This window comes from Bubalus kerabau, chromosome 12 (genome assembly GCF_029407905.1).
Source record: "Bubalus kerabau isolate K-KA32 ecotype Philippines breed swamp buffalo chromosome 12, PCC_UOA_SB_1v2, whole genome shotgun sequence".
NCBI lineage: Eukaryota > Metazoa > Chordata > Mammalia > Artiodactyla > Bovidae > Bubalus > Bubalus kerabau.
The window spans coordinates 69,883,143-70,171,500 of NC_073635.1; the positions used below are offsets into that span (position 1 = coordinate 69,883,143).

Genomic DNA, 288,358 nt, shown 5'->3' on the forward strand with positions numbered 1-288,358 from the left:
AAAACAGAATCAATGTTTGAAAAACAGAGGAAACTGTCAAAGACCTTGTACCTCCCACACACCACTCAGTCTAAGTATCTGCCACATTTATCTATACTGTCCCATGAATTCCGTATCATCTTGCCAGTTGTTTTACATGGTTAGGAGTCATGTATTATCAAACGTTCAGAAAAAGCTGAAGTAAAGCCAGTGAATTGCCAGAGTAGTAATTAGTAAAAGTTTATGTGTATACACCAAAAAGACAGTTTGCAAGCCAAAGCACTCAAATCAAAACATGAAATGAGTCTCAGTTTGATAAAACATGTCGTTATCAAGCAGCTTATATAGTCAGAAAACAGAGACTGTTTATTCTTCTATGTGATTGGTTCGAATATTAGTATTTTCAGTGGTTACCTCATATCAACTTGGGAAACAGTTCAAATTTTGCTTATAATTTCCAGAGGCATACATGAAAAAATGATCTTGTTCAAGTTAAATAAGTTAAATGAAGCTTTATTTACTTGACTGAACTGGTTTTGTCTGCCCAGGGAATTTTCAAGACTGGTCTCTGTTTTTTATTTCAGCAGCATAAAAATCAAATATTTAGTCATTACATGGCAAACCACTTCAGTATTCTTGCCTTGAGAACCCCATGAACAGTATGAAAAGGCAAAATGATAGGATACTGAAAGAGGAACTCCCCAGGTCAGTAGTTGCTCAATATGCTACTGGAGATCAGTGGAGAAATAACTCCAGAAAGAATAAAGGGATGGAGCCAAAGCAAAAACAATACCCAGTTGTGGATGTGACTGGTGATAGAAGCAAGGTCTGATGCTATAAAGAGCAATATTGCATAGGAACCTGGAATGTCAGGTCCATGAATCAAGGCAAATTGGAAGTGGTCAAAACAAGAGCTGGCAAGAGTGAACGTCGACATTCTAGGAATCAGTGAACTAAAATGGACTGGAACAGGTGAATTTAACTCAGATGACCATTATATCTACTACTGCGGGCAGGAATCCCTCAGAAGAAATGGAACAGCCATCATGGTCAACAAAAGAGTTCGAAATGCAGTCCTTGGATGCAATCTCAAAAATGACAGAATGATCTCTGTTTGTTTCCAAGGCAAACCATTCACTCACAGTAATCCAAGTCTATGCCCCAACCAGTAACTCTGAAGAAGCTGAAGTTGAACGGTTCTATGAAGACCTACAAGACCTTTTAGAACTAACGCTCAAAAAAGATGTCCTTTTCATTATAAGGGACTGGAATGCAAAAAGTAGGAAGTCAAGTTTACCCCTGTACACCTGGGGTAAACAGGCAAATTTGGCCTTGGAATATGGAATGAAGGAAGAGGGCAAAGGCTAATAGAGTTTTGCCAAGAGAACGCACTGGTCATAGCAAACACCCTCTTCCAAAAACACAAGAGAAGGCTGTACACATGGACATCACCAGAAGGTCAACACTGAAATCAGATTGATTACATTCTTTGCAGCCAAAGACGGAGAAGCTCTATACAGTCAGCAAAAACAAGACCAGGAGCTGACTGTGGCTCAGATCATGAACTCATTGCCAAATTCAGACTTAAATTGAAGAAAGTAGGGAAAACCACTAGACCATTCAGGTATGACCTAAATCAAATTCCTTATGATCATACAGTGGAAGTGAGAAATGGATTTAAGGGCCTAGATCTGATAGATAGAGTACCTGATGAACTATGGAATGAGGTTTGTGACATTGTACAGGAGACAGGGATCAAGACCATCCCCAAGGAAAAGAAATGCAAAAAAGCAAAATGGCTGTGTGGGGAGGCCTTACAAATAGCTGTTAAAAGAAGAGAAGCAAAAAGCAAAGGAGAAAAGGAAAGATATAAGCATCTGAATGCAGAGTTTCAAAGATTAGCAAGGAGAGATAAGAAAGCCTTCCTCAGTGATCAATGTAAAGAAATAGAGGAAAACAACAGAATGGGAAAGACTAGAGATCTCTTCAAGAAAATCAGAGATACCAAGGGAACATTTCATGCAAAGATGGGCTCAATAAAGGACAGAAATGGTATGGACCTAATAGAAGCAGAAGATATTAAGAAGAGATGACAAGAATACACAGAAGAACTGTACAAAAAAGAGCTTCATGACCCAGATAATCACGATGATGTGATCACTCACCTAGAGCCAGACATCCTGGAATGTGAAGTCAAGTGGGCCTTAGAAAGCATCACTAACAACAAAGCTATTGGAGGTGATGGAATTCCAGTTAAGCTATTTCAAATCCTGGAAGATGATGCTGTGAAAGTGCTGAACTCAATATGCCAGCAAATTTGGAAAACTCAGCAGTGGCCACAGGGCTGGAAAGGGTCAGTTTTCATTCCAATCCCAAAGAAAGGCAATGCCAAAGAAGGCTCAAACTACCGCACAATTGCACTCATCTCACATGCTAGTAAAGTAATGCTCAATGTTCTCCAAGTCAGGCTTCAGCAATACGTGAACCGTGAACTTCCAGATGTTCAAGCTGGTTTTAGAAAAGGCAGAGGAACCAGAGACCAAATTGCCAACATCTGCTGGATCATGGAAAAAGCAAGAGAGTTCCAGAAAAACATCTATTTCTGCTTTATTGACTATGCCAAAGCCTTTGACTGTGTGGATCACAATAAACTGTGGAAAATTCTGAAAGAGATGGGAATACCAGACCACCTGACCTGCCTCTTGAGAAACCTATATGCAGGTCAGGAAGCAACAGTTAGAACTGGACATGGAACAACAGACTGGTTCCAAATAGGAAAAGGAGTACGTGAAGGCTGTATATTGTCACCCTGCTTATTTAACTTCTATGCAGAGTACATCATGAGAAACCCTGGGCTGGAAGAAGCACAAGCTGGAATCAAGATTGCCAGGAGAAATATCGAGAACCTCAGATATGCAGATGACACCACCCTTATGGCAGAAAGTGAAGAGGAACTAAAGAGCCTCTTGATGAAAGTGAAAGAGGAGAGTGAAAAAGTTGGCTTAAAGCTCAACATTCAGAAAACGAAGATCATGGCATCTGGTCCCAGCACTTGACGGGAAATAGATGGGGAAACAGTGGAAACAGTGTCAGACTTTATTTTTTGGGTCTCCAAAATCACTGCAGATGGTGATTGCAGCCATGAAATTTAAAGACACTTACTCCTTGGAAGGAAAGTTATGATCAACCTGGATAGCATATTGAAAAGCAGAGACATTACTTTGCCAACAAAGGTCCATCTAGTCAAGACTATGGTTTTTCCAGTAGTCATGTATGGGTGTGAGAGTTGGACTGTGAAGAAAGCTGAGTGCTGAATAATTGATACTTTTGAACTGTGGTGTTGGAGAAGACTCTTGAGAGTCCCCTGGACTGCAAGGAGATCCAACCAGTCCATTCTAAAAGAGATCAGCTCTGGGTGTCCTTTGGAAGGACTGATGCTAAAGCTGAAACTCCAATACTTTGGCCACCTCATGCAAAGAGTTGACTCATTGGAAAAGACTCTGATGCTGGGAGGGATTGAGGGCAGGAGGAGAAGGGGACGACAGAGGATGAGATGGCTGGATGGCATCACCGACTCGATGGACATGAGTTTGAGTGAACTCTGGGAGTTGGTGATGGACAGGAAGGCCTGGCATGCTGCAATTAATGGGGTCGCAAAGAGTCGGACACAACTGAGTGACTGAACTGAACTGAACTGAACTGGTTCAACCTGGAAGAAAGCATTAGGATTATTTGAAGAAACCAACAATCTCATAAACGAATATCACAACCCCATTTCTCAGATGAGTTAACTGAGGCATAGAAAGGTTGATTGGATATTAGCCAGAATTCTCTGCTGATCAGCTCCAAATGCAAATCCCTTTAAATTGGATTTCCAACTCAAAGATATTTTAATCAAATAAATTATAACAGAAAATCTCTCTTCTATTTATGAATAAAATTCAATCTGAACATAATCCTTGTTAACACCTGCACTTCATAAGCAGCTGGATAGGATAAAGCATTTTACTTTGTGGGAGTGACAAACGAGGTAAGGGTTTTGACCTATGATTTGGAAACGGCTAGAGGAAATGGGGGCTTCCCAGATTGCACTAGTGGTAAAGAACCCGCCTGCCAATGCAGGAGATGTAGGAGTTGAGGGTTCAATCCCTGGGTTGGGAAGATCCCCTGGAGGAAGGCATGGCAACCCACTTCAGTGTTCTTGCCTGGAGAATCCCCATGAACAGAGGAGCCTTGTGGGCTATAGTTCACAGGGTCTCAAAGAGTTGGACCTGAATGAAGCAACTTAGCACAAATGCAGAGGAATTGGGAGCAAATGAAAATTACCCATACACAGACATGCCCACAGACATACACACATGTACACACACACATGCACAAGACGTGATATTCAAATATACGTAGACTTGAGTGGCAAGGAGGTCGTGCTCCCGAATACTCTGGGTCCTTCTCCACTTTGCCAGCCTCTCTTCCAGACACATGATTAATCCTAATTAACTGAGCATGAAGACCAAGGCAGTTAAGACTCAGGTGGTTCCTCCATTCCTCTCTTCCTCTTCTCTGGCCACCTTGGAGTGTATTCCAAACCTGCATGCTCAGTCATGTCTGACTCTTTGTGACCCCAAGGACTGTAGCCCATCAGGCTCCTCTGTCCATGGTATGCTCCAGGCAAGAATACTGGAGCTGGTTGCCATTTCTTCTCCAGGGCATCTTCCCAGCCCAGGGACCTAACGCGTGTCTCCTGCATTGGCAAGAGGATTATTTTACCACTGCGTCACCTGGGAAGCCCATATTCCAAACAATGAAGCTACAAAACCAGGAAGGAGGACTGCCAACTCACATAAGTGCTGACCCGAGAGAGAAATCAAACACTATCGTACTAAGCCTTTGTGATTTAGGGACTTTTCTATTGTAGCACCTAGCGTTACATACCCTTTTGAATTCAACCTGGAAACCTGAAGTTGATTTGCACCTGGACTTCCTCTCCAGCCACCTGCTTCATCAGTGATGGGACCAAATCCTAATCTTTAAGTCAAATATTGAGTCATGCATTCATTAGACAAATATTCTTGAGCACCTACCAAGGATTCAACTAAGACACACACACCTGCCCTTACATTGCAGAAGAAAAGAAAGAAAATCTAACAACTCTGAGCCAGCCACCAAACAGAAGTAATTTCTTCCCCTTCTGAGCTCCAGTGGGGTCTGTACACACTTAAGTCTTCCACTCCCAAAATGAAAGTGAAAGTCATTCAGTCGTGTCCAACTCTTTGTGACCCCAAGGACTATACAGCCCATGGAATTCTCCAGGCTAGAATACTAGAGTGGGTAGCCTTTCCCTTCTCCAGGGGATCTTTCCAGGTCTACCTGTATTGCAGGCAGATTCTTTACCAGCTGAGCCACAAGAGAAGCCCTTCCATTCCCAGGGCTGCTGTAATTAGTAGTGTGAAAGTGAAACTGTTAGTCACTCAGTCGTGTCTGACTCTCTGTGACTTTATGGACTATAGCCCTTCAGGCTCTTCTGTCCTTGGGATTCTTCAGGCAAGAATATTGGAGTGGGTTGCCATTTCCTTTTCCAGAAACAAGTAGTTCAGTTCAGTTCAGTCTCTCAGTCGTGTCCGACTCTTTGCGACCCCATGAATCGCAGCACACCAGGCCTCCCTGTCCATCACCAACTCCCGGAGTTTACTCAAACTTACGTCCATCGAGTCAGTGATGCCATCCAGCCATCTCATCCTCTGTTGTCCCCTTTTCCTCCTGCCCCCAATCCCTCCCAGCATCAGAGTCTTTTCCAATGAGTCAACTCTTCGCATGAGGTGGCCAAAGTACTGGAGTTTCAGCTTTAGCATCATTCCTTCCAAAGGACACCCAGAGCTGATCTCTTTTAGAATGGACTGGTTGGATCTCCTTGCAGTCCAAGGGACTCTCAAGAGTCTTCTCCAACACCACAGTTCAAAAGCATCAATTCTTTGGCGCTCAGCCTTCTTCACAGTCCAACTCTCACTAATGCTTTGGAACACTGCCTATTTTCCCAGTAGGTGTAACCTGTCTGATGGTGGTGAATTTACCATATTTATCTATGCATTGTCTGTACATAAAAGACTCTCATGGGCTTCCCTTGTAGCTCAGCTGGTAAAGAATCTGCCTGCAATGCAGGAGACCTGGGTTGCATCCCTGGGTTGGGAAGATCCCCTGGAGAAGGGAAAGTCTCCTCACTCCAGCATTCTGGCCTGGAGAATTCCATAGACTGTTATAGTCCATGGGGTTGCAAAGAGTCAGACATGACTGAGCGACTTTCACTCACTCAAGGGGCTCTCCATAAATAATGAAAAAACTTCCCGGGTGATTCAGGCGATAAAGAATCTGCCTGCAGTGTGGGAGACCTGGGCTCGATCCCTGAGTCAGGAAGATCTTCTGGAGAAGGGTAGCCCTTGGGGCTTCCCTAGTGGCTCAGTTGGTAAAGAAAGTGGAAGTGAAGCCGTTCAGTCGTGTCCGACTCTTTGAGACCCCTTGGACTGTAACCTACCAGGTTCCTTCATCCATGGGATTTTCCAGGCAAAGATACTGGAGTGAGTTGCCATTTCCTTCTTGGTAAAGAATCTGCTTGCAATGCAGAAGACCTAGGTTTGATCCCCAGGTCGGGAAGATCCCCTGGAGAAGGAAATGGCAACCCACTCCAGTACTCTTCCCTGGAGAATTCCATGGACAGAGGAGCAGGGAAGGCTTCAGTCCATGGGATGACAGAGAGTCTGACATGACTGTGTGACTAACTTTCATTTTCACTTTCATAAATAATTATTGATGACTTATATGGAGGGATATGTTACGTTTGTGAAAGCAATTGCCAGGATTGTTTCTGAGATGTAGGGACTAGGAGCAAGTGTGTCTAGGAAGGCTTTGTGGTGATTTTCAGGAGCATCTGATTGTGATCTAAGATTTCGTAATTAAGCATTTTCCTCCTGTGTGCTGGCACATAGGGAGCACTCAGTAGGATGATGTTGAATGGATAAACTAAATGAATGGGGTTCCCACTTTCTATTGATCGGTGGCTCTCTTGATTGAATGAATTCCTACCCTAAGGTACTGTCAGTAATTGAATGAGACATAGCCTGCATTTTTGCAGCAAATAAAGACATTAACAAATCCACAGAATGACAGGAATATTTCATTTTTTCTTAACATCTTGAAAAATCAATAGACTTATATAGTTTCTGGTCATTTAAATCATCTCAAATATAATTTTCTTTATATCTAATCTTAGAACTCGGTTGGCAAAGTTTAGAGGATTTTTATTTAAAGTTTACTGAACTTATATAAAATATAAATTGGTAATCTTAAGATTCTGCTAACTAACAAAATTTTTCCAAGTGAAAGAAGTGTATAGACTTTCATAGTAATTTAATGAGTTCAGTTTTCCAAAGCTTCTACCTTTCATAAAAAGCAAACTGAAGACTAAAGGGAAATGAGATGATCATATTTTTCTTCTAGTTTTAATTCCATTTTAGGAAAATAGTTTACATATTTAGCAAACCAGAATTAATTTAGCAAGAGATAATTGCAAATTACAAAACATTTTGAGAAAATGTATTTTTATTTTGTTTCCACTTTCTTCCTATTTTTTTTTTTTTTCTGTTGAGGAACACCACGAACATCATTGTTTTGTAAGTTATACTTTTATATTTTCTTATATTCTTTTTTGTTGTTATTGTTCTAGCCATGATGTGATATTTTAGATGAAATTTTTGACCACCATGTAGCAACATCATTTGGGCATATTAGCAAAGTAGTTATCTGCCTGTATTGATTTTATATTTCTAGATACTAATACTTTTCTTCTGAAGTATTATTTTACTCTGCATCTTAAATTTCTATAAGTAGTGATTAAATTATTAAGGTTGGATTTGCTCTCGTATAGAAATAAAGAGATTAATCCTGCTCAAAACACTATTCAGTAAACATAAAAGAGAAGCTGCTGGTTAAAAAAAGAAAGAAGGCTCAGAAGCAGCAGAAAGTTTAACCTGGCATAACGAAGCAAATGTAAATTACATTAAAGTACAGAGTAATAGCAGTAACATATGCTAATGACTTGCACCTTTTAATTAATGGAGTTGTTTATCGGCCTCCAGACAGCCAGGCAGGAGTCTCTCCTATTATTTTTGGAGGTGTACAATCTTGCAAATTTAAAGTTGTTACGTATGGAACAAATCCAGTGATCTCCATGTAATTCAGAGGAGCCCTTCCAAGCCTGAAGTTTTAATTGCAGATGTTAATAAGATGAGTAAGAAAAGTGACCAAGAAGTAATGATAAAGGAAGAAGCAGAAAGTAAGGCTGTGTATGTAGCAAAATGACAATTGCTTTCTTTAAAAGTCTTTAAATAGAAAAAAAGTTAGAAATAATGAAAGTTATTTTGGGCGTATTTTTGAGTGGTGGTAGTAGCAAGTACTACCATAAGGACCATAAGGAAGGCTGAGCGCCAAAGAACTGATGCTTTCCATCTGTGGTGCTGAAGAAGACTCTTGAGGGTCCCTTGGACTGCAAGGATATCAAACCAGTCAATCCTAGAGGAAATCAACCCTGAATATTCATTGGAAGGACTGATGCTGAAGCTGAAGCTCCAATACTTTGGCCACCTGGTGTGAGGAACCAATTCATTGGAAAAGACCCTGATGGTGGGAAAGATTGAGGGCAGGAGAAAGGGGTGACAGAGGATGAAGTGGTTGGATGGCATCACGGACTCAATGAACATGAGTTTGAGCAAACTCCGGGAGATGGTGAAGGACAGGGAACCCTGGCATGCTGCAGTTCATGGGGTCGCAAAGAGTAGGACACGACTGGGCAACTGAACAACAACAAGGGCAAGAAATGTCTTCCTTTATTCCCACTTTCCAATACTTCTCAACTTTCTTTTTCAGCATATCCCATTTTAAAGTGGAAATGTGACAACTCTGCCATTTTCAAAGATAGGTAAGGCTTTCTGCAGTGGGTCTGAAGACATTTTTGGAGCAGAAGATACCTCAGACACAGAGAAGAGCAAGCCATCTCCTGAAGAAATTGGAGTGAGGGTGCAGTTTGCTCTCTTCTCGGCTTGCTTTCATGGGGAACCCAGGTCAGGGAGTCGGGAGATCTCTCCCTACCTGCGTGCAGCTTGAGCCCTGGAAGAGAGGAGCAATTAACAGGAACATCAGAGAGCATCTCCCAGATCAGACAAACCAATAACAAGGATCCTCTGCAAGCATCAGAGAGCAGACTTGAACAATACCCAGGAAGGCTCCCGACCTGAGAAATGAGCACCTGATTGAAATGGGGTAATCCTGTGTATCACTGCACTGCTCAGTCACTCTTTCAGATCATTACTGTGAAACACTACAAAACATCAACTTTCATTAATGCTCTGATGATGCTGACCCAGAACTCCTGTCCTTCCATCACTCCTGTCAGTCAATTTTAAATTCTCTGAAGTTTTGGATTCCCAATGGCTTTCCCGTTGGTTTACTTGCTCTCCTAGAGATGGGTGTTGAAATTTCTTTTGTAGCATCGTTACTGAGCCTGAGTTAATAAGAAATGAAGTGCACATTTTAAAAATATGCATTTGGAACAGTTTTGACAGATTTATACTACCAAGAAATCACAACCACTTCTAAGACATCAACATTTCCATCCCTCCCAAAGTTTTTAATTATTTTTAAATTTAAGTACAGTTGATTTACAATGTTGAGCAAATCGGCTATATAGCAAGTGACTCAGATATATATATATATATATACACATTCTTTTTTTATATTCTTTTCCATTATGGTTTATCCCAGCAGACTGGATATATTTCCCTGTGCTATACAATAGGATTTTGTTGTTTATCCAGTCTAAATGTATTCATTTGCATCAACTAACCCCAAACCCAGTCAATCCCTCTCACTCCCCCTACCTTGGCAACCACAAGGCTGTTATCTATTTCTGTGAGTCTGCTTCTGTTTTGTATACAAGTTTATTTGTGCCATATTTTAGATTTTATGGGTAAATATCACTCCCAAAGTTTCTCTGTGCCCCTTTGCATGTGATCCCTCCCAGCTCCCTCTAAATCTTTCACCATATCCTCATGCAACCATCCATCTGCTTTCTGTCATTATAGATTTTTCATTCATAAAAAATGTTTTTATTTTCTAAATATTGATATAAATGGAATAATACAGTGTATACGCACTCTTTTGTATCTTGTCTTTTTAACTCAGCATAATGGCTTTGATGGGCTTCCCAGGTGGCACTAGTGGTAAAGAAGCCGCCTGCCAATGCAGGAGATGTAAGAGATGCGAATTCAATCCCTGGGTCGGGAAGATCCCCTGGAGGAGGGCTTGGCAACCTACTCCAGTATTCTTGCCTGAGCAATCCTATGGACAGAGGAGTCTGGTGGGCTACAGTACATAGGGTCACAAAAGTTGGACACGAATGAAGTGGTTTAGCTCGCAGGCAAAGGCTTTGATTTTCATTCAGGTTATTAAGGGTAGTAGCTGTCTCCTCTTTTATTGATGAAGTGAAGTGAAAGTTTCTCAGTTTTGTCCGACTCTTTGCAACCCCATGGACTATACAGTCCATGGAATTCTCCAGGCCAGAATACTAGAGTGGGTAGCCTTTCCCTTCTCCAGGGGATCTTCCCAACCCAGGGATCAAACCCGTCTCCCACATTACAGGAGGATTCTTTACCAGCTGAACCACAAGGGAAGCCCAGTCAGTATAAAAAATACTGATTTTTACTGATAATCAGTATTTTATTGTGTGAATGGGCATCATTTTGTTTATCTCTGCATCTGCTGATGGACATCGAGGTTGTTTTCATGCGGGGGTATTACAATTAAGTTGCTATGTAAATTCAGGAAAAGTCTTTGTGTGAACATGTATTTTCATTTCTTGTGGGTAAATATCTAGGAGTGGAATGGCTACCTTACGTGTTAGATGTATGTTTACCTTTATAAGAGAATACGGTTTCCAGTTTTAGTACCCACAACTGTTTCAGTAGCCCAGGATCCTCACCGTCACTTGGCACGTTCGGCGTTTAGCCCCTCTGGTGAGTATGTCACATACACATAGCTCGCTGTGGGTCACACCTCTGCATCGCTTCCCGGTCGCCTTGTGGCAGAAAGCCTGGAGAAGAACTTCCAGCTTCCTTCTCTCTGCATGGTTTGTTCTCTGTATTTGAGTCTTCGTTCTGCTCCAGAAACATCTTTAGACCCACCATCAAGAGGCTTTGCTTCTGCCTGGAAATGATCCTCACCACTTCCTTTCCAGAGCTTTCTATCCCATCCTGACTGTGAAACAAGGCCGCATTCACTGAATTCTTGCTGTGTTTGTTTGCTAGGGCTGCTGGAAACAATTACCGCCATCTTGGGGGCTTAAAAAGACAGAAATGTATTCTCTTGCAGTTCAGGAGGTCAGAGTCCAAAACAAAGGTGCTGGCAGGGTGGGTTCTGTGTGCCCTGGGGGAGTCCGCTCTCTGAGGGGGGGTTCCTGTGCTTGGAGCCACAGCACTCCAGTCAGGCCTCTGTCGCCACGTGTGCTGCCCTCTGCGTGCAACTTCTCCTCTGCGAGTCCTCTCTCAGTGCACCCCCCCGACCCCGTCATCTCTCTTATAAGGACACTTGTCATACAATTTAGGGCTTACCTGGATAACCATGATGATCTGTCCATCTCAAGATCCTGAATCAGAATGGCAAAGACCCTTTTTGCAGACAAGATAATGTTCACAGACTCCAGGAATGTGCCTTGAATACATTTGCCGGGGGTGGGGAATCATTCTTCAGTGTCCCACACTTGGTAAGAAGGAGGCACAATGCTAAACACTGTGTTGACCATATGATTTCCTCATAAACCCTTGTGAGCTATTTTTCTTGTTTGGGGGTATTATGGGTGAAAGGAAGTACCTTGGACAGATGAACCTTTTTGCAAAGCAAAAATGGAGGCAAAGACCTGAAGAACAAATGTACGTACATCAAGGTGGGAAGAGGGGGTGGGATAAGTGGAGAGATTGGTACTGACATACACACACCACCATGTATAAAATAGGTAACTAATGGGAACCTACTCTATAGTACGGGGGGTAAAAAAAAGAAGGCACAATCTGTTTGTAGGACATGTATCAAGTTAACCTTATTACAGATGCATTCTGATATGCATTAGGTGCAGACAAACACTGTTTGATTCCCCTTATACGAGGTACCTAGAGTGGTCAAATCCACAGAGTCAGAAAGTATGTGGGTCGCTATTGGGGGCAGGGGGACAGAGGGGTGGGGAGAGGGGATGGGGAGTTAGTGTTTGATGGGGGCAGAGTTTCAGTTTAGGAAGGTGAAAAATTCAGGAGCTGGATGGTGCTGAGAGTTGCAAAACAATCTGAAAAAACATTAAACAAAAAAACAAAAAAAGAAATATCTTGTCAAAGGCAGGTGCCAGTGAGAGGTAGAATCAGGTGGAATCCTACAGCATTTCCTGTCTCCTGTGTCACCTTTTGCTTGTCCCAGAAATTCTGAAACCGCCAGAATACTGACAGTCTCACCAGAAACATGTTTACTGAGTAATTTCTTAAACTTAAATCTACCAACTTTGCTTCATTATTGAACATTCTAATTGGTCTTTGGGTTCGTGATTCTTAACCCTGGTGACATATCAGATTCACCAAGAGCTTTTATTTATTTATTTTTAACTGAAGGATAATTGCTTTACAACATTGGTTTCATTTCTGCCATACATCAGCATGAATCACTGAGAGCTTTTAAAAAGTGATTCAGCCCAGTTCACCCCTGAAACTTTGAGCCAGATTTGGGGGGAGGGGTGTGAGGTGGAGGTCGGTGGGGAGGAATGTCCAGCTTTTGAAAAATCTTCTCAGGTAATCCTTTTGTAGAGCTAGAATTGAGGAATCCCGGGATTCTCAATTGAACCTGTGGCTTACCCGCTGTATTCCATTTTCCTGGGAAGTCCTCTATGGTAGGTCAATTTAATGATCAGCAATGACCCTCAAGATCTTCCCTTGTCAAAGTCTAAGCCCTATTTTACACTTACCCACCAAGTCTCTGGACACTGCAGGAGAGGTGACTTAGAGTGTCACCACTTAAAGTGCTCATCCATTTAAAGTGTTATATATAGGGATGAATGAATGAATGAGTGAGCTTATTCTACAGCTCTATCCGCCTTCTCTGGTCAATCACCCCCCAGGATCTTGCTGAAGAAAGAGATCTTCTGGACCTTTATCTGTAGAAAGTTACATATCAGAAATACATCAGCAAAAACTTCACACACAGAGGCAAAATGAAAGACATCATATTCATCAAAGGAAAAATCGTAATTTTTTTTCTTTGTATTAAGAAAAGTGTATTATTTCCTTCTTTCGCATAATTAGATGTGGCTGGATGGATTTCATCTGATTTTTTTTCTCTCTGAAAACTGCCTAAGGATTAAAAGCAAGCATAGAAAGATTTATCCCTAAAGTAAATATTTGGGAGACAGTTATGGCACCTTAATATTTGCTCCTTTGAACACAGTAATTAAGGAATTTAGATACACATGCTGATATACTTCAAGTGTTCACTCGGAATATCTTATTCACCACTCTGTATTTGCCTTTCCCACAGACCATGTGCTTTTGAATATGAGTCTTTGGGGCTTTGTGGTGCTTGATGTTTCACTACAATTTCTCCCTCCTGCCACAATTTGGCTGAGGAATTTCCAGTTTTCAGGTTTGTCTGTGAAAAACTTACTGTGTACAACGTTAATTGTTTTGCTCTTTCATATTATACTAGAGTCTGTTTGCATATTTTCCATAGGGAATTGGAGGCTACTCAAGCCTGTTCTTGGATTTACCTTTTTTTTTTTCCTGTGTAATCTACACTCTTTAGGAAGACACAGAAAGAGAAATTTGGTGTGGTTGCCAAGTAATCTCTGAGTTTCTTCCACATTGACGTCTCTTTTGCTGATAATAAGTCATAATCAAATGCCTGCATTTAGGTCTTACCAAATGGAAGAAACATTTGACAAACTTATGAAAAACCAAGACAGTGTGTTAAAAAACAGAGACATCACTTTGCTGACAAATGTCCATATCGTCAAAGCTGTGGTTTTTCCAGTAGTCATGTACAGATGTGAGAGTTGGATCATAAAGAAAGCAGAGCACTGAAGAATTGATGCTTTTGAACTGTGGTGTTGGAGAAGACTCTTGAGTCCCTTGGACTGCAAGGAGATCAAATCAGTCAATCCTAAAGGAAATAAGCCCTGAATATTCATTAGAAGGACTGATGCTGAAGCTGAAGCTCCAATACTTTGGCCAGTCGATGTGAAGAATCAACTCATTGGAAAAGACCCTGATGTTGGGAAAGATTGAAGGCAAAAAAAGAAGGGGGCAGCAGAGGATGAGATAGTTAGATAGCATCCCTGACTCAGTGGAGATGAATCTGAGCAAACTCCAGGAGATAGTGAAGGACAGGGAAACCTGGAATGCTGTAGTCCACGGGGTCGCAAAGAATCATACATAACTTAGCAACTGAGCAACAACAGCAACAACAAGTGGAAGAAATGGTCCCCAAGAGGGCCCTTCTGTGGAATATAAAAAGTCCCCAAGTTAAGAACATGTCATGGATCTGTTCTCTGGCAAGATGCACAGAAAAATGGGCTGAGGGGTCCTGCATGATTTCATACAAACTTATCCTCTAGTGCAGTCCCAGGGAATTTGAGCAGGTTCTCAAAAACAATGGCTCCCTAGGGAAATATTTTCTGAAAGAATTGTATAACTTGGTATTTTCCAGAAAGGACTCAGAAGGAAAATTTCTTAAAATTTCCCCTCTGAATGTGTTGCACCCTCACTTGCCTGAATGGTTAGGAAAATGAGCTCTAGAAAGTTTGAACAAAGGCTTGCCAAGAGAGTCTGCACTATAACCCTGTCCTCAAATGCCCAGTGGGTGGAAGGTGTGGCCTTGAAAAAAAATTGACACATACCAATTTTCCCCGCTGTCATCATAATAAGTACAGTTCCCACAGTCGGCTGATTTGGATTGTTTGGGCCATTGCTGAACTGATGCAAATGCCACATACTCGGTCTGATTTTGTTATGAAGGCAGAAAGCAAGAGAAACTACCATTTCAGAGATCAGTGATTTAGGGGCCAAATCGATGACTCAATCAATTTCTGGGGAGGGTTAAAGTGACTCTCCGGGCATCAGACTTCATAATGTTGAGCACCACTGATCAACTGGGCAAATTAGCATAGTTATACTCATGACGAGTATAACTCATGAGGAGTGTAACTGAGGAGACTGGCAGGCTACAGTCCATGGAATTCTCGAGGAAAGAATACTGGAGTGGGAGGCATTTCCTTCTCCAGGGGATCTTCCCAACTCAGGGATAGAACCAGAATCTCCTGCATTGTAGGCAGACTCTTTACTGTCTGAGCCACCAGGGAAGCCCAGTTACATTCCTAATTGATCACACACTATGTGTATTTTTCCACTTTGTCAAAAAGTGCTAGCCAATGTCTCAGTTCAGTTCAGTTCAGTCTCTCAGTCATGTCCGACTCTTTGCGACCCCATGAATCACAGCACTCCAGGCCTCCCTGTCCATCACCAGCTCCCGGAGTTCACTCAGACTCAGGTCCATCGAGTCAGTGATGCCATCCAGCCATCTCATCCTCTGTCGTCCCCTTCTCCTCCTGCCCCCAATCCCTCCCAGCATCAGAGTCTTTTCCAATGAGTCAACTCTTCTCATGAGGTGGCCAAAGTACTGGAGTTTCAGCTTCAGCATCATTCCTTCCAAAGAAATCCTGAGCACTTAATCTGGGGAAACACATTGCTTCCAGGGAGCAATGAATATTCATAAAATTTGGCCTTTGTTAAGGGGATTTTACTGTCTCTATAAACAGCAACTGTTAGTGCATTGATGGACCGTGAATAAAGAACAAAATGTGAAATAATGCCGTTTGCAGAAACATGGATGGACTTAGAGATGATCATACTAAACACAGTAAGTCAGATGACTGTCCTCTTGCTGTGTCCTCAGAAGGCAGGTGTTGGGAGAGCCAGGGAAAGAGAAAGAATAATGGGAGGGAAGAAGGGGAAGGGGAGGGAGGTGATAGGCAATCTCTGGTATCTCTTCTTATAAGGGCACTAATCTCAGCTTGAGGACCCCACCCTCATGCTCTAATCACTTCCCAAAGGACTCCCCCAAAATTGGGTTTGGGGCATCAAGATATGAATTTTGAGGGGGACACAAACGTTCAGTTCATAACTCTATCTAACCTCTAACCTCAATAAAAGAATGTAAGTAAAGTTCTTTACAATAAGGAAAATAAAGTCCAGGTAATGGAGTGAGACTGGTAACAATGATAGGCCCAGAAATTGGGTAATGAATATTGGTGAAAATTAGCAAATATTTCTTGATAAATTTAACTAATTTCTGTGAAAGAAAAATAAACAATCTCACTGTGTTTTTCAAATAACAGAGCTTTTAATAACAAGATAATAAAATAATCTTTATTTTAGATCTAATCCATGCTAAAATTTAATTGACCACCACTTCATTTTATTCATGGTAGCTATAGTTTTTTAGAACCTCAGGTTTATAGAACCTCAGGCTCTATAATAAACATATCCATTTTCATGACCAGTTGTTTTATATTTTTTGCTTTTTAAATAAAACATTTATTTTTGAATAGTTTTAGATGTATAGAAAAAATTTCACAGATTTAGTTTTCCCTGTTGTTAACCTCTTACCTTACCATGATATACACTAGTTACAACTAAGGAACCGACATGAGTACATTACAATTAAGTAAACTCCATACTTCATTTGAATTTCACTGTTTTTCCCCCCCAACTCCCCTTTTCTGTTCCAGGACCCATCCAGGACACCACGTTACATTTAGAAGTCATGTTTCCCTAGGTTTCTTTGGCCTCCAACAGTTTCTCAAGCTTCACTTGTTTTTGATGACTTTGACCACTTCGAGGTGTACTGGTCAGGTAGTTTATATAATGTTCTATGGTTTTTCCAGTGGTCATGTATGGATGTGAGAGTTGGACTGTGAAGAAAGCTGAGCGCAGAAGAATTGATGCTTTTGAATTCTGGTGTTGGAGAAGACTCTTGACAGTCCCTTGGACTGCAAGGAGATCCAACCAGTCCATTCTGAAGGAGATCAGCCCTGGGTGTTCTTTGGAAGGAATGATGCTAAAGCTGAAACTCCAGTCCTTTGGCCACCTCATGCGAAGAGTTGACTCATTGGAAAAGACCCTGATGCTGGGAGGGATTGGGGGCAGGAGGAGAAGGGGACGACAGAGGATGAGATGGCTGGATGGCATCACCGACTCTATGGACATGAGTTTGAGTGAAATCCGGGAGTTGGTGATGGACAGGGAGGCCTGGCGTGCTGCGATTCATGGGGTCGTCAAGAGTCGGACACGACTGAGTGACTGAACTGAACTGAACGTAGTTTGTCTGATGTTTTGGTTATGCAGGGATGGTATGTGCTGGGGACGAAGACCACAGAGGTGAAGGGCCATTGTCGTCACATCAGGTAGAGTATACGCCAGAAACATGACTTACCACTGATAACGCTCATCTTAATCACGTGGCAGAAGTAGTGTTTCCCACTTTTTCTCCACTCTCCTTTCCATAATCTCTTTGGAAGGAGGTCCCTAGGCACAGCCCATACGCAAGGAGTGGGACTTAAGCTCCATCTCCTTTAGGGGGGATATCTACATAAACAATTTTGAATTCTTCTGTAGTATATTTCTCTCTTCCTCCCTTACTTTTTATTCAACCATTCATTTCATTCACTATGGACCCATGGATTTTTATTTTGTACTTTATACTTAAGATATAACCCAACATTGATTTTGTCATTCAAATTGTTGCAGGTTTGGCCACTGAGAGATCTTTCAGGTTGGCTCATGTGTCCATCTCTGTGGCCCCCTTGTTTTGTTTCTGTGTACTGCCTTTCTTTCAGTTACTTCGAGACACTCCAGGCTCATCCTGTATATACTATGTCCCGACCAGAGAATTAGCCGTATCTCCAAGGAGCCCGGTTCTATTACCATGACCAGTTTTCAAACAACTGCAGTACAAAACAGGGGTGTCTAGGGAATTCCCTGGTGGTTCAGAGGTTAAGACTCCAGTACGTTCACTGCCCAGGGATCTAAGATCCCACATGCCCCACAGTGCTACCAAAGAAAACAAAAAACAGGTATGTCCTTGTTGACAATAGTTTTAATCAAGATCAAAGCTCATTCTCGACTCTCTGCCATGTTGTTTCTCATTTAAAACTTTTTCCTTTAAAGCGGCTTGTAAATTCCTCCCCATAGTTTGCTGACCACTGGAAACACTTCACCATATTTCATGGCCACTTATTCTTTTCCACAGTAGTTGAAGTAATACACAGTGTACAACTGAATAGCCAAATCAGATTATTCTAGATGTTGACAAATTTGCAGCTAAATGCTACTTACTAGAGAAAGGGGAAAGTTAAAGTGAAAGTGAAGACCAGGGAGACCAGGAGGAAAGGCACCTGAAGCATCATGTACAATGCCTGTGGACAGGTAAGCAGCATGATGTTTACTCAACAGTCACCTGCCTGTCATTAGTCCTATAACCTCAGCACACATTTCTGAGAGTATCAATGTTCCTTGTATATTACAACATTTATTCTACTTGAATAATTCTATTCTACATCTATTCTACAACATTCTATTCTACTTCTCTCATGGATGAACCTAAAAGATGGCAGTTTTATTTTTTTAATTAATTAATTTATTTTAACTGGAGGCTAATTACTTTACAATATTGTAGTGGTTTTTGCCACACATTGACATGAATCAGCCATGGGTGTACATGTGTTTCCCATTCTGAACCCCCCTCCCACCTCCCTCCCCATCCCATCCCTCTGGGTCATCCCAGTGCACCAGCCCTAAGCACCCTGTCTCATGCATCAAACCTGGACTGGCAAGAAAGATGGCAGTTTTAAACAAAAAGTCAATTTTGTAGCTCTGAACAAACAAAAAGTTGAACAATTCAGAATGAAGATGAATAATTTCAGCCTTCAGATCCTGAAAAACTGGAAGGAGAGCTATCTAAGATGAAATCATTAATGATTTTTGGAGCAGCTTATTGCAAAGATGCCCAAATATTGCAAAACATGCCGTTTGTGTTCTTCACCCCTTTGCCACAACACCCTCTGTGCTCCAACAAAAACAGAATAAATGAAGAGACTTGATGTTGCACCCGATATGAAGTCTGACTCAGCCCTATTGTTCCAAATGTTAATATCTGATAAAGGGAAAGATATAAAATAGAGTCTGTTAAAGATGTATTCAGTATGTTGAGTTATAATGCAAAGTATAAACTGAAAGATGTTTTGTTCTTTATACGGGCTTTCCAGGTGGCACTAGTGGTAAAGAACCTGTCTGCCAGTGCAGGAGATGTCAGAGACATGGGTTTGATCCCTGGGGATCTTGTTCTCAATAAAATAAAGTCATATTTGTATAAGTTATAGTACATGTGAAGTAAAGTGAAGTGAAAGTCTCTCAGTCGTGTCCAACTCTTTGTGACCCCATGAACTGTAGCCTACCAGGCTTCTCTGTCCATGGAATTCTCCAGGCCAGAGTATTGGAGTGGGCAGCCATTCCCTTCTCCAGGGGATCCTCCCAACCCAGGGATCAAACCCAGGTCTCCCACATTGCAGGCAGATTCTTTACCTTCTGAGCCACCAGGGAAGCCATAGTATATGTTAAAAGTATCTAAGTTATCTGTAATGAAAGACAATTCATTAAAAATTGAGCAAAATATTTGAAAAAGTATCTCACTGAAAGAAAATCTGTATGGCAAATGAATAGATAAAAAGATGTTGAACATTACTAGTCATTAAGGATATGAAATTAAAACCAAATGAGATACCATGACACACCCACTAGAATGGCTAAAACTAAAAAGACCAACAATACCAAGCGTTGGTGAGGATGTGAGGAATACGGAATTCTCATTCATTTCTTAGCACAAAAGAAATTTATTCTCTTACAGTTCTTGAGTCCTGAAGTCCAGATTCAGGGTGCAGGCAGAATCACACCCCCTCTAGAGGCTCTAGCAAAGAATCTTTCCTCTTCCATCTTCCAGTGGCTGTTGGCTTTCCTTGGCTCCTGGCTGCATCTCTCTCTGCTCCACCATCATGTCACCTCTCCTCCATTTGTCTATCTCTAAAGTCTCTGAGTCTCTCTTACAAGGATACATGTGACGGTACTTAGGATCCACCTGGATAATCCCGGATGAATACTCTTCTGGAGAGTCTTACTTAATCACATCTTTTGCCACATTAATTTTCACAGTATCAAAGGATTAGAATACAGATGTATTTTTAGCCCCTTACACAATCCAAATGTCTATCAATGGGTGAATGGAAAAACAAATTGTGATATATCCATACAGTGCAATATCACATGGGCATAACAAAGAACTAGCTACTGATAAATGGAACAGCATAGATGCACTTCAACAGCACTTTGCTAAGTGAAAGAAGCAGGATTCAAAAAACTACAAACTGTATGATTTCATGTGTATGATATACCAGAAAGGAAACACCATAGAGACGGAAACCTCATCAGTGGTGGCCAAGGGCTGGAGGTGCAAGGAGACTGACTTCAAAGGGACATACGGGAATTGTGGGGTGATGGAAATGTTACATATATTGGTTATGTGACTATATGGGCTTCCCTTGTAGCTTAGCTGGTAAAGAATCCACCTGCAATGCAGGAGACCCTGGTTCAATTCCTGGGTCAGGAAGATCCCCTGGAGAAGAGATAGACTACCCATTCGAGTATTCTTGGGCTTCCCTCGTGGCTCAGATGGTAAAGAATCTGCCTGCAATGTGGGAGACCTGGGTTCAATCCCTGGGTTAGGAAGATCCCCTGAAGAAGGACATGGCAACCCACAGCAGTATTCTTACCTGGAGAATCTCCATGGACAGAGGAGCCTGGCGGGCTACAGTCCATGGGGTCACAAAGAGTCGGACACAACTCACAGCACACAGCACATGTGACTTTATACACTTTAAAACTCATCAAACCGCACACTTAAAATTGATAAATTTTCTTTTTCATAAAAGAAAGTGAAAGTCACTCAGTCGTGTTCCACTCCTTGCAACACCATACAGTCCGTGGAATTCTCCAGGCCAGAATACTGGAGTGGGTAGCCTTTCCCTTCACCAGGGATCTTCCCAACCCAGGGATCAAACCCAGGTCTCCCTCATTGCAGGCAGATTCTCTATCAGCTGAGCCACCAGGGAAGCCCTTTTTCATAAAGTATACCTCAATAAGGGCTTCCCTGGTGGCTCAGCAGTAAAGAATATGCCTGCAGTGCAGGAGGCACAAGAACTCTGCAGTTCTTGTGCAGTTCAATCTCTGGTTTGGGAAGATTCCCCTGGAGGAGGGTGTGGCAACCCACTCCAGTATTCTGGCCTGAGGAGTCCCACAGAGAGAGGAGCCCTGGAAGGCTGCAGTCCATAGGGTTGCACAGAGTCGGACACAACTGAAGTGACTTACCACAGCACAGCATACCTCAATAAACCCACTTTTAAACTAGCATATCAATCAAATTTTGATAATTTCATGTGTTTAATCTGAGACACCTTTGAGTTCCTGAAAATATTCTTTCCATATGGTATGTGCTTAGTCGCTCAGTCGTGTCCAACTCTTTGCAACCCCATGGACTGTAGTCTGCCGGGCTCCTCTGTCCATGGGGATTCTCCAGGCAAGAATACTGGAGTGGGTTGCCATGCCCTTCTCCAGGGGATGTCCTCCACCCAGGGATTGAACCAGGGTCTCCTGCATTGCAGGCAGATTCTTTACCAACTGAGCCACCAGGCAAACCCCTCAATATGATATAATTTTTCATTATCCTGTGGTTTAAAAAAAGTTTAGAAACCTCCTTCCTTCCTGTCTCTTCCGCTCTGGAATACATTTTCAGCCACTGTGAAGAAGATAAGTAAAACGAATTCTATCCCAAGACCACATTTGTCCAAGAGACATGGAAGGCTTTCAGTTTCTAGAATGTCTTAGAACTCCCCAGACCTACAGAGTTTCTTCCCTAGCCGCTACATCCACCTCTTAATCAGCTTCTGATGTTCTTCTCTGTTTCAGTCCCTTCTCCGTAGTGACACCCCAAATTTTCCCCCTGTCAGAGAAATTCTTGTGCAGTGCCAGTTAGGACTCTTAATAATACACTCTTAAACCTGTCTTCCAGCCTCATCACTACCACCTTCAACAGAGTACCCTGTGTTTCTGGGTTCAGAATGTCTCATGTTTCTTACAGACAGTGCATCTCAAACTCGTGGTTTTGCTTTCATTCTTTCTGGTCTCCTATATGCCCTCCCTGCCACTCACCTCATCATATGCTGATTGGTTCAGGCCTCAGGCCACTGCTAGTCTCTGAAACAGTCACTATGGTCAGAGGATGAGGGTCCTCTTATGGGTGGTCCACTGGATGGGAACCCTTATATTCCCACGGGAGCTGCCAGTTGACCTCCGCCTCCCCTAGAGATGATAAGGTACTGGATTGTCGTGGTAGGTACAGGGCCGTCCATAGAGATGAAGAGCACTAGGCACTCCCGCTTCCTTGCCACTCAGAAGATTACCTGTAATTGTGTGTGTGTGAGAGAGAGTGAGTGTGTCTACACAGGCAAGGCACACTCACGTGCACACGTGTGAGCGCACATACGCACCACACACACACACACACACCGCTGCCCTGAGTGCCTGCGGGTAACAGAAGGGGAGGCAGCTCGGGAGCCCACCTACAGCGCGCAGATGAGGAGTGGCTCCAGGTGAGAACCACTGGGCACCATCACAGGCATCTTTGTGGCCAGGACCAGCTCCCTTTAAACTACATCCAAGCCGGCCTTGTCTATTCCATGTGCATTTTATTCTTTCTTTTCTTTTGACCAGGTAACTAATAGTGTAGACGCCCCCCCTCGCCCCCAACTCCCCCGCCAAAAACAATGTTCTAGAAAAGCCTATCACTCGGTGACTACCTATGCAGCGTCTACACAGCCCCTCCTGGGGCCAGTGAGCCCCGGCCTCCCTTTCTCCGGAGAGCCGAGGACTAACCTCCCTTCCCCACGCCGCCTTCCCACCAGGAGGACACCCTGTGGGAAGCCGGGAGAAGCCCTCGCTCAGCCCCGGACATCCCCGTGGGAACCCGCCCGCGATCGCCGTCCCCTGCGGGCCGTGCGCGCCCCGCCCCGCCCGCGGGGCTCGGAGGCCCGGCCTCTGATCGCGTTCCAGGCAGCAGGCGGGCTCCCTGCCGCCCGGCGGAGCGCGGGTGCCTGTGATGTGCGGCCAGGGAGCGCGCGCAGCGTCCCGGGCGCCAGCCTGTGATCGCCCGCCAAACGCACAAGCGCAGCTCCGGCCCGCGCCCCAGGCTACCGCCCGAAGCGCCCCGGACCAAGGAATCGGGAAACCCGGCTCAGGCCCGCGGCCGTGGTCTGCTGTGGCCCCCAGAGGCTTCGTGCGCCCACCTGCACCGGGCCACCGACCAGATCCAGCGAAGACCCCCAAACTTGCCCCGCAGGGGTCCTTAATGTCCACTCGCTTCCGGACAGAGCGGGGGTGGGGGTGCATCCGGACACAGGACACAGAGCCCGAGCTGCTTGTCACATGTGCTGGAGGAGAAAGAAGGTGGACTGCCTGCTCGCCGTCCTCTGGGCCTCTGCCTGGCTGAACGTGTGTCCACTTCGGGGAAGACCTCTCTGGAATGGTGTTTTAGCTCGCCACAGGTGGTTATCAGGACCGGTGTGAATAGTTTAGCAAGAAAGAACGTTTCTGCGTTTCTTAAACGCCTCCCTGTGCAATCTCAAAGCAGACAAAAGCCTGCCATTAGCGTAGGTGGTACAAAGCCACCTGTTCAAATAACTCAGATCAATAGTGAAAAACAGCCTTAGAAAGAATAAAAGAACCCAAAACCAGTGCAAATACTTGAATACAAGTCGAAGGATTAAGCTTCATCAGCAGGGTAACTAACAGGCAAGGAGCGGGAGAGGTGTTTCCCTGTTTGTAATAGAAACTTGCAGGGGTTATTTTTAGCAGCCTATTTGATTCCATCAGATGGCGAGATAGCAGCTTTCTTAGCCTTGTCAAAATAAAAATATCGGAGAAAAATCCAGTCTGCTCTGATCCAGCAAACATTTGTGTTTGGAAATCCCGATTTCAGGCAATGGGTGAGCAGTAGGATTCTGTTCAGGAAAACAGCCAGGCGCTGGAGAGGTTGTATCTCTGGTTGTTGTTACTGCCTGCTTACATCCCAAGAAAACAAAACCATGATTTCATCAGCATTAATTTTCAATATTTTTGAAATGTTATTTTTACATTTGTTTCTTGGCATAAGAGAAAATCAGGGGAGGGAGTGGGAACACCGCAGAAAAAGGAGCCAAAGGAAACTTGACTTGGTAAGAGTGGGTGGGAGATCAAAGGGCTGCTGTGGCAGAGCTGGTAGGGGAGGACCAGGGCCTGCAGCGTGGGAACAGAGCCCATGGATGCATCAGGACGTGGGCCAAGAAGGGACCAGACCTTCCTTAGAGCAGGGCAAGAGGCCTCTGCCCTGAGACTCACACTTTAGAGGACCCCAGTCTAACCTTCCTCTAACACCCCCTCCCCAGTATACATGGTGTGAAACCTCTGAGAACCAAGAGGACACACGTGTCCAGAGCCCTCTCCTCCAGATGCTCGCTTGACAAGAGCGTGGTCCACAGACCAGCAGCATCAGCATCACCTGGGCACTGGTGAGACATGCAGGCTCCCATGTTAACAAGAGTCTGCATTCTAACAAGATCCCTGGGGGGATTACTGGCACCTTAAAGATCCAGAAGGACTAATGTAGAAACTCAGGGTGCTCAAGATCCAGAATGGCCGTCTCAAATGGCTCCAGCCCACATTGGGAACATGCATGGGCCTGTTGCCCAAGTCCATCCTCCCAAGGCTGATAGCACCATGCAACACCACAGGTGTGAGTAGTCCTGGGCCTGGAAGGGCCCATTTTCAGGGTAGGGAGGGGTGGACAGAACTTGCCTGTACCAGCTGGGGTGTCTCTACTACTGTGAGGGAGGCTTTTTTAGGTGTGGGCTGTGGGCATGGGCCTGCTTGCCCCACACCTCCACGTTTCAGCAAGAACTCTGAGAATCCAAGAATTCTAAATTCTAATTGAGCCAATTCGAATCGAGCCTTCCAGGTAGGTGGGAAGGATTATCAAGGTGGGAGGATAACACATTATTGAACACTCTGTTAGGTTGATTTATAGTTCTACCTATTTAGACATATAATATGTGGGCCTCCATTTGTGCGCCTGTTCTGGGCTAGAAAATATCAGGAGCAAGCCCTGCCGGCAATAGAAATTTCCTATAGTAAAGTAGAGGGAAAAAAACAGAAAAAGTGTTGGTATAACATAGCACATTGGCCCATAAATACATTGTCTCTATTCAGTTTTCTAAAAGTTTAAACTACATCTGAATTTTTTGTTATTGAGATGTAGGTGACATTTGTTTCCCTGAAACAAGTATCAGCTTGTTCAACTAACGCTCAGTATGAAAGCCATTCATTTTCCTCACCAACACTGGTTATTCTTCTATGGCCCACATGCCATATTTAGCCAGGCTCTGATGAATGAGACCCAGCTGCCCTCAGTAACTCCTTTGGTACCTAAGCTGGCTGCTGCTGCTGCTGCTGCTAAGTCGCCTCAGTTGTGTCCGACTCTGTGCGACACCATAGACGGCAGCCCACCAGGCTCCCCCGTCCCTGGGATTCTCCAGGCAAGAACACTGGAGTGGGTTGCCATTTCCTTCTCCAATGCATGAAAGTGAAAAGTGAAAGTGAAGTTGCTTAGTCGTGTCCGACCCTCAGCGACCCCATGGACTGCAGCCTTCCAGGCTCCTCCATCCATGGGGTTTTCCAGGCAAGAGTACTAGAGTGGGGTGCCATTGCCTTCTCCGCCTAAGCTGGCTAGCCCTCTCCATACTAAGCAGGTCTGGTTCTTCAACTTCCTTCTTCCCAGAATGATGAACTCCAAGCCAAAGCCTACAAGACCCTTCAACCAATTCTGCCCCAGGGCAAATTTGAGTGATAATTTGGTTAAATAGGCAAGGCTGAAGGGCTTCTTATGTGGCAGTAGTGGTAAAGAACACACCTCCCAATGCAGGAGATGTAAGAGACTCAGGTTTGATCCCTATGTCAAGATTACCTGGAGGAGGGCATGGAAACCCACTCCAATATTCTTGTCTGGAGAATCCCATGGACAGTGGAGCTTGGAAGGCTACAGTCCATAGGGTGGCAGAGTGTGACATGACTGAAGCGTCTTAGCACACATGCATGTGTGCACAAAGAGCGGGTGGTGCTCACATTTTTCTAACTGGATCCCCAAAATGAAGCTGAATTCAATTGCCTATGTGTTATCCAGGGTATTGACAATTTCCTTATTGTGATTTGATATTACTGGGCTACCTGGTTGTTGAAACATATTTACTGGTCAAGTTTCCTGTCATACTTAATGAGGATGAGTTCTTCCCTTCCAGGTGGATCACTAACACCCACCCTTACAAACTATGGGTGGTATCCACTGCTTCTTCTATTAGAGAGAAAGTGATATGGCAAACTCACTTGAGTTAAAGTGTCAAAGACTTAATGTTTTATACTTTCATGAGACTATGGGATCTCAGTTCTAAAAGAACCTCAAGGAAGGTAGCCACCTGAATGAATCAACAATGACAGCCTTTTAAGCATCAGTGGAAAACATAGTTTGTATAGAAGATCTTCCCCAGGGCTCCTTAAATCACAATGCTTGGGCAGCTACCTGGTCTATCTCCTCAAAAACTAGCCTTGAAGAGAGGCTCCTGGCTCTGATGAAATCAACATAGTGATATCTTTATCAGGTAGGGTTAACTACTGCTGACTCCAATATAGAACTTGTTCTCAAAAAGACTCTACTGCCTCCATCCAAAAGACTAATAGTCAGGAGTCCTGTTCCAATTAGAAGTAGAGGAAACCAAGGTGAGAAAGTAAGAAAGGACAAACAGCCATCTACAAGTAGCTAGTCCTCCTTTGTGGATTGGCTATTGAGGTCCAGCCATAGACATCAGGGCTGGGCTAGCCAGTTCTCACCTTGGTGCCCAGCTGCTGTAGAAACACCTGAAAGTCCAATTCCACCCAAAGAAGTAATTGTCTCAGGTTCCCAATTGTCATCTGCATTTTTACCCCTACACATGTAAATCAGAAGCTGGAACATTCATACAATATGGAAAACCACCAACTTTTTCAGGGAAATTTGCCTAACTTTTCTTGTTGCCTGATGACTGATCTTAGGTGCCTCCCCAAGAGACATGTGTCAGCATATCTAGACCCATTGTGTTATTTGGAAGCCAAAATTATCAGTGAAAACTAGATTATATAGGACCATTATGTGGCTGTTCCGGAGCTGCAATGACAAAGTAGTTTGTGTGTATCACTGGGTTTTCTTAACTCTTCCACAGTGATATGTATGTATTTATTAAATAAGTTTTCAAAGTTTTAGAAATGAATGATTATCTGTCCTAAGCGTGTCCTGAGGGTGTGGGGATATTGAAGCCAGGAGCTTCTGTGAAGGTGGATAAGATATTGTTCATACATAAAACACAGAAGAATTGTATAAAAAAGACCTTCACGAGCCAGATAATCACGACAGTGTGATCAGTCACCTAGAGCCAGACATCCTGGAATGTGAAGTCAAGTCGGCCTTAGGAAGCATCACTATGAACAAAGCTACTGGAGGTGATGGAATCCCAGTTGAGCTATTTCAAATCCTGAAAGATGATGCTGTGAAAGTGTTGCACTCAATATGCCAGCAAATTTGGAAAACTCAGCAGTGGCCACAGGACTGGAAAAGGTCAGTTTTCATTCCAATCCCAAAGAAAGGCAATGCCAAAGAATGTTCAAACTAGTACACAATTGCACTCATCTCACGCGGTAGTAAAGTAATGCTCAAAAAGCAATATGTGAACTGTGAACTTCCAGATGTTCAAGCTTGATTTAGAAAAGGCAGAGGAACCAGAGATCAAATTGCCAACATCTGCTGGATCATCAAAAAAGCAAGAGAGTTCCAGAAAAACATCTATTTCTGCTTTATTGACAATGCCAAAGCCTTTGACTGTGTGGATCACAATTAACTGTGGAAAATTCTGTAAGAGATGGGAATACTAGACTGTCTGACCTGCCTCTTGAGAAATCTGTATGCAGGTCAGGAAGCAACAGTTAGAACTGGACGTGGAACAACAGACTGGTTCCAAATAGGAAAAGGAGTACGTCAAAGCTGTATATTGTCACCCTGCTTATTTAACTTATATGCAGAGTACATCATGAGAAACACTGGGCTGGATGAAGCACAAGCTGGAGTCAAGATTGCCGGGAAAAATATCAATAACCTCATATATGCAGATAACACCACCCTTATGGCAGAAAGTGAAGAAGAACTAAAGAGCCTCTTGATGAATGTGAAAGAGGAGTGTGAAAAAGTTGGCTTAAAGCTCAACATTCAGAAAACGAAGATCATGGCATCTGGTCCCATCACTTCATGGAAAATAGATGGGGAAACAGTGGAAACAGTGTCAGACTTTATTTTGAGGGGCTCCAAAATCACGGCAGATGGTGATTGCAGCCATGAAATTAAAAGACGCTTACTCCTTAGAAGGCAAGTTGTGACCAACATAGATAGCATATTCAAAAGCAGAGATTACCTTGTCAACAAAGATCCATCTAGTCAAGGCTATGGTTTTTCCAGTAGTCATGTATGGATGTGAGAGCTGGACTATAAAGAAAGCTGAGCGCCAAAGAATTGATGCGTTTGAACTGTGGTATTGGAGAAGACTCTTGAGAGTCCCTTGGACTGCAAGAAGATTCCACCAGTCCATCCTAAAGGAAATCAGTCCTGGGTGTTCTTTGGAAGGAATGATGTTGAAGCTGAAACTCCAATACTTTGGTCACCTGATGCGAAGAGCTGACTCATTTGAAAAGACCCTGATGCTGGGAAAGATTGAGGGCAGGAAAAGGGGATGACACAGGATGAGATGGTTGGATGGCATCATTGACTCAATGGACATGGGTTTGGGTGAACTCCAGGAGATGGTGATGGACAGGGAGGCCTGGGATGCTGCGGTTCATGGGGTCGCAAAGAGTCAGACATGACTGAGTGACTGAACTGAATTGAACTGAACCCTTATTTAATTTAGGCTTTGTTTTTTATATTTGAGGTGGGTGTAGGAATACCATAGCAATGATTCTATGTAAAGTAATGACTCATTACTTTACACATTAAGAGTCAAGGGTGTCTGTTGGTCCCTTACTGATGAAATTAACTCTGGTTACTTGGTGAGGGTGCTGTCTGCCCGATTTTTCCACTTTAACGATACAGTGACTCTTTTATTAACTAATTACTCTGGGAAATCAGTCTATGAAAATTCCCTATCTCTTCCATCCCTCAAACATCACTCTATATTCATTTATCAGCCAACTGCTGAATTTTATCAGAATTACTTATTACAGCAATGACTGCTATATGGTACTTTATCTGTCAAACACTTTTCTACATTTGTTAGTTGGCATTCTACTGGAAAAAAGACCTTTCCATTCACATTTTTCTCTCTCTCTATCTATCTTATATTTTAGTAAAAGTATTATAAACTCTTGGATTAAAAAAAAAATCATTGAGTTAGGGAATTCCCTTGTGGTCCAATTGTTAAGACTCTGAACTTCTACCATAGGGGGTATGGGTTCTATTCCTAGTTGGGGAACTAGGATTCTGCATGCTAAAAAAAAAAAAAAATTCGTTGTCATAAAATGTAAAGTTTTAAAATTCTCAATCATCTGTTGACTGTTTCTTTATTACTTACAACACTTCTAACATGATATAAACTTTGTCTCAGAGACATATTAATTTTTGTTTAGGTAGTCTGAAAAATTTAATTAAAAAAATGTTTTTCACATAATGTACTCCAAAATTAAATAGCTTTTGGATCAAACACTGTTTTGGAATACTCAAAGCTTCTACCTATTGGGATATATAATTGCAAGTTGGCTAGTTTTAGGAGCAAGAATTTAGTTGCTGAGTGAAAAAGTAAATTAAGTCAGAACCGTCCAAAGTAAGCTTTCCATAAAGCATTCTTGGTGTATCTAAGTCTTGATCTTGCTTCTTGAAAAATTATACAAATTCCAGTGTTGACCCCTGAGGCAAGTTAGATGGGCCTGGAGTATAGATGGAGGTCTTACAGGGCTGGGGCATGTTATTTCTTCTATTAATGTTCTATTTTCAGTTCTGAATTCAAATAAATATATATTTCTCTCAGATTTTTCAACACATAGACTGCTGTTTCAGTTTTTTGAAAGAAAAGTGAGGTGAATTTCCTTTAGAACATTAGATTTAAAAAGCAGGAGCTTTTTAATCCATATTCTTTCTGTTTTTAAAGAAAAATCAACAGCTTACACATAAAGTCCTGTGTTCTCCAAAAGGCTTTTAAAGGGGCCTGCTGTGTTTCCAAGTACTATCTTCATCAGAAGCATGCTACTCATTCACGAATAGAGTGGGTACAAACACACCCAACAAACACACTTAAGAAAAAAGCCCTCCTAATGTTGAGCAGGAATTTAACTTTTTAATACTATTAAAAACATTGCTAATGTGCAACATGGATGACCTAGAGATTGTCACATTGAGTGAAGTAAATCAGACAGAGGAGAAATATCATATGACCCTTGTATGTGGAATCCAAAAAGAAATGATACAAATGAACTTACAAAACAGAGACTCACAGACTTAGAAAATGAACTGATTGCCAGGGTGGGGGAAGGATAGGGGGAAGGGATAGTTAAGGAGTTTGGGCTAGATATGTACACTCTGCTATATTTAAAATGGATAACCAACAAGGACCTACTGTTATCAGTTCAGTTCAGTTGCTCAGTTGTGTCCGACTCTTTGCAACCCCATGAATCGCAGCACGCCAGGCCTCCCTGTCCATCACCAACTCCTGGAGTTCACTCAGACTCACGTCCATCTAGTCAGTGACGCCATCCAGCCATCTCATCCTCTGTCATCCCCTTCTCCTCTTGCCCCCAATCCCTCCCAGCATCAGAGTCTTTTCCAATGAGTCAACTCTTTGCATGAGGTGGCCAAAGTACTGGAGTTTCAGCTTTAGCATCATTCCTTCCAAAGAAATCCCAGGGCTGATCTCCTTCAGAATGGACTGGTTGGATCTCCTTGCAGTCCAAGGGACTCTCAAGAGTCTTCTCCAACACCACAGTTCATGGAATTGCTTGATGTTTTGTGGCAGGAGGGATGGGAGCGGGGTTTGGGGGAGAATGGATACATGTGTATGTACTGCTGAGTCCCTTCATTGTGAAACTATCACAACATTGTTAACAGGCTATGTGCCAACACAAAACAAAAACTTAAAAAAAGAAATGTTAATGTATAGTGGGGCCTTTTGAAAGTTTATATGGTCTAATTTTAAACATAAATATCATGAAAACAATGAATAAAGACACTAGTGTTGATAGAGAGTTTCTCAACTGTCTGGGGTTAAGAATCAGTTTTATTTATATTTTCATTACATTGAAAACTAATCAATGACCCCACTGTGCATGGCTGGTGTGTGGCTCAGCCACGTGCACCTCCCCTGCAAGTGTGACGCGCTGGTCTCTGGCCTGTTCAAGATCCCACCCATCCCAAGTGTAGCTGTCACAGCAATAGAAGAAGGTTGCGAGTGTCTAGCTTTCTTAAAATTCCTATACTTACTTCTAACCTGGTTACAAACAGGTTGTGGACTAACATTAGCCCACAGGCCACACTGTGAGTGTCAAGGTCATATTTAATCTTGGCAATAACCCTCTGATAAACATTCTACTCTCATCTCAACGTTACAAAGAAACTGAGGCACAGTGGGGTTCCGAACCTTAAGACCCGGTGAATATCAGTTAACAGAACTTGAATCCAAATCCAGTCAGGGTCCAGAGGAGCCAGTATTTGCCCCTGGAAGGCTGACTCCAGAGCTTGTGCTCCTCCCCGTGTGCTTGTATCATTTTAACTACACGTGAAGGAGGAACAGTCTGGTTTAGGCCATCAGATAAGGACCTCCTCAAATACACCTTCTACAGTCTACACACCTCCTTCATCCACACTCATCTTGCTCTCCTCTCCTGGTGGTTAGGAATCACCAAGGTCAGTGAGTCCACCGTGTCTTTGGATGCTCTTGGTCCCTCCATCACCCCAACCAAAGCAATGGTCCAAGGGCAGGAACTGTATTCATTTCCCAGATGAAGGAAGTGAGATTCAAAGAGGTTGAAACACTTAGCCAAGTGTGTAACTATGGCTATATGGATATAAGGTGACCAGAGCCCATTTTGTCAAGGATGATGCCAGTTTATTGTCCTGGCACCTTTGCTGGTTACTGCTTTCCTTTAACTCTCAAGTGTTCCACTCTGGACAGTACATTCTGTGGACACCCATGCTGCTAGTGAGCAGTAGAGAAAGAACTGACAGATCAGTGTGACTGATTTCAAAGCCAGGGCTTTTCTGTTATCCTAGGCTACCTTAGAATTTCAAAATTGTGAAGTTGAGAAGATTTATTCTCAGTAATCTATTCATCCAGCAAACATTTACTAGGCACCACACCCTGTATGTGACAGACACGGTGCTGAAATATGTAATTAAAAACATGAATAGGGCACAGTTCCAAGTCTTTTTCTCATGTGGTTTAGTGAGAAAACAGACCACGTATGAATACTCATAGTCAGCGAAGGCTACATAATTTATAGGAGAGCAAAATGGAAAGAACAGAGTCCCTTGTTCAAAAAATAAGTATCTCAGGACAACAGGACACTAGCCATGCATGGTTCAGTTTAATGAGAGGCGCTCAGGGTATTACAGAAATCTGAGTTACCTAGGATGATGACTGACCTTAAGGTGACTTCCTAGAAGAGGTGACAACTGGGCTGACCCTGGAGAATGAGGCTATCTCCCCTAGATGGAGCTTCTCTGTTTTTTAGACCATATGGTATTGAGGAGAATGACTAAGTCATCATTTTGACTTAAATGTTAAGTCACCAGCAGTTTTCTGTGACTGTACATCCTAATCACCGACCACTGGAGCTGTGACACAGGCTATGGGGGGACATGGAAACACGCTGCCCTGACCTCCCTTCAAGGACTTCTTGTCCAGCTGCTGGAAGTGCTGCCAGTGGGCAACCTTAAACCACCAGCCCCTCTGGGGGCAGCTTCTGTGCAATGACCCATCCAGGTGGAGGTATAAAGGCCTGGTCACTGGACGTGTCAGGATAACCCTGAAGAGCCATCTTCTCTTCAGAGCCCCCATGGGGACATCTAAGGTCACCTGGCCAGTGTTCCAGCTCAATTTTTTCCTCCGCTCTATTCCTTCTGATTCCACCAGTGGTGGTATTAGGGGTGCCCCTAATAAACATTCCAGCACTAAACTCTATCTAGTACACCCCAGAGAACCAATCTGCAACCAGTATCAAAAAAAATCCCAGTATTTGGGGAGGATTTTTATTTGACAATTATTGGATATTTACACACTTGTAATATTTAAAAATCCCAAAATAGAATACAGAGTGGTGGAAACAAGGACTTTGTGTGTCATGTGGTCCCTCTTTGGCTCAAAATTCTTAATTTGATAAGGACGAATGCACATATGCCACATAGTTTGTGAATATTAATCAATGAATTTACTGAAATTTGAGGCAACATGCTAACCTTTTTAAAAAAATTTGTTTTTGAGGGATGATGAAGTCTGTAACTTTTTAATGGAGGATATAAATGGGATAGACTAGAGATTTCTTCAAGAAAATAAGAGATACTGAGGGAACATTTCATGCAAAAATGGGCACAATAAAAGTCAGAAATGGTATGGACCTAACAGAAGCAGAAGATATTAAGAACAGGTGGCAAGAATACACAGAACTATAAAAAAGATCTTCACCACCCAGATAATCAGGATGGTGTGGTCACTCACCTAGAGCCAGACATCCTGGAATGAGAAGTCAAGTGGGCCTTAGGCAGCATCACTATGAACAAAGCTACTGGAGGTGATGAAATTCCAATTGAGCTTTTCTAATCCTAAAAGATGATGCTGTAAAAGTGCTGCATTCAATATGCCAGCAAATTTGGAAAACTCAGCAGTGGCCACAGGACTGGAAAATGTCAGTTTTCATTCCGATCCCCAAAAAAGGCAATGCCAAAGAATGTTCAAACTACCACACAATTGCACTCATCTCACACGCTAGCAAAGTAATGCTAGCCAGGCTTCTGCAAGCCAGGCTTCAACAGTACGTGACCCATGAACTTTCAGATGTTCAAGCTGGATTTAGAAAAGGCAGAGGAACCAGAGATCAAATTACAAACATCCACTGGATCATCAAAAAAGCAAGAGTTCCGGAAAAACATCTACTTCTGCTTTATTGACCACGTCAAAACCTTTGACTGTGTGGATCACAAAAAACTGGAAAATTCTGAAGGAGATGGGACTATCAGACCACCTTACCTGCCTCCTGAGAAACCTGTATGCAGGTCAAGAAGCAACAGTTAGAACTGGAAATGGAACAACAGACTGGTTCCAAATCGGGAAAGGAGTATGTCAAGGCTGTATATTGTGACCCTGCTTATTTAACTTATATGCAGAATAGATCATACTAAATGCTGGGCTGGAAGAAGCACAAGCTGGAATCAAGACTACCAGGAGAAATATCAATAACCTCAGATATGCAGATGACACCACCCTTATGGCAGAAAGTGAAGAACTAAAGAGCCTCTTTGACTAAAGTGAAAGAGGAGAGTGAAAAAGTTGGGTTAAAACTCAACATTCAGAAAACTAAGATCGCGGCATATGGTCCCATCATTTCATGGCAAATAGAAGGAGAAACAATAGAAACAGTGAGAGACTGTATTTGGGGGGGCTCCAGAATCACTGCAGATGGTGACTGCAGCCACAAAATTAAAAAGACACTTGCTCCTTGGAAGAAAAGCTATGACCAACCTAGACAGCATATTAAAAAGCAGAGACATTACTTTGCAACAACGGTCTGTCTAGTCAAAGCTCTGGTTTTTCCAGTAGTCATGTATGGATGTGAGAGTTGGACTATAAAGAAAGCTGAGCACCGAAGAATTGATGCTTTTGAACTGTGGTTTTGGTGAAGACTATTGAGAGTCCCTTGGACTGCTAGGAGATCAAACCAGTCAATCCTCAAGGAAATCAGTCCTAAATATTCATCGGAAGGACTGACGCTGAAGCTGAAACTCCAATACTTTGGCCACCTGATGCGAAGAACTGACTCATTGGAAAAGACCCTGATGCTGGGAAAGATTGAAGGCAGAAGGCAGAAGAAGGGGACAACAGAGGATGAGATGGTTTGATGGCATCACCGACTTGATGGACATAAGTTTGAGTAAACTCCGGGAGTTGGTGATGGACAGAGAAGCCTGGTGTGCTGCAGTCCATGGGGTTGCAGAGTCAGACACAACTAAGCAACTGAACTGAACAGATTTCCTTTAGTGACACATACTGTACTTATTCAGTTTCAATAAATGAACTTCGGAGAATTAGGTCATTTGGAGACTAAACTGGGTTGATTATACGAACATGGATTTTGGAGTTTTGTTTTGAATTTGAACTTTCTCGGTTTTCCTCAGTCCATGTGAAAGATTTCCTTGCTTTTAATAAAAGTTCATCCGTTCCCTGAAATACATTAGTGAAATTACAAAGAAATTTTCTCTTGAGATGTGGTATCCAGAATGTCATACACATTTCTAGTAAAGACCTACTGAGAAAACACTACAAAATAGAATCATAGTGAAAGCTTGACTTACAAACCCAGGTGCTCAATCTAACACACTCAAGTCCTAAGATTCTGAACATCTTTAAACTTCTCAGAATTCAATATGAAACAAATACTCAGATTTGATGAGAGGCTTCTAATATCTCTAGACAAACTATCCGAAAGAAAAACCCAGGTTTTCATCAATTTATATAAGGTCATATGTACCTTATGTAAAAGTACATATTAACATTTAACTCACCAAATCATCATACTTAGTCTAAATCACTGCCTTGTGGAATTTACTTGAATTGTTTCTTCAGAAAACACATTTATGCTGTTATTGAAAGCAGTTAGCATTAGACTGACGAGCTTGTATCTTTCCTACTAGTGGAGATTAAAAAGCAGGGTGGGAGGAAACTTTTGGAGGTAATTTATGTTTATGGCATAGATGGTGAGGTTGATTTCATTGAGTGTGTACTATCTTCAAACTTTTCAAGTTGTTTCCATTAACTATGTACAACTTTTGATATGTCAATCATACCTCAATAAAGTGGTTAAAAAAAAAAATCTAGAACCACTTGGACAGAATTGGAGAGACGAAGTAGGATTTACTTTGGTTGTTTAGACAAGATACAGACCTTGAACTCTATTATACCAAGAGCTTCACATGAAGCCATTTGCTATGGGCTAGAAGACAACCGTTGTGCAGAGTTCATATTTTAACAACTCAGCAAAAATAACTCCTCAGGTATAGATTATTCACCTTTAGATGACCAGACCGCTGCATTTGAATGTGATTCTACAAGAAAAATGAGGCCGAGAACTTTCTTTTTAGTTAACTCAATTGTGAATTATGACATGCAACAGAGAAGTGAGGAAAAGAAATAAAGAGCCCAACCAATATCCACCTAACCCCACTGCCCCCAACAAGAGATTTTAAGTAACTCAGAAGCTGACTTTGAACACTATGATTTGATTGTAACTATGTCTGAACTTTGTGTAAAGGGAATCATACATTTTCTTTGGGGTCAGGCTTAAGTTTGTGTTGTACCTGTGTGGTTGATGTTCAACTGCTATCGTTGCTGGAGGATATTCTATTACATCACAGCCCATTTTCCTTCTGCTGTTGATGAGCATGTGGATAATGTCTAGTTTGTGGCTACTAGGGTTTAGGTTTCTAAGAACATCCTTGAACAAGTGTATATGTTTGGAGCAGAATTAATGGATCTGAGGGCACACAGTATGAGTAAATGCTGTCACATTGTTTTCCAAAGTTTTTTGTCAACATATACTTTTTTACACATGCAGCAGTGCACAAGAGTTCCAACTGCTTCATCGGCACTCAATTCTTATTTTCAACCTTTTTAATTTTAGCTACTCTACTGGGTGTTTAGCGGTATCTCGTTGAGGTTTTAATTTGCATTTCCTTGGTAACTAATGAGACTGAGCCCTTTTGCAGTTATTGGCCATTTGGATATTCTCTTCTGTGAAGGGCCTATTTGAGTCTCTTGTCCATTTCTCTAATTGGGCTTTCTGTGTCTTTCTTGAAGAGTTTTAGGAGTTCTTTATTTCCTGTGTTACTGGTTCTCAGACGTTGGACTGCATCACAATCACCCTTAGGCCTTGTTAAGGCAACTGGGGACCACTGGTCCCCACCACCAGTGTTTCTGATTCAGTAGATACGGGAGACAAGAAATCAGCATTTCTAACAAGTTCCCAGGTGATGCTGCTGCTGCTGGCCTAATGACTATACTTTGAGAACATATATCCTGTAGGTGCTTTAAATGTAGCAGCAGTAGAGGTTTCTTGCTAGTTTGGGGCAAAAATCAAAACCCCCAAACTCCAACAATTTAATACTTGATTCAATCTTGGGACCGGAGAAGGCAATGGCACCCCACTCCAGTCCTCTTGCCTGGAAAATCCCATGGACGGAGGAGCCTGGTAGGCTGCAGTCCATGGGGTCGCTAAGACTCGGACACGACTGAGCATCTTCACTTTCACTTTTCACTTTCATGCATTGGAGAAGGAAATGGCAACCCACTCCAGTGTTCTTGCCTGGAGAATCCCAGGGACCGGGGAGCCTGATGGGCTGTGGTCTATGGGGTCACATAGAATCGGACATGACTGAAGTGACTTAGCAGCAGCAGCAGCAATCCTGGGACATAAGCTATGATTTTCCCTTAATGGAAGGGGTACAGCTGGGCTTACTTCAGTAGCAACTGTTTAAATCAGTGACACCCACCTCTCTGCATAGAGCATCTGGTGTACCTTTAACCAAGAAGAGCTGGGAATAGATCTCAAGGAAACACACTAGCTTTCAATAGGAAGGACATGAGTCAGACCTCTAAAAATGAAAACACAGATCGTTGGAGATGAAAAAATTTATTTCAACTAAATTTTGTTTCATTTAAAAAGTCTATAATGCCATTGAAAAAGAAATAAAATAGAAACATTTAACTGCCTTTAAAGATAAAAACACCCAAACAAACCTCTAAAGGCCAAATAAACACATACATATACATTTCAAATATTTCCACTGTTTTAACAAACCTCAATATTATCCTTGTTGTCATTTCAGTCTCCTGAAATAAGAGCAATGACTACTACATAATTATTGGACTAAACATTAACCATATTATTTCTAAATACAAACTACACTCAATGTATTTGGGTAGTTTGCTGAGTAAGTAGTTTTTAAGGCTTGATTCTATGAAATATCTGTTTCTCTCTGGTAGAGTCCAAATACCAGCTATCAGAAGGCACGTATATATAAACATATGCAATTTGAGGGTGGTTATGCCTTATTGAGAGGTCATGAGAGTACACTTAAAACCAGGACAGTAACTTTAGTAACTTGAACTCAATACACCATAGCCACCACCATGAAGAAAAGCTAAGGACCTACAGCTCAAATCAAGTACTGTGGGCCCTAGAAGTATTGTGGTTTGTTGATCTACTGATCTGAAAGATCTAGACAAAGTGCAATTAGTGGTCAGAAGTAAACTAACCTGGGCAGGCTCATGAAAGTGAACCTTCCTGATGCATCCTGAGAACACAGGGCATAAACACAGTCAATGTAGGCAACAGCTTTCTATTTTTCTCACTTGCTGTTTTTATCTTTCTATCCTATTTGGACAGGATTTCAATGATGGCTAAACCAAAAGGCTTATGTCAGCAGAGGGTCAATCGTCATGAGAAATCCAGATGAAATCACCACTACATACTCAGGAATTTCAGTTAGCAGCATGGCCTTTTTGAAATATCACCAAGCTGAATCTAAAACTGCAACAGGTGTATCAAGTCAGAGCCATGGACTCTAGAAGCTGATCAATGATCACTCATGTGTCTATCATTATCAAATTCCCATAGAGTGGCAATTTTCTGAAAGCATTCCTTTCTCTTCCATCTCTTTTAGAAGATATAATGAAATACTGACCTTCATGTGTTTTAACCATTTATCGTGGGGGGTGGGGAGGAAGGACTCTCCTAGGTAATGCCTCCTATTGTAATTTTAACTAAAGTGTATTTTTTGTTTTCCCTATTTTGTACTAGCTTAACTAGAGGTCTTTGGTGGGAATAGTGGATCCTACTTATGTTAAAGAAAGTGGTAAGGCAAAATGGCAACTTTCACAGAGTCTTCAAGTAAACAGAATCCCTGATATAACTGGAAAGGAATATGTAATTTGGGGACAGTAAAAAACATCTATGACAACTTTGTCTTACACCTTAGAAAATGTGCTTTGGCTCTGGAGTCTCTTTAAGGCACGAAACCTGGTAGACAGTTTTTATTAGTGGCCCGTACCTCTGATTTAGATAAGACAAAAATACTATTAACATATAAATAACAATAATAATTTTGTTAAGAGCCTGAAACCACTGGGTGAAGTTGCAGGAAAAAAACCCAAATAGACTAACATATTCTATGTGTAAATATCTGCTGCTGGTATAAAAATAAGTAAAATGTAGTTTACACAGTGCAAAACTATTGGAAAAATGCCTCTGGAACAGACTTGACGTCATGGTAGAATCACAGTGCTGTCTCAAAAATCGTTAAGGCTGAGGGCTGTCCACTGGAAGCGTTCATAACCACATGGCCATTGTGAGTAATATCTGGATAATTCCTCTTGAAGTACACCTAAAAAAAAAAAAAGGGCAGGTATAAAAACATGTTTAAAAGTGTTCAAGTCCTCCTCCCTAAGGCAGTGCATTTCTCTGTCCACTTTTCCTATGAAGCAATCATATCACTAGTGGAGACACAATATTAAAAACCAGGGATGTATTTATTCTGTGGAGGAAGTAGCCCCATTAAAACCCTCAGTGGGGCTGGGCTTAATGCCAAACAACCTGTAGATCCACTACAGTTCTGATCATTCTGATCCACAGATATGCTTTATCAGTACATTAAATTGATAAGCAAAATCATCTTACTGACTAAAAGCCTGGAGATAAATTAAAAACATGGTGACAAAGAGGCTGGGAAATCTAGCGTCTGCATGAGGCTTTCTCATTTTCACACATAAAATGAGCACAATCGATTTGGATGTTAATATCAGGTTGTAATCCCTATATTTTATAAACTCTGATTGACAAGCATTGAAATGCTGCCGTATATGTATGAAATATCCTGGCGTTTAATTTGTGCGGCAAAGCAGTTATAGGGCCTATAGAAATGTGATCTGTGGATAGTGGGTCCCAAGAATGAAAAGAGAATCAAAGGCTTTAACAATGACTCAACCAAGTAACTTCTCTAAAATGTAAGATGATACCAAATAATACGACAGTTCTTTGCCAGGCCTTTGAGTTCTTGAATTCTACCAATTTCTAGCTGAACTGGAAGAGATACAGGTTTTCTGATAAATGTATAATCAGAACACAAAGGAAATGAAATGCTGTCAAGTTTCTCTGTTCCACAATCATCACTTTTTAGTAGCTGTATCGTATCTTGGTTCCTTGACGGGTACACATAACAAAATGAAATAATGTCAAGACTTGTGAGCTCTTATCTCCAAATGTGTTTAGGTGAAAAAGGGCTTCAAAAGTAATTTTTTTCCTCCAAGGAAGAATGTGAAAAGTTTTGTTTAAGTCTTTAAAACAGAAAATGCACCATCTCTCTGAGGCTGACTCGTGTCACATGCTGGGTCGCTTAGACACATGATTCTTACAAAACCTCACTCTAAGTCCATTTGTGGATGCTGTCAACAAAGTTATCACGAGAGATAGTGGGCTTCATATTTGAAACAGAAAAGCTCTGAGACACCTACTTTCTTATTAGGTGTACTTTTTCTCTTATTGCCTGCATACTTGCTAATCTCAAAACCACACTGCATATGAAATGCTGTATATTAAAATATCACTTGAGGAGAAAAAGAAGAAATTCTCCAAGAATGCTTGGACCCCACTGGGTAAAATCTGAACCTATTTCCATTATAATGTAAGTATCTAAAAGTAAGGGTCTTGGGGGGGCCTAACTGCATTTCATCTTCCTCCTCAATTTTTAAAAAAATTGCCATACTTGAGTTGTTATATATTTATGTACAATACTGTTAGTGAAACTAAAAACAGTACTCCCTCAAAGGAAATTAGTTTCAATTTCTAATGCTTGATATACCACCCCATCAACTGGTTCTTGCTCCATACCACTTGTCAATGTCACTTTTTATTAAAAAATTTTATTATTAGCAATTTTTAACCAAAATGGTCTAAAATACTTGAAACTAAATGAAAACAAGCTTCCTGTGTGCATAAGCTCCTTGATTTGATCTTTCTCTCATCTGTTACCCTGACAGCAGGAGTGAGAGAAGGCATCCTTTTCAGGGTGGGTTATGAAGGGAGTTGAGATGACTGAATGCTTGTTAGCAGAGTCCTTGTGGATGGGCTGAGCCTGGGATGGAAAAGCCCAGTCTCACCTCTCTCTCCTGGGACCACTGCTGACCCTGGAAAAATCACTTAAGCTCTCTCCACTTCAGCTGCCTGATTTGTGAAATGAGACAACGACCTACCTCATATGAACTAATTGATGGCTACAAACTGCAGGATGAAAACAGGGTGAGCTAAATGTTGGGTGTGATTACGATGGCGCTCAGAGACATGGCCCCTTAGCCCACGGAAAGTAGCAGCATCATCTGGTTTGAACAATGAAAACAAAACATCTAGGAGTCCCTTGGTGAATCTTCTGATTTTATCGTCACAGTAGGGCAGGCTTGCAGTTAATACACAGTTGAATCAAAAAATATAGTAACTCAAGAGGCAGTAATCCAGGGCTTCTCTCATAGTTAAGTTTGTAAAGGATCCTCCTGCAATGCAGGAGATCCTGGTTCAATTCCTGGGTTTTGAAGATCCCCTAGAAAAGAGAAAGGCTACCCACTCCAGTATTCTGACCTGGAGAATTCCATGGACTGTATAGTCCATTGGGTTGCAAAGTGTTGGAGGCAGAAAGGTAATTAAAAGACTTAACACTTTCTAACCTGTGAATTTGAGAAGTTACTTAGGCCCTTCTGCCTCAATTTCTTGATCTGAGGAAAAATACTACCAGATCAAAATGGTTTTAATGAAGATTAAAAAGACACAATGCCAAAAAAGTTCAAATTCAGGGCAAGCAAAACGTTAAGACCAGTGAGTGTTGGGTTTCTTGAGACTTTTCATGTCCTACTTGGGTTTGGTTCATTAGACATCCTCTAATGTAGGTTGAAACAGTATTTCAACTCCAACATGGAAACAAAGCTATAAACTCTCCCATGCATGGCTAAAGGTCAGCAATGGATGGTTCAAAAATGTAGAGTTATGAGTCAAGACTCTGTCCATTCATTCTCACTGAACCTCATGGCCCTAGTTTAACCTCAGCCACCCTCTAACTCCTCATCTTTAAGTCAGGTCTAATGTTAGTACACGTCCTGGCAGGTGTATTATCAAAGTTATCTGGAGAATTAGAGAGGATTTCTTCTTTTCATTTAACAGAATGTTGGATTTCCTCTCTCATCCTCTCAGAAGCAAGGACACTGGAGATCAAAAAGTAAGCCCAATATATGATGAAATCAGGAATGATTTGAAATCACAAATGACAAAATATCTGAATGAACTGCCTTATGCAACTGGATCCAATGGGCTGCAGCCAGCCAGACAGAAGGTACCTAAAGAGAGCAGATATGAGAAACAGTGGGAAAGCAGGTCTCCAACCACCTGGTGAATTCCAAGGTGCCAATGAGGAATCATAGAGAATCGCTGTCTTTGCCTAAAGCATGTCCTAGGTGAGGTCCTAGGACAAGAGAGATTCTGAAATACAATCAGCATTGTAGCTGCCCAGCTCTATAGGTTAGGGAAAAGTTCAGGCTAAATGAGTATGTATTTTCAGTTTCTCTCTAGCACACACATGCTCACTGTCTTAATCTGGGTCATGGGGAGCACTTCTATGTTAAAAGCAGAGGGAATTCCCTTAAGTCTGCAATGATGCACTAGCCACAACTATCCAGCATATATATGGTCTTAAAATAACAGAATTAAAAAGTGAGTAGTAGGAATAATAATAAATAAAAGGTAATACAGTTTGTAAAACAGAAAAAAAAAAAAAAGGGAAAAGGAACAGGATAAGCACATGATGGATGAAAGAAAATACTCACTGAACAGACAAATATTATGAAAAAAATAATATATTGAAAGAAAATGTAGTAGGATAATCAACCTGTAAACAACAGAGATCTGAGTACAAGGAAACCTGCAATAGTAACAAAATATGAAACATGACAAAGTGAAAGGAAAGATAAAAGTAGTGAATGGAAAATCGGGGCTCTGAAACAACCTAGAGGGGTGGGATGGGGAGGGAGGCTCAAGAGGAAGGAGATCTGCGCATACCTATGGCTTATTCATGTTGATGTTTTGGAGAAACCAACACAATACTGTAAAGCAATTATCCTTCAATTAAAAATAAGTTTAGAAAAGAGAAAGCAAAAAAACAAAAAAAGAAAAAGAAAAACCATAAATACTTTTCAGCCATTAAAAGAATGAGATAACTATACACATAGATAGTAATAATGAAAAAAGGAACAGCTATCATTGTGCTTAAAAACAGGAAGGAAACATATGCACAAGTTCTTACTGGTACACAGAACAAGTCAACAGAATAGTCAAAAATGGTACTGGGGCTCCACCCTGGGGGAGGAGCCCTGTAATGACAGGAATGGTAAAGTGACTTTTTAATTTATGAAGTAATTTTATAAATAAAATTTTAAAACATTAAGATTTTAAAATGTAATATTTTTGAATTTTGTAGCATTAGATATATCATTTCTTTAAAAACTGATTATTAAAAATAAAATTTAATTATTTTCTGATGGTACCCAGAAGAACAGTGGGCACATTTTCTTATTGTTGGGTGGTAAGGGTTCAATATACATCCTTTTAAAAAGTGATCCCACTTTTATATTACAAAACACTCTCTATTTTCAAAGCGCTTAAGCATCTGCTCTCAGCTGATCCCTGTAATAAGGGAAGAAGCCGGTAGGGCTGTAATCCCTGCTCTACACACAGGTGAGGACCTGAGGCTCAGAGGCCTTGGGGGACACAAGGCTACGTGGATGCTAAGTGCCAACTCCATCTGTTCAGACTGGTCCAGGTTCCTAGATCTAGGATATGACATTTCATAACTTTTGGGTTGTATCTGGTGATAACATGAATAGATAAAGTGAAATTTCTGTTACATACTGGGAACACAGAAACTTCAAAAAACAAAACGAGAAAAAGAAAGAAAGAAAAAAAAAAAAACAAACCCTCAATCAGGTCTGCTTCATCACAGAAGAAAATGAATGACAGGCAATAATCCTTTGTTACATGATGAACTGGGTCCCCTCCAATTTTACATGTTGAAGTCCTAAATCCACCAGTCCCCCAGAATATCATTTTATTCAGAGACAGGGTCTTTAAAGGGGTGATTCAGTTATAATGAAGTCATAAAGGTGGGTCCTAATCTAACAGACTGCAGTCCTTATAAGAAGAGGAGAGCAGGACACAGGCACACAGAGGGAAGGCCATGTGAGACAGAGAGAAGACTGCACCTCCAAACCAAGGAGAGAGACCCCAGAGGAAGCCTCCCCTGCCGACACCTTGACCTCAGACTTTAAGCCCCAGCACTGTGAGAAATAAGTTTCTGTTAAGTTGCCTACTCTGTGGTTCTCTCTTTATGTAGCTAACAGGTACTTTCTTTACTCTTTCATGGATCATTTAAAAGGGTCAATCAGTGATTCAGCTCGCCTGTACCAACATTTTCAGATATCAACAACGAAGTCAAGAAAACGTGACTTGGAAGAACCCTTTTGCAGATGTTGAGTTTTGTTTTCAAATGAATGAATTCTGTTAGAGTGAAAAGCTTGTTGACTCAGGCTAATCCTCTTGGTGTCACAGCTCTGAAGTGTGCATTGATTTCTGATGCTTTTACATATTAAAAGTTGACAATCTGACAGCCTGTACTCTTACGAGGACCAGGTATATATGCAGAAATGATGTTAAGAAAATACTCAACTGGGATGGGAAACAGGATATGTATTTATGTCTTTCTGTAGAAAGTGAAAGAAAGTGAGATTCCTGGCTGTTTTGTGACGAGATTACACAGGGAATCCCAGAAGGATGATGGGATCTTAGCAGGAAGTTCTAACTGGGAGACACTCTAGTGGATGAAAGTGTTTCGTGATGTGAAATTTCACGGATAATAAAATATAGCCCTCGGAGTACAGCTTCTCTATATTTGCATACAATTTAAGTGATTTCAAGTTCAGAACACAGTCTCTGTTGTCCCCAAACTCTTTAGCCAGCTTGGTGACCCTGACCAGGTACTGGTCTTCATTTCCAAGAGGATGAATGAGATAAAACAATGACAGAGAATTCAGTCCACAGTGCGAAGGCATTGTGAATCCTGACTTATCCTGATGACAGTTTCATCTTCTAGAAGGAAAAGGAAGCATGGGGTGGGGAGGTACGGGGTGGGGGGGGGCGCAAATGGACTAATTCTAAACACTGAAGAATCAGGAAGAAAGTGACATACCATGGAGGAGTTTCCCTTATAGATTAGAAAACAGAAGTGATCCACACATTTCCCTGCTAAATCTTTCTAGACTGATAAACAACATTCCATTTTTTTTCTCTTCCAATGCTCAAATTTCCAGGATATTCCTCAACAGCACTTGCATCACAAATGTGCTGAGCACCAATCAGAATGAATGTAAAGGGTCTGCAAAATGAGACTATTCTGTGTTCCCTGAGAATCTGAACCCAGAGTCCCAATGTGTGGCCAGTTCAATCCGAAATCTCACTTGTGTGCGCACATCCTGACCCCTCCCCCACCTCTGCTGTAGATTCTCAGCAGCCCTGTCTTCCACCTCAAAAGTATTCTTAAGACCTAGTCATGAAGCTTTGTCTCTGGAGGCTTGTAATTGAAAAGGGCACAGAGTGCTTGTTACCAGACCCCTGGTGCCAGAGCATTTGAGGAGTGAACCATGGAGACGAACTTTAATTACAACTCCCCGCAGTGGGCTCACCTGTTTTGCTGTTTCAGTGAGGGCAGCGGCCTCAGCCTTGCCCAGTTGTTGCACCATCTTATAAAATAGGCTGTCTCTATTTTGCAGCAAAACATATGGCTCATCATATTCTTTCAGTCTCCCTGAATCCAAAACCTGTAGATCAGCAGAAAGAAAGCATTAGCACACAATGTTTTGCAGAAACGTATTATAATGCAGACAATATTTCGGAAAGGGGTAGGACAGGGAGAACAGAGAATCTATTTGGGTGGTAGCACTGGCTGGTGTTTAAACGGTTTGATTACCCTGTTTTACCAGGCAGACAAAGGCCTAACCCGACCTTTTATTATTATAATGTTAAAGGAAGAAAATGAAAGTTTCAGACTATGATTACTTGCACTTGCCAGATTATATTCTGCCCCATGGGGTTGTTATCATTAGTAAGTGCTTTTAGTTCTCAGACTCTTGAGCTTTGAAGCCTGTTTATACAGATACACAGAGTTGGGAAATTTCTTGATTCAAGAAAATCAAACTCAATCTAGCTACAAAATAGGTTGATGTCATATAAACTGATGGCAGTAACCTGATAGCAAATTAATTAACTCCACGTTGGTTTCACAGAATCTGAGCAACATTGGGGGGACAAAAAGTAAATGCTTCTGGAATTTCTTTGGGTTCCTGGAATATTTCAGGTGCTGACTTTGGCTGTAGCTTATTGCTCTGAGTGAAAGGCTGGCAAAAAGAGCTGCTACCTCAACAGCTTTAGCTGAATTGCTCAGCACAGAAACAAATCTCTAGAAATCCAATTTTCTCTTTGGATGAGACTAAAGAAGCAATTAAGAAACTGAGCTCCAAATTCCAGCGATCACTGCATGCACAGCACATGAGGACTACCCAATCTGAATTCCCAAGCATCTGAATTTGTTGTCGCAAATTATCTTTCCTTGCTTCTTGTTCTTTCTTCAGCTGCCGGCCTTTCGGGCATTTCATTGCTCATTAATATGTCCACTAATTAGAAACTGAAAGGTAGAGGAAGGGGCTCTTAACTCTGCCTTTCTGCTTATTAGTGGCTTTGCTTAATGGTTTCAGAGGGAAGGAAGAGTCTGAAGCCATTGGCCCAAATGACGTACCTAGGAAAACAGTTCTGATGTTAAGTGGTACTTAGTTCTTCATTTAGGTCATATTTAGAGTAAATGCATCTTTGGAGAATACGCTGAGACGCTAAGCAGGACACAGGTTGTTTTTCCACATGTAGGTATTGCAGTTAACTCTGTCCCAGGGTATTTAATCGCAAACATTTTATTAAGTCTCATAAAGGCCATTTTCCTGTTAAACTTTTGTTTACTACTGGGAATCCCTGCTAAGAGGAGGCCTCACAAAAGAGTTCAAAAATAAATGAATCTGTTACATCTACATAATTATTAAAATGTCCTATAATTTGACATGCCAATTTATATGCCCTGGATGTGTAATTTTACTTAAGTATAGCATTATACAGCATAACCATTCTTCCTGGTGTTGAAGGAAAAAAATGCAATTTTAAAAACACAGGTCTCTCTCATGCCAGAGACTAAGTATATATATCAAATTACTTTATACAATGAAGAGCTTCACATTCTTCAAAAGCCACAACTTTTAAAAATCACCACCTCTGAGTTGGTAGGAATGAGTTCTCTGACTATAAAAACTATATATTTTTCAATAGAAAGCAGTAATATTAATATTTTTCCAACTTTCTACTTTGCAAAAATTTGAATGAATACTCTTTCCATTTTCTTTCATATTGTCTAAAACACACGATGTCACAGACATAGTAGTTCTCAGCACTGCTCAATATCTAATAAAGGGAAAGGCAGAAAAAAAGTACTGCTCTCAAAAAGTAATAGGATTAACAATATAAAAGGCAGAAAGATCTGTTTGACCCTTAAAAGTATTAGCAATGTAATGATTGTGCATAAGGGCAGTTGTTTTTTTTTTTTTTTTTGTGGGTGGAGACAAATCCAAGTGGACATGCGACAATAGTTCCTGGTTTTCAGTTACCAGGAAAACCTTACTAAAACAAGATTTGAATTGATAAAGAAAAGCAAAGAATATAAAAACCATAAGATTGCCTACAAACACAAGAGATGGGATCTGAGTTTCTCGGCTCTTGTTTTTTACATCATAGATTTCCAAAAAATTCTCTAACTGCAGACTGAAATATGGGCAACAATACTGTTAGGCCAATAGTAGATTTTCATAGGCCAACTTTGCTCATGTTACCAGGGAGAATCTGGGGTGATCTGAAGACTGGAGTATGTAAGGATTGGAGGGAAAAGCTGTGCTATTGGCTGAAGACAAAACAGGACACAAGCAACCAGCTAATTCTAAACAGTATAGGAAGGAGTGTTTAATGTAGAGATAGTGCTGAGTCGTAGAAGAAAGAGGATTTCTCATTTGTCTGTCTTGCTCCACTGTTTTTCGACAACAGAGAAAGTAAGGAAGATTACATTAGCTGTCATTATGACTCCATCATGTTTAAGAAACTTAAAATTGAGAGAACATCTTTGTAAAATAGAATTCTTAGCCCAACACATTAATGGTGCTTAATGAACCAAAACTGGGTAAATCCCTTTGGAGAGTCAACACATAAACAAAGCTATTAATTAGGTCACAGTTGTTTCCCAACAAGCCTTCTGCTTGATGTACTTACAGTAAACAAAACCATATCCATCCGTCTTTGTGCAGAAGTATTCACCAGTGCAACAAAATGTGACTATTACGCCGTAAGCGCTTGTAATTACACGACTTTATGGTGACGACACTGGAGGCGCTGCCCTTCATCAGCACCTGTCACTTCCCCAGCCCCTCCCCGACCGAGGCTGGCCGCCCGCTCTCTGGAGCACCGGGCTTTGTAGCAAATTGACTTGTCTTTATGTCCACATTAAAGCTTTAGGAACACTTCCTGGAAAAATTTCCAGAAAGTAGGAATACTTTCAGGAAAGGAATACTTTCTGCAAAGGATACAAGTCAGGGCATCCCTCAGAGAATTATGGGGTTCATTTCTAGAACACCATGAAGATGTGAATATCACGATAAAGTGAGGCACTCAAATATTCTGGTTCCCCAGGGTGTATAGAAGTTATGTTCACACTACACTGTAGCCTAGCTAGCCTGCAACAGCATTATGTCTGCCTTAATTTAAAAATACTTCATTGCCCCAAACCTGCTAACCATCATCAGGGCCTTCAGCAAGACAGACTAATAACATCAAAGATCAGTGATCACAGATCACCATAACAAATATGATAGTGAAAGTAGTGAATGTGGAATAGAGCTGAGTTACCAAACGGTGACACAGAGACATGGAGCAATAAGCACATGTAACTGGAAAATGGACCTGATAGGCTTTCTTGACTTAGGGTTGCCACAGACCATTAATTTGTAAAACTACAACATCTGCAAAGCACAGTTAAACAAAGTATGCCTATATTTCTAAATCACACAAGAAAAAAACTGTCTCAAAAATGAAAGCTTTGAGAAAGAACATTATTTATGGTGTTTCTTTTTTGCCAAATTGAAAAGCTGACTGGTAATCAGAAGTTCTAGAACAAAACACAAAGTTTAAATCTGGGGCGGGTGAGCACAGAGGACAATACCCCACCTCTGAAGCTGCGGTATGCGCATCTCTTAGGTCCCATGAAGTCTAATCCTGTCGTGCCTACCAGAGGAGTCAGCAACTGCCACCAGCTCAGATCAAGATGTAAGCAAGTGGCCAAGTTTACATTTCCCCATAGGACCTCCCCGTCACATCACTGACAACCCAACCAGGGAGCCCTAAACTGAAGGTCACCCAACACAGGAGTGGGAAGGGGAGCTCCACAGTGAAGGGCAAGGTCAGCCATGGAAAACAAGCCCAGTCACTGCAAAGGGGAGAGGCTTCAAAGAGAATCCTTGCGTTTCCCTTCTCTCTCCATCTTCCCCATTCACCCACATGCTCAGTCTCCACACCCGGACACCAGCATCGATTCCTCTCTCTGCCCTCAGATCCCACGTTCAATCCATCACACAGTCCACTTGGCTCCATGTCCTTCTCAATCCCAAATCCAACCATCTCACCATTTCCACTGCTACCACCTTAGCCTAAGCCACCAGAGGGCAAAATTATGAGAGCCATGTCTGGAGATCTAACCTAGATAGTTGCTAACTAAGACAATTAGCACAGTGTATCTTTTATTTTTCCATGCCTCCAATTCCTATGTAATAAGATTTCCTAAATTAAATGCTATTTGTTGAAAAGCTTCGTTTTTCTCACTAGGCCTTTTCTCAAAGACTCCCCTCAGGAAATCTTGTGAATATTCCAAAAGCTGAGACATTCTACAACCTAACCTGACAACTTCTAGGCAGTCTAAATGAAAGGCTGATTTTATGATTAAGGGAATTCAAAAATCCAGGAAAAAAAATCTGTGACATAGGGGAAATGACTGTGTTCTTGAACAGTGAAATTTGAAGCCTTGCCTAGCATTTGAATTATTTTTCTGGTTTTTCATCTTAATGAAAAATAACAATTGAAACAAACTTTTAATATGAAAATATGAAATTACTAGATACGTTATTTAATAGCACATTCTGAAAGTGTGGGTCCATACTGGAGTTACTGTCAAGAATAAGAGGAAAAACTAACTGGACATTAGTATCATGTTTTACATGGAAAGATACACTGAAAAATGGAACATAAATGGAAATAACTGAAATAACACAGGAGGAGAGCGTCTTACCATTATCTTGTCGCTATCAATAATAGTATTCAATCTGTGTGCTATGGTTAGCACCGTGCAGTGGGCAAATTTCTCACGGATTTTTTTTTGTATTAACTCATCAGTTCTAGAAACAAAGACGTTGAATTTATTCGTTCAGTAAAGACAGAAAGAGCAGACTTCAGAAAAAATTACCACATAATATTTTCATAAGACTTTTAAAAATCAATACTTTAAGACATAATCTTGCTCGTCAAAAACTGAGTGGAAAAAAGTCTCTTTAAAAGACTTTTTATAAAACAATGTAAGACAGTCTTCTTTAGAAATTTCCTGAAACTATCAGGAGCTGGACTAGAAATCAAACTCTCTTAGGATGCCTCATAATAACATTAACACATTTTGATTTCTTTCTCTGTTTTTTAAAATTAATGTGATCAAGAGATAAATGTGGGCAAAAGAGAGCACTTAGAACATTTCTCAGCAACATTCCTTTGTTTTCCTTTTGCCACATTTAAATTTCACATTTCAATTTCATGGGCCAAAGCTCTGTACCTTGGATCCACATTGGCCGTGGCTTCGTCAATAATCAATATCCGATTTTTCCTGAGGATAGCCCTGGCAAGGCACACCAGTTGTCTCTGTCCAACACTAAAGTTTGATCCGGATTCTGCTAATTCAGTATCCATTTTACCAGGAAGATCTTCGATGGCTTCCTTCAGTTGCACCTGTGGATACAGAAAGAAGGACATTTTCCTAAAGGGAACTACTACAAGGGGACAAGCCTCTTAGACTTGGTGCTTTGAGGTCATCAGGACTTCTTACATGTCCTACATGTACAGCCAGGTGATGGGGAGAGCTCCTTCATTTCAGCAAGGAAGCAGTGGAGTCAGTGAAGGACAGAAAGGCCTCAGTGACCCATCCTGCCACAGGACACCTACTGGGGACCTCACCTAGGGACTAGTTCAGAAAGTCTCTCAAAAAATGAAGCTGTTTCTCTCAGTGTGATTTAAACGGGATCTTTATGGCTGACTCAAGTTTCCCAAACTACATCCTGCAGTGAAGTGAGTACTCTACAGAGAAAAAAAATGTTTTTAATTCCTGCAGGAAGTATGGTTCTCTAAAGACATAATCCTATGAAGAATTCATTTTGGAAGGTCTGAAAGTTAAAAAAAAAAAAAATTCAAACAATGACTAACGGTACAGCTGTAACCCTTAAGCCTATTCAGGGGGCTTCTTTCCCAAGTTTAACACTATACTACTAGGCCACTCCAGGCTGTTTAACTTTAATGTCATGAAAGTTTCATAGTGAATGAAAATCTTGTGAAACACAAGACACAACATAACGTTTTATTTCCCCAGCCTATGGGAGTGGATAGTGTTTAATCTATTGTTACAAGATTAACCAGTATTACAAAATTAAAAAGAAAAAAAAAAAAAAAAACTTTGACTGCCGAAGATAATCTGCTTTCAGAAACTAGAATTACTGGCAGGAAATTGTGACACCTCAGAATCAAAATGCTCAGAGTTGAAACCCATCTGTATAAATTGCAGATTTCAGAGCTTGGAATAGTGACACTAAATGACAAAAGGTATAAATTCAAAACACAATGTGAGCAATTGGTCACTGGGATTTGTACAATAATGACAAAAATACGATTTTTTTAAGGAAATAAGCCACACTTTTCTGAAATGAAGAGATAAAGCAATTATTCAGTAACTATTAAGTGCTTACTTTTTAAAAGCAAAAAACTGAGGCTAGGTCACATGAGGAATTAAGAACCTCTGTATGGTTTAGAAACCTAGAAAGAGTTTCTGCCATAAGTAGCTTAGAATCAATTTTAGAACTAGGGCAAATATACAAAATAATTAGTATTAAAATATACAAACCATTAGCACCCTAACAGTCAAAATCTTTTTCGTGCAAGGGTAAGGAAATTCAAGGAAGTGGTGGAAAGTCAAACACAAATAATAGAAAATGCCCTAGAAATGAACCTAAACATATAAAAACTGAACAGAAGCACCAGGTTTCTTCTGTTACCTGTATTCATGTTGCAGCATTAAAATCACATGACTCCCGAAAAATAATTATTATCACAATCCAATTGTGTCATTTACCATTCTGAAAAAACTTTTCTGAAACTTCACAGCATTTAATTACCATGATTTCATTTACCTTTCAGTTAATAATGAAAAACTACTATTGCCCACACTGAGTAGATATTACCTGAGAACAAAGGAATAAAATGAATGCTACAGGGTTCAGTTGAATTCAGTTCAGTTGCTCAGTTGTGTCCGACTCTTTGCGACCCCATGAATCGCAGCACGCCAAGCCTCCCTGTCCATCACCAACTCCCGGAGTTCACTCAGACTCAAGTCCATTGAGTCAGTGATGCCATCCAGCCATCTCATCCTCTTGTCATCCCCTTCTCCTCCTGCCCCCGATCCCTCCCAGCATCAGGGTCTTTTCCAATGAGTCAACTCTTCACATGAGGTGGCCAAAGTACTGGAGTTTCAGCTTTAGCATCATTCCTTCCAAAGAAATCCCAGGGCTGATCTTCTTCAGAATGGACTGGTTGGATCTCCTTGCAGTCCAAGGGACTCTCAAGAGTCTTCTCCAACACCACAGTTCAAAAGCATCAATTCTTCGGCTCTCAGCCTTCTTCACAGTCCAACTCTCACATGCATACATGTCCACAGGAAAAACCATAGCCTTGACTAGATGGACCTTTGTTGGCAAAGTAACGTCTCTGCTTTTCAATATGCTATCTAGGTTGGTCATAACTTTCCTTCCAAGGAGTAAGCATCTTTTAATTTCATGGCTGCAGTCACCATCTGCAGTGATTTTGGAGCCCCAAAAAATAAAGTCTGACACTGTTTCCACTGTTTCCCCATCTATTTCCCATGAAGTGATGGGACCGGATGCCATGATCTTCGTTTTCTGAATGTTGAGCTTTAAGCCAACTTTTCACTCTCCACTCTTGATATCTATAATTTTCTTGAAGAGATCTCTAGTCTTTCCCATTCTATTGCTTTCTTCTATTTCTTTGCACTGATTACTGAGGAAGGCTTTCTTATCTCTCCTTGCTATTTTTTGGAACTCTGCATTCAAATGGGTATATCTTTCTTTTTCTCCTTTGCTTTTTGCTTCTCTTCTTTTTACAGCTATTTGTAAGGCCTCCTCAGACAGCTATTTTGCTTTTTTACATTCCTTTTTCTTAGGGATGGTCTTGCTCCCTGTCTCCTGTACAATGTCACAAACCTCATTCCATAGTTCATCAGGCACTCTATCTATCAGATCTAGGCCCTTAAATCTATTTCTCACTTCCACTGTATAATTATAAGGGATTTGATTTAGGTCATACCTGAATGGTCTAGGGGTTTTCCCTACTTTCTTCAATTTCAGTCTCAATTTGACAATAAGGAGTTCATGATCTGAGCCACAGTCAGCTCCTGGTCTTGTTTTTGCTGACTGTATAGGCTTCTCCATCTCTGGCTGCAAAGAATATAATCAATCTGATTTCAGTGTTGGCCATCTGGTGATGTCCTCGCGGAGAATCTTCTCTTGTGTTGTTGGACGAGGGTGTTTGCTATGACCAGTGCATTCTCTTGGCAAAACTCTTTACCTTAGCCTTTACCCTACTTCATTCTGTCCTCCAAGGCCAAATTTGCCTATTACTCGAGGTGTTTCTTGATTTTCTACTTTTGCATTCCAGTCCCCTATAATGAAAAGGACATCTTTTTTGGGTATTAGTTCTAGAAGGACATATAGGTCTTCATAGAACCGTTCAACTTCAGCTTCTTCAGCTTACAGGTCAGGGCATAGATTTGGATTACTGTGATACTGAATGGTTTGCCTTGGAGACGAACAGAGATCATTCTGTCATTTTTAAGACTGCATCCAAGTACTGCATTTCGGACTCTTTGGTTGAATATGATGGCTACTCCATTTTTTCTAAGGGATTCTTGCCCACAGTAGTAGATATAATGGTCATCTGAGTTAAATTCACCCATTCCAGTCCATTTTAGTTCACTGATTCCTAAAACATTGACATTTACTCTTGCCATCTCCTATTTGACCACTTCCAGTTTGCCTTGATTCATGGACCTAACATTCCAGGTGACTATGCAATATTGCTCTTTATAGCACTGGAGCTTGCTTCTATCACCAGTCACATCCACAACTGGGTGTTGTTTTTGCTTTGGCTCTGTCTCTTCATTCTTTCTGGAGTTATTTCTCCACTGATCTCCAGTAGCATACTGCAGGCTAGTTAGGATATTAATTCACTAGGTCACTAGTAGAATTTGAACCCCTAATGTTAACTTCTAGTTCAGCGCTCTGCTAAGGACAAAACCATGTTATCTAGTTGCTTTGGGTTCCAGGGAAAAAGCCAACAAGTGTGAGGCATTATACTGCTGGTTTTCATTATCATCAATACACATCATTATCATCAATACACACATTTTAAGTGCACCAATGTCATTATCGTTCTTCTAGGAGGTAAACAAAGCCTGTTAAACTGAAGGGCTCCCATTAATTACCTGCAATGCTACAAATGTACACACACAGGAACTGATGTTAACATGTTAATTACACTACATAAATTACCTCTTCTAAGGCATTCCACAGTTCTTCATCTGAATGCTCATTGAAGGGATCCAGATTCATCCTCATTGTTCCAGTGAATAAAACAGGTTCCTATATACCCCAAAATAGGAAATGTTATTTCAGTAAACTATTTTTATCTAACACAAATGCTTACAGAAAATAATTTAAATTCAAAAATCCCCCAACATTCATTATAATCATTAATAACAAGGTTACGGGACCTTCGCTGTGTCACGTGGCATGAGGGCTTAGCTGCTCCATGCCATATGGGATCCTAGGTACTAAATTGCAGATCGAAACCACATCCCCTGTATTATAAGGCAGATTCTTAACCCTGGGCCCACCAGGGCAGTCCCAAGAGGTGTTTGTTTTGATGAAGTAATCTGCTTTTCATAATATACTCTAGAGTCATTACTTAAGCTAATCTATGGAATAAATTGGTTTTGAAAGGCAAGACTTTTTGGATGTGTCTGGTGGTCCAGTGGCCAAGACTCAGCACTCCCAATGCAGGGAGTCAGGGTTCAATCCCTGGTCAGGAACTAGAGTCTCACATGCTGCAACTAAGGATCCTATGTGCTGCACCAAAGCCACGGCACAGCCAAATAGAATAAATAAATACTATTTTTTACAAAAAGACAGATCTTCCTTCCTTCCTTGAGCAATAAAAGGTTCCACAGGATCAACACATTTGGGAATGGTGGTTTGGGTTGTTCCAGAGAAAAGGAACAGGAACCCCATTTGACGTTCAATAACAGATTTCTTAATAAGGGCCTCACTCCATTGTCACTTCCTTCAACTTCTTCTCTTTGGAAATCTTGTTGAAGTGAATGAGTCTCTCCAAATACTAGGGGACTAAAACGAAGATTCTTTGCAGAAAGAAGGATCCTTCACTTCTGAACCCTTGACCAAGGCCTGTAGTTGATTTATGCTAAGTGTTAAATGGAGCCCTCAGACACTTTATAGGCCTCAGGGGGATTCTGCTAATTATCACCAATCCACTGTTGATTGTCACAAAAAGAAAAGAAATTAACCATCTCACAATGCTGTAAGGGTGCTCACCTAAGTCTATTATTGTTGCTCTCAGAGGATATACTTGGCAGCATCTATTGTTTATTTAGCAGCAATGGATGAAAAACAATTGCTTTGTACCTAAGAATATTTCTGTTTGCTATGACACGTCAAAAACATATTTCAAAATCAGTAAAATTTCAATCAAAACTTGTGGAATGAAAAGAATAATGTACCAGAACACTAACTGATTGAAGCTATAAAGACAGCAGGCAATTTGTGAACAGTGTCTGTTTTAATATGTCAATGTATTTTATGTGTGGTGATCATTTTGGTTTGTACTCACTCTACTTTCATCCACTTGCCAAATACGAAACCATTATATTATCTTCAAAAGGTAACAACAGTGCTCACGGTAGACACATACTCCGAGGGCAGACAAGGATCAGATTAATGATCATTTCTGACAGATATTATTATTAAAGTACCCACTTATAACCAACAGAGTTAATAATCATATAAATAAGTGTTGTAAAACTATTCAGCAGGCAGAACACTTCAGTGCAGAGATTTATGGTAAGAACTACAAACTTCATGTAAATATACACTAAATTTATTAGGCTAAGAATCTTCTTTTCTGAAGGCACAAAATTAAACCTCACTTAATAAAATGTAGCTGGCACAGTACAGTTGAAGAACACTCTTGTACAACGTAGTATTTTAAATGAAGCATCGGTTTCCAATCTGTTTTTCATCAAGGTTTAAAGTCAGATGTAATCCTTTGTGCGATATTCAATAGTAACTTTTTCCTTTGTTATGAATATGACACGAATTCATATTAGGTGTGTGACCCAAAAATGGCCACGCTGAATCACACCATTTAGTTTAGTGATACCCTTGACACAACTGAAATACTAAAGAATGGCAGTCTTAAGGGACCTTTAGTATAGGCTGCTGGAAGAAAAGATTGTTATCTTTGTAGGATAACAATCCTACAAAGAAACCTTACCTACTAAACGTCTAATGCTTAAAATGACCCAGGACTAAGACAAAAAGTGTACAAATGGTTACAAACAAGACAAATAAAGCACAATCATTTCAGTACCAAACTAAGACTATCATGAGTAGCTACTACTAAGAAATTAACACAACATTGTAAATTAACAATTGTTGTGGTTTAATCACTAAATCGTGTCTGACTCTTTCACGACCTCACAGACTGTAAACTTGACCGGCTACCCTGTCCATGGAACTCTCTAGGCAAGAATACTGGAGTGGGTTGACATCTCCCCCTCCTGGGGATCTTGGCAACCTAGCGATTGAACCCGCATCTCCTACACTGGCAGGAGGATTCTTTATCACTGAGCCACCAAGGAAGCTTCATAAATCAACTATACTTTAAATTTTTTTAAAAAAGTATCTACTGCTGCTGTTTCCTGGTGTCCTAAAGCTCTGTTTTCCTTTCTAAACTGAGGACTTTTCATAAGTGGAAACTCATCTCCCTGTTTCAAGAATAAGAGAAGCACCTGAAATCACTTTAAATTTTGGTACCCTCATCTTTTTTTCTTTTAGATCCTGTAGCCTCTGAATGAACTAATCATCATCCATATTCAGAAGAAAAGGACATTGTTTGCCAACAGACAGAAGAATTTAAGCCATGTAAAGTCCTCTTTCAGGGGCTCCAGGGAGCAGTTCCAAGAAGAAGACTTCAGTGTCAGGAACAAAGGGTGACTACTTTAGGCTAGAATCCAGTTGTATTTCTTTACTAGTAACATCATATCCTACTCTTCTCTTTCAGTTTAATTCTCAACAAGATAAAAAGGGAAAGAAAACCAGAAAACCATGGAGAAGTCAAAGAGATAGCTCTGGTTCACCTTCTTCAACTTTACTGAAGAAAACGCAAGGAACAGAAATACCAAAAGAGCAGAGGGGGCTGTTTAGAAAATACCAAGCTTTTGCTTTGATAGAGAGAAAAACTATTAAATGTAGGAAATGAATCTAATCATAATTAAGATGATGGCTGCTGATCTGTGCTGACCTCTGGGCTACAATCATAAACACTGAATTCACATGGAATCCATCTTCAACAGAAAACATTTCCTTTTGCCATAAATTTCCTTGTGCCATTTTCTCTAGGTACAAAGAATCATCCAAAGAGGCTCGTATTAGCGATTAGACTTCAGGTAACTTATTATTCTTCCCAAGACTCAAGTTTCCTTACTGGCAAATGGGGCTACCGGTGCAAGGCTGATGTGTGAAGCTGGAACAACAGTGATGCTAACACTGACCAGGAGCCCAGCCCAACAGGGGACAGGGAGGGGCAGGACCTATCCAACTGCAAGCTCAGTCAACGGATCAGAAAGTCAATTTTGTGCCTTGTGACTGTCATTTTATCTTTTATATTAGCTGGAACAGAATGGATATCCTAGATGGTTTTAAAATCCATTTACAAGAAGAGCAAAGCTAATTAGAAGAATGGAGAGTGAAAAGCAGCATATAGAGTAATAATGTTTTTTTAAATTTTTGTGTGTGTGTGAGTGTGGACATGAAATCATGATACGAAGCAGTTCTACTGTGGATGACAGTCAACAGGGTATTGAAATCCTCACAGAGTGATCAGCTGCTCAGGCTCTGGAGTTGGGAATCACCATAAAATACATACGAAATTCAGGCTCTGCAGCTTACTTGCTACGTGGGTTAACCTCGGAGTGCCTCAGTTATCAAATCTGTCAGATAAGGATAACAAGAGAATTATGAGGATTAAGGAGGAGAGGGTAGGAAAGAGGCCAACGTGTGTTAAGAATTCCACAAGTGTTAGGAATTATTATTAATACTGTGTAACTTGTCAGGGGCTGCAATAAAAACTAGAGCAACAGAAATAAGAGACAGAAGTCATGTCTTCAAGGAGAGCAAGACAGCTGTCAAGAATGTTGAAAGCATTGAGAAAAATTCCAGAGATCTTTGTGGGGGACTGGAAAGTATGACTGGGGTACAGGGTGATGGTCAGGAAAGAACCTGGTGGGAGGGGAGCCAACAACCAAGAGAAAAAGTGATATTCTTTCCTCTTGCTCCTTGGAGAAAAGATGTTACATAGATTTTTCAGTTAGGCTTTTCCCTAAAACTCTACTGCGTTGCTTTTTAATTTTGCTTTGCTCTTTAAATTTCTATAAACAATGTGGTTTACGTTATAAGCAATAAAAGTAATGAAAATCACCAAGGACTACAAAAACATGAAAAGAAAGAGCAAAGCCTTTCCAAAATGTGTGAGTCTTTTAGAAATAACACCTGAAAGGTCAGTGCCTTCAATCTTAAGAATACTTATAATTACTATTGACTGACTGACTGGTCCCAAGAATCAGCCATGGGCCACAAGCATTTTGTAATCTAAGTTCCATTTTTAGTGTTAGTCACTCAGTCATGTCCTACTCTCTGTGACCTCATGGATTGTAGCCCATCAGGCTCCTCTGTCCACGTGATTGTCCAGGCAAAGATACTGGGGTAGGTAGCCATTTCCTTCTCCAGGGGGTCTTTCCAACCCAGGGATTGAACCCAGGTCTCCCACATTGCTGGAAGATTCTTTACCATCTGAGCCACCAGGGAACCCCACATATTTTTAAAAAGTATTTGTTTAATTTATTTGTTTGGCTGCACCTGGTCTTTGTTATGGCATGTGACACCTAGTTTCCTGAACGGGGACTGAACCTGAGCCCCCTGCCCTGAGAGCAGAGTCTTAGCCACTGAACCACCAGGAAAGTCCTTAGTCATATCTCACAACAAATCTGTGTCACATTAGTTTCTAGACCTGGTTCAAGGACCAGGACAGTGGACCTCCAGACAAGTGACTTCCTCAAGGCCCTACGGTCATATGAGACAGAGCAAGAATTAAAAGGTGGCTCCTGTTGACACTCGGTCTATGCTCTATCCCTGGCTGCCTCCTGAATAATCTCCTGGGACATGTAACACAAACATTCTCTTTTATCAAATAGCATTGCACCTCAGAAACAAAGACATAGAGAGTGAAAAAATAAAGTTCTGTGTTTACAATAGTTAGTGATCGTTATCTACATGGATACAAAGCTTAGCACTGTTTTGTAAGCATGCTCCCTGGAGTGTGTACACAGAGCATGCTCAAACGAAGGGTGGAAACTGATGGAACAGAACCAAAACGTGGTGATGTCAAGGGATGTTTAGTCTTTGCTCAGATGTGCTTCCAAAACATTACTGGCAGAGCCAAGAATCATCTAACGCTATTTCTTTATTTAGAGTTCTTTTATGTACACAAGCATACAACCTTTTCTTATTAAGAAGCATTAAAAGTAATACAGGGCACGTTTCTGAATCCTTTTATCCAAGGACATAAAAGTACTTAACAGACACACCCATTATGTCTTAGAACTAATCTCATTTGGCCCATTTCAGAGATGGGTAAAATCAAAACTTAAAAGTGGGAACCTAGAAACATTTATTTTCTACATTAATCACCAACTCAGCCACCAAGAACCGACTGCTCTAAGTACTTCAGGTAAGAATCCACCTGCCAATGCAGGAGACTTAAGAGATGCAGGTTTGATCCCTGGGTTGGGAAGATCCCTTGGAGGTGGGCATGGCAACCCACTCCAGTATTCCTGTCCAGAATCCCATGGACAGAGAAGCCTGGCAGGCTACAGTCCATAGCATTGCACAGAATTGGACATGACTGAAGTGACTCAGCACGCACACACACCAGCAATGCACAAGGATTCTAATTTCTGCACATCCTTGGGAACACTCGGTTCTTTTTTTTTTTCTTAAAAATAGTTGACATCTTTAGAGGTATGAGGTGGCATTTCACTGTGGTGTAAAAAGAATATCTTGATTCCAAAAGTACTTATACTAATTCCAGGTATTTTAGAGGACAGGGGTAGGGAGTAACAGCTGTACAGTCATAAGAAACAAGTCCATGTTCTCCTTCCTTTGGGTGCCATGTTCTATATGCTTCCTAATAACATTTCAGAGCTTATTATACCCGCATTCCAGGAAGCACATTTGCCTGGCTCTTAATCTCTCTTTTCTACGGTTCTCTTAAAGGTAGCTATTTTTCTCAGCATTCCTTGATGGTCAGATGATTGTAGAGAATTTTTTTAAAATACCAAAGATAAAAAAATAAAACCAGCAAGTTTATCATAGCAGAGGGCAGGATTAAAGATGAAGGCACAGGGTCTATGTTGTCCTTGGCTATATACATGGAGGACAGTAACTGATCAACAGACATCCTCTGCATTATTTTAAGTGGATGAAACAAGGAATGACAAGAGCATCTACTATGCAAATAATCAAGCACTCCTTAAAAATCAAACATATTTAAGACGTTAAAACAAAGGAAGAATCAGAAACCAGGAAGAGATGGTTAATTCAATGTTCCACGAACACAGAAGCCGTGTGCTGGGCCTATTTGAATCGATCCACACACACTGACCTACTTAGTCCTCACAGCAGCTCGAGCAGTTGGTACTGTTAGCTGCCTTGAAAGGGAGAGGAGATGGAATTCCATGTCCTGTGCTTTTCCTCACTATTCTGTATGGCGTACCTGGTTAAGACCATTTACTAACGGCTAATTTCTAAAACTTTGCCCTAGTTCTCAAAGTCCTACACTTTCACAGAAAGCCTTCAACTTTACTGAAGATGCAGCTTATTTCCTATAGCAAAATTCCATCATTAATACATTTAAGATGCCTGTTTTTCCCAACAGACCTTTCATATGTTAAACAAACCATTTATAATTGTGTTCTCAGAATTATGTGGTTATCAGTGGGCAAAACAGTAGCACTTGAAGAAGCTTAAATCCAGAAATCTTATCACGAAAGTTGTTAAACCATACACACACACACAAGAAACAAACTAACAACACAAAAAAACCTGATACCTGAGAAAGTATCTGTGAAAATACCTGTACTTAAAATATATGTTCTACTGGGGGAAAAAGAATCAACAGTTTTATCCAACTACAAAACAAGAAATCAAGAAATTAAACTTTAGATGGTGTATAAAAAGAACATGTGAAAATGCTCTGATGTGCATACCTGAGGTATAATTGACATTTTCTTCCTTAAATCATGAAGACCAATTTCAGTTGTCAAGATCTTATCAATCCAGATTTTACCTTCAGGCTCCGACAATCTAAAAAGGGCAGCGATGAGGGAACTTTTTCCAGCTCCTGTTCTTCCCACAATGCCAACCTGTAAAGAGATCCAGGAGGGATTAATAACTAACAATATGCAACAAACCTAGGAAAAATCCTAGTTGCTGAAGATGAATTTTAAAAGTTCTACTGAGTGTAGTCTCTCTAGTTCCTCAACTGTGGCGCTGTTGAGATTTGGGGTCAGGTAATTCTTTGCTGGGGAAGGGAGGCTGTCCTGAGAACTGCAGGATGATCAGTAGCCATGGAGTCTACCCACTCGATGACAGAAGCACACGCCAGATGGTAGAAACCAAAAACGACAGACACTGACCAATGTGCCATGGTTAAGACCCCTGGTTTGAAGAACAGAATCAGTCCACTATCAGCAAAAAGTCAGAAGCTTTCCAAGTGTTCCATTAGAATTCAACTTTTACATTAGTTGTATTCCTAGTGTCTAGATATTTTAAACACTGAGAATTATGTGAGCAATTTTGCAGATATGTCATCAAGTCGAGTCAGAAGTCTTACATGCAAACAAATATTCAGATTTCCAGATTTCTTTCAGTTAAGAGAAGTATTCTTTCGTAGACAAAGTAAATCACTTCCAGATAATAAATACCTTACTAATGACTTGTCTTGAAAGGAAACATCTTAAAATTTTAAAATGCAAGTCTCAGTGTCTTAAAAGGCAGTAGCCAGGTAGACAAAACACACATAACGAGGTCAACAAAAACAACAACACAAACACCACTTTCTATTTATATGGGACCTTTCATCTCAGGACTTCAAAAGACATTTTACAAACTAATTTATACTTATAATTAAACCCTGGAAAGATACGTGTCAAGTATCAGCCAAGTTATTAAAATCTAAGCAAAGAGAAATTAAGTGCATTAACAATAAGATCAAAGATTCAATATAATGCATGTAAAATGCAGATCAGGAGTAAAACTTCACTGTAAAAACTGGTTAGTTGTCCGAATTCAAACATGTATGCAGAAATTGGTCTTTTTTACCAATTAGGTGGCAGACTACAAATTCCCTGGTGGGGCATATGATATGCTTTCATGTGTGCTAAGTCACTTCAGTCGTGTCTGACACTCTGTAGCTCGCCAGGCTCCTCTGTCCGTGGGATTCTCCAGGCAAGAATACTGGAGTGGATTGCCATTTCCTCCTCCAGGGGATCTTCCCAACTCAGGGATCAAGCCAGCATCTCTTCATTTCTATCACAGACAGGTGGGTTCTTTACAACTAGCGCCACCTGGGAAGTCCACGATATTAGCCAAGCCCAGAGGGCATAGCCAGCACCGGCAACTTGTGACCAGCCGTGCCCCCTCTGCGGGCTTCTGAAGTTGGCTTTACTGACGTTTGTGTTTTGTCTTCATCATCATCTCCCTCACCACCAAGCTCACACTCACACAGAGGGGGACGTGCTTTTCACTCACTTGTAAATAAATTTTAAAAACAGGGAAGAACCAAACCACTCTGAGCACTGATATACTATGGTAACTTGACTTATTTTCTCATTAAATACTTCCAAAGTTTAAAACCTTAAGTCTGTAAAGACAATAATTCAATTTCAAAAATTTAACTTTGGACACATTAACAGAAAGAAAAGTGGCTTTTCTTTGTACCTATTTTGTACGACATGATAAATCCTGATTTATATAATATAGATGGGACACTTTCTGCATCTAGGCAGGTCCTAGAGAAAATATATATATATATATATATATATATGTATGTATGTCCTGTGTACATGTATATTTTGAACATGTGGATTTCATTCCAGACCACCACAGTAATGGGAATATCAAAAAATTATTCAAGTCATACAGTTATTTTTCTTCCTCTGAATTTTTGTTCCTCTAAAAAATGTTAACCATCACATGGCCCCTCTTTGGGTTGGAGTAACTTCAAGAACACTGAATACAGGCCACCATGACAAATATAATGAAAAGATTGGAAGTATTGCAGGAATTACCAAAATGTGACAGATATGAAGTGAGTAAATGCTATAGGAAAGATGGTGTTGCTGCTCATGCTTAATGCAGAGTTGCCACAAACATTCCATTTGTGAAAAAACAGAACCCCCCAAAGAAACAGCACTTTGAAACACAATAAAACCAGGTATGCCTCCATTTCTGGGTGTTTTAATATATAAAATAACACACAACACAATACAGGTGAGAACTGTTGTCTGTGAAAATGTTTGTACACTTCTATGGTGATCAGCATCAACAAAATGCCATCGGTAAACTCATAAGGATTTAAACCTGACTTAAGCTGATCACCTTTGGGGAAGGAAATGGCAACCCACTCCAGTATTCTTGCCTGGAGAATCCCATGGACAGAGGAACCTTGCAGGCTACAGTCCATGGGGTCGCAAGAGTTGGACACGACTGAGTGATTTTGACTGCTTGACTACTATGCTACTCATATTGGTGGTGGTTTAGTCGCTAAGCTGTGTTCGCTTGTTGTGACCTCATGGGCTGCAGCCTGCCAGAGTCCTCTGACCATGGGATTCTCCAGGCAAGAATACCGGAGTGAGTTGCCATTTCTTTCTCCAGGGGATTTTCCCAACCCAGGAATTGAACCTGGGTCTCCTGCGTTGCAGGCAGGTTCTTTACTGAGTCACCAGGGAAGCCCATGCTATTAATACCTATCAGCTATACTGAAACTGATGCATCTGCGTAAACTGGGATATTTGTAGACTTTGGGTAAATGGCCAAGATGTGGAAGGAACACTGAGGGCTGCGCAGGGCCACAGGAATGCAACTTCAACACTCTAGTGAGGAGAGGTAAGAAAAGAACAACTCAAATAAAACCCAGACCAGGCTATCTCTACCGTTCACTTATCAAAACTAGCATCTGCAAGTCTTTCCCAGGTCACCAACGGGTTTTACGAATTACCCATGGAGAGTGCCACCCGTGTCACTGAAATTTACATTCCTGAAACCAAAGACATTCAGAGAAACTCTATACAGAGGTCTTGCTCAAATGCAATGCTGAGAAAAGAGGTCTCTTTGGGCCTGAGACTCTGCGTTTCTGAGAGGCTCCCAGGTGTTGTAGGTGCTGCTGGCCCTGGCAACACAGTCTGAGTTGCAAGGAATTAGGAAGCTGGGACAATCGGGGAGTGAGGGGAGGGTTTGCTGAGGATATATTATGTAAAAAGGAGAAAGGTAGGAAACCAATATTTTTGCACATTATAGCAAGGTCTAGTAAGCATCTGTAAAAATGTATTATCCAAGTAATAGCTCCGAGCGAGAAAAAAATAACAAACCAAAATCAATCTACCTCTAGAGCTAGAAAACACTTTAAAATGGCCCAGTACTTTCTAAAATGATCAAATCAACCACAAAATCATCTAAATGAAAAATGCAGCCCGTGTTCAGAATGTACTCAGGAAGTCTGCAGTGCTATTTACCTCATTTTGATTCTTTATTTTTACTTGCTATTTCTTCTATGAATTAGAAACCAGCATAATTAATTTTTATTAATTTTTCCCATTTACTCTGGGAATCGGGGCAGCAGAGAAAATGAGAGAAAGAGAATTAAAGCCCCAGTTGTGCTAGGCTGGCTCACTCCCACGTCCCCCCCACTCCCAGCTCTCAATCAAATCCAACACGGAAGGGGTGTCCTGGAGTGACGGGGGCTGGGCCAGGTGAGTAGGCGGGGAAACCTGGGATGTACACAGGTAGAGTGAAAGGACTTCATGAACACACTGCCCGAGTGTCATCTCCAAACATAGAAATGAAGCTAAAGTGATACTGACAGTGGACTGAGACACAGATCAAAAGTCACATTATTGCAGTTTTTAATTCACTCTCCAGACTCAATTTTCCTACATACATTTTAGAAGCTTGGATAGACCTATGACTCAGGGATTTTAAGATGGAAGAATGCATGTAGTTGTATTGCAGTTTCTTAGATAATTCATATTTTATGGCTTTTGGGGGAACTTAAGATGGGTAAATTAACAGAAAATATGTATACAACAGGAAATATGGTGGACACAATGTCTGCGAGCAAGCAAACCTCACTTCCTTCCCAACCTACGAGCCAGCTTTTGCTGTGTGACTAACTGAAGCTTTTCCGTGCATATCATTTGGGCGTTAAATTGAATACTCATTCGCGTCACAAGGGTATCATTCATTAAATTACAGCTCCCGTCCACTAGATGGGTCTGTGGTGGGAAGAGTTTTAAAGAGCAGTTAAATACCAAGTATTTAACATGGTAGGTAATAGGTTATTTACGCAGTTGTGCTGTGTGTGTGTTTTGGTTACTGGTTGTTCACAACTATGTGTTACTCATTCACTTTCCCAGCGAGGAGTCTCTCAGCACACTCTGTGTGCCCTGAAAAATACAATTTTGTGGGGGAACAGAGATGAAAATAAGATGCTCTCTGATCTTTAAGAAGCATTAGGGATCTGTGAGATACAGACCCCAAATTACAAAATGTGTCAAAGATGCCATCAATTAACTGTGCTAAAGTACAGATAACGTAACACTTACCAACCTAGCTATTTTTACGTTTAGTGTTAAGCGAGTTCACTTTGTTGTCCCTCCAGAATATTTTCCTTGTAAAACTGAAACTCTATATGCATTATACAACAACAACCAATCCCCCTCGCTCAGGTCATGGCAACTACCATCCTATTTTCTTTCTTTATGGATCTGAGTACTCTAGGAAATCCCAAGTAAGTGGAATCCCTCAGTACTGGTGCCTTTTGTGCCTGTCGTATTGTCATTTAACCTGATGTCCTGAGATCGGGATTTTCTTCCTTTTTCAGGCTGAATGTTTCACTGTGAGGATACACCACATTTGTTTATCCATTAGCCTGTCACTTTCTTTAGACATAGGACACTGAGGAAGAATTGAGTGTCTTGCAGAAGCAGACGTGCTAGAGGAAGCTCAGAAAATGAGGAGCCGTTCACCAGGCAGGTGCTGACGGGAAGGGTCTCTGAGGAGGACAGCACGTGCAGTGGGAGCCAGGAGGACAGCAAGCTTCAGGAGAGCCTATAGACGACCCGAGTGCCGGGAGTATGTGAACATCAGAACCTGAAGCTAGAGGGGAGGTGAGGCACAAGGTAGGCAGGGAAGAGGTTCCTACCGCCTTGTCGACTCTCACTAAGCCTGCCCTGGTTCCCACCGACAGACCGATCGAGCCTTCACACACATAGGATGAAAAGACCTCCCCCCGACACACCGCTCAGGGAGCCAATAGCAGATGCGGGGCTAAATGTTCACAGGGAAACTATTACAGAACGAAGTGGCTGAAGCAAACCTTTTCTTTTGATTTAATGAGTGCTGTCAGGTGCTTCAATACCAGAGGCCCATCTAGGCTGTATGAGAAGTTCACGTTGTCAAAGATGATCACGCCTTCATGGGGCCAGGACGGCAGCGGGCGTTTCTCGTATTCCCAGGGCGCTTCCTTTTCCAGATCTGTATACTCGATCACCCTTTCTACTGAAATCATCTGAAACATAGGACATCACACGAGTTAGGAACAGAGGGTCTTTGTAATGGATATCAGGTTATAAATGAAACTTCTGCTTTTGTATCTTTATATCTGCATTTCTATAGTTAAGAATACCTCAGGTCTTGGCATCTACAAAAGACAGAAGTACTATGATGATGTGTACCTTTTTCATTGTCTTGTAACACATTTATTATGGCTACCATGTTCAACATTATATCAAGACTAAATGACCTGGAGAAATTAAATACTCTAGAGAAATTAAATACTCTAAGTGACCCAATTTTCATATGTAAGTTTTTAAAACTTATTTTCATTGACATACTTGTCAATGAAAACAGTATGTATGGACAGAAATCATTACTAATATTTTGCTATAGAAGGATTATCTGTTGTAGATGAACAGAACTGGATGGTCACTACATCTCATTTTAATAATTAGCTGCTTTCTAATCTATTAGAGAGTGAAATAGACAAATTTCAGTTTCATCATTTTTCTCTCTTTAGGAGAAAATGAAAATATTCAAAAAAGGAAGCAATTTACATATTGACTACTGCTGCTGCTAAGTCGCTTCAGTCGTGGCCAACTCTGTGTGACCCCAGAGACGGTAGCCCACCAGGCTCTGCCGTCCCTGGGATTCTCCAAGCAAGAACACTGGAGTGGGTTGCCATTTCCTTCTCCAAGGCCTCCTACACAAACCTAACTTGACACCTTTGATAGTACCTTCCAAAAGAAGGGGCATCAGTAAGTTCAGGCATTCAACACATACAAGGAGACATTCTAAAATGGAGATGGTGGGGAATAATTAAATTAATTGAACAAATAAACCTCAAAATACTAAATTGTTAAACTATTAAATAACAAATGTAAACAAGCCTCTAAGAAATAAGCTGTATCTTCTGCAGGATGTCAGAAACTCCCTCCTACAGAGACATGTATTAAATTTGAAGACAGCTTGTGATGAATATAAAACCAGCTGACGTGGCATGCATAAGACTGAGAAAAGATGTATATATTTTATTTTAAATAAATGTTAAACAGATGCTGGAAGGATCTAACACACCCTGTTAGCTATGATGTAAAAAAGTTTTAAGAGTTTTTTTTTACATAATAATTGCCTTTATGTCATTTAACATTAAGGAAAAGGCTAAAAGGTAACCTCACCATATTTTCAACTTCAGCACTTTGCCTGACGCACCACTGGAACATCCCCATGAGCGTGAGGGCGTAGGACAGCGCCAGGCCAACCTGACCAGCGTCCAAAGCTAAATGAGGAAGAAGAAAGGAAACATTTCAGTCCCACTGTTAACCCTGAGCTGGGTTCCTTCTGTCACTGTGCCTAGACTTCTCTATAATATTTAAATCACTGGCACCCAGATAGTGTTACTTTTACTAACTGTTGATGGAGACCATGAAAGTAAAAAAAAAAAAAAGAAGAAGAAGAAGAAATAAAACCGCTATGAACACAGAAAACTATTAAAAGAGCTTATTAATCCTCACAGGGTTGACAGTTACGATGTAGGGAAAGAAACACGTCATCATGCAGACTTTCGTCACTATGGTTTAAGGATCATCATGTAATTTCACTTTTTACGTGCAACGCAGCCACAGTTGAAAACCACGAAAAACAAGTCAATTGGTTCTAAGAGCCAGTGCTTTTAAATCTAGAATGCTGCTCTTGTTGTTCCATTATTAAACCCAAGGATTCAGTGTTGTTACTATGGAATAGTAATTCACAATAGGGATGGTGAATGCATGCCACGCACACCAACACCACCCGCTCATCTGGTACCCACACAGCAGTGAGGATGGTGTTCTTTCCTACAGAAAATGTTTCTCACCGCAGTACACCAGGCATCTATAACCAAGAGATCCGAGCAGTCCTAAAGCCACAAGCTGGACAAAAAGCTTAACAGCAAACTTGTTTCTCTTCTCCCAACCTAAAATGCTATCAGTAATGTTCAGAAGGTCAGTTGCTAGGCTGACTTCATCCCACTGAAGACAGATCAAAGGGATCAAAGAACACATCAAAAAGTCTCACCAAAAGCCTCATCAAGACACAAATGACTCCTCTACAGGGGCCACACTGCAGAATCACATGGTGCAAACACTTTAACACAATTCATTAGAATGAAACCATGTATTAGACAAAGGGGCAATAAGTTAAATTAATAACTGCAAATGAAGCTGTTACTGTAATCAAACTACAAACAGTGATGCACTTACTTTTTGCCAGAATCAGGGACCCAAAGGCAACAACAATGACAAACACAGCACAGATGGCATCCAGACGCACAGCGAACCATCGGGACGTCGTCAGAAACAAGAACCAAGCCTCTGGATTTGAGGACACAAATAAGCAGAATGAATAAGCAGAGAGATCATGTAGGCTGCTTTGAATTGGGATGGGGTCTTCTGTGCAGGTGAAATACAGAAGATTTTTACACAAGTTAGGACAGTAAAGTTATGGGCTCAAGCACCTTGAGGACTGCAACAAGCTAGGTTCTGACATGACAGTATATGGGAACGTAGGAATCACTCCAGGAGCCTTGTGGGAAGCAGGCACTGGAAACTTCAAGCCATAGGTTATAAAGAGAAATATGATCCTAATGATTAACATACAAAAATGGTCTCATCATTGTGTGTCTCATGGTACTGGGCTCCACGTGAGGCTTATCCTCTCATAAAGTTGACTGTTCCCAAGTCTATGCTGGCACAGAGCATACCTGGCACTGTTTTCAGCACCGTCTGCACTTACTACAGGGCCCACATAGTGTTAATTCTTAGGAACCAGTATTTGAAGGACCATCATATAACAGTGTCTGCATGTGGCTTTCCAAATGTCATTTCATCAGTTGGACCAGGATTTTATTAATGTAGAGGAAATTCTGGATGCCATATCTGATAATGGGGAAATTATTTTCCTTAATGCTCTAAAAGGATGAGATGCTTAGATAGCATCACTGACTCAATGGACATGAGTCTGAGCAAACTCCTGGAGACAGAGGAGGACAGGGAAGCCTGGCGTGCTGCAGTCCATGGGGTCGCAAAGAGTCGGACACGAATGACCAACTACAGCATGCTCAGAAAAGAGTCGGCAAACTAACAGCCTGTGGGCCAATAATGGACACAGCTTGCTTTTTTAAATAAAGTTTTATTGGGCGATAGTCACAGCCATTTGTTGATGTATTCTTTTTGCCTGCCTTAGTGCTATAATAGCAAAGCTGAGTAGCTGCAACAGAGACTGTGCGTGTTTTATTATAAGTTTATTGACATCCTTCTTACAGGGACAAAGCCATAGGATGTGGTGACAGTTGGAAAATGCAAGGTAGTAGGAGGAAGAGCAGGGGGTGACAGGGGAAGAGGGGAGCACACACAGGGTGCTGAGAGGAAGGGCTGGGGAGGCAGGTTTACAGAGGGGAACACAGGGTGGCATAGAGGTGCAGCCAGCAAGGCCACCTGAGAGGGAGGTCAGGCCTCAAAAGGTAGCACATCCCATCTTTTGAGATCATTTCCAGAATTCTACACACCTGAGTGCAAGTCCTGGTGTGAGTCGAACAGTTCCTGAAACCTCTGTTCGGCTTTGTACGCCCGGATGGTCCAGAGTCCCTGGAGAGAAGATGATAAGTGGGAAAACACTGGGCTCCGAGCTGGGGAAGCAGAAACAGACACACGACCGAGAAAGTCAGGGAGGCTGGACGCGAGGAAGTCAATTGTTTCCTGTGCTTGGCTGGTCATTCATCTTCCCCAGGGGCACACCCAGGGCTTCTTGGCAACTGCCTGGCAAAGTACCTACTGTGACCCTCAAATGACTCCTCATCCCAAGCTTCACTTTCACGACCCGCATACAACAGATTCCCTTCAAAGTCATCTTTGATCAAATTCAATTTGGACCTGTATTTAGATAACACATTTCTGTACTAACTCATTGATCAAGGTCCCCCTCAATCTTGCCTCCCTCCCTATTCTTCCCTGACATCCCTCCAGGTAAGAAGTTATAATTCTCTAATTTTTTATTATCATTTTTAAACTTAATCCTCCATAAAGAGTCCTTACCACACTGAATTTTGATGAGCTTTGTGTTGTCACCACCCTAAGATTAGAGACTTAAGGGCTGGCAGAGGACAGATAAGTGAGGTGAGCGGACAGTCCGCCGTCACTCAGCATCATCCCTGCACCTGCACCAGGAGTCTGGGCGGGTCACAGAGAACCTGGCACGATACCGCCCTTGTGACCGCAGGACCCGTGCAATTAAGGCACCTTCCTCTCTAGCAAACTGATGGATGTTCTTCTAACTGCCCTGCTGGATATGCGAGGAATCTGGAGGTCACTGTGGCATGTGACACTCACATCGCCCTTGTAGAATCTGACATGGCCTCAGTGGCCATTCTCTTTTGAGTGATTTCATGTGGGTTTTGGGCCTGGTGGCACATGACCGGTCATTCGTTTCCTGCCATCTTCTCTAAGAGCACACTGACCATGAGCACCAGGGTCAGGATCCTGATCATCAGGGAACAGGCTGCAGGCTGCTGGATAGTGAGGACCACGTCTGGTTCTCATTTCCATTGTGAACAAGGCTGTAAGCTGTTTTTTTTTCATAGGTAGACTGGAACCTGTGACCTCTTGTCAGGGATGAAGGATAACCTGTGTTGTATTAATACCAGCAGGACATCACTTTGCTACCTGTGCATCTCCTGAAAAAGATCATTACTTCTAACATGATGCACTATTTTCCTTTTCAGAAAAATGATGCAATATTTTCCTTTTACTGAGTGGCTTGTCTATGTTAGGAAGTATGTGATGAGCAAGACAAAATCGGTCCCTATCCTCACGGTGCTCACATTTGTTCTCCTTGTGCTATAATGCAAAGCCACAAATCACACACTACCAGCTCCAAGTGCCTTACGGGCCACACTGATTCTTAAGGCCCCTAATATGCAATTACCAAATGTACACTTGGTGAGAAATTCCAAGACGGAATCTGCAGGATTTCAGGGTTCTGGTTAATTATCATAAATGGAAGTCAGTCTGCACTGACATCCCAACCTGAGAGCCCAGGTACTCACTTGTAGATTCTAGGCGTTTGACATCTCGTGATGTTTCTAAGAAATATCGCCGGAGAACAAAGAAAACAATGCCAAGGGGAACCAGGGGTATGGCAATCCAAGGAATCACTGCCACTGCCACGCCCACCACACCAACCACTTGTAGAAATGTCTGAAAGAGAAAATATAGATACAAGGGCCTGTTTATCCAGCATTCTTCTAAAAAATAAAATTTATTGGGTTGTTTTGCTGGATTAAACTCCTTTTCCTCAAAGGATATGTTGGAAAAAGGTGGTCCTCGTAGTGTTTACTGTACACTTACCGTGTGTGAAACACTGGGCTAAGTACGTGAAACACTGGGCTAAGTACGAAGTTTCTAGGTATAAGCTCTTTTGATCGACTAAGTAGCCTTAAAGCGCAGGCAGTACCATTTGGAAAAGATGAGAATATCTGAGGCTCAGAAAACAGAAACTATGAGATAGTCAGCTGTCATCCTATCACAGATGAGGAAACCATAAGCCTCAGCTATACATGGAGGGATAAAGAAGTGGTTGGTTACAAATTCTGAGTTCAGAAAAGGAAGAAACACTCAAATACTGACCTTTGAAAGTTGGAATTCTTTCGTGCTTTTCTGTCTGTAGTGACTGTTTATGAGTGCTGACTGTACATAGGTCTGCACATTCAAAGCGTCACATGTATTAACTCATTATTCATCACAGTAACCCTACTGAGCAACAGCATAATTATCTCATTTTATAGATGGAGAGCAAAATCAACTTGATGTCAAATGCAAAGCATAAAGTCACAGAGCCAGGGGGAGTCTGGGCATGAGTCACTGTGATAAATTTAATCTTCCCCCAAACCTACAGCCAACTTTCTATCATTATGCTAAAGATTCAAAGTGTGCATTTCAAACAATTATTCGATCCAGTTTTTCACCTGAGAGAATATGGTCATTATGGACAATGAGGAGTGATTCTTTTCTTGGAAGCCAATGACAACCTACACCCGGAAAGCAAAATCCATTACCCAGGTATGGTGCCATCTCAGACAGTTTGGGGCTAAACTTCTCAAATACTACCAGGAAGGGTAAGACACTCCAACACTCTTAATCTGAGCAAAAACTCAGCTTTTATGTGAAGATTTAACTGTTATAAAACTGTTAAGCATTTGGGAGACCAAGGAAAAAGTGGTGCGCTTATGAATCAAAATGAATGATATTTTCTATTCCATGCAGTATGAATTGGTAGTTGATATTAAGGAAAAAAGCTAGAATTTGCAAACTTGTGAATCCCCGGAAATTCAACTGTGTCCACCCTCAGGTCAGCCTTCTTGGAGCAAGCAGCCTGGTTAGGACATCAAGATGACTAAGACTGAGGACCCTGTCACCACCACCTGTGGAAGGGAAATCTGATGAGCTCCTCTGAACAGATGCCGTCTCTGGACAGCAGCTGTTTCTGACAAAAACACAGTGGCATCTAAACAAACTAAGTATACAAACACGGCAGAGAAAGGAAAAAAAAAGTTCTGCTTTCTGAAAAAATGTTAATGGCTTTGTGTAAAAAACCATTCAAAAAATGTGAGAACTAAAATAACTGCTTTATTCCTAGTGCACATGGCAAATTCTCTCAAATCACTGAAGAAATTCCACCATTTCCTAGATTAAGTTGACAACCAAGTGAGTGGTGGTGACTACCTCACCCTCAAATTACCAATAATAGATAATTCATAAGGCTCGCCATGGGTGCCACCTCTCCAGTATTTTACAGACATTATATAATTTCATTCTCATATCAAATCTGAATAGGGGATTCCTGTTTTAAAAGCTCAGTGAGGTTTAGTAATTTGCTCAAAGTCAGAGAATTCATTCATTTTGACTCCAAGCCTGTCCTTTTAATTTCTGCCTGCTATGGTATCCCATATACACATAAAATTCATAATAAAAAAGTTAAGATCTAAATATCTATCCCTTTTATATTTTCCTCCGTTTATCTGCATTTTCTATTTCTGTTGAATTTCTTAGGGTTACACGGGTCTCTTCCATGCAGGGACCAGTCCATGTTTACTAGTTAATTAGGGCATCAGAGCCTGCTCACCTCAAACAGCAGACAGATCAGGAAAAGGTTTTAAAAAATTGAATGCTACACATTTTAATAAACACTGTTTAATAGACACTTACATATTTTAATAAATACTGTTTAAATAAGAAAAGTTTCATAAGCATAAAAAAAAACATAAAAAAACAACCCAATTTAATTGTCATAAATACATAAACCCCAAGAACACAAAATGAGACTAAGTTTTATAAGTTCAATATATACATTTGGGTTAAAGTTTCCCAGGAATTCTCTATGTCTACAATTAACACTATATTCTAATATTGCAGATTTAACGTATTCCTTTCACAAGCACAGTTTTAAATATGAGGGCCTGTTTGCCTGTTTAGCATTTAAATTCCAAATTGCTTACAGTCCTGTAGGAATTCCTAGGTATCTACCCACATTTTACTTTCAACTTAATTCCACAGGATTCTATTCCTGCTAGTCTTTGTGAAGCTTGTGCCAAAGAACATGTTTTCTATAAACAGCAGTAAAAATGTATTCTTATTTTATGCAAATAAATATGCCATCCATACTTTTGGCTCACTCCAGGCTTATTTGAACTCTCTCTCGCTCATGCTCATATTAGGCACAATGTGAAATATGTATCTAATCATAAAGTAACGTAATAAGTAGACATCACTTTTATTATCTGTGTACAGTATTAAAAAATAAAATCAGGATCATTAAGACTGCTAACACCTCAGAAGACTCTCAAACCTTTGAATTTTCCTATCAGATTCTTAAGAATTTTGTTCCAAGTTGTAATAAGTACAAATCATCCTGACTGCCTTAAACTTCTACTGATTTACATGGAAGATATGACTTAAATACCATAAACAAGATTCATCTCTTGGCACAAGTTTCTTCTGATTTAGGGAAAGAAACAAATGCTGCCGAGTTTTGATCAGTAAGGTGTCTACTGATGTGGGTGTAGCAGTGATTCTATTTATTCTGGAAACATATGAGATAAAAAAAATTACCTTTCAATGAAATGACTATCTCATCAATTTTGCTGCTAGGATAATACAAGGTACTTGTTTTAAAATCTTGAACAGGTTACAAAAAACTCTCCAAGTATTAAAAAATAAAAGGTAATTTCTATGAATCAATATTTAGTAACCTTCAAACACAGGATAAATATTAGTAAAGGGAAAAACAAGGAAAGCTCTTCAGTGTAAGGTCCTAAATCTAATACTGACCTAGAGTTAATATTATTGAGTCTGCAGGTGTTAAGCAAAGATGGTATCTTGAATGTTCACGGGAGTTTAGAGACCAGCTCCGGTTTGGTTCCAGACCCTTCGTTTATCACCTGTTTCTCTTCACCTCACCCAACCCAATTAATTGTGTTAAATCAGAAAATGATGGGAAGTTGGTGTGTCTTATCTGTATGATGAGATCCATACACATTCTAGTATTAATTAAGTTTTCTAAATGTGTGCTGTCCTTAGGATTCATTACCCATCCCTTTCATCCCTAATTTGACTGCCTCAGATCTTTTCTGAGGCATCCACCCTGGCTGCGAAACCTGTGTAATTCTTCAGTTAGCCCTTAATCCTGAGTCAACCTCGCTCCACTGAAGAGTAAATGGTGAGATTTGGTTTACAGTTCCTGAACCAACACAAAAGAAACCATTAGGAAAACATAATGCACTTTTCCCTTCCTTTGTGTTCAGCAAATCTCAATGATCAATACTTCCTGTCGAACCTTTCTCAGGGTCTGAGCTTATTATGAAATTCAAGACACAGAGTCCATCTATTTGCTATTTTAAAAAGGGCCACCTTAATACAACTACATGCCCACAGGCCCTGAAGCCTGAGCTCCACAAAAAGAAAAACCACGACAACAGGAAGCCTGCGCACTGCAATTAACAGAGTAGCCCCTGCTCATCACAACCAGAGAAAAGCCAGCACAGCAACAAAGACTCAGCACAGCTAAAAATGAAATAATTCAAAAATCTGAGTCAGTTCTAATGAGGTGGATAAACTAGAGCCTATTATACAGGGTGAAGTAAGTCAGAAAGAGAAATATAAATATCATATACAAACGCATATATATGGAATCTAGAAAAATGGTACTGAAGAATTTTTTGCAGGGCAGCAGTAGAGAAAAAGACATGGAGAATAGACTTATGGACATGAGGAGAGGGAAGGAGAGGGTGAGATGTATGGAGAAAGTAACATGGACATTTACATTACCATATGTAAAACAGATAGACAATGGGAATTTGCTGTGTGTCTCAGGTAACTCAAACAGGGACTCTGTATCAACCTAGAGGGGTGGGATGGGGCAGGAGAGGAGAGGAAGGTTCAAAAGGGAAGGGATATATGTATCCCTATGGCTGATTGATGTGAGGTTTGACAGAAAACAAAATTCTGTAAAGCAATTATCCTTCAATTAAAAAATAAATAAATTTATTTAAAATAAATAAAATAATTAAAAAATTAAAAGGCACACCTTAAAAATAATCCACATAAGAGTGGAATAAAATGTTGAACAAGGTACCTCATAAAAAAACTAAATAAAAGAAAGCTGGAGTATCTATCTAACTTGAAGTTAGGATGTACTGCTAGAAATAAAGGAAAACATTTCATAAGAATAAATGGTCAAAACAACAAAATTTTGTAAAGCAATTCTCCTTCAATTAAAAGATAAATAAACTTTAAAAGATTATAAAGGGCCAATTTTATCCAATAGATTTTTTCTAAACCCAAATTTATATGCACCTAATAACATAGCTCAATAGTGTGTAAGGCAGAATCTGACAAAGCTTAGTAGAAATGCACAATGCCATACCCATAGTAGAGATTTAAACTTACCTACTAATAGGATAAACAAGTTAAAAAAAAAAAAAAATCAATGGAGATATAAAATATTCTTAAAAACATTAATAAACATGACCTAATCAAGAAATATACAATAAGGTAGTCATTAGATGTTCTTTCCAATTATATATCCTATACTATAAAGCAAGTATCAACAAACTTTAATGGACAGAAAGAGTACAGAATATATTCTGACCTAAGTGGATTTAATAAGAAATCAGTATCAAAAAGGTAACTACTGTATCATCAAATACTTGGAAGTTCAGTAACACATTGGAAGTATCATCTAATTCAAAATTGAAATAAAATTAAAGTATTCTGACATAAAAGAAAATAAAAATCTACAGATATTAAAATTTGAAGGCTACAACTAAGGCTGTGTTTAGATGCTGTGTATTTCCCCGCTCCACACACAAAAAGACGTTAGGCCCAGAGAGCTTCACGAGTAGATTGTGAAGAAAGTTTTACCAAATTCATCCAGGGAATTTGAGTCCAGCATTATCATAATATAAAAACCAAAGACATTAAAAGAAACAAAAATCATAATCCAAACTGTCTTAACACTAAAGGACACACCAATAAACTGAATCTAACAACACAAAAAAGTAATATTTCACAATCAAACTTGGCTAGGTAAGTCAGAAACCCACAGGGCTGGCTGTTACAAGCGATAGGCTGGAACTTTTGGGCAGGAGCCAATACTGTTCACATAGGCAGAATTTCTTTCTATTCACAGAAGCCTTAGCTCTTAAGCCCTTTCAACAGACTGAATTAGGCCCACCAAGACTATCTTAGATAGGATTCCTTACTTAAGTGAACTGATTATGCACTTTAATCATTTTTACAAAATATCTACACAGTAACAGCTTGACTACTTTTTGACTGAGTAACTGTGGAATGCTGCCCGGCCAAACAGACACATAAACTGACCCTGGTAGCTTGGTGGTTAGGATTCCAAGCTTTCACTGCCACAGCCTGGGGTTCAATCCCGGGTCAGGGAACTGAGATTCCCACAAGCTTGAGGTAAGGCAAAAAATGAAAAAAAGAAAATACGTTGACAAAAAGATACATTTCTCATGTATTTTTATGAGGTCTGCATACCTTTGATGCCAAAAACTGGCAAAACATTCCAAGAAAAGTATAAACCAATATAATTCATGAGGAAATGAAAATATTCTTGACAAAATATTAACAAATTTCATACAGTAATATGTAAAGAAAAAAATACGTTACACATTATGACCAGCTGTAGTTTATTTAAGCAATATAAGGTTAATTTAACCTGCAAATATCACTTGGTATAATTTATCACATTTAAAGATTAATGGTGAATAATCATATGATTATCTCAACAAATGTAGAAAAAATATTGGCCAAATTTCAAGACCTAGTCTTGATTTTTAAAAACAGTAAAATTCTCAGGAATTTAGGAATTAAGGGAAATACTCAGTCTACCTAAAAAACTGTAGTTAACATCATTCTTGATGGAAAAATATTGAAATAGTTTTGCCTTAATAGTACAAGAATTTATCACTCTTTTCAACATTTTAATCAAACCTCTGCCACAGCAAGGAAATAAAACTAATAAATATTGTAAGTGAAGAAGTAAAACTTACATGATTGTGGACATAGAAAATTCTATATAATTAAAAAAGAAAAATCAAGTCCAAGAAATGCAAAGTAGATTCACAAACAAATCATTATATTTCTATATATTAGCAACAAGAAAGTGGAAAGTGATCTTAAAAACAATTCCATAAATACAAGTGAAAGACATCAAATATTCAGGAATGAAGTCAATCAAAGCATTATAAGACTTTTATAAAAACTAAAAAACACTTCTAAAATTAAAGATGACCTCAGTAAGTCAAATATATAACTGACCTCAGACACTCCTCAAACTGACCTATAGATAAAAGGAAATACTAATCAAAATTCCAGAAGGCTTTCTTTGAAAACAAATTAAAAGGTTTCTAAAATTTATACAGAAAAGGAAGTGATCTAGAATGATCAAAATAATCTTGAAGACGTAATGAGTTAGAGGAATTAAACCAGAAGATGTCAAGTCTTACTAACACATACAATAACTAAGACCGCGGTATGGATAGAAGGATAAACAAATCAGTGGAACAAAATAAAATATGCCAAATAAAAAGTATACAAACTCAGACTTGACTACATAGAGTCAAATGATTTTGAATCAGGTGTCAATTCAATCCATAAAGGTGTTGTAAATAAATGTGGCTAGCATAACTGGGGAAAAAAATGACCAGTAAGCATGCATGAAAAAGAACTCTATCATTAATCATCAGGAAAATGCAAATTGATACCACAATGAGAGTAGTCATGCACAAAAAGACTAGACACAAAGCCTGATATTATGTGTTGCAAAAATTGCAAAGGTGTGGAACAACCAGAACTCCCATATATTGCTGGTGGGTGTGTAAAATGGTGCAACAATCTTGAAAAGTTTTATGGTAATTTTAAGTTAACAAATGCTTACCTTATGACTGAGCAATTCCACCCGTACATACGCATTCGATGGAGAGGAATGATAACCTATGGCCATATAAACACTTCTTAGAGAAGGTTCCCTGCTAAAAGCTACAAACAACACAAATGTCCATCAACTAGAGAATGGATACATAAATTGTGGCATCTTCATACAATAGAATGACTCAGAAAGGAGTAAGAAAGAAAAGAACCACTGAAACATGCCACAACACGGGTAGGTCTTGAAAATCTTGAAAACATGTTAAGCAAAAGAAGGCAGCGCAGAAAAACCTGTACTGCATTGACTCCATTTACTTTAGGAGCACAAAGGCAGGAAAACTGACACACACTGACAGCAATCTATCACAACCGACGGTGTGCGGACATTTACTCCAGAGGGCCAGGAGAGATTTTCTGAAGTGAGGAGAATACTCTGAATCTGGTTTTGTGTGCTAATCAAAGGAAGACTAAATCAACAGACCCAAAGCAAGAGTTGCAAGACACAAATGCATCCTGAAACTCACAAGGGGAAAACCACCTCAAGATAAATAGATTACAATAAATCATGTTCCACAACAGACTGAAGCAATATATCCACACGTAAAATGCTAAGTACAGGGTTTTAACAAAAATCAAGGAAGTTCTTCAGCACACACGCTCTTCATTTTGTTCAGAAAACTCACTGGTAGACAGCATTGAAGAAATGTACCCAAGAATAGAATATGGAGGACTACCCTGGTGCAGTGGATAAGAATCAGCCTGCCAATGCAGGGGTTCAATCCCTGGTCGGGGAAGATACCACATGCTAAGGAGCAAATAAGTCCAAGTGCCACAACTACTGAAGTCCTTGTGCTCTACAGCATGATAAACCTGCGCACCCCAACTAAAGAGCAGACACTGCGCGACGTGCCTAAAGAAAGCCCGTGCATAGCAATGAAGAACCAGTTCAAACAAAAATAATTAGGAAAAAAAAAAAAAAAAAACAGCATATGGCCCTCAACATGAGTAAGTTATTTCATGTTTGATCATTTCTAAATATAAAGATGGCAAGGAGCGAAAGTATTGTGAATGACAGCTGCAGTTTTCGAATGGACGTCATCCAATGATGCTATAATGTAAAATTTTATGCTCTAAAAACCACCAGGAGGTTTGATAAAAATGTGGTCCTTATTTTTTCCTTAGGTCTTAATTAGCTTCTTGTTAAACTATAAACATTATCACTGGAGCACACGTGCTGAAACATACAAAAAGCAACACCTGGTTGCCAGCCTAAGAAGGTCCCCGCTGATTAACTGTCACCAGGCTGACGCTGACGGTGCTGATTTCTAAGTGTTCTATTATGCTTGGAAAAAACCCAACCATCTCATCTTTCGTTAAAAAGAAAGGTAAACAGAGCATGTGAGTGGGCTTATGTGAAGTATATTACCTTGATATCAGAAACCCAAAGGTCAAGTGTTTGTAAATATTTCCAGTAACCAATATCATTGATTCTCCTTTCTGTTAACAAGGAAACCCACTTTAACTCTCCAGTGTGCATAAATCTCTGGGACTAGCATTTCCAGGGAATATTCTATCCCTGCAAATTCCTAACTAAAACGCTTTTGTTGATTTTAAAAGCGTGAAAATGCTGTGACTCAGTTCAAATGAATGAGTTTACTTTTAAAGAGTCCGTAAAACAGAGATCTTTCAAACAAGGCAAGGCTGCCTAACTAACAATCTCCTTTGTCCAACCGGGATTTGAGGGAGGGGTTGGGGGAAGGGGTCAACACACCACAGAAAAGCTCAAAATGACAAAGTCATTGTTCAGTGAAAGAGGCTGGAATGCTTTCTACACACTTTCCCTGACATCTCTACACAATGAAATGCAAGGGTCAGTGGTACCGAGACAAGTAAAGGCAGTTCCACTCTTTGCTTTTATAAAAGCAAGTGACCCAGCCTATTATGCTGAGTCTCAGGCTTTGTTCTCAATATCCAGACGCAGTAGCCTGTTCCTCTGCGCTTCCCTCTCTGGAAAGAAATGACTGAGAACACCCCCCTTCACTTTTTCTTTTTGGGGGGCATTTTCACTTCATAAAACTGCAGTCAGCGCGTTGTGTGTGTGCTGAGAGAATGACAAGGTCCCTGGTGGTCTCACCAGGGCCGGCATTGGTGGCTCAAGAGGCCTCAGGATAAGCCCTTTGTGTCCATGAAAGGACCTGAAGAGTCAGTTATTTGAGACCAGCCGAGCTGTTGTTGTGGGGTTTTCTAGGCAGTGCAGGGTGCGGCAGGGAGAGAGTCAGGAGTGCGAGGAGGACAGATTTGGCAATCCAGCTTTCCTCAATAAATTACAGCATTTTGCTGAATGCAAGTTTGCATGCTCAGAGCAGTCTCCCAATTTTTTAGTCTGGATAAATTCAAACTTTATTAATATGCATAAATTCTTACTGCTCATTTCTACATATTTTGCTATTGGAGGACTTCTTGAAAGTGTGTGTGTGTTCCATCCTTTTAATGCAAGTGAGTGTGTGTGAAAGTCACTCAGTCGTGTCCGACTGTCTGCGACCCCATAGACTATACAGTCCATGGAATTCTCCAGGCCAGAATACTGGAGTGGGTAGCCTTTCCCTTCTCCAGGGGATCTTCCCAACCCAGGGATCGAACCCAGGTTTTTAATGGAAAGAGTACAGGAATAATTGAAATTCCTTGCTATATGTTACCTGAGATCTTGAAGCTTCAGAAATTCTATGGAAATATTTAGCTCTATTCCCCACTGCCCCCCAACCCAATGAGCCTACATTAGAAAGTGTCCATTAGGGACTTTCCTGGTAGTCCAGTGAGGCTTTCCTAGTGGCTCAGACAGTAAAGAATCTGCCTTCCACACAAGAGACCTGGGTTCATTCCCTGGGTCAGGAAGACAACCTGCAGAAGGGCATGTCTATCCACTCCCGTATTCTTGCCTGGAGAATTCCATGGACAGAGGAACCTGAGAGGTGATACAATCTTTGGGATCGCAAAGAGTTGGACACGATTGAGCAATTAAAACTACCTTTCACTTTGGTGGTCTAGTGGTTAAGATTCCTCAATTCCAATGCAGGGGGTATGGGTCGATTCCTGATCAGGGCATTAAGATCCCATAAGCTTCAGAGTGCAGCCAAAAAGTGTAAAAATCCATTAAAATCTTCAGGGATTACAAACCTAGAAACACTGTGATACACATTCATGTGGTAATACACACGGGTCTGGAAACTGTGACAATTACTTTAGTACAACATAATGCATTATTGGATTATTTTTCCTAATTAAAAAATATATGTGGCATTTAAAAAAACTAACCAGCCATTATTTCGGAGAAGGCAATGGCAACCCACTCCAGTACTCTTGTCTGGAAAATCCCATGGATGGAGGAGCCTGGTGGGCTACAGTCCATGGGGTTGCTAAGAGTCGGACACGACTAAGCAACTTCACTTTCACTCTTCACTTTCTTGCATTGGGGAAGGAAACGGCAACCCACTCCAGTGTTCTTGCCTTGAGAATCCCAGGGACGAGGAAGCCTGGTTGGGCGGCTGTCTCTGGGGTCGCACAGAGTCGGACAAGACTGAAGTGACTTAGTAACTTAGCAGCAGCCATTATTTATCATTTAACATGTAGTTAGATGTTACACCAAGAATTTTATCGACTCCATTATGTCTACCGAACAAATTTTCTGAAATTGGTCATATTATCTCTATTTTATGGAGAAGGAAAGTACACCTTTTTGGGACAAAGGGAGAGATCTAGGATTCAAGACTGGAAAGGCAGACCTTGGGGTTCCCCACTCCAGCACTTAAAGCTCTTGGCATCATGAATGATTACCAGTTAACATAAAATCTGTATATGATTCAATATACCCTCAGACCATGAAAACACCAAGTTTTTCCTAGAGATTGAAGAACTCTGCAAAAAAAAAAAAAAAACATTTTCAGGGTTCTCACATCATCAGAATCACACTAAATAGACTTCGGCAACTGGGTTTTTTCAAGCTTTGTAGTGAACAGTCAGTAACTATAATTTCACTGGACAGGCAACTGAAGAATCAAACTAGCAGTGTACAAACACGTGACTGCCCCTCTGTTAGGATATGAGGATAACACTGCCATCACCTGAGGGAACAGACTGTATCACAGGGTAGAATCCCGATTAAGAACGGAGGGTTTTCATTAGCCACACCGGACATCATGATCTGGCTGTTCCAAAGATGAACTTGGACAAACCAGTGCCTCTTCCTGTCTTCCCTACCTTGTCAAAACCCCAACATTCTACCACCATTCCAAACCAAATTCCTGTGCTGAGGACACAAGTCATCCTATGTTCTGACCCCCACTGGGCCTCTCCATCTCTATCTCCTCCAATGACTGATCCCCAACTTCACAATCCAACTATTTACGCTATGCCGGCCCCACCAACATCCTACACTCTCCTGGGCTCCCTGCCCTTTGTGCCTCCTCCATCCCTAAATAAGGCCCTGGAAGCCATCCCCAACTCCCCAGGCAGGGTTTCAGAAGATGCTCCTTTAACTGCTGCAATCTAAATAGATGGCCAACGCTAGAGTAATTCAGAATCTTAATGTTTTGGTATAATTTTGGAGAAGGCAATGGCACCCCACTCCAGTACTCTTGCCTAGAAAATCCCATGGATGGAGGAGCCTGGTGGGCTGCAGTCCATGGGGTTGCTAAGAGTCGGACACGACTGAGCGACTTCACTTTCACTTTTCACTTTCACACATTGGAGAAGGAAATGGCAACCCACTCCAGTGTTCTTGCCTGGAGAATCCCAGGGATGGGGGAGCCTGTTGGGCTTCCATCTATGGGGTCGCACAGAGTCGGACACGACTGAAGCGACTTAGCAGCAGCAGCAGCAGCATGGGTATCAGGTCAGAGTTTCTCTGTATAAATCCCATCTGTAATGCATCGTTGAGAACATCTACGACAATTGTGAAACTCTCATCACAGAATTCTCCTTTATTTCTCCAATTCATCCCCCACTCCCACACATCTGCTGTCTCATTAACATATTTTCTATTCAAGCAAAGCCTTTATTTATTAAGACCACCCAGAATATCCAACTTGCCAGACAAACAACTCTTGCACTTGGAATTCACAATTTAACACTTCCGATAAGTACTGTCATCTATGAAATTCTAAAATCTAATTTCTATGATATATTAGTCTGTATTTCACTGAAGAAAGTACACTTGATTCCTAAATATTTGAAGGAAAAAAACAAAGGTTGTCTGCTGGTCTTAGAGAATTGTGGGCAGGTTAATCTATTCAACACAGTGTTCAAGAAGCAAAGACACAAGAAACAAAGAAATAAAACAAAGCAGGTCTTTCAAATAATTACAAAACAGTAAATAAATTCTCTTTAGGGAGTGAGAAGGAATAAGACAAGAAAAAGTATATAGAAAAAACACTTTAGAAATAATAAAAATGAAAATTATCAAGTATCTTTCAAGGTTTACCAAAAATACCCAAGGATGAGCAGAATCATCAAAAATGAGCTTGAACACACTTGGCACTAACTACATCCTTTAAAAAGAAAGCTGAATAACCCGCTTCACACCTCGACATACCTACTCTCAGCTGGTGACTGAAAGAAAAGACTGCTTCCCATTGGGCACTTGGCTTCCAGCCACACCTCCAACCCCACCATCCACAGGGGTCTCATCTGGGATCAAAGGTCACCTCCTTGACGCTCCACCCACGTCCTGACTCAGGACAAGGAACTGCCTCCAGCACCCCAACACCCCACCCATCTAGTTTGCCTTCCAGGACTTCCTTCTGCAAGTGATGAATTTCTGGAGGGCTCCCTCTCCTTGGGGGGCTGGAGAAGACTCATGAGGGGAGAGCTTTGTACCTCAAGGACTCAACTCTAACCCTTGTTTGTTGAAGGGAAAGAGGAAAATATCACCCAGCACAACCTCAATCCCCACCCCATCAATACTTCCATAAGCTTCTGAGGTTCAGCTCTGAAAATCATTCACTCTCTCTGGGAAAACCTGTCCTTCTTCACAGATTCAGTGACTCTCTGCTAAGTGACAGATATGCAGGTGCCACACTCATTCCAGGTTTCTCTCTGTTACTTCCAATTAAGCACAGGATACCTCCACCTGGAGGTCCAGAAACATCAAGGAAGATCTGAGTGTGGAAATCACATTTGTCTCACATGGAAATAAAGCCTTATCCATTCTCCTAAACAGTACACTCTCACAGTAATGCATCAAACAGTACTGTACTTGATGACTGTCTCACCACGGAAGATGGGAATTAGTTTCATTCACCTCCATGGCTCAGCTGGTAAAGAATCCGCCTGCAATGCGGGAGACCTGGGTTTGATTCCAAGGTTGGGAAGATCCCCTGGAGAAGGGAAAGGCTACCCATTCCAGTATTCTTGCCTGGAGAATTCCATAGACTGTATAGTCTATGGGGCTGCAAACAGTCAGAAACGACTGAGCGACTTTCACTTCACTTCTTCCACATTCCAAGCCCTGCCTGTGCCTGCTACATGGAACACACTCAGTGAGTGAAGACAAAGGCTTTACTTTTTCCATCCCACATCCCAAGCACATAGAAGTCCAATAAAAGACTGCTGAAAACGAACCAAAATGGAAGATATGTAGATATGATGTAAGATATGTAATAGGAAGAACTCATTTTATGAAAAAAAAATTCAATGTTTTCCATTATTATATATCTAGTTGCAAACAGAACAATACAAGTACTGTTCAGTGCAAACTGAAGAATATAACTGCCCATCAAATGTTATAAATATACTGTATATTGGAATGATTAAGCATTATTGGAATGATTAATCACTGAGAATTATTTAATCCTAAATAAAATTAAAATTTAAAATTAAATACTACAGAAACATTGTAAATATTATGTATGTATGTACCATTAATTAATCACTGTTAAGAAAATGAGTGGCTATATTTATGTTGCTTGTACTTATGTTGTGCTATTAAAAATATCAGTCATACACTAAGAATGTGAATTTTAATGGACCAGTAGTTTGCTTGTTTGTATTTATTCAAATTCAGTATATTCTGAAAGTCAAACCCTTCTTCAAAGAATTCCTTCCATGTTGAAATCTCTCACATGTGAGATATTTTGTTTTAATGAGGGAAGAATACCAAGTTGTGGCTTCATAAATGACTTGGTTTTTAAAAATACTGTTAGTACTCAAAGCTGTTATGATTTTTGAAAAAGCAAACAAACAAACGAGTTTCAACAACACCTTGATAAACCAGATTCGTGCTGCCAGCCACTGGCTAACTTATCTGATAAGCCCATGGCAACCCTGAGGTAACCTACAGACTGTTGTCATTTTGTATAAATTATTTATTTCCTATGATACATCCAAAAACTTCCCTCATTTCTGGCCTTTCCTTCCAGAAGGCCTTGGCAGCCAAAAATTTCTTTCTGTTCATTCACTCTTGTTCCGTACCTGTGTCAACTCAGGTTCCCAAATCCCACACGTTACCCCACAGGTCCTCTGGAATTCTCATGGGAATGCCAGACAGTTGTGAAGCACACTCGATTTAAAATGAGCTGTGTCATTCATCAGCATGGATATGGATCACTCACTAAAACTAAAAATGAAACAAAAAATAAACCAAAACCCATAAATGTTCACACAAATTCAAACTGAAGTCCAAGGGAAAAAGTTAAGGAAATAGTTTCTATCTGCCCAGCAAACTGGTTCACACTTTAAATAGCATTTTGGCATCTTAGTCCCTTTGTTAGTGAAATGAATGATAAAATCTGACTTCTGACTTCCTCACTGGAGAATTACCTTTCCTAACCCTTGATGAGGATTCTGTTCTGTTTCCTTTCCCCAATTCACCAGCAGCAGACTCAATTATACTACAACCCAATGGTCCATTTTCTGAACTCTTACTTTCAAGACCAACAAAACTGTCATTGTCTTACAGAAAAAGTGATGAAGCACACATGCTCTGGATTAAAAAATTCCCATGGATAAGTGTAATTACATTATTTCTATATCTATTTGATTTTAATTCTCCTGTAAGGTATTATCACATGCTAATCAGTAAGAAACAAATGTTAAACATGTCAGTGTTGGTTTGAATATTTCAAAGTGGAAAGATATCTTAGCTTTGAATTTTGATTTGTATTCTATTTCTTTCTATACATCCTACCAAGTTCTTTCTGGCTCAATCATCAGAGATGACATGTAGATCAGGAAGGACCACAAGATAAAACCAAGGTTAACTTCTTGATATGGTAATTCCCAACCCTTTCTAAACTCAGCTGATAGGCTTAAGAGGACTGGCGTTGTGTGAGCTTCCCTGAGCACAGGGGCAGCTGCTAGTTACTAAGATCCTTACCCTAAGAATCCGATGAGAGGTATTAAAACCCAGCTTCTCCTGAGGTCGGCAGCAGGTTTTGCTAAGGACATTAAAATCAAAGGCAGACAGGAAATTTTCAATCTCAGTTAAGAAGGGGGATGACAAAACTCTTTAGACAAGCTGATGGGCCAGACAAGAGACCTTCCATTTCAGATTCCCATGCACTTGAGAGGATGTTACTGGTCACTGAGATAATACTGAGGATAAGTCAAAGTGGATAAAATGTCCATTCAAAAAATCAAACAATTCCTTAAAAAAAAAAAATACTAGATCAACTTCTTAAGAAAACGCATAAGGTGAGTCAAGCTGATTGTCATTTTGACCTTCCTTTGCTTTAATTCAGGAGCCTATTTAGAAATGTAACGAGCAACCCTCTTCATTCGGCTCAGCTAGCAGAGCTAATAGGCTTCTAATTAATTTCCAGAAGATTGCTGTTATAACTAACAAGTTTTAAACATTTGGTTGATTGGGGAAAATGAATTGAATATAATGTATTTGATTTGGAAAATTAGTTTTCATTCTATGTGCTTACCATAATAGTGTTTATTTTAAGTTTACATGATTCCATTAAGAGTCCCAGATCACACCACGGAGTTCTTTTCATCATTACAGAGTCCTACCCAACTTTAAAAAAAAAAAATATATCAATTTACATTTTTTTTTGTTGTTGGCCTTTCATTGAGGTCAGGTTAACTTCATTTTTCTGGCTTTAATAAAAATCTTCTCTTGCTAATACAGCAACAGGCCCAAATACTTCAAAATGATCCCAGTGATACCTCGTCAAAAGCCCACTCATCGAATGCAAATCCTCTGGAGAAAGGCTTCGGCACATAAAGTACGATGAACCAGTTACCGCATTGTTTATTAAGTTTCACTTGATTCCTCCTGACAACCATTTAAACAATGAATGTTGGGAAATGTCCCTCAAAGAATCAACAACAATGGCAGGGATCAGGGCTTTTATATATAGCTAATACTATTTTTAAAAGGAGAAAATATTTCTTCCTGAAGGGATTATGGCTGCCTTATTAAAGACACCTGCAAACAAAGCAAGTGACAACAGATCTTTATCATAATTGATAACTGAGTCATCTTTTATACAAAAACTGCTTTCTTGGAGACAATAATACAGAGATTTACCATTGCTGTTAGATTCAAGAAATCAGCTAATTGGGACTACTGGTATTTAACAATGGTGTGTTCCATCAAGATTAAGTGAGACCCTTGTCTCTCAGGTTAAAAAGAAGAACAGTGAGACTAGAATTTTCTCCTCACACTACTGAGAATGTTGGACACTGACGGCAGGTGGCATCTATCCCTGTTCCTCTCGAGTTCACACAAATATATGTGGTGCATTATCATTATGAGGACTAATTATAATATATGTGGTGCATTATCATTATGAGGACTAATTAACCATGTGCGAAGCACACAGTGGGCCAATCAGCTCTGGAAACCCAATCTTGGCCCGGCTAGCAGTAGCAAAGACACAGAAACTTCCACAAAATCTTCTCAAAGTAATTACCAATCATGCTCACAAAACGGGACTCTTTTGGTAAAAAGTTGCTTCTGAGGATAAATTATGTAGCCTGGTAGGACTCAAACATATAAGTTTGCAAAAGCAGTGTCGGGGTGGTGGGGGTGGGGGGGATGGGGGGGGTGGCGGTGCGTGGGGAGCAGAATCAGACATCTTTGCAGTAAAAACTAGTTTGCTTCTAAATCACAGCCTACTTCACATTGGTTGATAGTGGAAGCTTTCTCCCATAGGCTACACCTTTACAGCCAGATATTCACTACACATTGTTTGTGACTTACAGGAATGCCTAGAATAATTTCAGACCAAATACTGATTTTTCTGACATAGCTACCTTTCTAAATTATGTACTTTGGACTCCTTTTATAGCAATGGCTCCTGAAGAGAGCCTAAGTTTTGATTTAGAGAGCACGTGAACACTGAAGTAAGACTGGGGAGCTGGGAGCATCAGCACGAGGCCGTACTGCACATCCTCACCACAACATTTCTCTCCTTCCTGGCCTTAAAATGGGATCGTGTTAACTGGCACTTAAGAGAAAGTGAAAAGGGTTTAAATCCAGGAATTATTAGCAGCAGCAGCAGCAACTGGGATTTTAGAAAATATACAGCTTTTGATAAATGCTATATATTTGATAAATCCAAAATAAACACTTGACAAGGTCCCTGTAGCCTGAATAAGTGAAAAGCAGACAGAGAAAAAACAACAGGGAAAAAATCCCAATGAGCAACCGTACTGAATAAGCAGATGAGAACTGAGATGACCTAACACCATTCTTTAGAACCTCCAAGTTGACAGACAAAACAAAGGCTGGAGAGAAGGTATTTCTGTGGGATTATAGGATTTAAAAAAAAAAGAAAAAAAGACACCTTAAGATACAGCAATCAACATGTTAAAAGAAAAGCTGCCTACACAAACAAAAAAATTCATTTTCAGAGATGACTTTGATCCCATACTCAAATTATTGGCTTAAAGGTACTTGCTTTTAAAGGCTTTGTATCTTCCATAACTGCTCTCTATTGTCCTTGTTAAAGTATTATTTTCACCTTATTATTACTAATCTTTTCTTTGTAAGTAACCACACCTAGCTTTATATAAAAAAAAAAAAGGTGCAGTAAATATTTGTCCTTTGTGGTAATACAATGCATAATTTAGTTAATCTAAGCTATCTTTCCATGAGAGATAATTATTTCTATATTATGAAATGCACACAGTAAAGGGAATCCACGCCAGACACCTGGAAGGCAGAGGGAGAACCACTTACCCTGCATGTCGCTGCTTCAGACCAACCTTGACGTGACTGTGTAGCCACTCCTGCCCCAGGTGTTACTCATGTTAACTTACTTAGTCTCCCAGTCACAGCCGCACCTTTCTCTCACAAACATGGCATTATTTAAGATAACAGGACACATCACCAGGCTAAAATACCCACCCTCAGCCCCTGAGAAAACGCCTTGAGAAAAAGGTACTCTGCTCTTCACTGGGAGAACTCTAACTGGGAGACTCTTAAACATTACCTGGATGAAATCAAGAAATGTCAGCGGCAGCAAGTCATCCATATGCCCAATGTCCTTGGAGAAACGATTTAAAATTCTTCCTGCAAGAATAGGACACAAGAAATTACTTATTTCCCCAGCCAAGCCCTTTAACAGAAACAATTCAAGGACAAATCAAAATAGCATTTTAAATACATATGTATTTAATATATTAGCGATTCAAATTAAATAAGGCAGTATCAGTGATGAAGAAAAAATATACGATATTACCAAAAGAGAGTATCAGGAAGAGTTGAAGGATTGTAGAATATTCCCTCCTTTTCTGTTTATACTATTTAAGGATTCAAGTGCTAGCTTGGTAAATTACAAAGTACATAAACTAATAATCCTAATTGTTACACTAACTATGCTACCAGAATTAATTTTGCTAAGTGATACTGTTTTTTTTTTTAAAGTAATTACAACCTGTCCTCAACTTTTTAGACTCCAGGATGGTGCAAAAGCACTTTACATTTTGGGAAATTTGGGGTTCTTTCAATTTCAAGCTGAGCATTTACTATTGGGATGATAAGCTGTTGCTTTCAGAGGTATACCAGATGTGACAAACACACAGCTCATGCTTCACCATCCAAGATGACCAGAGGGATGGAGGCAGAAAACAGAAATATTACTTGATGCCTAATGATCACTTCCTATCATTGCTTCTATTTCCCCTCTCAGAATCCACCCAAACAGGATATCCTAAAGGCTGCAGGATTGGAAGAGGAGAATTAATTTTTGGTCTTTTTAATGATTACAGTCAAAGAAATTGAAGTAATACACAGAGGAATGCATGCATACACATACATGCACTTGCGCACTCACACACAATGCACAGAGGTCTGCATGCGTGCACACACACACACGCAGACTATATTCTGGGACAGTAGCTCGAGAGATGTGCGTTTCTCTACGCCCCTAAATTTCTTTTGTAATAAAGACTCCAGGAAGCCAGCCTGTAGGTAAGATGAGGGACCTCTACCTATACTTCCTGATCTCAGTCACAGGTGACTTTCTCCTGAGGCTCTTGACACCAGCCACAGCTGGACGATGAATGAGCCAGGGCCAGGTTTCCACTGCCGGGATGAGCCTGCTCCACTGTCCTCCTCAAGAAGCCTGGCTCATCGGAAGCAAAGGTATGCCCACACCAGGAGCTGGAGGCTACTGCACTTGGCCAGCCAGACCTTCACAGGCTGGGCCTCAACTTTCCTATCTCACCCTTAGGAAACACAGACCCAGAAACTGTCTTTTCGTGATACCTTTGTTGGCCCCAGTAACAACTTTTCTGAGCCTCTATGAATGCCTGCTTTCATACAAGGTGAGTCTCAGGATTAAAAGGGCTCGTGCTGTTGAAAGAATTAAGTCACAACACCGGGTGAGTTAACAGATACCCAACCACCAAGGTGAGACATCATGTCACCTGGCAAAGCCCACCAGGTGCTGCAGGAGGGCCCACTTGGTAAAATGCAGACTCTGATTCAGGAGTGCGGGGGGAGCTAGAAGGTCTGCATTTCCTCCAAGTGGCCTTTCCTGCTCTTTCCCAGGCCACACCTCGATGGGCTTTCTATCAGTTCTGCTTTAGGACCATTAACATCAGATGGGCAATTTTCCCACACATTCTTACCTGTTTTGTGGAGCACCTAGTCATTTTTAAACTTCTCAAAGTAGCAATGCCAAATTCAGGAATATACACATCAAAAAAAAAGTTAAAGATATAGTTTAAATTTTATGACTTCTTCATTGGAAAAACACAGCTTTTTAACATAGGCCGAATCAGGAAACGAGAGAGTTTGCTATTTGGATTTAAAAACTTGACCCAGCTTTTTGTTTGGTGTCTGTGGGGGCACTTTGTCATCTGATGCTGTGCAGGCTCATGGGATACACAGGAGGGGACACAGCAGTTAGAGGGATGCGGGAGAGCAGGAGCAAGCAGAGGACACGCAGCGATGACGGAGTTACAGCTGTGGCGGGTGACACCAGAGCAGGTGAACTGCAGGGTTAGGCTAACAACTTTTCATGGAGGAAACACAGCCTGAGCGCTTGGGAGGAGGGCAGGAGATGGACTGATGGAGAGTGGAGTTTGTCCAGGTGGGAGGAATGACATGTGTGTGGACTGAGGGGTGAGAAAGGGCAAAAGCAGGGCAAATATTTGCCTCTTTGATGGAAAGGGCATGCCCTCAGGAGTGCTAAGATAGGAGAGAGCTGAGTGTGAACGGGAGTGGAGGACGAGTCCAGTGTTAGGGGGCCTGCGCTGAAAAATTCCCTTCAGTCAGAAAGAGGCCTGACTTCTCTTTTCAAAGCCATGGTTGTGAGAAGGACGTCCTGAGGAGAAGGCTAGGTGCAGAGAGGAGGGAGGACCAACTTACACGAGTGACCCAGGGGAGTGACAGTCTGAGCACTCCCAGAAGGCGGCTGAGGACCACTTCTGTCTCTGCCACTGTTCTCACAGATCAACCCTGCACAGACTCATCAGCGTGCCTGTGGTACACACCAGAGCTTGGGCGGCATTTTCTCCTTGAGGTCGTGCCTTGTGGTCACCCCTGCTTGGTTTCTAGAACACACCACCACCACATGAGCACCGAAAAGTGCCAGAAACCACGGATGAATCATCTCATCAAAACGCTTGAGAGCAATGTGGTCCCTATTTTACAGAAGAGGCAGTTTAGGCTTAGAGGCAGGAGGAAATTAACTCACTGACATTCGGCTATAAAACAGGTCAAGACTTGCATCCAGGGTTACAGAGACTGAGAAAATTCATGTCATCACATGTATGACATAGAGCTACTTTAGCAGACACATCTAAAAACTCTATTAAGTATCTACTAATAAGAATGGCTGATTCATGTTGATGTATAATGGAAACAAACACAACATTGTAAAGCAATTATCCTCCAGTTAAAAATAAATAAATTTAAAAAAAAAAAAAAGAGAGAGAGAATGAGTCAATAAAATTACAGGCAGGGCTGGTGTTAAGGCCAAACTGGCCTCTGACAGCCCGGCCCCTTCTGACTGGCTAATACATGCTCCACTGGCTGCTGAATGCTTTGAACATTAAAATAGACGAGTTCCTCGGAATTCTCTCCTGGCTAACCATAATTAATGGTTAATATCTCCACCTCTAAATTAAACTGAACAAGTTACTGAAGATTCAATGAATGGAGTAAGAAGTGAATAAGCACGTGAAAGAAAGAATGAACCAGTCTAAGAAAAGTATAACTGATTAAGAAAATTCAGGGCTCGAGAACCCTCTCCAAGCCTCATGCTATCCTGTGACACAGGGCAAGACCCATCACCTAATGTTAACTATGGCAGGGCACTGACCTTGAAGGAGTGGATACACCTTGCCTATTGCCCCAGGAAACCACCTGTTGCAGTCGCCATAAATGTTTTTCTACAGAGAGTAGTTTTTTACATCGCCTAAGCACGGTGGGGAGAAAAGAGGTCAGGAAGCTAGATCAGGCTAGTTCCTTTACCCCTGGATCTTGTGCACATGTCATGTGAGGAGTCTGGCTCACGGCTCATAGAAGGTCAGGACTGGACAGACTAGCGCACAGCAACAGACAGTAAAAAGACGATGGCTCTGAAACACTGTGAGCCTGATAAAAACTATGGAGCATACCCACTGGAAAATGCCTACAGCTTTCATGATTTCTTAAACCATGAACCGGGCTTCCCTGGTGGCTTAGATGGTAAAGAGTTTGCCCGCAATGCAGGAGACCCGGGTTTCATCCCTCGGTTGGGAAGATCCCCTTGGGAGGAAATGAGAACCCACTCTAGGATTCTTGCCTGGAAAAACCAACGAATAGAGGAGCTGGGCGGGCTACAGTCCATGTGGTTGCAGAGTCGGATAGGACTGAGCAACTTTCACATACATACATACGTAAACTATGAACCACAGGAAGTGGGGTGGCCACATTCCTTCTTAGGCAATTAAGAAATGTCAATTCTGAGGGGACAGGACACCACATATCATCACAGGACTCCTGCAATCACAGAAACACACCACTTTGCCTCCAAGGTATTTTTCCCGGCACACTGCACCTTGACCAAGTTTCAGGACAAAATGCACAGCTTTCAGCTCATACTTCCCGAAGAATGAGAACTGGGGAGTTAAAACACGGAGCAGTCTTGCCTGGGAAACGTGCACCCACAGAAACAAAGGTCAAAAGATCTGTTAATCAAGTCATCTGAGCAGGGACACCCCACTTCTTCAAAGGCAAGTTATCAGGAAGTTGCCATTCAGAATGCAAAATCAACCCTTCCCTCTCCAATACGCGTACAAGAACTTGTAGTGCTCAGAAATGGGACAGCAGAACATTTGGTGTGAGAACATGACTAAACTTGAAGACAATGCTTCCTCCCACAACCCATCGCATGTAAAGTGACGGAAGGTGAGCTGGAGTGGGATCAACCAACACCCAGATCTGATCTCGGTGTATCTCCAGCACATCATTTTAATTTCTGGGAACCCCCGACAATTGTTACACAAATGTGGTTGGGTTGTATTAAGTGTGAGAGCATGGGCCTTTGTTGAGAAGGAAAATGAAACACACAAATGGAGAACACCATTAAAAACAAGGGGATTAAAAAATTATACAAATAAACTTATTTATAAAAAAGAAGTAGACCCACAGAAATAGGGAAGGGAGAAAAGGGATAGACTAGGAGTTAGAAAATAAACAATAAAGAACTACTGTATAGCAGAGGGAGCTACATTTGATAACCTGTAAAGAATCTGGAAAACTATGGATATACGTATATATGAATAACTGAATCGCTTTGCTGTACATCTAAAATTAATACAACATTGTACATCGATTGCACTTCCATTTTCTTTTTAAAAAAGAGGGGGAATGGAAAAATCATTTTCACTACTGTATTCCTTCCTTTAAAAATTAGATAAAAGCTGTAAGAAGTGGAAACACTGCTCAAAGAGTTATAATTCTACATAGTGTACTATGAGTCATAAAAAGCTTTTGGATGGGAATTCTCTGGCGGTCTACTGGTTAGAACTCTAGGCTTTCACAGCCAAGGGCACAGGTTCAATTCTTACTCAGCGAACTAAGATCCTGCAAGTCCTGTAGAGGCCAAAAAAGAAAAGGAGGCGGGAGGGAGCATAGGAGACACATTCCCTCTTGGTCAAACATTCCTCACATTAAATTGTGGGCTATTCAAATATCTCACAAACCCTTCTTCCAGTCCAGCTGCCACCCTCTTCACACATCATCTGGTTTCTAAAACCAGTATCTTTCCCTCCATCCTCATTCATCTTGACTTCTTCTGTGGCAGCTAATCCCTGTAATGACTTAAAAAAAAAAAAATCATCCCAGGTTCTGGTTTCTGGGATATAACTATTTTCTAATACCTCTCTTCATTCCCGTGACCTGGCTTGCACCTGCCCCCCTTATATTTGGAACTCTATTCCCCAGAATGGTCATTTCCCACTGGTTCCGCTATCATCTGTTTTCTAAGGACAGTGACACCTGAACCAGAATTGGCCCCGAGTGTCTCTTCATCAGGATTCCCTGGTAGTTCAGATGGTAAAGAATCTGCTTGCAACAAGGGAGACCTGGGTTCGATCCCTGGCATCCCATTCCAGTATTCTAGCCTGGAGCATTCCCATGGACAAAGGAGCCTGGAAGGCTGCAGTCCATGGGGTCGCAAAGAGTCCTTTCATTGTTGCTGTGTCCAGCCGGTGGGATCTCTTCCCTTGGACATCTCACCGGCACGCACCCAGTAACACATTATGCAGTGAGAAGCTGATACATTTGCATAAAATGTTTAACACAGCAAATGAATATTTTAAAAAAGAATTTCAACATAAAAGAAAACCTTTACAGGCTGTATCTTGATTCCTAAAACTTTTGCACATTAAAAGAGAAACTGAAATCCCAATCCATATTGAGTTTTGATACTTTGAGAAAGTCCCTCGGCTTTGAGCAACCAGAGGTCAGGCCGTCAGCACTGAAACAGGTACACAGCAAGGATAGAGCCGACTTTCCCAGCGCCAGGCAGGTTTATACATCAAATAACTTAATCAGAACACAAACTGTTCTTAGATTTCTGGGGAGGTAATTAAATACCAATTCAATGCCAATTAATCACAGTCAAATAAGAGTCTGTCAGAGAAGAACTCTATACACATGCAGGCTATTTAATGGTCAAATACTTGGCAGGATCTTAGTTAAACAATGATTCATTAAGCCTCCTCTGCCACACAATGGCCAGGCTGAACTCCAAGTGAAAGAATCGAAACTCTTTTGTTCTCCCATAAAAAGACATCAAATGCATGTGCATGATATTCTTTCCTTCCTCACTTAGCAGGCAGCTCAATTTGCATGATTCCGGATGTGCTGGGCTGCTCCTGGGCAGCAGGGCATCTGTGAGTCTTCACTGGGTTCTGTGCTCAGTACCAAGGCGGGGCAACTCCCTTCTTTCCCATGGAAAGGAGCTGGACAGCTGACCAAGTTCTGAAAATGTCTGTTCACTCTAAGCAAGGAAAGGACTAAAAGACCCTACCTTCCAGCAAGCAAAAGCAAGCTATGATCTTTTTCTCCCTTGGGATCATACTGCCCACCATAAAAAAAAAAAAACAAAAAAACAAAAAACAAACCCCTGGATACACATAACTGTCCAGGAAAAATATTTGCATTTTCTGCACCTAACTTATCAATTTGTTTCCTTTAAATTACTTGTCCCTTCAGAAAACAACCACTCATTAAACTCAGACAGCCATTTTAAGTTCGACTTTTTCCTAGGTTTCTTAGGTGGACTCGCTTACCTTTCTGCAAGTTCCTTTCTTCCCATGCAGAAAATATGAAAGAAATGGACACTGCTGCGTATTTGCTGGGGGTTTTGCCCACACTAGCACTATAAGCATTCCACAGCTTCAGGAACGCTGCTATTTATTAAATGCATAATTTCTGCCCTTCAAAATTAATTAAAAGTGGGGTGAAAAGGGCTTTTATAATGCTGTAAAATTCTACTTGCCTCTTTAGAGAGGGGTTCTTAGTGCAGCTTTATTAAATGTTTTATCATGCTTTAAAAATAAGTGGGACTTCCCTGGTGGTCCACTGGTTAAGCATCTGCCTGTCAATGCAGGGGATATGGGTTCAATCCCAGGTCCCGGAAGAACCCACATGCTATACAGCAACAAAGCCCATGCACTGCAATTACTGAGGCCGTGTACCCTCAGATCGTGCTCCACAAGAGAAGACACCTCGATGACAAGCCTGCGTATCGCAACTAGAGAAAGCCCATGTGCAGCAACAAAGATCCAGTGCAAACAAAAATAAATAATAAATAATTAAAAAAAATTTTTGAAACTGAATAAATAAAATTAATTATATTTTTATTTAATAACAAAATATGTACTAGATAGTATTCTTAGAAGGGGAAGTCTCATAAAAACTATACTGAAAGATTTTATATATAATATATATATACATATAAACACACACACATATATATATATCTGAACCCCCAGACTGAATTTATGATAACTGACCAAAGACAAATATATGTGACATTGTTTTTCATAAGAAACTTTAGGAGCTTCATGTAAAACTTATTAGCAGAATATATTCTAATTCTGCTCATAAATTGAGTGATACAAACAAAATAAAGATGCACTTTTACTGGGTCTCATTGCATATGAAATATCAAATTCACTTGGACACCATTACAATGAATGAAGGATATACTGCATGCTTATTATTTCAAAGAATACATAACTGAGTCCACAACTGCAAAGTTGTAACACATTAACAAAAAATAAGTGATTAAAGCATTAAAAATTTTACTTATAATTAAATTATTAAATCTATTTTTGTGATCCCTCAGACATAAAACCCACATTTTTATTTATGTTGCTTTAAGAGGACACAGAAGTAACAGCCCTTCATGTGTTTATTTCCACATAAACTACGACAGATAATGATTTTTTAACAAGGGTATGAGGGGGGAAGGTCACACTATGTATGCATATAAACATACCATACCATAAGAAAACAAATTTTCCTGCAAATATAAGCAATTTTACAGCCTATCAAAGTGGTGCCAAAAAAAGTAGATTTATTCATATTAGAGTGCTGACAGGAGAGAAACGTTCCAGCACTAAATAAAGTACATTGTAACCCAATCATCAAATCAATAAAGTCATTAAAAATATGCTACATTCCTCAAGGAAATGGCGAGTTGAAGGTTAAAAAATATTTGGTCGCCATGGAGAATGTCCCTCCAACACAGCTGACAGTTACTGGTCTGGACCCTGTCTTCCCCCCACCCCGTGCGGAGAATAAAAGTCTGCTGGCTTCTTATCTTTCTTCATGTGTATTTAGCCATGTAACCTGCCAGGCAGCATTTTCAGCTTCATATCAGCATCCTATAAATACAAATAAGAAACTATGCCATTTTTCTTCTTCTTCTTCTATGCTACAAACTGATGAAATATTACCACATTTGTAGACTCTTGCAAACAGACACACTATCAAAGGGCAGAAATGTGCTGAGATTATAATATCCATTCATCTTAACTGTCAGCATATAACAACATTGAGGTGGGGTGCTTGCCACCTAAATTAATTTACTACTTAAAGAGATTTCTTACACCAAGTCTGTAAGGAGGGGTTTTTAACAAAACTGTTGAAAGTGAAAGTGTTAGTCACTCTTTTGTGACCCTGTGGACTACAGCCCACCAGGCTCTTCTGTTCGTGGGATTCTCCAGACAAGAATACTGGAGTGCACAGCCATTCCCTTCTCCAGAGGAACTTTCCAACCTAGGGATTGAACCCTGCACTGCAGGTAGGTTCTTTACCTTCTGAGCCATGAGGGAAGCCCCCAAAAAACTGTAAATAAATCTAAACATGGTTTGCATTTTATCTAATTTTCAAGTGTTGAATTAAACCAAAGAAACCTGCACTTGATCGACCAGGGCACCCTCTTTTCAGGGACCTGTTGTCCAACTGTTTTGGGGGGTGGGACGCAGGCTTGCTGCCACAGAGGAATGATATCCCAATCCACCTCCTATGATTTACTCAAAAAAGTCAGTCAGTCAGTTCAGTTGCTCAGTTGTGTCTGACTCTTTGCAACCTCATAGACTACAGCACACCAGGCCTCCCTGTCCATCACCAACTCTGAGTTCACTCAAACTCATGTCCATCAAGTTGGTGATGCCATCCAGCCATTTCATCCTCTGTCATCCCCTTCTCCTGCCCCCAATCCCTCCCAGCATCAGAGTCTTTTCCAATGAGTCAACTATTCACATGAGGTGGCCAAAGTATTGGAGATTCAGCTTCAGCATCAGTCCTTCCAAAGAACACCCAGGACTGATCTCCTTTAGAATGGACTGGTTGGATCTCCTTGCAGTCCAAGGGACTCTCAGAGTCTTCCCCAACACCACAGTTCAAAAGCATCAATTCTTCGGTGCTCAGCTTTCTTCACAGTCCAACTCTCATATCCATAATGACCACTGGATAGCCTTGACTAGACGGACCTTTGTTGGCAAAGTAATGTCTCTGCTTTTGAATATGCTATCTAGGTTGGTCATACCTTTCCTTCCAAGGAGTAAACGTCTTTTAATTTCATGGCTGCAATCACCATCTGCAGTGATTTTGGAGCCCCCAAAAATAAAATCTGACACTGTTTCCACTGTTTCCCCATCTATATGCAGGTCAGGAAGCAACAGTTAGAACTGGACATGGAACAACAGACTGGTTCCAAATAGGAAAAGGAGTACGTCAAGGCTGTATATTGTCACCCTGCTTATTTAATTTATATGCAGAGTACATCATGAGAAACGCTGGGCTGGAAGAAGCACAAGCTGGAATCAAGATTCCTGGGAAAAACATCAATAACCTTAAGGGTGGTGTCATCTGCAGAAAGTGAAGAGGAACTAAAAAGACACCACTCTTAAGGCAGAAAGTGAAGCGGAACTAAAAAGCCTCTTGATGAAAGTGAAAGAGGAGAGTGAAAAAGTTGGCTTAAAGCTCAACATTCAGAAAGAAGGTAAAGGAGGTTATAAAAAGAACAGAAGGCTAAGGGGGAAAAGATGTATCATTAGATTAAGGAAGGCAAGGATGGGCGAGCCTGGAGTTTAAAGAAGAAAAAATCCCACAGAATGTGCTAGAAGCGAGCATCTAAGAAATAAATCCAAAGTGGATCTAAATGGAAGATGACAGTGAGTGTTTACATTCCCTTTCCTTCCAGGGCATGTTTCTCCTGGAATTAAAAGCAAAGGTAGATATATCCTGGGACTGTAAGGAGATCAAACCAGCCAATCCTAAAGGAAATCAATCCTGAATATTCACTGGAAGAACTACAACTGAAGCTCCAATACTCTGGCCACTTGATGTGAAGAGACAACTCACTGGAAAAGATTCTGATGCTGGGAAAGACTGAAGGCAAAAGGAGAAGGGGGCAGCAGAGGATGAGATGGTTAATAACATCACTGACCAAATGAATATGAATTTGAGCAAATTCTGGGAGATGGTAGAGGACAGAGGAGCCTGGCGTGCTACAGTCCACAGTGTAGCAAAGAGTCAGAGGTGATTTATAAACTGAATAACAACAAGAATAACAAAAGATGTATCATTAGATTAAGGAAGGCAAGCATGGGCGAGCCTGGAGTTTAAAGAAGAAAAAATCCCACAGAATATGCTAGAAGCAAGCATCTAAGAACTTGTATTAAAGGAAGGATGACCGGGGATCCATTTAAATGATGGAAAGGAGCCTTGAAGCTTGGTGGGCAGGAATAAAGGACCCTCGAAAAAAATGTTTTGGGGGAGTTGAAGGAAGGGACCAAAAAGGAAGCTACAAATGCAGAAGAGAATGCCATGCAGGGAAGACTCCTAGAAAGTGGGGCCTCACTTTTAGAATACCGGTCTGCTTGTTTTAAACTCTGGATACCACACATATACAGAACTGTCAATATCTTTGCCCTTATGCAAAAACTGAAAAGCTCTGAATAAGCCTCAGTACAACTTAGCAGACATGATGACTTAGCCAACATCGTTCTAAAGGTGACGCCATTTTAAAAAGTTTCTATTTTGCTCACATGAGATTTAATACAGACCCTTAGACAAAGTAAAATGGAACAATGATATCAGAACCAAAGAAAATTAAATGAGGAGCATGGGAATAGAATTCACAAACTCAACACAAAAGTTTCTCCCCTGAACTCTTATCATTCAGGGTAAGATAAACTTCCAATAATACCCATTACTCTTGTCAGAAAAATCAAGATGTTGCCAGCATTCAATTAGAAAGTATTTTGAAAGTTATTTTTAATTTAGCATTTTCAGTCATTAGGCATAAACTACCCATACCTACAGCATGCAATTGTGGAGATCTAATAGTAAACAGCAATCTGAAGCCATTTCTGGTCTCACATACATAAAATATAAAAATTCTGTTGAAAAACAAAACCACCAGTTCCCATGGGTGAAAGAACACTAAGTATGAAAGCATCTGTAGCTAAATTTCAACCTGGGCTTCAAAATACATTTAGCAAAACTGGAACGAAGGATTATAAACTGGTGGTAAATTGTGACTTTTCAGACAAAATTTAATGTGAAACTCATTAAATAGAAAAAGTGAACTAATGATTTTGCAAATATTTAAGGGACAGCAAGGCTTATTATTATTATTATTAAGGCCTCCCTGGTGGTGAAGAATCCACCTGCTAATGTAGGAGATGCAGGTTCAATCCCTGGGCAGGGAAGATTCCCTGGAGAAGGAAATGGCAACCCGCTCCAATATTCTTACTTGGAAAACCAAAGGAGCCTAGTGGGTACAGTCCTTGGGGTCTCAAAGAGCTGTACATGACTGAAGTGACTAAACAATAAGGCTTTTATTATCAGGAAAGGTCTCAAATTGAAAACAGACGAAATGGGCTGGGTAACCGGATTGAGCAGCCAGCCAGTGACTGAGGGTATACTCAGCATGAACTGGCAGTGTGGGGAACCTAAGCCAATTTATATTCTTGAAGTCACTGTTGACAAGGCTGGATTTCTAAGAGGAGATCCAGCCCTTAAGTGAAGCCAAAAGGTTCCTCTCCAAACAGGCCAACCTGGAGAAGATGTAGAATTCCACGCAATTTGTGCTAAGCTTACTACGCTTGAAGGCAATTCCTTTCAACTCGATCACCTAAGGGACGTGGACATGCTGGAGAGAAAAAGGATGGGCAGAGTCAAACACCTGAAAAGGTAAGGAGGCACACGGAGTGCCCAAGAGCAAGAGGCGTGAGGCCCAACCTGCTAGCACCTTATCTGCTTGGCAAGTCACATGCTGCTATTGGCAGAAGCTTCCCGGGTTAGTGAGGGGTAAAACCCAGAGTTTGATTTTAAGGTCAAGTTTATACCTTGGCTGGTTTGCTCTGTAGCGATCGCTGCATCTTCAGAATAGGTATAAAGGTACGAGAGGTTTCTTTTCAAGGCTGTCGCGTCACAGACTGCCTGCCTCATCCTCCCACTTCTCTTTCCACCTTAACTACCACCCAGAAGAGATCAGCAGTAAGCAGGCCTAAGCAAGAAAATATCTATTGATCAATAACCCTATAAGCTAAATCCATGATCTTTTATTCAGAAAAGAACTTCAAAGGAGGCTTTCAGCGTCTGAGACTCTGTTACGCAGAACACAAGAAAGGTTCTACGACTCCTGCCTCTGTAGTTTCCCTGTCCTGTGCTCAGTCCCTGCAGTCATGTCCGACTCTTTGCAACTCCATGGACTGTAGCCCACCAGGCTCCTCTGTCCATGAGATTCTCCAAGCAAGGATACTGGAGGGGGTTGCCATACCCTCCTCCAGGGGATCTCCCCAACCCAGGGAATGAATCCATGTCTCACGTCACCAACACTGGCAGGTGGGTTCTTTACCACTAGCACCACCTGGGAAGCTCGGCCGCTTCTCTATCTGGTCTCAACTCCTGAAGGCACCTTCTCTCTCAGAGGTATTAGTCATGAAGGCAGTACGGTTACTACAAAACTCCTGTTGTTTCCCACTGAGATGGTAGATATTATGTGTTTTAAAAGTAATACAGAAAATGAAACCCATACTTTCACAGGAGGGTGGAGAAACAGTTATTCCCTATGTTTTAAAGGAAGAAATAACAGAAAGACCAATGATAAAATGTGATAGAAGAGGCAGGAGGTGTCCTAATGAGCGATGGAAGGCTGTGCGCTGCAGGGAGGTTTCAAGCAAAGGCCCCTCACTGAGCAGAGGAAGAACCCCACCCTGGATGGATTCTTCACCAGGTGCTTGGTCTCCATCCAGAACATTCCTCAAGATGTGACCTGGACAGTAAGAGCTCTTCTGCGGCTCCTTTCACAGAAATCTTCTTAGGGACAGGCCTAAAGTGCTACAAAGAGTTCCTAAGACACAGGTCTTTGATCTTTGTGGCTTTGCCATGTATGTTTTTAAAATTTCTGGAATGCACCCAGGGAGGCAAATGGCTTGACAGCAAACACTATAAATATCGAAATAAATAAATACATACAAACATCTGGAACCCTGATTAAGCACCAAAGTTTCTCTTTTTTTTTTCAGGGATGAGGGGTGTGGGCAGCAGAGAAGAAACCCCCACTGAACAGCATTTTTATTTTTATGGAAAAACGTCCTATTCTTTCCATAGGATAAATCCCGCTCTGACATGACAAAAGTTTCAGAAAGCTGAAGTCTGTATGTCATGGAGAAAGGACAGTTTCTGATGTTCTATAGCTACAAAAGAAGGAACTTCAGTACTAGCCCAGAAAAAAGATGGGACCAAAATTCACTTTTTTAATAACTCGTCGTGGAAGGGTATAAAATAACAGTCATTACCTAGAAGTACAAAAATAAATCCAGGCAATACAGTAATCTCACTTGAGTTTGAAATGAAGTTTGCACCGATTTTACAAATTACTCGTTACACAATAATTTTCTGTGTTAAAAGGATGCTAAAATACATTGGTTTTTTTCCTCTTTATGCGGCCCTCTGAACAATAATAAACAGTGAGAATATAGAATTTGCCATGGTTATGCCTGATACAATTAAATTAAAAACAAAGAATCAAATGACCACAAACCATGTGGTTAAGTGTGAATTAGGAGTAAGAGAGTTGGGAAAGTTTAAAATAAAGAACTGTGTGTGTACAAGCGTGCATGCTCAGTCATGTTTGACTCTTTGTTACCCGTGGACTGCAGCCCACCAGGCTCCTCTGTCCGTTGAATATTCAGGCAAGAATACTACAGTAGGTTGCCATTTCCTCCTCCAGATCTCTCCAACCCAGGGATCGAACTCAGGTCTCCTGCACTGGCAGGTGGATTCTTTGCCACTGAACCCCCAGGGAAGTGCCATTTAAAAAACGAAAATGCCCCCAAATTCCCAATCTACCCCACTACAATTTCCACAACGTGACAGACCTTTGGAAAGCCAGAAAGGTGTATGATCAGTCCTCTCACCAAGCAGATGCTACCGATCTCAGGACAGAGTTGAAAGCCTTCCCATCCTGGCCTGGTTCTGCTCCCTCCATCCTGCCCACAGTGATGCCACTCTAGACAGGCAGCCTTCCCTCCCTGGTTTCCAGGTCCAATGTCCTGGGTAATCCAGACTCATTCTCTGGACCATCCTGTCATCCAACAGCAGCCTCTCCTGAAATCTGCTCAGGTCTCCTGGCACACACTGAGCATCTTTGGCCCTATACAGCCAATCACAGCTTCTTCCACAATCATTAATGTATTCAGCAGAAAACACACAAGTTTGGATGACACCATTCATGATTTGAGAAATATGTATGGAGCCCTTATCCCAGCAGATGGATAAAAAAAAAAAAAAAGATGCATAGTGCTTATAGACTGGCACTAGAGAAGAGATATTATGTGAATCTTGTTATGAGAACTGAGGGCAATGTTGAGCCAGGTTGACACTGACCACCCAAAGGATTGATGAAAGAGGATGTGAAAGGTGGGTTTGGGGACACAGGGACAGTCATTGGTCAAATTCAAAAGAAGAGGAATGCTGCACCTTCTTTATGTTGCAGCTGCAACACAGACAGAAACTTGTCCCTGTGACAAAAACATGAGGGCTAGGCAGAGAGAGATACCTCCAGCTCCAGGAATCCTGCCCCCTGCCTCCCTAGCGGCTCCCTCCCCCAACACTGCCTGAACAACAAAACTAGTCTAAGGACTGCCTGGGCACCTCCGTTGCTCACGCTAAATGAGGCCATGTGCTCCCGGAAACAACAGTCACATATATATGGTGCCTGTCTGCTTCCATCTCAAGGAGAGTAGGATCTATGGAAATTGTGTAAACTCAACAAAGAAAAGAGGACTTCATCATGCCTGTCATTTTAAGTTCCTTCCTAGCAGCTTCAAGATATTTAAAGTCCCAAGGTTGCATTCAATTGTGATTCCCCACTTAGATCGTAGCCAACTTCTCATCTCGGTAGCTGTTCTAAAAGGGAAAGATTTTGGTGCCAACCATCTGAGTGGTTAATCACGTCTATACAAACATGTGCTTCCACAATTGGCACAGCATCCCCTGGCGTGAAGCTGGCAGCAACCCAGACAGAAAACTCTGTCAACTCCATGCTGACATCCTAGCCTCTAGCGCTCATTCTGATCTGTTCTACAATCCACCAGCAAAGCTGAATTCTCTGTTGCCTCAATTATCCCCACTCCCCCTCTTTCCTGATGCCACTCAGAATGATTCTGCTACCTCAGCCTGCCTCGGGCTCTACTTTCAAAGTCTCTCCTCACGGTGAAGTCAGCCACTAAAAAACTGAGACATCAAAACCAGCCCAGTGCCCTCTCACCAGCTCGGGGTGCTATGCCCAGCCCTCAGGATGGATACACCCTCAGGCTCTGCCTTTCCTCAACTGTGGGGAGTGGCTGTCTCCATTCTCTGATCTCCTTTAGAAGAAAGGGCAGACTACGGATCTTCTACAGCCTCAAAGGAGAGGCAACAAAGCTAGTCTAAGGACAGGCTACAGATGGCCAAAGAATTTGCAGGTGTAGTAAAACCTGATCAGAAACTGAACCTTTTCTCGATGGACAAGTGAACAATATGAACAGCAAACCCTCTCATTAATTCGGGCTACCAAAGACTGCCACAGAGTACTGGCCACTAAAGTCGGTATACATTTATTCATGCTACTGGTCAGTCACTAAGTGGTGTCCGATTCTATGACCCCATGGACTGCAGCCTGCCAGGCTCCTCTGCCCATAGGATTTCCCAAGCAAGAGTAATGGTATGGGTTGCCATTCCCTCTTCCCTGGGGATCTTCCCAACCCAGGGATCGAAGCTGCATCTCTTGGGTCAAATAGATCCTTTTATTACCACTGAGCCACCTAGGAAGACCCTTCATTTCTTAAGGGACAGTCCATAGAACAAAGGTCTCTCATGCATTCTTTCAACAGTAAACTCTAGAAACTAAGGAAAGGAGAAATTTCTGTGTAAGGAGGAAAAGGTTTAAAATCTATAAAGGCATCATTCTGCTGAACTTTTAAAAAAATTCTCTATTAGGAAAACCTGCAAAAGTAGCAGTCTGTCATTTCTAGTAAAACCCAACTGACAGATCGGCTGGAATATTCTTGGCTTGGTATTTATGGATTTCCATGGCTAATTTTCCCATACTAGTCCTTCTTTTCCATCAAAATACATATTCTGCCTGACATCCCCATAACTCTCAGGATATGTCTGCTATTGTAACCTACGTGAACAAATATTCATCTCCCAAGAGCTATACTGCAAAAGCTGTTCATGGATATTAGGGGAAAATCAGGCTTCCACAGGACATCAAAGTCCTTTGAGACCAAGACCTTAACCGTGTTCCTTAACCAGCATTCGAAACTTGGCTGCATTAAATAATGCTGGCGTGTGTTCATAAGGGAGAGAAATCACTGCGGGAGCCTCATCTCGTGGGGTCAAAGGCCTCAGATGAAAAGTCCCATTGCCCACTGCTGACAGGTCTCCTCAGAGCTGAATAGATCCATGAGTCTCAATTCTGAAACTGCTAATATTTTCACCAGAAAGGACTAAGGGAAATTTAATTCAACACGACGTTACAACTTGGAGGCTGCCAGGAGGCCCAAGGCCAAATGGATCTCGGCTTCAGATGCTGTGAAATAGTCATCAGAACGTGCATGGAGAAGAGGTCAATAGAACATTTCACTTTTCTCAGATCAAAACACATCATTCCTTATTCTTGGATTTTCTAGGATAATTAAAAAAAAACAATTCACTTTTTATCCTGGTCTTTTTTCTAGAAGCAGTCTTCACCAGCCAATTTTTTTCCCTAACTTGTCTGTGTCCTCAGTAAAGGAAAGAAAAAGTTTTGAAAGTGCAAGACTGCCCTGAAGTGCAACGTGAACATGTGAAGACAGAGAACACAGGTTATTATAAGAACAGAAAGCCCCCGACTCAATCTTTCACTAAACTGCACTTGGGGGGGGGGGGGGGGGGGGCGCCGAATTAATGACATTTTTTGATGAATAAATCTTAGTATGTTTCTGTGTCTGAGCAGCGACTGGGGGAACCAATGACCAGGGACTGGGACCAGGCCACTGAGTCTCTTTAGACCTTTAACAAAGAACACACTGGTCCAAGTAACACCCAGGGAGCCTGCCAAGTGCCCAAGAGTTCAAAAATCCTATTTTTGCAAAACACAAATGATGCTAGAAACAGGCTTCCTAGGAACAGAGGAAACAGTGATACTTACAGGTTATAAACCTAAGCTTACAGCAAAAAAACAAAAAGATGACTAAAATTAGGATTAGGTCCTATAGTTTTACTACTTGAGATAACGAGAATAAGCAAAAGTTGAATTAGCAGAAATTAAACTCTCACTGTAAAATACTGAGCATTATAGAGACAAAAAGAAATTCCTAGACCCTATTTTTCTGAAACTTTCCAAATATTTTTTCACTTCTATATCAGGCAGTCAAACAAGTAAGAAAGCAAAACACTAACATCACTGCAAAAATATGATGATACAGACAGTAAAACAGACAATAGAAGAATCTCTGTCTTTCCAGTCACCATAAATTTGGTGGGTGGGGGCATGATCGAACCAGGTGCCAAAGCCAGAATAAAAGAAAGAGAAATGGTGTTTTTAGTGGGATTTCATCTTGATTGATACATCTATGGCTCCCGGCTGCTGTTATCATAAACTCTAAGCTCCTGGTACTGAGGCATGTTAGTAACAGGGTTTAACTAAATATACTAAACCAATGTGAGAAATCACCCAACCATCGATAGCCCTGATGTCTTTACATCTACAGAAGAGCTTCTGAAACATAGGGAGTCATGTTCTGTGGCTCTCCCTATAGAAACCTTCTCAGATCTCCATTCTTTCTACTCCACTTACTAAGTCCTCTAACCATATTATTCTCCCATTTAAAATCAACATGAGCCCAATTAAAAATAATACTACATTTCCAAAATACCCTCCGTAAAGGTAGTTTTATCTTTATGCAAGTTATAATTAAAAGACATCATGGGATGTTTAACAGCATTTCTAATATGATAGGATTAGAGAACTCTTTTCCTCCCTATTTAAGTTACGTAAAAAAAAAAAAAAAAAAAAAAACACACATGAAGCTGTTTTCACTCCTAGGACGGGGTTAAATGTCAAAGAAGAGCTTACTATGATACCAAGATCCCATATATTCTCCTATAATAGCAAATAATATGAATTGCAGAGCTGACATTTTCTTAACTTATAAGCAGTTATAAAATCACAAAAACTTTTTAATAAGACAGAAATGGAACAGGATACAGAAGAGATATGTGCACTCCTGTTTCTACTGCATTATTCACAGTAATTAAGATACAGTAACAACTGAAGAGTCTACCAACAGATGAATGTGTGTATAGATAAATATACACACACACAGTGGAATATTATTCAGCCATGGGAAAATTGTGCCATTTGCAAGAACATGGATGGACTTTGAGGAAATTATGCTAAGTGAAGTCAGACATGGAAAAACAAACACTGTGTGATAGCTCTTATATGTGGAATCTATAATTCTTAAAACCAGACAGTAAAATGAGATGTCTAAAGGTCTATATTTGCAATTGGTCAATAAATAAGCCCTGGAGACATTAACATACAGTACGGTGAGGAGAGACAACAAAACTGTACTATAAACATTAAATCTGCTGAGATTAGATCTTACTCATTCCCAACATGAGAATAATTATGTGATGCCATAGGTGTTAGTTACCTAATACAATCAGAGCAATCATACAGCAATATAAATGCATCAAATCAATGCATCAATCAAATCAATACTTCAAACTTATACCACATTGTACCACAAATATAATTTTTTTTAAAAGTCATGACAAGGCACTAGGAGAAGTCTTAAAAATTAGGGCCAAGAGAACAGACAATAAAATGATCATCTAGTTTTCAGAAATAGTGATCTTCCTTGAAGATGAAACATCCACCTCCCATCCCCATGCTGGGTCTAATTCATCTTCAAATGCTAAATCCTTTTGAAAACTGATCAAAGCAAGAAGCTCATGTAAAAGCTAGATAAACAAAATGAGGAAGATGAAGGTCAAAGAAATATAGACACACAGACACATTCAGACAGACATATCCATTTTTCACACACACTGAAGTACCTGTTTGTGTGGATTGTCCAGATCGTGCAAATGTTTTAAAAAGTTTCTGATAAAGTCCATATTCATTTCATAGGAAATACTGTGCTAAACATAATTTTGCCTCCACGAGAGAGCTGCCATTATTGTGTAATATATAATATGTAGGTATGGGTGCTGAATCTTTCAAAAATGCCCATGGAGATTTCAGAATACATTATCTGGTTACTTCATGTGAAATTTCCAGCATGCTGGCATATAAAGACGCTTTTAAAATGTTGAGTTATGTAACTGTATGAAGATTAATGATTTGGGTCAAACTGGTTCTTGATTTTCGATTCTAGGCACCAGAGCTCTATGGTTTCCACATAAAAGCCAATGGGAACAGTAACTAGAGGATTCAGCAAGAGAATAAAAAAAAACATGGCTCTAGATGCAGAAGAGACTGCAAAAGATTTCTTGTGTTTGGTTGCTATGAAAAATGAAACAATGGAAGTACAGTATTTTAACAAGTTTAAATTGTCATATAAATTTACAACATTGCCCTGAATTGACAAGACAAAGCGCGATGGTTCAAATGTATCATACTCCAGGCTGTTGTTCAATACGATAGGGAACAAGATTATACCTGTCAACAGATGAAAACTCTGTCATGCAACAGATCTCTGAAACATTAGGCGGTGTATCACAAAGACTCTGAACTTCTTACAACTTATTTTTGGTTTTCTTTTTCATCGAATTATTTCTTAGCAAATTGTGCAGGATGCAAGAACAGTTGAATTTCAGAGCTGCAAAGCCTTTCAGATGTGACTGAGGCTGAATGCCAAGACTCAGGAAAGGTAGGTGCTCACAGCTACCTGGCATCCAGGTGTTAATCAAGTAAATGCAACTGTCTTCACTAAGGTCTCTGCACTCAAAACTATGATATTTCTTCAACTCCTTTAATGCCACTATACCCAGCCAGTAATTTGTGGTATTTACATGGTTAGTTTATTAACAATAATTGGGAAGTATTTATAAGAACTGAAAGTGAAAGTCGCTCAGTTGTGTCCAAGTCTTTGTGACGCCATGGACTATACAGTCCATGAAATACTCCAGGCCAGAATACTGGAGTGGGTAGCCTTTTCCTTCTCCAGAGGATCTTCCCAACCCAGGGATCGAACCCAGGATTCCCGCGTTGCAGGCTGATTTTTTTTTACCAGCTGAGCCACAAGGGAAGCCCATTTATAAGAAAGTTGTGTTTGTTCTATTGCATTTGTCATACCTTTATCTGCATTAAAAATATAACCTACATTTTTAAACATCTAACAGGCAATTCTCGTTTGCATCCCAAGCTACTTTCATCATTATATTGTGCAAGAAGAAGTTGTGAAGTATCAAAATGTCCATCTGATAGAAATGCAGGAAGACTGCCTGGAATTAACTGGAGTGAACAAACCACGAAATGTCTCTAAAAACATCCCATGAATAAAATTTGAAGGCCTGACAATCTAAAACTGCCTTAGGTCAACTTTAACTTTCACATGTGAAATTTGTCATTTTTCATGCTTTTTGAAAAAGGTGAATACATTTTGACCAGTTACTGCATTTTCTTAAAAAAATAAGAAGTAAGTTCCTGCTGCTCCTAAGAAGTATAGCTATTCCCTGGAAGAATTACAATGTTCCATTTAAATAGAACTTATTTTATAGAACTTCAAACTGTATTTCTAATTACACAATAGACTTCTGTAATAAACTTCAGCCATATCATTTTCAAACAAACACAAAAATCCAGATGTTTGGCATTTATAAGTAAACTCAGCTCCTGCTGTGAAACCAAATAAAAATGAACTCAGAAATGAAACTTAGGCCCTATGAAAAACAAAAACAAAACAAGCAAACAAAAAAAAACATGCTACTGATTCTATTTTGCAGGTTGTTAGTTTGATCATTTATATATTTTTCCTTGTATCTGGGAAGATACATACAACCTTTCCCACCATTTTATCACAATTAACATATTCCCTTGGATTTTGTAGGAGGAAAAGACAAAAAGAAAAATCACAAACTTGCATGACTTAGTCCTATGGTTCATCCCTATGAAATGAATGCTCTACATATACTAAGTCTCTTAATTCTCACACATATAAAAAAACCTTGTGACTATTATTATACCCATATAATCATCCCCAGTATATAACAAAAAAGATTAAATCACTGGACAAAGGTCTATCTGCGGTCAGGCTGTATTCACATTCATTCAGATCGGTTGATTCCAAAGTCTGTTCTCTTACCACTGGGCACTTCGGGTCCCAAATTATAGTGGTCAAAACCACTATTGGAAAATAAAAGAAAACAACTCAGTGTGGTGTTGGTATGTCCAAGATCACTTTATTCACTGGATTAATTTTCAAATCTTAAATTTCACATCTCTTTAATAGAATCTAATAATATGGATCTTATGCTGGTGTAACAATCTAACTCGAAGTCCTCCTCTCTCTCTCTCACACACACTCTCTCTCTCTCTCTCTCTCTCTCTCTCTCTCTCTCTCACACACACACACACACACACACACACACACACACACACACACATCAATGCTGCTTAAGACAATTATGGTCCAATCCAAAGGAGCTTGACTGTGCCAGCTAAATGACTAGCACAGCTCTCCAAAAGCTCTGTTCTAACATCTCCACCTACATCCCAACTCCCTGTCCATTAATAGCTTTAAATTTTCTACTGATGACACAGTTTTCTCATCAGACATCAAATGAAAAACGGACATAAGAATTAACCGGGAGAAAAAAGATGACCTGCTGCTGCTGGGGCTGCTAAGCCACTTCAGTCATGTCTGACTCTGTGCGATCCCATTGACGGCAGTGCACCAGGCTCCCCAGTCCCTGGGATTCTCCAGGCAAGAACACTGGAGTGGGCTGCCATTTCCTTCTCCAATGAATGAAAGTGAAAAGTGAAAGTGAAGTTGCTCAATCATGTCTGACTCTTTAGCGAACCCATGGACTGCAGCCTACCAGGCTCCTCCATCCACGGGATTTTCCAGGCAAGAGTACTTGAGTGGGGTGCCACTGCCTTCTCCGAAAGATGACCTATATATTTTAAAAAAAATACTCAATGTTTATCTAAAACATATAAGGTACTCACTGTGTCACCCAAAATTTCAAACCCTAACCTTAGGTTAGTTAGCAACTTGGTTATAACAAGAAGCAAAAGATACACCTGGAGGCTAGTATAGGAGATTAACTAGTAAAGGAGATTTGAATGGTTAGAAAATTAGACATCAAGGGGTATTAAACCACCATCACTCAAATTTTAGAACTCCCTAATGTATGAGTGAAATCTACTCACCTGGTCTAAAGACTTGACAATTTATTTAAGAAAAAAAAGCCCAAAAAACAGCAGCTTATCTGATAAACCACTGACTGTCTGGATTACACAGGTGCTGCATGTTATTACCACAGCCATTTGTGTCAACAACTATTTATTTAATCTTGAAGTCAAGGGAGAACAATTTTCTAGGAATACTGATTACTCATCATCTTGAATTATGTGCTTGTTTCCCTTCTGTTTACAGGATTATGTCACGACTAACATTTAAAAGTTGGCACCAATAAGAAATACGTCTGTCTACAGTATAACCCATTGGTGAAACTCATTAAGCCATAGTTGACAACTTTTTCATTTTTATGCTAAGTAAAAAGGAAAATAGATTGAAGATTTATATATTAGCATGAGATATAATTTTAAGATGTTATTGCCACTTTATTCTCCAAAAAGGAAGAATAATAGATTTATAGTTCTACCATAGGAAATAAATTTTATGAGCCCAGATCAGTCTGACAAACTAAAAAGTGAAAAAAATTCTAAAAATAATGACTACATAGAGGAAAGCATTATATTCTCTTTTTAAATATTTGAAGCTAATGGAAAAAAAAAATTATTCCATGATCTTGATGCAGCATTGCTGACCTAGATGGATGGAATTATTCATGTACAAAAATATATTTAAGGACAAATTCACACACACTGTTCAAATATCTCTGTGTAGAACCAAAGACATGGATGCTCTGTTTTTCTTACCACACCCTTAAAAATCTCTATACATTTTCATTTTATGCCTCACACAGAGTAAAGAATAAGATCAGGGACTGAGTCAAAAGAACACTTCAATGAAATATCCACTTGAAGTTCAGAGAGTAATCCTTAACTAATTATTGACTTAAACATCCCCAAACCAGGAACTGAAGCTGAAAATCACCCAGGGCAGACACTCTGGTTTTCACTGATGTGTTATCAACACGCCACTCTAACCCTGTTCTCTCCCAACAGCAGACCTGGAGGCAGGACTTTCCCATCAGCGGAAGCATGACTGTATTTGGAGTAACATCAGGGATAAAGGCTCTTAAACACATAACAAGTCTAAAATAGACTTTCCAGGTGTTCAAGAGAATGAAACATTTCCCTGTGTGATACAATCTATTAAAATCCACTTGCAAAAATGAAAGGAAAATATTTCCAGAACAGAGAACTTAATTTTATGATAGCTTTCCATTTAACCAGAGTATTTTAATAAACTTCCACTCAATGTGTACTTTGAAGCTTGTCAGAGAGACTTTCTATCTAAATGAGGGAAAAGTTTTTAACAGAATCATCCTGTCTACTGAGAATGAAAAGAACACTCAACAGATGATAGTTGATTTCATAATAACACTACTTATGGAGAAAACATCATTGCTTATGTTCGCCTACTATCAAAGCATTTGTAACACACTTGTAAACAGCCCAAACAGAGCTGTGTGTACATATCTGTAAAGGGCAATACCGAAGTGCAGGCTTCCCTCTTTTTTCCCTAAAACACTTTCAGAGATGTGCATACCACCCAAGCAGTCCCTAAAGAATCATTTCCATATTGTCAAAGAGTCTCGTTAGAAGCCAGGATGAGCCTGCTGTGAGTTAGTAAGTTAGTCACCTTAAATAAAGAATCACTTACTTTTATTTCCTAATTTCCTCACATTCCCAATGGTGCGATTTCATCTTGAAAACAATGCTTCTTTAAAGCTCCAGGAAAACAGGTTTTGGAAGTTTTAGGAAATCAAGGGCAATCTCTTATGTGATTACCATATGCATGTTTCGTTTATACATGGATTGAGCGCCAATCTACAGTTGTATTAAATTCTGAATCTGAATCTTTTCTATAGGGAATAATACAATATTGGTACTAGATCTAAAAGAAAAAACAACAACAATTCACTGTCAACAATTATTTAAATGAGAAAAAGGAGTAGAAGACAGGACTTTTTCTTCCAATGTTTGGGATGACACCTGATAACCAGTAAATGAGCAATAAATGCTTGATGAGTGAAAAAGCCCCAGTGAAAAGTTAAGTGACTGGCCCAGCTCGTGCAAAGCTATGTTTCCAGCAGAACTGGGACATCACAACATCTCAGCTTCAGTTTAATAATGCCTACTGATTTTTTTTTATAATGGATGAATTCTTCCTCTTTACTTCTTAAGGGACTGTAATTTATAAGGTAAAAACGACCAGGCATCAAATATTTAACCCATATAAGTGCCAAGATTCGTTTTTAAAGCACCACCAAACATATTAAGTGTTGGACAGCTTCATTTCCATGACTGACTGGCATTAGGAGAACTTGGAAACTTTCATAGCCTGGTTTCATGAGCTGCACTTTCCAAAGAAACATGGTTTATTCTTTATGCCACCAAATAACAGAAACAAAGTCCATCATATAAAAATTTATTACAAACTCAACCTCTGAAAATAAACTATAAAAATTAAATTTAATATAAACAACAAGTATGAAAGAAAAAATTGCTCTAATTCACTTGAAAGACTGTGAAGTTCCACTGTTGTATGAGATCACAACATTGAGACATTCAAACACATTCCTGAATCCCCTTTCTTCTATCCACTCAACAAATACTTACTAAGCAGCTAAAGTTGCCCAATCCTGGAAGTGGAGGCTTTCACAGAAACATCATATACTCTACGAGGGCATAGCACACAAGGCTACGATAAGAGACAGTCAATACAAAATCACCTAAATAATACTATACTTTGTGATAAGCATTATAAAAATGAGATTGAAAACACAACTTTGAAATAAGCATCAATATTATTAATATTTGGATTTTTTCCCATTTTCTTGATGCCAAATAATAATAATAATGTTTAAATAAAGGCGAGGTGGGTGGGGACCAGGGAAGAAATGGTAACAGAACATGAAGTCTTCAGTTAGAAAATGAAAATCAGGGATTCCCTGGTGGCTAAATGGTAAAGCCGCCACTTGCCAATGCAGGAAACACAGGTTCGATCCCTGATCTGGGAAGATCCCACATGGCTCAGAGGAACTAAGTCAGAGCAAGCAACCTGATGGGTGTGGCCCAACCATTGAGCTTGGGCTCTCCAGGCCTGGAGCCACAACTATTGAGCCTGTACAACCTTAGTCCATGCTCTGCAACAAGAGAAGCCACCACAATGAGAAGCCCGTGAACCCCAACTGGAGAAAAGCCTGTGCAGAAATGAAGACCCAGCATGGCCAAAAATAAAAAGATAAGTAAATAAATTTTCTTTTTTTTTTTTAAACAGCAAATGAAAATCAAACTTTGCCTTAGGGTGCCACATATCATGGAGAAGGCAATGGCATCCCACTCCAGTATTCTTGCCTGGAAAATCCCATGGTAGGCTGCAGTCCATGGGGTCCATGGGGTCCATTGAAAATCAAACTTTGCCTTAGGGTGCCACATATCATGGAGAAGGCAATGGCACCCCACTCCAGTATTCTTGCCTGGAAAATCCCATGGTAGGCTGCAGTCCATGGGGTCCATGTGGTCGCTAAGTCAACTGAGCGACTTCCCTTTCACTTTTCACTCTCATGCATTGGAGAAGGAAATGGCAACCCACTCCAGTGTTCTTGCCTGGAGAATCCCAGGGACGGGGGAGCCTGGTGGGCTTCCGTCTATAGGGTCACACAGAGTAGGACATGACTGAAGCAACGTAGCAGCAGCCACAGCCACATATTAATCTTATATTAAATCTTTGAGGGGAAGGACTTGGGTCATAAAGCAGAACCACTCAGAATTTTCAATACAAGAAATTGATATGCTTCTCAATGTTTATTGATGTTGACTCTGACCTCAAAGAACTATGCCAATTTCTCTTGAAATGATGTACTACAAAGATGAACTATGTCATAAGGCTACTTTGAGGTATTTTCTGTTACAAACAGCTAAAGGCTGAAGTAATTGTGTATGTGTGTGTGTGTGTGTGTGTGTGTGTGTGATGTGGGGGTGGCAATAGATAGCACTATTTGAATGACACTTCCTACCCATGGGTTCTTGAATTCAACCAACCATTGGTCAAAAATATTTGGAAAAAAAATTCCTGAAAGGAAAACGTGAATTTGCTTGTATAAAGTATGAGTAATCTAGAAGGGATTTGAAGTATATGGGAGAATGTACATAAATTATATAAGGAACACTGGGCATTTTCAGACTTTGGTATCCACAGGGGTCGTAGAACCAACCACCAAAGATGCCAAGGGATAACTGTACTATGAATTCATACATCCCATAACGTAATGGCAAATAACTGAGAACACTTATGCCAGAAACTGGAATATAACAGCGAAGTCCTGGGGCCATACATTGCCTGGCTCTGATTTAGCTGAAGGCTGAGACAATACAGATATTAAAATGAAGAATGTATGTATACATACAATCTATGTATACTATAATATTAGGAAGTATTAGTGCAATCAAATAAAATGTCATCCTTATGATCCCCTGAGGTGGTGCAGTGGTTAAAAAAACTGGCCTGCAGTGCAGGAGATGAGGGTTCAATCCCTAGGTCAGGAAGATCCCGTAGAGGAGGAAATGGCTCCACACTCCAGTCTTCTTGCCTGGAGAATTCCATGGGCAGAGGGCTACAGTCCATGGGGGTTGCAAAGAGTCAGCCAGCACTTAGTGAATAAACAACAATAATTAGGACCAGCACTCTGAACACCGTATGAGCTTTTCAAATCTTATTTTTTTTTAACATTATATTGGAGAACTACAGTGCTTTCTCTGTTACTAAGCTAGCAATATTTCCATGTATGATTATTACAGACAAAAAAATGAATGAGTAACCAGAACACTAACAGATTAAAAATGTACACCAAAATGGTGCAATATTTACCAGTAGACAAGCACTATAACAATTACCTTTATAAAGATTACTGACAAAATAACAATAGCAATCAAATATATGTAACTATGTAACTATTTAAACTCCTAACAAAGGCTTTTATGATACTATTAGCAGTAACACAGCAACTCCCATAAAATATGACTTAATATCACCCTGATAAGAGTTTAAGTACATATAGCCATTGTTATGTGAAAAACAGATTTTTAATATGTCACAAGCCAACAGGATTTAATTACCACACCTACTTCAGACTATTAGCTATTTCATTCAAACCTGAAGAAATAATATTTATGTGGCCATTGAGATTCACTATGATTGATGCGATCTTTTGTGTTATTCCCTTTATAGTCACTCACATTTGTTAAAAAATAACAAGGAAAAATGAAAGGGGAAATGTGTGTTTTTGTTTTGCAACAAAGCTTTTCAGATGATGACTAACCTCTTCCTTTGAAGACAAAAAGCCTCTGTAACTAATGTACATAGAAATATGTTCTTTACTATGTGCATTAAGCCAAGAAAGGAAAGAAAAAGAGGGGGAGAGGGGAGCTGAAGGACTGAAGCCAGAATTCAAAGCAACCTGGGGAAGATTGAGTCCACGAAAGCTGTCAGGAAAGTTGTTATTCTTATTCTCAATTTCTTACAGCTCATCTGCTCTCAAGGAAGAAAACTCGTAGTTTCTTTAAACCATACCCACAACAGATCTCACTTGAGAGGAAACATAGCGAGAGATTTGGCATGAATGGGTGTATTACCAATTTTCCAGCATCACTACTGAGTATTTATGTCATGACGAATGATGACACTGGTGAAATATTTTAACACGAAGCCTTGCCTTGTAAATCGTCTGAATGATGTTGTGTCAAAACAACACCTACCATAAATCAGAGGTTTTAGGACCAGTATTTCTTGTTCTAACACGCTACCTGCTCAGCAGAATCACTTGTGCGAACAGGCATAGATTAATGTGCGCTAAGCAGAGCCATCTTACCGCCTAACTTATAGAGCTATAATTTAACAGGCCTATTATCGTCAAGGTAATTTTGACAGTGCTGAAATATTATCCTTGTTAAGAATATGCATTTAGCACAAACCTCAGTGGTCATTTGCACTGAATAAACAGACATGGATCCCTACAATTATTCTTCTTTTCTACCAATGACTCTTTTTCCTAGCAAGGCAGCAGTCCGTTGACAACTGAGTTTATAAATACTATAGCAAGATGGTTATTCTCAATAGTACAAAAAGCTCAGCATGTTGCTTTCAATTTACTTTCCACTACTTCATGAGTTCATCAGCAACCTGAAGTGGAGGCTAAGGAGTCCCTTTCCAGATTTAAGAAACAACAATCGTTCAAACCTTGACCACCCCTCCTCCTTGCCCCAAACTCAATTCCTCGTTCTCGGTATTTTACATGGGTGAAACTTACAGAGCCTCATCTCCCACGCAGTCAAGTAGGAAATATTAATACTTAGGGCAATTCCAGATGTCTCATTATGGAAGATAAAGAATATGTCTTCTCTTAAACCGTAGTACTGCTGCTGCTGCTGCTGCTGCTAACTCGCTTCAGTCATGTCCAACTCTGTGTGACCCCACAGACAGCAGCCCACTAGGCTCCTCTGTCCCTGGGATTCTCCAGGCAAGAATACTGGAGTGGGTTGCCATTTCCTTCTCCAGTGCATGAAAGTGAAAAGTGAAAGTGAAGTCGCTCAGTAGTGCACAACTCTTAGCGACCCCATGGACTGCAGCCCACCAGGCTCCTCCGTCCATGGGATTTTCCAAGCAAGAGTACTGCAGTGGGTTGCTACTGCCTTCTCCAAAACCGTAGTACTACCAGAAGAATAAAAATAACAAAAGAAATTAGTAAATTTTTTACAGTGCATTAGCTCTAACTTAACTTGATCTATTAAAAAGAGATATAAATTTGTAGTTTTTAAACACTGAATAACTAACACACACACACACACACACACACAAACACACACATACACACAGAGCACAAAAATCAGTCGTGTGAAACAAACATACCAGCCACAACCCAGCATTTCATCAGAGAAGATACACATCTACTGACACCGTGGCTCAGTGTCTTAAAGCCAAATTAGCCAATAGAAAGGAAATCAACAAATATTTATCTGGAATCCATTACACGCAAAGCTCTAAGCCAAGTGCTTTGCCATAATAATTAGGCAGGAACAAACAGGACAACTATCTTCTCATCTTGTCTCCAAATCAAAGCATGAAACTTTAGACACTTGATAAAGATAAAATGTTTCTGCTAACTCTGACTGCGTGGATGAAAAGTGCTTGATCATAATATCTTCCAAAGCTCATGTTCGACTCGGGTCCTACAACTGATCATATTCTACTCTTTAGGAATGAAAATAAAGTCCAGTAAACATGTCAGCAGTGGCCTATTTCAGTTACTAGGGTAAACCATATAAATTAAGAAATCCAAATACCATCTTTGAATTGCTAGTTATTTCAGGACAGCAAAAGAGTTTAATGTTTCAGACATAACGAACCTCAACAATGCTTTTAAAAACTGTAACACTACAGAATACAGAGCCTCAGGCCATAAAAATAGAATTTCCAAGAAAGCTTTAGTGTAAGAACAACCAGATTCTGCAGTAAGGTGCCCCTTACAGTATATCCCTGAAATAATGTAGATCATGCTGCCCTCTTGTGCCCGATGTAGAAAATAAAACAAATTTCATCCTCACAAGGGAAACAAAATCTGGGTTTTTAACAGAAATCATCTCTGAATTTCTAAATGACTTACTGTTGACTTGCAATTTGTGTTACCCGAGTATGAAGATCTGATGCAACTGAAAGTTGACTTCAGAGACAGAAGACAAAAGGTTGGCTAGGAAGATGTGGACATGACAAACAGCACAGGAGCGCGGCCCACATGCCCAAAAGGTACTATTCAAACCCAGCTACAATCAAAACATGCAAGAAATGTCTCCTCTGGCTCCTGAAGACTTGTAGCTCTTTAATAAACACACAAAGGAAGTGGGACTTCCCTGGGGGCCAAGTGGTTAAGAATCCACCTTCCAATGCAGGGGGGCGTGGCTTCTATGCCTGATCAGGGAACTAAGATCCCACATGCCACGTGGTGCAGCAAAAAAATATTTATAAATAAGTACACATTAAAAATAAATAAATACAATCCATTCATTAAAAATACGACCTCAAAAAACACTTAATGAGGCTTCCTTGGTGGTCCAGAGGTTAAGAGTCCGCCTTGCAATGCAGGAGACACTGGTTTGATCCCTGGTCCAGGAAGATCCCACATGCCTCAGAGCAACCAAGCAGTGGGCTGCAACTCCTGAGCCCAGGCTTAATAGTCTATGCTCCACAACAAAAGAAGCCACTGCCAAAAGAAGCCTGTGCAACACAAGGAAGAGGAGCCCCCACAAGCCATAACTAGAGAAAGCCCACAAGCAGTAATAAAGACCCAGCACAGCCAAAAAAATAATTAAATATATAGAATTAGTTTTTTAAAAAAATTAAGAACCAAATAAGTCAACATATAATACCATTACCGAGGGGTGTCCCAGGTGGTACCAGAAGACTTAGGAGAAGTAGGTTTCGATCCCTGGGTCAGGGGAATCCCCTGGAGAAGAGCATGACAACCAACTCCAGTATTCCTGCCTGGAGAATCCCATGGACATGGGAGCCTGGCGGGTTACAATTCATAGGGTTGCACAGAGTTGGACAGGACTGAAGCGACTTAGCCCTCACACACCATTACCAAAATACGTCAAAGGAAGAAAGTGAAACAGAGAGATGGGTGAGATAACGGGAGGTAAAAGGAAGAGAAAAGGAAAACATGAAACCTAGTTCTGCCATTCTAACGCCACACACAGATTATAAAACACCAGTAGGCAATGAAGCATCACATTATATGAACAAAGTAAAGCACGTGCATCGAAACATAGGTTCCAAATAGAGAGTAGCCACAGGAGCACTGCTGGAATGTTAAACTGTAGGCAGAGAAACCAGGCACTTTCGAGGCTGACGCTTCCTTCATAGACTACGATAAATATAATGAAAGTAAGGGAACTTGCAAATTTGGTAGAGCAACTGGTGTTTTCAGCAACTTCCCATGGAACCCTGGTTCTTAGCACAACCAGTGCAGTTAGAACCAGTTACTCCCCCAGTGTCTAACACAATTAATGAAGATCTGGGGTGAAGCATCAGAATGGAAACGGAACATTTAGAGTGGGTCCACCAATGAATGAATGCATAAGGCCTTGTGACCATCCAGTTCAGGGTCATTGAGAACCCACTGGCACAAGTGGGCTTGGAGACAAGTAGAAACAAGGGAACTCTGGTGAGATGAGTGCAAATCCAGTCAGACTGGGGAAAGCCCAGACCCAATGGGCCTCTGTCTAAGTTTCCCAACTTCACCATCCCAAGCCCAAAGTCCTTCCTTTCATTACTTTTCTAACTCTGGGAGGTTGTCAGGATCCTGAAATCATAGGAAAAGTACAGACCCCCTACGATATCCTGGAGAGAGACACACTTCACAATCACTGCATGCTACAGGGGAAACAGACTCTGGAAATCAAATCACCCACAATTTTATGCTGGGAACTTTGCTGAATTAAACCCAGATATTTAAGGTAACTTAGAAGTTGAAAGACTTCCTGGCAGTCCAGGGGTTGAAACTTCATCTTCCAACACAAGGGTTGTGGGTTTGATCCCTGATTAGGGAGCCAAGATCCCACATGCCAAGAAAAAAAATCAACACAGAAGCAAAAAGTTGAGCAAGTCAGTCTCTCTGCTGTAGAAGGGGATTTTTAAAAAAATATTATAACTATTAAAACACATGAAAAGATGCTCAACATCACTCATTATCAGAGAAATGCAAATCAAAACCACTATGAGGTACCATTTCACGGCAGTCAGAATGGCTGCGATCCAAAAGTCTACAAGTAATAAATGCTGGAGAGGGTGTGGAGAAAAGGGAACTCCCCTCACACTGTTGGTGAGAATGCAAACTAGTACAGCCACTATGGAGAACAGTGTGGAGATTCCTTAAAAAACTGGAAATAGAACTGCCTTATGATCCAGCAATCCCACTGCTGGGCATACACACTGAGGAAACCAGAAGGGAAAGAGACACGTGTACCCCAATGTTCATCGCAGCACTGTTTATAATAGCCAGGACATGGAAGCAACCTAGATGTCCATCAGCAGATGAATGGATAAGAAAGCAGTGGTACATATACACAATGGAGTATTACTCAGCCATTAAAAAGAATACATTTGAATCAGTTCTAATGAGGTGAATGAAACTGGAGCCTATTATACAGAGTGAAGTAAGCCAGAAAGAAAAACACCAATACAGTATACTAACGCATAAATATGGAATTTAGAAAGATGGTAACGATAACCCTGTGTACGAGACAGCAAAAGAGACACTGATGTGTAGAACAGTCTTATGGACTCTGTGAGAGAGGGAGAGGGTGGGAAGATTTGGGAGAATGGCATTGAAACATGTGAAATATCATGTATGAAACGAGTTGCCAGTCCAGGTTCGATGCACGATACTGGATGCTTGCGGCTGGTGCACTGGGACGACCCAGAGAGATGGTATGGGGAGGGAGGAGGGTTCAGGGTGGGGAACACATGTATACCTGTGGCAGATTCATTTTGATATTTGGCAAAACTAATACAATTATGTAAAGTTTAAAAATAAAATAAAATTAAAAAAAATTATAACTATTAGGGTACGCATAATCAATAATCTCAACTATGAGGTATAATTCTTACACATTACTTGCTTTTCCAAAGAAGAACAAGATAAAACAAGTATAAACAGTACAAAAAATTTTTATTCAAACAAATTTAAAAGTCATCACTTAAAATTTTTCATTAAAAAAAAGTTTTACTCTACTAACAAAAGAGTAAATAAATAAACTGTGGCTCCTAAACCTTTTGGGCAAGGCAGGCCTGTCTTTGCAGTACTATTTGGGCTTCTATTTTCTTGAAGGAATCAGGTCCTGTTAATAGTCACAGGACAGGGAGACAGGATACATCCTAGTGTGCCGGCTAAAGTAAGATGAGTGATTTTAAAGATTTACGCTTGGGCCCAAATCCCGAAATAATTAATTAACCAGCATCTGGAGAAGCCTACAGGGGTTGTTGATGCTTCCAACGTTATGACTGTAATTTTCACATTAACTGAAAAGTGGAGCAACACCACAACCATAACAGCACGGACTCCTCCAATTAGTTTGTCTCCACAGCTTTATAATAAGACGAGATCTGTATGGGCCCCTGCAACTTTCCATCCTGTGCTCCACCCAGTGCTTGGATGAAACATGTGCTGGATAAATCTACACAAGAGGCTGCACGAACAGCCTCATTTAATCCTCACACAATGATATAGGAAGGGCAGCAGTTATTCCCATTTCACAGGAGACGAAGTGCCCACATAGCATGTGGTCATTGACTCAAAGAGTCATAAAGCCCTGACTTCGATCTAAATGCTGTGAATATACTCACCTGCTGAATTCTAACAGTACTGACATTCTGGCAAGTGTGGGAATAGCATCCCATTTTCCAGACAAAACTGAGATGCAGAGTAAACAACACATAAGTATTAATTAAAATTTGACCATTAGTAACTAGCACCAGGATTGAAACCAGGCAGTTGGCTCCACAGACCACACTTCAAAACCAAGACAGACAACATCCTGCCTTGAGATCTGCCTACGCAAGAGATCTACCTTGCTTTGGCCTTGGTCACATGGCTAGCTGATGGCCAGGCCAAGGCTACTTCTGTCCTCTCTGCAGCCCACCTCCCTGCCTCAACAGGTCCTGTCAATCATCACCTGCAAAAACAAAGTCACCCTGGGCCTCGGCACAAGTCTAGTCAACTAGACAGAATGGGCACATCCAATGATGAACTTCATGGAAACATAGCTCAGGAGGCTACATTCTGAAGTAAGACAGCTTGAAGGCCTCAAGGTGGAGTAAGCGAACACTGGGAAAGCTCCCAGGACTCTCATACTGAGAAACTTACTACTGAGCATCCACCTGCTCTGTATGTACCACAAAGCCTCTTACGTTTTACCAAAACTCCACTATAAGCTATACAGTTATTTTATTTGAAGAGGATATCTACATTAAATTAATCTTGGATGTTAATTGATTATTCATTACCATTTTAGGTAGGTCTCATACTCAGGGCACAAGCCAAAGCTCTAGGACCCTAGATATGCATGGGCAATGAAAGAAAAAACCACATAGCTGGTCTTGAGTAGAGATTCAGTGTAACAAGGTTTGAGTAGAGACCTACCTAAAGTATGTAACACAGCCTATGTTTTAGCAACAAGCACAAAATATGTAAATATGTTTGCATTAAATGTAGAGAGGTTCATTTGCCACACAAATCAGCTCTTAAATCATTCTGCAAAGTAAGCATACATTTATATTTCCACACTCATACAAAATTGGAATAAAATTATATTCAGATATACCCTGGAAGAAAAATATCAGTAAAGTTTTTTGCACAAAATGGATCGATATGCACAGAGATTTTCTTCCAAGCAATTCAAATATTAAAAGTAATCAGGCATTGGCAGGGGATGGATACATGTATGTGTGTGGCTGAATTCCTTCACTGTTCACCTGAAATTATCACAACACTGTTAATTGGTTATATCCCAATACAAAATGTTTTTGATGTTAAAAAAAATAAAATTAAAAAAAAGTAATCAAGCATTAAGTACAATAACAAGACATATTTACAAGTTCCTTCACTATTCACTTGAAATCATCACAACATTGTTAATTGGCTATTTCCCAATACAAAATGTTTTTGGTATTAAAATGAATTAAATTTTAAAAAAAGGAATCAGGCGTTAATTAAGTACAATAACAAGACACACTTACTGAAAAGTCTGGTGTCTGACCTACCTATTGGATTTCTATCGAAGAACAATACCGGAGCTCTCAAAATGGACTCGAACATTTGATTGTGCAAAGTTTGTGAAGAACTAACAAGGACAAAGAATACCAAGAGAGATCTGACGATGCCAAACAGGACAGTGGATGCAGTTAACCCTGAAATAAAGAAACATCATTAAGCCCAAGATCTCTGCCTTTGATACAAGAATGCTAAGCCATGCCAAGCAGCTTATAAAGATATTATATCCTTACCCCATCAAGTATCTGGATTCTAGAAGAGTTTAAGTCATTCACGACAGACATTTTAAAAAGAAGAAAACAAAATACACTGTTTTCCTCTCATTAAATATAAACTTCATGAGGGGGAAGGAAATGAAGTGTAAAATAAAATTTCATTCCAGTATAAGTTTCAGTAAAACTCAGAAAAAATTTTAAAAGTTGTTGGTCTTCCCTTCACATTTCAATTCTTAATAATTACAATGTCTCATAATCTAAAATGGTGAAAGGCTTTGGTATCGGCATGTTAATGAATAGGAAACACAAGAAATGATTTACTATCATGTCCTTATAGACAAACCCAAGTAGCTTTAAAGAGTATAAAAATACCACATAAATCTGCAAGCAAAAAATCTAACTGAACTGTAGGAAAATACAAATTATAAATGTAAATGAACATCAGTATTTAAATTACATTTTGTTAATAATAGAAATGAGGACCACTGTGCATATAAAAATTAGAATACCCTCCCAACATCTTTTGAATTCACAATGCTAAACAGAGGAGGGATAACTTCTGTAATAAATATTCCATTAAGTACTTTATTCCCTTCTGATGAGACACTTAAATTCTGAAATTTAAATTTCAGTATTTAAATTCTGAAAGCTATTCAAATTTCTGGGTTCCATCAACAGGCATTTGCCTTAGCCCACCATCCTATGAATATGTAACATAAACCCCCCCTTCCTCCTTCAAGCCCCCATAGTCCACCAATTCAGAAGGTAAAAAGCTAATGGTTTTAGAGTTCTTAGCAAGAGATCAACAAAATACATAGAAAATTTCAATGAGTGGGTTCTTACAAAGATAACTCACTCTATCTTTGCAGAAAGCTTGTATATTTCCTGTGTGAATATTTAAAATTTTAGATGAAGTTTTCCTTTTAAAAGTATGCAATGCCACGTATATTCTAGGCACTGGTGTGAAAACAAAGAGCTGTGCTGATATTAGTAGGCAAGCCAGATGTTAAATTGATCACACAGTTATGGACATAATAACACTGTGATCTCAAGAAAGGAGGAGAAGGAACCCTAATGCCAAGACACTGGATTTCTCCCTGCTTAGCTTCTGCCTTAATAAATTAGTAAAGCCCAAGAGATGAGCAGTCTGGAGAAGGAGAGTTTGCACACCTGCGAGGCAGTAATGCTTTTATTTGGGACCCTGGCTGCCAGAGGATTTCAACCAAGGTCAATAAAAGCCAAGTTTCATTCAGAAAGAATTGGAACAATCTGAACCATAAGGTGGGGATCTGTTTCTAATACCCTCACACATCCATAAAATGATATAAGATTTAGCTAAAGCAACCTATTAGAATAGACAATAGTCACATTTTTCCAGTGGCTGATTTTCTCAATATGCAATGCTGGTTTAACTTCCAAAATCCAGTACAGAGCAAATTAAGAGTCTTCATTCAACCTCTTTTCTTCTAGCAGATTTTTAAAATAATTATTCTAATTAATTCACAGAATAAATGCGGCTGGCTCAGAAACTTAATCTGTTAAGACATTACTGAATTACTCCTGGAAGCCCTAGTTGCTCACATGGGCTCATTGTAAGCGACTCAGACTCTCGGATAATAGACCAGATGACTCAACTTTACCTGAGTAAATTCCTAAATACCAGTTCAGATCGAGCTTCTCGGTTACATTTCCTTGTCCATTAACAGTGACATTTAGGGCACTCTGTTGATTGGCCCTAGGGAACAGGGAAGAAAAAAAGATTACACGATAGATACAATTAGGTAAATACAAAAAAAAAAAAAAAAATCATCCTTGATTTGTGAAGTCACTCAGTCGTGTCCAACTCTGCGACCCCATGGACCGTAGCCTACCAGGCTCCTCCCTCCATGGGATTCTCCAGGCAAGAGTACTGGAGTGGGTTGCCATTTCCTTCTCCAGTGGATCTTCTGACCCAGGGATCGAACCTGGGTCTCCCGCATTCCAGGCAAATCCTTGATTTAGGAGACATGATATATGCTGCAAAATGTTTCCCAGCTCACAGGGCCCTGTGTTTCTCTACTGTAAAAAAAATTTCAATTTGAATCACGACTTTCAGCTCTCTGAACTGTCTGTGAGGAAGCTGCTAAGGATCACAGGAGGTTCACACGCCACCAGCAGGATCTTTACTTTTTCTTCAGGGAAACTACGTGAGGGTCAGTCAGAAGGGGAGGCTAAACAAGCCCGCCTCCCCTGCTGACTCTGTGGAAAAGTGAGGTTCGTGTAGATTTCACAGCACTTTGGGTCAGACCAGAAATCACTTACCAGTATGAAAGCCACCAATCCTGCAGGACGTAGGAAACCTGGAGCAGGAAACAACAGTCACTCACACACTGACATCACTGAGCCTCACACCCTGCTCACTAGGATGGGGGACGGAAAGGCTCCAGAATACGGAGACAGTCCTTCCAGCTCAGGTCGGTGCCAAGCCCCACACCCCAGATGACCACAGGTCAGAGGAGGGCATGCTACATTTTAATATCTCTAAAAGACACTGTTTATTTCTAGAACCTCTCTGTCATGTACACACACCACCACCAAGCTTCACTTATTTTGCTATGCACATATGACACTTTTCAATGCAAATTCCAGTGGACTGCAAAACACAGTGTTTATATACATGTCACGATTTTTCATAGGATAAAAGCTTGATAGGTAATGTGATGGCCAGTTTTCTGTGTCAATTTGGCCATACCAGTCTCCACTGATTCAACACAACACTAGTCCAGATGTTACTGTGAAGGTATTTTGTGGGTGTGGTTCACATCCATCATCAGAACTTACAGGAGATCACCCTGAACACTGTGGTGGCCTCGTCCAGTCGGACGAAGATCTTAAGAGCAAACCCTGAGGCTTCTTGGAGGAGGAAGAAATTCTGCCTCAAGACAGCAGGTTCAGCTCCTGCCTGAGGTTCCAGTCTGCAGGCCTGCCTTTCTAATTTCAGATTCACTCAGACAGATCCCACAACCTCATGAGCCAGTTATTTGAAAGAAAGCTCTTAATTCACATATTAAAAAACAATAATAATACAGTAAGGTAAACACAGTATAAATAGTATTAAAAATATCAACATTAGGGCACAAATCAAAATAAAAATTGTTCCTTTGCAGCTTATTTTATTTTTGTTTAATTAAATAAACAAGAGGGTTTTTTCCCATGGAAAAAAAAAAAAATAAAAATCCTTACTTACCTGAGTTGCAAGGTTTACTAGAATGAGGAAAATGATGATAAACCAGTGAGCACCGGCTGTGAAGTAATTCTTATAAGCCTTAAAACCAACTTTTCCTTCCGAACGGGACTCCTCAGTTAGGGTAACCTGTATATTTTCGGTCTTGGAAGAAAAGGCAGAGAGAGACAAAAATTTAAATAATGAACCCTAAATCAACAATAACCTCCACTCCAAAGCTGCAGTGAAATAGACACAACTCATATGCTGGTAGGAGGGCAAGATCCTACAGAGAGAGAAGAATGTGGAAACACTGAGCCAAACCATGTATGCATTTACCCAGCCATGCCAATTCTAGAAATCGATCAGAAATAAGGAAATGTCATCTGCAAAATGTTACTCCTTTTCAGGTGCCTTTGCTTAAATAAACAGCATGATTAACTGCACACGTACAAAGTACCTGATTAAAGCATAAATGTAGATGCTTTCTCCAAAATAATACATGAAATGATATATAACCAAAGTATCCATGTAATTTATTTGTGCCCCTCAGTGACGACAGAGTGGTTCCTGAATGTGGAAGTTGAGGGACTAATCTGAATACTCATCAGAATCATCCCAGAATCCCAGGTATGGACAATGAGAGTCTGGATACTGAGAAAACTGCTAGATGATTTTAAAGGAGACCTAGTGCATTTGTCCATTTTTGTCTGTAGGATTTAGGATATATTAAACAGTCACATGGGCCAAAGGTTTGCTGCCTACTGTATATGCGAGATGACAACAAATGATTCCACATCTTGAAAAATAAGAAAGGAAGATGGGAACACATTCCAAAGTGTCTGCTGTGTGTTGGGTGCTTTGCACCTTGGTGACAGAGGTGTCCTGTCACAGACCATCTGATGATGAAGCAAAACAATACCAGTCACCTGCAATGTCAGAATATTCCAACACAAAGCAAAAGCAGCTGTTTTAATGGAAGTCATAGCAGGCTAGGAATGAGGGATTCTTCAAATAACCATCTGGATGAATAAGGGAAGCCAGGGTCCACAAGAGCACATACAATTAACTATGGTAACAAGAGTTCCACTGTCAATCCCACATACATCATGCAAGTCATGGCAGTACAACCAGGACTTGTCTCCATCCTACGCCAAAAGGAGAAGCCGAATCAGGCTGGCTCCCCGCATGCTGTTTTAGTTCTATCAATTTCATGGAACAAAGCTGTGGAAATTTGGTGTCTTCTTTGGAACAAAGAGATGTCATAAACAGAGCAGACTGAAGGTCCATGAGGCCACCAAGAGCAACAGACCCGGGCATGCTTCAGGATGAGAAACTCACGTCTTGGCCCTCTGGAGTGGCCTCTTTCAAGGAGGGTCTGGAAGACTGTTGAGACCAAACCGAAGACTCGGAAAAGGTGCGATTCCTCAAGGGGGGACTTCCTGGAACCGGAGATGGTTCAGCCTCCTCATTCTCCTTCTTTAAAAGGGAACCAAAATCTATCCCGGATTTCAGGAACTCAGTGTAAGTCCCCTTTTGCACCATTTGGCCCTAAAACAGCAATAAAGAATTTGAGAGTTTGTTGTTAAGGTGTCAAATCATTTATGATATCTATCTTCTTTGTGAATTGTACCTTCTATCATTAAAAATATTCATTTCTGTTTCATTTCAAACAAATAATTTAAAAAAATGAGACGAATGGATTTTCATTTGATAATACTAACCAATCGTGCATACATGCATGTTATACATGCTAAAGCACTTTAATCGTGTCCAACTCTTTGCTACCCTATGAACTGTATAGCCTGCCAGGCTCCTCTGTCCATGGGATTCTCCAGGCAAGAATACTGGAGTGGGTTGCTGTTTCCTCCTCCAGGGGATCTTTTCCACCCAGGAATCAAACTTGCGTCTCTTATGTCTCCTGCATTGGCAGGCAGGTTCTTTATGACTAGCGCCACCTAGGAAGCTAATGGTAAACACTAATCAAGAGAAGTAAACTGATATTAAATTATGATGTTTGTAAGAAAATGATCTTGAGGTCTGAATTTCTGGTGGACAAATCTAGTTCAGTTCAAGTAGAACAGAAGTGAGCACTGTGGTCTCTGCCAAACCCTGTGTAAGGTTTGGGGACGAGAAAGAAATGTGTGCTCATGTGTTAAAGATGGAGTCCATTGGGCACTTAGGAAAGCAAGAAATAACAGAGTTTGGTGGGAGGATCAGCACAATCTCTTAAGACAACATGGAAAGTTAGAGAAGCCTCATAAGACAAGCAGAAATTTTTAAAAAGTCCACTAGGGAGGATATTCCGTAAAAGAAATTTGTTGACACAGAGGTGGGCACTGGCACACCTGTGTAGGTAAGGGTCACCAGACAAGTCTTTGCTGTCCACTGCCACAGTACCACATGTCTGTCTAGGACAGGGCCTGAAGAAACTGACCCTGCACAGAGAACCCAAGAGATATGACTTCATAGTCTTTAACACCTGCCCACAAACTCAGGAAGTTCGACTGAAAATTCAGAAATTCCCCCAGAAAAACTACCTAAGAAAGGAGGTCATAAGACCAGGATGCTCTAATGCCTTGGTATGCCACAATCAAAAACCTAAGCCAGAAGCAAAGCACTTAAATCCAAGGATAACATAGGCACAACCCATCACCAGCGGCCAGTCTTCCCCAAATTAGGCAACTGCTTAAGCTACAGCCAGTCGACTCATCTTCTTCGAACACTGTGTGACACATCATTGCAGCGTCCCTCATTTACAAACTTACATAAAATAAGCTGCAGAAGATTTCTACTTTTTCACCATATGAAACAAGACTCAGCTGATTCACTCAGTGGTGAACAAAATATGAGGAAAAATCCCAGGATGCAAACGAAACAAAGGAAGACAGCTCTAGTTAAGGCAAGTCAGGTGGCCCAGCATCCTGGCTAGGAAGCCCCTCTTCGGGAGAAACCCAGTGAAGCCTTTGGGGACCATTTGATACTGCAGAACAAGGAAATGATTCAGGATATACTGTACATCTTGTCCTCACCTGGGAAACAAAGTGCATTTACCTTATTTAAGGAAAGTTGCATGCAACTTTCTACTTAGTAAGATGCATTCAGAAACCACTCGTGGCACAAAGACAGCAATTTTACTTAACAACCAAGTATTAACAATTCCGGAGGGCAGCCATCCCCTCTCTGCTGTGAGGGAGGAATCAGAACAACTATAAGGATGGTCCCCAACTCATCCAGGTGTGCTCACCAGGAGACAACTGGTCATTCTGACAGTATTGAGTTGGCCAGAAAGTTCACTTGATGAGTGAACATATTCTTCAATCAAGTTCTTGGTGACAATGAAAAATAAGTCTTTTCTTGTTGCCAACTCAATACTAAACCTGAGGTTGTCTTCTCAAAACAAGCCCCACGTAGGCAGGGCTTATTCTCCTTCTGCACAGGCTCCCACATGTATCAGACACAGAAAGAGATATGGGTCATAAGAAAAAGGCAAAAAACTGAAAGTTAAGAGGGCTTTGCCACAAATCCAAGCAGACTGACCTGCAGGGCAGCCTGACCTTCAACACACCGCAGTGCTAGCAATTCCAGAGACTTCTAGAAATTACTTACATCTTTTAATATCAGAATCTGACTTGCAGCTTTCAGGTACTGCAACTGATGAGTCACTAAGATTCTGATCTTCTCGTGCAAGGCTTGACAAATACACCTACAGATGGAAAAGGGACAGAATGCAAACACACATTAGTGGAAGTCAGCCAAACTGCAAGCATACATTTTGAAAACATAATGAGACAAAGACAAGACAGCAAAGATATGTAGTTCAAATACCAATATGAATAAAAATACAAATTAAATACAAATTGATGAATTCAGCTAGGACCTCAAATTATTCAGCAACAAGTCTGAATCAAGCTCCAATAAAAAAAAGGAAAATTCTAAAAACCAGTCTAGCGAAACATGCATCAGCATGTTAAGTTGTTTTTCCTAAAACTGATCTTAACAATTATTTACATATTTCATGACGAAAAACAATGGAGCGATACTGACATTTCAAAAGTTGGCTAAATTAAAATACTAATTATTTTATTGTTATGTTGAGAATGAGAGAACAGTGATTGATGTCACAGAAATACACATACATTTTCCTTAGTTTCTTAAATGTTGCTTTATGATGTACATATTAACCACACTAAAAGAGTCATATTTTGTCAATAACCTTAGCCATACTCCCTTCCATAGACATATCTTCCTAAGTAACATTAGATGGAAAATGAATGCAAGTGTGGCCTTTATTAGTCTCTACAACATTCCCAGTGCCGTCCAGGAAGTAAATCTTACTTCGTGTGCACTGAAAATTCTGTCAATGTGAAAACGAAAAATTACAGGGCTCCAGTGACAACGGCAGGGGTCCAGACAGGTACTCTGGGAGCCTGAGGCCCTTGCAGAGCAAATCTCAGGATCCTGGGCCAGAGCTCAGCCTGTGAGTGAGTCAGATGGAGAGTCTGGAGGCCGCAGACTGCAGCTCAGTCCCTCTCATGAGCCTGACAACTAAACCTCACTTTCTTCATCTCAAAACAACGCCAATGACAACCCACCCATATGTTCTAAAAAATCAAACCACCAATCCGCTCAGTAAATGTCAGACCCCTTCCCTACTCCTCTCTAACCACGAGCTGTCATGTGCTTCGGACACAGGACAGAAAAGTCCTAAGGGGACACTGGGTCTGTGGTCAGAAGACTGGGGATATAGACACATATGCCATCGCTTCATCAAGTTCAAAAAGATTCATTTTTACCTTCTGACAGGTCTTAGTTCAGCTTTTGTGCTAAATTTCTTGACCAAGCATACCTTTTCAGTTTTCAATGGAATTTTTTGCTACATTCAAAAATTACCTGCTATTAACCATTGAAGGCAGATGGGCTGGTAGGTCCAAGATGGCACTAACCACAAGTTTTAAAAGGTTTCCTTTCTGACATTCCATCACAGATGAGGTAATATAAATAAGCACAATAAATTGATCAGTTTTAATGGCTAGGAAGAGTTTTATTCTGAATCTCTAGAAAAATAATCTTCCAAGTTTTGAAGAGTAAAGATTTCTAAGACATACCATAAAAATTGACTCAGCAATGAATTGTTTAAAATTATTCCTATACGAGAGCTGTGTTAAGAAGGGACAAATCTCATAGAATAGATCAAATATGAACAAAAAAAGAGTCCCTATCTTCATTCATACAATCAACAAACTTTGGTGAGGTACCAGGCACTGTCCCAAAAGCCATGGATACACCCACAGGTCAAGACAGCAAAGAATTCTCTGCATTGCGCACAGGGGGACACTGAACGCGTACAGGAAATGCCTATGGGGCTGTGATGTGTGCTCTGAGGGAAAGCAAGAGGGACTGCTGTCTTAGACGGGGAAACAAGGGAGCCCTGAGACTGTCTGGGGAAACATCCTGGAAGAAGACACAGCAGGTGCAGGGGTTCTGGGACTGAACACGCAGGGCTGAGGTGCCTTCCTGCATTCACAGCGTATGGAGGGTGGGGGGACTCATAAATGGTCAAGGGCACCCACTGAGGGCTGTGGGAAGCCAGGGGGCACGGGTGCCCCCTTGAGGAGCGGGAGGGAACGGCAGGGCCCACCTTTCTGTGTTCTGGGGCACTGCTCCTGGCTCTGGGACAGAGGGACCAGTGTGAAGAGACAGACAGGGGTGAGAAAGGACCCCACAGAGCCAGCACAGCTGGACACCGAGTGGGTGTGGGGAAGAGCTGGAAAGGCTGAGGTGGGCAGACGGCAAAGAAGCCTGTTCTCTGTTTGAGGACCTGGAGCTGATTCCTGAACGGGATGAGGTGGGGGTGGGGTTGTCTGAGAAGGGCTGGAGGGGGAGGGTGAGCTGTGTAGACAGTAGCATGAGAATCCGATCAGGACAGACATGAAGACCTGATGACACAGGAGGCAGCGGTCTGGCAATGTGGGGTTGAAACACATCAGGAGCCACAGCGGACACAGCTAGGACTTCATCAGTTCATCTAAGGCCCCTCACCTTCTGTAGCTGATAGAACCCACAATGCTCACAGCATAAAGTTGTAAAACTCATGAACCTGAATCACCTTGGATATAGATTCAAGACTAGAGGAAACTGTTAATGGCAAGCAGAAGTGTGAGTCACTCACTTTTAATAGAAAACACTCCCCATTACTAAGCTCTGACACGACCACCATCTCTCATAGCATGTTGTTCCATCCAATTTTCTAACTCGTTGAGAACATCCTCAGTTGCTGCTGAATGATTTCCTAAATTGCATTCGTGCTCCCTGCCCTAAGTTTCCCCAGAGAATGTGGTTCTGATTGGCAAACAACAATCCAAACAAGCTTGCTTCTATCAAGTGTACATCCAAGGTCATTAAACCCAAGAGCTATAAAAAAAAACTGCTCTGTTTGAAGGAGAACTTTTGAGAACTTCTGTGTAAGGACAAGAGAAATGAACAGGCTGAACTTCCAATGCTTCCAGGAGTGAGGAATGGCAAATGCAGCTTACAGCACTCACACCCTGTTACCAAACCCATGACAAGGCACTTCTCTATCAGGTCACAATCAGGAGGGGGTGGGAAAGCCGGATGAGACCACACAGCTGGAAGCAATGCCACAGTCCCTGCTCTCCTGTTCGGAACAATTTAATGCTTCTTTGCACTTGTTATCGCGGTGGTGGTGGTGGTTTAGTCGCTAAGTCATGTTTGACTCTTGCGACCCCATGGACTGTAGCCTGCCAGGCTCCTCTGTCCATGGGATTCTCCAGGCAAGAATACTGGAGTGGGTTGCCGTTTCCTTCTCCAAGGGATCTTCCCAAGCCACGGATCGAACCTGGGCCTCCTGCATTGCAGGTGGATTCTCTACTGACTACAAGGGAAGTCCCTTTTTATTGTGGTAAATAAAACATATCATTACATAACATGAAATTTACCACTTTGCCTATGTGTAAGCATACAGCTCAGTGGTATTAAGCCCATTCACACTGCTCTGTAACCATCACCACCATCTGTCTCCAGAGTGTTTTCATCACCCCAAACTAAGCACAAGTTACACACAGACTTTGGCAGAACCCGCCCCCGATCCTGCTTAGTGGATGTGGAATCCCAGGTCCTCGTATCCAGAGCTCAGCGCTCCTCACACGTCTCTCTCTCTCTCACACATGTGCAGACTCTGCTGAAGCCTCTCTACTTTGCAGTTGTGGCTCTGCTGTAAATCAATCATTTCCCCTCCAATTCAAATGCGGACACCTGAGAATTTGGTGATAAGGCCTTTAAAGACATAATTGTTACCCCTAACGACATTAGGTCTAATCCAATCTGACTTGTATCTCCAGAAGCAAAGGAGCCTAACACAGAAGGGCAGGGCCCGTGAACAGAAGAAAGCCCACGTGAGGAAACTGGAAGGAAGATGCTATCGGAGGCCAAGGAGACAGGTTCCTTAGAGGCAGGAATGAGAGCTGAGCATCCAAGTCTCCTTTTTCTGCCCAGTGTGGGTCCTTTCCGTCTCCTGGCACACTGTCCTCCTTGTAAACTAAGAGGTTTTGTGCAGTAACATCTGTAAGGGCATTGATCTCCGTGCACACAGCAGGGTGTTAATAAGTGCAGCTGGAAGGCTCATTGGCTTTAATAAGGTGAACAGCAGCAAGGGAACTAACTAACCGTGGGGGAGATGCAGATACTATTTCAGAAAAAGCGAGTTCATGAGGCTTTCAAAGAGTTCAGTCTAAACTCCACCAGAGGCCTCGGTTAGCATGACTTAGACACATTATACACAGAAAAACATCAGAGTTGTTCTACTTCAGAGGTTCAGTGGCCAAACAAGAGCAACAAACTCAACAACAAACAAGAACAACAAATTTCAGAAACACAACATGAGAGTCAGGAGTTCAGCCAGATTCTAGATACCTAGTTTCACAATCAAGTTACACATACATTGTGGATTTAAGTAAAAACTCTAGTAAGAATCCATGAAGCAATGTTCAATGACTGAAGACATGCTGAGGTGCAACAAATCATTCTCAGATTCTATACCTTATTCAGAATTTCTGAACCTACAGAATAATAGGCATCAACAAGGTCTTTCCACAGAAGCCCTATGTCAGTACTAAAAACATTACTTCTAACATGTCTTAAAAAAAAAAGATGAAGGAAAAGGATAGGCAGCCAAGTACCAGATTTCTGAGTCCCACTCTCCGATTTAAAAACTGTAAATCTTCCTTCTTATTTCTGGGGTCTGGATCCATCCACAGTGTCCAGTTATCAACTGCAAGTAGCAGGAGGAAATCAGTCATCCATACCTCACTCCCTAAGGACAGACTCCACTCTCCTCCACACCCTGGAAGCACTTTCTGTATTTTCCTATCTTGACCTCATCATGATCAAAATTTCTCTACGATGGAATTTCTCTTCTGTAGAATGAAAGGAAGGGAGAGAGAGACACCAGGGCAGAGCCAGCTGAGTCTCTTGAAGCACAAAGGCTTTCCTGAGCTCTTTTCCCTGATCTTTAATCGGTTCGTGGAAAGCAGAAGTAATAGGAAACAGGAGCAAACTCACAGTTCAAACAAGTGCCTGCTGACTTCTGCGTCCACAGCGCTGAGTGGATCGTCTAGGAGGTAGATGTCTGCATCCTGATACACAGCTCTAGAAAACATAGAGAGACATCAGGACAAAATACTTCACACTCCCTGGGTCTTATCTCTGAATCACAATGGTGTCCAACAACTCCATGTTCATTCCAGGAGCCCAGGGAAGGGACCAAGACCCTGCTTCACACAGGCCCACCCGGTGAGGGGGGTCTGCATGCTCACGTGCACTAGGAGTCGCAGAGGAGGAGGGGCAGGATGGCAACTGAAACCCCATTTACCTTGCAAGATTGACCCGGGCTTTCTGCCCTCCACTCAGTGTGGTTCCCCGGTCTCCTATCATAGTTAGATCTCCATCCTCCAGAAGCTGTAAATCCTACATGGAGACAGAAAATGGAAAAAAGAAAAAGATTTAAAATGTGTTCTCCTCCTGCCATCCTAACCTTTCAACCTTAGCTCTACATATAAGTATTTTATGAACAGCAATGCGTATATTTCATAATGACTGAATTGTAATATTGAATATTAAAAAAACCTCATTTGTTCTGATTTCATAGGTTTTCACTGCATTTATGAATTTGACCATGATAACAAGGAAGTATTTATTGAGGATTGATTATACTCCAGGCATTATTCTCAGCACAGTGAATTCAGGGATGAGGAAACAAAGTCCCTCGAGTTTTTTTCCATGGTATGAGACAGACGATATGGAAAATGAACCTGCGTGCAAGTACTGAGGATAAGAAAGAAAAGGAAGCCAGCTCAGGGCAACAGAGAGTAAAGGAGGGAAGTTGAGTCCACACTGAGGTCAGGAGGGCACGGCTCACAGAGTGGGTGTGAGCAGATCAGTGGGGGCGGGGAGGGGGACTTACATAGACTGCCTGTAACTCAAGTGATGCTGCCATAGCGAGCAGAGTTCATAGAGTTTGTTATCCACTAAACCTCTCAGGCATCATCCTAGGATGCACAGCAGCACTTTTCTGCAAATGAAGCTGGAGCTTCTCTGTACTTTAGCAAATTTGGGAAGAACAGAAATGGCACAGTGAAGCCTCCAGGATAAGCAGCTTTCTGACCTTCTAAGTCTCAACTTCTTCTACAAAATGTGCTGCAGAAACAAGAGTCACTAAACTCAAGGATGCTGTGAGGGTGTATGAACACCCTCCATGAATGGAAAAAGGACATGGACTGATTATAACTTGCTACTGGTGAATGAGGCTTACTTTCTCATCAAACCAACACTGGGACCCCATTCATCGTGTGGATCACAGCATGTAAGGCACATGACCACAAGGAGAAGAAAGAGACTGTCTCCATCATCACCCTCCCTGAAAGCCACAGGCGCGCACACACACACACACACAGGTTCCCTGCTCACTGGAAGCTTAACAGGGGTGCATCCAATGAAAGGCAGCAATTGCTCTGTTGTGAAAATTCATCATTATTTTACTTTAATTCTTGCTTTTGATTTTCTGGAGATACAGTAAGCCAGTTTAAGATACATTCCCAACCCTAAACACACACAAATAGTTTACTTGGTCTCGGTTTTACTGGTGACAGCCCCTGAAAACTCTTTCAGTTTTTAATGCCTAGATTTTATGTTGCTTTGGTTTCCTTCACAAAACAGCACCATGCTGTAGCACGGCAATGTCAACCATGCTCTGGAAAAGGCACTTAAGTCCACTCTTCCATTTAGCACAGCTGGGCCCCAAGAAACAGGCTCTCTCTGAGTCCGGGAGCAGGACTCCGAATATGCTGTTGACTCTGCAAACTATTTATGGGCCAGCCACAAATGGGAAAAGCATTTCGCAGGATTTGAAGTAAAAATCCAAGTCAGCCTAATTTTCCAGCCACCATTTTCTGATTAGGTAAAAGCGGAAAAAGTCTGAGTTCAGCATATAATACAATGCCTCCCACGGACAAGAAAGTTTTTATTTATTTTTTTTTAAAACCAATTCCCAATGAAGAGCAGACACACAAACTACAGGGAAACTAGGAAATGGCTCGCTGGTTTGATGCCATCAGCCCGGAGCACATGGAGAGCCCTTCAGAGATGCTGGCTTCTTGGTGTAGAAACAGCACAGAGCAGACTGTTGAGTTTCTGTCAGAGGAAGGCTGGATTCCTGAGTCAAAGCAGGAGGACCCTGACTTTCATCACACCTGTAACTCCATTTCACCCATGGCAGAGCACTATGATTTCCTTTAAAGACAATGAAACTGGGGCCTTGTTAGGTTCAGAAAAGAAGCCAAAGTCACAGAGAAACAAACTCAATCCCCGAGCCTCATTACTCCTAAGCCTTGTCGTTTAAGCTCAACCCCTCCAGCTGACCAAACATTATTGGCTTATTCCCTGAACTGTGTTGTGTAACTCACTATACTGTCACTTTGAATACGGCATCAGCTTAATTCCATGTTGCCAAATGTGATTACTTCATGTTTTATTACAGAAATGTTTGCAGCTCAATGAACTTAAAACACTTGCTTCAATTAGATCTAGTTATCATGTGTCTAGTTGTTATTAATGCATGTGATACACGAAATGCTCCTTTTTCCTGTTTTATCTTCCAGGTGTGGAGGAGGGGGGGTCACCTGTTAGAAATATTTTTTTGTCTGTATGTATGTATTTAGTTTGTATGCATGTATTTACAGAAAACCTGGTAGGTTTCCATTTTACAAAAGTTGCCACGTTTACTGCAATAAACCCATACCTCCCTCATTTTACAAGCAAGGAAACAGACACCTCAAATTACAATCCAAGATGACGGTCTCCAGAGGACACACTTTTTTTTTTCCCTACTACACATGCAATCTGTCTCTACGAGTAAAAATACCCCCATGGCACCTCTACTGTCTGTGACTGTCTTATGTCCATCCATTGAAACGTGGATTCCAAAAGGAGATAAGCAGAGGCTGCAAAAATGCATTAAGTGGTTCCCAGGTGTCATGCAGACCTGGCTGACCCCTTGGTAATCAGAGTCATAGCTGACATTTCAGAGCAGCAGCAAAACCTCTTGGAAACACTCTGACCCAACGTCCTCGTTTTGCAGCAGTAATGTGAGATGCCCAGACAGGTAACAGGACGTGTCCAAAGGGACAGGAGCCAAGTGACAAAATCGGGGGAGGGACTTGGCTCCCTTCCTGCCAAGGAGGGAATGGGCATGAGGGGCCCTGCCTCTATGCTCTGACCACGCAGAGAAAAGGAGGGCAGCTGAATGTTTATAAATGTCACATCACATACCGTCACTGGGCAGCGCAGTTCTGCAGGGCTCCTTCCCACCAGAGTCTGTTACTCATGCAGCCCCGAGGGTGTGTGAAGCCCCAGGACACTACCCCACATTACTGGTCCAATCACCCCAAAAGGCTGCCGCAAAGCACTGACCGTTGTGGATCTGAACCTGAACTGCAAATGCAGAGATGGGGTGTTTCATCTCTCTAAGCTTCAGTTTTATCAACAACATAGAAAACACTGGTAAAACATTAATAACTCATACGCCTTTTTATGTATGCTTGCATGGGAATGACAAAGATGATCTGGACATCAACTCTGAATAAATAGGAGCTTTGTTTTTACTGGGACTTTCCAGGTGTCTCAGTAGTAAAGAATCCGCCTGCCAATGCAGGAGACTCAAGATACGCAGGTTTGACCCCTAGGTTGGGAAGATCTCCTGGAGGAGGAAATGAAATCCTCCTCCAGTACTGTTGCCTAGAGAATCCCATGGACAGAGGAGCCTCGTGGGTACAGTTCACTGGGTCACAGTCAGGCATGACTGAGGAGAGTTAGCACGCACAGAGGTGTTCTTACTACTTTACATTTGCACTTACCCTTTCCTTATAATCTTTTTTTAAAAAGCTACCTCAATCCTGCCAACCCTACATCATTTCTGCAAATGAAAAGTCTATTTAAAACAACTCAGGAAAAAGAAATAGAAAAAAAAAGAACAAGCAAACAATTCTCTTATGTCCACAAAATCATCAAATGCTACTCTATGATGTTCAAGTCACTGTTCAAGCAGAATAACTATTTTCTCACAAGTCTTCACCCCCACACCTTTGAAAGGCTGTCCAGCCTTTTTCCTCACAGTATAAAAGAACAGTCGGATGTCCAGACTGCACTGAACTGACCCAGGGGGAGCCCTTTAATGCTATTATTCCCTGGTTTTTATAACCTAAGAAAATAACATAGCATCTAATCAGTATTTACCTTTTTTCCTTTCCTTCCATCAAATTATCAATATATTCTCCGACTAGGTAAGCCCAGTTTGCATAACTGATTCCCTAATTTTATTTACTAAATCTCCACGTACAGTAAAATGTTTAAATTTCCATTTTCTGTGAAACACAATACTGTGCCTGAAAACAATCTCTCCTCCAGTGAAAATAGGCTGTAATTAAGAAGAAATGTTAAAGGAGTCGTTTTTCTTTAATTACTAAGGAAAAGCAAAGTGGAGAGGAAAACCTAGAGACAGAAAGGGACCAAGGAGGCATCAACCAAGTGCAGGAGGCAGATCTCATGAGGAGTGAAGGAGGTTTCTCAGTGAGATGATCAACAGCATGTAAGCACTGATGAGAGTGCTGATGACAGTCAGGAATTTGACTGTGATCATTATTTTTCAGGTGAAATAATGTGGTCTCTTTTCAGTCTCTGAGAGAAAAGCTAATGAAATTTTTACTGATAAACTAATCTGAGGTCTAGAATCTGCTCCAGAATAGTCTGGGGTGGGGGTGGGGCAGGCAGAGGGCAGGAGTGGAGATGCAGCAAGACTGGCCACCATCTGAACCGGGGTGAACCTGGGGGTGGGTACATGAGGGTTCATTACACGGCGCTATTTTTATAAAGTTTTGTAACTGTGCACTAAAAGAGAAGTAAAAGTGAATGAAACTGCAAAAGACGAAACAATCCCCACCCCAAAAAAAGGCATTCTGTGTCGTTACGACATCAGAATTCAAACAGTAGCATATGTGTGTGAATGTTCGTGAGAAAACCAGCTTCAAGTATTAAACAACACTAAAAGATCTTCTAACAGACCTTGTAGCTTAAACCAACATGATCGTCATTTGAAATCTGAGCATATGCAACTCAAAGTCATTACTCACCTTTTTCAAAGCACAAGCCTTTATTACTTTTTCATATCGTTCCTTTTCATATTTCTTCCCAAATAAAATGTTACTCCTCACAGTTCCTGAGAACACCCAGGGCTGCTGAGAAACATACGCGATCCTCCCGTGCACGCTGACCTGTCCCTGGTTCGGGGGCAGCTCCCCCAGCACAGCACTTAACAGTGACGACTGAAAGAGACGGGAACACACACGCGTGAACAGGGTGCACTCAGGACAGAACACACCCTGCAGCACAGCCGACCCCACCCTGGCGCTTGACAAATGATAGAACACTTTCATTTAGAACAGGATAAAGTACAGTTGTGGCAGTTGCAGGGAAAAAAAAAAAAAGAAAAGAAATAGCACTATTGGTCAATATAAACTAATGAATGAATATATTCAGTTGATAAGTAACATTATTATTAATATAATACTAAAACAACCTAAACAGGCTTCCCTGGTGGTTCAGACAGTAAAGAATCCACCTGCAAAGCAGGAGACCTGGGTTCCATGCCTGGGTAGGGAAGATCCCCTAGAGGAGGGCATGGCAACCCACTCCAGTATTCTTGCCTGGAGAATCCCCATGGACAGAGGAATCTGGCGGGATACCGTCCATGGGGTCACAAAGAGTCGGACACGACTGAGCGACTAAGCGCAGATAACAACCTAAACTGCCCAACAGTTTCTCCCAAATGAAATGCTAAACTCAGCAAAGACTAATTAAGAATGTTTAACATCCTTAACCAACAAAACAGCCTAGCAGGGTGCATGGTTCATGTATCTGATGTTTAATTCAGCTGTCCCTGCATCCCAGGCATCCTTTACTTATCAAATATTTGTTCTTAACAAGCTTTCTGTGACTAACGTATCCAAAGATGATCATTTTTTAAAAAAAAACCTCTGGAGTCATGTTTCAAAAAAGTCCATCGTATAGCACCTCATCACCCTCTCATGTACATACCCCTTATTTAGAACTCTGTATTTTGTTCTTTCAGACGACGTTCCTTCGTTTAAATCTTGTCTACCACACAGAAGTGGTGTGTCCAAGTCCACACATCACAACACTACCACACTGGGCTGAAATAATCTGTCTGCCCTGGAACCTGGTTGCCTCTGGAGGGCAGAGACGTTGGAGTCTTGCTCTCATCTGCACCTTTAGCTCCGGCACGTGGCTACACATTCACTACCCTGGGCACTGACGGGACCAAGTCACGTCACGTGAGGAAATGCTCAAAATTCCCAGAAGAGCAGCCTTTCCAACCTCCAGACTCCCTGGAGGGACAACCATCAGAAAAAGAAGACCCCTCTATCTCATTCTGTCCTGAACAGCCGTCAGAACAATAATTTCCTTCACTGACACGTCAAAAGCCTGACAAGCAGTTTCCAAATGTGCAACGTGAAGCCCCAAGAAGGAAAGCACAGTGTGTATTTATCCAGATTCATCTGGCCACAAAACCTTCTTGAAAAACTAATGTTCCATGGAACACACCTAGAGAAACACTGTTCTAGACACCCTCAATTCAAAGTGAATTATACACAGCTCTGGGCTCCCTCTGAGAATTTAACAGGGGCTGTGGCGTTGCATCAGGCTGACAAAAGGCGTGACAACTTACCTTTCCTGCTCCCACAGGTCCAACCACAGCTAACAGTTCACCAGGTCTGACAGTAAAGGAAAGGCCTTGTAGGGTTGGGGTGTCTGATGCCTGCAAATATACGTTTAGAAAACTTTGTTCATCTCATTAAAATAACACAAGGAACTCTGAAAAGTGGAGAAAATAATATATCATTGATATGCTAATATAATGCATATTTTCCTCCTTTCTGTTTTAAGATACTGAGCCCTGGGGACCTTTTATCCCAAAATATCTTTGAAACAGCTTTAGTTTGCCTTTAGGAAGGCTCCTTCTTTTTACCAGATTTCAATACGACACTGTTTCAGATACTCACAGGATTTAAGGACTGAAATGACAAGTCACATGTTCAATATGTACCTGCATGTTGCACACTAACTTACTACAATAATATACTTAAATGAATATTCAGTATGGGAGGTTTTTAAATCAATTGTGTATTTTCATTATAGCCCTTGGTTATGTCAACTTCAGTATTGTCCACAAGGTGGCAGAATACATACATATCATGCCTGCTCCTCTACTAATAATTTGATATCTCCTCTCACCTCTGTATTTTCACTTGGTAAAGAATGAGTCTTACTAATGCTCAGCAAGCAGCAGAGAATTTGATATGATATAGTTGCTCTTGGTAAATAAAGTCACATAAATGATAGTCAAGGCTCCAATTTAACCAGAGCTGTAGTTTCACACCAAAAACAAAACAAAACCAAAAAGAGGAGAGGATTAAGTATAACATCATGGGTCACTGATAATGCCTCAATTTTATACCTCTTACATGCTAAACAGAGAGAATAAAGTACTTCTACTGTAAAAGCAAAAACAAACCAGGGAGTTACGTGTGATGGTCAACAATCCAACACAAAGGAGAACAAAGTATTCATCATGCCAATCACAGGTCATGTTCATGAACAAACTTAAGGGTGTTATGTGCGTCATTACATATACTGTATTCTTTTTTTTTTATTTTACTGTATTCTTAACTGCTAATTTTTTTAAAAGTAGTTAAATGTCATTACGTAAAATGCCAAAAAGACTAATAAACGATGTTCTAAATGAAAAATTTCTCTGGAAAAAACTGAACCAATTATAGATACAGTCGCTTACTAAAAAAAAAAAAAAAATTATTTATAATCATCAAAATAACTATCCCTAGATTTTAAAAGAGACGTCTTTTCACTCCTCTCTTTTTAATTGACCCCTGGATTCCGTAATTATTTTTCACTCAGAAATACTTCATTATTTTCCTCTCACAACGGTTCGTGATTCCGTGGACAAAATACACAAGCATAGCTTCCTGTTGCAGCCCTTCAGTTGGGCAGGGCAAAAATCATGGACTTCCCTTCCCGTTGGGGCTTGAGGCTTTTCATTACTAAAATACTAGCCCCAGGTTTCATAGGAATTACAAAGCTATCAGTGAGAGGCTAGATCTTAATACATAAAAAACATTTTTAAAGCACCCTCCAATTCTTTATTCTTCTCTAACATTTAGGGCTTCTATTTTACTACTTTTCACTCAGCTAAGACTAAAAATAGTGAGCCACCTACAAACATCAGCTCCCTGTCACCAACCCTCACAGTTTGTCAGGGCGAGACACTGAATTCACTCCCAGTTCAGGCTTCAGGATAGGGCACTGCTCTGTTGTGCCCAGAAGGGGGCAGCACTGGACTGCTCACTGCTGCTGGGTCCCCTCCCCTCTTGGTTATCCTGGCTCAGGAGAGGCTGGGTCAATAAGCACCCTCAGCTGAGCCCCACTCCGGTTTCATGAATGAGACCTGGATCCTGAGATATTCCCCCACCTGCCCGGCTGGTTATGGCGGGGAGCATGTTACAAAGCTCATGTCTTCCTCCGGCCTCCCAGCCCAGCAGGGGTTTCATTCAGACTCAGCTTCTCTCTAAATCTCCAATGTCTGTGTCTCTCCCTGCTCCCAAGGGCTCTCTCACCTATGACCTAACCTGACAGCCCCTAATTACTAATGACCCCAGAAAGGGACACGTTCCTTCCCTAGGCAAGGCCAGAAGGCTGTGATATACTGTAATGCAAATTGCACAGAAGTATCAGAACATGCTATTAACTTCTTTGGACTAAGAGCAAAAGAGTTCACTTTAAAATGCTGCATAGTTTGGAACAAGATAAATTTGGTAATGTTAGCATTTACATAGTAGCCCTTATAATGGAATTTTAATTCTGCTTTCCATAAATGTTTCAAGGTATTATGATGAGAAATACAAAAATAGGAGGGAAAATCTATAATACTAAGCTAGGAGCAACTACCAGGTTGGAAAAGTCACCTTGTTTGAATTTCCATGTGCAAAAGCTGTAGGGGTGTATTATTATTTATTTGGAAATATACTACTGTTTTGTAGGTGAGAGGCAGGTACTGAATCTGAAGTAGTGGCACACTAAGTCGTGTCACACACTCAAGTGGCACAATACGTGGTGTCACAGGCAGGAAAACACACGAGTCTACCAAGGTCTAGACACTTAACTGTGGTCCCCAATGCCACCAGCAGAGAGGCTCTTCCACTGTCTGCACAAGTAATTCCCTTCATGGAACTCCCTCTCCTGGACCATGGGCTCTATTTACCCTACTATTCCGCACTCTGATTAATTCCCTGATAGCTCAGTTGGTAAAGAATCTGCCAAACCAGTGCAGGAGGATGTGCACAGAGAACCATGGAACCAGGGAGACGGGAAACTTTCAGTCCCTGGTAAAGGGGGAGGCGCTGCATGTACAAGTCTGAGAGTGGTCCCTATTGTTTTTCTGTTGGTTTTTTTTTGTTTTTTTTTAAGTGAAAGTGAAAGTCGCTCAATCGTGTCGGACTCTTTGCGACCCCATGGACTATACAGTCCATGGAATTCTCCAGGCCAGAATACAGGAGTGGGTAGCCGTTTCCTTCTCCTGGGGATCTTCCCAACCCAGGGACTGAACCCAGGTCTCTCTCACTGCAGGCGTACTCTTTACCAGCTGAGCCACAAGGGAAGCCCTTTATTTCATAAATAAACCAAGTGCTGGAAAACCTCCAGTTCTCCCTGTCAGTGTCCACACACTGCAACCCTTCAACTGGCGATCACTGGTGCTCACTATGCCCACCTGCTGTCTCCTCCCAGCCCCTGGCTGCCAACAAAGTCGCCAGAACCATAGAGAAGCTTACGATGGGGAAGTCCCCACCCTAACTCACAGCAAAAAGCCTAACTCAGCAGTAAAGAATCTGCCTGCAATGCAGGAGACAAGGGTTCAAACTCTGAGTCAGGAAGATCTTCTGGAGTAGGAAATGGCAACCCACTCCAATATTCTTGTCTAGGAAATCCCATGGACAAAAGAGCCTGGAGGGCTACAGTCCATGTGGTTGCAAAGAGTCAGACAGGGCAGAGCACACAAGCGTGGTCTTACTAGGCTGCAGTGATGGTCTGACAACATCAAGGCAAAAAATGTACACTGATTCCCAAAAACCTGCTGTCTTTAATGACTGGTTGTGTATTTGTTGGTTAACCCATATCACACTGAGGCATTTTCTCTCCAATGCTGCAAATTCTACCATTACAAACATAGGTACTTTAAGTTCCAAATGGGTTAATAGTTCTCTTGAGAGCAACATGCCAAATGTCTTAGGCTGACTTTACACTGAATCTCCATCACATGCAAACCTTATTCCTCATCGAGAATTTTTATAACATACTTTCAGTAAATGAATAAATCACATTTATGCCATATATAAAACCTTAACAGTCTCCAATAAACCTTTCAGCAGTCAAGATCTTATAACAGAAGGTTTGCTACCTTATCCCAAAACGCAGTGAAATCTTGCACATTCACGATCATTTTACCATCTGATGGCAGTTGAGAGTGGAGCTGTGTAATCTCATCAAGTAACAGGAAGTTCTACAAAAGAAGGAAACACACAGATCAGATTATTTAAACTGTAGGAACAATGAATAAACAAAAAGAATTGCTTCCTTGGAATTTGCAATAAAAAAAACTTTATGCAGCCTATATACTGCATGCCAACTGTACATAATCTGTAGTTTACACTAGAACAAACTAGACAATATATACATTATATACTATTATAACATACAATGAAGTATATGTGTATATATATACACATACACATATATGCACATTATAATAACATAAAGTATATTATATATATACATTATAATAACATACAATAAAGTATATTATATATATATATACACATGGAACGTGTTCTGGGGAGGATTGTAACACCCCACTCAAAAAATATAATAAGGTCCTAACCCCAAATACTTCAAAACACAACTTTATTTGGAAATAGAGTTGTTGCAGATGTAATCAATTAAGGTGATCTCACAGTGGATAGGGTGGGCACTGGACCCAATAAGACTGGTGTCCTTATAAGAAGATAGACACAGAGACAGAAAATAACCATGTGATTATAGAGACAGAGGCTGGAGTGATGGCAGTTACAAGTCAAGGAGCTCCAAGATTTGCCTGCAAACTCTGAAGCCAACAGAGGAGAGGAAATGAGTTACCCTTGAAGGATTCAGGGGGATCCTGACTCTGCTGACACCTTGATTTCAGACTTTTAGGCTCCAAGGCTGTGAAACAACATAATTCTGTGGCTTTAAGCTACCAAGTTTGGGGTACTTTTTATGGCAGCCCCAGGAAATCCAAACAGCGACTTAAAGGGACTCTTGCATGAGAGAAAAACAAAATATCCTTGTAAGCAACTTCGGTAATTGTAAGCAACTTGTAAGCAGGGCGGGTAATTCTAGGACCGAGAGGCAAACCGAATCCCCACCAACACAGGTGGCAACGGACACAACACGTGAGGACGTTTGAGAACCGGAACAACACATGAGCAGGGACCTTCTCTGCTAAACATCATGCACGGCCTTCAAGTCCTCGACATCCTCATCTATCATGCCACACAGCGACACATGTGTTTGCACCTTCAACTTCAAAAGAACAACTGGTAAAAACAACACAAAAACCTGCTTCTGTGCAGGAAAAGGAAGAAGAGATCCCTGCATCTCTCCAGAGACCAGCTGGTGGGAGTCACAATCCACTTGTTCCCTCCTCCTCCCATCCAGGCTCACCAAGAACCTGGACACAGGGCACGGGTACTCCTCCCCGCCCTGAGCCCGTGTCCAGCAGGAGGAAGGACGGACGGACGGTGGTCTGAGCACTCCTCTGCAGACTCTCAACCACCGCAACCTGAGTTCTCTCTCCACACCACCTGTCCCATCGTCAGCCATGTACCAGCTCGCGCCTGTTCTGACACAGCTTATCTCTCTGCCAATTCTCCATTCCTCTTGAAACAACATAATTTCAGCATCTCACTCACTATTAATTATTTCAAATACTGATATATATATATTTTTTTCTTTTCCTGGTTCTTTCCCCAGCCCTCCCCACCACCACTGACCCTACTTCAACACCATTCCCTCTTGATCTCATTACACAACTGAACGTGTCCACCACCTTTAAATACCCACAATATCCCACCAACACCTAAGTCCACAGTCTCCAAGTGGCCTCTGCCTAGACACCCTGAGTACTAACCTCATCTATCCTTCCAGCCCATCTCAAACGCTAATCCTCCTGGGAACCAGCTCAGAACCCTCGAGGCTGCCACCATCCTCCCCACCTGTGAATCCCCGGAGGGATAGCAAATCATATAGAGAGGAGACACTATGTCATTCATTCACTTACACTGTCCAACTTCATCTAAGACTGAGCCCTGCACAAAGTCAGCCCATCATGGGCATTAGCTAAAGGAAGAGACTGTACCATGTAGTGGCTGCATGGATTTGACTGTTCACTGACTGCATGGCTACAGCCTTACACAGTCTGAGTTCACACAGCAACAAGCAAAAGGTTGTACGTGTATATTACCCAACTAGTCTAGGCAGAAATTAAAATTTTAGCTTAAGAGTGTTACCAAAAAACTCAATATTCAGTGTGTGTATAGTCAACTAGAAATTCATCACTTTCAAAAATAAAACTGACTCAAAAAAAGGAAAAATTATGCCTTAAATGAAGAATTAAATTTATTGAGCATTTGTCCACAAATAATAGGTCTGAGTGGGGATAGACAGTATAATCTTCCAGAGGTTAAATGAGATTCCAACACATGACCAGCTTGTAAAGGAGCCAAAACTGCTGGCTGCATTTTTTTCCCCAGGGCTCAGGCTGATAAAAAAGCTGGAATTAAATGGCCATTAGAGCCATCAAGTGCAGACCCAGAACAGGTCATGCAGGAAAGTATCAACGTCAGAACTGCAGCCAAAAAGATTGACTTCCCAGTGGCTGGAAAGGGAAAACCTACACAGCTTTCTGAATAATATTAACCTCCGAGACACATTTCATTGGATGTAAAAGACACTGAAGACTTTTGGTACTTTTAAGTTAAGACAAGATATTTATAATCCTATTGCAGTAGCACAATGCCTTTTATTACTAAGAGAAAAATAAAGGCACCACTGCACCCGCTCCAAGGTGCGCAGGCGTGGTGGGTTTCCTTCCTAGGGCTCCCAGACATGACCTGAGTGGAAATCCCGGGAGATGACCACCCAGTCTACTGAGTCCCAGCCTGCAGGAGGCACTGGGGCAGCAGGACTCAATACCACATCTTGTTCTAAACTCTACATGGCCACCACGCCTCCAGCCCACCTGTGATCAAACCCTGCCCAGCTCTGACCACTTGGGTCAGTAAACTCAGCTGACCTTTTCTTCCACTCCTGCTGCCCTTTTGATCTTCTAATTGGGCATGAACACATCCAAGTGAGAGACAAGGAAGAGAAGGAACCAAGTTCTTGTTCTTCTCCTTCCAGGTGACTTGCAAGCCCTAAAACTCAAAGCAGCCCGGGACTTTGAACATACCCAGGGAGTCAGCATCACTCTGCCAGACATGATGCTGGGCAGTGCGGGGCTGGCCGTGCATATAGATGAAGCCCTAGATCCGGGTGAACTAAAGTGCTGGGAGAGGGTCACGGGGCTGCTGGAGGTTCAGCAGCATTTACTTAAATCAAGGACAGAGGAGAAGGTGACCCAGGGGGCCAAAGAGAGTGAGCCAAGAGATTCCACCATTCCACATGCCAGAAGGTATGAACAAGGTACTGTTAACAGTGGTTTAAAAAAAAAAAAAAAAATCAGGCTTTGGGCAGAATCCTCCTTCTGTCATTTGAAAGCTGCGTGAGGATGGGTGAGCTATTTCACCTGTTACACAGGAACTTGTTTCCTTATCTGTAAAGTAGGGACACTAATGTTTAGCTCATTCAATTGCTGTTGAGATAAAATTAGATGATGTGTTTCAGAGATCCTGGACCACACAGGGAGCCCTGGCAGCAGCAATAACAAAACCACAGCAACACAACACACATGTGAAGCTTCCATCTGGACAGGTCACCGTGTCTCTGAGAACATTACTATGGTCCAAATCCATTCCTAAATGTTCTGCTTCAAGATGTGAAAGCAGAAAGAAATTTTATTCAACTGCATGGACCATTCCTTAACAGTGTTGTTAGAAGCCCCATCAGAGAGAAAGATAAACTCAGGGGACCCGAACTGACCTCATATGACTGATTTGTTTTAGGTGCAATGGTTTTTTTATACTACGGAAACTTCATAAAATATCTCAGATTTTATGGCAAGACCAAAAAATAAAATCAAAACCACAGCCAAAGCTAATTTCACTAGAGATCTATTATTGGCCAACCGTCACTGTGGAGACATGGGAACAAAACAAATTAGATGTTTTATAAAGTCCAAACACTTAAGTTCATGCCCAGGCCACCTCACAGAGCCAATTCATCTTCATTTTTGACTGATTCATAAAAACACAAATCTTTAAATATCTACAGGGTGTTATCTTGGTGATGGAAATTATTTATCTCTGGCAATTTAAAGACACTTTTTAAAAAGAGAGCAGGACAGACTGTGGGTATGTTGACATCACAAGTTCGAAAGGAAGAGGGCAGCTAGTGAGGATTAAGCAGTAACAGAAAAAGGGCAGAGACAAAGAAGCAAATCAAAAGGGGAAGCTCAGAAATCAAGTGAAACATCTATGGAGGAAACAATCTATTTAGATACAAAGAACTAAGTGAATCTGAGGCCACTCTTCCTGCGCAAGGAGCAGGGACTTCTCAGTAAGTTCCTCCCCTCCCGGACCAGAGAGGTATCCTATTCTCACCAGGACTGAGCACAGTCACTACGTAGTCATTCAAGGCAGCACTGGAGATGCAATCTCTTTGCTTTTCCTACTTTCAAACAACTTAATCATCCTGCAGTCATCAAGAGCCTGCACCCCTGCAACTCATACTACCAGCTATAAGTGAGCAGGGATCATATGATATTTACAATGCACTCTAAATGGCAACCCACTCCAGTATTCTTGCCTGGAGAATTCCGTGGACAGAGGATTCTGGTGGGCTGCTGTCCATGGGGTTGCACAGAGGCAGACACGACTGAAGCGACTTAGCATGCATGCATGCTCTGGAAAAGGAAATGGCAACCCACTCCAGTATTCCTGCTTGGAGAATCCCAGGGACAGAGGAGCCTCATGGGCTGCTGTCTGTGGGGTCGCACAGAGTCAGACACGACTGAAGTGACTTAGCGGCAGCAGCAGCTATATCAGAAGGCAGGGAAGTACTGAGACATTTTGGAATGACTGCCAGCCTTGGCACTAAGAAAACTAAACCTCAGCTAACTGGAACACATTGACACCAAATAAAAAGAGGCAAAAAAAAAAAAAAAAAAAAGACACAAAATCCACCTACAACATAATAAATTTATGTGTCAGCAAACCTTGATTCTTCGGATGCTGACGAATGCCTCTGACACCTTCTCGACGGCCGAAGGGAAGAAGAGGGTGACTGTCAACCGCACAGCCCCATAGAGCGACATGGCCACAAACACACGGCTGGCTGTGATCACGTTGCCAAGGAGCACGTAGGTGGTGAAGGTAACGAAAACGATGATTTTGCTCGCAACAAAAAATGATGCCAAATTCATTCCTCTAAGGTAGGAACTTCTCAGAATCTTGGAAATTTCCTTCCTGGAAAAAAAAAAAAGCATAGGAAATAGGTTTTAAAAGAAGCATCCACATCCAAGACATGCATTCAGTGCCCTGTGTGAGTGGTCCCTTTCTAGAGAGTGGACACAGATTAAGATAATCCATCCCTCACGTCCTGGAGACACTGCATACCCAGGGGCTCTGTGCCGAGATAAGGACCACACACTTCATCACCAACTTCACTCTTCCAACTAAATGGAGTCTTGGTATCACACTATTTTGGGTCAATTAGACAAGGTTTGAACTTTCATTCAACCAGCATTTGTAACAAGTCCTGGGCAGAGTTCTTCACTGATGACAAAAAGACAGAGCCCGTCCCCGCTAGGAGCTCATGAAATCAGAGGAAAGAGAATAAGCAACCCCAAAACTGAGAGACACCAAGACAAGAGATACAAGCAGGGAGCAGAGAAACAAAGAGCAAAGGCATGTTAACTCGGAGCAGTGGCGTCAGGGCAGGTCACAGGGACGAGGAACTTGAGAAGATGAGCTGGGGTCAGTCAGGGCTGGCGGAGGCCAGAGAAGAAGGAAGATGGGAGTGTACGCCCAGCAGAGGGAGGGGCGCTCACAAAGGTGCAAAGTGAGAGGTGACGGGAGCAGCCAGAGAATTCTAACCACCCAGTGCTGGAGTACAAACACTCATCAGATATTTAAATGAAAGACAGAAAAAAAAATTCTATAAACATAAAGCAAAGCATAAAAAAATATTTTTATGGCTCTGTTTGGAATAATACTGATTCATAAAGTCTGGCCTGATACATGTACACTCAACCTCTATAATCTCCCCATTTGTGCTATATAAGTTATAGTTTCAGTTTAAATATCATTTTGAATGCTAACATCTTAAATCATTGCTCATTTGGGATGTATGGTATTAAGAAACACTTGTTATTTAATTTCTGTATAAGAAGCATATATATCTATTCCTTTACTCAAAGGACGTCTCTCCTATTCTATTTAACCTTCCTGCCACGTGTATGGAGAAGGCACTGGCGACCCACTCTTGCCTGGAACATCCCATGGATGGAGGAGCCTGAGGCTGCAGTCCATGGGGTCGCTAAGAGTCGGACACGACTGAGAGACTTGACTTTTACTTTTCACTTTCACGCACTGGAGGAGGAAACGGCAACCCACTCCAGTGTTCTTGCCTGGAGAATCCCAGGGACGGGGGAGCCTGGTGGGCTGCTGTCTATGGGGTCACAAAGAGTCGGACACAACTTAGCAGCAGCCGCAGCAGCCACATGTCCACATGTATAAAGGGTGAACTAAGGAGTATTTAAGTTCACCTTAATCTGAAAACTTGATAAGACTTCTAAACCACTCAGTAAATATGAAATCAACCAGAAAATACATGTGTGTACAAAAACTTACCTTCTCAAATTGGTGATAAGGTCTGCAAAAGACTTTTCCCAAGCATACATTTTTATTATTCTGATGCCTGTTATAACTTCATTCATTGTTCTGATCCTGGTGTCTGTGAAGGCTGCGGTCTTACTCCTAAGGGGACAGACGTGAGAGATGAGCCTTAGTGACCACAGCAAGAATTTCCTTACCGACAGCAGCAGGGGCACAGCCAAGCACCAGGGATCAAATGATTCCCTACAGCTCTCCTAAGCCGACAACACAGGCAGGTCCTACTCAAAGTACAAACGGAGGAAGACCTCAATTAGGGAGTCAACCATTCAGCCCACTTCAAGAAGTAACCTGGAAAACTTACAGAATTGGCTAAGGAAGACCTGAAATGAGTCAGATACAAACCACCTGCCCAAGGAGGTCCTGGTTGGGTAGAGAAGTCAGAAAGACACCCAAATCGAACAGGAAGACAGTGTCGGTGATGTAATAAAATAGGAGTAAAGTGCTGGGGAGCAGAAAAGATGGGGTCGTTAATGGCACTGGGAAAGGAGAGCAAGAAACGCTTCAGAGACCTGGTAGCAATAGAACAGAGCCTTGAAGGATAAGGAACAGCTTTCCACAGCAAAGGTAGGAAATGAAATTCCAAGGACAGAAAAACACAACATGAAAAAGTATACACACACAAAAAAACTTAAACGTGCTTCAAATAGCACAAGATCTCCATCACCTGACAAACTGGACAATGACCCACTTCCAACCCTCTGGGACCTGTTTCAGCTCTAATTTATCACCATTAGGTCCTTCATCACCTGTCTCTTTTCTATCATAAACGCTCCAGGGACCGTGGTACTTTACAAAGTCATATTTAAGACTGATCTTGCTCTTTGGGTGCTTATAACATATTAAAAACAAGATACAGACACATACACACCTGAAAATGGCTCTAACACAAGCATAACAAAAATGTATGCATCTGGAACTGGGCCTCTAAGGTTATTACTATTTAATAAAGCTTAAATAACATCATTTAAGGTACATTCTGCTTAAGGACACTCTACTTATTCAGGTATGGTGCCTGGAGGAGCCAGCAAATGACTTCAAGCAGATGGTAGATGTTAATCAATTACACATTAGCAATTTTTTAAACCAGTGTTTGTCTTACCGAAGTGACGAAAACAACTTCCCGATGCAGCTTTGCAAAGGCAGAAGAATAATGAGAACCGCCATCCCAGCAAGACACGATATTCCTATTTCCATCCAGAGCAGGGCGGTCACTACGATAGCCTGCAGTGGCCCTGCCCACAGAAAGTGCAAGAATATCGTTACCTTAAAAGAAAAAAAAAAAAAAGCCTTCTTAGGACTATACAAAAACAAAACCTATAAGGACACAATTTAAAACAATCTCCTGTCAAAGAACAGATGGGAACCTAAACAGAAATGATCAGTGGGTTTTACACCTGCTAAAGCAGAAATCTAAGCATCTGACTGAGATGATGCTGTTCCAGGGCAGCACAAGGTCAGCAAAAGGAAATGTCCAGGGAGAAGTTGACCAGCAGCCACGGGAAGATTTCAATTTTGTACACCCAAGAGGTGAGCTCGAGTTTCTCCAAACTCTGTCCACTTCAGAATTCAGTCCTTGTGTCCCCTCCAGCTTCCCGGCACCCCAGGAAAGTCCCCACACCCTCCAGTAATTATTTGTGTATGTACCTCCCTAACAGGTTGTGGCTTCTCCAGGGCAAAACTAAATCCTATGCATCCCTGAAACTGAGTAGGGGCCTCTGTTCATGTTTGATGAATGAATAACTAAAAGAGAGGTGTCTAATGCAATATAGATTTGACTAGAAGCTATAATGCCCTGGGTAATGTGATCTATTCATAAAGTGTAAAAAAAGATTGTAATGGGACAGTATAGAGGAGGTTGCTTCTGGCTAGGGACCACCCAGTTGGCATTATTCCTCATAGGCTCCCTATGCAGCAGGCACTGAACAGGGCACAGGGGAAAGAACAACCCCTGCCCACCAAGCCTTCATCACCTCAAAAGGAGGAAGACAGTTCAGGCAGCAAACTGACATCATGTGCCAAGAAGGGCCGTGCCAAGAAGGGCCACGCCAGAAGGACCCCTAACCAAGGGGGACACTAACCAAGCTGGGCAAGATCTCTGCTGCCTATCTATTACTGAAGCATGTTGTACACAACGTCAGAAAAACAAAATTATCATCTACAGGGCAATACACATGATTACATCTAAGTTGCACACAGAAGAAAACCCTGGCTGACCCTAGAACCTGGCATCCCAATAAGCTGAACGCAGTGAGAAGGATGGAAAATGGAAGAGGATCCCTTGGGCAGCTTACCTGATCAAACTTGTTCACATCGTTGGACAACAGGTTGACTATCTGGCCTGTGGTGGTCTTTCCCATGGCCGAGTTACTCAAGCGAAGGGCCTGAAATGAAAGAGAGACAGAATTGGATTTTTGTGGTGATACCAAGTCACTCTTGGAACATAACACAACAGAGCACATTTTGATGGGGTCTTGAGCTATGTCAGGTTAAGGAGTGTGACCCCTGACAGCGGGGCTCTAGGGACCCACGTTTGTCCTTCAGCTCCTCAATGTGGTGACAGCCATGTCCACAAGGACAGCAAACAGCAAAGTCCCCAACCCTGTCTTGTTTTTGTTTGGATGAATTTGGACATGGGCAAAATATAAACAGATATATTAAAAGGTTCCTATTTACCTTTTAAAGTCAATTTTACATACAAATAAATGGTAATTTTCATGCAGAAAACATGTATTTTGAAGAAGTAGATAATTGATCCCTAATTTTAACAACTAAAAGAAGGCAGAACTGCACACCAACTCTGACTTTAAACTGATCATCAAAGGGGGGAAAAAAAAATCCACCTAATTGGAACTGATGGACCAAAAGGCTGGTTTTGGAACAAAAGTTAACATGAAGCAATTATAACACGGCAGCCAACACAGAAATCAAGAATCGGTCACAAGAGAATCACTCAGATGCTACACAGGATAAAAAAAAACAGAACATGATGCAACAGTATTATTAATGAGGAAGACATGACTTACAAGCAAATCTGCCCAGATTTATGCTTCCAACCATGAAAGAATAATGGGTACTGGACTTGCCCTCCACTGCAAAACTATGAAGTTGGACAAAATATACAAAGCACCTGTTTTCAGGCCGTGAAAGATGAGCACTGCAGGACTGTGACCCCCCGGGAAGAAGTGTGCCCTGTGGCTGGCCTGTTTTCTACCTGGGGGTAGATTGTGCCCAAGCAGAGTTAAAGTGTCACTGAACTGAAGAAGAAGAAATGGATGTTGTAAATTGCAGAAATGGCTGTAATTTGGGCAGGAAGAGCAGAGGTTAAGCCCAGAACATCTTGTGGGGATTTCCCAAAGGACTTTTCGCAAACATCACTGTATGTGAACAGAGGCAGACTCCACGGGGCCTCGGTGAGGTCACTCAGTGCCAGGAGACTGCAGATTCTACCCAAAAAGAAAGAGATCTTCCTAATAAACAGCTCAGACATCCACTTCAGCTGTCAGGAAGGACATGACTTACACACTAGAGTAAGAACCATGTACTTGGACTAAGTTCAAAATGGAAATAACTGCCCCAGACAGACTAACAGAACCAATCTAACAGGTATTCCATATCAGAACAAAACCCAGTTATCATCTAATCCAAGGCTTGCTGTTTTTTAGTTACTCTGCTGTGCCCGACTCTTTACAACGTCTGTCCATGAGATTTTCCAGGCCCACCAAATAAAACATAATTCTCAACTTCTAGGTACTGTTGTTTTTTCTTTGGTCCACACACTGCTGCCCATTAATTATAAAAAATTAATCTTCAGTTCCAATAAAGTGTGTTCATGTGTGCTCAGTTGCATCAATCGTGTCTGACTCTTTGCAACCCTATGGACTGTAGCCTGTCAGGCTCCTCTTTCCAAGGAATTCTCCAGGCAAGAATACTGAAGAGGGTTGCCATTCCCTTCTCCAGGGGTCTTTCCGACCCAGGGATCGAACCCAGGGATCAAACTCGCGTCTATAGGTTATAGTAAAAACAGTTCACATCCAGTTTAGAGAAAACAACATACAAATTAATGCTATTATTTTAGTTCTATATTTACTTAGCATATTACAATGGGATATTATCAATGTTTGGTTAAATTTGTTTTCCTTGTGGAAGCAATAGTTCTACCATGAGAACAATAAAAGGAAAATAAACTGGATCAAATCTGCTCTATAAGTCAGACCCTAAATTAGTTAAGTTAATTAATAAATTATTAACTTTTAATAAATCAAGGACGTCTAAATATTGATTAACAATTATAAAAGCCTACCAATTTTTTTAAGGGACAAAGAACATGTACAGGAAATTCACTACAAAAGAAACACAGAACATTAATGAAAATTTGCTAATAATCAAATATACTCAAAATATGACATCTAAGTTTGGCAGCGGTGTAGGAACATCTCATATCATCAAGGAGAATATAAGCAGTTAACTCTGGAAGGAAACCTAGCATATCAAAAGCTTTCCAATGCACACACCCTGAGAAATTAAGGATGTCTCGAAAGGTTTGGCTTTAATCAGGTTCATTTGCACTGCTATTTGTTAATATATAAATCTGGAAACGATCTAAATGTCAAATTACTAAAAATTAGAAAGCAATCTAAATATCTAATTACTGATTATGCTAGAATCTGCATGGCCATTAAGAACAATACTACGAATTATGGAGTATTCATTCCATCGAAGCAGGAATCCATTTATGGGGAGGTGGAGGGTAGGGAGTAGAGAAATTACATATGGGACAATTAAGAGAACTCTATGATGAAAGTGAAAGAGGAGAGTGAAAAAGTTGGCTTTTCTGAAAACATTCAGAAAACTAAAATCATGGCATCCGGTCCCATCCCTTCATGGCAAATAGATGGGGAAACAGTGGAAACAGTGGCTGACTTTATCTTTCTGGAGTCCAGAATCACTGCAGATTGTGATTGCAGCCATGAAATTAAAAGACGCTTAGTCCTTGGAAGGAAAGTTATGACCAACCTAGATAGCATATTCAAAAGCAGAGACATTACTTTGCCAACAAAGGTCCGTCTAGTCAAGGCTATGGTTTTTCCTGTGGTCATGTATGGATGTGAGAGTTGGACTGTGAAGAAGGCTGAGCGCCGAAGAATTGATGCTTTTGAACTGTGGTGTTGGAGAAGACTCTTGAGAGTCCCTTGGATTGCAAGGAGATCCAACCGGTCCATCCTAAAGGAGATCAGTCCTGGGTGTTCATTGGTAGGACTGATGTTTAAGCTGAAACTCCTATATTTTGGCCACCTAATGCAAAGAGCTGACAAGACCCTGATGCTGGGAAACAGTGAAGGTGGGAGAAGTGGACAACAGAGGATGAGATGGTTGGATGGCATCACCAACTCAACAGACATGGGTTTGGGTGAACTCCGGGAGTTGGTGATGGATAGGGAGGCCTGGTGTGCTGAGGTTCATGGGGTTGCAGAGAGTCGGACATGACTGAGTGACTGAACTGAACTGATAATCTAGGCCAAAACATAAATTTTGTTCAACTTTTTAAAAAATATAGTGCAAAAAATATCAGTCATTTCATTTGAAAAATAAACAATGTTTCCTTTCTCAACTGTTTTGAATTAGATGTGAAACTCCATAACCCACATATGGACACACAAATACCACCAAAGGAGCAGAGAAAAGAATGTTCTCTGCACATGAATTGAGTTTTCCAGACTAGTGAGAAGTATTAACCCTTTAAGAATCCAATGTTCATTTGAACAGCATCTTCCCCCAAACCCTGCTGCAGTCGGCCTTTAAAACCAAAGACGAGAACTCAGTTCACCATCTTAATGCTGCACTCTCCTCATCACCAGCAAGACTTATATCCAGTGCCAATGACCCTCAGTGCATAGAAGCGCTTCTATCCCACGGAATGTTCCAAACGGCCATGCTTTTTGGGTTTTACATACATTATAATTCTATCTTTTCCCCTGCCATCAGGTTATCCCTTCAACTGACTAGCTCACCATTACCTACTGCTATTTCTAAACTAGGTTCTGGCATCGTAATATAAGTGAATCAATGTAGCAGATTCCGAGTAAGCATCTAAAGGACTCAGAAAGCAGACTCAGGCTCTCATCACTTATTTTGCATTTGACTTATTTCCTGGTTCATGGCCCTGCCCCCCAGAATTGATAATGGGAATTATTCCAACAGGCAACTAGGGTAAGCATATGTTTAGCTCCCCTGAAACAGAATACTGCTGTATTTTTCCCCGAGTGTTGCCTAGAGTTGCTTAGTAATACTGTCATACCTGCTTACATGATTACATAATCTAAAGCCATTCATCTCTGCTTTTGAGGAGAGGACGCAGAAACTGCCTAATGTCTTCCACCAGCATGAACATAATGAGTGACTATTAAACTAATGAGACTGCCATAAAACTAATCACATTGCCTCTATGGTTGTGTAGAGAAAAAAACTCACTGCAGGAAATAAAAAAAAAAGTCAATACAAGATCAACCACATCTGGCAACTCCCCTGCCTTTTTCTTGTTGCTGGCCTGATTTTCCATGGCTGGCACCCAAGCCAGCACAACCTACTCAGCTCTCTGCAAGCTTTGAAGGATGTGGCAGTTAGCTCCTGCAAGTACCATTAGCTGTCGTCTAAATCCACAGCACCTACTGGAGGCACCAGAACGCCACGTATACAGAGCTGACAAGTGACCCTCTGAGCATGAGAACCAAAATGTGGACTCCAAGCAACCCGGGCTCTCCTGGTGGCTCAAAAAGTAATCCTGCAATGCAGGAGACGCAGGTTCCATCCCAGAGCTGGGAAGATCTCCTGGTAGAAGGGAATGGCAGCCCACTCCAGTATTCCTGCCTGGAAAATCCCATGGACAGAGGAGCCTGGTGGGCTACAGTCCATGAGGTCGCAAACAGCCGGACACAACTGGGCAACTAACACTTTACTTTAAGCGCCACTGGTGGGTGGAAGCCCCTGATAGCCACTGTGAGGTCAGGCTAAGGACGTGAACCCCTCAGGAGGAGTTGCATATTCTCAGACCTCATCCTCTCCAAGGGCTTTGAGTCACTGAGATGATATCCTGGGAACTGCCCTGCCCCCGGCCTGGGATCAGGGAACTTTTGTGGCAATGGGGCAAAGCTCACACCTGGACACACCCCTCCTAGAGCTACAAAATACAAAGAAACTATATGGGACTAAAAGTAACTGTGCTCATGTGCAGTTGGGGCAAATTCTGGACCAAAAGATACAAAAAAGACAAAAAGAACCAACTGCCATTTCTGAAGAGCTGGGACCTAAACCAAAGGTGTGGCAAAAACCGAGTGCCCCCCTCCCCCACACTCAATACCACAAAAGGATAGGCAAAACCCCTAAACTACCTCTCCAGCCCAATCCCTGATCCACCACAACCCTCACCGCATATAAGGAATGAGCTTGCCCTCCTCACTTGGGGAGACAACAAGAGAGCCTGTTTTACCTCCTACACCCAGTGCAGGAGCCCCAGTGCAACCTTGCCTGAATTTCTTTTGGGTTCTCTAGGCAATTTCCCTCTACTTGGGGAAGACCAAGAACCCTGGTCGGTATCAAGGTGAGCTAGGGCAACAGAAAGGAGGAAAACCACAGAAAGGGTGGAAAACTCCACAATGAAGAGAAAGGAGATCCAAGAACATGCATAAATATACATTTAGGGCTCAGCAAGAGAAGAATCTTAATGAGAATACAAATCAACTGTGACCTCAAAAGGAGGAAGGGGAGACTTCTATCAACATTTTTCTTTAATGAATCATGTTTCCCTACATCTAAAAAGTAATAATCTATCTTCTCAAATGGAATGCTCAGTGGTAAGAATTTAAAAGTGAGGTCATATGCTGTCTTTTACAGCAACTAAACTCAGAACCATTTTTCCAATTATTTTATTGTTAGTATGCTTCCTTTCAGATCAAAAGAATACAAGGGGAAAACAACATACCCACTCTAAACTCACTGAGGATAAATAATTTCACTGAGAATTTGTCAAAATGATAATATTTTGTAAGAGTTTTTCCTTTTTCCTAATGTTTTCTACGTAGCAAAGTGTTGAATTTGATTGAGGACAAGCAATAAACCTAAAGTAACCAACGGTGCTCGCTTTTATAATGTCACAGAACTAGTTGCATTACCCTTCCCTTAGACGTCACCTTGGAAGCTTTCAGAAAGTGCAATCTGTGCAGCAGAAAACAAAAACAAAATGACAGAAGTAGGAGATGCTCCCTAAATAATGTTTTCAATATACAGTTTTACAACCAAACATACCGAGAGCAGCTATGCCTTAATTTCTCTTACTGATGCAAATGAAGGAATTAGGAGAAAAATGCAAGAGCAAAAGCTCCTCCTAGAAAGCCATCTTTACACACTCTACCCAGTTCCATGTCCCTAAATCCAACCTTTTCCCACTCACTGGAGTGGAGCATATAAAATATCAGGCAGTACCCAGAGCTGTAAATTCCCAGAGGTCACAAGCGAAGAAAACGGCCCGGTTAGTTCAGCTAATGAGTCCCAGAGGAAGCAGGGGATGAAGGCTTCAAAACAGAACCAAGGCAGAGCCGATTGCCCAGAATGGCACCCAGAGAGGATGCAGTTCTCTTTGAAATTCCTTCGTCTTCCTCCATAACTAACTCAAAGTCATCACCACAGCTGAGGGCCTGGGTGAACAGTAAATTGTTTCCAATGAATACTGAGTACATGTATGACCTCTACCTTTTCAAAAAAGCTAACCTAGCTTTGAGGACAAAGTGATAAGCCAGCCACCCAAGGATGACTCCTATACGATTCCACATATGTGAGTTTCCTCGAACAGACAAATACACTGAAGACAGAAAGTAAAATGGAAAGCTGCCACTCACGAGGCAGAGACCTGATGACGCACGGTGGTGGTGATGCCTGCACAACACTGTGAATGCACTTAACACCACTGACTCAATTGTAGACTTGAAAATGGCAAACCTAGTCTATTTTCTGTTTTGACTGTTTGAAACAATTTAAAAAACAATGACCTTTGAAAACCAAAATGAAAATAACCACCAATCAAAAACTGTAAACGCAGTGAAATATTTTAAAGACTGGAGACGTGAAAACACAGGTAGACAAAAAAATTAGAATGTTTAAAAATAGGTATGAGTCATGATTGCAGCACAAGCCCCAGGGAAAGGAAGAAGAATATACATGCTGTTCATTCCTTTTCCAGGGGACACCACATCTCCACCAGCCCAACCTGGTCTGTTGTTCCCTTCACCATTACCCAGTACAAAGTTTCCAAAACTTTTTCCATGGTTAAGAATCCCTGGGGCACAGATTAAACAATATAGATTTCCAGGCCCCTTCATTAAAAAATGCTAAGGGAGGGACTTCCCTGGTCCAGTGGCTAAGACTCCATGCTCCCAATGCAGGGGGCCTGGGTTCAACCCCTGGTCAGGGAACTAAGATCCCATACACCATAAGATGCAGGCTGGAGGGAGAAGGAGTAGGCGGGCTATATGGAAAGAGTAGCATGGAAACTTACATTACCATATGTAAAAGTAACCAATGGGAATTTGCTTTGTGACGGGGGGGGGGGGGGGGGGGCGGGCACATTCAAACCTAGAGGGGTGGGATAGGGAGGGAGGTGGGAAATATGTTCAAGTGGGAGGTGTGCTGCTAAGTCACTTCATTTGTGTCTGACTGTAGCCTGCCAGGCTCCTTCTTCCATGGAATTTTCCAGGCAAGGATACTGGAATGGGTTGCCATTTCCTTCTCAAGGGGATCTTCCCAACCCAGGGATCAAACCTGGGTCTCCCACACCGCAGGCAGACTCTTTACCATCTGAGCCACCAGGGAAGCCTGAGATTTAGAAACCCACCTCTTAAAACAGAGATACTCTAGACTTGTCTTGGAAAAGACAAATAGCTCAGTTGGTAAAGAATCCACCTGCAATGCAGGAGACCCCAGTTCAATTCCTGGGTTGGGAAGATCTGCTGGAGAAGGTATAGGCTAGCCACTCAAGTATTCTTGGGCTTCCCTAGAGGCTCAGGTGGTAACGAATCTGCCTGCAATGCGGGAGACCTGGGTTCGATCCCTGGGTTGGGAAGATACCCTGGAGAAAGGAAAGGCTACCTACTCCAGTATTCTGGCCTGGAGAATTCCATGGACTGTACAGTCCATGGGGTCACAAAGAGTCGGACATGACTGAGCGACTTTGACTTTGACTTTCAAAGCCTAAGAGGGCTTCCCTGATGGGTCATATGGTGAAGAATCTGCCTACAATGAAGGGAGATGCAGGAGACCTGGGTTTGATCCCTGGGTAGGGAAGATCCCCACCTGGAATAGGAAATGGCAACCCACTCCAGTATTCTTGTCTGGAGAATCCCAAGGATAGAGGAGCCCAGCCAGCTATAGCCCATGGGGTTGCAAACAGTCAGACACAGCTGAGTACACACAGCACAGCACATACCCAAAACTTAGGAGTTTATTTACATTAACTTTTGATGGAAGGGTATAGGAATTTTGTTGTTGCTGAGGAATTTTTCAAAGAAAGCAGGAATTACCAATTAGCTTTCCAGACTGGTTACCTAGTAAAAACCTATTACTCCCCATTACGCACAGCCCACCTCCAGGGGTACACATATTGTCACTATGGGACTGGCACAGCTCAAGTGGAACAGTGTGCCACCAAACTCGGTCTCCCAAACAACTGCAACAAAATAAATCCTGTCTGAAGATAACTTTGGCATATGCAGCCAAAAAAAAAACATGGATCAAAAAGACATTCCCTGTAAGGCCATGAACACAAACATCTTTCACCCTAAGCCTAGTGAACACAGTGAGTCCATTCGACCATGAATGTAGCTAGTGAGGAGGTAAAGGGAAGTCAATACAGTGACTCAGAAACAACACTAGCCGTATATATAAAGACAGTAACTATATTAATATGTGTGACTGGATAAAGACTGGAAAAGAATCTACAAAAATGATGCCTGCCCTTATAGGATGGTGGTGTTTGGGGTATTTCCTCCCAAATTTTGGAATAATGGTAAGCAAACCAGTGATGCTTATGAAACAGCTGAAGTTTCAAGGCAGACTGCCTTTGTGGATTCCTATCAGAACTAGGATTTCCTAACCAACACTTTTCTCCCCTTCTATAATAAACCTCTGAGAGCTGAATCCTTTCTTTTCTCCATCTCTCATGAATATTATAATGCATTAGAAGGTCCACAACTAATTCATTTTGCTATTTTGTCTAACATGTACTGTACTACATCAGTTCACATATGAGATTAAATAAGACATTATTTTTTTCTTTCAATGACCCACCACTCTCACTAAACTCTTCACTAAATGGGCAAAATAGTAAGAATGAAATGAAGGAATGAATAGCCAGACGTGATGTCCTTTCCAATCATTTTTTCAGCTGACTCACAACTTCACATGTACCCACACACAATAGCCTTCATTGCATTTTCCTAAATCACTGCTTTGATCATTTACTACCTTAATCAAAATTTCCAAGCGTTCCCCTTTACCAACTCAGTAACTCCAACAGCCTTAAGCTCATGATCAAGACTCTGGTCCCAATATTCCTTTCTAGATGTATGTTGGAGCCTCGTGCTATGCCAACTGTGCTTCTACAATTCTCTGAATAAATCATTTTGGCTTTCTACTGCAACACTGCTCCATGCATGGACTGCCACGATGCAGGCATACACATTGACACAGAATAACAGACACGCACACATCACTCCACCCTTCGAAGGGGTCCTCTCCTGAACCATTAAGTCTGTACACTTGAGTACCACTTAACACCCATATTTGTATTCCATCTAATTGTAGGTATTCTAGCCTTCTGGAACTGAGTGCCAGTAATGAAGATGACAGGAACGTGTGAACACTAAGCTAAATGCCAGGCACTACGTTAAACGCTTTACACAGATTGGCTCATTTAATCCTCTCCACAACCTTCAGAGTTGGGTACTATTACAAATGAGGGAATGTAGACATAGAGCAGTTGGCCTAAGGCTAATGTCTACAAAGAGGAAAACTGTGATTCATACAAAAGCACTAAAACTACAGAGTCCTGTTGTGTGTATGACCCTCCACCCTCCTAAACTGAATACTTGATTCTGTAACAGGTGCTCTGCAAAACCAGTGCTCACAAAAACCCCAATGAAGCATATATTTTCTCCTACAGTGTTTAAACTCAGGACACTGAGGCTCTGGGAAGTGGATTCACTCACTCACAGTTCAGCAGACAGCGAAATCAAGACTGGATCTCGGGTCTGACTGCGCTCAGAGTCTACGCTCCCAGTCTCTCTCCTATCTGACCTGCCACACTGTCGTCTAGCAAGTACTTGTCCACCTGATTCAAGAACCTGATCACTCAGTGCACAGGAGATTCCCAGCTTAGAATCTGAGCCACGGAAGAACTAACAGAATGGCCACCATCCGTCAGGATTATAGCTGCAATTTCAAAAGGGCATCTCCACTGAGAAAGGTTAAACATCTAATCCACATGCTACTGCAATGTATTAGAAGATCTTGGTTATAAGACACAAGAAAGAAATTAAGCTAAAAATGCATTTGAGGCCTATCACTATCACCTGGTACCTTTTAAAACTCCCCCATGCAAAACAAAACAAAACAAAACACTGCTATCCCAGTGGTTAAGACTCCATGATTAACTAAGATCCCACAGTTCATGTGGCGAGAAATAAATAAAATCTGCTCCCCTCTCCACCGCCAAGCCATTAAAATGGATTTCCACAGAGAGGGCTTAGGTATCCGTGTTTTTAAATTTTCATGAATCTACAGTGCAGCAGTTTGGGAACCGCAGAGCTAAGTGTTCCCTTCCAGTTTGCACTGCACCCCACATAGCAAGTTACCAGGTAGTATGCAATTGATACCTTTTATTCTCAAGCAACAGAAACATATCCTTTGAACAAAGGAGTTTAAACCAAACAGCCTCTCCTTGCTTAACCTGCTTTGCTCAATTTCCTGCCCACAGAAAAGTAAACCCTCACCCAGAGGCTCCTTGATGAGATTAACTCTTCACAAAATGTGATTTTATATCAGCAATAAAGGCGGAAAATATTTTTTAAACTGCTAAACAGTGCAAGAAACATTACTAGCACATTCTAATTTTGTCTGGAAGTTAGAAAATACCATTAGAAGAGAAAGTCCAAACAAGGTATCAGATGCTGTAAGAGAGTCATTCTATTTTCATAAATACCACACTGTCTCACTTGAACAATACTCAACATCCTGGTCTCTTAGAAATATAACTGCAAACTCGTCAGCAAGATATTAGATTGACCATAAGAAATCGCTGTTTCATAACCGCAAATCAGTTGAATATCTGTCATTCCATGTGTAAAATAAACATTAGTCATTCAGTCGTGTCCAACTCTTTGTGATCCCATGGACTGTAGGCCTCCAGGCTCCTCTGTCCAAGGAATTCTCCAGGCAAGAATACCGGAGTGGGTTCCCATTCCCTTCTCTAGGGGATCTTCCCAACCCAAGGATCAAATCCAGGTCTCCTGCATTAAAGGCAGATTCTTTACTGTCTGAGCCACCAGGGAAGCCCCAAGTCCAGCCCAAATTTAAAGCAATATAGTGTCTGTACTGAAACAGAATTGTTTTAAATAAAAGACAAAAGTTCTGGGAACTATGAACACGGTATCACGTGGCTGATTCAGCAACAAAGCTTTCTATCATGTTCTTTCCACAATCCAAGGCGCAAACTCAGAGAGATGAAAACAGGAAGGGTGGATGAAGAGGGAGGTGCTGCAGGGGGGGAAATCTTCCCTTCCCATACTTAGCACACTTGGTACACAGGTTGTTTTTAAAGTCAGGCTCCATTTATCCAGAGGAGTTTGCAAGTTTGACCACTCCTGGCACCCTGGAAGGGCTCCTACTTCCAGTTCAGGCTCCAGGAGAAAGGATGCCTGCTGTCCTGATCACTGATCTTAAAACATAACTGAACAAGTGTCTGCAAAAGAGATGGGAAATGATCCGGAGAAGGAAGGGGTCTTAAGAGACAGGATTAAAGGAAAGAGAAAGAGTCCTTCACTCAGATAGATGATGGTTACCTGAAACCATGAAATAGAAATGGTGTGGATACAAGGAGCATGTAAGTCCCCCCAAATTACAAACTTCTGTAACTAGAACTACATTGCTTAGATGAAAACTGAAAACGGATCTAAGGTAAGTAAGAATATTTCTTTAAGCAGGATGCTAATGTATAGAAACAACTTCTCTGAGTTGTACTGTATGAATATCAGTAGTCATACTCTATGGTCACTACGAAGGTGAATTAGGGCTTCATTGGTGGATCAGCGGTCAAGAATCTACCTGTCAATGCAGGAGATTTCGATCCGTGGGTCAGGAAGATCCCCTGGAGAAGGAAATGGCAACCCACTGCAGTATTCTTGCCTGGGAAATCACACAGACAGAGGAGCCTGGCGGGCTACAGTCCATGGGGTCATAAAGAGTCGGACAGGACTTAGCAACTAAGCAACAACACGAACCCAAGTGAATACTAATTGTTCCTAAGGGAACTATAGGGCTAGGGTTCTGGCCAGCCTTTGGTAAAAACATCTTCATCAACTACTCAACACTTAGATGACCTTCTTTTATGTATGTTTCTATTTAGCCTTATTTAATCGCCATTGGTAATTCACAAACACTGGCCTCACACAAACACAGCCAGCAGCACCAGAACACTACCTGAACCAAGCTCACCTCCACACATATTTCCCCGTAAGACACATCACAGTCCTCTGCTTAGGAACACCAGACAACACTTCAGCACTCTTAAGCTCCCCTGAGAAGAACAAAAACACGAAAAGCAAGGCACTAAGCAGACCAAGAAAAAGCCATCTGTTCCACAGTATGAAAGCAGAAATACATTCCACCCCACTGGGAATATGCATGTCAGATGACAAGAAACTTAAGGGACTGTATGAACATGGGCAGAAGACCAGGAAAGTATCCCAATTTTTTTAATGATTTTTAGAATTACACATAAATTTTAGCAAGTAGGCAAATTTCCAAATACAGAATCTATGAGTATTCAGGAATACTGTTGTTTTTCAAACACTACATCAAGTACACCCATGGACTGTACCCCAAGGACTGTAGCCTGCCAGGCTTCTCTGTCCATGGGATTTCCCAGGCAAGAATATTGAAGTGGGTTGTCATTTCTTCTTCACGGAATCTTCCCTACCCAGGAACTGAACCCATGTCTCCTATAGTGGCAGGTGGGTTCTTTACCATGGAGCCACCAGGAAAGCCCTACAGATCTACAACAAAAGATAAAGGCAAATTGGGATGTTTGCAGGGAATCAAGTCATCTTAGAAGCTGAAACAACGAATGACGAATCTCTCCTGCAAACCACCCTTTGGGTAACAAACACTAAAGAGAATTAGGATGAGATATCAGTCACATTAAGAAGTCTGGCAAACTGATCAGATTCTGCAGGTAAATCTGCCCTGGGTAACAGGCAGCAGAGAACACTCAGTGACCTCCCTGACTATCTGCTCTGGCTTTACCTGGCATTGGGAGCACACCATCCCATTATCAGGACTCACCGTGGGAGAGCATGCTTCTTAAAATCTCTGTGCCATATGACAAGACCATCCTGAGTAGTGACACTGTCATGCTGCCTGCCCCATGTCTGAACATCCATGGCATTCAGGCATGAAGACAAGGACAGGACTGGCAAACGGGACAGACATTCTCACTACTGACTTGGGCTGGAGATTGACAACTATCTTCAATGCAGGCTCAGCTTGCTTTAAGTTTTCATCTTTCCCTATCCCAGGTCCACCTCCCATGCTCTAAGCTGGGGGAGTTATTACCCTTTGAGATTTGAAGCTGGGGGAGTACTCCTTCTTCTGTGCTCCAACCATAAACAGACAGGAATTAAGACACTGGTCTCACTGTAAAGGTGATAGGTGACTCATGCTGGGAATATCACCAGGGACTCCTGGCGATTTTCTAAAAGGAGACAGTATAAGGCTTAAACCCTGTTTATTTAACCTATATGTGGAGCACACCATGAGAAACACTGAGCTGGATGAGTTACAAGCTGGAATCAAGATAGGTGGGAGAAACATCAACAACCTCAGACATGCAGATGATACCACTCTAATGGCAGAAAGTGAAGAGGAAGTAAAGAGCCTCTTCATGAGGGTGAAGGAGGAGGGGGAAAGAGCCAGCTTAAGACTAAACACTAAAAAAAACTAAGATAATGGCATCCAGCCCCATTACTTCATGGCAAATAGAAGGGAAAAAGGTCAAAGTAGTGACAGATTTCCTCTTCTTGGGCTCTAAAATCACTACGGATGGTAACTGCACCCATGAAATCAGAAGACGATTGCTTCTTGGAAGGAAAGCAATGGCAAACCTAGCCAGTGTGTTGAAAAGCAGAGATGTTACTCTGCCGACAAAGGTCTGTATAGTCAAGGCTATGGTCTTTCCAGTGGTCATGTATGGATGTGAGAGTTGGACTGTGAATAAAGCTGAGCACCGAAGAATTGATGCCTTCGAACTGTGGTGCTGGAGAAAACTCTTAAAAGTCCCTTGGACAGCAAGGAGATCAAACCAGTCAATCTTAAGGGAAATCAACCCTGAATATTCATTGGAAGGACTGATGCTGAAGCTGAAAACTCCAATACTTTGGACACCTGATGCGAAGAACTGACTCCTTGGAAAATTCTCTGATGCTGGAAAAGACTGAGGGCAGAAGGAGAAGAGGGCGTCAGAGGATGAGATGGCTGGATGGCATCACTGATGCAATGGACATGAACTTGGGCAAACTTCAGAAGATAGTGAGGGACAGGGAGGCCTGGTGTGCTTCAGTCTAAGGGGTCACAAAGAGTTAGACACGACTAGGTGACTGAACAACAAGGTTTAAAACAATATTCCTTTGGCGGATCTGTGTTCTTAATGCCAGTTAGCTGACTTCACAAAAAAACACAGCCCATGTTGCATAATCCTGGTATTTGGTAAGAAGTTCAAAAAAAAATTGCCCTAGAGATCTGAGGAATCTGAATAGACATCCTGAGCTGCTTCAATAGACCACCAATTGGAGTCACTAATCCAAATGAAATGTCATGTCCATAAAAACTTTTCATTTAGTCCTCAAGTCAAACAGAAAGATCAGTGATCAAGTGTGAATGTAAAGTAATGTCCTCACAATAAAATAGAGTCTGGAAGTTCCTTAAAACACTAAAGATAAAATTAGCATATAGTATAGAAATTCAACTTCCTGGGGATGCACTCAGAAGAACTAAAAGCACAGACTTGAGCAAATACTGGTACACCCATGTTCACAGCAGCATTATTCACAACAGCCAAAATGTAGGAACAGCCAAAATGTCCAATAACAGATGAAAGGATGCACAGAATGTTGTATAGACCTGCCATGGAATGTTTTCCAGCCTTTAAAAGGAATTGAATCCTGAGACCTGAGTCATCTAGAGTCATTAAATTCAGAGCAGTAGAATGGTGGTGAGGCGCTGGGGAGTCAGTGTTTAATGGGTACAGAGTTTCAGTCTGGGATGGCAAAAAAGTTCTGAAGATGAATAGCACCGATGGCCGCAACAACAACGTGAACGAACCTAATGTCACTCAACGCTGCACTTAAAAAGAGTTAAAAGGGGGGCTTCCCTGGTGGTGCAGTAGCTAAAACCATGCGCTCCCAATGCAGGGGGCCCGGGTTTGGGCCCTGGTTAGGAAACAGATCCCACATGCTGCAACTAAGACCTGGTGCACCCAAGAAAAGATATTAATTTTTAAAAAAGAAGTTAAAATGGTAAACTTGATGTTGTGTATATTTTACTACATTTTTTTTTAAAAACCAATGACCAAAAGTAATTTTACCAAAGCAGTCAAAAGGTAAATAAATAAGTCACCCGTATATATGATATATCCCAAAGGATCAAAGTTACAACTGTGACTTAGCAGCCACTTATAACACCCAAGCTGATTTCTTTCCAGGACCAGAGATCAGGAGGTGCGGCCTGAGCATGAACCACAATCTTTCCGAGGGGCCGTTCAGAGCTGTTCAGCAGCACCAGCTTTTGCCCTAATGAATCAGTCTGCCGGTAACCTGCATAGAAGTGTTGAATTTCTCCACCCCAGCAGGATCTTAGATGCAAGGCTGTGCAGGAGGAAAAAGTTCTTTCTCATGTTTCTGGAATTTCTGGTTATGTCTGTAGTTTACCCCAACAATACCTGACTTCATAAAGGGACAATTCTCTTAGCCTAATCAAGTCAGCAAATTAATGGCTTTGGGAGATGTTTACATTCATCCAAGCAAAAGTGCCAGGGCCAGATCAGATTTCCCAAAGGCAATGTTCCAAAGTGTTAGTGTGAAGAGGAAGAAAAACAGGTGGACCCTGGCTCACCTGTGCAGCAAAGAGAACGCTTTATTTCACTGAACCATCAGACCTAACAAAAGATTTTTACAACGTGGGTCTGGTGAAATTTCCTATTTATTTACGGGAGCTAAGCATGATCTGGAAAGACAAACATCTAGCTAAATTTGGGGAATCAGAGTGTCTATCTCCTAAATAGTAGACGGTATCATAGAATATCAAAGAACGTGATGAATGACAAGGAAGACCCCTGACCAGAGTGTAGGGGCACCATGGCCATTTCCACATCCCCCAGGAGGAAACTGGCTCAGATGCTGTAGCCAAACACAGACAGTGAGATGCCAGGCCCCCGGGGATGACACAGCCCTGAGATTAACAAGTCTCCGCTCAAGAGAAAATGAGGAGACAAGTCACATTTTGCCAACAAATGTACCCTCAGGAAGCAGAAGTCTAAATAAGTAGCAACTAGATGAAAGAAGTAATAATTTCAATTTAAACTGTTTGGCTTTAGACTTCAATGACAATTTTAATTGTTTTGTAATAGAAATTGTATATATTTAAGGTGTACAATGTGATGCTCCGATACAATGGCAAAAATTACTATAGTACAGCCATTTAACACATTGACAATGTTGTTGTCCTTTTTGTGTGTGTCTGCTATCTCAGTAAATTTCAAATTATCTAATACAGTCAAATGAAAATTCTTTAAAAATAAACAGGGCAGAGATACCCAGGATCAAGTTTATAAAGGGCACTTCAGCTCCTGACAGTGGCAATTTCTCTGTAAATCCACCTGAAATCCTCACTCCCTTTACACTTGTTAAGACCAGGGTAACCTATGGAATAATTTTATGGGTATTTCTCAGCACAAAAGCACTAAAATCAACAAACCAGGTCATACCAAACTGCTATAATGCTTACTAAAGAAAACAAGGAAATCTATTATGAAAAAAACTAAATGAATGGCAACCAACAAATTCTCTCCAAAATTACTAAAAACAATGAAAAATTTCAAGTTTTATCCAAACATCTCTTGTCTTTACTACTGTTATTAACAATCACAACTATATAACACAATGAGTGAGTCTATATGTGGCATGGATTCCATTTAAATTTTTTTAGCAAACATAATTATAATGAATATGATTAGATGCAATGTTTGAAAAAAAATAAGCATTCCCTTTCTCAAATACATTCCTTTCTCTTAGATTTAATTTTATAGATCCAATTACAGAAGCTTTCTAGTAAATACAACTTTGTGTAAATAAAGGTTTTCATGAACAACAACAAAATTTCCATTAATACCACTATGCGATTTCAGCATGAAAACATTAAAAATCAACTTCGTATCTCTGATGCTTATAGACTTCTTTATAAATTTACTGAATATTATACAAGAGCCTGTGAATAAACATTATCAAAAGCTGTCCTGACCTGATCTCAATACAAATCTCTTCATTATGTTTTCATAACATTTTCTTAACCAACAAGATGGGCTGGATGCAAAGAGCAAACTTCCATAGCATGGTGTAAATGAGCATAATCATTAAAAGAAAATGTTCTTCTTGGGTACAATGTGTCTTACTTTTTTACTGAAGTATACTTGATGTGCAATGTTACATATTACACGTGCACAATAGTGATTCATGATTTTCACTAGTTATAAAATTTGTAATTGACAGAGAACTTTCCCAAAATGCTTCTGGTACTTCACGAGAGGTACACACTTGACACTTACCTTTCGGTAAATCATGTGGCACATGGCTACTCTCAGCCTCATCCCCGCACACTGGACGTGGTAGAAATACAAGTGGTGTAGAATGGCCAAGACAAGTGTGCAGGCGCTCAGCACCCCGGCATAGCCGTGGGCTTCATACAAAGCAGCAGAATCAGAGGGATCGTAGTTTTCAAAATAACCAATAATTTTCCCCAAAATTATGGGCTGAACTACTCTGGTACTTTCCTAAAAACAAATTTTAAAAAATCTTCATTAGACATACAAGCCAAATCAGGTTTTCTTTTAGGCTTTGGTTTGTTGGTGTGTTATTCCCCCCCCCCCCTTCAACAGAGTAAACACTTTATTCAGCCCTCAAACCTTAAATCATAAAATCTAGTTGGATGATTGAACCTAATTGGATTCGTGGGTGCTAAGTCACTTCAGTCATGTCCGACTCTTTGCGACCCCATGTACTGTAGCCCGGCAGGCTCCTCTGTGCATGGGATTCTCCAGGCTATGGGTTGCTATGCCCTTTTCCAGGGGATTTTCCCTACCCAGGGATTGAACCCAGGTCTCTTAGGTCTCCTGCATTGGCAGGCAGGTTCTTCACCACTAGCACCGCCTGGGAAGCCCCAAACCAGGTTTTCTTAACACATGCTTTACTTTTATTATTACTTGTTAAAAAAGGCATCTTGACAAAATGCAACATTCCTAGTTAATCTAAAGAAAAAATCCACAGGTACACTATCTTCTATAAGACAAGCAGACAACAGTTTTAACCTAAGCAAAAATGTGATAAAAACAATAAAGCCTTAGTGCACTGTGGTTAGTACATTGTGGATGCTCAATAAATACTACAACCAGTGCTTTAGAACACATTTGGCAAAATACCAAGTGACTCTTGGCTTCAGATGAGCATAAGAAAGGTAAGAAATTTGTTTCCATATGAACAAGCCCTTTTGGCAGCCTGCTCCTGATCCCCTGTATTCTCAGTGTCCCAGCCCAACAGAAATTCAAGGTCATTCACATACAGGAGGACCACTATTGCCAGCTCTGTCAGCTTTAAGAGCCTTTATGGAGGGGAAGCTGAAGACGACGGCACAGGAGTAAGACAGGGAGATTGTCAGCCTCCCCACAAATACATCAAAAACTCATCAAGAGGGACTACCCTGGTGGTCCAGTGGCTAAGACCCCATGTTCCCAATGCAGGGGGCTCAGGTTCAATGCCTGGTCAAAGAAAAAGATCCCACATGTAACAACTAAGAGTTTGAACAACTAAAGATCCTATATACCACAACTGAGACCTGCTGCAGAAGCCAAATAAATAAATATTTAAAAAAAAAAAAAAAAACACCCAATCAGGAGCCTTTATAAACTGAGACATTGGCACAAACATAAGATACCCTCTTTCCAACCCTGAACTCTACACATACAGGGATCAAGAGAATGGAGTCCAGCTTCTGCTGGAGTTTCTCGAAGAAATCAGGCTTGGGAGATTCCCAGGATCCCAGGCCCAGGGTACACTGTATCACTGTCTCTCCACCCCAGAAGGTGCGATATTCCTTGGAGCCAAAAATTAAATACAGCAGAAGCCAAGCTAAAAAAATGATGTCATCCATGGTTCTTCATCTGCCAAACACTACAGGTACTGGTTTAGAATACATATTACCAATCTTCTTTTCCCCAAGGCAAAAATTACAATTCTAAACCAATGAGTTGGGAAGCACTGGGACTTATATCTTAAGTATGGCATGGGGAAAACAATTTTCTTTCCCAAAACTAACGTCAAAAAAACTGCAACACTTGCCCACTCTGCCAAACGGACACTCCATCCCACAACCTACTTCTGCCCGCTTGTCGCCCCTTGAAGGTCCCCTTCTCTCTCACCAAGGAAAACCAAACACTCATGGAATCCAAGTCACCAAAAGTTAACACCTCGGCCCTCGACATCATTTCCTCCAGAATTCTCAAAGGACAAAATGCCAGAAAGTTTGGAGATTGTTCCAGAATTCGGTTTTTCCTTTTAAGCAATCCCTCCTTAATAATACAGACAGGGTAAATAATTGATGGGTTTGCTTTTGATAGCTCTGTCTGTCCAAAGCCGAAGAAGCCACATGCAGGACAAAGGGAAGGAGAATCAAAAACTTCAATCAGCAAACAAAACTAACACATATTTTCTGCTCAGTCAACTGATGCCTGATCAGATTATTCACAGAAAGCTGTCTCTGTCCTTCACAGGAATGCAACACGGAAGCCCAACACTCATGTCTTGCTCTGCACACACAAACCCACACATTCACTGATGGCCTTGCCTTCCACAAGGTCATGGAAGGTTTCATCTAGTAGGGAAAAGAAGGTGAACACTGTTAAGCTGAATATTTATGAGTAAAATGATCATATGAGAGTAAGATTTCCCAAGAACACAAAGGCCCGTTGTTACATTTCCAGCAAGCCCCATGATTCATCCCAAGGGGCATGAAGAGCTTATTTAAAAAGCCCCTCATATCGTATACTGCAAAACACACTATTTATAGACTTTACTGAGATAGAAGTCTGAAGAAGGCTTACACAGAGAAGCAAGAATGTCAAACTGTACACAAAGGCAGTCCCAGCCCAGGTGTGACCCACAGCAGTCCAGAGCTGCGGCCTACAGACCTGGGGCTCTGCACCAGAAGCCCAGTGGTAACAGCCGCCATCCCAAACTTTCCTAAAACTTACAATTATCTCTGGAATCACTGTTGTCTGTGACTCAGCTCTCCACTTGGGCCTAACATTGAAAACCCACCAAAGAGAATACCAACAGAAGTAACAAATTCAGCAAAAATGAGTTTTTGTAAAATAAGGATCACTACTGCCTTAGCATCTTTATTTTTTTCACTGAGGCCAACTTGAATAACCCAGTTGATCAAACAGTCTCATTAAGGAGTATATCTGTTCCATGACCCAAAGCGTCCACACTTCTGTCTGTTCTTGACCCTAACCCTCAACTGAGTGAGAAATAAAACAACTGAGAAAACATTCAGTATCAAAGTTGAAAGTAGCCAAAGGAAAACTATCTAGATAAACAGGAACAAGGTCAAAATTACTCCTATAATCCCTTCATATTTGACACCCAAACTACAACTCCACAAACCAACTGAGAAGATAAGTTTTTATTCCTTCACAAGAATTCTTCACAACTGCAAAGCCAAAAAGGATTTTTACAAGATCCCAATATAATACCACAACACCCCATGGTTCGAGGTTTGAGTCTCTGAGGCAGACATTGCTTGGTGGAGTCCTTGGTATTCAGCCTCCAGAGAGCACCTCCTATGTGACACTATCTCTTGTTTTTAGGGGAACTTCTAACACAGCTTAATGCTAGAAACTCCCCAGTGGGTACAGTTCCTCATCTATGATTCCACATGTGTTGCTTTAAACATTTCTTGCCCAACTCTGTTATCTCTGATTCATGAGAAAAAAAAGAAAACACAGGAACTAGAAACCATCTAACACAGAAGGAAGTGGGTGAGCTTATGGGAAAGTGAACAGGCAGCTTAACTTTAGAAACTGGAGAAGAGATGACAATGCTGGACTTGAGAAAGATCCAGAGCTAAGAGGGAAAGCAGTGAATTTGGGGAAATTAAACCATCAGTCTTCCAGTCCATCAGTTTTCACTCCTCTGTTACACAGTGGACTTCATCCTGAGTGCATCACCTGAGAGGAGCTCAGAGCTATGCCTGTAGCCCAGCCCCCAGGAACTGGTTTGAGTGAGTGAGTGAAAGTTGCTCAGTTGTGTCCACCTCTTTTCGACCCCATGGACTATAGAGTCCATGGAATTCTTCAGGCCAGAACACTGGACTGGGATAGCTGTTCCCTTCTCCAGGGGATCTTCCCAACCTAGGGATCAATCCCAGGTCTCCCGCATTGCAGGCAGATTCTTTATCAGCTGAGTCACAAGCCAGAATACTGGAGTGGGTACCTAATCCCTTCTCCAGCAGATTTTCCCAACCCAGGAATTGAACCGGGGTCTCCTGAATTGCAGGCTGATTCTTTACCAATTGAGCTTTCAGGGAAGCCCCCCAAAACTCACAACAAATTAGGAATGGAGATTCAAGTCCTCTCTCCCTGGAAGATTCTGGATGCAGAAACTAACCCCACATAAGCATCTGCAATCCTCCTGTCCTACACTGTCAAGGCAGCTGAGCCTGGGGGGATAACAGACCTATTGTGAATGATTTACAAGAACCACAAAGGGTTTTAATCAGAATTCCTTGAGATCTATCATACTTCCAAGAAAAACCCATATGAACCCAAGTCCTGACATTCCAGCTAAAGGGTGGGGCGCAGGAGGGGGGGCTCATGAGAGGTTAATAGGCAACCCAGAATAAACAAAGCAGAAAGATAGAGTTGGATTCATTATGCAAATCCATTCTCCACTGACAAAATGCTTTTGTGTTTCAGGGCCAATATTCTCTTTCAGGTACAGAGCAGAAGAAGCCCTTATAAATGGAGATTTCCTTCCTGTGTCTACTTCTCAAAAAACAGTCAGCTCAAAATACTCTTTACTCTGAAAAGGCAGATTCTAGGGTAATGCATTCTGCGACCTTGTTCTATTCTTCTATTTTTTGAAATGTTCCTTAAAATCTCCAGGGAAAAAGAAAACCCCCACACTGCAGGAAGCAGCAGAAAAAGGAGTACAAAGCTGTTGTCAGAAAAAAGTCTTGGCTCTGTGATCTAGTGGCTCAATCGGTAAAGAATCCACCTGTCATGCAGGAGACCTGGGTTCAATCCTCTGGAGAAGGAAATGGCAATCCCTCCAGTCTTGCCTGGGAAATCCCATTGACAGAGGAGCCTAGTGGGCTACAGTCTATGCGGTTGCACGAGTACAACACGACTTCGCAACTAAACCTGTGACTCTTCAGTGGAGGCTGTGGAAGGAGAGGAAATCTCAGGACAGAACACAAAGAACACTGCTCTAGGAATCAAAACACTGTGCTTCAGAAACCAGGTCGGCCACCTGCGAATCACATGACCCCAGGCCCCTCTTGGGCCCTCCTGTACCCCCAGGTCCTCATCGATGGAAATACCTGCCTTGCCTCCCTTGCCTCCCTCGGACAACAGCTCAGAGTGCTCTGAAACTATCATCAAAACAAATGTAAACTAAGATCACTTTACTATACATAACTTCCAGGAAGAGACCTATTATATTCTTAATGGCAGAGGATGGTTTCGCAAACACCTTGAACAACTTGTCACTGCTTACAGGCGATCATAGCAGAACAAGAACTCTTGAGAAAAGTCATTCATAAAAGCTCACTCTTATTGACAGTAATGAAAAGTATCAGTTCTAGCCAGATTTTTGAAATCTGATCCATTATAAATGCAGTCTTGTAAAAATGAGTTACCTACTTCCTGACTTCAAAAAGAAAACAGATTGAAGGGATGCGTAGAATAGGTGATGGAGATTAAAAGGTACAGTCTTACAGGTGTAAAATAAAAAAAGCAAGACAAAGTAATGTACAGCATAGGAAATACAGTCAATAATATTGGAAGAGCTCTGTATGGTGATAGAGGGTAACTAGACTTAATAGGGTGAGCATTCTGTAATGTACAGAAATGTTTAATCACTATGTTATATATGTGAAACTAATATAATATTGTAAGTCTACCATTCTGAAATTGAAAAAAAATTGTTATAATAAAAATTAACATATGTTTTTAAAAACAAAAACGATTGAAAAGCATTCCCCTCATTTAGGCCTCAAGGTCATCACTGTGGATATTAACACCACCTAATGGCTAGTGCTATGCTCTTAAGAGGGGCTTCCCTGATAGCTCAGTTGGTAAAGAATTTGCATGCAATGCAGGAGACCCTGGTTCAACTTCTGGGTTGGGAAGATCCGCTGGAGAAGGGATAGGCTACCCACTCCAGTATTAATGGGCTCCCCCTGAGGCTAAGCTGGTAAAGAATCCACCTGCAGTGTGGGAGACCTGCGTTTGATCCCTAGGTTGGGAAGATCCCCTGGAGAATGGAAAGGCTATCCACTCCAGTATTCTGGCCTGGAGAATTCCATGGACTGTATAGTCCATGGGGTCGCAGAGTTGGACACGACTGTGCAACTTTCATGATGCTCTTAAGAACCTGCAGGCGCACACAGCAAGTCTTCTCTGCAGGTTCCTGTCTTGCTTTGCTCAATGCTCCCTCCTCCTCTCTCTTGCGGTGTAGTCCTCAGGGGTTACTCCAGCCCCACAGTTTCTTTGCTACCAGCAGCCACTCCTCAGCCTCCTGGGTAGAGCAGAAGTGAGGGACACATGGAAGGAGGGTTGGGAAATAAATGCAAAGACCACTCAGCTCTTGGGAAACCAGGCCTGAGTTGAGGCACAAAGCCCACTGTGGGACGCAGAAGATTCTGTTTACTTCCTGCCCATCAGCTGAGCTCCAAAGTGAAAACGTACACAAATATGTGCGTGTTCCTACAGATTCTACCTAAAACAGAGACAACCAGCAAAAACGGCCTTGAACAAAGACCAAGTGATAGGACAAGGCCAGGCCATTTCTAAGGTTCCCAGAAAGAGTACATAAACCCTGGCCACTCCTCCCCTCTCAGGGGAAGGGACTGCGTTAAGCCACTCTGGCTCTCTGAGGTCACCTCACTTACACACCAGCAGTGGAGACCTCACCTGTCAGAGCGAAGCCCTGATGACCTGGGGAGGTGGTCTCTGTGTCTCTGGTCCAGGCAGAGGTTTCAGACTCCTCCTCTCCACCCTGAAGGCCCTGGGCAGGCAGAGACCTGTCCTCCCCACCCGCGGTCCCCATGAAGGCACACACAGAGGCCAGGCGTGCTGGGAACTCATTGGCTGTTCTGTTCTGTTCTAATTAGCATCAGCCTGCAAGAGCTCCTCAAACCCTTAAAGTCACTCCTAATACTCATAGGAGAGAGGTTTTCATGGTTTTGAAATCCTAACCTTAAATGCCTCGCCCTGGACTGGCATCACCCTGCCTCTTCCCACTGGTGTTGCTGCCGGTAGTTTAAGGGAAGGCCCTGCCTGTGTTGTGGCTGATCAGAGCACACTGCGTGGGAATCATGGATGATCCATGCAGCATTCTGTGCACCAGATGAACCAAAAGAGGGCTGCAGGTCACACAGAAAACATGTTTGCATTTTAGAAAATCCTGGGCTGAGTTTAGATCTTCCAGTATCTAACATAGATCAGCAAGCAGCACAGATAGAAGATCAAAAACCGGAAAGCTGCTTCATAAAATCAATTATTTAACTAACGTTCATTGCACTTTTCTCAGTAGCTTTAATCACTGAAAACCCAAAAGAGTACCTGAAAATGAGTTCTAAAATCAGATCCTTACTAGCTTCGTCATAAGAAATGATTTCTAATTTCTCCAAAACAGCAGTGTGTCAAAAGGCAAGTCAAGGAAAAGAGGAGTGTTTGTGCTGGATTTCAAACTTTTGACTGGCAACAACAACGACAAAAAAAATTTCAAGGTTTACTTCTCCTTGAGCTTCAGTGGCCCTGAAGTCCCTGAATTCCAATGCATCAGAACTAAGAGTTTACCAGTTCTACCAGTGTCCCAAGGACACAAATTTCGAGTTAGCACTGCATGCCAGTCACCTAGGAATATAGGAACAGTCACCAAGGGAATACAGGCCACTGTCTAGTTTTATGCTTTAAACCACCAAGGTCACAACACAGCAAGATCAAGAAACCTCCCTCCTGGGAGGAAGCCCAGTTTCACCTGGTTAATTTGCTACCCTCCCAGGGATTGTCTGGTTCCCACCCTAAGACCTCAGGCCTGGAACACACCCTGCATGTGGGAAAGTGTATTCAGACACCAGAAGAGGAAAACTGCTCCACACTCTGGTAACTGACCTGGGGTTCTCACTCACTGAACAGATGCATTCCCAGATTCACTGGGATGTCAGCTTTTAGCAAGCAACTTGGCACATGTACTAAAAAAACAACAAAGAGGATTCCACCTCTGTGCAGATTATCAATGTCCTAACACAGCCACTATGACCTACCGCCTTTTCCCCAGTCCATCTCAAGGAGCCGATCTGGAATGGTTTCATAACAGAGTAGATGGATGTTTAGAACTTAAAGTCATCAGAATAGTCACAAGCTCATTCACTTGTAGCAAAGGCCAACCCACCTTTGGTCATCAAGAATTAAACCTCCCAGGACCACTCAGTCACCTGGGAGCTGACAGATTCTCTGTCTCTCCAGTTGTGTGGGGTGGACTTTACCTGCCCAGTTGCCCACTGCCCGCAGTGACCTTCAGTCCAGCACAGCCTTTAAACAAGAGCCACGCTGCCCACCTGCCACCTGGCCCACCCACCTCACCCCAACACGATGGACGGAGGACAACTCACACCTTCTCCACCTAAAACACCCCTTTCACAGCAGCTGTATCTTCCATCCCTCCTGCCTTCACACACTCACAGGCCGCCCGTGTCCCTAAGGCAGCGCTAAGGGGCCACAGAGAGCACAAGCCACCCAGGGGGCCTGCAGCAGACCCCAGCAGGCTCAGCCAGAACAGGGGGCTGATGGCACTGTGTCCCCAGGTGAACTGTTCTCTGGGGGATCTTGACCCAGGATCTTCAGGGTCATGGAAGTCACTGACCTAATGGCTTTCTACTCTGGTTTGCCCTGCACATCCCTTCCTCTACCCTCTGCCAATGCCAGGCTACCAGGATCCCCCTTCACCCACCAGACCAGCCCCACAGTCAGGGATAGAAAAGAGCATGGAGGGTGCACAGAATTCATGGTGAAGCTGGAGCTCCTCCCCACAGCAGGGATCTGACCTGGGTGACCGGGCCCATGGGGAGGGGGCACCCTCCTGGGGAAAAGTGTGCTCTTGGAAGTTCTAGCAGCTCCTGCCCAGATGCAGGGCCCTGGGTTCTGTTCCACAGGAAGAGGAGAGGCGACGATCCCTTCTTAGGAAACCATTTATCATATGTAACCTGGGCAAGTTAACAATCATTTGCTGAGTGCCTGTAAAATGTCTTCTAGGCTCAAGGCTTCCCAAGTGGCTCAGTGGTAAAGAATCTGCCTGTAATGCAAGAGATGTGGGTTCGACTCCTGGGTCAGGAAGATCCCCTGGAGAAGGAAATGGCAACTCACTCTAGTATTCTTGCCTGGAGAATTCCATGGACACAGGAGCCTGGTGGGCTACTAGGCCAAAGTTTCCCAAAGAGTCAGACATGACTCAGCAACTGAGCACACACGCATGCATTCTGGGCTCGGATCCAAGTTTACTTCCTCAAAACCACAGGGTACACATTCTTTGAGGTTGTAGGATCTTCTTTTGATCAAGGACCACTCTTAGCATTCATACTGAACACTAAGAACACTCTAACATGGCATAAAATTCTCCTTTTCAGTGTCATCCTTCCATAACACTGTTTTAATCAGTTAAAAGGAAAATAATAATCCCCAGAGGTCCAATACTTTAAGCATCTGTCTATTCTAAAGATACATCAACCACTGAGCTACATCACAGACAAGTTTTCATAGACACATCGTATCCTCTGACCTCTCCCCCCACAGGTCTCATCCATCTCAGTCCCGAACCACATACACTGAAAAGCAATGCACTGTATGTAAAAGCTTTTACCTCAATTAATGTAAAAATTCCCAAAACTACATAGGATTTCCAGTAACACTTTATGATTGCTTTTGTTAAAGAAGGCTCCCGTGCATCTTTCTCGGCTCTCAAAACCTCTTGATCCCAGTACCTGCGATGAGAAACAAAATGCAATAAACAACAGGTGTCCACCACAGGGAACGCAGGCGAGGGGCGGGGTGGGAGGTAAGCCTTTACCACAGGGCGCTCTGTGGCTGCCCCACAGGTGCGGGCAAGCTGCTCACAGGGCTCCTGAAAGATGAGCGGTGCAGACTGAAGCACCAGAAAAACACATCTTGAGGGGAGAGCCCCAGTCTTGGGAAACAAGTTCCTGCCAAGTTTTGCTGGATTCTCAGCACCATGAGCAGCTCAGAGGGCAGACTCCCTCCTCAGGGACCCCACCTCCAGGGACAGAGATCGGCCTGCAGGGCCATGACTGCGGGCTCCCTCCACGTCCACAAACGCACAGGGGTCAGCCCTCCAAAGTGGGCTGAGCCCAGGGTCAGCCTGAGGGGGTGAGTATGCAGGGTCAGGAGAGGAGGCTCAGAAGAACCCAGAGGAAAGCAAACTGAATCCCCCCCACCCCACACCTTCAGCCACACGTGAAAATTCTCACTCTCCCTCCCCTTCTCTCTGCTGTCTGTGCTCACCCTTGCAGCTCTTCTCCAAGGTGCTGGGAGCGATCTTCTGGAAGCACTGAGTACATGTCATCTTCTTCTAATCTCCGTTTGTGACCAATTTTAAACAAGGGGTTTAGCCACCTGTGAAAAATTAAGAGAAACGGAGAATGACATATATCCAAACTACACATCTTTGCCTAATCAGAATCTGACTCTGACAGGCTTTGTTGTTTGTTTGTTTTTAAAAAGAGGTCTACAGAAATAGGTTCCCAGGTGGCTCAGAATCCACCTGCAATGCGGAAGACTGAGGTTTGATTCATAGGTCGGGAAGATCCCCTGGAGAAGGGAATCCTGACAGAATACCCACTCCAGTATTCTTGCCTGGAGAATTCCATGGACAGGGGAGTCTGATGGGCTACAGTCCATGGTGGGGTCACAAAAAGTTGAACACAACTGAGAGACTAACACTTTCACTTTCAGTTTTAAATATACAGAAATATGGGAAAAAACACAGACACATAGTCCCTAACGCTACATGGTGAGAGACCCTCAAAGCAATGACACACTGGTACCAAAGATCATTCAAGCCCCCAGATCTTGGTGTTTTGGTTTTTTAACATACATTATTACAATTTGTTCTTTTCTGATAAGAACTTCTAAGGACAACTCTCAGCAACTTTCAAATATATGACACATTATTAGCAACAATAGTCACCATGCTGAATGTCTCCATGACTTATTTATACCTGAAGTTTGTGCCTCTTGGCCCCCTTCACCCAGACCTTTGCTTTTTAATATTCTTTCTAAGAGGAGCCAGGGTTCCCTGAAGCAATGGCTGATTCCAATGTTGCTGCAATATGTACTGTAAGTCGCTCAGTCATGTCTGAATCTTTGTGACCCCATAGACTGTAGTCCACCAGGCTTCTTTGTCCATGGGATTCTCCAGGGAGAATACTGGAGTGGGTTGCCATTCCCTTCTCCAGGGAATCTTCCCATCCCCGAGATCAAACCTGAGTCTCTTGCATTGGCAGGTGGATTCTTTACCACTGAGCCACCAGGAAAGTACTAAAATATTAGCAGCTGACGATATGTATTAGCAGCTGATAATTAGATTTTTTTGGTCATAATGCATGCGCTTGACATTATGCTTTGGAGACACCCACTTTGGAGACTTCAACTGGAATAAACACAGGCCACCTACACAACTAGATAAGGAGCCAGGCCACTCCACTCCTGAAATTCCCTTTTTCAGAAAGCTCTGATTGACCTGCTAACAGACCATCTTATTTCTGATAACAGACTGCTTATTTCTCCGTTCCTATACTTTAATTCTCACTCATGTCTTTAATTACCAACAGATACTGACTGGAAACCCTAGGTACCCAGCCATTGACCCCAATAAGGCAGAAGCGCAGGTCCAGGTTCGCTCATGATCCATCTTGCTCTCTCCCTAGGACCTTGCTGTGTGGCCCCAGGCATGCCTTGTACCCTCCAGGACATGTGCATAATAAACTTTGCCATTTCAAAATTCCCTGATGGTCATAGTCAAGAACCACAAGGACAAGTCCAGCCACAGCATGTGCTCCAATGGGGAAAATGTGGGGGCTGCTGTAACGAGAATGGGCCCAGGTGAGCAGAGCCCCAGGCATTCCCAGCAACAGCATCACTATTGATAGGCTGAAACCAACAGGCATGGAAAGTGTAAGATAAGCCAGGGACAACTTGCCTTATAAAATAAACAGCTCAAGGAATCATAAAGATGTGTCCAGAGGACAAAGAAGCCAGCTTGAGGTACTCATGCTAGCCAAATCTGGGATACTGGGATATTAAGTAAGTGTCAATAACTGATAATCCATTAATAATGAAAAAAAATCCATGCCTCTTTACTGCTTCATAAATAGCAGAAGGGAAAGCCTGCATTCTAGAACAGAAACAAATACAGGGGGAACAATAGAGTCAGAAAATGATCAGTGGAAGTTAAAACTAGTGTGAAAGTTTAATGTGAATCATGATATTTACATAGTCTCAAATTATCCCTCTACAAATTACTTATTATTGATGGAAAAAACAGTAACTGTACAAAAGACTAAAAGACCTTATTCAAACCAATTATGAGTTATTTAAATGATAATGATTAATATGCAAAGACAGCCCAAAGATGAATACCATCTACTGATTTTGACAGGGTAAGGAAATTTCCAAAGCCAGATGATAATCACCCATGAAAGCAGAGACCACATTTCTCTATTTATTGCGTTATTCCTAGCATAATACATGGAGAAGGCAATGGCACCCCACTCCAGTACTCTTGCCTGGAAAATCCCATGGATGGAGGAGCCTGGTGGGCGGCAGTCCATGGGGTCGCTAAGAGTCAGACATGACTGAGCGACTTCACTTTCACTTTTCACTTTCATGCATTGGAGAAGGAAATGGCAACCCACTCCAGTGTTCTTGCCTGGAGAATCCCAGGGACGGGAGGCCTGGTGGGCTGCCATCTATGGGGTCGCACAGAGTTGGACACGACTGAAGCGACTTAGCAGCAGCAGCATAATACAGGTAAAAAGATGCTCAAGAATTCTTTGTTGAATAAATGAAATGTCTTTGAATTACCAAAGAAGCCATAAGAGAGACTGAGCTTCAGGTGCTGCTCACCCTGGCCTCCTGGCATCTCTAAAGAACCTCAGTCCAGGATTCCAGTCCCAGCAGTGGTCCTGAAGACCCCAGGTCTCAACTATGGCCTCCCTCCACTTCATCCCCTCCAGTTCAGCATCTCCATGACCCTTAATATCTCTAGGTCTCAATTTCCTTCCAAAACAAAAGTATAGATCTGTGAGCATCACCACTACACAAGTTTGAAACATGCTTGGCCCTTCATCCTACAGTCATTCCCTACACGGAGAAGGTGATGGCACCCCACTCCAGTACTCTTGCCTGGAAAATCCCATGGATGGAGGAGCCTAGTAGGCTGCAATCCATAGGGTCACAAAGAGTCAGACATGGCTGAGTGACTTCACTTTCACTTTTCACTTTCATGCCTTGGAGATGGAAATGGCAACCCACTCCAGTGTTCTTGCCTGGAGAATTCCAGTGATGGGGGAGCCTGGTGGGCTGCCATCTATGGGGTCCCACAGAGTCGGACACGACTGAAGTGACTTAGCAGCAGCAGCATTCCCTACAGAAAATGCTCAGGGAATTAGCACTGGGACATAACCCTGAAAGGCCCTTTTTAAAACTCTGCTTGCCCGGGGTAAGAGTCTCAATATCGCTTCATCAGGGAAATGCAAATGAAAACTACAATGAGATGCTATCTCACATATATTAGGATGGCTATTAGAAGAAGGAAAGGAGGGAAGGCAGGGAGGAGAGTGGAAGAAAATAATAAGTGTTGGGAAGGATGTGGAGAAAATGGAACCCTTGCACACTGCTAGTGGGAGTGTAAAGTAATGTGGTCACAAAGGACAAATACTGCGGGATTCCACTGACAGGAAGAACTTAAATTCAGGGAGAAACCAAGATGGCTGCCAGGGGCAGGATGGGAGTGGGTAGTTATTGTTTCATTACACATGAATGTAGGATGAAGAGAGTACTGGAAACTGACTGTACAACAATGTGAATGTATTTCACACTACTGAACCATATGCTTTAAAATGGTCAAGGTGGCAAAATTTTATGTTGCATGCCTTTATCACAATTTTTTTTAATGTAATGATACTGTGCCACGTTCTGGTTGCAGGAACTTCAACTAGCCATAGAACTTCTCGACATTGGCCTCCAGCAAATGGGGATAACACCTGGAGATAACAACACTCACCTGGGCTGCTGAGAGATCAACTGAAATGGTCAGTGATGCTCTGAACACAACCAAGTCTGGTCAGACAAAGAACAGCCATTGCCACGGCAACGCTCTTGAGTAATTCCCATGTAAACTCCAGCAAAAAAGAGATGACGGTGCTCAACTAGGCAGATTTATTTCCCTGCGGTTCTTGATTTAAGGACCCTCACCAAGCCCTTCACCATCTCATATCTCAGAAAGCCAAGCCGAGCCCTCAGGGTACCATCAAGGGGTGAAGGTTTTCACTCCCATCACATGACAAGAGGCTAAAGTATGTGTCCCTACCTGAACAAAAGAGCTAGACAGGGAGACCTGAGTCAATTCACACCCTGACTCCAATTTGTCACTGACAGCGTTTGCTCAACAATTCCATCTCTGCCAAGTAAGCCCTCCCTCCAACCCAGTTCCTCCAAGAGTGGTCCTCCCCACCAAGGATACCCGTTCCTCCCCTCCCACCAGTATCTCTACCCAGCAGCAGCATCTCCTCCTCACTGTCCCAGAGAGCACACCTCCTTCATGGCAATGACTACTCACACACTGCATGGACTCTCCATGAACCTCGCGTGCCACGGCACCTGGCACAGACAACACTGGAATCCATCCAGAATGACATCAGAACACCCACACTGCTGGTGAGCTATCTTCAAAACAGGTCATCACCCTGGCTTTCCCCAAGTGGCCCTCGGCCAAATCCAATTAGCCATACTTAACTGGCAATGCTCAAGCTAGAACCTTCTCTCCTTTCTTCTTTCAGTTCAGTTCAGTTCCTCAGTCGTGTCCCACTCTTTGTGACCCCATGGACCACAGCACGTCAGGCCTCCCTGTCCATCACCACCCCCGGAGTTTACTCAAACTCATGTCCATTGAGTCAGCGATGCCATCCAACCATCTCATCCTCTGTCATCCCCTTCTCCTCCCACCTTCAACCCTTACCAGCATCAGGGTCTTTTCAAATGTGTCAGCTCTTCACATAAGGTGACCAAGTATTGGAGTTTCAGCTTCAACATCAGTCCTTCCAATGAATATTCAGGACTGATTTCCTTTAGGATGGACTGGTTGGATCTCCTTGCAGTCCAAGGGACTCTCAAGAGTCTTCTCTCCAACATCCACGGTTCAAAATCATCAATTCTTCATCATTCAGCCTTCTTCACAGTCCAACTCTCACATCCATACATGACCACCGGAAAAACCATAGCCTTGACTAGACAGACCTTTGTTGGCAAAGTAATGTCTCTGCTTTTCAATATGCTATCTAGGTTGGTCATAACTTTTCTTCCAAGGAGTAAGCGTCTTTTAATTGCATGGCTGCAGTCACCATCTGTGGGGATTTTGGAGCCCCCCCCCTCCAAATAAACTCTGTCACTATTTCCACTGTTTCCCCATTTATTTGCCATGAAGTGACGGGACCAGATGCCATGATCGTAGTTTTCTGAATGTTGAGCTTTAAACCAACTTTTTCACTCTCCTCTTTCACTTTCATCAAGAGGTTCTTTAACTTTCTTCTTCTTTAACTTTCTTCATTTCCTAAAACTTGCTCAGAATCCATTTTCTCATCCTTGCGCTAAGCTAAGTGATAATACAGGCTGCGTACCCCTCCCTCCCCAAGGTTCTCCAGCTCCCTGCACACCCTCCGTCCTGGGGCACCAGGGTCCTCCCAGCTTGTGGGGCCAGCAAAACCTTCAGGCCTCACAGCTTCCAGGCCTTTTCTATTTCATCCCTGGCCTTCTTGATTCCCTTTTCTTGCCACTGGCTAATCCATGCCTTTCGCATCTTCATAGGGTCCTTTGTCTTATCACCACATACCTTCCCAACATTTTTTCCCACACTACAACCAACACTGAGAATCTACAACTATTGTACATGGGTAACTACCCTAATCCCCTTCTCAAAAAAAAAAATTATTTTGACACATTTGGACACAATTCAGTTAACAATGAGAATAAAACAAGGAATCACGAGTAAAATATTACTCACGCTGGTCACCTCCCAAGGTTTTGAAGGGATTAAAACAGTGCTTGTTGGAACTAACAAGTAAGGGACCTCACATCCAGCAGGTGATCAACCTTATCTACTTAGTGCAGCATGAAAGGCCACCACTAGATACAGGACTCCGTCATCACCAAAGTCCCCCTGAGCTCCTGAGTGCCTGGTGCTGACTCGCCTCTGAATATCAGGCTTTCAGGGCCTGTTCCAATCAAGCGCTTCCTTCCAAACTATTCAAGTTCTCCCCCTATGAGGAAAGACAGAGCTTTGGTTCCAAGTTCCAGGTATCCCCGCTGACAGGAGGGAGTATGACTACCTACCCAAGCAAGCCTTTGATGGCTCTTCATTGGGATTTGAGAAACCACAAAGCATAGGAAAGAAACTACCTTACTTAGGTCAAAGAACAATTCCAGAAGCTGAATTAAATATGTATGAACATGAAGTCACATTTTCTTAGTCAAAAGGACCCGCCTAACCCAAGGCTACAGAACTGAGGGTCATCTTGATGCTTTTCACAGATTGCTCAAAGTGAATCAGTCTGTGGGAAATAAACGTTGGTGCATTTAGCTTCATGTAGGCTCATAGAGCTCGCGAAGCTGCACCTCGGGCTTCATCAGTGCTCTGGGTCTGCCCATGCTATGGGCACATTTCCCCTGATATTTTCTATTCTATCCTACTTCATTACAAAATAAATGCCAGGTGGTATACCTATAATGACAGAAGCATTACTCACAGTATCCAAAAGGTGAAAGTGACCCAAGAGGACAATGATGAAAGAATGTACCAAAATGCGGTACACATTTTCTGGTACGTGACACACACGTACATTAGAGTACTGTTTTGTTGTTTAGTAGCCAAGTCGTATCTGACTTCTTTGCTACCTCCTGGACTGCAGCCTGCCAGGCTCCTCTGTCCATGGGATTTCCCATGCAAGAATACTGGAGTGGGTTGCCATTTCCTTCTCCAGGGGATCTTTCTGACCCAGGGATCGAACCCAGGTCGGTGGATTCTTTACCACTGAGCCACCAGGGAAGCCCACATTGGAATATTTCTAAGCCTTGAAAAAAGGAAATTCTGACACAGGTTACAACGCAGATGAAACTGGAGGATATTATGCTAAGTGAAATAAGCCATCACACTGAGAACACCGTATGATTCAACTTATATGCCATATCCAAAAGAATCAAAATGAGAGACACAGCAGGACGGTGACCACCAGGGGATGGGGGGGAATGGGTAGTAGAGTAATAGGTACCTTCCATCGCTACTAATGAAAAGAATCCTGTGGACACTGAGGACAGTTGCACAGGGTGAAACATCACTGCTGCCACTCGAGGTGCACTTGAAAATGCTTACAGTGCTACGTATCATTGCGCATACTTTACCACAGATTTTTTAAATTGTTTTTAAAAAGAAAGAAATACCAGTTGAAATTGATTAATTTCCCAGCTGCACTAATGGGTTGCAACGTTTTGTCTGAACAACACTGGTGTGGACAGCAACGCTCTTAGGGCCACCATCTCCATAACAGACGGGGGCTCCCTGGAGGGCAGACGGCCTCACATACTCTGTGACCAGCACGGCCCCTGGGACACAGTGAAGCTCAGTGAACACTGAGCCGCATGGTAATAACCTCCTCTGAGGGCTTTCGTCCCTCCCCTGCTCACATTAGGCGGCCACTCCGGGTCAGCTGTTTCCCAAAGAGTGAGAAGGAAGTGACATGTAAAAGAAGCCAAGTACTTAAGCTATAAAGGGCAATACCTCTCTGGGCGGGCCCACACTCTCAGGAGGGTTCATGGATGCCCCAGGAGTACACAAAGCCCCAGAAACATTGGCACATCTTCCCAGAAATTACAGTAACTTGTGGAGCATTTAAAAAAAAAGAAAAGCAGACAGGGTGCTTAGGGCTGGTGCAATGGGATGACCCTGAGAGATGGGGTGGGGAGGGAGGTGGGAACGGGGTTCAGGATGGGGAACACGTGTACACCCATGGCTGATTCATGTCAGTGTATGGCAAAAACCACAATATTGTTATTAGCCTCCAATTAAAATAAATTTTTAAAAATAATTTAAAAAAGAAAGAAAGAAAATCAATACTACATGAAAGGAAAAACTAGCAAAGACATGCTATGACCTTTATAGGTTTTCACCACCCCACTTTGCTCAGTGTTCAGTCCCTTTGCTCAGTGTCCAGCCCCTTCATGCAGTGTTCTAGCCACGCTGACCTGATGTGTTTCCAAGAGCCCACCTGGCTCCTGACTGCTGTGCCCTTTCCTGAGAATAGACATTTTTTCTCATTTCCTCCATAATTACTTAACACCTTTTCTCTCCCAGGTCTCAAGCCAATTGCTGCCTCCACAGAAAGGCCTGGACTACCTTGTCTACAAAAGCAGATCCAGCTTTACTATTTCCTTCTTCCAGCTTTCTTTTTACCCATTTACTGCAATCTATTTGTTGAGAGAAAAAAACAATGCACTTATTTATTTTTGTCCCTCTCCTCGCTGGAATAAGAGCTCCACGAGGGCAGGACCCAGTCGATCCCTGGCAATTCACTGGGCCTGGCACCAACTGAGTCACTCAGAACTCGGCAGAGTAAATGAATGGATGACCGTCTGGTGGAGAAACAGCGGTGAAGAGCACTCACACACACTCTCTACATCTCTTGATGAGAGGGGAATGTGTAGGTCTGCTGAGGCCAGTTTAATCATTCAAGTGCCCTCAACCCACTCAAGTAAGTCATTTATTGTTGAACAAATTATGCATTTTAAAGCACTTTTAGCTGTGGCGAATTATTAACCACTAGTTAATGTTCCCTGTAGCTTCTGCCAGCCCTGATTACTGGAGGCTTTTGTGGCCCAGCCTGGGCAGGGCTGGTGAGTCAAGGGGGCTACAGAAATAGGGAGACCTGGGTCAACGAGTCTAAAAGCAGGGGCTGGAGGGAGGGACAAGTGAGAGGCACGCAGAAAGATCTCACAGTAAGACTCTGGTGGCTCAGGGGGTAAAGAATTCAACAGCAATGCAGGAGACCCTGGTTCGATCCCTGTGTCAGGAAGATCCCCAGAGGAGGAAATGGCAGCCCACTCCAGTATTCTTGCTTGGCAAATCCCATGGACGCAGGAGTCTGGTGGGCTACAATAGTCCATGGGTTTGCAAGAGTAAAACACAACTAGGCAGCTAAACCGACCACCTCACTAGAACCCTTTCCTCTAAGGCAGGAGTTCTCCAGCTCAGCAATGCTGACATCTCAGGCTGCACGGTTCTTTCTTGTGGGAGGCGCTTCTGTGCTTTGTAGGAGGGTGAGCACTATCCCAGGACTATTTCCTCCAGATGCCAGTAGTAACTCCTCACCCCAAATTGTGACAACCTACAGCGACAATACCTGGGTAGCAAAATCTCCTGGATCAGAACAACTGCCCCACCATCTTTCTGGAAAAGGGGTAGAACTTTTCTTCAAAGGTTGGCCCCAGAGAGTAGCCACAGGATACTGGCAGGAGGCCCTTAGCCAACAAATCAAGGATGATGATATAAACACATCACTATTAGTGGTGGCTCAGATGATAAAGAATCAGCCTGCAATGAAGGAGACCGGAGTTCGATCCTGGGATAGGGACGATCCTCTGGAAAAGGAAATGGCAACCCACTCCGGGATTCTTGCCTGGAAAATTTCATGGACAGGAGGAGCCTGGTGGGCTATAGTCCATAGGGTTGCAAAGAGTCGGACACGACTGAGCAACTAACACTTTCAATTGTCCTCCAGCAGTTAAGGCTGGGGAACAAGGGATCAACGTTAACATATCATTAAGATATGAAGTGGCAAGTGAGGTTTTGAGCTATGCACACAGGATCTGCTTCTTGGCTTTTGCAGTAGGGATAAAAGGATCAAACCCCCAGCTTATGCATCTTCTGTACAGAACAGGTTCACAAACTGTGGTCCCCAGAGTAACAAGATTAGCATCCTGTAACTCCTCATCAGAAAAACAAATTCTCAGTCCCAACCGTGATCTACGCTGAGTAAGGCTCAGCCATCCATACTATACCAAGCCTTCCAGGTGATGCTGATGCTGGCTCAAGTTCGAGACCCTGCCATAGAGTGTGCTTTGACACACTTCTGGTATTTATACCAACAGTCCCAACCACAGTGAAGTCAAAATCACAAGCTCAGACTGGGTTATTTTTAAATAAAGACCAACAGGTATCCAGAGCCCCATCCCAAATGAATGAATCAGTGAACCAAGACGGAACCCAAAGGGTGGTCTTCTTAAAGACCCCACTAGACAGTTCCAGTCATCAGCCAGGTCTGGGAACCATTTGCTAGAGGGAGGTTAGGGAGTATTTCTAGGACAACAAAGCTTGAGTCGAGTCCAGAAGAATCACTTGGCATTCACTAAGGAGACGAGAGGACAAGGAAAGAAGCTTTCCAGAAAAACAAAACCAACAAAAAGTATTTGCATGGAGTATAACAGGATGAAGGGAGGTGAAGTCAGTACTGCTTTTTTGACAATTGGCTTCAACCGATAACAAATCTGAGGTTCTGTGGGGTTTGGGGTTTTTTTTTTTTTTTAACCACACTGCATGGCATGTGGGATAGCTTAGTTCCCTGACCAGAGACCAAACCCATGCCCCCTGCATTTGAAGCTTAGAGTCTTAACAACTGGACTGCCACGGAAGTCCCCTCTTTGTGCATGCATGCTAAATCGCTTCAGTTGTTTATGATTCTGTGTGACTCTATGCACTGTAGCCTGCCAGACTCCTCTGTCTATGGGATTCCCCAGGCAAGAATACTAGATTGGGTTGCCATGCCCTTCTCCAGGAAATCTTCCCTACCCAAGAATAGAACCCAGGTCTCCTGCACTGCAGACAGATTCTTTACCAGTTTCAGCCAATCTTCAAATTGCTCCCTGATTGCAGGGGCAGCTGAAATCTTAAGTGTGATAGCCTATAATTTCTGAGAGCTTTTGTGCATTCCTCACTAACTAATTCTCTGTGTTCTGTTGTCAACACTTAAAGTGGTGTCTGTATTACTGATCAAGCTACAACTTAAAATACTGAAAGAATTATTTAAATAAGAAAAAAAATGTTGACTTATCCTGAAGTGAAGTGAAGCGAAAGTCACTCAGTCATGTCCGTCTCTTCCCGATCCCATGGACTATGCTGCTGCTGCTACTAAGTCGCTTCAGTTGTGTCCGACTCTGTGCGACCCCATAGACGGCAGCCCACCAGGCTCCCCCGTCACTGGGATCCTCCAGGCAAGAACACTGGAGTGGGTTGCCATTTCCTTCTCCAATGCATGAAAGTGAAAAGGGAAAGGGAAGTCGCTCAGTCGTGTCCGACTCTTAGCGACCCCATGGACTGCAGCCTACCAGGCTCCTCCATCCATGGGATTTTCCAGGCAAGAGTACTGGAGTGGGGTGCTGTTGCCTTCTCCGCCCATGCACTATACAGTCCATGAAATTCTCCAGGCCAGAAGACTGGAGAGGGTAGCCTTTCCCTTCTCCAGGGGATCTTCCAACCCAGGTCTCCTGCACTGCAGGCAGATTCTTTACCAGCTGAGCCACAAAGAAAAGTAACAGGAAATTGTGGAATCTTTTAAGCCATTTTGTAGACAATGGACTGTGGAAGGCAAGGAGAGTACTTAGGCATTGACTTTGAAATATTAAGTAGGTGTGACCAATACACTTACTTCATTAATTCATGTAGCTTCACTGAAATAAATTAGATTCAACTTGATGTTGAAGCTTTCCTCTAGTAACACTAATCTTGGTTGTCCTCTGCTTGGTCCTAATTCTGGAGCTCTGCCGAAGAATTGATGCTTTTGAACTGTGGTGTTAGAGAAGACTCTTGAGAGTCCCTTGGACTGCAAGGAGATCCAACCAGTCCATCCTAAAGGAGTTCAGCCCTGAGTGTTCTTTGAAAGGAATGATGCTAAAGCTGAAACCCCAGTACTTTGGCTACCTCATGCAAAGAGTTGACTCATTGGAAAAGACTCTGATGCTGGGAAGGATCAGGGGCAGGAGGAGAAGGGGACGACAGAGGATGAGATGGCTGGATGGCATCACCGACTCGATGGACGTGAGTTTGAGTGAACTCCGGGGGTTGGTGATGGACAGGGAGGCCTGGCATGCTGCAATTCATGGGGTCACTAAGAGTCCGACACAACTGAGTGACTGAACTGAACTGAACCAGACTACCATAGAGATAACCCAGGTGAATCAACAATCAGTTTAAAATTCAACATCCTATTACTAGTTAACCCTAGAAAGTCAAATCAATTAAAAAATGCTGCAACTTATTTTATTATCCTATGTAATATAAACTGAAATAGTAACTCTATATCAAATTAATTTCTTTTTTTAAACATTAGTTTGGTTGCAGTGGGTCTTCGTTGCTACACACGGGCTTTCCCTAATTGTGGCCAGCGGGGGCTACTTTTCATTGTGTACCTGGGCCTCTCTGGTGGCAGAGCACAGGCTCCAGGCACGTGCGTTTCAGTAGCTGCCACACTGGCTCAAGGGTTGTGGCACATGAGCCTCGTTGCTCCATGGCATGTAGAGGAAATCTTCCCAGACCAGGGATCGAACCCATGTCCCTGACACTGGCACACAGATTCTTAACTGCTGGACCACCAGAAGTCCTCAAATTAATTCTTAATTAAATTCCTTAAGATCAGCATGCCAGTGACATATTAAAAACTCTGTAATATATGTTCTATATAATAATGTATAAAAAACTATATCCATGAGCAACTCTGCTCATGAGCAAGACACATTACATTATGTTTATTCTCATTAAAACAAAATGTAAGAAATAGATGGCTCATTGAACTGTTAGTAATGATGCAAACAGCTAACAAAAGAGGGGAAGAACACAGGTAGAGAAGTAACAAATACACATAGTTTTAGAAGAGTAAAAAGTCCAACTTTCTACTTTTTCAATTTTGTACTTTCTACTTTTTCAATGACTGAAGACAATACTATTACATCAGATTTGTAGGATAGACCCAAAAATAAAAAATCAACTGCATTACTATATTCTAACGACATTGCAGAGGGGAGTGGCTTCAGCTGATAAATTATTTAATACATGGAGAAACCTGGCAAACACCATCTTAATCAAGTGACAAAAGTTACCTTCCAGAAATGAGGCAAGTGGAGGGCAGGTGCATAAGATTTACTGAGTACTGTATTCTCTCAGTATTCCTGCTATGAAGAAATATCAGACAAACCCAAATTGAAGAACAGTCTACACCATAATGGTCTGTATTCTTCAAAAATGTCAAGGACATGAGCAAATGGAGTCATTCCATATTGAAGTATACTAAAGAGATATGACAACTAAATACAACACAGGAACCTGGGCCTAAAACAGCCTATACGGGTAAACCAGTTATGCGTGCAGTCAGAGGCACACTACAGAAAAGCATCAAATCACAAAGAGGGCAAGAGAATGAGGTACAAAGCATAAACAACCAGAAAGCAGTTAACAAAATAGCAACAGTAAGCCCACATCTATAAATAATTCCTATAAATGTAAATAAACTAAATTCTCCAAAAGACACAGAGTACCTGAATGGATAAAAAAAAAAAAGACCCATCCTTATGTTGTCTGTATATGAGTCACTTCAGCTTACACAACCTAAAAGTGTGAGAATGGAAAAATATTTTATGCAAACAGAAACAAAAAAAAAGGAGAGTAGTTGTACTTATATCAAACAAACAAAAAACTTGATTAAAACACAGGTGAAGGATCTTAATAGACATTTTTTCAACGAAAGTAAAAAGATGGCCCACAGACCCATGAAAAGATGCTTAATATCACCAATCACTAGGAAAATATAAATCAAAACCACTTTGAGATATCACCTCACACCGGTCAGAATGGCTGTCAGCAAAATAGACGAGAAATAAGTGTTGCTGCTGCTGCTGCTAAGTCATTTCAGTCGTGTCCGACTCTGCAACCCCATAGACGGCAGCCCACCAGGCTCCCCCGTCACTGGGATTCTCCAGGCAAGAACACTGGAGTGGGTTGCCATTTCCTTCTCCAATGCATGAAAGTGAAAAGGGAAAGGGAAGTCGCTCAGTCGTGTCCGACTCTTAGCGACCCCATATACTACAGCCTACCAGGCTCCTCCATCCATGGGATTTTCCAGGCAAGAGTACTGGAGTGGGGTGCCATTGCCTTCTCCGGAAATAAGTGTTAGAGAGTATATACAGAAAAGGGAACCCTCATACACTGTTGGAATGTAAACTGGTGTAGCCACTATGGAAAACAGTATGCAGGTTCTGCAAAAAGTTAAAAATGGAACTACCATACAGGCCAGCAATCCTACTTTGGGGTAAACATCCGAAGGAATGAAATCTTTATCTCAAAGAGATACCTGTACTCCCATGCTCACTGCAGCATTAACCACAACACTCAAGGCAAGGAAACGACCTCCACGTCCAGTGACAAATGAATGGATAAAGAAACTGTGACACTAATATACATGTACAGGAATGCATGCATATGTGTGCACAGACACACTCACCCCAACACACATAAAAACAACGGAATATTATTCAGCCTTTAAAAAAGCAATCCTGTTATTTGTGACAACATGGATGTACCTAGAAGGCATTATGTTTTCTTTGTGAAGTAAGTCAGAGAAAGACAAATACTGCATGCAGAATCTTTTTCAAGTCAAACTTGAAACAAAAGAAAAGTGGTTGCCAGGGGCTTGGAGGGAGGCTGGGAATAAAAAGGGAAAGCTGGTAAAAGAACACATACTTTCAAGTTCTAAGATGAATAAGGTCTGAGGGTCTAATATAAAGCATGGTGAATACAGTTGCTAACAGTGTATTGTACAACTGAAATTTGCTAAGAAAGTAGAAATAACATGTTTTCACCCAAAAAAGGTAACCATGGGGTGATGAATGTATCAATATTAGTTAACTTGATGGAATCTTTCCACAATGCATACATTTATCAACTGAAACTGTAAAGCAAATATCTTACAATTTTGTCAATTTACTTCAATAAAGCTAAAAAAAAAAAAAAAGACTGTGACTGCTACTTGTCCTCATTCCTCTAAGTCCATGGAATTTTCCAAGTAACATTAGTGTGAAGTCTGATGATTTTTGCTAACAAGGTGACTCATGCCTGGCCCCCTAAACGTTATGCTAACAGATGACTCAAGATGGGGGCTCGCCATACCAGGAAGACCAACCATGGACTTAGAAGGCTGCGCCTGTGAGTCACATGCTTTCAGTCTGATCTTCATACAGGGGGTCTGAAGATAAGATCAATCACATAGCCAGCAGTCCATTTCGTGATGCATGCATAATGAATCCCCAGTAGAAACTCTGGATTCCAAATCTTGGGGGTGATTTCCTGGTTGGCCATACTCTGAGTATCAAGACACACTGATGTGCTGGGAGGGTGACACGACCTGTTTCCACTGGGGTAAGACAAGGAAGCCTAGAGACTGGGACCCTCTCAAACCTCAGCCTTCCAGTTTGAATCTGTTTGCCAGAACAAAACAGAGTTCAGTTGTTTCGATGAATTAGTGAACAGGAGGGGGTGGTGGGAACCCCTAAATTTGTAGCCAGTTGGTCAAAAGTGAAGGTGGCCTGGGGACCTTGGGACTGAGAGCTGGTTTCTGAAGAGAGGGCAGTCTTGGGGAGGAACATGCCCTTCACAGGGGCCAGACTTCAGCGTTAAGGGGGACTCTTCCCTAGAGCTTAAGATCACACATTATCAGCTCACACCTCAAGAAACGTTCTGCTGGCTGAGAGGTCTGCTCACCAACTGGCTCCCCCTGCTTTGACCACCTCTTTCTCCCACAACCTCCCTGTCCTTCCCTCAGCTGATACACAACTGCGGTCCTAGACCTATTTCCGTCACCATGAACACTTCTGCCAACTCTGAAGGAAGAGACTAGGAATGTTTTAAGAGCTCCCTCCTCTTGCCTGGTGGTCACATGCTCTAGGATAGACTTCCCACATTTTAATCTACAATGAAATCACCTGAGAAGCTTCTTCAAAATAGACACAGACCTCACTCACTGGGGTTCCGACTCCCCAGAACTGGGGTGGAGATGAAGAATCTGCGTTTTAAGCAAGCATTCCTCGTGGATTTGGTCACGAACCACACAGAGAACAGTCTCTCTAGGAAAGATGGGCGGTGGTCAATGATTATTAGATCATAGGAGGTGAGAGCTAGAACCCTCTTTGGAAAAACCTAGTGCAGTCCAAGAGCCCCAGAGAGGAAAACAGGCCCAAGACGCCAAGGTCAGTTAAATGATTGACTAGAAGCAAAAACTCATGCTTTGAGGTACCTGGCCTGAGGAAGCTTACAATGGGTTAAGTCAAAGATCTCTCTCTCACCTTAGAATCTACCTGTGGCGGATGGATGCCTGAGGAAAGGATGGGCAAAGGATTCAAAATACTGCCTAGCAGATCAGCTACTGAAAGGGGATGCACAGGGCTCCGTCACTGGTGACCTCTCATGTCTACCAGTCTGGCCACCACTGACCACTAGCTCAGGAGTGGAAGAGGTCTAAGCCTCCACACAGCGGTGGAAATGGAGATCGGTAACTGGCAGGAGGTAGGAGAAAAGCTCTTGAGGGACGAATTCCAAGCACCAGGGACCACACTAGTAAGCAGAAGGACTTGAGTCAGGGACACCTGTGAGGAGAAGACTGGGCCCTGCCTCACTGCTAAGGAGCCCCTGTTACTGAGTCGCTTAGTTGTGTCTGACTCCTTGTGACCCCATGGACTGTAGCCCGCCAGGCTCCTCTGTCCATGGGATTTCCCAGGCAAGAACACTGGAGTGGGCTGTCATTTCCTTCTCCAGGGGATCTTCCTGACCCAGAGATAGAATCCCGAGGGATTATCTCCTGCAATGGCAGGCAGATCCTTTACCACTGAGCCAACAGGGAAGCCCAAGGGGCCACGACAGAGAGAGAAACAGTCAACCTGTTCAGGAAACCCAACAGTAATTGGTGTTGGGGAAACATCGGCCTTGCTGGGAATCAGAATAATTTGAAGGTACCATGCCAGACCCAATTTTATTTTTCCCTCCAAAGTCAACATAGACCCAATTACAACATTGGCATATTTCAAATTGATCCAATTTTTCTTTAAAACCACCCAGATAGGTTTCATTAAAGCTATTAATACAAAGCCAGTGTATCCTTTGCCTCAGAAATTTAACTTTTAGAAATTACTCCACAGAGCTAAGCTCTGAAGCTTGGGAGAGAAGGCCAGCACTTTCTCTCCCCGGTGCACAGACCAGCACCTGGGGCAGAAACATGTATTTTCATCTGTAGTTTCAGGATGAATGGGTTATATGGTTCGGAATTAAACAATCAGTCCCGATATGATGATTATGCTTGAAATACTTCCTTAGAAAGTAGCCAAATTGCAAGTGTCCCAAAACAGATATATTGCTAAAATATGGTAACATGCTGGAATATTTTAGAGCTATTTTAAAAATATAGGATCTGTGTTAGTTACCAAAAGGTGCTGCCTATATTAAATTATACTGCATTCCAAAAAGAGGCAGAATGTGAACCCAGAGTATGCAGACTAACTAAAACTCAAACTAAATAAATAAATACATTACAGGTACACTGATGAAAAGTTAAAAGAAATATAGACCCTGAAGAGTTTGAAGCTGGATTTTCTTTTTGAGGAAAGGGAAGGGCTTGTGACTGGAATAGAATACTGGAGGGTAGCAAGCAGAGCTGGCAGAACCTTCTTTCATGACCTGGTTAACTTACAAGGTATTAAGTTTATAATAATTCTCTAAAACTATGGCTTTGTTTTTCTAATATTCTGTGCCTGTTGCATGACACAGAGCAAAAAACAAAAATATGAAGCGAGATGATATACAATGTGATAATTTAGCAGGTCTGTATGAGTGTATATAATCATATTGACCCTTTCCTACAAAGACTTGTAAAACAAATGTGTACAGAGGCTTATTAAGAAAAGCAGGTTACAGTGCACTTCCTTTAAAAAGGAAAAGAAACACAGCAACAGTAGGTGTACCATTTGTATTCCATATACCATTTATTATTTGTTTTCTAGAGCTGCTACAACAAAACGCCACAGACTATGTGACTTAAAATTATGGAAGCTGCTCACAGTTCTGGAGGTTAAAAGTCCAAGATGAAGGTGCTGGCCGAGTTGGTGTCCTCAGAGGTCTCTCCCCTTGGTTTACAGACAGCCACCTCCTATGCGTCTTCACAGGCCCTTTTCCTCTATGCATATTCATCACTCGTGTCCAATATTTCTCTTCTTACAAGGACACCAGTCATACTGGATTAGTGCCCACACTAACATCTTAATTTTCACCTATCATCTCTTTGAAGGCCCAATGTCCAAACAACAGTCACTTTCTGAGGTCCTGGGCACTAGGGTTTCAACACATAAGTTTTACAGGGACACAATGCAACCCATAACAGCATTCTTCACTCATCAGACTTGCAAAAAAAAAAAAAAACGGACAGTTCATGTTTAGGACAGGAAGTGAGTCAGAAGTGAGTTGAATCAAGATTTGCCATGAGGCGGTCTGCTTGCTGACACTCACAGATGTGTGCTCCCTCTGCTTTATATATATGCTTGCCATTTTCCATCATGACACGGAAGGGAAGACTAGGGGGAAATCCACATCTTACATCAGTCGTAGATGTTGGGTTATTTCCTCTGTGAAAGTGAGTCACCCAATCATAATATTGGTGTTATATGAGCTTAGCAATAAAATTAATCTTTTCCTCTCATCAGCAATAAGCATATTTCTTTTTAATCTTTTGGTATAATGAGTTAAGAAAAAAATAAAAGGAGTAACAAAAAGAAAGCTGGGCATAATGTTTACAGCTGAACTCCATCCACAGCGTAGCTCAGCTAATCCACTGCTTTGCCCATTTCTGAGTCTGATCCTTCCTTTTCTTACTCCTGTTACATGGTCTGACTCTATTTCCCAAGCCTCCTGCAGCTAGGTGAGACCATGTGATGTGGGAGATAAAAGGGCTGTGTGTGACTCACACACAGGACCCAGACCTTAAAACCATGAGCACACCTTCTCCACGCTCTCTTCTTCCACCCTCAGAACCTGCTTCAGCGAAGCAGAAGACAAGAGGAGCCTGGCCTAGCCCCATGGATTTGAATCACCTGGAGACCTTGGTCAAATACAGATTCTGATTCACTAAGCCTGTGGCAGGACCTGAGAATACCTTTCGCCCAAGCTCCAGGTGACGGCAATACTGCTGGTCTGCGGAGCCACCCATCGAAGAGGTTCTGCTTTCTGATGCCTCAGAGATGGCAGTCCAATGATGAGCAGTAGAAGTCACGCCAAAATAGACCCAACCAGAAATAGCCTGCTGGCCTTTCTCTCCTGACCCATGACAGAATTTAACTCAGCCCTATGATTAACTCTGGTCTCAAAGTGCAGCTAGCAAATGAATTCAGAGACAGCTGCAGACAGATTGCTTTAGTATGTGCAACGTGATACCAGTTGGCTGGGTTCTACTAAAAACAGTATCTGCCACCCTGAGTCAGAGCACAGGGCTGTCAACAGTGAGATATCCAGAGCACAGAACACCAACAGCTGGCCAAGTGGTAGAGGACAAGAGGGGAGCACACACAGGCCCCACCAGCCATGCCAGTCTCACACAGAAGTCCATGTGGAAGTTGTTTACTCTCTGAGACCACAGCTATCGTTAACAGACTGTCTGTATAAAACCTGGGCAAATATTTGCAGCCCTGGACATCCTAGCAGTCCAGGGTTTATAAGACCTGCATATAAATATCACCCTGTTTGTCCAAAATTTTGCAAGAAACAGATGAGAACTTGGCAATAACTCCCACGATAGCTCCAGTGTGCAATGGAACTTCTTTGAGGTTTAAGGTGAAGCTTACTCAACTTCATGTTCATTTGCTATTTAGAGCAGCAGACGTTAGGCCTAAGAGAAACAGGGCACAGAACATGACATGGCTTTGCATGAAATCAGGAGAAGGGAGAACGTTCCCTCAACCTAAAATCACCATTAAACCAAAGCTAGGGTAATATTCCGGAAGCTCCAACCCTTCCCCTCAGCTTTCCCCAAGAACTCTCATCGCAAGCCTCTGCCCACGAAGTCTAAGAAAAAGCCATCTGAGTTGGCATTCATGGGTGTGTATGTACACGCACGCTCAGTCACTTAGTCAGGTCCAACTCTTTGCGACCCCATGGACTGTATGTAGCCCACCAGACTCCTCTGTCCATGGGATTCTCCAGGCAAGAACACTGGAGTCAGTTTCCATGTCCTCCTCCAGGGGATCTTCCTGACCCAGGAATCGAACCTGCGTCTCCTGCATTTGCAGGCAGAGATGCTTTACCACTCACTCAGCTACCTGGGAAGCCCGAATTGGGATGCATGAGAAATCTAAATTATTGGATGACCTCAAAGAGGTGCAGACTGCTTAATATCAGGGACCTGAGACAACATCTCACACTGTTCGTGTGCTTAGGAAAAACCTTCCATAGCCAGGAAAGAAAGCACCTTCCAGCCAACCGCTGTTAGAATTGCCACAAATTTCAGCCAAATAAGAAATCTAAATCAACCCTCTCTACTTTCAGTGGAGGGTTCAAGCCCCACGAGGCCACAGGCTGTCTTTACTGTGTTCATTTCCCCAAATCCCCTAATACATATTGCAAAGTCTATTCTGGGCAGAACTAAATTCTTGCACAAAATAATTAACACAAAAACAAACCTATGTCTCATATGTAACCCCACTGATCTTATGTACCCAAAAAGGAGAAGAAAAACAGATACTCTGCCATCAAAAAAAAAAAAAAAAAAAAAAATCAAGAAGATGCATCAATTCCAATTCATTATCTCTATTTCAAATACAATTTATTCAGAACACTTATTTGGAGCTTCCCCCAAATTTCCAAACTTTCATCCCCCAAAGTCTCCTCACAGCATAGTTCTAATTTTTAGACATTCTCATTCTCCGATGATTCATTCAGAAGGGACAAACAAGGGCCCCCTTCAACACAGGAGTGAATTTCAGGGTGCAATTCTGTCTTGTGCAGACTTTCCGTAGCTGTCAACTTGGCTCAGGCGTGAGGTCCAGAATAACACCCTCTGTTACTGCTGCTTTTTGTTCCTGGTCCCTTCCCCTGGGGTCATGACTCTTCAGGTCCACCTATCAGACTCGCACTGTGCCTTCAATTCCCCAGAGGAAGTCACTGAAAACACAGTAAGTTGACAAAAAAGGCACCCTGTTCACTGAGGCAGCATCTGATGCATTTCCTTCTGTTCCACTGGGAGGGTAGAGGACTCTTGGTGCAGCACCATGGACCCTTTTGTTCTGTTCAATGCCTCTTCCAACTGGCTCCAGGGTTTTTTTAACAACCTACTTCAGCTCTTCATGTTTTTGCCCAAGCTTCTTTCTCCTCAGGCATGACCATTAGATGCCTCTATAAGATGACCTGACCTGCTAATTCACTCAGTCATGGCTGACTCTCTGAGACCCCGTGGACTAGTCCACCAGGCTCCTCTGTTCATGGATTTCCTAGGCAAGAATACTAGAGTGGTTTGCCATTTCCTCCTCCAGGGGATCTTCCAGACCCAGGGATCGAACTTGCATCTCTTACATTGGCAGGCAGATCCTTTACCACTGAACCGTACAGCATGGCAACTAATTTTTATTTATTTATATTTTTTGCAACTGATTTTTAATATTTAAGGCAGGAACACTGACAGAGACTTCAGCCCCTGGCCGATGTTGCCCTACAATCCAAAATATTTTGTGGCAAATGGTATGAGGTTTGAAAACAAGTGCAGCTGATAACACAGCTATGATTTTCCTCCAAGTAAAGAGAATAATAAAGTAGTTGAGCCTACCTTTTCACTGAATTTCTATGTCACCAAACTACATGATTAGGAGAAAATGCAAACGGTTAAAAAAAAAAAAAAAGCCGTGATTTTTTTTTTGTAAATGCAGGTACAAAGTTTATTATTAGACACAGCGTTACAACAAGAGGGAGAGTACACAAAGAAACAGTTTGTTCAGTTAAGAGAGGAGAAAGGCAGAGATGCACACACTTGGAGAGAAAGGGTGCGGGCAGCCCCCTGAGTGAGAAGGGCAGTAAAGAGGCAGTTAAGTCATTTATACAGGATAGTTCTTTGCTTGCTGCTAAGTCACTTCAGTTGTGTCTGACTCTGTGCGACCCCATAGACCACAGCCCACCAGGCTCCCCCATCTCTGGGAGTGGGTTGTGGGTTGCCATTTCCTTCCCCAAAAAGCAGTGATTTGAGTTCATATTTGGAGAGTGAAAAAGTTGGCTTAAAGCTCAACAATCAGAAAACTAAGATCATGGCATTTGGTCCCATCACTTCATGGCAAATAGGGAAACAGTGGCTGACTTTATTTTTTTGGGCTCCAAAATCACTGCAGATGGTGATTGCAGACATGAAATTAAAAGACGTTTACTCCTTGGAAGGAAAGTTATGACCAACCTAGATAGCATACTAAAAAGCAGAGACATTACTTTGCCGACAAAGGTCTGTCTAGTCAAGGCTATGGTTTTTCCAGTGCTCATGAATAAATGCTTTTGAATTGATGTTTTTGAACTGTGGTGTTGGAGATGACTCTTGAGAGTGCACGGAGATCCAACCAGTCCATTCTAAAGGAGATCAGTCCTGGGTGTTCTTTGGAAGGACTGATGCTGAAGCTGAAACTCCAGTACTTTGGCCACCTCATGCGAAGAGTTGACTCACTGGAAAAGACTCTGACGCTGGGAGAGATTGGGGGCAGGAGGAGAAGGGGACGACAGAGAATGAGATGGCTAGATGACATCACCGACTTGATGGACATGAGTTTGAGTAAACTCTGTGAGTTGGTGATGGACAGGGAGGCCTGGCATGCTGCGATTCATGGGGTCGCAAAGAATCAAACATGACTGAGCGACTGAACTACTGCAAGATGCTTAAGCTCCATAAATAAAACAGACAAGGCCCAACAGCCCTGAGGCAGAGGGTGTAATGGAAAAACCCCCAGCACCCACACTGGCTTTGAATATAAAACCACTCTTCCGCAACAGGTCAGTCCTTCTTTAAGACTATCCTGTCCGTCTGTCTTCTAGGCAACTCGTCTCTCTCAGCAGAGTCCAGACCGACAATGTGGAATTCTTTACACAATATTGAGAACAGCTGTACAAAATTTACCAATTTAAAAATCTAATAGCCTTTCTGCCTATTACTCAGAGTTAAAGGGGGAAGGCTAATTATAAATCATACACTTTCTATCTGGGCAATACAAAGTCAACAGGACAGTCTTTAGGAAAATTCCAGCTAAACCAGTTCATTCTTTGAAGCATTATAGGTCAATTACGAACATAACAACCCTTAGCTTAAATAGCTAACTGCATATACAGAAAGAACAAAAACATCTTTTGAAAAGCCTCTCTGTATGTGGTCTATTTATTATTAAAGGGCTTATTTGATTGGAAGTTAAGTAGAGAGAGAGAAAACTCCCTAGTGAATCTGAGGACAGGCTAAAACAGCTTCCTTAATAATTTTGGTACATTCTCCCATTTGCTTAAAAAAAAAAATGTTTCCTATAAGCACAAAAGCTTGCAGAGGTGGGAAAAAAGCAATCGAAAACAACAGAAAGAGGTTTTGTCAACAGGGAGAATGCTCTGCAGGAGATTCTTTATGGATGGCCTGTGACTCAATGGACATGAGTTTGAGTAAACTCCGGGAGTTGGTGATGGATGGGGAGGCCTGGTGTGCTGCAGTCTATGGGGTCGCAAAGAGTCGACACGACAGAGCGCCTGAACTGAAGTGTCACCTTGGATCCAGGCTGTTCTGTCTCCCAGCCCTAAACCAGCCCGTGAGCTGAATGCCATCGTCAAGAGAGGCATATCAAGATGAGACCTTTCTCCCTCAATCTCCTGGGAAGTAGCCCTCAAAACATAGGATATGCATGACCCCTTTATTAATAAAAAAGGATGCAACCCACAAGCTTTTTTTCACTAGGAATCTCAACCACAGGACTATAGGGAAACCAGAATTATAACATTAATTCAAATTAATCTTCATCACCCATTAAGTAAGACACTTTTCTAGGTTCTAGACCTTACTAATACTACTACTACTAAGTCGCTTCAATTGTGTCCGACTCTGTGCGACCTCATGGACTGCAGCCTACCAGGCTTCTCTGTCCATGGGATTCTCCAGGCAAGAACACTGGAGTGGGTTGCCATTTCCTTCTCCAATGCATGAAAGTGGAAAGTGAAAGTTAAGTCGCTCAGTCATGTCTGACCCTTAGAGACCCCATGGACTGCAGCCTACCAGGCTCCTCCGTCCATGGGATTTTCCAGGCAAGAGTACTGGACTGGGGTGCCATTGCCTTCTCCGAGACCTTAGATAGGGTCTTTTTTTTTTTTTTTTTTTTTTTACAGAGTTCAAACTTTAGAAGAGGAATGATAATCAAATTATAGAGACAGGTCAAGAACGATGATAATAACGAGACAGAAAATAAAACAGGGAGACATGACTGAGGGTGGGGGCCGCCACTTTAGACGGGGTGAAGAACACAGCTCACCAAGGAGGCCAGGTGAGGACCAAGACCCGAAGGACAAGTGGTTCATCCTGTTCCAAGCCAAAGGAACAGCAGGGCAGAAGCCCAAAGGCCTAAAGCACTTAAAGAAAAATCCTGAGATGCTAAGTGTTTGCCTCTTAAGCAACAGAGAGCATAAAAGAATGTCCTGTAGAAGGGAGAGAACCAGGGAACCTGGGAGAGATAGTAGCTGGGCTTGAGGTCCCCGAGGAAAGCAGCAAAGGTGGCTGACATCTAATATCTCCTTTCTATCCACCCACGGGGCTAATGCTAACATGTTCAATTGGGCGAATAAAGAAACTGGCTCAGATTGGATCTGGACCAAGATTGAGATCACACAGCTGGTTACCAGCCAGGACAGTCAGCACAGAGTTCAAAGTCACTTACTGAGCCTCACCTCAGACATGGGGTCCTTCCAACAGGGCAGAGGACCGGGTCCTCAGCCTTGGCTGAGCCCAAGGGAGCCCCCATGCCCCTCAGAACCCTCGGCCTATTCTTCCTCCAACCCACTGCAAAAGCAGTGTAACCAGTCTATCATCTTAGCTACCTAAGACGGTGAGGGTGCGGGTCATATGGGGAACTGCCAGCCTCTCCACCTAACCCAGGGCTTCCCTGGTGCCTGGTTCAAAGTGCCCTCTTCTTGGCTTTCTGTTCAGCTGGCTCAGCTGGAGATAAGCACCTTCACTGGCTGGACTTGTATACACCTTCAGCCCCAGTGACTCTGTGCATTCCCCGGGGGCCCACGGCTGGGAGGACCAAGCAACCCAGATGCCCACGTGCCACCTCCAGGAGCACACACTCTCCTTGCAGTTTTCACAGCCATCACACGCACGTACAAATCACAGGTCAGGGATTATCTTAGAAGGATACCTGCTCAAGTGCTGACAGTAACAGGCTTTCACCTGTCATTACTCAAATACATCAAAGTTTAGCTGAACTCTGTCCACAGTTCCTGCCCATACTCCACAGGAGTGTGTGTGTGTGTGTGTGTTAGTTGCTCAGTCATGTCCAGCATTTTGCGACCCCATGGACTGTAGCCTGCCAGGCTCCTCTGCCCAAGGGATCTCCAGGCAAGAATACTGGACTGGGTTGCCATTCCCTTCTCCAGGGGATCTTTCCCACCCAGGAACTGAACCCACTGGAGAGGGAGGAACATATTTTATGGAATATGAACTTAGCTCTGTTAGAGCGACCATATTATTTATCATCCAACCTAAGATACTGCTGGGCTTCCCTGGTGGCTCAGATGGTAAAACGTCTGCCTACAATACGGGAGACCTGGGTTCGATTCCTGGGTCGGGATGATCCCCTGGAGAAGGAAATGGCAATCCACTCCAGTACTCTTGCCTGGAAAATCCCATGGACGGAGGAGCCTGATAGGCTACAGTCCATGGGGTCACAAAGAGTCGGACACGACTGAGTGACTTCACTATCACTATCACTAAGATACTGCTAGGAGTAAAACAGGGTGCTGTTAATAATTACAGTGTGATTAAGGAGTGTAAGTCAGGACTGTCCTGGGCAAGCCAAGAGTTGAGGCAGGCCAAAAGGAGCAACTTTTAGAAAACAGACTGAGAACAGCTCTACAACTTCAGGCAATCAAAAATTTTACTATTAATCTGATTTTGTATCAAATCAAGGTATTTCCCCCCCCCCTTTTGTGGGGGAGAGGAGCAGAAGGGAGGCTGCCATACCGTATCATTTCCTTCCAAAATAAAAAGATGCAGGAATTCCCTAGCTACCCAGCGGTTACAACTTCATGCTCTCACCGCTGAGAGCCGGGGTTTGACCTCTGGTCAGGGAACGAAGATCCTACAAGCTGCATGGCCCAGCCAAAAAAACAAAAATAAACAAAATAAACAAAAATCTTAAAATAAATAAAACAAAAAGATGCAAGTGCAAGAATACTAGGATCCTGGCCTGTCAAAAGACCAGGATATAAGGAACACAAAGCTTTTGCTTTGCTCTACAATCAAGTCAAATGCTAAGATCCATTAGGAACCAGGGGACATGTCAGAAATTTAAGACTGAACATCAACACCAGATTGTTAAATGTTTAGGAATAAAGCCATCATTTGTAGTGCAATATGCTTTTGGAGATGGCCTTGTTAAGAGAATTTCTGCACAAATGAAGATACAATACCGCTTTTTTTACAAGCACCACCTGTTCTCTTCTTGGCTCACACCACTCTTGGAGCTGTATGTAACTCATTCTCTGCCTTCCAAGGGTCTCTGGCACTTGACTTGCAACATCTGAAGCTAAAATAACAGCCTCCTCCCCATTTACAAATTCGTGTTGCTTTGGACATGAAATTTTTTTAACCTCTCTGCACCTCAGTTTCTTCAGCTGGAGGCAAAGAAAGTGGCTGTGCTTGGCCAATCTTTTATCGATACAAACGTTAATCATGGTTGTGGCAGCGTTCCACCTGGTAGTATAGAAATCTGCTTAAGGTAGCAAGGTATTCTTGAAAATCTCAGCGGGTCCAGGAATGCTCAGTGTGGCTGTGCCCATAATGAGAGGAGACCCTGCCTCTTACTTCAGCAGGAGGGGAGCTGAGAGAGGAAATGGAGGGAGGCCAGGGCCTCCACTGATAATCCTCAACCCACATCTTCAAAGATCACCAAACCTCACTGCACGTGGACTTCTGTGGGACCACCAAGTGGGGCTGACTTTATAAGGAGGGAGAGAGGGACGGCAGAGATAAAAAACAAAACAGAGGGACTTTCCCTGGAAGTCCAGGGGTTGAAATGCCACACTTCCAGTGCAGGGGGCAGGGGTTCAATCCCTGGCCGGGGAACTAAAAATTCCACATTCCCCACAGCGCAGCCAAAAGATAAAAACATTTAAAAATGAATTTAAAAGTTTAAAAATGAGCTACAAAATAAAACAGAGAACACAGAAGGCAGGGGTAGGAACCAGAAAGAAGCTGGAGGAAGTGAGCACGAAGGAGGCAGGAAGTGTGGAGGATAACCACTTCCTGCCTGGAGGCGGCCACCAGCCTGGAGGGGCTCCTGACCTCACTCAGGCCCACATGCTCCACCACGCTTGGGCCGGTAGGTTCTTCCACATACATGGGGCTGCGGCGGCGCTCACGTTCACCTCTGCCTGCCTTGACATTCTTGCCAGAATTTAGCCTAAACACGTGAGCAGGAGGAAACCACATTGCGGCTTTAAGCCACAGACCGGCTGTCTGTGTGGCTCTGGGCCAGCTGGATTCAACCTGTGTGTGGACACCCCACCCACCGTTCGCCTGCCACCAACCTCTCAGAGTAAGACTTTCCAGAAGAATCAGCCGGAGATGACTGGGAGTCACAGAATGGCGAGGCCGGCCTCGGGTTCACCCGCAGTTTGCAGATGGAGTTCAGTCTCACCCACAGGAACCTCACCCAACCCCAGCCCAACCTTTCCACAAACGTTCAGCACTAGGTACTACTTCCTCACTTTGCTCTGCCCTCACTTAAGAGGCCAGTTCCCAGAAATCAAAGGCAACTGATTTCCTCTTTGTGTCTCCAAGCTGGCGGCTCTGCAGGATTCCTTCCGGTGGCACTTCATCCTTCCTGGAAGGGTTTCTAAGAAGGTCTCCCCACTTTACAGGAAAGGAATCCCTCCTGAGGAATGGGGCTGATAAGAAGGCGGCCCTGCGGAATTTCCCTTCAAAATACTTCAACTTACTTTCTGAGTGGCTCCTAGCAGAGAAGACCAAATCCACTTGAGAAAGGGAGGGAGGGAGGCTTTTGCAATAATCTTCACTGTCTCCATTTATTAAGGGCTTAATATGCAGCAGGCACTTACCTGTGCTATTAAAAATGCATTATGTTTTACAAGTGAACAAACTGTGTTGCTCAATGAACACTCAGAACTCATATAAACGCCACCTGTGTAATCTGTGGCACCAATACGCGAACCCCTACAGGCCCAGGCTTAAGTTTTAAGCCATCTCCCTTCTATTTAAGCAAGCTCCCAGAGTTTTTGAGCAAGCTCTGAGAGTTGGTCGGAGAAGGCAATGGCAGCCCACTCCAGTACTCTTGCCTGGAAAATCCCATGGATGGAGGAGCCTGGTAGGTTGCAGTCCATGGGGTCGCTAAGAGTCAGACACGACTGAGCAACTTCACTTTCACTTTTCACTTTCATGCACTGGAGAAGGAAATGGCAACCCACTCCAGTGTTCTTGCCTGGAGAATCCCAGGGACGGGGGAGCCTGGTGGGCTGCCGACTCTGGGGTCACACAGAGTCGGACACGACTGAAGTGACTTAGCAGCAGTAGCATCAGTGTAATAATGCTTCTTGTAAATAGCTTTTTAAAACTGATGGGAAATACTGTAATGGAAATACTGTAAATGGAATTGTTAAACCTCCTCTCTGAACAGAAAAAAAAACAAACCAGGACAACTTTCTCTCTTTACAGAAAGGGAAGAAGGTACACCCCCGAGTTGAGAAATCTCTTCGGTAGAAGTTTATTTATTTATTTTTTTTTCGGTAGAAGTTTAAAGTAGTAGCCAGATGGGTTTATCACATAATCTGTCACATCCTCACCAACAAAACACACCAACAAGGGTCTAAAAAATAAAAGCAATTTATTGGGTGAACAACTTTATGTTCATGAGCTTTCTGTTGACAAATGTGAGATTTCCACTCAATCACCCTTATAAGCTCAGTCAATCCAGGCATTCTGTGTGCCCCAGGTGAGGAAATACACACAGCAACAAGGAGGTCATAGCCCATACTCTGGAATTTGTCACCTTGACTTAACTCTGAGCGCCTCAATGTCCTACTTTGGTAAAAGGAAGACAAAACCAGGTTCAACGAGGGTTTACTATCCAAGGAGTCAAGGACCAGGTATATTTATCTCCGCACACAGGAAGCCCCCTTCCTCCCTAATACCTTGTTGAGTCCCCACAAGAGTGAACAAGCCAGCTGTTCTCATGCTTTGAGAGGAACTTAAAAACAGGGTGCAGATCTTGAAAATATGTAGGTTATTTTCTAGTATCTTTTGATATTGGTTTCTAACATAATTCCACAGTAATAAGGGAACAGACTCTGTATGATTTCAATACCTTTAGACCATGAAAGTACTGCACCTTGTTTCATGACCCTGGGTATGTATCAGTGTCTCCTCGACACTGGAGAGATTTATCATCTATGGGAACGTGAACAGAATTTGCATCCTGCTGTTGTGTGAAAATTGTATAAATCTTAACCATGTTGAACTGGTTCATAGTACTTTTCGGGTCTCCTATATCCTTCTATTTTTCTGTCTATTCATTCTATTAATTTTTGAGTTTGACATTGAAAACTCCAACAAAAAGATCTTAATTTATTGATTTAAAAAATAAATAATATAAAGTGGGAGGGATTAGGCATTCAAACTTTAGGGCCAACAAGGTGAGTCAATCATATTGAGGGCTGAGAAACTGCTGTATACTCACTAGTAAGAAAAGTGCTGGCAAGTTTAACAGATAATGTTAGTTGCTCAGTTGGGTCAGACTCTTGGTAACCCTATGGACTACAGCCCGCCAGGCTCCCCTGTCCATGGAATTCTCCAGGCAAGACTACTAGAGTGGATAGCCATTCTCTTCTCCAGGGGATCTTCCTGGCGCAGAGATCAAACTTATTACAGAAAACACTCAAAGAGGTTTATCTTACTCAAACCCATAGTAATAGCCTCATGGTAAGAAGGACAGTGTTCTTTGGCTGCATTAAAATGTTACAGGCAAGATTTAGGATGAAAATGTTCCACACATCACAGAGGAGACATAGTCTGGGGGGAAAGACACACACAGAGAAACTTCAATTACATAGCTGGGAGACCAGGAGGGGGAGCTCTCCTGCCTGCAACAATATCAGAGCCCAGCGGCAAGAGGTAACAATCTTCCTTTCCTGGCAAGGATTCAGCCAATGAAAAGCCATGGATTCTGTTCACTACAATTAGTCTACTGCCAAGTCTCCTTTCCCTCTATAAGAGTTCTCCTTCCTTCTCCTTTGCAGACTTCCCATGGCTTCCCATGGCTACAGACTGCAATTCTCTGCTGTTCCCACATAAACCCATCTTTGCGGGAGAAATATCTTGACAGTCTGTTTCAGGTCAACAAAGGGAAGGGAGTCAACACACTGGGGGACCCGTGGATGACTCAGAAAAGCAAATTACTCACTTGACACATCTGAATGGACACTAGTTGACATCTCTCAGGCTGACCAGATGTGGAGTATAAAAACCCCAATATCAAGAATAAACTACAGAAGTTAAATCTGTTACACTGTTTATTTCACGGTAAGGACTTGGTAGCAATAGCAGTAGTTTAGTCGCTAAGTAAGTCATGTTCGACTCTTGCGACCCCATGGACTATAGCCTGCCAGGCTCCTCTGTCCATGGGATTCTCCAGGCATGAATACTGGAATGGGTTGCCATTTCCTTCTCCAGGGGATCTTTCCAACCCAGGAATCGAATCCGGGTCTCCTGCATTGCAGGCAGATTCTTTACCGACTGAGCGATGAAGGAAGCCCAAGGACTTAGTAGTAAACTTTAATACACCTTTAGGGTGATCCTTCTGCATCTTCCTTGGAGCTGGAGTTATTGTATAAAATCACCAAAAATAATCAAACTAAATGCCTAGGAGGACTTCCTTGGGGTTCAGTGGCTAAGACTTCACACTCCCAATGCAGGGGACCCAGGTTTGAGCCCTGGTCAGGAAATTAGATCCTGCCTACCCGAACTAAGAGTTCGTATGCCCCAACTAAGATCCAACTTAGCCAAATTAATTAATTAAAAAAATTACATATGTGTCTAAAAAGGGGGAACAGAACAAAGCCAGAGAAAGAGCCCCGGAGAGCTCACCCAGACTCCATCAACAACATGTGGATTTCTGACTGTTAATGAAGAACAACAAGATTCATACAAGTGGTATTCTGAAAATGGTGCCAAGAATCCTAGTTTGAAATTAAACATTTATATGTATTCACCATCGATAATTACTGAGGACCTAACAGAACCAACCTCCCTAAACCATCTCAGCACTCAGCCAGTTCACATCCCCCTCATGTCATCAGATTCTCTGACATGAGTCTCTAGAGAGTCTGTCTTACCATCAATGGCAGTTTCCACAACCACACTCCCTTTGCAAGGGGACAGTTCACTAACTGAAATGTGGTCAGTGTCAGGGGAATTACGATTTAAGGCAAAATGGTTGTCTGAGAATGCCTTACAAATAGCTGGGAAAAGAAGAGAAGCGAAAGGCAAAGAAGAAAAGGAAAGATATATGTCCATCTGAATGCAGAGTTCCACAGAATATCATGTAGAGATAAGAAAACCTTCCTAAGTGATCAATGCAAAAAAAAAACAAAGGAAAAACAATAGACTGGGAAAGACTAGAGATCTCTTCAAGAAAATTAGAGATACTAAGAGACCATTTCATGCAAAGATGGGCACAATAAAGGACAGAAATAGTATGGACCTTACAGAAGTAGAAGATATTAAAAAGAGGTGGCAAGAATACACAGAACTACACAAAAAACATCTTAATGACCCAGATAACCACGATGGTGCGATCATTCACCTAAAGCCAGACATCCGCGAGTGTGAAGTCAAGTGGGCCTTAGGAAGCATCACAATGAACAGCGCTAGTGGATGTGATGGAATTCCAGCTAAGCTATTTCAAATCCTAAAAGATGATGCTGTGAAAGTGCTGCACTCTATGTGCCAACAAATTTGGAAAACTCAGCAGTGGACACAGGACTGGAAAAGGTCCGTTTTCATTCCAATCCCAAAGAAAGGCAATGCCAAAGAATGTTCAAAATACCACACAACTGTACTTATCTCTCCCCCTAGCAAAGTAATGCTCAAAATTCTCCAAGCCAGGCTTGAACAGTACACGAACCGAGAACATCCATGTGTTCAAGCTGGATTTAGAAAACACAGAGGCACCAGAGATAAAGTTGCCAACATCCATTGGGTCATCAAAAAAGCAAGAGAGTTCTAGAAGAACATCCAGTTCTGTTTTATTGACTACACCAAAGCCTTTGATTGTGTGGATCACAAAAAACTGTGGAAAGTTCTTCAAGAGATGGGAATACCAGACCACCTTACCTGCCTCCTGAGAAATATGTACGCAGGTCAAGAAGCAATAGTTAGAACCAGACATGGAATAACAGACTGGTTCCAAATTGGGAAAGAATTACAACAAGGTTGTATGTTGTCACCTTGCTTATTTAACTTATGTGCAGAGTACATCATGCAAAATGCTAAGCTGGATGAAGCACAAGCTGGAATCAAGATTGCTGGGAGAAATATCAACAACCTCAGATATGTAGATGATACCACCCTTATGGCAGAAAAGGAAGAGGAACTCAAGAGCCTCTTGATGAAAGTGAAAGAGGAGAGTGAAAAAGCTGGCTTAAAACTCTATGTTCAAAAAACGAAGACCACGGCACCCAGTCCCATCACTTCATGGCAAATATAAGGGGAAACAATGAAAACAGTGACAGACTTTATTTTCTTGGGCTCCAAAATCATTGCAGATAGTAATTGCAGCCATGACATTAAAAGATGCTTACTCCTTAGAAGAAGAGCTATGACAAACCTACACAGCATATTAAAAAGCAGAGACATTACTTTGCTGACAAAGGTCCATATAGTCAAAGCTCTGGCTTTTTCAGTAGTCATGTTTGGATGTGAGAGTTGGACCATAAAGAAAGCTGAGCACTGAAGAACTGATGCTTTTGAACTGTGGTGTTACTGAAGACTCTTCAGAGTCCCCTGGAGTGCAAGGAGATCAAACAGTCAATCCAAAAAGAAGTCAGTCCTGAATATTCATTGAAAGGACTGATGTTGAAGCTGAAGCTCTTAAACTTTTGCCACCTTTTGTGAAGAACAGACTCATTAGAAAAGACCCTGATGCTGGGAAAGATTGAGGGCAGGAGAAGGGGATGACAGAGGATGAGATGGTTGGATGGCATCACAGACTCGATGGACATGAGTTTGAGCAAACTGCAGGAGATGATGGACAGGGAAGCCTGCTGTGCTGCAGTCCATGGGCTCACAAAGAATCGGACACAACTGAGCGACTGAACTGAATGACTGATGGAACAAGTGCATCTGGTCCAAGATCCTACTCAACCCTCATCTCTGTGGATAGGTCCTGTACTAACCCTCAACCTGCTGGCCTCTGGGACGAAGGTGGTTGAGAAATGCAGAGCACACCCCAGGGGGCTGAAGTGCAGGACAGCAGGGACATCGCCAGGGAGAGTCTCAGCAGACTGGAGAATCCATTCCCCAGCTGGACACAGTTCATTAACTGTGCTCCTTATTTTCAATAACAGGGATGAGCAAGAATTATTCAATAAACCATGACAGGAAAATGGGCTGTTTCAGGAAAAAATGAAATTCTAATTGGCTTTATTGTTAGAAATGAAACAAGATTAAAATAAAATGCCTACAGAGATTTAAATGATGCTGGGATTTTACAAAGACATATTATAAAAGCAACAGGAGAAACCAAAAAGCTTGATGTACTTAATAACACATCATTTAAAACCTTTAAATTCAGAGAAATGAAAATCTGTAAAATTATAAGTGCTTTTACAAGTTATTTCAAAAATATAAATGCCTCATATGAAAAAAAACCTATTAATACACAATTCAAAAAAATAAATAAATAAATGGTCAGTAGGCACCAAAAAAAGGTTCTATTTTTACAAATCAAACAAATTGAAATTAAAAATGTTTGATATTATCGGACTTCCCAGGGGGTCCAATGGTTAAGACTCTACTCTTCCACTGCCAAGGGACACAGGTTCCATCCCCAGCCAGGAACTAAGATCCCGGATGCCTCACGGCGGGGCCAAAAAACAAAGACTGTTTGATATTAACCTTAGACCTAGAAGAATTAATTTAGGTATTCAAAGCTGACACTTATATAAGCTCACAAACAGCTGTGAAGAGGGCAAATTGGTCCGAACTTTATGGAAAACAATTTGGCCTTTCACTGGTCATTTTATGTCTGAGAATATAGAAAAAGTAAAGATGCACCACAATACAAGGTCATGGATATTCATCACATCATAACCAGCAATAAACTGTGTTAAACAAAAGTGAAAGACTGCATAAATTGCAATTAAATACCATGTTTTGAAGATTTGTATTAAATGTTAGCCAAAGAAAATTAAGAAAGCTTCAATATTCAAAACTATTTTGTTTTATACAAAAGATGTATACTCTGTTTATGGGTAAGCAGGTGTGCATAAAAAATTTCTAGGGGAAAGACTAAGAAACAATCAAAATATCATTAAGTGTACTTGGCTAATAAAAACAAATCCTTATTCTTCCTTTCTTGCCTTATAGTTTTAAATTTCTTACAAAATATAAAAAAATGTATATTTTTCTATAAAGTCCACAACAATACCAACACCCATATTGGTAAAAGTCACCAATATCCATATCCTTATACCCTACCTGCAAACTGCTGTGAAACACTCAACTGCAGATGAAATGTAAAGTATATACCCAATGAGGACATGAAAACTCGGTTTTTCTCTACAAGGTGAGCCTTCTCTCTGGGCGAAACTTTCTGGCTGGGCTCAGTTCATCATTCCCTTGGTAGTGAAGTTGGGTACAGAAGGAAATCACTAAGGTACTTCAGGCTTTGAATACAAGATAGCTATTATGGTCAACAACTAAGTCTGCAAACTCTGAAACCCCTCTCCTCTGGATCGTCATTCCCCACCATGGATGGAACCCGCCACCCCCCTGCACTACAAGAGCAGAGTCTTAACCACTGGTCTGCCAGGGAAGTCTGGACCCCTTTTTAAAAGATTATACTGAAGTAACAATGCCAGTGGGAGGAGTGGCTTAAAGCAGCTGCCAGGAAAAAAAAATTTAAAAAGCAGTTGCCAGCATCAACCTGCCACCAGAATCACCTGGAACGCTTCTTTAAATCTCATCCCAAGAGCTTCTAATTTTACAGAACCGATCTAGAATGAGTGCAGGAAAACGGCATTTCTAACAGGCTCCCAGGTCCACATATATAGTCAAAGCTATGGTTTTTCCAGTAGTCATGTATGGATATGAGAGTTGGACCATAAAGAAGGTTGAGCACCGAAGAACTGATGTTTTTGAACTGTGGTGTTGAAGAAGACTCTTGCGAGTCCCCTGGACTGCAAGAAGATCAAACCAGGCCATCCTAAAGGAAATCAATCCTGAATATTCATTGGAAGGACTGATGGTGAAGCTGAAGCTCCAATACTCTGGCCACCTGATGTGAAGAGCTGACTCATCAGAAAAGACCCTGATGCTGGGAAAGATGGAAAGCAGGAGGAGACAGGGACGACAGAGGAGGAGATGGTTGGATGGCATCAGGAACTCGATGGACATGAGTTTGAGCAAACTGAGGGAGATGATGATGGACAGGGAAGCCTGGTGTGCTTCCACACCATGGGGTCACAAAGAGTCGGACACAACTGAGCGACTGAACAACAGGCTCCCAGGTGAGGAGGATGCTGCAGGTCTGAGCCCTAAAGCTTGATTATAGATGTTTCACATGCATCATCTCCCACAGCAAGAACCTGAATTGTCTACAAGAACAAAGGTGTGTTTGGAATCACCTTCTTTGTGCATTTAGGAACAAGTAAGCATACCAACAGAAACAGCTGGTTAAACAGAACAGTTAACAGAACTGGAGTTACACACAGGAATCACAGGCTCAGAAGTCAGACTGCCTAGTTCAGGATCCCACTCCACTACTTACTCACCATATGATGTAGGCAACTTCCTCAATCTCTATGCTTCAGTACCTTCAGCTGTAAAAGATAATAGCTCCATCTGCTCCCACAGGAAAACTGGAAATGGGTGCCTACCACAATCAATGAGGTCCTCACTTTCCATTTCCATGCATACATTTTTTAAATCCACAAAAACTGTCTAGGAGAGTTCCTTGCCCTGCCTGCCCTGCCTTAAGTTATAGGAACAACCACAAATCGCTTCTCTGAAGGCTAGAGATCTGGACAAGATCCCACAGGCTTCAGGGACCCCAAGCCCAGAGCCTCAAAGGTGGAAGGGTAAATAAATATTCACAATAGGAAAGCGGTTGGTCAAAAGACATACTCCAGTCGTCGCTGTGTCCCAGGAAAAAGCAAAACATGTTCAAGAATAGTGTCCCCATTCATTACATAAAAATTGTTTCTTTACCCATTACAAATTTGCCTTAATTAGGTACCAGACGCACACAGACAGAGAGGGAGGGAAAGAGACACGGTCACAGACAGACAGAGAGCCGGGTGCAACTGGCCGGCAGTTGTCACATAAGGAATATGGTTAAAGATGAAGACATTATTGGAAGACGGCAATTGGTCCAGAGCGCTCATTACATAAAGGAAGCTGCTTGCTTAGGGGGCGTAAAAAATGAAAAAAAAAAAAAGTGCAGCTCTAGCTCGGAAGAGCAAATTCCCAGAGCAGTATTGGAGAAGCCGGCTACGGGTAGGGTGGAGGGGGGCAGCGGGGTGAGGAGGAGGGTCCGGTCCATTCTCCGGCGGGGCGGTGACTCCCCATGGGCAGCCTCCGTTCTCCGCCTCCGGCTCCAGCTGCTCCCCCTGCTCTGGGAACCGGAGGCTGCCGGAGCGGCGAGCAAATATACTGGGATGGCCGGCAACCCCGCGACCACGTCCCCCTCCTCGGCCTGCTCCCCACACCCCCGCAAGCCGGCGAGCCGACGGGGACCACGCGGCCGGCGCGGGGCGGCCCCACCGGCGGCGAGAAGCCGGGCGGCCTGAGGGAGAACGGAAAGCGCCTCTGCCCCCGAAAGGCGAAGGCGGCATCAGGTACCCGCCCCGCGGCGGCGGGGGTATCACGGCCCAGGCGGGGCGCTCACCAGAAGAATATGCGCGAGCAGAGGTTCGCGTTCCGCAGCGGGTTGGGCTTCACCTCCGGGTACACCGGTTGCATCTTGCCGGCCGGGGCGAGCGCGGTTTGGGATCCAGCCGCTGAAACGTTGGTGCCGCCCGCTGCTCCGGGGGGTGTTGGCCAGGATGCTGGACTTCAGGCCGCCGCGCCGGTCCGCGCAACGGGAGCCGGAGAACCACTGGCTTCCGGAAGCCGAGCGCCTGCGGCCCGCCGGGTCCCCGCCTCCCAAGGCCGCGCCGCCTCCCGGGCCCGCCCGGAGGACGCCGGCAAAACTCCGCGGCCGGATCGCCGGAGCCCAGAGCCACAGGCCGCGAGCAGGGGCGGCGGCGGCGCCTAACGTTGGCCGGGGCTGAGGTTGCCCGGAGGCGGGCGAAGGTGCGAGGCGAAGGGAGGAGGGTAAACGGACCGCCCGGGAACACGAGTCTCAGCGCCTAGGCGTCCACGTGCTCGCACCTGGCTGAGAACGCAGCCTTAGATATTGCTCCCAGCCGGTACCCGCCCCCCGGCCCAGAACATGGAGAGGGGAGGCGCAGTATCTGCCCGCCCCCCGCTGCTCGGAAACGCCCCTTCGGCTGCGATTTTGCAAATATCCTGAAAAAGCTGGCAGAAGGCGTGAACAGTTGGAGCTCCAGGCACCCTGTCCTCTTAGTACCAAACTACGGTCCTCTGGGAAGTCCTCCGACCTGCGGCCAAGCCTTTGACATCGGACAACAGCATGGTTTAGCACAAATTACGTTTGCAGAGTGTCAAGACCCAAAGAAAAGTAACAGGATTAGAAGAACTCAAAACGATTTTGGAAGATGAGTGAATGTTGCCACTGGGGACAGGCTGTTGGCACTCGTGTTGCTGCATTGTGTAGGGACCTCTGCGCGTTTCGCTGCCCTTTTAGGTTGGGAGGGATTCCCAGGTGGCGCTATTGGTAAAGAACCCGCCTGCCGAAGCAGGAGTCCTAAGAGACCGGGCAGGGGATGGGGGTTCGATCCCTGGGTGGGGGAGATCCTCTGGAGGAGGGCATAGCAACCCAGCTGCTTCCAATTCGCCAGTATTCGTGCCTGGAGAATCCCCAGGGACAGAGGAGCCTGGGGGGCTACAGTCCTTACCGTGGTACATGGTCGGACAGGACTGAAGCACACACTTAGATTGGGAAAAGGGAATCTGCAGAGAGACAGACTCACTTATGATTTCTTTCATCATGTACTCAGTTCCTAGTGGGTTAACAGTGACATATGTCACGAAACATCAAGTTGGTTCGCATTTCTGGGGACCTGACCTGACTTTTAACTATGTTGTTGTCGTTTAGTCGCAAAGGCGGGCCTGACTCTGTGCTTCCTAGACTGTAGCCAGCCCTCCAGGCTCCTCTGTCAATAGGCTTTACCCAGGCAAGATTACTGGAGTGAGTTGCCATTCCCTTTAGGGGATTGTCAGGATCCAGGTCTCCTGCATTGGCAGGCCCATTCTTTACCACTGAGTCACCTGGAAAGCCAACTTGTAACTATAAGGATGCCCTAATAAAGTACTTATAATCATCCCTATTTCACAGATGAGGCTTAAGTACAGAACTTGTCCAAGGTCTTAAAAATCAATAAATGATGAATTCTGATTTGGATGCATAGTTCAGCCTGGTCTGGTGGATGGACAGTGTGTGTGGACGGGTGTCTAGAATACACTGAATGAGTAACTTGGGCTGAATGAACAAAAACTTTGACTCCCAGTAAGTGTTTAGTTATTTGTGTGGCCTTCTTACCAGCTCAGCAGTTTCTGGTCCCTTCCACCCTAAATGAAGAAAGATCAAAGTTCTTGGTGCTTATAACAAGATCACTTTGATAATTTCCCATGTACCTTGACTAAAATCATGTTTGTTATTAATAATGACTTAACACAACTTTGTAAATCAACAATGTGTGCACGTGTGTTAAGTCTCTTCAGTTGGGTCCCATACTTAAAAAACAACAAAAAACAAAAAAAAAAACACAACAAAACAGCTTTTAGCTTCAGTTATTCAGGTTGAATAAGTTTGTAACCAAGCAAAACCCTGCAGGGGCCTCCTGAGCACAAAAGCCTTTCTTTTTTTATCCCCCATTTCTAATTTGTTGGATACAAACTTCAGACTTCTAAAACTCCCTGTTCCAAAAAGCAAATTCAAATAGTTGCTAATAGAAACAGGAGGAAACCAAAGTGCAGTGATTAAAGCAGGATCCTGGTTCCTCCTCAAGGTATAAACATAACAATATCTTTGAGTTCTTGCATAAGAACTAAGCCCCCCACCCACCCACATGGAAAATGGTTTCTTTAAGCTGAGCCCAGGATTCCTGGAGCGCCGCTCTGTTAGGTCACCAGCAACCAATCAGAAGAAAGTCACTCACCCTGCAGCCCTCACCCCAAATTTTGCCTATAGAAATGTCGACCCCAAAACCATCTGGGAGTTTGGAGTTTTTGAATATGAGCCATCCATCTCTGCCTATAAGTCAATTTTTCGATTTTCATAAAATAACCATCTCTCTACCGTAATGACACTTCTTGATCCATTTGGGGGTTTTATTGCATTTTCCTGCGTTGTCTAAGGAGAAGGCAATGGCACCCCACTCCAGTACTCTTGCCTGGAAAATCCCATGGATGGAGGAGCCTGGTAGGCTGCAGTCCATGGGGTGGCTAAGAGTCAGACACGACTGAGCGACTTCACTTTCACTTTTCACTTTCATGCATTGGAGAAGGAAATGGCAACCCACTCCAGTGTTCTTGCCTGGAGAATCCCAGGGACGGGGGAGCCTGGTGAGCTGCCAGGGGTCGCACAGAGTAGGACACGATTGAAGCGACTTAGCAGCAGCAGCGTTGTCTAAAATAAATGAATGGAAAATGGAGAAAATAGTATGCTAACATTAACAATGCAATTAATGCAAACATGGAGAGAGCATGAAGTAGAAGAAAGGAGATGCCTCTTCAGTCTGGTTTGGATGCATATTGGAAGTGAGCTGGTTCATTGTATGTTTAATTTTAAACGAAAAAGGAATTTTTTTGAATCTGTGAAATGTCTATAACAGCTTTATTCATAACTCCCCAAATTTGGAAATAACCAAGAAGCCCTTCAGTAAATGAATGGATAAATAAATTGGCCCAGCCCGACAATGGAATATTATTTGGCACAAAAAGGACACGCATGCACCAAACCATGAATGCAAGGGAGGAAACAATGCTTACTACTAAGTTAAAGAGGTGCAAGTGGCAAATAACCCTCCTGCCAGTGCAGGAGATGTAAGAGATGTGGGTTCAATCCCTGGATCAGGAAGATCCCCTGGAGGAGAGCAAGGCAACCCACTGCAGTATTCTTGTCTGAAGAATCCCATGAACAGAGGAACCTGGTGGGCTACAGTCCATAGGGCCCAAAGAGTAAGATATGACTGAAGCGACTTGTTAAGTGAAAATTCAATCTGAAAAGGCTACATACTGTGTAATGCTAACTATATGACAAAAAAAAGCAAACCACGGAGATAATAAAAAGATCAGTGGTTGCCAGAGGTTGGGGATGGGAATGAGGGATGAAGAGTGGCACACAGAGGATTTTGGGACAACAAAAATACCTTGTATCATTCAATAATGATGAAAATGTCATTATATATTTTTCCGAAACCAATCAAGAAAATTAGAAGGACAGACTTAGCTTTTCTCATGTCAACTTTTTAAAATACAGTATATAACATCACCAAAGTTATCATCATAATCTGCTTTCCATCCCTTTAAAATTACCATCATCGGATCCATATTTTATTCACTAAAAATTATTTGGTTTATTAAATATTAAGCCAAAATAAATACAACTTGAGGTAAGAAAGATATTTAAAAAATTAATTGGTATTGCATAGTGTTAATGTTTAATCTTTGTTTTCGATAGTCATAGATAGGCTTAGACAGTAAAGAATCTGCCTGCAATGCAGAAGGCCTGGGTTCCATCCCTGGGTCAGGAAGATCCCTTGGAGGACTGCATGGCAACCCACTCCAGTATTCTTGCCTGCAGAATCCCATGGACAGAGGAGCCTGGTCAGCTACAGTCCATGGGGTCACAAAGAATCAGACACAATTGAGAGACTAAGCACAGCACAGATATATAACATTCAGGGATTTAAAAGCAGAAACACTCTTCCCAAACGTAATAAACTTAACAATTTTTGTTTGTTTTCTGAACAGACTTCCTTTCGTTCCTTTTAGATATGAGCTCTCAGGGAAGCTGTAGGTGTAAAAGTAGCAAATTGCATCTAAATGAAATGTATGTTGGTGCTTCCCTGGTAGTCCAGTAGCTGGGACTCTGAGCTCCCAATACAGGGGACCAAGGTTGATCCCTGGTCAGGTAACTATCCCCCGTGCCACAACTAAGACCGACCGCAGCCAAATAAATAAATAAAAAGAATTGTATATTTCATACCCTCATACAGCTTCAGTCAGTCAGTTCAGTCGTTCAGTTGTGTCTGAGTCTTGCTACCCCATGGATTGCAACATGGCAGTCTTCCTTGTCCATCACCAACTCCCAGAACTTGCTCAAACTCATGTCCATCAAGTTGATGATGCCATCCAACTATCTCATCCTCTGTCACCCCCTTCTCCTCCTGCCTTCAATCTTTCCTAGCATCAGGGTATTCTCCAGTGAGTCAGCTCTTTGCATCAGGTGAAAGTTTCAGCTTCAACATCATTCCTTCCAATGAATATTCAGGACTGATCTCCTTTAGGATTGCCTGGTTTGATCTTGCAGTCCAAGGGACTCTCAAGAGTCTTTTGCAACACCACAGTTGAAAAGCATCAATTCTTTGGTGCTTAGCTTTCTTTATAGTCCAGCTCTCTCATAGAGCTTACAACTGAGCAATTTCCATCCTTAGAGTCCAAACTTTGAGTGAAGACGTTCATTACAATGTAAATAATGGAAATAAAGTTCACTGTGTTCCGGTATTAAAACAAAAAAATGTTGTTGGCAAAGTGATACATGCTTTTTAATTCACTATCTAAGTTTGTCATAGATTTTCTTCCAAGGAGCAAGCATCTTTTAATTTCATGACTGCAGTCACCGTCCACAGTGACTTTGGAGCCCAAGAAAATAAAATCTGTCACTGCTTCCACTTTTCCCCTTCTATTTTCCATAAAGTGATGGAACTGGATGCCAACATCTTAATTTTTTTAATATTGAGTTTCGAGCCAGTTTTTTCACTTTCCTCTTTCACCCTCATCAAGAGGCTCTTTGGTTCTTCTTCAGTTTCTGCCATTTGGGTGTATTATCTGCATATCTAAGGTTGTTGATATGTCTCTCTGCAATCTTTATTTTGGCTTGAGAGACGGTTCTGAGAGGTTAGTAATTTGAAGACAGAAGAGTAACAATTACATCTGGCAAAGATGAGTTATTTGTTGACTTAGCAAAAGTAGTATTTTAAAGAGAGTGGTCAGTTCAGTCAGTTCATTCGCTCAGTCGTGTCCGACTCTTTGCGACCCCATGAATCGCAGCACGCCAGGCCTCCCTGTCCATCACCCAAACTATTGTCCATCGAGTTGGTAATGCCATCCAGCTGTCTCATCCTCTGTTGTCCCCTTCTCCTCCTGCCCCCAATCCCTCCCAGCATCAGAGTCTTTTCCAATGAGTCAACTCTTCGCATCAGGTGGCCAAAGTATTGGAGTTTCAGCTTCAGCATCAGTCCCTCCAAAGAACACCCAGGACTGATCTCCTTTAGGATGGACTAGTTGGATCTCCTTGCTGTCCAAGGGACTCTTGGGAGTCTTCTCCAACACCACAGTTCAGAAGCATCAATTCTTTGGCACTCAGCTTTCTTCACAGTCCAACTCTCACATCCACACATGACCACTGGTAGAAACCCTATAAGATGTGTTGAACAGAAAATGGTGTGTGAAAGTGTGGACACAATGGTTGTACACAGCTCCTGTGAGAAATTTTGCTCTAAGGAGGAACAGAAAATAGAAGAAGAAGTAACTGCAGACTTAAGAACATGGGGAGAGGGAGGAGAGGGTGGGATGTGTGGAGAGAGTAACATGTTGGTTTCTGGAGAATTGGTTAGTGTGGGGAAAAAAATGCACCATTTGGTGGCCAGAAGTATTGAAAGTCACCAAGTGACAACTACTCTGAAATGGGGCAGGATGCTGTGGGGCCCCTTCCCTGTCCCTCATTTCTTGTTTGCAGGAAAAAGACTTCAGCCACCTAGGCCTTCCTCAATACCAAAGAGCAGGTGGCAACAGTTACTATTCAGGGAGTACAGTTCAGTTCAGTCCCTCAGTCGTGTCCAACTCTTTGCGACCCCGTGAATCGCAGCACGCCAGGCCTCCCTGTCCATCACCAACTCCTGGAGTTCACTCAGATTCATGTCCACCAAGTCAGTGATGCCATCCAGCCATCTCATCCTCTGTCATCCCCTTCTCCTCCTGCCCCCAATCCCTCCCAGCATCAGAGTCTTTTCCAATGAGTCAACTCTTCACATGAGGTGGCCAAAGTACTGGAGTTTCAGCTTTAGCATCATTCCGTCCAAAGAAATCCCAGGGCTGGTCTCCTTCAGAATGGACTGGTTGGATCTCCTTGCAGTCCAAGGGATTCTCAAGAGTCTTCTCCAACACCACAGTTCAAAACCATCAATTCTTTGGCGCTCAGCCTTCTTCACAGTCCAACTATCACATCCATACATGACCACAGGAAAAACCATAGCCTTGACTAGACGGAGCTTTGTTGGCAAAGTAATGTCTCTGCTTTTGAATATGCTATCTAGGTTGGTCATAACTTTCCTTCCAAGGAGTAAGCATCTTTTAATTTCATGGCTGCAGTCACCATCTGTGGTGATTTTGGAGCCCCCCAGAGTAAAATCTGACAGTTTCCACTATTTCCCCATCTATTTCCCATGAAGTTATGGGACCAGATGCCATGATCTTCGTTTTCTAAATATTGAGCTATAAGCCAACTTTTTCACTCTCCACTTTCACTTTCATCAAGAGGCTTTTTAGTTCCTCTCCACTTTCTGCCTTTGACTTTGCCTCTGTCTTTGACTGTGTGGATCACAATAAACTGTGGAAAATTCTGAAAGAGATGTGAATACCAGACCACCTGACCTGCCTCTTGAGAAATCTGTATGCAGGTCAGGAAGCAACAATTAGAACTGGACATGGAACAACAGACTGTTTCCAAATAGGAAAGGGAGTACATCAAGGCTGTATATTGTCACCCTGCTTATTTAACTTATATGCAGAGTACATCATGAGAAACACTGGACTGGAAGAAACACAAGCTGGAATCAAGATTCAGGGGGTAAGGGGATGCAAAAACACAGGAGGAACAATGAAAAAACTATAGTGCAGAGATTAAAGCAGAAGCCCGGTTCTTCCTCAAGGAATATACTTAACGATACCTTTGAGTTCTTCTAGGGAAACTAGGGCCCCCATCCAGGTGGAGCTGCTTCTGGTTGAACCCAGGATCCCTGGAGCACCTTCCTGTTACCTCACCACCAACCAATCAGAAGAAAGTCATACCACCTGCAGCCCTCACCTCAAATTTTGCCTACAAAAACTCCCTGACACGCATCAGGGACTTTGTGTTTTTTCAGCACAAGCCATCTTCTTGTTTCTTGGCCCTGCAGTAAACCTTTCTCTGCTCTAAACTCTGGTTTGCATTTGTTTAGCCTCACTGTGCATTGAGCACGTGAATTTGCCTTTGGCGATAATTTCATTTATATGAATGGGCTTCCCTGGTGGTTCAGATGGTAAAGAATCTGCCTACAATGTGGGAGACCTGGGTTCGATCGCTGGGTGGGGAAGATCCCCTGGAAAAGGGAATGGGAACCCATTCCAGTATTTGAAACAGGAAGTAGAATGGTATTTGCCAGAGGATGGGGGTTTGGGATAGGTGGGGAGCTGTTTTAATCAGTACAGGGTTTCAGTCTGGGAAGATAAGAAAGTTCTGGAGATGGATATTGATGACAGTTGTACAACAATGTGAATGTATTCAATGCCACAGAACAGCACACTTAAAAACTGAGAAGGTAAATTTCAGTGTTATTTACATTTTACCAATTAGAGGAGGAGAAAGTTGCTTTTTCTTCTACCCTTCCAAAATACTGGGGCCCTGGAAGGTCAACTCATAGAAGACAGATGAGCAAGAGAAAGACAGTTTTATTGACATGTGCAGCATGCACGCATGTGAGAGAAATGCAGTATTAACTCAAATGGGTCCTTAGAACTTAGGGTAAGTATAGCATCTTAACAAAGAAACATAGATTCATGAAGTTACAAGACAAAGGAAAAGGAGATTAGGTTGTTTTTTGTTTTTTTTTTTTTTTTTAGAAATGCAAACTATAGGGAACTAAATACATTGGAGAAATTACTGGGAGATGGATTTAGAAAAGGCAAAGGAACCAGAGATGAAGTTGCAAACATCCACTGGATCATAAAAAAAGCAAGAGAGTTCCAGAAAAAGATCTATTTCTGCTTCATTGACTGTACTAAAGCTTTTAACTGTGGGGAATCACAACAAGCTATGGAAAATTCTTCAAGAGATGGGACTACCAGACCACCTTACCTGCCTCCTGAGAAACCTGTATGCAGGTCAAGAAGCAACAGTTAGAACTAGACATGGAACAACAGACTGGTTCCAAATTGGGAAAGGATTACGACAAGGCTGTATATTGTCACCCTGCTTATGTAACTTATATGAAGAGTACATCATGTGAAATGCTGAACTGGATGAAGCACAAGCTGGAATCAACACTGCTGGGAGAAACATCAATAACCTCAGATATGCAGATGACACCACCCTTATGGCAAAGAGGAACTCAAGAGCCTCTTGATGAAAGTGAAAGAGGACAATGAAAAAGCTGGCTTAAAACTCAACATTCAAAAAACAAAGATCATGGCATCCAGTCCCATCACTTCATGGCAAATAGATGGGGAAACAATGGAAACAGTGACAGAGTTTACTTTCTTGGGCTCCAAAATCACTGCAGATGGTGACTGCAGCCATGAAATTAAAAGACACTTGCTCCTTGGAAGAAAAGCTATGACCAACCTAGACAGTGTATTAAAAAGCAGAGACATTACTTTGCTGACAAAGGTCCATCTAGTCAAAGCTATGGTTTTTCCAGTCATCATGTATGGATGTGAGGGTTGGACCATAAAGAAAACAGAGCACTGAAGAATTGATGTTTTTGAACTGTGGTGTTGGAGAAGACTCCTGAGAGTCCCTTGGACTGCAAGGAGATCATAACTAGTCAATTCTAAAGGAAATCAGTCCTGAATATTCATTGGAAGGACTGCTGCTGAAGCTCCAATACTTTGGCCACCTGATGTGAAGAACTGACTCATTAGAAAGGACCCTGACTCTGGGAAAGACTGAAGGCAGGAGGACTCAGTAGTTGAAGCTCATGGGCTCAGTAGTTGTTGTGGCACACTGGCTTAGTTGCTCCACAGCAAGTGGGATCTTCCTGAGCCAGGGACCAAACCAGTGTCCCCTGCATTGGCAGGCAGATTCCCATCCACTGTACCACCAGGAAAGTTCCCCATCACTTTCCATAATACTGTCCAGCTTCTGAAGGACTATGTCTGATATGCCCTAATCTCTTGCCTCTCAGACCAGACCCACCTTCCCCCATTTCCTTCACAATAGAGATCTGCAGCCACTCAAAAGAGAAGGTCCAGTTAAAATTTATTCCCTCACATGGGACTACTAACATTACATAGCAATTTATATGGCTCCAAACTGAACAGTCAAGGTTACAGCAAGACAACTCATGTTATAGGAGGCCTACTCACCATACATTGACATAATTGTGACTCTCCCCCAAACAGTGGAGATAATTCCAAGGTAAATAATCTTTCCCCCTGGACAGTGAAGTCTACCTGTTTACCTAAGCAGTAGGCTTGCCCTGCAGAGCCAAGTCTCCATCAGAAATCTCTGACAGCACATGTCAGGAATCCGAAAATAAGTTTAGGGTAAATACTAATCCATTAAAGCAACTATGGCTTGTCTGAAACAAAAGCTCCAAGAAGAAATCTAAGGACTTAAGGAATAAATGTATATAAGGATAAGGATAAGGAATAAATGCACATAAGGATAAGGATAACGTGAAGTGAAGTCGCTCAGTCATGTCTGACTCTTTGTGACCCCATGGACTGTAGCCTATCAGGCTCCTCTGTCCATGGGATTTTCCAGGCAATAGTGCTGGAGTGGATTGCCATTTCCTTCTCCAGGGGATCTTCCCGACCCAGGAATTGAACCCGGGTCTCCCGCATTGCAGACAGACGTTTTACCATCTGAGCCACCAGGGAAGCCACCAAGGAAGGATAACGTAGTAGAAAGGAACTAAATACAAGTTGAAGGACTTCCCTGGTGGTCCAGTGGCTAAGACTCCACACTCCAAATGAAGGGGGCCTGGGTTCGATCCCTGGTCAGGGAACTAGATCCCACATGCCACAACTAAGACCCAGCACAGCCAAATAAATAAATAAATGTTAAAAAAACAAGCAAAAAAACATGAATTGACAACTTAGAAAATAAATGCAAAATAATTAAAGTTTAGCACCAGCACAATAATAAAATACAACACACTGGACTGAATAAATAGCATTAAATTGGAATTCCCTGGCAGTCCAGTGGATAGGACTCAGTGCTTTCACTGCTGAGGATCTGGGTTCAATCCCTAGTTAGGGAATTAAGATCCCACAAGGCAAGGCCAAAAATATTTTTTAAATTTTTTAAAAAGGAAAAAAAAGAAGCAATAATACATGGTATTAAAGTAATAGATTATTTGGAAAAGATAAAATTTGGTACATATGTCATACCTTACACCATATATATGTAATATATATGAGTCAAAGATTTAGATATTATAAAAACAGAATCCATAAAGGTTATAGAAATAAACATAGGTGATCTCTTTCTAATAATCTTGACTCAGAGAAAACTTTCTTTAAAAGTCATAAACTCAAGGACTTCCCTGGTGGTCCAATGGTTAAGAATCCATGCTCCCAACTCAGGGGGCCTGGTTCAATCCCTAGTCAGGCAACTAGATCACACAAGCTACAACTAAAAGAGTCTGCATGCCACAACTAAGACCCAGAGCAGCCAAATAAATAAATAAAAATAGTTTTTTAGGAAAAGAAAGTCATAAGCACAGACACCAAGACACCATGAAGAACAAGACTGTTTAAATGGATTTATTAAAAATAGAAGTTTGTTGTATGGCGAAAATCACATAAATGAAAATGACAAGCTAGGAAAACAAGATTGCAATCACTATGCTGGAGATATGGAGAAGGCAATGGCACCCCACTCCAGGACTCTTGCTTGGAAGATCCCATGAACAGAGGAGCCTGGTAGGCTGCAGTCCATGGGATCGTTAAGAGTCGGACACAACTGACCGACTTCACTCTCATTTTTCACTTTAATGCATTGGAGAAGGAAATGGCAACCCACTCCAGTGTTCTTGCCTGGAGAATCCCAGGGACAGGGGAGCCTGGTGGGCTGCCGTCTATGAGGTCGCACAGAGTCGGACACGACTGAAGCAACTTAGCAACATGCTGGAGATAAAGGGGATTGTTCCTTTCATTTACAATGATATCGGATAAACCAGTAAGAAGAATACTAACAGCCCAACTGGAAATTGAACAAAAGATCAAGGCTGATCATAGGGGAACAATGCAAATTTCTTATGAACCACAGATAAGATGCTCAATATCTTGCTCAGAATTAGGGAAGCTCAAAACAATAAGATGCAATTTTTCACCTTACAGAGTACAAAAGATAAAAAAAAAGTGTTGGCTAGAGAGTCAAAACAGGCATCTTTACACATCTCGGTGACATTTTATGAAAAAAGGAAATCTGTACAAATTTTGACAGACGTATGTTTCAACACAGCCATGTATTTCAGGGACACATCCTAAAGATACCATCATGCCTGTGTGTTGATATCTCTGAAGAAAGATGTTATCACAAAATTGATTGTAAAAGCAAGGGCTGCAACGATATATGTGCTCATCAATGGAGGACTGGTTATATTAATACAGTGGAATACCAGGGAAACAAAAAGAATGAGGCAGAGCTCTATCTGCTCTATCTAATATCAAAGATTATCCAAAATATATCCTGAGATGAAAAGTGCAGGACAGAAAAGAATACTGTTATATGTTCACTTTGTGGAAAACCTCAAACAGTAGCATACATCATCCCTTCATGTATGCGGATACTTAATAGTTTCCGCTCTGGAGAGGGTTACCAAGGAGTCTAGGATGACTGGGAAACTTACCTTTCCTTCAATAGTGTCTTGATGCACACAAAGGCCTAAAGTGAATAATCTCTTTAATCTAGAAAAAAATGGGAATATGTTTTTCTGAAACCATCTTGTAGCAACTACCCAAATATAAGCATTTTGATCATGCCTGTCTGTATCAAAAATGTGTCTGTGGAGGGATCTGGGGCCAGGGAGATGGGATGCAGTAAGAGCATATGGTCCCCGACACCCCCCGCCAAAAAAGAACATATGCCCAGTTATGCTAAGTGAAATTAGTCAGACAAAGACAAATACTGCATGACATCACCTATATGTGGAACCTAAAAAAATGCAACAAATTAGTGAATACAACAATAACAACAACAACAAAAAAAGCAGACTCACAGATACAGAGAGCAAACTAGTGGTTACCAGTGGTGAGAGGGAAAGGCGGGCAATATAGGGGCAGAGGAATAAGAAATTAAGAGGTACAAACTATCAGGTAAAAAATAAGCAATGCTGTGCTTAGTTGCTCAGTTGTGTCCAACTCTTTGCAACCCCGTGGACTGTAGCCCACCAGGCTCCTCTGTCCATGGGATTCTCCAGGCAGGAATACTGGAGTGGGGTGCCATGTCCTCCTTCAGGGGATCTTCCCAACCCAGGGATCGAACCCAGGTCTCCCACACTGCAGGTGGATTCTTACTGTCTGAGCCACCAGGGAAGCCCAAGAACACTGGAGTGGATATCCTATCCCTATTTTATATCCTATTAATATTTTATGATAACTGTAAATAAAGTATAACCTTTAAAGACTGTGTATCAGTATATTGCACACCTGTAACATTATATCACTGTGCATCAAGTATACTTCAATAAAAATGTTTAAAATTTTTAAATGTAAAAAAAAAACTATATGCCAAGAAAACAAAAGAATTTGGAATAACTATGTTGTAAAATAGACACAAATAACCAAATACAGGTGCCCCACATACAGATAATATGTAACTCTTGATAAGTACAGTTTATCTGCATCCTATGAGGTTTAATAGGCAATATTTTCATTTTTATTCAGATCTTATGCTATGGATTAAAGATATTTTGTATAATATGACTATGACTACCACTTTCTTTTAGCTAGTATTACCTGGTATCTGATAATGTTCTTTTTTTTTCCTTTCAACTTGATAGATTTTCTGGTTTAGTTTCATTTTTGATAAACAGTATAGGTCTGGCTTTTGTTATTCCTCCAACATGATATTTTCTTTCTCTTATTTTGTAAAACTAATCATTATTAACTTACTATAATAACTGATATATTTGGACTTAATTTGAATCATCTTAGTTTTTACATTATTTATCCTGATTGTGTTGTGCCATTTAAGAGGAAAAAGGAAACAAAATTATATATGTACAATATGAACATATATTTTAAACAATAAATGTAAAAATATACATTACTGTGGGAGACCAGAAGGAAAGGTATCTAAGTATTAATGATGTAATAGTTTGTCTTAAAGAAGTGAAATTATAGGTGGTTTCTTCTATTTTTTTCTATGTTTTTTAAATGTTGCATGATGAGAAGATATTATTTTTAGGGTAAAAAAAATTGGCCAGCAGATTAATATAAATTTTATTTAATGAATAAAACTGATGAGGAAGCTGATGAACCAGTCCATTCCCGCTGGTTCTCCTCCCCTCATCCTGTCCGGAGAGCACTGGGGACTCCTAGGGAGTGTGTGTCTCCACTCACCAGTCTCTGGATTGAGTTTTCCTTTTATGTCTACAAATGGCAGTGTCCTCACCTGGCCCTTGACTCCCCAGGGCGTGGGAGGAAAGGGGAGGGTGAAGTGAATGCTCAGGGCCTTATCCTGCCATTGAGTCCCCTTGAATATCAGCAGGATGTGGCCCTAAGGGTTTTCCTCCCCTGATTTCCCCAAACAGAAAATGCCATCCTCTGTCTAGACAGCACTTTGATGGATTGTGAACACAACGATATCACAACTTTATCTGAACTAGCTGCAAATGTCCTGCAGCCAACTTAAAATTTAATCTGTGGAGGTAAATGTTTGTTCACTCTTGGTTCCCAGCCTAGATGCAATTTGGCCGCCAATCCCTTTTGAAGTGCTTAGTCTGGATTTAATTTTGAGGCACCCGTTATTTTTTTTTTTGTAAATTCTTGGCACTGTTTGTAATGCCTTCCGATGTTGGTCTGTGTCTCTGATTAATGGGAGTTTTGTCTTTTCATGTAGTTTAATATTTTCCCAACTTTTAAAATCTATAAAATCTCATACATTTTTCAAATGAATTAAACACAGTACTTAAAAACAGCAAGCAAAGGAAGCAATAGCCTTATTGTTTTAGAATGATGCATAGCTCCACCCAGGGCTGTTTTGAAATCTTATTAAGTTCTGGACTGAACCAGCTATACAATTTGTAGGGCCCAGTGACAAGTGAAAATGCTAGGTTCATTTTTTTTTAATTATCAAGACTTCCAAGATAACAACAGCAAATCATTAAACCAATCTCAGGGCCCTTCTAAAGAGGTGTGCTCAGTCAGGTCTGACTCTTTGCAGTCTCATGGATTGTAGCCCACCAGGCTCCTCTGTCCATGGGATTTTCCAGGCAAGAATACTGGAGTGGGTTGCTATTTCCCACTCCAAGGGATCTTCCTGACCCAGGGATCAAATCCAAGTCTCTTGAGTCTCCTGCATTGACAGGGGATTCTTTGCCACTAGCACCACCTGGGAAGCACCTTCTAAACATAGGGGCCCTGTGCTAATGCCCTGGTTGCATGTCCACAGAACTGGCCTTGCCTCCGAACATTTCTGATAAGTCCCACCCCACATTAATTTCCATGTCAAAATGCACTCATATCCTACTGAAGGTATTTAATGTTGGAATCATTTGGGAAAGGATTTTGCTTTGAAATTTTGTATGTATATGAAAGTCGCTCAGTCGTGCCTGAATCTTTGCGACCCCGTGGACTGTAGCCCACCAGGCTCCTCCTTGAGAATCTCCTCCTGGAGAATCCTTGGGATTCTCCAGACAAGAATACTGGAATGGATTGCCATTTCCCTCTTCAGGGGATCTTCCCGACCCAGGAATCGAATCCAGGTATCCCACATTGCAGACATATTCTTTACCGTCTGAGCCACCAGGGAAGTGAAATTTTGTGGCTACAAGCAAAACATTTCCTTGATTGACTCTAATATCTCTATCCATAGATATCCTTACAAACAGTGTATATGTTTAGAAATTCCTGTGTGGTGAGAAAATCAGGCCTTTCAAATCACTTTCACTAACATTTTTATAAACATCAGAATTGGCAATGAAAGGAGTTGTCATTAGCTGTGTTGTATGAATATTTAATTAAATAACTGTCTCAATATTATAGTTTTCTTTTGATGTTTTTAAGCTGATGACTGTTTTTTAGACCCAGGTATTGTCATGTGTCCTGGAAACATTCAAGATTCCATGTACTATGACTAAAGAACTTAATGGGGGGAAATGGCGCTAAGGATCCCACCCCTATTCTGATCCCACCCCTATTCATATCCCCTCGTGAGAGTAGGCCAGCTCTCTCCTGATACCACACACACACACACAGTGAAGGGCACTGATGAAACACATGAGATTATGAAGCTCTCTTTGGTACAGAGGACATTTAAGGCCTTGTTTTCTCTTGTTCACCTAAAGTTAGAACTGAGTGTCTTGGTATCTATATTACTTGTAACAGACTTATTCTCACATCTTACTGGTTAAAACTGGATGCACTGGCAAGGCAATGGAATCCCTAAAAGGTCTAGATTCAACTCCTGAGGTAGTTGAATTCATCTTTTCTGAATCACAGGATGGCATGGAGTATAGACATCAGAACAAAATTTGGTCGGGGTTAGAAGGGGAAAGAGGTCACGCCCAGCAGTGCCCTCTCTCCTACCCACTTGGCCAGATACCTACCTAATCTCTGTCAATTGAACTTACCCACACAAGAGTTTGACCTAGAAACTACTGATGCCAAGAGAGCAACCTAGACAGAATCCCCCTAGCTTAGGTAGTACTACTACAGCCAGTTTCCAGAGATGTGGGGGTCATGGTTCTAACAGCAAGGTCCAAGGTCTAGAGCAAGTGTGGCCAGTGGCAGTAGCAAGGGCATCCTCACAAGCCTAGCTTGGTGGCAGGATTTCAGACATATTTTTCCTGTTGACGGACATAGCTTTCAATCCTAGTTCTTATCCCTACTGGACATTCTGTGAATTTGAAAAAGCCTGTAGTAACTTTTACATCTGATTAAGTTAGTACTCACTGACTTCAGTTGCTCAGTCATGTCCAACGCTTTGAGACCCCATGAAGTGCAGCACGCCAGACCTCCCTGTCCATCACCAACTCCCGGAGTTCATCCAAACCCATGTCCATTGAGTTGGTGATGCCATCCAATCATCTCATCCTCTGTCGTCCCCTTCTCCTCCTGCCCTTAGTCTTTTCCAGCATCAGGGTCTTTTCCAATAAGTCAGCTCTTTGCATCAGGTGGCCAAAGTATTGGAGTTTCAGCTTCAACATCAGTCCTACCAATGAACACCCAGGACTGATCTCCTTTAGGATGAACTGGTTGGATCTCCTTGAAGTCCAAGGGACTCTCAAGAGTCTTCTCCAACACTACAGTTCAAAAGCATCAATTCTTTGGTGCTCAGCTTTCTTCACAGTCCAACTCTCACATCCCTACATGACCACTGGAAAAACCATAGCCTTAACTAGACAGACCTTTGTTGACAAAGTAATATCTCTGCTTTTCATTATGCTCTCTAGTTTGGTCATAACTTTCCTTCCAAGGAGTAAACATCTTTTAATTTCATGGCTGCAATCACCATCTGCAGTGATTTTGGAGCCCAGAAAAATAAAGTTAGCCACTGTTTCCATGGTTTCCCCATCTATTTGCCAGGAAGTAATGGGACTGGATGCCATGATCTTAGTTTATTGAATGTTGAGCTTTAAGCCAACTTTTTCACTCTCCTCTTTCACTTTCATCAAGAGGCTCTTTAGTTCTTCTTTGCTTTCTGTCATAAGGGTGGTGTCATCTGCATATTTGAGGTTATTGATATTTCTCCCGGCAATCATAATTCCAACTTGTGCTTCCTCCAGCCCAGCATTTCTCATGATGTACTCTGCATATAAGTTAAATAAGCAGGGTGACAATATACAGCCTTGACGTACTCCTTTTCCTATTTGGAACCAGTCTGTTGTTCCATGTCCAGTTCTAACTGTTGTTTCCTGACCTGTATACATGTTTCTCAAGAGGCAGGTCAGGTGGTCTGGCATTCCCATCTCTTTCAGAATTTTTCACAGTTTAGTAGGTTGGATTCTATTTCTTGTAGATCTGAACTTGATTATCTGTCCCTTTCTGAGGGCCTAAGTCAGATAACCATGTGTGAAAACACCATACAGAATTCAGATACACAAGTGAATTTCATTTCACTGGTGCTAATTTATAGCTTCCATGCATGCTTGCTTGCTGAGGTGCTTCAGTCATGTTTGATTCTTTGAGACTCTATGGACCGTAGCCTATCAGGCTCCTCTGTCCATGGGATGGAGTGGGTTGTGGTGCCCTCGTTCAAGGGATCTTTCCAACCCAGGGATCCAACCTGCATCTCATACATCTCCTGCATTGGCAGGTGGGTTCTTTACCACCAGCGCCACCTGGGAAACCCAATTTACAGCTTATTTGTCCAGGCAATCTTCAGTTTCAGCTTAGACTTTCTCACTTAAATGACCCAAAACTGAACTAAGAATCTTCAATTTTGCTTTCTTGGGAGTTTTGCTTTAAATCTTGCAAATGAAGGAGTGGCCTGGTTCACTGAGCAAGACAACTCCGTCCTTGTGGTTTGTAATGTTCCTCTCTTCCTCTCTTTGAGGGTAGCTTCTCAGGGAACTTCCTGAGAAGGTGGGAGGGGGAGGCTCCATGCTGAAAGAGATAGTTCCACAATGGATGAAAGACAGGCTTTTCCTATTTCATAATCAAGCCAAGTTCCATCATCACATCCACCCATTCAGTGAAGATATGGTTGCCCGGTACTAATAAATGGATTATTGGGGGACATCTCAGGATACGATGAATCTGTTAGTGTTTGGATGCTGTCGACGAACATGATACAGTATATGCAGACTATAGATAACATACTCAGAATAGAACAGGATAGATGTCTCTACTGGCCATTGGTATTCATGTGTGAGTATTATAGTTTGCAGTTTTGACTTGGCATCCTCAGGTCATCTTGAGTGAACTTCCTAAGAGTATGAGGCAACCATACACCTGGGAAGAGATATCCATGTGGAATGGTCATGGAATGGTCTGAAAGCCTTCAGACACCTGGAGACTTTTATAAGTTAGAGTGTGGTGAGGGGGCAAGGATGCCTGAGTATGCTACAGGAGCAGAGTTGTGGGTCTGAAGATCCCTCCTGCAACTCCTTCCTGGGCTCAGGCCCCTATCAGTGCTGCCAGGAGGTAGACTTTCCTTTGAAGTTACCTACATGTAGAGCTCAAATCCATTTATTCCATCATCATTTTGCTATCTTGGCCAATCCTGGTAATCAGAGCAGTGTATCTCCTTGTTTCAGTTCTCCATCTGCTCTATTTGCACCCCACCCCCACACCCCCAATTCCCTTTATTCCTTCTACTCTAGAGGAACCACATGGAAATACATATTAATAGTTCCTAACACTGTAGAAGTCACAAGATCAGTCCTTGAATAAACTGTTTAGAGTTGCTATCAGGCACAGACATCTGGCAAAGACTCATGTGGAGCTTTAAGTGCCAGAAATGTCATTCCTCATGGCAGTGACTCAGAAGCCTGGACCAAAGAAGAATCATATAATACCATCGCAAGTTTCAAGTCACTGTAAATAGCTCTAACATATTACTGCACGTGCTGAGATCTGCAATTTGCTGTGAGTTTGTTCTCTTTGCCAAAGAATGTGAAAGAAAAGTTTGGAGCTGCCCCAACTCTTTTTTGGGGGGGATCCACACGACTGGCAAAAATTTAGTTCCCCCAACAGGAATGGAACCCATGACCCTGCAGTCAAAGCATGTCTTCTTAACCACTGGACTTCTAAGGGAAGTCGTTACAACAATCAATGCACATAGAGGAGATTCTGATCGTGACTTCTTGTTCTTAACTAAGGAAACTGGAGACTAGGCAGATATGGACCATTTTTCTTATTGTATTTGGGGTTCTGCTGATTCTACTCTGTGGATCTTGTGCTGATCACTAGGGTTTTATTTCATTCTTTCAGATTCATCTTTATTCACAGCAGAATGATTTCTTGGGTCTTGTCTTCAATTGCTCAAGGGTGGTACTAAGAACAAACTTTGACTTAGTGGACTCTTAGGGAGGGTTTGCTTCTTTCCAACACTTTGCTAACAAGCCTCTCCTTACATTTTTTGTGTCTCACTCAGGAATGCAGTGTGTCGGCCTTGTGTTCATGCAGACTGTTTGCCCCAGACCTTATCCTCACAGCCTGCTGCCCTTCTCTCATGGTTACAATGGAACTGGGTACAGAATCTTATTCATTCCTCAGGAAGAGTTATTTCCAAATTAGGTTTCAGCTAAAAACAGATTTCTACCTAATGCCTAAACATGGCTACCATGATCCTCTTGGTGTTGCCCATTGAACTTCAAGACCCTCAGGATCCTTGATTTTACTCTCAGTTAGTCAGTCCAGTAGTTAGGACTCCAGGCTCTCTCACTGCCAAGGACCAAAGTTTGATCCCCTGTCAGGGACAAAAGACCCCACAAACCAAGGGTGCGGCCAAAAAAAGCTTTTAAATCTTCCTTCAAACTGAAGATCTGAAAATTCAAAGTGACTTGTTTTTGCTAATTTTCCTAACACATAAATGATTTCAAAGTAAAAGTAAATGTGTATCTAAAAAATCTAAGTTATGCAAGATCTAAGGAGAACAATTTTGTAATATTAACAGTATCAGTTGTATCTTATATGAAATAGGTATTATTTTAATGTATTAATTGCGTTGTTCCAAAGGTGCTGTCAGGAACAGATATGTGCCTTTATTATATACAATAATGTAAAAGTTACATACACAGTGCTTCACAAGCTTTAATGTTCACATGATCTGGGAATCTTGTTAAAATGTTGATTCCAGTTCAGCGGGTTTGGGTTGAAGCCTGAGAACTTGTATTATTCTCTCTCTTGTCTCTCTTTCCTTTGTTTTGTTAACCATGCTGCATGGCTTATGGGATCTTAGTTCCCCAACCAAGGATTGAACCTAGGCCCTTGGCAGTGAGAGCCCTGAGTCTTAACCACTGGACCACCAGGAGATTCCTGAGAACCTATATTTCTTCCATTCTCCCATGTGATGCTGCTGCTGATTCATGGGCCACACAGGGTATAAAGCATTCAATCTGCCTTCAATCATTATTTCAATTGAATTTTTAAAAAATGCTCCAAAAAGTAAAATAGTGACATTTTCTTCTTGCCACTAGGATGTCTTAGTTTGTTTAAAATATACTCAATACATTTTTAAAATCTCTCTCTTTCTCTATGGTTATCAGTCTCCTGCTTAGATTGATAGTACTTATTAGCATAGGAATCTGAGAACTTCAGCTGATAAAGAAAACCTTTGTTTACTTGATCTTCAGAAATCGGGCCAGGAGCCAGCATTTGTAAAGCAAAATTAGGTTCCCATGGTAATTTCAGAGCTTGGCCTCTGTTGCTGCTACGTAGGATAGGAAAACTCCGGAGGTGGACTTTAAAGCTCTTTGTGAGTTAAATCCTGTTTGGCAGCTTCTTAACTCCTCCCTATTATGTGCCTGTTGTATCCGAGGATTCCTCTTCCCTTTCAGTGGTTTCAGATGCGATCTTCTGCCTCCTTGAACAGCTTGTGAAGTCCTTGGGGCCCATTGTCTGATTCCGTGGGTCACACTTTCATCTTTATAATCCCTCTTGTCTTCTGGAGCAACAATGGGAATGGTCTGGTGTTGGAAACTTTTGTAAGATGGTCACTCTTACATAACTGCACGATGTCATTTTTGCGCCCCGTAATGCCTTTGTTATAGTGCAGCCCTTCCTCCTTTAACACTTGGCATGGAAGAAATAGGAGACCACACAAAGTACAAAAGGAATGAAGGCATGGAGTTCCTGGAGTTTTCAGCACGGAGGGCGCTGGTGCGGGCAAAAAGAGCGCAGTCTTCAAGAAGACTTAGCCAGCCAAGTTATCCTCCACAGAAGCGAGACTGAAGCGCAAGTCAGAGGAGAGCAAAGGTCTGGGAACAAGAGGCAGAGAGTTGGAGATCTCTGTCCCCAGTGGGCACCACCCTCAAAGTAGAGGGGATACTGGATACTGTCAGGCAAATGTATTCCTCGGTTTTTGTCTCGTCACAGCAAAGATTTGGAGTGATGGACATTAAAGCCCCCTCGGCGTGTCACAGCTCTCAGGTCTCGAACGGACCGTGTTATAGCTCTTAGACAAATCAGTGTTACAGCTCTATTTTATTTAGAAGATCGCAGGAAAATCCATTTTTGAGGCGTGAGGACACGTCGATCCAAAGACACGAAGAGAAGAGCACCCCAGCGAGCGGGGGGGGGGGAGAGAGAGAGAGAGAGAGCTTGCTTTGGCTCCTCTTTTTATGTTTTTCTCTCCCTGGGCCTGTCCTATGTAAATTGGGCCAGCCAGGAGTGTTGTTTGTTTTACCTGAGGTCCTCACTGCGGTCCTTGGACCTTCCTTTGTTCTATTTTCGCGGGCTTTTCTCTTCCTTGTCTTTTAGCCACCGCCATTCTGTACTCCTTTTCCCTATTCTAACTACCTAACAATACGATAGAAACCCCTTCAAGTATGGCTCATGCCTTACCTCTTGCTAGAAGCCAGGTGAATTGGCAGCTTTGTAGAGGAGACTCCCATGCCATCAGCCTGTGTTACGAGTGAAGTAGAAAACTCTCACTTCCCACTTGGGAAAAATCAGAAAGTGAAACCGTTGTAGGACCCCCTTCCAGGGTCCAAGCTCTTGTCTAACATTTGGAAATGAACTGTCCAAAGAGACACATGTGCTGATAATGCAAGAGATTTATTGGGAAGGGGCGCCCGGGTGGAGAGCAGGCAGGTAAGGGAACCTAGGAGAACTGCTCTGCCACATGGCTCACAGTCTTGGGTTTTATGGTGAGGGGATTAGTTTCTGGGTTGTCTCTGGCCAATCATTCTGACCCAGGTTCCTTCCTGCTTGTGCACACATCACTCAGCTAAGATGAATTCCAGCGAGGAGGATTCTGGGAGGTTGGTGGTGCTGCCGGCGCATTTGAGGTTCTTTATTAGCTCCGAAAGAATTCTGAGATAAAGCAGAGAGGTTAAGAAAGTAAAGTGAAAGCTTATTTAAGCAAAGATATGCTGAGAGCAGGCAGACAGGTGAGGGACTGTGGCCCTGGGTCTTTGGCAAGCTGGATCTGAGGGACAAACAAATAAGGGGCAGAATATTCATTGAGGAAGGAGGGGTTTGGAAGTCAGCGTCCCTGTTTTTCATCCCAGCTCCATTTTCCTGAGGAGAAGAGGGATTTCTGTTGTCAACTACAAATTGGCACTTGCCAAGAGCATTTGCCCTGGCCTGCTGCCTACTGAACTTTGACATTTTCCGAAGGAAATCCCTCACTGCCTCTTTGGAGCAGACTCTCAGAGCTATCTGAGGTGCTGTCTCCCAGGGCTGCAGTCCTCATTTTGACCCAAACAAAACTTAGCTGACAACTGTCCATGTTGGGCATCTTTCTAGTCGACAGCAGCTTTCTTATAAAGGTACCAATACCAGAAGGACAGGTGGTTGGTGCTCTAAAACCCCTAACTCCTGGATGGTTTCTTTAGGGGAAATTTTCTGTAGGCAAAATCTAGGGGGAGAGCTGCAGATTGTGTGGGTTTCTTCTGATTGATTGGTGGTAAGGCAACAGGGTGGTGCTCTGGGAATCTAGTGTTCAGCCTGAAGTTACCTCCTCCACCGTTGGATCATCGAAAAAGTGAGAGGGTTCCAGAAAAACTTCTGCTTTATTGACTATGCCAAAGCCACTGACTGTGTGGATTACAATAAACTGTGGAAAATTCTTCAAGAGATGGGAATACCAGACCACCGGACCCGCCTCTTGAGAAATCTGTATGCAGGTCAGGAAGCAACAGTTAGAATTGAACATGGAACTACAGACTGGTTCCAAAGAGGGAAAGAAGTACGTCAAGGCTGTATATTGTCACCCTGCTTATTTAACTTATATGCAGAGTATATCATGAGAAATGCTGGGCTGGATAAAGCACAAGCTGGAATCATGATTGCCGGGAGAAATATCAATAACCTCAGATATGCAGATGACACCACCCTTATTGGCAGAAAACAAAGAAGAACTCAAGAGCCTCTTGATGAAAGTGGAAGAGGAGAGTGAAAAAGTTGACTTAAAGCTCAACATTCAGAAAACTAAGATCATGGCATCTGGTCCCATCACTTCATGGCAAACAGATGGGGAAACAGTGGAAACAGTGACAGACGTTATTTGGGGGGCTCCAAAACCACTGCAAATGGTGACTGCAGCCATGAAATTAAAAGATGTTTACTCCTTGGAAGAAAAGTTATGACCAACCTAGACAGCATATTAAAGAACAGAGACATTACTTTGTCAACAAAGGTCCGTCTAGTCAAAGCTATGGTTTTTCCAGTAGTCATATATGGATATGAGAGTTGGACTATAAAGAAAGCTGAGCACTGAAGAATTGATGCTTTTGAACTATGGTGTTGGAGAAGACTCTTGAGAGTCCCTTGGACAGCGAGGAGATCCAACCAGTCCATCCTAAAGGAAATCAGTCCTGAATATTCATTGGAAAGACTGCTGCTGAAGCTGAAACTCCAATACTTTAGCCACCTGATTCGAAGAGCTGACTTATTTGAAAAGACCCTAATGCTAAAGGGCAAGAAGAGAAGGGGGTGATAGAGGATGAGATGGTTGGATGGCATCACTTACTTCATGGACATGAGTTTGAGCAATCTCTGGGAAATAGTGGAAGACAGGGAGGCCTGGCATGCTGTAGTCCATGGGGTTGCAAAGAGTAGGACACCGTTGAGTGACTGAACAACAACAACAAGGGCTTCCCTGGTGGCTCAGTAGTAAACAATCTGCCAGCCAATGGAGGAGACGAGGGTTCAAAGCCTGGGTCAGAAAGATCCCCTGGAGAAGGAAATGACAACCCAATCTAGTATTCTTGTCTGGGAAATCCCATGGACAGGGGAGCCTGACAGCCTACAGTTCGTGGGGTCCCAAAAGAGTCAAACATAACTGAATGGCTGAGTACACACACACACACACACACACACACTACTCAGCATGTGGTTAGCCCCGAGGGATAAATTAAGCAGTATGTGAGCTCATGTATGGTTAGACCCACTCCCCAAGCCCAAGAGAAGGGACACTTTAACCCCCTTGAAATATGCCCTCCAGGTAGGAGAAGCCATGGTAACCATGTGCTACCCTCCTTCAACCTGCCCTCCACCCCTTTTGGCCAGGAGACCAGAAATGTCTTAGAAACATGGAAAACCTGGAGCCTGCAAGGTGAGTTATTCTTAAAAGGAAGGGATCCCACTTGGTGATGCCAACCACCCATCTGCCCTGAAGCTGCAGGGGCTCACTCTGTGGGGACATCACACTCGAGTGAAAGGGGCCCTGATCCCCAACCTGTGGGGTGACAACCTGGGCAAATGGATCCCCTTGAGTACTGGTGTGAACCACTCTCTGACCTGAAGCCTGTCTTCCAAAAAGCAACAAAAGTGTTTCCTGAAAGAGCAGACTAATTGTAGGAATCATTGTGCTCAGAGGGCGGCCAGTGACCTTGGCTGGGGGAACCATACATAGCACTGTCACCATGAAAACAGTAACCGCCACCATGACCACGGCCACCAGACCTGTCTCCAGGAGGCGGGAGAAGTCCTGCCCCTCCCCAGGGCCCTGGCGACCCCACACTCGCCAGGAAGCTGCAGGAGCCAGACCTTCCCCATCAGTGACCTCAGGGCGGGAGTCACAGGAGGCACGTGTTACCCGCAAAGCCCATCAACAGTTCCCAGGGAGGAAACATAGATTCTGGTCATAAATCAAATCTAGACTTTTTTCTTTTCCTTTGTGCTTTGAGGAGGTTCCTGTTCAAAGCAGAGGCTTTGTACCTAGGCCTTCAGACCAGAGTCCCTGGTGTGAAATGCTTGCACCTTGGCTTGGCAGGCTGTATGCAGAAACATTATGTCCTGCGCTGTAATTCAAATTGGCATCTAGGGATGCTAAGTGTGGCAGAGGTGTTGCACCCATCACTGTAATTCAATAGGGCAGCGAGGGGGCCATGTGCAGAGTCACTGCACTCGCACTGTGATTCGAGATGGTGTCCAGGGGGCCGTATGCAGAGATGCTGCACCTGGCAGTGCGATTTGGAGCTGTGGGGAGCCGTGGGTGCACATGTGTGCTTGACCCACAAGAGCTCCAACTGCCTCTTGGCGGACTGGAACCAAATAAAGCGGCGAGTCCAAGTGCCTTCAGGGGGAATGAGGATGAAAGTGTGAGTTGCTCAGTCATGTCCAACTCTTTGCAATCCCATGGACTATATATAGCCTGCCTGGCTTCTCTGTCCATGAGATTCTCCAGGTAAGAATATTGGAGTGGGCTGACCATTCCCTTCTCCAGGGTATCTTCCCGACCTAGGGATTGAACCAGGGTGTCCTGCATTGTAGGTGGATTCTTTACTGTCTGAGCCACCAGGGAAGTACGCCTTCAGGGGCAGTGTGTGCTAAAGGGTAAACTCTCCCCCTCCTTTTCTTATCAATGACTGAAACTTTCCTGTGCATCTCATCTGATCCTTCTGTGGGCACCAGTGGAAGGACCTCTGTTGATGTCTGAGTCAGGAGGGTCAGTAACATAACAGAAAGAAATCAAACCCTCTTCTGCCCAGTAATGGTGTGTTAGTCTCCTAGAGACCTAGAGAAGGGAAACATGCTGGAATAGCTAAGAAAATTAATTCTTGATACGAGTGTGGTCTGCATCGGCCCCTTTAAAAGTGATATTTACTTTGGGAAATTCATGCCTCCCCTTCTGATAGAAGGCAGGTGAGGATTATAGACCTGTCAAGAACCTGACACTCAGGGACCTCTTGGAGATGGGATTCTTTTTTTGTTTCTTTTTTGTTTTTTAGAGGTGGGATTCTTGGAAGGAAATCTATTGTCCGGGAGACCCAGGCTCACACTAGAGCCAGGAGCCAACTGTATCAGATGTTTTCTCCTTCAGACACTCCCACCCTACTGACCTGAGCCCTAGAAAACACCCCTGTCACTCAACTGAGTAATTTAGACTCAAGACTTGGTGACTGGGCAGGGAAACGAAGCCTGATTCAGGAGATGAGACCTTTATGGGGATGAAGTTTTCCTATGAGGATTGGTCTCCTGTAGGAGACAGGTAGAGATTCATGTGAACAGAGTGGAAGGGGGCTCTCAGTAAAAAAACAAGGGCAAGAGGGATGGTGTTGCCCTGGGGAGTTCCCATGAAGGGTTTTTTTTCTGCTAAATGACCAACTGTTTATGTGATTTCCCTTTTAGAACCTGAGAAAAGACAAGTTGTGAAAAACTTCAGCCATTTCCCTTCTGCAGTGAAATAAATACCCTTTTGACTTTACTCCAGCTCTTGAGTTAACTAAATGAGAACACCCCGGCCCAGTGCAGGGCTGCAGTTTCAGGGAGACGGACAGGATGGTGAGATGGGAAGGGGAACAGTCTCCCCACCTCCACTCACTGACCTACTGGGGAGAGAGTGTCATCCTGTCAAGTGGACCATGACTCAGACACTCAGGTTCTGAGAGCAGTCCTGTGAAGGGGGTAGAGCAGGAGGTGAGGGGGAATTCCCCACAGTAGCAGGGAGCTTTTCTTAGTGCACAGCTCAGGAACACCAGGGAGAATGAATCTGCTGTCTGTCACTACATAAATAACCTGAGACATAAGCGGCCTAAAGCAGTGGTCACTTATTCATTACTCAGTACAGTTGTGAGGCTGATGAGGCAGAGTTGTTGCTGGCCTCCTGGGCTCACGCACAGGCCTGCCCACAGCCGGGGCCCCGCTGGCACTGGGTGTCCAGACGGGCTTCATTTCCACCGTGGGCTGAGCCGGGATGGCTGGAGGACCTGGGGTGGCTTGGGTTCTCTCCCCACATGGCCTCTCACCTCAGACTGCTGACAGCTCAGAGGTCAGGGAGGGAGTCTCTGATGGAGTCACCTGTGAGCTGAGGTCTCCTAAAGGATTATAAGGCAGCTGTGAGCAGGAAAAGGGGGAGGGGCTGGTAAGCCGGAGAAAATGATATATGAGGGAATAGCAGGTGCCAAGACCCTGTGAGGTAGGAAGACCCACGACACTTTCTAGAAAAACAGGAATAAAGTTAGTTTGGTTACTGCATAGAACACAAGAAAGGAGGGAGCCTTGGTGCTAGGTCATGCAGGTTCAAGGAGTGGAGGATTTTTTGGTTAATCTTAACAGGAAAAAAGGGGAAAGATTAAACAGTTTTAAGGAATAGCATGGCATGATACAAGTTGCCTTTTAAAGAATGAGCATGGTTACGTTTTTGAGGTTTTGCAGGGAGTCTGCGGGCTTTCTCAACCTCAGCACCACTGACATTTTGGATTAGATAATTCATTATCAGTGGTGGGAGCTGTCCTATACATTGTCAGATGTATAGCCATGTCTTTAACCTCTACTCACTAGATGCCAGCACTCTTTGCCCACCCGCCGCTTAGTTGTGACAATGAAAAATGTGTCCAGATTTTGCCAGATGTCCTTGGGGAAGCCAACTTCTTATTGAGAATCACTGGGCTGGAGTGAATTCAGGGCTCTTTTGGTCACTATGACTGTGTCTTCCAAGAGAGAAATACTTATCACCTGGGCTTCGGTGGTGGAGGTGGAGCTGAGATGAGCAGGTGGGATTAGAGATTCAAGAAGATCAACGCATTAGTATTTGTGTGGACAGACCTCAATCCCCCTCCCTTTTTTTTTTTTTTTTTCTGTGAACCAGTCCTTAATCTCCTCTCTATTTGCCTCCTTCAATGTTCTTGCTGCTCAGAGAAAAGAATCTGGTCTTGTTTGTGTTGGGAAGTACTCATAGTCAGAGGGCAAAAGGATAACATGTGAGATATAAAATTCATTTTCACTCCTTTGTCATTTGTGGATACAAGACTTACGAATGGTCAAAGTCTGATCAAGGACTTGATTGAAGATCAGGAAGGCAGGGCGTTTCCAGGGTTATTCTGAATAAGGGGAGTGTAGATATTTGGAGCGGAGAAGGCAATGGCACCCCACTCCAGTACTCTTGCCTGGAAAATCCCATAGATGGAGGGCCCTGGTGGGCTGCAGTCCATGGGGTCGCTAAGAGTTGGACACGACTGAGTGACTTCACTCTCACTTTTCACTTTCATGCATTGGAGAAGGAAATGGCAACCCACTCCAGTGTTCTTGCCTGGAGAATCCCAGGGACGGGGGAGCCTGGTGGGCTGCCGTCTATGGGGTCTCACAGAGTCGGACACAACTGAAGCGACTTAGCAGCAGCAGCAGCAGATATTTGGAGAGCAAACCATGAGACAGCAGAGAGAGGACTCTGAAATGAACTTGCGTGAGGCGCTGGCGGCAAACCTCAGCAGTAAGAGCTGCAGCTGTCCAGTGTTCCAGCCATCAGCCCACCTGTCTGCAGAGGCCAGCGCGTCCTTTTTTATTACAGCAGTGCCCTCCTCCCCTTGGTTTTTACACAAAGACTAATAATTCTCTATCCTGTGCCTGTTTGTAAGGAAGCATTGTGAGAAACAGTGAGTTGCCAACCCTAAAACACTTGGAATTCATCTGATAAAAGACCCTGCCCTGATTTTTCCACCAAGAGAGTACAGTTTTCTGTAGGAGACGAAAGGTTGTGTTTTCTGCTCTTGTAAGGAAAAATAGAAACCCAAACCCCTTTCAAATCAAAGCATTTTTCTCTAGTCAATAGCGCCTCCTGAGCCTCCAGCCAAGTCCATGAAAAGGCTTTGTTAGATTATCTAAAGCATCCAGGGTTCATAAAGGTCATCATATCATTCACGCTGAGCTTGAGAAGTCTGTCCTTTCTCTGCTTCTCACATGCAGAGGACATTGAATGAGAATTTTTTATTTCATTTCTACCCTCTTCCCACTCTTTTCTTTCTGACTTAATGAATGTAGTCACCCAGAAGGTAATCAGTCATGTTATGGTCTATTTTACTGTAAACTGTGATTTTTAAATTCATGAAAATATAATCACATAAAATTTAGAGAACAATGTGAAGAACTGAAAGTCAATTCTTTTCTTCATGGTCAGAAGGCTGGTGCCTTTCCTTCCACTCCCCAATTTTTCTCCTGGACAAAGGAGACCATGAACCATCTCCACAAACCACATAGCCAGCAGTCAGGACACAGTCCTACCAATTCTCACTTAGAAGTGAGCAGAAGACTCTTTAATTATATTAATAATTACATTACATTAATAAATTACATTAATTACATTAATAAATTAGATGGGTTGGCAGAAATTTTAAAAATTACCATGTGGTAAGCATCACAGTAATACTAATTACAAGTAAGAATAAATGCTAAAATTAATAGGCAAAAAAACAGATGAGAAACAGGATATCTTCAGAGTCTTAAAATATTAACACAGCCCCAGAAGACCCTTAGTAAGTTGAAAGGGAAATAGGACATTTACAGTGAAGAAACCTGTGATCGAGTTAACAACACCATGTAGAAACATCTATATCATGTGTCTCCAATAAGATGTCAGCTCAACTGGCTACAGAGTGCCCAGATTACACATTTCTGGGTGAGTCTGTAAAGGACTTCTGGATAATCAGCATTTGAATAAGTGACCTCTGTAAAGTAGATTACCCTCCCCAGTGTGGGTTGCCATCATCCGACCTGTTAAGGGCCTGAATAGAAGCAGGGCAGAAGACAGAGGAATTCCCTCCTTTTTTTTTTTTCCTGCCTCACTACTTGAATGGATGTCTCATCTCATCTTCTCGGTCCTTGGACTGATATTTACACCTTTGCCTCCTCTGTTTCTCAGGCCTTCTTGCAACTTGCACTGAATCACGCTACTGGCTTTCTTGGGTTTCCAGTTTGCAGATGGCAGATAGTGGGACTTCTCAGTCCTCATAATCATGTAAGCCAACTCTTCATAATAAATCTTCTTTATAAAGGTCTATATACATATAGGTATATGCCGATGAAACATAGATCAATAGTTGATTCAAGAAAGAACTGGAAAATTCTATTGGTGCCAACTTGGGTATTATAACTCTAGAAGACAGTCTTCTAGAAAACGATGAGGACTCTTCTGCCCCATTAGAGATCAATGCACAGTTATGTGTGTTTTTGAGGCCGAGGGCAATTTGTCAGATGACGTATTGACAGTTACACAATCCAAATCTGCTGGTACAAAGTTGTGGGTCATCCTGACTCTTTACAAAATTAAGAAGGCAGGTTATCGCCTAAGGAGGTCTGCATGATACACACTAAAGGGGAGGGAGGTGGCTCAAACATGCAGAGAGAAATTTAAATTTTTCTTGTCATAAAATTATGAATTTTATTTCATCTTCTGTTAGTTCTTTTTCTCTAGAAGGGCACAACATCATTTCTGTGATGTTCTTGCCAAAAATGTGTAACCTGAATTTAATCATGAGAAGAGAGTAGATAAGCCCCAAAGTCACCAGGAAACTTCTTGTTGCCACATTCAATGATCATTTCTCATTCCAAGTTTTACTCAACCTGTAAGCATTATGTAATATTGTTGAACAGCTGTCTTTGAATCACTTTCTTCTCTTGCTCTCTGGGGCATAACTCTTTCAGTTCTCTGCCTACCTTATAGTTAGTCACCTCTTCTGATTTTTTTTCACTGTCCTAACTTTTCATCCTCTGTTCTGACACCCACGATGATCTCATTCACTCCCACGGCCTCTCAGCTGTAGGAGGACCAGTGATTACACACTCTTTCTAGGCAGCAGCAGTAAAGGACAGCGAGATAAGGTCCCCAACAAATACTCTTAAGTCTTATAAGCACAGAACTCCTCCACTTATATTCCATCAGCCGGGATTTAGTCTCATGGCCACTCTTAGCTGGAAGGGCCGTGTGCCAAGCTGGAAACAAGAGTTCTATTATGATGAAATAAGAGAAGAACAACCATTGGAAAATTAATAACTCTTCTATGCTGCTACTGGAGAAGGCAATGGCACCCCACTCCAGTACTCTTGCCTGGAAAATCCCATGGATGGAGGAGCCTAGTAGGCTGCAGTCCATGGGGTCACTAAGAGTTGGACACAACTGAGCGACTTCAGTTTCACTTTTCACTTTAATGCATTGGTGAAGCAAATGGCAACCCACTCCAGTGTTCTTGCCTGGGGAATCCCAGGGATGGGGGAGCCTGGTGGGCTGCCGTCTACGGGGTCGCACAGAGTCGGACACGACTGAAGTGACTTAGCATGCTGCTACTGCTGCTAAGTCGCTTCAGTCATGTTCGACTCTGTGTGACCCCGTAGACGGCAGCCCACCAGGCTCCCCCGTCCCTGGGATTCTCCAGGCAAGAACACTGGAGTGGGTTGCCATTTCCTTCTCCAAACTCTTCTATAGGTAGCAAATATTATTGCTCCTCTAGTTTAGACAGTGCAGAAGTCAGATAGATCTAGAATAAAGCAAGTGGCTTATTATAAAATTAATCAGAAAGTGAAAGTGAAGTGTTAGTCATTCAGTCGTGTCTGACTCTTTGTGACCCCATGGACTGTAGCCTGCCAGGCTCTTCTATCCATGGGGTTTCTCCAGGCAAGAATACTGGAGTGGGTTGCCATTTCCTTCTCCAGGGGAGATTCCCAACCCAGGAATAGAACCGTGGTCTCCTGCAATGCAGGCAGATTCTTTACCATCTGAGCCACCAGGGAAGTCAAAATTAATCAGATGGTAGCTCTAATAACAGCTGCTGTTCTAGATTAAATTCTTCCCTAGAGAAAATCCACATAGCACCTGCCACCTGATATGTAGCTATTGAAGGGACAGTTTCTTTGCTCTCACCCAATAAACAGGGAACACAATAAGCAGTTGACTTATCTTGATGTAGAATGACATAAAATGACAGAAGGCATTTTGCCACAATAGTCTGCAGTGACTTTTATCATCTCCTTATTACAGAGGGTAGCAGTTTGGTCCACTGCATTGATAACACCCTGCTGATAATGCCTGCAGAGTAGGAAGTAGCAGTCTTTGCACCAAATGCTTATCTTGGGGAGAAGTGATCTGCTGTAGTGTATTAGCCACACTCAGGGATAGAACTATATAAGTTGATGTGAAATAGTCCCTGTTAGCAAAATTTTGAGTGGTCTGTACACTTCATTACCCACCTTGCCTAGAAGGCATAGCCTGAGAAAGATGAACAGACATGAATGTATATCTCCTTCCTCCCTTCCTTCTAACCTCCCTCCCTCCTTCCTTCCTGTCTATCTCTATCTATCTATCTGTATGTCCAGGGAGTGTACAATTTCCTTGGTTCTGTCTTGCTATAGCAAAAATTTGAAGCAACAGATGGACCAGTGTTACAGCTGTTTTATTTGGCAAGCAAAGAAAAATACATCCTCTAGGCATGAGGGCAGGCAACCCAAAAGATGGAAGAAAAGAGAGGCCAGAGGCTCAATTTTGGCTCCTCTTTTTATGTGTTTTTTCTCCTCCCCCTGAGCCTACCCTATGTAAACTGGGCTAATCAGGAGAGCTGTTTGTTTTACCTGAGGTTCTCACTCCGGTCCTCTGACCTTTCTTTGTTCTATTTTCAAGGGCTTTTCCTTTCTTAGTCTTTTAGCCACCGCCATTATGGACTCCTTTTTCCCATTCTAACTACCTAACATATCTGTCTATCTATCTATCCATCTATCATGGCTGCAGTTTTAGCCAGATTGTAGGAATTGATAGTTGGAAGATTTTTTTTTTAATAGATTTATTTATTTTGGCCATGTGCAGTCTTCCTTGCTGTGCAGGCTTTTCTCTAGTTGTGGCAAGTGGGGACTTTTCATTGCAGGGGCTTCTCTTGTGGATCACAAGCTCCAGGGTGCTTGGGCTTCAGTAGTTGCAGCACGTGGGCTCATTGGTTGCAGCTCCTGGGCTCGAGAGAACAAGCTCAATAATTGTGGCACACGGGCTTAGTTGCTCTGTGATATATGGGATCTTCCCAGATCAGGGATCAAACCCATGTGTCCTGCACTGGCAGGCAGATTCTTTACCACTGAGCCACCAGGGAAGTCCCTGGTTGGAAGATTTGTAACAAATTCTAGAGGAGAGACTTATGCATGAATGGATGGGTGGATCTCTGACATCATCCCACAGTGAGATAATATTTTTGTCCCATGTGATTGCTTGCTGGGAGTCCCTCACTGCTGAGCGTGTTTTCAAATCGGGTATTTCCACTCTACAATGGCTCTTTGATCACACTCCTTAAGACCTGCTTAATGAGTTCAGGAACAAAGTGGCAAAGGTGCTGGGGATGGAAGCCATGCCTAGACTCCATAACACAGATTCCTTCTCGTCAAGTTAGCTTGGCTGCTATCACTATGGAGTGTCTAGCTTGCCCACAACTGTAGCAACCAACCCCAAAACCTCAGTATGGTTCCATACTGTCAGGGGAGTGTGTAATTTCCTCAGTTCTGTCTTGTTGCAACAAAAATTTGAAGTGACAGATGGACCAGCGTTACAGCCCTCGGAGGAACCAGTGTTACAGCTCTTGGACAGGCCAGTGTTAACGTTCCATCTTACAACTCAGTTTTATTTAGAAAGTAAAGGAAAATACTTCCTCGAGACAAAAGGAAATGCTGACCCAAAAGACACGAAGAGAAGAGAGGCCCCCAGCCCAATTTTGGCTTCTCTTTTTATTGTTTTTTTTTTTTTTCTCCTCCCCCTGGACCTGCCCTATGTAAATTGGGCTAACCAGGACTGCTGTTTGTTTTACCTGAGGTCCTCACTCTGGTCCTCCGACCTTCCTTTTTTCTATTTTCACTGGCTTTTCCCTTCCTTATCTTTTAGCCATGGCCATTCTGAACTCCTTTTTCCTATTCTTTCTACCTAACAATACCACCAAAGGATACAAAGCCACCCCAGCTGTCTGCAGGAATGTGATGCCTTGGGCCTTTCCAGTGTAACTAGGGCAGCAACTTGTCTGTCGTGGGATAGACACATTCTGGATTTGGAATTGGTTTCCTTGTGAGCCACGCTAGTGCCAGCCCCACCATCTATGGCATTAACTGAATGCCTTTTACAAAGTCATGCATTCCACTCTAAAGTTGATTCTGATCAAGGGCACTTAACCATGTGCATGAGCTATGGGGCTGCAAATTCTCTACATCAGTTTCACTAGATTAGGTCTGATGAGCCCAGGGTCCTGACCTCCTCAGTATGGACTTTCTTCCAGTTTTATCCCATCATCAACCAGACCAGACTTTTTTTCACTTGATGGTTTTGCTTCCTCCTAGAGGGAGCACCTTCATTTATATTTCTACCCCCTACCCCTGCCCCCTACACTGAGAACTGGTGCTGCTTCTAGTTTCCAGAATTGTGAAAGAATTAATTTCTTATATGTGTGGTTGTTGCACACCACCCAGTTTGTGGTAATTTATTATAACAACCCTAGGAAACTATAGCCATATTCATTCATTGATTTCAGAATTATTTATTGGGCCTATACCATTCACCAAACACTCTTAAAGACATAAAGGAATACAGGAAAAAAACAAGCGAACAGATAAATAGGGTCCTTTCCAGCTTAGTAGAGGATGACATATAAAGAAGTGAAAATACAAACAATAACTTCAGATAATAGGGAGAGCTCTGAAATATATATAGCAATTAGAGGTTTCCTTTTAAGGATACCAGTGCTTGATTTAGAGCCCACACTAATAAATTATGACCTTATGTTTATATTTTATTTTTTTGGCCATGCAGAATGGCTTGTGGGATCTTAGTTCCCACCTCAGTTAAAGCACTGAGTTCTAACTACTGGACTGAGTTGTAACTGAGTTCTCACTACTGGTGAAATGAATGTTTCATAATGGGCTTATGGGTGTAGATGTAGACCCTCACTGGTGACTCAGTGGCACTCAAATGACATGAGTATAGTAAAATATTTTAGACGGCGTCCTGTCAACCACACCTTACGTGAACAAGGTAGAAATAAGACTTTGAGAGATTTCCCTCCCTCTTCTTTTGGACTGGATCTCAAGGCATGTTTCCGAAATGGTCTTGTGTGCCCAGCTATGACCTCAGAGAATTTTGACTGTCAGTGGGTTAACTACTTCTTATCTCTAGACTGTGTATCAGTCTCAAATCAAAACTTTCATAAGGGTAGTTAGAGCACATATGAGGACAGGGAGCCAGGACTTCTCAGAGTTTACAGAACAAGTTATGCGAACTGATTTTATGCTTGGGGGTGTGTGTGTGTGTGTATGGTCACTCAATCAGTTGTGTATGAGTCTTTGTGACCTCGTGACACTAGCCAGCCAGGCTCCTCTGTCCATGGAATTCTCCAGGCAAAAATACTGGAGTGGGTTACCATTTCCTACTCCAAAGGATCTTCCTGAACCAGGGATTGAACCCGCGTCTTTTGTGTCTCCTGCACTGGCAGGCAGATTCTATTCCACTGTGCCAACTGGGAAACCCTTGCTTGCTCCTAAATGTTTGCTAAAAACTGACTCTACTCGTGACAGAATTCTGTCTGAAATCAGCTCTCATTAAAATTCTATAGCAAAAATTAAAAAAAAAATTCTATAGCAAAATTATTGGGGAGTAGTTAGCCTTTTTTTTAAGATAATTTTTGGCAGCTACAGAATCTACCAAGAAGACCCTAATAGCTGTACACAGGCAACTGCCTGGGTAGTTCTTAATACCATGGGAACAGTGCAAGGCAAGGCATGGACCGTCACTAGGTTTACATTCTGTCTCTGGTTTTTTGTGGGGTTTTTTTTGAGTCGAAACTGCTGGACTGCCAGGGAAGTCCCTGAACTCTCTTATTTGAGCCTGATTCTGAATGTTTCTGACCTCATACTGGGCCTGCACTTTCTGGTTTTCTCTTAGTCCCTTTGATTGATATCTCGGGTGGCACTGTCTGTCTTCTACTTCAGTTTCCTTCCAGATATTGCCTTTTGGCACATCCTTGACTCTAGGTGTTGCTGCTGAAATCAAGGCCTATCCACCTAGGAACAGCACAGGTCCCAGGAACTCTGCTCGAGACCAATGCCCCAATTTCTCTTGTCTAGTCAGATCACTTGGGCATTTTTTAGAGTCATGGGAAAACTTCAAGCCAGTTCCTATCTCAGCTGTTATATATACCACATTAGCACTCAGCATAATATGACACAATCATTAACTTGGACTGCAAACTGAATTGAGAAAAACAAGAAGGTCTGACTTTAAATGATAAGCCTCAAAAGCTTGCTAGGAGGGGTATATTGAATAGCACCGTGATCATTGTAGAGGTACGTTGGAATCTGAATAGTTAGGCTTTCGCCTGGCCAAGCCATCTGTCCCTGAGCTACAAGAGTGCATTCTTTGCCCTGGAGCTCATCCGACTTGGAATTTGGAAACAACCAAGTTGAGTCAAGATGTAGTTTGTGTTCCATTTCAGAATTCAAAGGTAAGGATGACTTGGCAAAAATATTTTGATGAAACTTTTTTTTTAGTACGAGTGATGCAAATTTATTGACTTAGTTACAGATTTAAATCCGTTTCCTCTACAAAGTATAGGCAGAAGACAAGCTGTGGCCTGATATCAAGTGTATAAATACGGATGTAAACTACAAGCAACGTTGCTAAGATGTTAGCAAGACTGTCTTACAGGTTCCATGAACTGCAAATTCTTAAATACCTGGAAATACAGCCAGGTATTTCTGAGTCACTAAAGGGGCCCAAGAGAGGTCTCCAGGGCTGGGATTAACCTTGGGCCACAGAGTAAACCTGATTCCTCCTATTGACTGACAAGACCCCAGTCCTCACCGTTCCGTGGGAAGGTTCAACGACCTGCCCTCCTAGCTGTGTTATGTGTTTGCCTTTCTATCACCTCTACTTGGTGATATGAAGGACCATCGCAGAAACGCCAAGACTTCACAAGAAGGCAATTTGAGAGGGGTGTGAAGTGCAGGAAGTACTCCAGCCCATTGATTAGTACCTTGGTCTGGTTCCTGGAAGGCTGCCCTGACACGGGAACTAGAGGGCCACACTGCAACAAAGGTCCGTCTAGTCAAGGCTATGGTTTTTCCAGAGGTCATGTATGGATGTGAGAGTTGGACTGTGAAGAAAGCTGGGCGCCGAAGAATTGATGCTTTGGAACTGTGGTGTTGGAGAAGACTCTTGAGAGTCCCTTGGACTGCAAGGAGACCCAACCAGTCCATCCTAAAGGAGATCAGTCCTGGGTGTTCATTGGAAGGACTGATGTTGAAGCTGAAACTCCAGTGCTCTGGCCACTTGATGCGAAGAGCTGACTCATTGGAAAAGACCCTGATGCTGGGAAAGATTGAGGGCAGGAGAAGGGGGATGACAGAGGATGAGATGGTTGGATGGCATCACTGACTCAATGGACATGGGTTTGAGTGGACTCCGGGAGTTGGTGATGGACAGGGAGGCCTGGCGTGCTGCGGTTCATGGGGTCGCAAAGAGTCGGACACAACTGAGTGACTGAACTGAACTGAGCTGCCTGGAAGCACCAGGAAGCCCCCTCTGGAGTGACTTCTCACGGTGCCCAGTGCACTGACAGGACAGTGGTTCTCCCCACCCTTGAGTGAGATTTCCCTGGAGCTGTTGTCCTGGAAGAACAACAAACACCACACCCCTGAGAGACATGTGGTGTTTTCAGCTCACCTCTTAACCACATGAAGAGAGCCACGGCTGCTCGTGAATGCAAGAGAGGCTGCCCAGGGGCACCTGCTGAAACTTGGCGTTGGAAGGCTCCATTGATTTCACAATTAGGGGCTGGGCTGGGGACTGCTGCCAGGTTTCCATGCTCTTACTTTATCCCTGAGTCAACATGACTGGGTAGTTTACTCAGATAAGTGAGCCTTGGGTTCCTTGCATCCTCTCTCGTCTCGTAGTTTCATTATCTCTCTATAATGGTGCCCAGTGATCCCAGCCTTTGGTGCTGGAGGTGCCAGTACCAAAGTTCTGGGAAGTTTACAAGAGAACATGCTTCCAAAGCAGGTGCTAGCATCAGGCACTGGCTTATCCCTAAACTCCGGGATACCTGTAAGAATCCTAACTGTGGGAGCAAAGCCATGCGGTTAACTTGCTAGAAGGTGTCATTTCTTTTGGACTTTACAATTCACACTGTGAGGAGAAGATCAGGCATTCCCCTCCCTGTTGTAGACATCTTAAACTTCTGAACTGGCTTTCCTACCACCAAAATGCAGGCCATTCTTCTTAATTATTTAAATTTTCTAATTTTTTATTGGAGTATAGTTGATTTCCAATGTTGTGCTAATTTTAGGTGTATAGCAAAGTGATTCAGTTATATGTATACGTATACCTACTCTTTTTAAGATTCTTTTCCCATATAGACCCTTCCAGAGTACTGAGTAGCGTTGCCTGTCCTCATTAGTATTGTGGGCCTTTCTTTTTTAAAAGTTTTTTTCTATTTTTAGCTGCATTGTGTAGCATTAGGGATCTTAGTTCCCTGACTATGGATCTTAGTCTCCCCACCTGGGATCGAACCTGTGCCCTCTGCATTGGGGCATTGGGAACACTGGACTGCCAGGAAGTCCTTGCTAGCATTCTTAAAAAACTTGCCTTTCTCCTCCTCTTTCCCCCTCTACCTTTCCTTCCCTCTCTGTCTCTCTTCCTGTCTCTCCCTTTTTCTATCCATTGCTGAGTTGCTCTCCTAATTCTATAGTAGTCATCTTTGACACATGCTTCTCCCTTCTCCCTTATTTAGTTAAGCAAGTAGTCTGTTTATTACCCCCTTTGCAAGTCTTTGGGTTTCCCTGATAACTCAGTTGGTAAAGAATCTGCCTGCAATGCAGGAGACCCCAGTTTGATTCCTGGGTCAGGAAGATCCCCTGGAGAAGGGATAGGCTACCCACTCCAGTATTCCTGGGCTTCCCTTGTGGCTCAGCTGGTCAAGAATCTGCCCGCAATGCAGAAGACCTGGGTTCAATCCCTGGGTTGGGAAGATCCCCTGGAGAAGAGAAAGTCTACCCACTCCAGTATTCTGGCCTGGAGAATTCCATGGACTGTATAGTCCATGGGGTGGCAAAGAGGCAGACATGACTGAACGACTTTCACTTCACTTTACAGTCATTACATCCAACTCTTTTCCTGTGCCCTAGACACTGCTGTATTTTAAGCTCTTGAAGTTGGATTTAACTGACAGTCTACATACGAATACCATGCTAGCTGCAGAGATAAAAGTAAATATAAGATTTAGTCCTTGTCAGCAAGTTATCATTGTATGTTTTGGGCAAAACTTACAGATGGGGAAAGCTATATAATTTCTATAGAATATTGAATGTGTTGCCTTTAAAAAAAAAAAAATTTGTGCTTGTTTGAAATATTTTTGCTGATTAGTGCTTTGATGGGACATTCCCTGTGATCCTCAAGTCTTTCCCCAAAGAAGTAAGCACCCATTGAAACCAACCAACCAACCAAGGCCAAAACAGTTCCTGTGCTAGAGCTCATTTATTCTATCTCAGGTAATGACCTAAGTGATTAATAAAAATTAGCTTGTGTTATAAAAAGAGTTTACAACCTTTGAGTCAGTTATTATGATTCTTCCCTTTATAGAGATTAAAAAATTGAGCATGGAGAACTTGAGTAAATTCCCCAAACTTTTATGGCATGAACTGCAAAAGGAGTATTCAGTTGTAGGTGGAAGACCTGACTATAGATCTTAGGCTCTTAGCTACTACATCAATGGCTTTCAACATATTGGACTGGGACCCATAGTTAGAAATATATTTTGCATTGTGATCCAGTGTTATCTAAACTATTCAGACAGTGAAAGTGAAGCACTGAAGGTTGAGTAAAGTTTTTCAAGTAAAGGACAGAGCTAGACTTTGAACACAGAACTCTAGTTTCAGAATCCGTTCTCTTATATCAGTCACATGGTGTCATAAAGTATGAGCTCACAGGATATGTTTAATGCTCATCCCATTTTGGGTTGTAGGATATTTGCTTTAGCTTTGCCATTTGTAATTTTCTGAGATGGGAAGCAACAGACTTCTCTTCTGAAATCTCCACAGAGGTGATCTGGCATCAAGGAGACAAGATGGATGTATTCTGGGGCCAAACATCCCATTTTTCTCCTTGTTGAACAAGTTCTGTGAATTCTCACAGAATTGACCAATGAATGCATTTTCCCTTAATTATCAGTTTCTACAATTACAAACCATTAAGCAATTTGTGGAATTAAATGCAGCACCATAGGCTAATGGACATTTAGAAATGATGTTATAATCTTATGCTGTGCTATACTATGCTAAGTAGCTTCAGTCATATCCAACTCTGTGTGTACCTATGGACTCTATGTAGCCCGCTAGGCTCCTCTGTCCATGGGATTATCCAGGCAAGAATAATGAAGTGGGTTGCCATGCCCTTCTCCAGGGGAATCTTCCTGACCCAGGGATTGAACCTGCATCTCTTATGTCTCCTGCATTGGCAGGTAGGTTCTTTACCACTAGCGCCACCTGGGAAGCCCTATAATCTTATAGTCATACTTTTTTTTTGGCTGTACTGGATCTTCAGCTCATGGGCTTACTTGTCCCAAGGTATGTGGGATGTTAAGTCCCTGACCAGGAATTGAGCCTTTGTTCCTTGCATCGGAAGGGCAATTCTTAACCACTGGACCACCGGGGAAATCTCTAGTCGTATCTGTGTTTTTGACTACTCTGCATGGGATGCTAGTTCTGTGACCGGGGATTGAACCTGGTTTCCCACGGCAGCGAAGGCACTGATTCTTAATCACTGGACTGTCAGGAAATTCCCTATAGTTATATCTTGTTATTATTTTTCACAAAATTATCTCACTAGACCGCAAAACAATTTATGAGATATTGGAAATGGTACACAAGAATGTTTCACTAGATGTTTAACAATTTTGTTGATCTTCTCAAAGAGCCAGCTTTGGATACATTTTCACACTTGTTTTGCTGTTTGCTATTTCATCAACTTATACTTTGATCTTAATTATTTCCTTTCTTAATCTGGGTTTGACTGCTTTATCTTTTCTAGTTTCTTTTTTTTTTTTTTGGTGTACTTTGCAGCTTGGGGGCTCTTACTTCCCTGGCCATAGCATCGAGCCTATGCCCCCTGGAAATGGAAGCGTAAATTCTTAACCACTGAATCACTAGGGAAGGCCCCTTTTCTAGTTTCTTAAGGGAAAATTTGAGGCTGATTATTTGGGGCCTTTTTTTCCTTTCTAATATAGTGCTGTAACTTCTCAAGGGTTGATTTGCTGGCATTCTACAAATTCCAACATACTCTGTTTTCACTTTCAATCAGCTCAAAATATTTTCTAATTTCCTCTTGATTTCCTCTCTGGTCCAAGGGTTATTTAAAAGTATATTCTTTTATTTCCAAATATTTGAAGATTTTCCTGATATCTTTTTATTACTGATTTCTAATTCAATTCCATCATGGTCAGAGAATATTTCTGATATGACTTGAATGAATCCTTTCGAATTTACTGAGACTTATTTTATGGTCTATCATTGGCTACTCATGTTGCTCAGATCTGCTATATTCTTGCTGATCTTCTGTCTACATATTCTGTCAATTACTGGAAGAGAGATTTGAAATCTCTGACAATTGTGGATTTATCTATTTTTCTTTGCAGTTCTATCAGGTTTTGCTTTCATGGATTTTTGAAACAGATATTCAGGACATTAATATTAAAAATTATTAGGTCCTTCCATTGCAGAGAAGAAGCCAATTGTGACTCTATGTTGGAACTGCTTCTTTGACTTGCTATTTATTGTTTTTGCTATTATAATCAAACAGAATGGCTTGTTTACAAGGACTCTGCCCGTCTCAGTTCAGTTCAGTGGCTCAGTCATGTCCGACTCTTTGCGACCCCATAGACTGCAGCATGCTAGGCCTCCCTGTCCATCACCAACTCCCAGAGTTTACTCAAACTCATGTCCATTAAGTCGGTGATGCCATCCAACCATCTCATCTTCTGTCGTCCCCTTCTCCTCCTGCCTTCAAACTTTCCCAGCATCAGGGTCTTTTCAAATGAGTCAGTTTTTTTTGGCCATCAGATGGCCAAAGCATTGGAGTTTCAGCTTCAACATCAGTCTTTCCAATGAATATTCAGGACTGATTTCCTTTAGGATGGACTGGTTGAATCTCCTTGCAGTCCAAGGGACTCTCAAGAGTCTTCTCCAACACCACAGTTCAAAAGCATCAATTTTTCAGCACTCAGCTTTCTTTATAGTCCAACTCTCATATCCATACATGACTATTGGAAAAACCATAGCTTTGACTAGATGGATCTTTGTTGGCAAAGTAATGTCTCTGCTTTTTGTTATGCTGTCTATGTTGGTCATAGCTTTCCTTCCAAGGAGCAAGCATTTTTTAATTTCACGGCTGCAGTCACCATCTGCAGTGATATTAGAGCCCAAAAAAATAAAGTCTGTCACTGTTTCCTTATCTATTTGTCATGAAGTGATGGGACCAGATGCCATGATCTTAGTTTTCTGAATGTTGAGCTTTAAACCAACTTTTTCACTCTCCTCTTTCACTTTCATCAAGAGGCTCTTTAGTTCTTCTTCACTTTCTGCCATAAGGGTGGTGTTATCTGCATATCTGAGGTTATTGATATTTCTCCTGGCAATCTTGACTACAGCTTGTGCTTCATCCAGCCCAGCATTTCTCCTGACGTACTCTGTATATAATTTAAATAAGCAGGGTGACAATATACAGCTTTGACGTACTCCTTTCCCTATTTGGAACCAGTCTGTTGTTCCATGTCCAGTTCTAACTGCTTTCTGACCTGCATACAGATTTCTCAGGAGGCAGGTAGGTGGTCTGGTATTCCCATCTCTTTAAAAATTTCCCACAGTTTGTGGGGATCCACACAGTCCTGCCCCTCTGCCTGACTGTTAAAGTGCCTTTGTTCAGAACCCCAACCACCTGCAGATGGCAGGAAGAAAGAAATTAACACATCCCCTGTCTGAGGCTTGCCCTGCTAGGAGATGTTTGCAAGATTAATGGCCTTTTTACCTTGCTTCCTCACCTCCTCCCATCTCTGATCTATAAAAGAACCTGGCATCTAGACCGTGATAAGATATTATTTTGAGGCACTATCTGCCAAAGTCAGCGGGCTTTCTGAGTAAAGTCGTTGTCCTTGCTGCAACATCTCATCTCTGGGATTCATTGGCCTGTCGTGTGGAAAGCAGAGGGAGCTTGGACTCTTCTGATTAGTTGATGTTCTTGTCTTTATCCCTGGTAATATCCTTTGCTCTAATATAATAAAGCTACTCTAATTGTCTTTTGACTAGTATTAGCATGGTATATCTTTTTAATCTTTTTACTTTTGTTCTGTATGCATCTTTATATATAAAGTGCATTTTGTTTCTTATAGGGAACATACAGCTGCTTTATAAAATGTTTTTAAATTACTCTATTTTATTCTTTATTACACAACACATTCAGTACAAATTTCCAGTCTTTTTAGCATGTTAAAAAGTTGTTAGGATAATTAGACTTTCATATACAATTCCAAAATCACTACAGATGGTGACTGCAGCCATGAAATTAAAAGATGCTTACTCCTTGGAAGGAAAGTTATGATCAACCTAGATAGCATATTCAAAAGCAGAGACATTACTTTGCCAACAAAGCTCCGTCTAGTCAAGGCTATGGTTTTTCCTGTGGTCATGTATGGATGTGAGGGTTGGACTGTGAAGAAGGCTGAGCACTGAAGAATTGATGCTTTGAACTGTGGTGCTGGAGAAGACTCTTGAGAGTCCCTTGGACTGCAAGGAGATACAACCAGTCCATTCTGAAGGAGATCAGTCCTGGGTTTTCTTTGGAAGGAATGATGCTAAAGCTGAAACTCCAGTACTTTGGCCACCTCATGTGAAGAGTTGACTCATTGGAAAAGACCCTGATGCTGGGAGGGATTGGGGGCAGGAGGAGAAGGGGACGCCAGAGGATGAGATGGCTGGATGGCATCACTGGCTCGATGGACGTGAGTCTGAGTGAACTCTGGGAGTTGGTGATGGACAGGGAGGCCTGGCATGCTGCGATTCACGGGGTTGCAAAGAGTTGGACACGACTGAGCGACTGACCTGATCTGATCTGATACAATTCCTTTGTGGATATTTAAGGCACAGACACACTTTTATTTAGGCGACAAATATGCTCAAACATTGGTATAAAAGGTAGATTGCTACAATGATAAGATATATAGTTATGACTTCAAGTTGCTTTTTGTGGCATTTTATACAATAAGATATTAAAATTGACCCTTCTGTTAGTTTTCTAAGGCTGCCATAATAAAAATACCTTAAGACTAGGTAGCTTAAATAGCAAACATTGATTTACTCAGTTCTAGATGTTATAAATCCAAGATTAAGGTGTTGGGAGGATTAGTTTCTTTTTAAAAAATTAACTAATTAAAATTGTAGTATAATTGGTTTACACCGTTGTTTTAGCTTTTGCTGTGCAACATTAGTCAGCTGTATGCATACATACATCCTTCCCTTCATGCACCCTCCTCCCACCCACCCTCATCTCACGCCCTCTAGGTCATCACAGAGCACAGGGCTCCTTGTGCTGTACAGCAGCTTCCCACTAGCTATTTTTTACACATAGTAGTGTATGTATGTCAGTGCTAATTTCTTAATTTGTCCACTCTCTCCTCCCCTTCTGTATCCACAAGTTTGTTCTCGATATCTGTTTCTCTAGGCCTGCCCTGCAAATAGATTAATCAGTATCTTTTTTTCCTAAATTCCACACATATGCATTTGATTGTTGTTTACTCAGTTTATTCAGTGAGTTGTGACTCTTTTGCAACACCATGAACTGCATAGCCCACCAGGCTCCTCTGGCCATGGAATTTTCCAGGCAAGAATACTGGAGTGGATTGCCATTTTCTTCTCCAATATATGTGTTTCAGAGGCAGAAAACTTTTCCCATGCCCACTCACCAGCCCCACCCAGAAAGCACCTGTGGTTGCATCTATCTATCAAAATATTCCAATCAGTCCAGGCAAGTCACAGAGACGCTCACACGGGCAGAGGAAACCGTGGCCAAATCACCTGATGTTTCTGGTTTCATTTGCTCCTATTTCTAGCTACAAACACAAATCTGCTCAGTTACATTGCTTTGAGAATAAAATGTAAAGGGGTTGGAACTTAAACTCTGCCTTCTTCTCCCAGATAATGAAATCATTACTCCGTAATTTTAAAATGAATTGACACTGATCCCTTACCTCTAATATTTAACATTTTTATTGTTTCTGCCATTACAGAAGTTAAGTTATGGAAATTATCTGTGTAATGGTTTAGCAAATAGAAACTTAGTGCATGAAGACCAACTGTGCAATATTAATTGGAAACTGAGTAAATACAAAAATAGATGAAAATTGAGACTCACTTTTCAAACAAAAAACCTTAACTGGTTTGATTTTGATAATACATTTAAGACTTTCTTTCTGCTAATCATTTACTATTTTGTGACTTCTGTTACTTAATATGTTTTTAATTGATAATTTTAGTTCTCTGAGATCAAAGGGATGACTAACAGGGTGAATGAGTTCACCTCTTCCTGTCTCTTCAGGCATCACTGTGTTTTAAGGTTATGCATCTAGGAAAGAAAATATTTTCTGGTTGTGTCATTAGAGCTTGAAATCTCACTGGGGTGGTAGGATATGTTCACAGAAAAATAATCATGGGTGAAGCACCAAAAGCTGGAAGAGATGGAAACAGCAGGGGAAATTTACATGAGGGAGCCATCTCCTTGGTCTTTGGGTATTTATTTTTTTATTTGACTGTGCTGGGTCTTAGTTGCAGCATGTGGGATCTAATTCCCTGACCAGGAATCAAACTCCAGCCCCTTCCATTGGGAGCTCAAAAATCTTAGCCACTGGACCACGAGGGAAGTCCCTGGCTTTCTGTTTAAGAAAGAGGTCATGTAAGCCCTTCAGTATGACCTGCTTCATCTAGTTCAAGTACAAGCGCAGTCACCACACTTTCATTTTTCCAACAAAACACTCAAGTACGCACATGCCTTATTCATAAAAATTCAGCATTTCCCTCTCCTTGAAGCATCTTCATATATGCTCCTCTACCCACTGTGTTTATGAAGCCTGGGTCTCACTCAGTCTTCCTCAGTGCAGAAGAATGCTTTTGAGAGTCGTATTTCTCTGGACCAGAGACTGACTGTTGCAGTATGTGATACTAGGATAGGATCACTCACACACACTCACACACACACACACACACACACACACCAGATCCTCAAGATGGGAATCTGAGATTGGTCATCAAATTGTTGGGGCTGGAGTATAGTGACAACCATATGGCCAGTGGAAACTAGGACGTGGGTAGGGTGTGGCATAAGCGGCAAAAGAGGTGTTTGAATTATGGCCTTTGATTGCCTAGGAGGAACTGCCTTTCAAAGACAAGGCTATGGGACACTGAGCAGTTGTGGCATTTAACGTTTCCTTGGGAATGATGGTACAAGGACTGTGAGGTTGGATAACTGCTCATGACTATACCAAAGAGCATTAAAAAAGAAAATGACAGACCCAGAACAGTAAATACTGTTTAAGGCCACCAGAGAACCCAAGAACTTTGATGCTGGCCCTAGAAAAATCACTAATCCTTTGTAGACACAGAACTGATAGAGACCCACATCTGGATGATTTGGGCTGAAGAATTACAAGAGAAAACTGATTCAGCAGTCTCTCTACTTTTCTGTCATAAACCATAGGGCCTTACTTAAGCACTAGGGTGCTGAGAATTGAAATGGGGACATTCGTGTGGATTTGAACAAATGAATGATTTTGACACCAAAGGTCCCTAAGTCACCATTACAAGTGGGTTCCCCCTCTTCGTGTCCAGGGAGACTCCTTTCCCTGGTTGAAAGCACCTTGTTAAGTTGGAGTGCTATTCTATAGGATAAGGTATATGCTTTGGTTCAGAAATGAAATGAATATTTCTCCCACAGTCAGACACTGGTCCAGGATTCAGGTGGCAGAAGTTAGAATAGCTGCTCTCGTATACCTAAAATTTGCTTCCCATTCCTGCATTTTTTTTTTTCCATTCCTGCATTTTTAACGAAGGCAATGGCACCCCACTCCAGTACTCTTGCCTAGAAAATCCCATGGATGGAGGAGCCTGGAAGGCTGCCGTCCATGGGGTCGCTGAGGGTCGGACACGACTGAGCGACTTCACTTTCACTTTTCACTTTGATGCATTGGAGAAGGAAATGGCAACCCACTCCAGTGTTCTTGCCTGGGGAATCCCAGGGACGGGGGAGCCTGGTGGGCTGCCGTCTATGGGGTTGCACAGAGTCGGACACGACTGAAGCGACTTAGCAGCAGTTTTAGTGAGCTTTCTTCATTTCTGAGAGGAGAATGCATCTACCAGGAGACACATCAATGGTTCCAGGTCAACTGGTTTTGGAGGCTTCCCTGCCACTAAATCAATATGCAAAGAAGAATGTAAATTATAGACTGGAGTAATTGATTCCTATTATAAGAGGATGTAGGGTTGCTACTATATGGGCGGCGGCAGGGGTGGCAGGTAAGACTAGGTCAAACCAGGGGCTCCCTGAAATGCTTCTTTATAACCTGAAGTCTAGTAGTAAAGCTTAAGAGAATGACTGTATGAATCCAATTAAGGCAGGGTTCTGATCCTTTAGGAATGAAGATTTAGGTCACAACAGCAGGTAAACAATCCCAACTTGCTGAGTTTCTGGCTGAGGTAGGTGAAAGGCAAGATGGAGCGGGTAATAGGAAAAAATCTACAGCAGCTAGGCATGATTTCTACTTTGTTGTTCTGTACATGCTATTTATGTGAGGATTTTCGATGGTGTTTAAATTTATGATTTATTCTTTAGCCAACAGATTAGTCCAGAGTGACTGTGACTGAACTAGATAAACATTAACATAAACTAGAGAGAGACGAGGGCTGTTGGAAATGTATCTTGTTTTTGAGGAGAGGATGAAAGGATCTTTACATGTATGAAGGACAGGGACACCTTCTTGGGCAAAAACACATAAGCACACACGCTACAGCATGGGTGAACCTGAGGACATTATGCTAAATAAGCCAGTCACCAAAAGACAAATACCACATGATTCCACTTATATGAAATGGCTATTTGTGCCATTGTGCCACGTGCTCAGTTTAGTTCATTTGCTCAGATGTGTCCAACTGTTTTCTAACCCACAGACTATAGCCCACCAGTCTCCTCTGTCTATGGGATTTCCCAGGCAAGAATACTGGAGCAGGTTGCCGTTTCCTTCTCCAGGGCTCTTCCCGACTGAGGAATTGAATCTGCATCTCTTGTGTCTCCTGGATTGGCCAGGGGAGGGGTTCTTTACCAGCTGAGTCAGCTAATTGTTACTGGAAGGGGGACCCCTTCCAGGGCCTGAGAGTGGGCTCTTGTCTAAGACTCAGAAATGAATTGTCTAAGGAGACACATGTGCTGACAAAGTAAGAGGCTTTAATGGGAAGGGGTGCCTGGGCAGAGTGCAGTAGGGTAAGGGAACCCAGGAGAACTGCTCTGCCATGTGGCTCACAGTCTTGGGTTTTATGGTGATGGGATTTGTTTCTGGGTTGTCTTTGGCCAATCGTTATGACTTAAGGTCCTTCCTGGTGGCGCATGCTTTGCTCAGCCAAGATGGATGCCGACAAGAAGGATTCTGGGAGGTGGTAGGACTCATGGCATCACCTTTTGACCTTTCCTGAATTCTTCCATTTGGCGGTAGCTTATGAGTTTCATGTTCCTTACCAGGACCTCCTGTCATAAAATAACTCACGAAAATGGTTACTATGGTACTGAGACGGTAACAGGCAGGAAGGCCAGGGGTCTCCAAATGGAGGAAATAGCCTGCAAGTGTCAGACATTTTTATCTCTCTTAAGCGGCAGGAGGAAACAAACTAGCAATATTTTTTCCTTCTCTATACAAATTTAAAGAGAGGTTTCTCTTAAAATACTGTGTTGCCATAATGACACCTGGTTTCGCCTGAAGTTAGCTATTCTTGAGCCTAGAGATAACCAATGCCTTTTTCTTATGGAAATGTTTGTCTTAAGCTATGCTAATGTACTACGCCTTTACCCCAAACTCGGTCTCCAAGTCGGTTCCGCCTCTTGGCCCAAAACCTACTTGACAAACCAGTATGTTATACTCAGATATTGTTCCCCTAATCTATGTAAATGAAACTATTTGTATGGTGGTCTGCCCTTCTTTAAGATTCAAGTTAATTATTTTATGGCCCAAGATAAACCATTTGGTGCCAAGATTATCCCAAAATGCATCTTATGGGCGAGGGGCCTGGTGCTGTTCTGAATTATAAGACATTCCTTTCTTTCATTAACAGACTGCTAGTGACTATATAACATCCAGCTGAAGACTAGCAAGGGGGTACTCTTTCTGCCCCCTTCTGATGCCTATGTCAGAAGCTTTCTCTATCTCCTTTATACTTTAATAAAACTTTATTACACAAAAGCTCTGAGCAATCAAGCCTCGTCTCTGGCCCCAGATTGAATTCTTCTCCTCCGGGGGCCAAGAATCCCGGTGTATTCGCGTGATTCAACAACAACCTTTCAGTACCTGGCCAGAGTGGTTGGTTTCATTCAGTGTTCTTCCCCTAACATAATCACCTTAACTAAATCAAATATCTATATGTGTGTGTGTTTGTGTATGTCTGTATCAAGGACATCTTAAGAAACTTTGTCAGATGCCTGCTGAAATCTTTATACAGGATCTCCCTACAATTTTCTTCAGATCCATCAGTTTTTATAAGCATATGCATTTACTTAGGCATTCTATTTCTTTATTTATTGAACCTGAGAGATCGGTTCAGTGATCACTGCTTCTTTTTCAAAATCATCGCAAGCCATTGGTTTACTACTGCACTTTGAAATTTTACATGATGGCAGTTTCCAGAGTGATTCATGTCTTTTCTTTGAAACGTTAGATAAAGATCTTCAGTCTTATCTTGACACCACTCCTTTTCTTTTGTCATTATTATGCAATAAGCACTGATCATGCAATAAGCGCTGATTGGAAGGACTGATGCTGAAGCTGAAATTCCAACGCTTTGGCTACCTGGTGTGAAGAACTGACACTGGAAAAGACCCCGATGCTGGGAAAGATTGAAGGCAGGAGGAGAAATGGACGACAGAGGATGAGATGGTTGGATGGCATCACCGACTCGATCGGCATGAGTTTGAGCAAGCTCCAGGAGTTGGTGACAGATAGGGAAGCCTGGTGTGCTGCGGTTCACGGGGTCACAAAGAGTCGGACATGACTGAGTGACTGAACTGAACTGAACTGATGCAATAAGCTAGTGAGATAACTTTCCATTCAACACCTGAAATCAGAAATATGATTCTGAGGCAGGGTGCCACCTGCCTGGTGGTTCAGATGGTAAAAAATCTGCCTGCAATGCCAGAGACCCAGGTTTGATCACTGGTCGGGAAGATCCCCTAGAGAAGGGAATGGCTACCCACTCCAGTATTCTTGCCTGGAGAATTCCATGGACAGAGGAGCCTGGTGGGCTACAGTCCATTGGGTTGCAAAGAGTTGGACACAACTGAGCGACTAACACAGTCAGAGTGGTGGGAGGGGCTGCATGAGGTCACGACCCACAAGGTACATTTTCCTCCCCATCACAGTTGTAGGGGACCTGGTGAAAACGCTGTGATATTTGCCTTTCCTGTGTGTTATATGCCTCATACCCTAGTTTAGAAGCTGAGAGAAGAAATTAATCAATACCTCAGACCCTCCTGCCTTTATTATCATCATCCTCACCTCCTTGTCCTTCTGAGTAAAGCCACTTAAATATCAAGGGATAAGCTTTTAAACAATAGAGGGGTTGGCTTAAGGAAGATATCAGCTCTGAGATAGAACTCTGGGAAGACCTGAAAGGATGGGAGGGAAAATCCAAGGGCAGGTACAAAGGCAGAGGGAACAGAAGGGAGGAGGTGGGGGGTCAGGCAGGGGGAGGACTGGCTGTGGGGCTGATGGACACTGATTCATCTCACCCTCCTCCCCACCTCTCAGTCATCGGCTCACTCAACAGTCAGGGGACTGGTGATGGAGACACAACAAGCCTTCTCTTGGCCCCAGGCCCACTCTGCTTGGGTAGATGAGTGAAGAATTTGCTACATCTCTGTTTAAAAAGCATAGTTGTAAATGAATGGATGGCGATGAGCCCCCAAAGTTAAATACAGCCCCTAGAGAGGTCTGTAGGGAGTCTCTTCTCTCCATTCTAGGCCTGGGAAGCATCTGCAGGCAATGTCCCTGGCAGGTTCCCCTTTGCCCTGTAGGCCAAGTTCTTCATCCATTTGATCCACTTCCCCAGGGAGCTCTCCTCTGTGGCTTTTGTCTAATCTGAGTTTTCCAAGTGATGTCCCATGCCTTGCCAAATTTCCCAGAGCCAACTTGGACAAAAGCCAAAGGGGACTTCAGTGAATCCTATCCTTTCCATGTTCTGGGTTTATCATTGCGATCAAGACCTCTTTTCCATAGGGAAATTGGAAGGTCTCTTATTATGAATGAAAACAGAAGCGGCTGGTTAACAACACCAGTTCTTAATTACCTGATTATTTTGTCTTGGCAAGCTTTCCGATCTGAAAAAGAAGAGGGGGAGAAAAGACATCTTTGCAAAAGACAAAAAAAAAAAAAAAAAAAAGCTAGTGCTCTTAATAACTTCTTTGAAATATACTTGCTGTTGAATGGCTGGTCTTTCTGGGCTTAGAATCTGGCTTTGTGGATGTCCTAGCTTCAAACTGGATAATCTCTGAACCAGGAACTACTAAGTGGGACACAGAGGTGATTTGAGTGAACAGAATGGGGGTCTATAACTTGTTTTCTTCCTGCTATTTGGTATTTTCTCTGCCATGTGTAAATCACCCAGTCCAGGCTTTTGGGAGAACCTCCACAGATTTTTAAAATCTTTTTAATGATGGTAAAACATACATAAGATTTACCATCAAAACCATTTCTAAGCATACAGTTCAGTTGTGTGAAGTACATTCACATTGTTATACAATCAATCAACAGCAGCCATGGGAAGCAAAGAAAGCCGCAAAGCAGTAGAGCTGGGAGTGACAGCGTTACGAGTCCAGGCTCACTGTTTGCTGCCAGGCCGGTCAATAAATCTGAGAGATGAGGGGTTAAGACAAGGAAGGGACTTGTTTTGTCGAGCTGGCTGACCGAGGAGATGGCAGGTTAGCGCCTCAAAATGATCATCTTGTTGGGGTCTGGATGCCAGGTTCTTTTGTAGAGTCAGAGAGAAAAAAGCAATGAGGAACTAAAGTCAAAAGGCAGAATAGAGAGGAAGAGGCAGTGGGGAAGTGAAATGAAAGGGTCTTCAGTCTTGTAAAATATCTCCAAGGTGATGTTAATCTCTTCTATTCACAGGTCAGATTATCTCTCCAAGAGCTCTAAGAGCGCTTTAGTTTATGGTCTGGCAGAGGGGCAGGGTATTCTGAGATAAACTATTTAAGTAAGATCATGGTAAGAGGGATTCGATCCCTGGGGTCAGGAATTTCCCCTGGAGAAGGAAATGGCAACCCACTCCAGTACTTTTACCTGGAAAATCCCATGGACGGAGGAGCCTGGTAGGCTACAGTCCATGGGGTTGCAAAGAATCGGACACGACTGAGTGACTTCACTTCACTTCATAGTAACAAAAGCAATGAAAAGCAAGTCAAAGAAACAGTTTCCAACGAGGGGTCAGAATTGGCTTCTCCCTGCAGCACCTGGAGGGGAAACTGGCCACCATGTTCCCCAGAAAACTCAGAGGGGGAGTCTTCCTCATCACCTGCCCTGGGGTGGAATGGAATCCCTGCCCCTCGATGCCACCATCTTTTGAACAACCAGGTTAGAAAGAAGTCAGGACTCCAATCCTAGAGCCTCTAGCACGTCCTAGAGGAGGACATGCCAGTGTCATCCCCAAACTGCCCAGTACGTGCTCTGATTGATCCAGCTGTTCATGCTCATGGCTCCAAACATTCATTGAGTTCCCAGGAACACCCGCTCTGTGTCCAGAGAAGCTCCCTACAGTCCCATCTCTTCTCCCGCCTCCTTTCCCTAACAGGGGCTTCCCCCAAGGGCTTCTGCAGTTTCTCTTCATTTTCACACAGACACAGACAGACACACACACACACACACACACACACACTACTCAGATCTCAGATCCCAAGTTGGGTTCTGTGCCTTTGTCCTTGCCTTCCAGACCTTTCTCCTTTTCCTTTTTGCCAAGAAGAGGATGAGATGGTTGGATGGCATCACTGATTCGATGGACGTGAGTTGAGCAACCTCTGGGAGATGGTGGAGGACAGGAAAGCTGGCGTGCTGCAGCCCAGGGGGTCGCAAAGAGTCAGACACATGAGTGGCTGAACAACAACAAATGATCCCAGCTCCCGTGATACCCAGACCATGAGACCACCCCACTCTCCCCAATCACCTTTTCTCTGCTTTCAAGCAACTTCCTACTCTCTGCCCTGCAGTCACTTAAGAGGAAGTCTTTTCACTCCATATTCAAAAGAGTTGGACTTAGCAATTAAGATACAACTATAACTCCATCAGCATTTATACGCTGGCCTCTTCTTTCCATAACCATCCATTCACAAGAACGATTTCCTCCACTCCGTCCATCTCAACCACCCCAATTCCAATCCCAACCCCTGGATCTTGTCATGACCAGCAAGTGCGACACCTCTGGAATCTCACATTCAGACACCCTCTTCTCCAAATCATCCCCCATCCTTCCTGCCTATTAGCTCCAGGATCCCCATGGGAACAAATCTTCAGCCTCCTGGAACCCCTCCCCACAGATGCCATCATCTCAGGTCCAGCCAGAATTCCACGACCCTGAATTATAAATTCTGGTAAACACCTGCAATGCCGCCTCCTTCCGTCAGCTGTATCATCTGGAAAAGACCAAGTCCTAGATCGTGGCAGCCCCACCTGCTCCACACCTGCCACTGGCATTCCTGAGGAATCACCCACCTGGGCTGCTGCTGCTAAGTCACTTCAGTCGTGTCCTGACTCTTAGCGACCCCATGGACTGCAGCCTACCAGGCTCCTCCATCCATGGGATTTTTCCAGGCAAGAGTACTGGAGTGGGGTGCCATCGCCTTCTCCACCCACCTGGGCAGGCTGACCTTATTAGAGATGTGATCACAAATTTCACATAGACTTTAAGAAGCAAGAAATCTTACTAATAAGGTCACTTCCCCACTCTCTAAAATAACTCCCTCAGGCCTTTTCTTCTCCCCTCAAGCCTTCAAACACACACACACACACACACACACACACACACATTCGTGGTCTATGTGTGGGTTGGAAAAGAATTTCCAGACATGAGGCAAAATGAGAGGAGAATAAAGTTTATTGGAGTGGGAGACACTGTTAGAACAGGGGACCTGCTCAAGGGACAGCAGAACCCCTTTGCAGGCTAGAAATCAATTTTTATAGTCTCAAGACAGGTAAAATTCCTACTTGAATGGTGGCGTTCCCTGGGCTTCCCTGGTGGCTCAGGTGGTAAATAATCTGCATGCAATGTGGGAGACCCAGGTTTGATCCTTGAGTCAAGAAGATCCCCTGGAGAAGGAAATGGCAACCTACTCCAGTATTCTTGCCTGAAAAATTCAATGGAGAGAGAAACCTGGCGGACTACATTCCATGGGGTTGCAAAGAGTGGGACACTTCTGAGCAACTAACACTTAGAATGCTATAGGGTGGATACTAGGGTGGATATCTTATCTAATATGGGGTGAGGGAACTGGCCCATTTAGATCATGAGGCTCATGGCAACAGTTACTATGGGGCTCAGTCAGTTCCAGAGATTTTTATCCTATAACATTAGTACAGAGCTCCACACCCGTGACCTTGATATAGGGCTCCAAGACACAAACACAGCCCTGCCTACCCAATCATGGTGTCTGCAATTCACTTTTTAAAACTTAAGTGTAATTAGCATGATCTTAGGTGTACACCTATCTGTTTCAGCTTTCATTCTAAGTACGGTTAATAACACGTCTTCTTGCAAGATGGGCATGGAAAGGTGGGGTAAGGTGAACAGAGGGACACATGCAGATACACAACCGTGTTGTCCCCTGGGAGGGGCCCAGCCTCGGGACTTCAAAGCCCCTCCAGAGCCTTCACATCCCCCTTGGGTCCCTGAGGTTTATGGTGGATCCGCCCATCACCTGGAGGATTTTCACCCTTGGACCTCCCCATCCTCTCTCTCTCCTCTCTGTGCATCCCTCTGAGTGGGATCTAGGAGTGATCTGAAGGTTTAGGAGGACGACAGAGGGCAGAGACCAAAGTCTTGGCAGATAAATGAAAGTGGCATCAGTTTCCTAGGCCTGCTTGAAAACTGTATGGAAAATTTGGATGGCTAGAAAGAACGGAAATTTATTTTCTCCTGGCCCTGGAGGCTGGAAGTCTGGACTCTAGGTGACGGTGAGGTCCTGAGCCCTCCGAAGCCTGGTGGGAAGTCTCCTCTCTTGTGTCGTCTGGTTTCTGGCAGCTCCATGCTCCTTGACTTGTAGATGCATCAGTCTGGTCCCTCCTCCATCTTCACAGGATCCCTTCTTCCTGTGTCTCTCTACATCACCTTTCCTCTGTGCTTTTATGTGTCCACGTTTCCTCTCTTTGAGGAAACCAGTCATTTTGGGTTGAGCTCTCCACTCCAGTTCCAACGTGACCGCCGAGTGTGTGTGTGTGTCTGTGCTCAGTCATGTCTGACTCTGTGACTGCATGGACTGTAAGCTCCAGTCTCCTCTGTCCATGGAATTTTCAAGCAGGAATAGTAGAGTAGGTTGCCATTTTCTCCTCCCGGGGATCTTCCCCACTCAGAGGTCTAACCCACATCTCTTGCGTCTCCTGCATTGGCAGGTGGATTCTTTACCACTGTGCCACCTGGGAAGCCCAAGATGACCTCATCTTACCCTTAATTACACCCACAACTACCTCGTTTCCAAGTAAGGTCACATTCTGCAATAATGGGTGTTTGGACTTCAATACATCTTTTTAGGAAACACAAACTTAGTCCATTACAAAAGTCGAGATGTATTGCTCATTGCCATTGACATATCTTTGCTTATTCAGCTAAAGCCGTGGAAAGCTGCCAGAATGAATCTGACATTATCTCGAACTGGCTGGAGCTCAGTGTGAACAAAAAGAGCAGGATTTGGCAAAACTGCTCAGTAACTCTCTAGAGATGCTGACAATCTTTTTGGGGTTTCTTGATATCTACCACTTGGGTCAAACGTTTCTCACAGTTATGAGGGTGAACCCTGGGGGGAGAGTTATAGATCCATTCCTCATCCAGATAAAGTAGGCAACAATATTACGGAGCAGTTAGACTCGGTACCTTTTAGCGAGAACTTGAAGACATCCCATAACATAATTCATGGAAGACAAACCATGGTTGCTGTTTAGTCACAGTCATGTCTGACGCTTTTGAGACCCCATGGACTGAAGCCCACCAGGCTCCTCTGTCCATGGGATTTCTCAGGCAAGAATACTGGAGTGGGTTGCCATTTCCTTCTCCTAGAGAAATTTCTGACCACCTGGTATCAGAAAGAGGGTGCAGAATGTTGTCTTGGGAAAGATGTCCAAGTGAATCCTTTATAGAGTGGGAACCCACTCCAGTATTCTTGCCTGGAGAATTCCATGGATGGAGGAGCCTGGCAGGCTACAGTCCATGTGGTTGCAAAAAGTCGGACACGACTGAAGCGACTCAGCGCACACACACACAAAAGTAGGCTGGAGATCCTGTGTATCAGCTTAGTTACAATAACAAACAGTGTTCTGATTCCTCCGGCATGTTGGCTGAAGGTCGGCTGAAGCGCTGCTCTGTGGTCTTCTTCATCCCGTGAGGCCGAGGGAGCAGCCCCTCATGGGATATGCTGGTCTAAAGGCAGGAGGCAGAGAATGATCATGGGACCAAGGGGGAGGATCTTACAGCTTCTGCTTGGAAGTGACACACATCACTTCTACTTCCCTTTCACTGTTGTTGTTCAGTCGCCAAGTCCTGTCTTATTCTGTGACCCCATGGACTGCAGCACACCAGGCCTCCCTGTCCCTCACCATCTCCCAGAGTTTGCCCAAGTTCATATCCATTGAATGGGTGATGCCTTCCAGCCATCTCATCCTCTGTCTTCCCCTTCTCCTTCTGCCTTCAATCTTTCCCAGCATCAGGGTCTTTTCCAATGAGTCAGCTCTTCACACCCAGTGGCCAAAGTATTGGAGTTTCAGCTTTAGCATCAGTCCTTTCAATGAGTATTCGGGGTTGATTTCCTTTAGGATTGACTAGTTGGATCTCCTTGCAGTCCAAGGGACTCTCAAGAGTCTTCTCCAGCTCCACCTTTCATTGGCCTGAGCAAACCACATGGCCAGGCCCCAGGCTGCTGGGTCAGGGATGGGGAACATGGACACAGACACAACCTACCAACCCTGTGAGGCTGGGGAACTGGCAGTGGGTCGAGCCTGCAGACCTGGTTGCATAAACAGTATTGTGTCTTCTGTGCTGATAACTGGGCCTAATAAATATCTCTGGGTGAAGCTGGTTTAACCCTGACTTTGTAATGAGGCTGTGGGGCATGTGGATTCTTTGACAGCTCCCCTTGTCCAGCCAAAAAGCCCAAGTTGTGCACCCCCAGACTCCCTGACAAAGGCTGATAGCTCCACGTATGTGCTCACTGGGACTCTCATTCCTTTGAACCTTTTCAAAGCTTGGCTTCTGCAGTTTCCCCCAATCTCTCTTCTGCATCATCAAACGCTTCCTTTTTACTGACTCTTTCCCATCAGCACTTAAACATAAATGCAGCTGCTTTTCTCGTCTTCAAAACAAAAACATGGACCTTGAGGGCATTATGGTAAGTGAAAGAAGTCAGACAGAGAAAGACAAGTATATGATTTCCCTTACACATGAAACTAAAAAAACAAACAGAAAATCAAGCTCATAGACACCGAGGACAGATTGGTGGTGGCCTGAGGCAAAGAGTGGGGGGGGTGGGACGTTGGTGAAAGGTGTGAAGGTGGTCAAAAGGTACAGACTTGCAGTTATAAGATAAATAAGCCCTGGGGATATAATATACATGGTCAAGGTGACCATAATTACCAATACTGTATTGCGTATTTGACAGTTGCTAAGAGATTTAGTCTTGAAAATTCTCATTACAAGGAAACAGTATTGAAACTGTGTGGTGATGGGTGTTAGTTCAGTTCAGTTCAGTCACTCAGTCGTGTCTAACTCTTTGCGACCCCATGGACTGCAGCACGCCAGGCCTCCCTGTCCATCACCAATTCCTGGAATTTACTCAAACTCATGTGTCCATTGAGTTGGTGATGCCATCCAACCATCTCATCCTCTGTCGTCCCCATTTCCTCTTGCCCTTAATCTTTCCCAGCATCAGGATCGTTTTCAATGAGTCAGTTCTTCACATCAGGTGGCCAAAGTATTGGAGTTTCAGCTTCAGCATCAGTCCTTCCAATGAATATTCAGGACTGATTTCCTTACATATACACATTACATCATTATGTTGCATCCAGAAACTAATGTTTTTTTCTTTATTTTTTTAAAAAAGAATTTTATTTATTTATTTGGCTACGCTGTGTCTTCGTTGCTGTGTGGGCTCTTGTGTAGTTGTGAAGAGCAGGGGCTACTCTCTAGTCTTGGTGCACGGGCTTGTCTCGCTTCGAAGCACAGACTCTAGGCACAAGGGCTTATTCATTGTGTTTCCTGAGCTCTACAGCACAGGCTCAGTAGTTGTGACCCAGGGACTCAGTCGCTCTGAGGAATGTGGGATCTTCCTGGATCAGGGATCAAACCTCTGTCTCCTGCATTGGCGGGCGGGTTCTCAGTTCTCCCACTGAGCCATCAGGGAAGCCTCTGAAACTAATACAATGTTATATGTCCACTATATGTCAACAAAAAGCAAAAGAAACAAACAAACAAAAACAATTAAAAAAAATTCCTTTAAACTCTCAACCCTCTTTGGTTACTGTCCTTTGTTTCTTTTCCAAGAAAAGTATCTTTAAAAAATTGTGTCCGCTTACTCTTTCTACTCCAACACATAATCATTCAGTAGCCTGTCTTGGTCTGCCTGCATCTCCATGATGCCATAAAACTCATGCTTGTAGAGATCACCAGGAGCCTCCCTGTTCTACATCCAGGAGACATTTTCAGTCCTCATGTGTTGGCCTCTCCATGGCATCTGATGCCACTGCTTAAGGGGTCCACTGAGACGGTCTCTTCTCACTTCAGTTCTCATCTGAGCCCTTAAACTTTCCCCTGGAGCTTGTTCTCTGCCATTTCCCTCTTGTCAGTTAGGGTACTGCCACATGCTCAGATACGCATTCCCCAAACCCTGTAATTATTAATATTATGACACCGCCCGCACGCTCCCCCATCTCTTCCATCTGGTTTCCAAGTCCAAACGTCCTACCCACAGTTTCTTGACTGTCTGTCTGTTGCCTCCACCCACGTAGGCGGCCACCTTCTGCCCACAGAACTACAACAGCCTTCTGTAAACAGGCTTATTTCATTACCAGTGAAAGAGGATTTTGAAACCCCAAGAGATTTGTTTTGGCCAGAATTTGAAGCCCTTACAATAATATCATTATTTGGAATTTGTGATTTGAAGGAAGGAAGGATTAAATACGGTTTTCCTTTATTCAAGGGTTCTCAGTTAATCTCCTTTAAAAACATATTTTGAGTGCACACACGCATACTAAGGCACACACACACACACACGCACAACTGGCATTACTGGTGTGGTTTTCATTGAACCAACTCTGTAAGAAAGACGATTCTGGGTGTGCTTGACTGAAAGGAGAGGAAGTAGTTTGGGGCTTTACCGGGTGATCTGGTGGGGGCGGGGGGTACACCTCCCCAAAAAGGGGCCTTGGGGTTCTGGATCCAGGTGACCCTCAGGCTGCAGGGCAAACTAGAGAACGGAGGGCTTGTCATCCACCTGTGCCCTAATCTCCAGGTGATTCTTGGGCAAAACCCGGAGTACCCTTGGAGATGATGGCAAAATGTGGAAGGGGAAGATTTATTTTCCTTTCCATATAAATTACTGTAATTTTATACCTCTTTTCTACTGGCTCCATCAGACACCAGAAAGTGTCTAGCATCCAAGTTGGCACTGTAGTATTTCTAATTGAGTAAAAAAAATTTCCAAGAACATTTATTCATCCCCTTACCTTGGAATCCCAATACTTTGGCCACCTGATGTGAAGAACTGACTCATTTGAAAAGATCCTGATGCTGGGAAAGATTGAAGGCGGGAGGAGAAGGGGACGACAGAGGATGAGATGGTTGGAGGATGAGATGGTTGGATGGCATCACCGACTCAATGGACGTGAGTTTGAGTAAACTCCGGGAGTTGGTGATGGACAGGGAGGTCTGGTGTGCTGCAGTCAGACACGACTGATCAACTGAACTGAATTTACCCTGGAATAAGCATCTTGAAATGCAAACATTGTTGCTTTTTTTTTTTTTCTGGCCACACTTCCAGGCATGTGGGATCTTAATTCCCTGACCAGGGATCAACCCATGGCCCTAGAAGTTGAAGTGTGGAGTCTTAACCACTGAACCACTAGGAAAGTCTTTCCAAAACCACAGCTTTAATTCAAAATGAGTAACATAGCAGAATGTCAACCGTTAGTTTTCCTTAGAAATCTTTATCTCTGCCCAATTGTTCCATTGTTAATCGTGCACAAAAGCATTGAAAACTTAATTTTAAAATGAGAAAGGGATCTATTAATGACCCATGCTGTGAATGCAATTGCATATAGAAAGAAGGAAAGAAAAGAAAAAATAGTGTTGTGCCAGGCATTACTCATGAACTTCCTTAGTTCTTTTCTTTCCTCTTCTTCAAAACAAATAAATCATTAAACAGATAACCCAAGACAGCTCCCCTCCAATAATTCTTTACTCCTTTTAAAGAGATTAATCAGTAGCACGTTGGCTGGGGAAAGGGGAGTGAAACCCAGTCTTCAGGAACCGGGTTCTGCTCCTGGGAAATAAAACACCCCACCCTGGCAGCGCTTTCCCAGCTGTGTTGCTGAGGATGGAAGGAGACAGAGAGGAAGGAGGGGAGGGGTACTTTCAAGAGCATGCTGTTATTGTTCAGGCGCTCAGTCATGTCTGACTCTTTGCAACCCCATGGACGGCAGCACGCCAGGCTTCCTTGTCCTTCATTATCTCTTGGCGTTTGCTCAGACTCACGTGCATGGAGTCGGTGATGCCATCCAACCATTTCATCCTGTCTGCCCTTCTCAGTAAAGAATCTGCCTGCAAGGCAGGAGATGCAGAAGATGCGGGATTGATCCTTTGGTCGAGAAGATCTCCTGGAAAAGGAAATGGCTACCCACTCCAGTATTCTTGCCTGGAGAATTCTGTGGACAGAGGAACCTGGCGGGCTACAGTCCATGGGGTCGCAAAGAGTTGGACACAACTGAGCAACTAAGTGTTCATGTACCCTTTCAGTGGATTAGGCTCTCGTTTCCCCTTCTTGCAAAATGAGAAATATTAGAGATAACAGATGTAAAAATCCTTTGTGTATGCAAAGTCGCATTAGTGTTTTCCCCTTAACAACAGTAATACAGTCTTGAATTTCTACCATGTTGCAGCCCCAGATGAATGCTGTGTGACTGGTAAGTTCTGGATGCTGTGCTTGGTGCTCCACAACATTATTCCATTTTTTTTCCTCACTGAATGACCTACCCTGAGCCGGTCTTCTCACTTTTTCAATGAGAATCTAAAACTAAGATGTCCAAGGCCAGGGGCTAGGAAGGTGGGAGGAGCAGGGACTCCGAAGCAAGCCATTTGATCACCGAGTCTACATTTCCTGCCTCTACTCTGGACTGCCTCGACATTTTTAGCCTTCACTCACTTCCTGCGGTTCCTCATTCTGTGCCCCTTCTCCGGCTCACCAGCCGGTCCAAGCCTGCAGCGGAGCCTGTGCGGCGGTAGCCATGGCCTCTTACTGGTGTATGGCGCCACCTGGTGGCCAAACTAGGCAACTGTCGGGATCAACACCACCTACTGTATTTGGGACCCGTGCGTGCACGCTCAATTGCTCAGTTGTGTCAGACTCTTTGTGATTCTTTACTGCTGAGCCACTAGGGAAGCCCAGTTTCGGGCACATCAGCGCTTTATTTGAGGTGACGACAGAGATCTCTAGTTGTTTCTTTCCTTTCCTTTCCTAACAGAATAACATTAACTCGTATGCTACTGGTCTGCGGCTCCAGCGCTTAGCAGAGGAGACGTTGCCTGTGGGTTGCTCTGTGTTCATTGGACCCCGACACCATCTCTGATATACCAGCCAGATGGGATCGCACTTGAATAAGGTAGAGATGAGGCTGCTTATAGGATTGCAGTGACTAGGAGTAGGCTGGGCAGGGGAGAGAGCAAACTGTGAGCCATTGTTATGCTATGCTATGCTAAGTCACTTCAGTCGTGTCCGACTCTGTGTGACCCCATAGACGGTAGCCTACCAGGTTCCCCCGTCCCTGGGATTCTCCAGGCAAGAACACTGGAGTGGGTTGCCGTTTCCTTCTCCAACGCATGAAAGTGAAAAGTGAATGTGAAGTCGCTCAGTCGTGTCCGACTCTTAGCGACCCCATGGACTGCAGCCTGCCAGGCTCCTCCGTCCATGGGACTTTCCAGGCAAGAGTACTGGAGTGGGGTGCCATTGCCTTCTCCGCTGTGAGCCATCACGGGGTACCAATTACGAGCCAAGCGCCCGTGCTTACTTTTCACACATATTTACTAATTTCACTCCAAGAGAGCTTTTATCTGTCTTGTTCATAGTACCCTGCACAAAGGAAGCACTTCATAAATATCTGTTGAATGAGTAAATGAATCATCTTGACAACCCTTGTGTCTTAGTTATATAGTACTTAGCTTGTGAAAACTCAAACAGTACACTCATGTCCACTTTCTAATAGTATATTATACGTAATAAAATAAATAAAAAGCTAAAAATTCCCTCCAAAAATTAAACACACATGGAACTACCAGATGATTCAGCAATTCCACTTCTGGGTATATACTCCAA

General features: G+C 42.5%; 1 protein-coding gene and 1 long non-coding RNA gene across 8 annotated transcripts; one reads left to right on the plus strand and one right to left on the minus strand.

Annotated features, from left to right (window-relative positions):
* Nucleotides 1–38,182: 38,182 nt before the first annotated feature.
* On the minus strand, nucleotides 38,183–225,299 carry LOC129624632 (ATP-binding cassette sub-family C member 4). 7 transcript variants are annotated; one of them, XM_055542782.1, is made up of 31 exons: nucleotides 224,792–225,288; nucleotides 187,562–187,672; nucleotides 186,903–187,023; nucleotides 177,314–177,538; nucleotides 159,471–159,560; nucleotides 158,279–158,442; nucleotides 157,135–157,260; nucleotides 155,499–155,748; nucleotides 150,489–150,590; nucleotides 146,688–146,777; nucleotides 145,072–145,263; nucleotides 140,262–140,356; nucleotides 139,952–140,038; nucleotides 134,981–135,077; nucleotides 132,713–132,922; nucleotides 131,396–131,536; nucleotides 130,471–130,508; nucleotides 129,810–129,904; nucleotides 127,945–128,091; nucleotides 92,205–92,284; nucleotides 73,371–73,521; nucleotides 71,835–71,954; nucleotides 70,531–70,641; nucleotides 69,469–69,569; nucleotides 68,112–68,303; nucleotides 62,725–62,880; nucleotides 55,658–55,747; nucleotides 51,604–51,776; nucleotides 51,073–51,178; nucleotides 46,337–46,471; nucleotides 38,183–39,951 (listed from the first exon to the last, which is right to left on the minus strand). In XM_055542782.1, the coding sequence occupies exons 1-31, from the start codon at nucleotides 224,863–224,865 to the stop codon at nucleotides 39,844–39,846; spliced, it is 3,978 nt and encodes a 1,325-aa protein (XP_055398757.1). In that variant the 5' UTR covers nucleotides 224,866–225,288; the 3' UTR covers nucleotides 38,183–39,843. The 7 variants fall into 7 exon arrangements, 6 of the variants coding, with proteins under 6 accessions (XP_055398757.1, XP_055398760.1, XP_055398759.1 ...); XM_055542785.1 differs by lacking the exon at nucleotides 224,792–225,288 and adding an exon at nucleotides 215,199–215,217; XM_055542784.1 differs by lacking the exon at nucleotides 224,792–225,288 and adding an exon at nucleotides 206,560–206,822.
* On the plus strand, nucleotides 100,686–105,439 carry LOC129624633 (uncharacterized). Its single transcript, XR_008701081.1, has 3 exons — nucleotides 100,686–101,024; nucleotides 104,284–104,425; nucleotides 105,317–105,439. It is a non-coding gene; the product is annotated as an uncharacterized LOC129624633 (long non-coding RNA).
* Nucleotides 225,300–288,358: the final 63,059 nt, after the last annotated feature.

Excerpts from the sequence above, each read along its gene's own strand:
- LOC129624632 (XM_055542782.1), bottom strand. The coding sequence starts at position 224,865 with ATGCAACCGGTGTACCCGGAGGTGAAGCCCAACCCGCTGCGGAACGCG. Across the intron at positions 130,509-131,395 it reads TAGTAAACCTTGCAACTCAG|GTTTCCTACGTCCTGCAGGA; the intron begins GTAAGTAAGGAT and ends TTCCTGCTCCAG. Across the intron at positions 68,304-69,468 it reads GTGCTGAAGTTGAAAATATG|ATGATTTCAGTAGAAAGGGT; the intron begins GTGAGGTTACCT and ends CCTATGTTTCAG.